General features: G+C 44.3%; 2 protein-coding genes and 1 long non-coding RNA gene across 5 annotated transcripts; all 3 read right to left on the bottom strand.

Annotated features, from left to right (window-relative positions):
• Nucleotides 1-3,250: 3,250 nt before the first annotated feature.
• Nucleotides 3,251-117,799, bottom strand: CAPN8 (calpain 8). The gene is made up of 20 exons (XM_077485814.1): nt 117,499-117,799; nt 102,544-102,613; nt 72,506-72,624; nt 70,697-70,830; nt 69,849-70,017; nt 61,197-61,280; nt 55,696-55,781; nt 52,496-52,570; nt 39,750-39,910; nt 37,844-38,034; nt 30,681-30,892; nt 23,153-23,189; nt 22,513-22,578; nt 19,062-19,119; nt 14,920-14,984; nt 12,440-12,508; nt 12,238-12,316; nt 9,671-9,787; nt 6,733-6,791; nt 3,251-3,583 (listed from the first exon to the last, which is right to left on the bottom strand). The coding sequence occupies exons 1-20, from the start codon at nt 117,733-117,735 to the stop codon at nt 3,560-3,562; spliced, it is 2,112 nt and encodes a 703-aa protein (XP_077341940.1). The 5' UTR covers nt 117,736-117,799; the 3' UTR covers nt 3,251-3,559.
• A 60,665-nt stretch (nt 117,800-178,464) lies between these two features.
• LOC143987226 (uncharacterized) lies at nt 178,465-201,798 on the bottom strand. Of its 3 annotated transcripts, none has more exons than XR_013276616.1 (4): nt 201,737-201,798; nt 189,141-189,273; nt 187,608-187,723; nt 178,465-178,628 (listed from the first exon to the last, which is right to left on the bottom strand). It is a non-coding gene; the product is annotated as an uncharacterized LOC143987226 (long non-coding RNA). The 3 variants fall into 3 exon arrangements; XR_013276615.1 differs by lacking the exon at nt 201,737-201,798 and adding an exon at nt 192,266-192,431 and having other exon boundaries at nt 189,141-189,270; XR_013276614.1 differs by lacking the exon at nt 201,737-201,798 and adding an exon at nt 192,266-192,430.
• A 10,506-nt stretch (nt 201,799-212,304) lies between these two features.
• LOC143987227 (small ribosomal subunit protein uS8) lies at nt 212,305-212,766 on the bottom strand. The gene has a single exon (XM_077485815.1). The coding sequence runs from the start codon at nt 212,731-212,733 to the stop codon at nt 212,341-212,343; it is 393 nt and encodes a 130-aa protein (XP_077341941.1). The 5' UTR covers nt 212,734-212,766; the 3' UTR covers nt 212,305-212,340.
• Between the last annotated feature and the right edge of the window lie 36,906 nt (nt 212,767-249,672).

Here is a 249,672-nt window from a genome sequence, read left to right on the forward strand (position 1 = left end):
AAATGGCACTGATACGTGGCACTGATGACAGATGGCACTAATACGTGGCACTGATGACAGATGGCACTATGTGGCACTAATAACACGTGGCACTGATGACAGATGCCACTTATACGTGGCACTGATGACAGATGGCACTGGGGACAAATGGCACTGACAACAGGTGGCACTGGGGACAGATAGCACTGCGGGCAGGTGGCACTGGGGTGGGGTGGATTGCACTGGGGTGGATGGCACTGGGGCGGATGGCACTGGGGCGGATGGCACTGGGGCGGATGGCACTGGGGCAGGATGGCACTGGGGCGGATGGCACTGGGGCAGGATGGCACTGGGGCAGGATGGCACTGGGGCAGGATGGCACTGGGGGGGGGGGGCATGGCACTGGGGGGGGGTGGCACTGGGGGAGGATGGCTCTGGGGGAGGATGGCACTTTTTATTAAACTTTTTTTTTTACTTTTTTTTTTTTTTTTTTTCTTTTTTACACTGACGGCTGCTGCAGCCGTTCTTCTCTCCCCTCTCACACGCTGTCTGTGTGAGGAGGGAGAGCGGCGCTGAGAGATGATCTCATATGTTTACATATGAGATCATCTCCCATTGGACACGCCGATCACGCTGTAAACGGCCGCTGTGATTGGCCGTTTACAGCGATCTGTGTTTGCCTGTCCCCGGGGGACACGGCAAACACAGAACTTCCGCGATGCGCGCCCGCGGCGGCGCGCATTGCGGAAGTAAACACCAGGCCGTCCAGGGACGGCCAGGCGTAGGAAGCCGCCCGCCCTAAGGCCGGCATTCGGCTATAGGGCGGGCAGGAAGCGGTTAATATTATTATTGTTATTATAATACAGGATTTATATAGTGCCAACAGTTTACGCAGCGTTTTACAATATAAAAGGGAGACAATACAGTTATAATACAATAAAATACAAAAGGATTAAGAGGGCCCTGCTCAGAAAAGCTTATAATCTAATGGGGGGGGGGGGGGGGGCAGGTGGTACAAAAGGTTATAACTGTGGGGAATGAGCTGATGGAAGTGGTAGGAGATTAGTTGGAGACGTGATAGGCTTTCCTGAAGAGATGAGGAATTGCCTGAAGGTAGCAAGAGTAGGGAATAGCCAGACAGGTTGAGGTAGCGAGTTCCAGAGGATGGGAGAGGCTCTGGAGAGATCTTGGAGATGAGCATGGGAGGAGGAGACGAGAGCTTGAGAGTAGGAGGTCTTGAGAAGAGCAGAGAGGACAATTTGGGTGATATTTGGAGACAAGATTGGTGATGTAGCTCTGAGCAAAGTTTTGAATGGCTTTGTATGTTGTGGTTAGTATTTTGAATTGAATTTGCTGGATGATTGGGAGCCAGTGTAGGGATTGGAGGAGAGGGTTGGTAAGGTGGATAAGTCTGGCTGCAGCATTCATGATAGACTGAAGAGGGGATAGCCTGTGGAGAGGCAGGCCAATGAGAAGGGAGTTGCAATAGTCAAGGCGAGAGATAACAAGGGAGTGAACGAGGAGCTTGGTGGTTTCAATTGTTAAAAAGGGGCGAATTTTAGAGATGTTACGGAGGTGAATTCTACAAACTTTTGGCAAGGATTGGACTTGAGGCTGAAATGTTGGCACTATATAAATCAGGTATAAAAATAATAATTGTGTCTTTTTTGATAGCTGCCTGGACACATCTGAAGCAGTTACAGTTAGGACCCATTCACAGAATTGTTTTAAATAGTGCCTTAATGCATTATGAAAAGGCACCTTGCTATAGTGCATGGCAATGCGTGGTAACACACCGCCTTGTACTGTGGTGGGCTGCAATACAAAAAAATTGCAGCAGGTACAATTTTAGCTTAGTTGTGTTGTATTAGGCATTGAAGTCAATGGAATGCGATTTTGCATTGCAGTCAATAGGGGATGTTTTTGAATTGAAGTCAATGGAACGCAATCTTGCATTAAAGTCAATAGGACATGATTTTGGATTGCAGTCAATAGGGGGCATTTTTGCATTGATACAGATGCTTACACCGTGTCAGAAAGTGGTAATCGGTTGCCACATCCCTAATATATAGGGAAAAAGGAAATACCCCCTGTGTGGGATTTTAATGGCAACAACACTACTATAATATAATAAAAAAGCATTTATTGATACATATAAAATGAGATCACGCACACATGTGATGATCAGTTAAAACCAAGACAAAACAATGCACAAGAAAAACACATAGTGAATTTTTTGCGAACATACAAATATTATGTTTTCCTTTCTTTCTTCATTAGACAAATAGTTTATTATACATTCTCCTATCCAATAAACCTGACGAAGGGCTAGAACCAGAAACACATCTATTTATTGGATAGGAGAATGTATAATAAACTATTTGTCTAATGAAGAAAGAAAGGAAAACATAGTATTTGTATGCTCGCAATAAATTCACTGTGTTTTTCTTGTCCATTGTTTTGTCTTGGTTTTAACTGATCATCACATGTGTGATTGATCTAATTTTATATGTATCAATAACCGCTTTTTATCATATTATAGTGGTGCTGTCGCTGTTAAAATCCCACACAGGTGGTATTTCCTTTTTTCCTATATATTACGAATGTGGCAACCGATTACCACTTTGACATGGTGTCTGTTGATGGGATGCGATTTTGCATTGCAGTCCATGGGGGGGGGGGGAGTTTTTGCATTGAAGTCAATGGGACGCAATTTTGCATTGAAGTCAATGGTACGCGATTTTGCATTGAAGTCAATGGAATGTGCTTTTGCATTGCAGTCAATGGGACGCAATTTTGCATTGAAGTCACGCTGCATGCCATTATCAGTACCTTTTTTTCTATTGACAAAACGCTGATAACCCTATTTTCGGCCGAAATGTTTTAGCGGCCGGTATATTGGCACATTTCTATTTAGCACGTTTGCTTTAAATGAAACAGACATGACCAGTGTGAATGAGCCCCAAGGGGCAGCAAGGAAGACAGAAAATTAACAACTAAGCACTGTTTTGCAGCATTGCTTTATCAAGTGATTATTGTCCAATGGCAGTGATCAACAGCTGGGAGATGAGTGTTCACCTACAAAGCAATGCATTGTGACTATGGCTATTAATGGTGTGGTCTCAGAAGGTGAATGCATGCACATGTGAGTACACAGTCCACGGCATAAGCCCTCCTAGGGGCAAACACAGATATGTGCTTGCAGATGTATAAAATAATTCAAATGGATTTGTTGCTATTGTTATTGATATAAAAAAAAAGAGACGTAGGACAGGGCCCATGACAGGTTTATTAGCAAGGTTTTCTTCATCATATAAGTACTGGCATAAACTCACACCAAGACAAGTGGTCATCAGAGGACAGCATGTTGCAATCATACAAGCTATCTCAACCTGTTACAGTAAATAATATTTAGTTGAACCAACAGGCGAAAAAGTAAACTTCTAGTTTAGGGTGGAACTCTGACAGCTTTGATAATTGACACAAATGGCATGTCTTTTGACATATGATCATTAAAAAAAAAAGTTGCGAAAATATTTAAATCATCAAAAAGGTATATCTGTTCCATCCACGATGTCTTCTAAACCACGGTAGAGCAGATCCACTGTAGAAATAAGAGAAGTCACAATTAGCATAAATTAGGGTCAGAAGTGTAACATAGAGACTGTCAGCTTTTCAGTTCTTAGTCTCTTCCAGCCAATAATATACTGCAAAATATGGTGGTAAGATAGGCAATGCATGTGGTTTAGTGTATTCTGGAAGGATGTAAAAGAGGGGGCTTCACTCTTATTAACATTGACTATTTTTAATCCTTGTACTGCTACCATTAGTAAATAGACAGGAAGGTATATTATATTTACTTGCTTTCAACAATTTTTTCAATTTGTAACAAAATGTCCCACACTCCGCTTGAGTGCTTTCGTCATATACCACTTCTTCCCAGTCTGAGTATAGATATCAAATATTCCAATCGCTGCTAACAACCAACAAGGCAATACTCATTTGGTTGCTGAACATCAACTGTTTAATAGAACAAGAATGCAGTCTTATATACAGTTAAAGTGGAGGTTCCCCCCTCCTGCTCATATTACTCTAACAATACACCTGTAACCAGAAACATAAATTATCATGAGCTAGTTATCTAATCATTTACCCAGACTTCGTGACTCAGAGATATGACCTTTCAGGGTAGACTTGCCGTCTCCTCACTCACAACTTACAATACACGCAAGTATAAACACATCCCCCAATAGTTTGCTAGGAGACAGAGGTGTGTTAATGAGTACAATATTGGGTGAAAGACCCGGGCTTTCCAGATCCCATTAATCAGTATTGCTTTTACATACATCTGTCCACTAAGTCCCAAGCTGGCAGAGACCATCATGGCCTCCTTAATAATGTCCGTTTGCATTACATAACAGAATATCTTCCTAAATGCTCATGGCTCCCTCAAATGCCAGGGCCCATAGTCGGTCAAGAGGCCAGCATTCAGCCCCCTCCAAAAGCCCCTGTCCCGGGTGTGTCTGTCACACAGTTCTTCAGTTACTTCCTGCTTTCCAGACCTAGGCAAATTATGTCATACATCCCAGGAACTAAGATAAGGGCAGACAGATTCCTGGCTAGATTTTTCTTGTACACCAAAAGAACAAAAGTGTAATATACTGTTTTGCAGCTTACAAGTCCTGAATCCGTTTTTTTTTTTTCAGTCTTTTTTCTCTTTGTGTTCTGGTGATCCTGCCAGTAATACACTTTCTGTCCTAAGGTGACAAAGCTTACTTACTGCACTGTAATTCTGGAGGAGCATAGTTGCCAACAGTCCCAAATTTTTTCTGGACATTCCTGGTATTTAGACCCTTGTCCTGGTCTTACTGTGTCCCAGGAAATTTCACAAGAGGCGGAGCCCGGGTGGCTGCTCCATTTCTATTGGTGGCTGCTTTCATTGCCACTTAGGCTCCGCCTATTCTTTCTTCCCTTCGGCCTCCACGAGAGTTGGTCTTCTGTAAATGGCACGGAGACTGAATGACTGAAACAGAGCAGCATGGACTAGAACTGCATGGATCTGTGACAAAAGTACGCTGTATCTTGGTGACAAGCTTTATCTGTGGTGAGAAGTGCGCTGCATCTGTGGTGACAAGCGACAAGCGGTATCTGTAGTGGCAAAGTTACATGCTGTATCTGTGGTGACAAGTGAGCCAAGCTGCATCTGGTGGCAGGCGACATGACAAGGGACACACACTTAGGGCTTCCACTGATTCTGCATTATGGTGAGCTATTTCACTTTATATTACAATGTAATAATACAAAAAATGCCCTTCAATTATCCTGACACCATACCAACCATGGTGTTGTGAATTAAATCGCCAACACCAGGTGTTTGGAGTATCTTTATCTGCTTTATCTACCTTCTTTTCTTCCTTCTCTTTTCCCTCCCTATCTCTTTCTTTCTCCCTCCATCCCTCTCTTCCTTCTCCCCCCATCCCTCTGTAAGGTAAACCGGACCTCCACCACTAAAAGGCCAGTGCGGATAACTGCTCATGCTCATACTCATTGCACACATGCTAATATTCATAAGCAAAGGACCAACATAATGCCTGCAATGCCAGTTCATCGTGCACGGGTATGTGTGCGTGTGCACATTGGTGCGTGAATGAGTATGCATGTGCACACGTATGTGCGCGTGCCATTTAGCACTTGGCGCCCAGTGGCCTATTTAAACTGCTCTGTCACTGCAAACAAGTGCTGGATGATCTTCAGATTCTTCCTGACCCACCAAGTCCTGATCCGTTGCTCCTGTCTGTTCGTGTATGACCCGGCTCATCTTTGGACTTCCCCTCCGCTTGCTCCTTTACTCTGTTACCTTGTATCTGCCTGCTGACTTGGTACCACACTGCCCGGCTGTTACCCAACCTTGGCCTGCCCTCTGGACTTGCATTTGCCTGCCGATTGTTGCTAATTACTGCTCTTCTCCTGGTTTCGCTCCTGTGCACGCTCTGCTGCCCAGCTGCTTCTACTTCCTGCTCCAAGAAAGGTGACTGCCAGCTCTACCCACCTTCAGAGGGGACATAACCAGCCAGCTACCCGGCAGTCGTGCCACTCCTTGTCTTTACACCTTCTGTTCCCACCTTCAGGAGTGTAGGTGGGAGGAGCAAGGGAGGCCTCTATCACATTCCAGTCTCCACCAGGTATGTGATACCCTCTTTAATTTCAGACTGTAACCACACCCCCTTTAAGCCATGCCTAATATTCAGTTTAGACCATGCCCATTTTTCGCCACATTTTTCCACCCCCCTGATACACCATGCCTACAAATGAATGCCCCACCCACCAATTATAGGACTCCGATTACAGACGAAAAAAGTGTCCCTATACATTTTTGGAGAATGTTGGCAACTATGGAGCTTAGACTGTTCACTCCTGATTTGGAGTACAGAACAGTTCCCTGTTTCCTCATCTCCAGATTACAGAGGGGGAAATGTTCTTTAGTCGAGAAGAAATGATAACACTGTTTGGGATTTCAATGCAGCAAAGGTACAGTTGTCAGCTCGCTACAGGAAGTTAGGAGCTCACTGGATTTTTAGCAGATTAACAGGTATTTTGTGTACCTGTGTATTTTTTGGGGGAAATGTGCATGTTAGAGAGCTGTACTTAATATACATTTTTTTTATTTTGCCCACACAGATGCCTACTAGACCCGTAACCAGTTTATGAAGAAAACAGAAAAAAATAGTATGCTTTTAATAGGATTTACCATACCTCAGGCAAGGTCAGATCAATGGTTCCGCTTTTATTCTTGTCCAAAAGATTAAACATTTCTGGAAGAGAACAAATAAATGCATTTTATTTGCTATAAGATCATTGCATAGAGCCACTGGCCTTTGATGTGTGCTGTCAGTGTCCTGGATCACTTTAAAGTAGACCCTGAAGCCTAGTACACACATGCCGAATGCTGGACGACATCGGATGGTTCAACAATAAAAACCAGCCAACATTCGACCCGTGTGTATGGCAGCCGGTCCAATCTATAAAAAACGTTCAATAAAAAAAGCAGTTCAATAAAAAACAACCAACATTCGACCCGTGTGTATAGCAGCCGGTCTGATCAATAAAAAACGGCCAATAAAAAAAGCCGTTCAATAAAAACCAGCCCACATTCGACCCGTGTGTATGGCAGCCGGTCCGATCAATAAAAAACGGCCAATAAAAAAAGCCGTTCAATAAAAACCAGCCAACATTCGACCCATGTGTATGGCAGCCGGTCCGATCAATAAAAAACATTCAATAAAAAAAGCGTTCAATAAAAACCAGCCAACATATGGCCCCTGTGTATGGCAGCTTCTGTCAGACGAACATGCTGGAAAACCAGGAGCTGACCGGCGGCAGGTCAGCGTTTTCAGCCATGGTGTGCAGGCATGGTCAGAGGAAAGAATATTTGGGAAGATTGTAGTAGGCCGTGTTCATAAGATCAAGGTAAGTAACTTTTGTTCAGGGTGCTGGACAGGCAAGATAAAAACCTGACAGGTGTTCTAATCCATCTTCACTCTGTCCAAAACTAAAAAAAAAGTTTTGCCTTTACTTATAATTTAAGCTGGCCATAGATGGATCCAAATTTTGCAGGTTCAGGAGGGACTGGACAAATTTGGTTCCCTGTAGATGTTCCCGCTCAATAGATGTCAATCTAAAACCCCATACACACTATCAGAATTTCTGCTGATTTTTGTCTTCAGATTTACCAAAACCATATAATGTAAGGGCTTGCCTGATTGCATACACATTGGAACTCCTAAGGTTTGGCCTCATGTTATATGGTTTTGGTAAATCTGAAAGAAAAAAATCAGCAGAAAATCTGATAATGTGTATGGGGCTTTACAACTTCTGTCGAATAGGAATGTTGAAAAATGTTTGTTGATCAGCAGCTGCAGTCAATCAGCTGCAGCCGGTGATCATTATTTTCTGACAGCAGAGGAGTCCCGTTATCAGAATACAATGGCACAGTAGGTATGATTTCTCCAACCACCTTGTTTATTGTGGATGGGGGAATCCGTTTTTTTTTTTTCGATCAGCCCTCTGGCTAATCAAAAAAATAACAAATCATCTATGTGCAGCCAAACCTTAAAGAAGTACCAAACCTAAAATCAAACATTTATAATATTGCAGCTTACCAATTGTTGGATGTGATTGTGTCATTAGTTTTCTTTTTTTAGGCTTTGTTTCTTTTATTTTCACCTGGTAAGTCTTTTGTTTTTCAATAGAACAGGCTGTCGTGCAGATGTAGCAGTTAGAGGGTTTAAACAAAACATCTACCACTGAGAGGGGTGCTTACAATGATCAGCTTATTTATGTAAAACCTTTATTCCAAAAGGAACAAGGTTTGCTGTAACTACCTAAAAAGTTTTATTTGGAGTTTGGCTTCAATTTGTTGGTGCATCTAAATCTGCTAGTTAATGTAACATTTCCCTCCCCCATATTGAGAATGATGTGTCCAAGAGTGTCTAATATGTTCCTTCATCTAGAGTGGGGGCACTCTTATACAGCAGGTTGTGAATGGCCAGATCAAAATAAAAAGGGGAACAGCCATAAAAAAAGAAAACCAATACAACCACCACATCTAAGCATTGGTAAGCTGCTTTATATAATTAGTTTGGTTTGGGGTTTATTACTGCTTTAACCCCCTAATCTTTGACCCCACATTAACAATCTCCTAACTGCATATGCTGCCTAAAGCCTTAGTCCTGCTCCAAAATGTAAAAGTCCTTGAACTGCTTTCACAGTGAAAGTGCCGGCCATTTGCGATAGAGCGCTGCTCGTTTAGCGGTGCTTTATCACTGTTTAAGCAGCGCTTTTGTGACACTTTTCGGCCATTAGCAGGTTGCTTTTAACCCCAAAAAAGGGGTTAAAAACTCCTGTGTTTCGGCGCTTCCGAAGCGAAGTGCTTTGGAAGAGCTGCCCATTCATTGCAATGAGCAGGGGTGTCTTGGGAGCGCAGGTCTTTTCCGAACATGCCGCGAGCGCACCGCCCCAGTGTGAAAGCACACATTGTAATGAATAGGAGGCAGTTTTCAGGCGCTTTACAGGCGCTATTTCCAGCACTAAAATGCCTAAAAAATTCCTCAGTGTGAAAGGTCAAAGTGATTGTAAAGGATCGTTTTTTTCCTATAAAAATAATAAACATGTTCTACTTACCTGCTCTGTTGTAGTATATTTGAAAAGAGGAGCCCGGATCCTCCTCTTTTTGGGTCCCTCTTCTGCGATCCTGGCCCCTACCTGCTGTTCAGTGGCCACACAGCAGGCAGCTTGCTATGGGGGCACCCAAGCCGGGTCACCGCTCCCTGTGTCCATTCAGACACAATGCCCTGACCCAGCCCCAACCCTTCTCTCCCCTGATTGGCTAGCTGACTTTGATTGACAGCAGAGGGAGCCAATGGTGCCGCTGCTGCGTCTCAGCCAATTGGGAAGGTAAATCTCGGACAGCTGAGACACTCGTGGACATCGTTGGACAGAGATGGGGCTCAGGTAAGTATTAGGGGGGCTGCTGCACACAGAAGGCTTTTTATCTGAATGCATAGAATGCATTCAGATAAAAAAAAAAACTTCTGCCTTTTTAACCACTTTAAATGTCAGAATTATAAAATGATTGCTCTGTGTAATGTCTGCGGGTACATCAGAGTTTTTGGTTTGCTGATCTCTCACTTACTGAACAAAGTCTCCAGACGTATCATGCAGCCAATAAATGCATCAAAGTGTACAGTCAGGTCATTTGAAGCGTAGCGCTGAGCGATGCTCTGCTGGATTTGGTTGTTAAGATTAAACCCTGGAAGAAAACAATGTCAGTGATTATTTTTAGCCATCATTGCTGCATCTTCTGTTATTGGGATATCCCAAAGTGGACTTAGCATGCTAACTAATTAATCCATCTTTTAGGTATTGATGGGCTCTCATGGAGATCCAGAGAGAATAGACCTCCAGAGTCCCTATTTGCTTCCTGGGTTAAGATATCAGCTCAGAGATGGCACAACCATGTAAATTCTGGTGCATGTCCAGTTCTTGGCTGACAAATTACTGACACAGATCAGCCCCTGCTGCACCCTCTGACCTTGGGACTTGCTGCCAAGTTATAATGTTGCAGTCTGACCACTGCAGAAGAAGAAAAAACATGCACAAATGGACAGAGCACTAGACCAAAAGAGACCAAATTAGTTTGCACTCAAAAAATACTAACGCATTTCAGAGGTCAGACCCCCCCCCCCATCAGGGCTTTAGGCCTGGTTCACACCTATGCGTTTTTTATTGCTTTTTGCAGAAACGCACTACAATTAATTTAACAAGGGTTCTTATACGATACGTTCACATCCATGCTTTTTTTCAGCCGCTGCATTTCTGGAAAGGGTCGGGGACTTTTTTAAATGCAAGTCGGTGCATTTTTGGTTCAATAGACTTCAATGGAGAAGCTGCAGAAAAGTATGTCATGGATTTTGCAGCAATTTTCTTTTTTCAATCTGCCCAACAACAAATAACCCCCCCAAAAAAACCAAAAGCATAAAAAATGCAAACGTAAAAACACGTCAAAAATGTGTGTGCATAAAGCACTGCAGAAATGGATCAAAAACAAACTGCATAGGTGTGAACCAGGCCTTAGTTAAAATAGCAACCTTGAATGGACTGAAAATAGAGCTTTTTTCCTGTGGGAATCTGTGCAGGGAAGCTAAGTGCTGGAACTTTTGGTCTGGTGCTCCCTCCATTTGTGCATGTTTCTGGTAACCTGCTGGTCTACCCACTGGAGGGTAGCCTTGTCTGTTGTGAGCCAGTGAGCTCTTCAAATATTACGCCCTCCCGCTACTTTGTATAAACTCCCATCAAAATCCCAGACCCTCTTGAAAGCCTTTTCTTCACTGTGGATGAGGAAATGCTGAAAGTGATTGTAAAGGATCGTTTCTTATTTTTTTTAAATCGCAAGCATGTCATACTTACCTGCACTGTGCAGCTCATTTTGCACAGAGTGGCCCCAAACATCCTCTTCTGGGGTCCCCTGGCGGCTCTCACAGCTCCTCCTTGCCTCAAATAACCCCCTTGGAGAAGTGCTCTCCCAGGGGTTACCTTGCGGGCGCACTCCCGAGTCCAGCATTTGCGTCCATAGACATGAATGCCAGACTCGACCCCACCCCTGGCGCTCTTTTCATTGGATTTGATTGACAGAAGCAGGAGCCCATGGCTGTGCTGCTATCAATCTATCCAATTAAAAGCTGGGACCCCATGAAGAGAGGGACAGCGCGTCCCCGCTGAGGAGATGAAGGGGCTCAGGTAAGTAAAACGGGGAGGGGGTGATGACTGCAAGGTGTTTTTTTATCTTAATGCATAGGATGCATTAAGGTGAAAAAACATGAGGGTTTACAACCCCTTTAATCCTGCCTGCAACAGACTGATGACATTATCTTAGCCTAGGCAAAGTCACTGGAGTGTATCTCAAGGCAGAATTTTGATGATAAAAGGTAGAGTTTTTCTGAATAATTATAAAGGTTCTCTTTAGTGATTCATTTTGCCATCTAGTACCTTTTTACCAGCTTTCCACTTTCCATCTACTACATCACACCTAAGCCCACGTATACACGGTCTGAGATTTTGCCAACCAAATCCGTCGGATTTTGCCCGTCGGATTTAGTCCGACGGATTGTGTCCGAAACTGTTGCATACACACGGTCGGGCCAAGTTGGCAAAAAATCCGATCTTTCAGAACGTGATGACGTAATTTCGTTATGATGGGACTACATTCAGGCTAGTAGCCAATAGCTTTGATGTAGGAATTTGATCTGAGCATGCGTGGCACTTGGTCCGATCAAAATGCTCTACACATGATCGGATTAGGTCCGTCCGGCCCAGTTGGTCGGGAAATATTTCCAACATGTTGGAAATTTGGATCGGACGGAGATTCGGACGGAATCAGTCCAATGCATACCACACACAGTCGGATTATCTGACGACGCGGTCCGATAAGACTCATTCCGACAGATTCTCCGACCGTGTGTACAAGGGCTAAGACCTTTCAGACCACATGGTATCAATCCTCTTCTTCACACAAGTTGGTTCTCTCTCTTTTTAGCTTTTGACTATATTCTTGCAAGAACAGACACCCTTATATCTGATTGGAACAAAAACAACATACAAATAGGGCAAAGGATCTCTTTCGCTATGCTTAAGTGGCAGAAGAAAGGCCCAACTTTGTAAGGACCTCTTACATCAATTTTCAATAAAACAGATATATGTTACCTGCATTGTGTAATGCCATCCTCATTTCATGGGCATCCATGGTGCCTGATCTGTCAGTGTCTGCTTTAATAAAGACATCCTGTATGCAGATTACATTTAAAGGGAATGTATAAGTGTTTTTGCATATCTTTACTTTGTTATGTCCAAGACTAAAATCACAGCAATATTACATATTAAATGTATAGCAGGAACACCAAGTTACCATATATTTCTGTATCTTCATCCAGAGGGTTCTAAATTCTACCAGACTCAGCGTTCCAGTGCCATCCATCTTAACAGATTTAAGTCAAGGAATTGTTTTTTTAATCATGTTTCGTAATCAAAGTTTCTGAACTGATTATTTCCCACGAAAACCACCTGAACTGGAATTTGCACCAAAACCAGCTGATCGGCAGAGAGTAGATGTTCGCTGTGGAAAGCTAATCCAGTCAGGAAAACCAAAGTGCTCCTCTGAGTATAGATGAAGGGGAGTTCCAGAACCCTTTGCTAGTTTACTTCCAATCTACCATTTATAAGAACTATTCTAGAGCCAAACCAGTAGGGATAATTTGGGTCAAAATTACTAAATTTTGTGCAAACGCTGAACTTCTCTGATTGAACTGCTTACGTGAAATTTGGCTGAAAAGAATCTACCTTTTAAAGGGCGTTTTTCTTTAGGGTAGTTTTTTTTTTTAAAGGGCAGCTTAGGGTAGTTAATTTTAATGCTCTTAGTGTTTGATTTTTTTTCCATTTTATATGTGTTTTAGTTGCTATGTGTAGAGTGCCACTTTGCATTTTTTATTTTAGGCTTTGTGAAGGTTAATGAGAAACCATTTTTGACTTCAATGCATTTCACCAAAATGTGAAATTTTGCCCAAATCTCCTACTTTTCAGTGAATATTTGGGAAATGAAAACTCTTGAATTCACTTATCCTTACAGACCAGATTTTAACAAGTGAGTATGACACAGGGAATATCCTCCTTTTACTTATTGACAAGGAAAAGAGGGTTAGATTCCCCACCCCTGATAATGTACAGTGACCGGTTCTCTTGAAAGAAACTCCCCATCTTTTGGTCATCACCTTCACCGTGTTACTTTGTTGCTTCATCAGATCCTTCAGGAAACATCCAATACTTCCAGGTATGAGGAAGTATACCTCCTTCTCTGTGGTAGCAGTACTCAGGCCTGAGTGGTCGAACACCAGGCCCAAACACTGTCACATGAGGGATGATCTCTGTGTAAGCTTCAATACCATTCAGCATTGAGCTTATGCAAGGTATGGATTTCAAGCTGAAATGAAGAACAGAGTGGTGGGGAGCATAAGCAAGATAAGTATCACTGGTTATGGGGGGGGGGGGGGTGCTCTTTCATGAGAACCTTCAACTTTACACTTAATGAGGCTCCTAAATTGTAAAGCGAGGCGAATATAATTCAAATGAATAGGTCCGCTTCACACAAGTGAACAAATGGTCACTTCCCTAAGGCCAGCAATACACAGAGACAGACAGTGTTGATGCGGGAATCCCTCCTGCTGGGCCATTGTCTTCTCCCAGAGGGGGAAACCGTCCCTGCTGGGAGAAGACAGTGATAACTGCAAGAGAATCTGGCAGGCTGGGTGTACCCAAGTTGATTGAGCCTTATTAAAGAGGACCCTGAGGGTATGTGTGATATGGAATGCTGCTCTGTGCAACTGAACTCCAGTGTGACTACGATTATTTTTTAACACAATAATGAAAACCTCTCTGTCGACAAAGGGTTACAAAAATTGTTATCAGTTTAAGAATTGTTTCCTGGTTTTGGTCAATCAAATGCCCACGGCCACTGTACATGCACAAAATACATAACTAAAGTTGGCCATAGATGGATAGAATTACAAACAAAAATTCTTAAGAAAATTCTTAAAAATATTCTTAAAGCATTCATTTGTCATTCTAAAGATGTTGTTTGCTTTTAACAATTGATTTTACATATGAGCAAATAAAGATCCGAATAGCCGCACTCCAAAAATAGTAGTTTCCTTTATTGATGATGCAGTCCGTACAAAAACAGATTAAAATTGCAAACACTAACGCGTTTCACACCTCTCTCACTGGTGCTTAATTGATTTTAGAAGGAATGGACTTTACCAAACAAAAAAAACATGTAATGTTAGATATTTGTTCTTTCTGCATAAATTTTCCATCCTGCACCTTCCAATTTTTTTGTATTGTGGTGAAAAAAAAAGGAACGTTGATTGACCCAAAAATGATTAGAAAAATGAACAAATTTTCTTAGAGCCTTCTTTTCCCAAGATTTTGCATTCAAACCCATCTATGGCCAGCTTTTTGGTCAAAGGCAACTTAAGCCCCATACACACTATCAGTTTTTCTGCTGATTTTTCCTTCAGATTTACCAAAACCATGTAGTACAATGGCCTGCCTGATTGCACACAAATTGAAACTCCTAAGGTTTGACCTCATATTATATGGTTTTGGTAAATCTGAAGGAAAAAATCTGCAGAAAAACTGATAGGGTGTATGGGGCTTAAAGAGTTTTTCTGAGATCATAGATAACTGCAACAACATTGGAGTTACAGATCGATTGATTGTTGCTATTTTGAAATTGTAAAGAATTGAAATTATTTGGCCAAGCTTGTGAGCCTGCTGCAGCTTTTCCAAAATGACAGCCTTTGTCTGACATATCTGCGGTAACAGAAAGGATACATCCATGAGGGAGATCATCTCTCTGCACGTTGCCATTGTAAATCCAGTGGACTTTAAATCTGTTCCTAAAAAGAGAAGATAATAAATCACACATTGCCATCTGGCTTTTGAAAGTGCTGTAACAGGGGCCAGGGTGTCTAAACCCAATAACTAAATTGTAATATACTTCAGTTTATAAGTACTTAGATGTTGTGGCTGCGTTCATTTTCATTTTTTCAGGCTACTAAGAACATTTTCAGCAGGCAAAAAATAAAGACAAAAAAATTAACCCAGCCACAATACCTTAGGACTGGTAAGCTGCAAGATATTACATTTTTGTTTTTGAGTTTAGATACACTTTAATAGTGAGCACTGTATCATACTGGGTATCAAAAAAATAACCCTAGGGAGTCCAGATCTGTGTGCAAGGGTCATTAAAACTTCTCTTGGAGATGCAAAATTTAAAAAATGCAGCTCTGGCTGCAATATTTACTTCCTCTCTCGTGCTGTCCCCCACAGTAATTCCTTTCTGCCATTAGATGCCCTCAGTCTGGCCATCATTCAACGCAGAAGACTGAGGACATCCTGTGAGGACTGGGTATTATTGATTCACCCACTGAAGGGGCCTCTTCATTGAGCTCTGCACTTACAGCGCAATAATGATATAATTTACATCATTACCACTCGCAGCATCATTGAGGACTGCCCAACATTGGAAAGAGGCAAAGAGGAAGTGGACCCGTCTATTACATGGCCAGTCTGAAGATAGAAAAGGCGGAAGAAGAAAGGTAAGTTTTAAATAATTATAAACATAAAATACATGTGGGGGAAGCACATCTGGGGTAGCCAAAGGTGGGCTTTAATGGGAAACCTACAGTGGGGGACTGTTATCAAGAAAATTAATTAGACAGTCGCAAAACAGGCTGTCTCTTTCATCAGAGTCTCGCTGACAGGTTTACAGATCTGTGTGTCTGTATTCCTGGACAGAAAAGTGTAACATTTTGCAAAGGAGGAATTTATGACTCAGGCTGTAACCTTGTAATAAATCTATTTTGCTTGTTCAACGGGAACAGAATCTCATATATAGCAGCAGTAATGCTACAACTTTCTTCCTGTCAATGGTTGTGGAAGCTGCCAGCACTTGTTGCGTCCTTAGCAATTAGTGACATCACCCAGCCCCATTAATTTAATGGCCGGAATTTAAAAAATATATATTTCTTTGCTTTGGTTCATGTTACCCAGGCCAGTGCCCAGCCCTTTTATGCCATGTGTATGTCAATCCCCTGAATATTGGCCTAGATATGGTCAATTATGGTTTTTAACATTTGGCTTCAATGAGGTTTGCTTTCGGCACCTGAACTTTAGCAAAGTTTGCCGAACCTGCCCTAAACCAAACCCAGGTACATCAGACTCATCCCTACTGTTTAGAATTGCTTTGCCCTGCCAACAGGAATTACACATTTTGAGTAAGCACATATTTTGATTTACCACAATGTTTAGAATTGCACAAGCTCACTCCCTATTTTCATGTTATTGTGTTAATTACGGTATACAGATTTGCAGATTGGCTACTAGAGGGATCTTTCAGTATCTCAATGCAGTTGTCCCAGTTATAAAAAACTGTTAAGATAAAATTTCAGTCACACAGGTCTTCCCATAAAACAAGTCGTTGGGATGGACAACTCTTAAATGTACAGTATCTCACAAAAGTGAGTACACCCCTCACATTTTTGTAAATATTTTATAATATCTTTTCATGTGACAACACTGAAGAAATTACATTTTGCTACAATGTAAAGTAGGGAGTGTACAGGTTATATAACAGTGTAAAATTGCCGTTCCCTCAAAATAACTCAACACACAGCCATTAATGTCTAAACTGCTGGCAACAAAAGTGAGTACACTCCTAAGTGAAAATGTCCAAATTGGGCCCAATTAGCCAAATTTCCATCCCCAGTTTCATGTGATACGTTAGTGTTACAAGGTCTCAGGTGTGAATGGGGAGCAAGTGTGTTAAATTTGGTGTTATCGCTCTCACTCTCCAATACTGGTCATTGGAAGTTCAACATGGCACCTCATGGCAAAGAGCTCTCTGGGGATCTGAAAAAAAGAATTGTTACTCTACATGAAGTTGGCCTAGGCTATAAGAAGATTGCCAAGACCATGAAACTGAGCTGCAGAATGGTGGTCAAGACCATACAGCGGTTTAACAGGATAGGTTCCACTCAGAACATGCCTCGCTATGTTCGACCAAAGAAGTTGAGTATGCTCAGCGTCATATCCAGAGGTTGTCTTTGAGAAATAGACATATGAGTGCCGCCAGCTTTGCTGCAGAGGTTGAAGGGGTGGGGGGGTCAACCTGTCAGTACGCAGACCACCTGCATCAAATTGGTCTACATGGTTGTTGTCCCAGAAGGAAGCCTTTACTAAAGATGGTGCACAAGAAAGCCCGCAAACAGTTTGCTGAAGACAAGCAGACTAAGGACATGGATTACTAGAACCATATTCTGTGGTCTGATGAGACCAAGATAAACTTATTTGGTTCAGATGGTGTTAAGCGTGTGTGGCGGCAACCAGACTAGTACAATCAAGCATGGTGGTGGGAGTGCCATGGTCTGGGGCTGCACGAGTGCTGCCAGCACCAGGGAGCTACAGTTCATTGAGTTAACTGTGAATGCCAACATGTACTGTGACATAAAGCAGAGCTTGATCCCCTCCCTTCAGAGACTGGACCGCAGGGCACAAGTCCAACATGATAAAGACCCCAAACACACCTCCAAGACGACCGCTGCCTTGCTAAAGAAGCTCAGCGTAAAGGTGATGGACTGGCCAAGCACATCTCCAGACCTAAACCCTATTGAGCATCTGTGGGGCATCCTCACATGGAAGGTGGAGGAGCGCAAGGTCTCTAACATCCACCAGCTCCATAATGTCACCATGGAGGAGTAGAAGAGGAGTCCAGTGGCAAACTGTGAAGCTCTGGTGAACTTCATGCCTAAGAGGGTTAAGGTAGTGCTGGAAAATAATGGTGGCCACACAAAATATTGCCACTTTGGGCCTATCTGGACCTTTTCATTTAAGGGTGTACTCACTTTTGTTGCAAGTAGTTTAGACATTAATGGCTGTGTGTTGAGTTATTTTACAAAAATGTGAGGGCTGTAACATATATTTAAGTAATATCTAATATCAACAATATCAACAATTACTAAAGTGGTTGTAAAACTCTGTTACACCACTTGTACCTATAGGTAAGCTTATAATAAGGCTTACCTGTAGGGACTGTAAATATCTCCTAAACTTGCACAGTTTAGGAGATATTCACTATATCCGCTGCTGCCGGCGTCATATGCGCATCGAAGAAACGGACCGCTGGTGACCAGCATGTGCTTCCACACGCGTGTGGCGTTATCGTGGCTTCGGACGATTATAGCTCCAGAGCCCATGAATCTGGAGGTAACTCCGGTGAAAGATGTCAGCCATGGAATTGGAGTGCGGGCGACACTGCAGGGAATCGTTCTAAGGTAAGTATTTCATAATACTTGCTCATTATGCCTTTGTCTTGCAGGGTTTTTTTCTTGTTTTTTTGTTTTTCAGAGGTTTACAACCTCTTTAAGAATGAAGGCAGATTGATTGGAAAAAAGTTTGCTCCCTCTAGTGGCTAATCTACAAATCTCTATATTTAATAGAATAAAATATGATAAAATGGAATATGGAAAAATAAATTATGAAAGCAAGTACAGAAACATATGAAGATCATACGAAAAATGTTGTACTCTTTCGATCAAGTTTTTATTACTGACTTTGACCTCAAGACAAGAAATGAGGGGTGGGGGGGGTGGGTGGTGTCACATGGACAGGAAGACATGGGAGCAATAAAAAAAAAATTTTAGAATGTCCAACCCTTTCTCACTATAATAAAATTAGTTTCTGCCTCTTTCCCCATTGTAGAAAGTGAATTAATATGTATATTTTGAAATCTCTACAATGGAACACAGATGGCAATAAAAACCTGACAGATGCTCTAATCTTTCCCTACTTCACTGAAATCAAAAGGATGGGCCTTTAAAGTAGAAACCGCAGTAATAACCTGAAATAACGAGCTCACTAAAACTCTCTGTATTTTCCCTTTAAAATCATTAGTTTGTTACAAAAGATAAACTTACTTCTGGCCAGAAGTTTGTTGAGAATTGCCTGAATATCCTTGGCATTGATTTCTCCTTTCTACATAATAGATAAGAACCAGTAAGCAATGATATAAAGACATCAACAGGCAATGTAAAGAATGAAGTACAAGAACCTAAATGTAATAATAACATACTGTATAATATTAGTGCATAGAAACCAATCAGCTTCCAGGTTTTATTGTCAAAACTTAATTGAACAAGCTAAAGTTAGAAGCTGATTGGCTACCAGATGGAGTGCACCAGTTTTAGTAAATCTCCCTCTTGATGACTGCTGGTCCTACGTTGCTGATGTCGGCAAGAGGGACAGCGACAAGACCAGCAATACCACAGGCTTCGGGGGACTGGTCGTCACAACTAGAACCAGTGGAAAGACTACAGCACCATGGATAAAGAGAAGTGTGTTAGATTATTCCCTGAGTAAAACAAGCATTCATGTGGAAACATGAAAAATAAATTAAACACAGTGTTAATATGACCTGCAGATTGTCACACATAAATCTGTTTCTGTCCAGGAGAGATGGACAGTAGACATGTGAAATTAGTTTCATAAAACAAATCGAAATTAGACCGAATTTTGCATCTTTCGGACATTCGGATGCATTCGAATGTCCGAAGAAAAAAATAACAAATTTCAGCTAATATGAAAGAAATTATAGTGGATATAACGAATTAATTTGTCATGATTCGATAATTCGTTAAAGATCTAATGAAACAGAAGGTCAACGCAAAGTAAATTTTACAATCCAATCAGCTGATTAATTTTGTGCTGGAGATTGGATTGCTGGCAAAGCGCATTCCTGAGAACTGAGTGAGAAGGGTCTTGCATTGTATTTGTGCAGAGGAGAAGAGATATTGTCATTGGGTGTTTTAATAGATTCAATAATCAACTAAATGACTTTCCAAACTACGAATCCTTATCACGAATATTAATACATATATAAATATTGAATCTAATTGATATACATATAAAATGAATCGATTCAGTATAATAGGGATAGGGATGAGCTCGGTGTTCGACTCGAACATCGGCCTTTTGTCTGTTCGGCGAATTCAGAACTTTGTGGACCGTTTGCACCAAATTCGTGTCGCATGAACGGCCCACAATGCACTACATAGCAGTGCATTGCTGGCTCATGATTGGCCAAGCATGCACTGTGACCCCGCATGCTTGGCCAATCACAGCGCCGTATCTACCCTTTATTGCTGGTGTACTCTAATACAGGCATCTGCAGGAGTTAGTGGGTGTTGTGTGCCTCCAGCACAGCACAGTATACACCTGTATCTACCCTTTATTGCTGGTTTTCTCTAATACAGTCATCTGCAGGAGTTAAAGTGGGTGTTGTGTGCCTCCAGCACAGTATACACATGAAGATACCCCTTATTGCTGGTGTTGTCTGTTGCATATCTTGCATATTAGCCTTTAAAATTAGCACTTTTGATTGATAACATTCGAGTCCCATAGACTTTAATAGGGTTCTAAAGTTCGTATGAATTTTAGGTTCGTTCGAAGGTTCTGGTGCGAACCGAACCAGAGGGTGTTCGGATCATCCCTAATAACAAATATCGACACTCTATAGAAATAACAAATTATCTGAAAATGAATTAATGTAACATTAAGAATATAACAGAACAAAATTACCGTATATACTCGAGTATAAGCCGAGATTTTCAGCCTCTTTTTTGAGGCTGAAAGTGCCCCCCTTGGCTTATACTCGAGTCATCGCTGTCTGCCCGCTCAATCAGCGTGTCGAGCAGACAGACAGCGGCCATTCTATAATTCAAAAGCCGCGCCTCCGGCTCCGCCTTCGCCTGTGATAGGCGGAACACTGAATTTCCCAGCAGCCTGTGTTCCGCCTATCACGGACATCGTATCATCCTCGTACTACGGACGAGGATGATACGATGTACGTGATAGGCGGAACACAGGCTGCTGGGAAATTCAGTGTTCCGCCTATCACAGGCGAAGGCGGCGGCGCAGCTTTTGAATTTTACAATGGCCGCCGAGGCGCCGACGAAGAGGGCACGGGACGGAGGCAAGGCAAGGCACGGCACGGGACGGGACGGGACGGGACGGGACGGAGGCAAGGCACGGCGGCGAGGCACGGAGGCAAGGAGGCAAGGCACGGGACGGAGGCTCGGGACAAAGGCTCGGGACACAGGTAGGCTGGACACACACACACACACGGATGGATACACACACACACAGGGATGGATGGATGGATGGAGACACACACACACAGGGATGGATGGATGGAGACACACACACACAGGGATGGATGGATGGATGGACACACACACACACAGGGATGGATGGACGGACACACAGGGATGGACGGACACACAGGGATGGACGGACACACAGGGATGGACGGACACACACACAGGGATGGACAGGCATGTCTTACCCTCGGCTTATACACGAGTCAATAAGTTTGCCAGTTTTTTTGGGGGTAAATTGGGGGCCTCGGCTTATATTCGGGTCGGCCTATACTCGAGTATATACGGTAAGTATTTTACGAATGAAAACGAAACTAAAAGAAATTTTCCGTTGTGCACAAGTCTAGCGGACGGCTGTCTGGGGCCAGGTTTGGCATCACTGAAGGGTGGGGCAATAATGTCAGCAAGAGCAATTTGGCCACACCCACTGTTCGCTGCAGCATGGTCTGCGTGCCACTTTAGTGCGCTTCTTGTGACACCCACATGTTTTCCAGGTCCTATAGTGTTTACTGCAAAAAAAAATGCCCTGTGCTGCAAATGTGTAGTGTCGCATATACACGATCGGAAATTCCACCAGCAAAACTCTGATGAGAGCTTTTGGTCGGAAAATGCGACCATGTGTATGCTCCATCAGACTTTTGCTGGCGGGATTTCCACCAGCAAAAGATTTAGAGCAGGTTCTCTATTTTTCAGTCGAAAAAAGTTCAGATCGGAAATTCCGATAGTCTGTAGCAATTCCAACGTGCAAAATTCATACGCATACTCGGAAACAAATCGACGCATGCTCAGAAGTATTGAACTTCATTTTCTCGGCTCGTCGTAGTGTTGTATGTCACCGCTTTCTTGACGGTTGAAAGTTCAGAGAACTTTGTGTGACCATGTGTATGCAAGCCAAGCTTGAGCGGAATTCCGTGGGAAAAACCATCCAAGATTTTTCCAACGGAAATTCCGCTCGTGTATACACGGCATTAAGGTTTGGCTTGAACAAAAGGTGGCAACCCTATTCTAATACCAAGGCCTACCTTTCCTAATTCCTCCTTAATTTCTTAAAGTGGACCTAATGTTTAATTTTGGTTCCACTTTAAGTAAGGCAACATATTTATATATGAATGATGAGGTTCTTGGTTCTGTAGCACTAGCCTCACCTACAAAACACTACATATCCTTTACTGTCTCTCACTCTATTCTGTTAAAAGTACTGAAATTTGCTTACACCCCCTGCCAGTTTGTCGAAAATATTCTTGAAGTCGACAGGAACATCTTTGTCGGATACTTGAGGCTGAGGGGAAAGAAGAAATGGTTATTCCATGATGTTGCTTGCATTTTGGGGGGGTGCAAGTTTAGCTCTTAACAATAAGTCTCCTCTATTTTGTACCAACATTACCACAATTTTGTGCGCTCATTGCAGTTTGACTAAAGACTGAAAGAAAGACTCCTTTTTTAATGTCTTCTCTTTTACCCTTTTATACATTTATGTAATGCAATTTTATTTGTTTCTAATCATTTTTAAAAGCAGCCTACGACAAAATATGTGATACCAAATTAGGGAGAGGTAAGTATTTAAACTCTTCTTTTACATAGATAGATTGCCTGGGTAACTTACATATAACAACACAGTTACTGTAAATGGGGTTTCAACTTCAAACTGGAAGAGGACCTCTGTATGAAACCACAAGAAACCCCCCCAAATCTCATTTAGTACTAATGCATTCCTTTAGCTAGAACGTTTTAGGCAGATGCACGTTTCTACTGCTGCATAACCAAAGCTGAAATTCAATATCATAGCTCAGGAAGCTATATAATAATGACACTGTCATTTAAGAAAATATATTCTGGGCTAAATATGCCCTTACCTCATAAGGATTTCCTTTTGCCACATCTCCAACTTCCCTGGGTGGAAGAAAACACAATAAAAAAAAAATGAACATTAAAGTGATACTAAAGTCTTGTTTTTCTTTTGTTTAAAAATAACAATCATGTTATACTTACCTGCTTTGTGAAATGGTTTTGCACAGAGCAGTATAGATCCTCTTCTTCTCAGGTCCCTCGCTTCCTCCTGATGAACGCCCACACAGCAAGTATCTTAATATGGGTGCAACTAAGCCGAGCTGCTGCTGTGTGTGTCCATTCAGACACTGAGCCACGGCTCGGCTCCGCCTCCTCACTAACTTTGACAGCAGTGGGAGCCAATGGCGCCCGCTGTGTGTCTCAGCCATACAGGAGGGAGAGTCCTGGACAGCCGAGTCTCTCGCGCAACATCGCTGGATCGAGATGGGCCCAGGTAAGTATTAGAGGAGCTGAGGGGGGCTGCTGTACACAGAAGGTTTTTTATCTTAATGCATAGAATACATTGATAAAAAAAAAACCTTTGCCTTAAAAAACACTTTAAATGCAAACTATTATGGTTTTTGGTCAAGTTTATTTTATTTTTAAGCCTATAGGTTTTAAAACTAATATGCCAAGCTTTTTACAGCAGGAATGTGGCAGAATGCTTTTTCAGTACTGAATGTATGTAGTGGCAAGAGTTGCTAGGGTGTGCTGGAGGTTCTTATTGAAGCTGGCTGCTAGGGGATCTATTGTTGCTGGGGGGAATCTATTTTTTTCAGGGGGGGGGGGGTTATGTTGCTTAGGAGTCAGTTGTGGTTTGGAGGGATATTGTAGATATTGTATTTTTTTAAATCTATAACTAGGATATATTGCAGATTTTTTTTATTCTTCAACTAGGATATATATATATATATTTTTTATTATTAGTATATAGTGTTATTTTATTATTTAACTAGGATATATTGTATTAAAAAAAAAAAGAATTAATTATTTAACCACTTGCCGACCGCCGCACGACGATATACGTCGACAGAATGGCACGGGCAGGCATATGGGCGTATATATACGTCCCTGCCTTCCCGCGGGTGGGGGGCCCGATCGCCCCCCCCCCCCGGTGCCTGCAGCGGTCGGTATTCGTTCGGGAGCGATCCGGGATGAGGGGGCGGCCATTCATTCATGGCCACCCCCTCGCGATCGCTCCCGACGAATAGAAATGCTCCGTGACATCACTTCCTCTCCTGTAATGTAAACACAGGAGATGAAGTGATGTAATCTCTCCTCCGTGTCGGTAGTTTTCGTTCCGGCACCGAGGAGAGAGGATCGGTGAGTTGCACCAACACGACACTACACAGTAGAACATGCCAGGCACACTCACACCCCCCCTTCACCCCCCGATCACCCCCCCAATTACCCCTGCCCCCCCAGTCACAGTGACACCAATTGCATTTTTTTTTTTTTTTTTTTGCATTGGTGTCATTTGTGACTGTAATAACTGTTAGGGCAGTTAGGGTTAGCCCCCTTTAGTTCTAATGTACCCCCCTAACCTCCCCAATAAAGGTTTAACCCCGTGATCACCCCCCGTCGCCAGTGTCACTAAGGCTGGGTTCACATTGCAGCGGTTTATGAGAACGAATGTGATTCGCACCGCACTGCAGTGCAAATCACATCCGATCTCTGTGCGATTCGAGTTCAGCCATACAGATAGTATGGCTGAATTCGCGCCGCACCTGCTGCAAATTCGCACGGGACCCTTTTTTTGGTCCGCAGCAGAATCGGATCGCATGGGTGTTCACACCATGCGATCCGAGTTTGCAGATCGCACTGCGATATGCGAACTGATATGGGGGTGTCATTAACATTTCACTGACACTCCCAGCAGTTCGCATAGGGCAGTGTGAACTGCCGCCGGGAGGCATGCGATGCGGGAACCCGCCGCGGATTCGTGGCGTTCCCGCATCGCTCCAGTGTGAACCCAGCCTAATAAGCGATCATTTTTCTGATCGCTGTATTAGTGTCACAGGTGACGCTAGTTAGGCAGGTAGGTATTTAGGTTCGCCGCAACTTTTTATAGCGCCAGGGACCCCCATATACTACCGCATAAAGCCCCCTGATTGCCCCCTAGTTAACCCTTTCACCAGTGATCACCATATAACTGTTACAGGTGACGCTGGTTGGTTAGTTATTTTTTTATAGTTTCAGGGCACCCGCCATTTATTACCTAATAAAGGTTTAACCCCCTGATCACCCGGCGGGTGTCATTTGTGGCTGTAATAACTGTTAGGGCAGTTAGGGTTAGCCCCCTTTAGTTCTAAGGTACCCCCCTAACCCCCCCAATAAAGGTTTAACCCCGTGATCACCCCCCGTCGCCAGTGTCACTAAGGCTGGGTTCACATTGCAGCGGTTTATGAGAACGGATGTGATTCGCACCGCACTGCAGTGCAAATCACATCCGATCTCTGTGCGATTCGAGTTCAGCCATACAGATAGTATGGCTGAATTCGCGCCGCACCTGCTGCAAATTCGCACGGGACCCTTTTTTTGGTCCGCAGCAGAATCGGATCGCATGGGTGTTCACACCATGCGATCCGAGTTTGCAGATCGCACTGCGATATGCGAACTGATCTGGGGGTGTCATTAACATTTCACTGACACTCCCAGCAGTTCGCATAGGGCAGTGTGAACTGCCGCCGGGAGGCATGCGATGCGGGAACCCGCCGCGGATTCGTGGCGTTCCAGTGTGAACCCAGCCTAATAAGCGATCGTTTTTCTGATCGCTGTATTAGTGTCACAGGTGACGCTAGTTAGGCAGGTAGGTATTTAGGTTCGCCGCAGCTTTTTATAGCGCCAGGGACCCCCATATACTACCGCATAAAGCCCCATGATTGCCCCCTAGTTAACCCTTTCACCAGTGATCACCATATAACTGTTACAGGTGACGCTGGTTGGTTAGTTATTTTTTTATAGTTTCAGGGCACCCGCCATTTATTACCTAGTTTCACTAGTGTACCCCTAAATTTAGGGGTGTCTAGTTTCCAAAATGGGGTCATTTGGGGGGGTTTGTGCCATCTTGGCATTTTATGGCCTTCAAAACTGTAACGCCCTTAGAAAGCCTGAAGGCGGTGTTTGGTTTTCAGGGCCCCGTACGCGGCTAGGCTCCCAAAAAGTCCCACATATGTGGTATCCCCGTACTCAGGAGAAGCAGCAGAATTTATTTTGGGGTGTCATTTCACATATGCCCATGGCATGCGTGAGCAATATATCATTTAGTGACAACTTTGTGAAAAAAAAAAAAAAGTTTGTAATTTTCCCGCAACTTGTGGCAAAATATAAAATATTCCATGGACTCAACATGCCTCTCAGCAAATAGCTTGGGGTGTCTACTTTCTAAAATGGGGTCATTTGTGGGGGTTTTGTGCCATCTTGGCATTTTATGGCCTTCAAAACTGTAATAGGTAGTGAGGAGTGAAGTCAAATATTTACGCCCTTAGAAAACCTGAAGGCGGTTCTTGGCTTTCGGGGGCCCCGTACGCGGCTAGGCTCCCAAAAAATCCCACACATGTGGTATCCCCGTACTCAGGAGAAGCAGCAGAATTTATTTTGGGGTGTCATTTCACATATGCCCATAGCATGTGTGAGCAATATATCATTTAGTGACAACTTTGTGTAAAAAAAAAAAAAAAAATGTTTTTTTTGTCATTATTCATTCGCTTGAGGCAAAAAAATAAAATATTCAATGGGCTCAACATGCCACTTATCAATTTCCTTAGGGGGTCTACTTTCCAAAATGGGGTCATTTGGGGGGGTTTTGTACTGCCCTGCCATTTTAGCACCTCAAGAAATGAGATAGGCAGTCGTAAGGCTGAATAAAAAATAGAAATAAAAGCAATGTGGGGTGCCAACAGCTAGCTTCATGCCCCTGTTGAAGGCATTTATGTCGAAACGCGTCGGGCTAGCTGTTGGCACCCCACATTGCTTTTATTTCTATTTTTTATTCAGCCTTTATGTGATCACTAAGTCATAATTTTTTACTTTATTATTTGACTTTTAAATAAATTTGCCGGTTAAGACCGTCTGACCCGCACCATGTGGAGCTTTCTTTTTCTTTTTCTGGCTTAAAACCCACAACATCTTCCACCCCATTTTTGGGGTCACCTGTGCTGATCGTGTCACGTCTGAGCTGGATAAGAAACTACCTTGATGTTCCATCCGTGAGATACACCGTATGGCCTACAGCTGTTTGGAGTTTCCTTACCATTCCGACTGACCCTCACCGATCCACTCTTTGGTCCTAGGTTAGGACCCCAAGCCTTCTAGACTCAACCGTCATAAGACCGTGTGAGTCCAACACAGTTGGTAAGAGTATTTACCTATTTTTCTAATGTCTACAGACAAGCCGATTTACTTGGGTATATCTGATTAGCAAGACCCCTATCTCCCTTGAAGCGGTCTAATCATTTCTGCACCAGTTACATCACGGAGGTCTTCAGCCATTCTAATTGGACTTTTTTTTCATATGATCATGGACTTCCCTATGTGACCATTTTTTTCTATATATACAATTTTTCGTTTATGTGCGTGTTTATCACATTCACTATTGTAGAAGCGCTACACTATTTTTACCCCAAATTGTTGAACTTTGTTTGTTTTAAGTGTTGGCAGCTGTTCTTTTTGTTTAGTTAAGTCATAGCGCAGTGCTTTCCCCCACTTTTTCTCAGTCGTAAACTAAAAGCTGCGTAAATTCCAGAAAACGTACCTTAGTTTGTAGATGTGACAATTTTTGCGCAAACCAATAAATATACAGTTATTGACTTTTTTTTTACCAAAGACATGTGGCTGAATACATTTTGGCCTAAATGTATGACTAAAATTGAGTTTATTGGATTTTTCTAATAACAAAAAGTAGAAAATATCATTTTTTTTCAAAATTTGCGGTCTTTTTACGTTTATATCGCAAAAAATAAAAATCGCAGAGGCAATCAAATACCATCAAAAGAAAGCTCTATTTGTGGGAAGAAAAGGACGCAAATTTTGTTTGGGTACAACATTGCATGACCGCGCAATTACCAGTTAAAGCAGCGCAGTGCCAAATTGTAAAAAGACCTCTGGTCATTGACCAGCAAAATGGTCCGGTCTGAAAGTGGTTAAATAAACGACATGAGCAATACAATTCATAGTCACATCAACGGTGGCAACATGTCTTATTGAGGAGAAGGCCATGTTTTTATTCTTTTACCAGGATATACTGTATTGTATTTTTTTGTATTATTATTTAACAATGATATATTGTATTTTTTTTTTTATTCTTTAACAAGGATATATTGTAGTTTTCTTTTTTTTTATTCTTTAACTAGGATATGTTGTAGGTTTTTTTTTTTTTTTTTTTTTAAGATTTCTTAATTAGGATATATTGTTGTTTTTTTTATTATTTAACTGGGATATATTGTAGTTTTTTTCTTCTAAGATTAAGAAATATTGTTCTCTAACTAGGATACTTTGTAGTTTTTTTTAAATCTTTAACTAGGATATATTGTTGTTTGTTATTAAAGCAGAGCTCCACCCAAAAGGGGATGCTCCGCTTGTCTGCCTCACCCAGCGGATACCCGATTTGAAAGGTACCGACTCCAAATTCTGGCTCAGTTTGCTTCGGCTCCCCCCCCCTTCCCCCACAGCTGACCCATTCACAAAGCGCATCACAGTTTGCACATGTGCAGTAGGAAACCGGCTGCCGGTTTGCCTTAGTCAAGATTGTTAAGGGAAAAATTGGCTCGGGTGAGGACGCCACTGGATTCCTGGACATTTTTACTTTTTCTGAAGGAGCCCGGAGCTGCTCTTTAACTATGATATATATATATATATATATATATTTTTTTTTTGTTTTTTTAAATCTTAAACTAGGATAAATTGTAGTTTTTTTTTTTTCTCTACCTAGGTTATAATGTACTAATACTACAATACAATTTTTTTTTTCACACAGTGTCAACATACAGTGCAGTCTTTTTTATACTTACCTTAAAGTGGTTGTAAACCTAGTTACACCACTTTTGCCTACTAGTAAGCCAATAATAAAGCTTACCTGTAGGTACTGGAAATATCTCTTAAACCTATACAGGAGATATTTACCATAAACACTTGCACCAAAGTCATTAGCGCATGCACACTGAAAGAAGGGCACAATCTTGCCATTTCTAAAGGGCCCGTGCCATGATCTGAGGCTCCCGCTTGCATGCACTGAGCCGGAGTCCACGGCCCCAGAAGGAAGAGGGGTGAAGATGGATGCGGCCACCAGCAGGGACAGAGTAGACATCGCAGGCTTTGTTTGCAAGTAAGTGCAACATAATGGGCTAGTATGAGATGTATACTAGCCCATTATGCTTTTACTTTGCAAGGGAAAAAAAGAGGAAGTAAAACCCATCAGGGTTTACTTCCTATTTGAAGTGTTTGTTACTCTAAAAAAAAATTTTTTTAAATATAGAAAAAATATGGATCCTGTTCCTTTAAAGCATGAAGAACAGCACAGGAATTGTGTTATGTCATTTGGTTCTCTATAACACCTGAAATACCTGGCTGACCCTGGTTCTGTCCTCCCCCCTGTAAACTGACTACGGTTTATTATGGCTGCTGAGCCTTGACACCGTGGTCAGTTTACATGCCTCCGTCATCTGCAGCTCTCCTCTGTCCTCTCCCCCATCTTCTGCCCCCTCCCTGCCTGTCAGCTAGTGAGTGTCCACCCCTCCACTGCTGCTGAAATTCTCTCTGTTTTCTAATGCTAGGTGCCCCTGTGTACATGCTTTATAAAAGAAAAATGCAGTCTATACCTGATTTCAGAGTGCCGATCAGTGCTCACATGACCAGCTGCTTCTCTCCTCCCCTCCCAACATCAGTGGCGGGTTCTCGGCCCCTCCCTCTGCAGCTGTCAGATCGAGAGAGGGGAGAGGCAGCTGGTCATGTGACGACGGCGCTCGGAAATAACATATAGACAGCATTTTTTTTAGAACGCATGTACACAGGGGTACATAGCATTAGAAAACAGAGAGGGTTGTATAAAGTGGGCAGAGTGGCTTAACAACCACTTTAAGGCTCCACTCACACGTGGGTGTTTTGAAATCGCAGTTCCGACTGCGATTCAAAATGCCTATGTGTGAACAGAGCCTAATAGAACACCAGCCCAAAAAAGTGCTTTTAATGCTGTATGCCTCCCCATTAAAGAGATCTTATACTCTTGACCACTGTCACAGGGACTAGAAGTAGGGTGATATCTCCCTGTGATGACAAATAAATCTATAAAAAACCAACAGATTACTCTCTTTAGCAAAAACGAAAACAACGTTTTGACAGGAGTCTTTTTGAACGGCAAATCACAATTTAGAAAACACTACTCTGCCAATGTGACCACTGGCACTGATCCCTGGCTAGAAATGTTCTGTGCCCCTTACTGCATGTACCGGCCCAATCAGATCATGTACAATCATTTATTTTATTTTAGTATTATGTTGGTGGAATGAAGGGTAAGAACTCCCGCCATGGTAAGTCGTATGACCTGTCACTTATACTTACAGGGATTTGGCAGCTTTTTCAGAGAAGACACGCAGGCAGAAGTCTCCATTTTTAAAAGGTTCAAAAGTGGAGGGTACAATGAGATAATCCCCTACGGGTAACTTCAAGCGCTTAGAGACTTCCCGCATGTTGATATAGGTGTCAGATCGAGCAGCGGAGGGATTCCTCTGAAAAAAATCCTTGCCGAAGTGGACATCTGTTTGGTCCTGAGACTAAGAAAGACAAACAAGATTTTAAAATGTATCTGAAACCAAAAACGTACTTTTCGGATAGGGAAACAAATGCCTAAAACCCCTGTCACTTATTTTTCTGTGTCTGTTTGGGCAGATTTTCTTTTATTTCCTGCCCTGGAGACACGAAAAGTATAAAGAGGAAATCTCTCAATAGTGAGGGAAATCCCCACTTAGACAGCTGTCACAGGAACAGTTGTTCTCATTGAAAAACTCCACTTTTACTCCTATCCTAACTGTACAATTTTAGATTTGTATAACTCTTTGTGCTGGTGACAGTGATCACCAGGGCAAATAGAATAGCTGAATCACTACCACAGAGACAAAGACAGCAATACAACCTCTGCTGTAGATGTGCACTGCTGAAAAACATGTTTGTTTCTTGTTTTTTTTTAGTTTTTCAGTCATTCATTAGAATCGAAATTTCGTAAATTCTAAAATTTGTAAATTTGAAAATCTGGAAATAAGAAAGAAAATGTGAAAGAACTAACTAATAATAAATAACCTATAAATTATAGGTATTGGAATTTCCCTTTAAATTTGGCTGTTGGGGAATGTAACAAATACTAATTTATCCGAAGTAACGAATTATCCAAAATAACGAATACTGCATCTAAACGAATGGAAGATAACAAATTAAGGCTCCATGCACACTGAAGCTCAAAAAAGCTTTTTCTGGACGCCAGATTGCTGGCAGAAAACGCTGGTTGAAAAACTTGCTTCTAACAGCGTTTTGTACTAGCGTTTATGAGCGTTTATTAGCGTTAGCGTTTATGGGCGTTTTCAATAAAAATACACAGAGGACACTCCAAAAATCCCACAGTACATTCCAAACTCCCACAATGCATTGAAAAAATAGAATGCCGAACACTAATTAACGCGCGTTTATGAGCGTTTATAAGCGTTTATCAGCGTTTGTCGTTTTTTGGCGGTGAAAAACGGCACTTTGAACGCGAATTTCTGGCGTTCAGAAAAAAGCCCATAAACTCCACTGCTCATTAAAGCTGAAAAACGTCCATGTGTGCATAGACACATAGGCTAACATAGAGTGGAGTTTATGGGCTTTTACAAAAAACGCCCCAAACTCCAATAAACTGCAGTTTATCAGCTCCAGTGTGCATGGAGCCTAATAATAAAAACTAACAATAATAATAAAAACTTTTTATCAATGTTTATTACTAATTCTTTCTGTTCCATTTGTTTAGATACAACATTTGTTATTTCAGATAATTTGGAACTTCGGATAAATTCGTATTCGTTACATTCACTAACAGCCAAATTTTAAAGCAAATTCCAATATCTATAATTTAATAGTTAGTTATTATTAGATAGAAAATTTGAAAATTCAAAAGAATAACTATCTAATAATAACTAACTATTAAATTATAGCTATTGGAATTTGCTTTCAAATTTGGCTGTTAGTGAATGTAACGAATACGAATTTATCTGAAGTTACGAATTATCCAAACTAACGAATGCCTTATCTAAACGAATGGAAGGTAACAAATTAATAATAATAATAAAAAATATATATTATTTATTCATTTTTAATTTATTAAATAATTTATTAATTCATTCCATTTGTTTAGATGCAGCATTCAATATTTCGGATAATTCATAACTTCGGATAAATTCGTATTCGTTACGTTCACTAACAGACAAATTTAAAAGGAAATTCCAGTACCTATAATTTAATAGATAGTTAGAAAATTTGAAAATTCAAAACAATAACTATTAAATTATAGATATTGGAATTTCCTTTCAAATTTGGCTGTTAGTGAACATAACAAATACAAATTTATCCGAAGGTATAAATTATCCGAAATAACGAATGCCGCATCTAAACAAATGGAACAGAATGAATTAATAAATAATAAAACATTTTTATTATTATTATTTATTATTATTTTTATTAATTTGTTACCTTCCATTCATTTAGATACGGCATTCGTTATTTTGGATAATTCGTAACTTCAGATAAATTCGTATTCGTTACGTTCACTAACAGCCAAATTTGAAAGGAAATTCCAATATCTATAATTTAATAGTTAGTTATTATTAGATAGTTAGTTATTCTTTAGAATTTTCAAATTTTCTAGCTAACTAATTAATAATAACTATTAAATTATAGGTGTTGGAATTTCCTTTCAAATTTGGCTGTTAGTGAACGTAACAACTACGAGTTTATTCTGAGTTATGAATCATCCAGAAATAACGAGTGCCACATCTAAACAAATGGAATGGAACGAATGAATAAATAATAATAAAACTTTTTATTATTATTATTTTTATTATTATTATTATTAATTTGTTATCTTCCATTTGTTTAGATACGGCATTCATTATTTTGGATAATTCGTAACTTCAGATAAATTCGTATTCGTTCACTAACAGCCAAATTTGAAAGGAAATTCAAATATAATTAAAATATAATCAAATATAGTTAGTAATAGTTAAGTTATTATTAGTTAGTTATTATTTCAGGTTTTCAAATTTGAATATTCAGGAAAAATTTGTTTAACGGGTTTTCGTTAATTAGAATATTTCCCAATTAACAAATTTGTTGAAATTTGTTAAAAAAATAATTTGGAACAAAATGAATTGCACATGTCTAGTCTGCTGTTCCCAAGCCCTGGGTCACCTCCTTGGCTATTGTGTGCCGAAACCAGGGTGGGGGCTCGTCCTTGTTCCTAAGCTATCCATGGATCCAAGAAAGTAACCAGCAGCTCAAAGTGGAATCCTTGTAAGTAAAACTTTATTGTTCTCAACAAGCAACACAAATGCCCTAATGCTGAAACTGAAAATGGAATGCATTATGCATACATACTTACATGTTTTCTAAGGCCCCTGTCACACTGGGGCGCTTTACTGCCGTTTTAGTGGCGGTATGCGGTTTTAACCCCCGCTAGAGGCTGAAAAAGGGTTAAAACTGCCCGCAAAGCGCCACTGCAGCCCCATTGATTTCGCTGCACAGCCCCATTGATTTCAATGGGTAGGAGCTGTTTAGGAGCGGTGAATACACCTCTCCTTCACCGCTCCAAAGATGCGACTAGCAGGACCTTTTTCACCGTCCTACTAGTGCACCCCTCCAGTGTTAAAGCACTCCACACTGGAGTGAAAGGGGCCTTTTTTTCAGGCGCTACACAGGCGCTACACAGGGGAAAACCGCCCCAGTGTGAAAGGGGCCTAATTTAATGGTGTGACCGGGGGCCTAAAAATTATTTTTGTTTCTAACAAGGTCCCTGTCATAAGTGTGCACAGGGGGTGTGCCTAGGCACACCCTAATCACTGTGTAAGTTGTCAGTTCCCGCTACTTCTCAGGCTTCCCTCCCCCTTGTCGCCCTGCAGTGCTGCTGGTTTCTGTCTTCTCCCCCCCAGCTTCTACGGGGGATGTTTCAAATTAGAGAGCGGAGGAAGGGGCTTGTAAATAGTTCCTTTTCTAAATCAACACAGTGAACATACTCTCTCACTGTGTTCATTCATAACTGAAGCATAGTAAGCTGTTTACTATGCTTCAGTTTGTGAATGAACATGCAGCCGCTCAGCACAGAGCACTTCCCATTAATTCACTTTCAGGTGTAGCTGCAGAGAAAGACGTGTGTGTTTAAGCTATGGAGTGTACACCCTAATGCAATAGACTGCACACACCTATGGTCCTTGACGTCATGATGATATTGCTGATATTACCTTCTATTATACTGACATCCACTAAACATAACAATTCAACATAAAATGTGACCTGCCATTTCAGCTTCACATGGTACAGATTTCAAAATAATGAAAAATTATTCTGATGAGAACTGGAAGAATTCCATCATAAGCACCAGCAACACACATTCCTTCCATTGTTATTTAAATGCAAAGTGTAGGGGTGATAGTTGGAATGGCATCAAAGTCAATGTACCTCTTTTGGAACCTGCAAGAAAAAGTGTGATATCAATCAATAATATATAATATTACTATAGACAACAGAAAGTCAGCATTCCAAGGTTCAATACAATTTTAAAGGAGGGATGGATCCCTGAGTCTACAAATTATACAAACAACTTCCTTACCCAGCACCCCCTTTTGCTAATCTAGCAGCTGAACTTCAGGCAAAACAGCTTCCATTTTTGGAAGTTTGGGCATTTTTTTTTTAACACCCCATAAACTCCCCTCTATGTTATCCTATGTGTCCATGCACACATGGACTTTTTTCGATTTTTATCAGCAGTGGAGTTTATGGGCTGATTTCTGAACGCCCTAAAATCGCGTTCAGGAGTCGTTTTTCTGACCACAAAAAAAAAGCCAAACGCTCATAAACGCAGATAAATACTCAGAAACTTGGCTGACCAGCACTTAACATTTTTGATCCATTGAAAAAAAAAAAAAAACACTAAAAAGCAATAACACAGAAAAATGCTAAGAAAATGCTATTGCAAAAACGTTAAAAAATGTTAAAAGACTCACTGTAAAGCTACTGCATTTTTTCTAACGTTATTTTAATGCCCAGTGTGCATGGAGCCTAATAGTCACAAAGCACATAAATAAACTTTGTGTCTACCAAATGCTTTTCCAAACCAAGATACCGTGTGGCTTTTAAAACTCAAAACCTAAAATGCATCATCGGCGCGTTTTGCATTTTTGTCCATTGGTTAGAATGGGAAGGTGCATTTTTTTTGGTGCAGTTTTTTAACTCCCAAAACATGCTCCAAAAATGCTGTAAGCAGGATTTTTTTTCACCGCAACGGAAGCGAACCGCCCCAGTGTGAACACATTCATTGATTATAAAGGGAAGCTTTTTAACAGAGCTTTTTAGGCACTTTTATTTACTGCAAAAGTGCTTGAAAAACTCAGTGTGAAAATGGCATTACTTTGTAATAAATAAGTTTCTTAGTGACATCACCACTGTTCTCTACCTATTCAGAGAGCAGAAGTGTGGGAGGAACCCAACAGCTCCTCCCACTACAGGTTGCCTGCTGAGAACTACAGGAGGGGGAGGAGACAAGACCAGTCACCCTGCACAAGGAGAGAGAGCAGCAGAGACTGGGCTTATGTCCAGGAGGTTCCTGCACAGAAGTAACATGCGGAAAAAAATTCAGAAAGCACACAAAGATTTATTTAAAGCAGAGTTCCACCCACCCCTCGCTTCTGGATATTAAAATGTTTTTTTTTTCCCTTCCTTTATGAAGTACATAATGTACTTCCGATCCAGCTGGGCCGTGGCGCAGGACGTCATATCCTTTTGTGCGGCGAGTAAACCTGCCCCCCCGCTGTCTTCTGGGACTTGTGTGTGTCCCAGAAGACAAGCTGGCCATTCACAAAGCGCTGCGCGACTCGCGCATTGTGCAGCAGGAAGCGGGGAGTGAAGCCGCAAGGCTCCACTGCTGGTTTCCCTGAGAATGGCGGCATCTGCACCCGATCCAATGGACAGATCAGCCTGGGGGGGGGGGGGGGGGGGGACATCGTGGACTCCCTGGACAGGTAAGTTTCCTTATTAAAAGTAAGCGGCTACAGTGTTTGTAGCCGCTGCTTTTTTTTAAAAAAAACAATTTCGGCTGGAACACAGCTTTAACTATTTCAATACTGTCGCGCTTCGAATGACAATTGCCCGGTCATGCAACACTGTACCCAAATTAATTTTTTTATAATTTTCTTCACACAAATAGTGTTTTGTTTTAGTGGTATTTAATCATTGCTGGGTTTTTTATTTATTGCTAAAAAAAAAATAAACAACCAAAAAATAGCAAAAACTTTAAAAAAAAAATGTTTTAGTTTCTGTCAGAAAATTTAGTAAATAAGTAATTTTTCTCCTTCAGTGATGTGCGGTGATGAGGCGGCACCAAAGGGCACTGATGAGTTGGCACTGATAAGGGAGCACTAATATGCAGCACTGATCAGCACAGATAGGTAGCATTGATAGGTGGTACTGATGGGCGGCACTGATAGGCGGCACTGAAGAGCACTGACGAGATGGCACTGATAAGGAGGCACCAATATGCAGCACTGATGGGCACTGATAGGTGGGACTGATGTGAACTGATGGGCAGCACTGATGGGTACCGAAAGGCAGCACTGAATGGCATAACTGATGGGCAGATTTGCCTCATTGATGGCCACAGAGTAACATCACTAATGGGCACTGCTGGGGCTGCAATTAAATCTTTAGATACAGTGGGGAAGTGCATTTTTTGTAGGATAGTATTTCCGTCAGTGAACCCATTTCTACTTCCTGTGCTTGTGACACCTGTATGGGAAATGGGCTGTGGGTTTTGCCAGGGCAGAAAGGCAAAGACAGAAATAAAACATTGTCAGAAGTTCTAACCCTTCCCTGCTCTACTATAAATGTGTTTTTCGACAGTGTCCCCATACAGGAAGTGTTGGCTTATGTGGTACTGTATTTCTTTGCACACAAAAAGTCCCCGTCTCCCCACCGCCACAGGTTTGGCGACAGGCTGGCTCTACTTTGCACTGCAGCTGTGCGTGGCAGACTGTAGCTCAATCTGGAGTCAGAATAGTGATGATTTTATTTAATGCTCATCATGGACACTTACCAAATAAGAGATGTCCTTCATTTCTGGGACAACGCTCGGGGTGCAGACAGCTCAGACAAATAGGTATAAAGCACACCTGTCCTGGCAAATCTGGGACAGTTGGTAACTATGTTATAACAATGACTTATCCCTTATCAGATGGCTCAGTATGAAATGTAATTCTGTCACTGGAAGATGCAAAGCAATTATTGTCTGCTGTGCTGTCTTTTTGGCTAAACCATAGTGCTTTGGGAATACTTTGTCATGCATTTAATGCTTATTTCTAAAACAAAAGATTTCATATACTGATGTTGTAATATGGATAGCTAACACTAAAGCAAAGGCACAAACCATGACCTCTCCTCCAACGATATAAACAATTGTATAGCGTGTTAGAGAAGAGGCCACCTTCCCAAAGGACAAAGTAGTCACTAACCTTGTACAACGCAAAGCCGATACTCAACAAATCCTCGCCCATTTTTCTCTGTCGCCTCCTGTTCTTCTGCATGAGGCCCACAATAAAGGTACAGCAAGGTTCTTTGGAGGATCCATCGTGATCATGATCTGGCTCTTCCAGTTTTATCCGAAACTGGGGGTTCGTCCAGAATGTTGCTGTTTACAATAGAAATGACATCTATAGGTAGGAATTATTCACTGCATACTTTTGAGATTTCCCAATAGCCCTTTAAAATCAGGACAACCTTAAAGCGGAGTCCTGGGTAAAAAAAATTAAAATTCAGCCGCTACAAATACTATAAGGACACTTACCTGTCCTGGGAACTTGCCATGTTGGCACCTGAAGCCGACCCTTTGCGGCTTCACGGCCAGCTTCCTACTGCGCATGCGCGCGTTGCGCAATGCACGCGGGTCTCAGAAGGCAATGGGGGGGGGGGGGGGGAAGAAGGAGGGCATGAAAAAAACACAGAAGTGGTGTACCTCGCTGTGGTGACATGGTGAAGTCCTGAAGAAAAAAATACCAAAAAGGTATGAAAAAGGAAAATAAAAAAATATCCAAAAAAACGAGGGGAGGGGGGGGGTGGTGTTGTGTTCTTTTGTTGAAACCTTGAAACCTTAGTTCTATTTTTGCCTGGAACTCCGCTTTAAAAGTATGACAAAACTTTTTTTTCCACTCGAGATTGGTATAGATTGGGGGTTAGAAACCCTAAAGTCCCAAACAGCCTGACAGCCCCCCGAAAATATAAAAACAATATTTTTGCTGAAAATAGACTTTTATTATTATTAATTATTATTGGACACAAACACAACATAGCTTAAAAAAATCCTGCTATCTCCATAAGATAAAACTGTATTAAGTTAATAAATAAAGCTCAGTATGTGAATGAGGTTTTGGGGCTATTCACATGGGCGTTGTGGCCTGTACATAGTTACATAGTTAGTCAGGTTGAAAAAAGACACATGTCCATCAAGTTCAACCACAACTGTACAGTGTGAATCAATTTTTTAGAGTAATAGATGGCTCCAGCCATACAAACAAACCATTAATTTACACCGTATGGACCAGATTACCCATGTTAATGAACCCTGAATTCTTTTTTCACAACCCTGTGGGGGGTAAGGACTTTGGTAAACCATCAGGGGTCGAAACATATCCCTGATGTCTCACTTTTGAAACTGAGAAAATAACTGAGGTCATAGACCCCCAATCCTTTCTTTGCAACCTCAGCTGCACTGCAGATAAATGAATGGGGAGTGCTCTGCACAGAGACTTCTTGTTCATTCACAAACTGAAGCATAGAAAACACAGCTTACATTGCTTCAAGTATGAATGGACACATGGAGTCATCAGTACCCATCACTCACTGTGGTCATTCAGAAAAGGAATATGATATGTTTACCATGACGATCCCCATACATTTACTTAAATTCTGTGACACATCTTCACTATGTCTTGTGAGCAGGCACTGCTGTGTCACAGATTTCCCAAAGCCTTCCTTCTGAACTACAAAGGTGCTGAAAGGAGGAGTTTTAGGAGGTGGAGTCAGTACAGGAATCACCATTTGTTGGCAGCAAAGTACCATGGGATATGTAGTCCTTAGAATTTGAAAGTAAACAGCAGAGGAGAAGGTGCAAAATATCAAGGGAGTCCAGTAAGTTGCAGAAAGAGAAGTAAGCTTATACTGGATTGTCAAAAATACATTTTGTTTGCATTACTATTACAATGCTGATGTTATAAAAAATAAAGTGTATGCAGTGACCATAGATCTCCTTTACCAATGTGTGGATGTGGTATAGAGAATTGAAATGTTGCCCCACCCATGAAGAGCCTATGGCTCCTGTGTCCCAAGTAATCCAAGTTGGTCTCTTACCTGGGTAATTCTGGCACCCTCCTGCTGTAGAACCTCGAGCCCAGGTCCCGTTAAACAGAGTGGTATTCCACTTGTGCTGCTCTTTACTGGTCAGAGTGTCAGGACTCAGGTTACAGATCTCCAGACGAGAATATTCTCGAATAAAATCGGAATATGCCATCCTGTACAAATACCAAAATATAACTATGTGGGGGGGTCCAAAAAACGAAAGAAACATTTATTTTCCTTCCTGTCTTGTGATTCTCTTTACAGTTTTTTGTGGGCCCTCTATTGTGATGCCTTGAGAACAATCATCAACATGTTATAAAAAATAAAAAAATAAAATCAGACTATCAGACTTTCACATTTTACTTGTTCGCTCTCCCACACTTTCATTATCTGTTAAAGCATGTCTGAAATCAACATTAAAATATAAATATATATATATATATATATATATATATATATTACAGATGATCAATCTTGAAATGCGTTAGCTGCATTCATTTTTATTTTCATCGGGCAAACCGATGAATAACTCAGTGGCTACACTCTCCACTGTATCTATGGAAGCAGCTATGGTTGTCACCCAGACTGGACTTAAAATTTGTCTGTCTTTGTTCATCTCCATTACATGGGAGTTGTTGGGAGTAGTAGTTAACACAAGAAGGATAACATTATTTGCGGCTTCCACGTCATCTCAAAGGAAGTGACAAGGACACTGTATTTGTGGCAAAATTAACATGTATTTTCTGCACTTGCTAAAAATATTTGTAACCTGAAAAAAGGAAAACTAACGAGGCCACAAAATTTAAACACAGGTAAGTTGCAATATATTACATTTTTGTTCTTGTGTCTTTTAGGGCAAATTCATGAAATCGATGCAATTTGGTGCTCCAGCCCCTCATTTTTACCAGTTTCTAGGGGGTCGTATGATGCACGATTCAGCAAATCACACTGCTCCTTTTTTTTTGAACAAGCTCTATTTGAAGTGTAAAAAATGTACATTTCATTCACCTCAATGTCGGGCAGTGCACTGCACTGCTTGGCGCTGTCCTGCAATTCAGCCTTTTGCACTGCGATAAAATGCTGCATTTCTGCATATCATTGCAGCATGCTGCAGCATAGCACTAGACTTCATTGTAGTGTGAATAGGAGACATAAGAAACAGTTGCTTTCTTTTGTGTCCCTGCGGTGAAAGATGTTTTATCATGCGGTAAAACGCACATAGCGTGAATTGGCCCTTTAAAGTGACTCTAAATAGACATGTGCAAAAGGAAAAAATTAGTTTAGTTTAGTTTTAATTCGTTAATTAATTAATTTCGTTTAGTTATATTCGTTAAATTCGTTAAATTAGTTTTCGGATTTCATTTAGTTTTCTACCGAATTCGAAAAATCGGTCGCATTCGAAAATATTTCAACCAAATTCGAAAATATTCCTACTGAATTTGAAATGATTTCAACATGATTCGAAATTATTTCGACCGCATTTGAAACTATTTTAACCGGATTCGAAAATATTTTGTGATCCGACTTTAGGGCCATCTATCTCGGGGGCACTTGATGCTAGAAACCCCAAATTTGGAGATGTTATAGTTTGATTTCGAAAAATATTTTCGAATCCGGTTGAAATAGTTTCGAATGCGGTTGAAATAATTTCGAATCATGTTGATTCTTTGTGGCCATGATTCGAAATTATTTCAACCGCATTCAAAACTATTTCAACCGGATTCGAAAATATTTTGTGATCCAACTTTAGGGCCATCTATCTCGGGGGCACTTGATGCTAGAAACAAATTTGGAGATGTTGTAGTGCTAGTTCTATTGTGTTTGCATACCAAATTTGGTGTTTCTAGCTATAAATGACCCTGAGATATGTGACCCCAATTTTGGGTCGCAAAATGTCATTCTCTGCTGCAGAAAAGTACTTGGCATATTGCTCATATGTGGGGTCACTTGGTGGCAGGTGACGTGGCAAGTGGACAATCCACAACTTGGTCATGTGGCACTCGTGGCCGGTCACATGGCACTCATGTCAGGTCACCTGGCACTCGTGGCCGGTCACAGGGCACTCATGGCAGGTCACGAGGCACTTGTGGCGGGTCACGTGGCACTCGTGGCAGGTGTCGTGACAAGTGGACAATACACAACTTGTGGCAGGTGACGTGGCAAGTGGACAATACACAACTTATGGCAGGTGACGTGGCAAGTGGACAAATACAATACACAACTTGTGGCAAGTGGACAATGACATACAGCATATGCACTTGCCTTGCGTTCGAAATCTGTGACTTCTTCAATCAGGCATGCTGACAACTTCATTGATACCATAAATATAAATGAAATAAGATGTGTGTGTTTTTTTGCACTGGTACACTGCAAGTATGAAAAGCTGATGTGACAGTTATATATAAGTAAGTATAAGTAACTAACCATCTTCCATAATGAATCTTCTAATTCAAATAGAAAAGATTAGAACAGAATAGAAAAAAAATATAATTTAACCACTTCAATACCAGGCACTTAAACATCTTCCTGCCCAGACCAATTTTGAGCTTTCAGCGCTGTCGCACTTTGAATGACAATTGCGCGGTCATGCTACACTGTACTCAATGAAATTTTTATCATTTTTTTCCCACAAATAGAGCTTTCTTTTGGTGGTATTTGATCACCTCTGCCGTTTTTAATTTTTGCTAAACAAATAAAAAAATACCGAAAATTTTGAAAAAAAAATGTTTTTTTTTGTTTCAGTTTCAAAACTTTGCAAATAAGTACATTTTCTCCTTCACTGATGGGCACTGATGGGGTTACACTGATGGGCAATGATAAGGCGGCACTGATGAGGTGGCACCAATGAAGTGGCACTGATGAAGTGGCATTGATGGACACCAATATGTGGCACTGATAGGCGGCACTGATGGGTGGCACTGATGGGCGACACGGATGGGCACTGATAGGTGGCACAAATTGGCACTGATAGCTGGCATGGATTGGCATGGATGGGCATGGATAGGTGGCACAGGTGGGCATGGGTTAGTTGGCACAGGTGGGCATGGGTAGGCGGCACAGGTGGGCATGGGTAGGCGGCACAGGTGGGCATGGATGGGCACTGATAGGTGGCATGGATGGGCACTGATAGGCGGCACAGATGGGAACCGATAGGCGGCATTGTATTATAATATATTGTACTAATGGATGCCAATCAGTGCCAAACAATAATGCATGCCAATCAGTGATGCCCATTGTGGGCACTGATTGGCATCCATTATGGGCACTGATTGGCATCCATTGTGGCACTGACTGGAATCCCTGGTGGTCTAGGGTGGCATATCTTGTCCTGGGCATCCCTGGTGGTCTGGTGGCGTCCCTGGTGGTCCAGTGTGGGCATCCTCAGGGGGGCTGTGCTGATAATCGATCAGCACAGACCCCCCCTGTCAGAGGAGCAGCCGATCGGCTCTCCTCTACTCGCGTCTGACAGACTCGAGTGAGGAAAAGCCGATCACCGGCTTTTCCTATTTGCACTGTGATCAGCCGTGATTGGACACGGCTGATCACATGGTAAAGAGTCTCCGTCGGAGACTCTTTACCGAGATCGTAGTTGCCAGGTGTCAGACTGACACCCCTCAACAACGATCGCCACGATGCGCGCCCCTGGGGGCGCGCAGCGGCTCATAATCCTGATCACGGCATATGACGTCCGATCAGGATTATGCAACCACTTTGCCGCCGTCAATTTGTTATAGGGCGGGCGGCAAGTGGTTAATAGAATACAATAGAAAGAATATACAACCATCTTCTGAAATTCAAATTTGAATAGAATACATTTGAATGTCGAATAGTATGAATTCAAATTTTTAAATTAATTCATTTTAAATTTGGATAGAAAAGATTATATTAAAATAGAAAATAGACTAGAAAAACGATAGAACAGAACAGAATAAAATATATTATATTTTATCCTGTTCTGTTCTATTGTTTTTCTAGTCTATTCTTTTATATTCTATTAAAATCTTTTCTATTAAAATCAAAATCATTATATACTAAATTCGAATTTCGGAAGATGGTTATATATATATATATTTTTCCGACATTTTAATTTCGTATAGAATGAATTCGAATTTGAATAGAAAAGATTAGAATAGAAATAGAGAATAGACTAGAACAATAGAACAGAATAAAATATAGATACTGTCTATTTCATTTTTATTTTTTTTGCAGATTACCATTGTTTTAATAAGATCTCCTGCAGACTATTAGCATCTATTAAATTTTTTGCAGATCTCCTGCAGACTATTAGTATCTATTTAGTTTTTTCACTAGATCTCCTGCAGACTATTAGCATTTATTTAATTTTTTTTGCAGATCTCCTGTAGAATATTAGTATCTATTTTGTTTCTCACCAGATCTCCTGCAGACTAATAGCATCTATTTCTTTTTTATCAGATCTCCTGTAGACTATTAACAGCCATTTCACTTCTTTTTTTTTTTTGCCGATCTCCTGTAGACTGTTAGAATCAATTAAATTTTTCTTTTTTTGCAGATTTCTATTTATTTCCGTCAAATCTCCTGCAGTATATTAACATCTATTTCATTTTTTGCAGATCTCCTGCAGACTATTAGCATCTATTTCATTTTTTTTTTGCATTAGAACAGCCATTTCCTTTAGACATAGATGCTAATAGTCTGCAGGAGATCTGCAAAAAAGAAGAAGAAGTGAAATGGCTGTTAATAGTCTACAGGAGATCTGCTAAAAAAAAGAAAAAGAAATAGATGCTAATAGTCTGCAGGAGATCTGGTGAGAAAACGAAATAGATACTAATAGTCTGCAGGAGATCTGCAAAAAATTTAAATAGATGCTAATAGTCTGCAGGAGATCTTATGGAAACAAATAGTAATCTGCAAAAGAAATTAAAAATGAAATAGATAGTATCTATATTCTATTCTGTTCTATTGTCTTTCTAGTCTATTCTCTATTTCCATTCTAATCTTTTCTATTCAAATTCAAATTCATTCTATACGAAATTCGAATGTCGAGAAAAAAATAAATAAATATATATATATATATATATATATATATATATATATATATATATATATATTTATGGCCCAGAGCCCTCTGACCGATACGGATAAGGATGACAAACAAGGCTAACATAAACTCGCTTACTTGAAATGGACCTGAAAGTGTGCCCTGGCCTAACGTAGGGTATACCAAAATAAGGGGGCATACCCTAGATAGAGAAATGAGTAATAAATGAAATGAAAATGAAATGGAGTGAAATGAGTACTCTCCCGAGGAGTATAATGCTTGAGAAATGCCCTGAAAGGGGATGGGTGGGTGGGTATCGCGCACCGGAACCGACGAGGGAGCTAGGCGAACGGGCTGGTTATATACTCCACCGGGCTCCACCCATAATTCCAGGCCACCATACTGGCCTTTCTATTTATGGCCCAGAGCCCTCTGACCGATACGGATAAGGATGACAAACAAGGCTAACATAAACTCGCTTACTTGAAATGGACCTGAAAGTGTGCCCTGGCCTAACGTAGGGTATACCAAAATAAGGGGGCAAAAACATACAGGTAGGGATTGCACTTTATTGATTCGAGTTTGTTACTGGGTGAGCTTGACAAAGGCCTGGGCCATCTCTACTTGCGGATTGGGTATGTAACGGGCAAAACAGGTGGACTTCCATCTACCCAATTCCTTGATGACGTGGACCGGGACCCCTTGGCGGGAGGCAGTCGAAGCAGCTCCGATACGAAATGAATGTCCGGAGTAGTGAGCCGGATTGAGGTGAAGGATGCCCAGGAGTATCCTGACATGCTCCATGAACTGGGCTGCATTCAGTGGTTTACCGTGAAATGGCAGAAGTGGGCCAGTTCCTGGTTGATCGGCCAGAAGGGTTAACAAGCGGGTGAGAATGGCGACCGGGCACCAGCGGTTATTGGTTTTATAAAATGTATGTCCGTACCTGGGCTAAGCTGCTGCGTCTTGGAGACTGCTATGTGTAGGATGTAATGGTCTCCGTGCCTGACCAGGTGGTGCTTGCACAGCATGCGAGCTGAGGGGCTACTGGAGGTAAACTCGCCTGGCCGTAAGAAGCCGTAGAAGGCCAGGTGTATGGCTGCTTGTATAATGATGCTAATGTGGAGACCGAAAGGTGAAGTGGCCAGAATATCAGACATGTTCCTGAAACGTCTCCTGTGATAGGCAGGCGTTTGGTGGAGGCCGTGGGCTGGCGTTTCTGGATGCCGCGCATGACAGCCCGAATGGCGTGGAAAGTGAACAAGGAGGGTTCGGCAGGGTCCTGGAGGGACGTGAAATGTTGTACCCCGGCCAGGTATAACCGGATCGTGTTAAAGGACAACGCCAACTCCGAGTGGCAATAGGCAATGAAGGCCAGGACTTGCTTGACCCGGGAGGTCTCTGTGGAGTGAAATGTTAAGAAGCGGTTAAAGGCCCTCCAGGCTGTCTGATAGGCCTTGCGGGTATTGTCTGAGAGGAAGAGGTCGATGAGTTGAGTTGCGGCTACTAGGTGTGGGGTTAATCCAGGGTCAGTTGAGACCAGTCCGGGATAGCTGCTGATGTTGGTCCGGCTCCGGGTACCTGATCAAAAAGGAAACTAAGTTAAAGCGGGAGAGGGCGTCCGCTGCCCGATTGAATTTACCGGGGATAAAGGCACAATGAACGTTGAATTGAAATAATACGAGAGCTGGACCAGTCGCCGCAGGAGGGACATAATTTCTAGAGACTTAGACCTGCCTTTGTTAATGATTTCCGCAGTGGCCAGATTGTCCATTGAAAAGGTCACTGTTTGACCCGACCAACTGCGGCCCCATGTGTGGGCAGCCGCTACGATGGGGTACGACTCAGACAGGGAGGACGTCTCGGTGAAGCCCGGAATTGCCAGTATCTGAGGAGGCCAGAGGGCTGCGAGCCAGAGGTGGCCAAAAATTGCCGCAAAGCCCGTGGAGGCCGCTGCGTCGGTCACCACCTGAGGTGAAAAGGAGGACACGGAGGGGATGAACAGGGACACGCCGTTCCAGGACGTTAGGAATTCCTCCCACATGGCAAGATCTGCTATAGCTGCGGGGTCCAGGCTGAGGACATGGTCCGGGTCTTGTGAATGGGACAGTATGACTAACAGGCGTGATACGAATGCGCGACCTTGAAGGATGATGCGCATGGCAAAATTAAGCGTACCGAGAAGGGACTGTAGCTGTCTCTTGGTGCAATTTCTGGCGCGGGTGAAGTCCCTCAGGACCGTCCTGATGCGGCTTAGTTTATCCGGGGGGAGGCTGGCCTGCATAGTGCTGGTGTCTAAGCTGACCCCGAGAAAGGTGATTGCCTGCGCTGGACCCTCCACCTTGTGCTCGGCAATGGGGACGTTAAGGTTATTGAAGACCACCCTTAGTTTATCCAGATCCCCTGGAGGGGGGCCAGGTGACTCGATCAGCAGGAAGTCATCCAAATAGTGCATGACTCCCTGGCACTGGGCTACGTGCAGCAAGATCCATGCGAGAGTCTGCGCAAACGAGTCGAAGAGCCAGGGGCTACTCTTGGACCCGAAGGTTAGCTTAGTGGCAAAATAGTAGAGCTCCCTCCACTTGATGCCATGCCAGTACCAGAGAGATGGATGGATAGGAAGGAGCTTGAAGGCGTCTGAGATGTCGGCCTTGGAGAGCCATGTTCCTGTGCCTGACTTGAGAATGGCCTGGATGGCCATGTCTACAGATGCGTATTTAAGGGAGAACTCCTCAGAGGGGATAAGGGAATTAAGACTGGGGACAGAGGAAGAATGAGGCGCTGACAAATCGTAGACCAACCTGAGTTTATTGGAGAACTTGCCCTTGACAAGCCCAATAGGGCTGACTCGCCAGGTGTTAAATGGGGGCTTTGTGAAAGGGCCTATGATGAAGTCCCGGTCTAGCTCTGCCTGTAATAGCTGGTCAATGGCTTGTACATCCGTGGCTGCTGACCGCAGGTTCTGGCACTCGTATGTGAGGTGAGGGAGAGAGACAAATCCCGTATGAAAGCCCTGAGTGAAGCCCTGAACTAGGTAGGCGGCAAGTGAGGGGGTGGGATGATTGGCGAGGTAGACACTGAGCCACGAAACGTCGACCCGGCTTAGTCAAGATTTTTTAGCCTGCTTGACCTCGCACATAAGCCTGGGATGAGCTCTATGACACCGCGTGCATACGTGGAGCAGCCTGCACTGACTGAAATTGCACGACCCGCTGTTATAGTTGTTGCAGATGGCTGCACCTCCCATGGTCTTGACCGGGCGCCCCAGTTTATCTGTCTGCGGCAGGCGTACCGGCGTCGGTGGGCCCTGGGCAGTACCTGAGGTCGACGGACCGTCTAAGGGTGGGGCTGCCCCTGAGCTGGCACACCAAGTCGCGGTGTGAGTAGCCGACTGGCAAATCGCACAGAGGGGAGACCGCAGCCCCGCGAAGTGTCGGCAGAACAGCTCGGTGTCCATGGCACTCCAGTCAGTAGGCATCTGAAATTGGGAGAGCCTGGCGGCCGCCTTAGCGGAGAAGGAGCGGTGATAGTCATAAAATGAAAAACCGCCGTATTTATAACCCAGGTCAACTACCACGTGGAGGTAACGATCCAGTTCCTCCCTCCTGCCGGGGGAGGCCGAGCAGATGATGTCCCTCAACATGCCGAAGGCCAAGGTGAACTCGGTGACAGAAAGCTTCCTGTCCAGCCTGGGGTCTTTGGCTTTGAAGACCACCGACACGTCCCCCCAAGTGTAAGCTTTGTTTTCTGCCAGCTCATGAATGGAGATAAGAAGGGAAGCCAGATTGACGTCCTTGCCCTCTAGGATGTCCTTCCTGATGTTGGCTGATATCAAATGAGAAGGGTACACTACTGGTGTACGCCCAGGGGTACCTGCGATAATGTTATCCACTGCCTGGGATGCTGGTGCTGGAGGAGAAACGGATGGGCGGGTCTCGAGGAGGGCCACCCGACCCTGAACCTCTGATATTGAGGTTGTCAGAGATGACACCAGGGTGTGAAGCTGCGTGATGGAAGCAGCGATAGAGCCCAGGGAGGCCTGCTGGGTGCTATCCTCCACCGTGGCTGGGGGAGGAAAGAGGAGCCCGAAACGCTCGGCCTTTCTGGCTGTAGCTGGAAAGGGTACACCCCTGCGCCTTAACTCGGCTGTTAGCCTGGGAATGGTCCATGCTCTGAAGGACCTTTGGCTGCCGCTCTCTGAGACAAGAGAAGGAGACAACGGAGCCGTGTAGTCCTCGCTGCCAGCCTTTTTTTTTTTTTTTTGCAAGAACATGAATGGCACGAGAACATTAACAGCACAAGAACGCAAACTGCACAAGACTGCAAATTGCACAGGAACGCAAATTGCACATAGTACGTGGAGCTTAGGCGGGGGGGGAGGCCCGCCGCGTGGAGCTCAGGCTGGGAGGAGGCCCGCCGCGTGGAGCTCAGGCGGGGAGGGGAGGCCCGCCGCGTGGAGCTCAGGCGGGGAGGGGAGGCCCGCCGCGTGGAATTCAGGCGGGGAGGGGAGGCCCGCCGCGTGGAGCTCAGGCGGGGAGGGGAGGCCCGCCGCGTGGAGCTCAGGCGGGGAGGGAGGCCCGCCGCGTGGAGCTCAGGCGGGGAGGGGAGGCCCGCCGCGTGGAGCTCAGGCGGGGAGGGAGGCCCGCCGCGTGGAGCTCAGGCGGGGAGGGAGGCCCGCCGCGTGGAGCTCAGGCGGGGAGGGAGGCCCGCCGCGTGGAGCTCAGGCGGGGGAAGACAGCTCACACATATTATACATCTGCCATCTCATATAATCTAAACCAGCATTGTGCAGGTAATACGATTTTGCTTTGCTACTTTTTCCTTTTTTTTTCTTTTTTTTTTTTTTTTTTTTACTTTCAACGACTGGACTGACGGTTACAATAAAAGAATCCGTCTCTGGAGCATGTACTGAAATGAGGCGTAGCAGCTGGGCACGCCAGGACGAATCGGTGCATAGCAGAATGCGACAGGATTCGAATTAGCGCGTAATAAGTGACAGAAATGAAAAGCCATGACAAAGACTAGAATCAAGGACCGTGCTTGAACCTGCGAGTGACTCAGTCTCTGGAGCATGTACAGAAATGAGGCCGAACCCTGGGGCACTTCGAAGCGAATCGGTGCATTGGAGATGCGACGGGATTCGTATCGGAGCGCGGTAAGTGACAGAAATGATGAAATGATTTAAAAATTGTAGAAATGAAATGATCCGACATAACAGACTGAAATGACTCGAAATGATTGAAAATGAAATGAAATGAAATGACAGACATAGTACAAACGGCATGAAATGATTGAAATGTTTAACCTTATTCGGTTTTGAAACGGTCCGACCGTTTCTATGGTTTTGAACAACATGAGATTGACATTGTCCGGAGTGCTCAGTTTAACGTGACAAGCAGACAGCTGTAATTTCGAAATGGTTCGATCGATTCGAACATAGAGAAATGAGTCGTTCAGTTTAGTAACGACGTGCTACGAAACGAAGTGCCTGGTGGCACGAACGGCATGTACCGAAAAAGTGATAACGACTTCTTTCGAAGAAGGGGTAGTGACATGAAGTAACGAATACGAGTGCCACAGTTAAGACGTTTCGTGCAATCTAGAGTGAGTGGTTCGTGAGTTCAGGAATCTAGTTTACGTGACTTTGTAACACATGAAATGAAACGGGTGCCGAAGCCCTACCTGCGACAGCCGGCCCGGACGTGTTGTACGACAACGGAAAATTTCGATTTGAGTATAGCGACTCAGACGGCAATCAGACGGACGCTGACGAACGACAAGGCTTTGTCGACACGAGGCGGGCGGAATAGCTTGGGAACTCACGAACCCGGCTCACTGTAAGGTCTCGAGGATAGTCGGCCCTTGATTTCTGACGTATCAGATATCGCGCACCGGAACCGACGAGGGAGCTAGGCGAACGGGCTGGTTATATACTCCACCGGGCTCCACCCATAATTCCAGGCCACCATACTGGCCTTTCTATATATATATATATATATATATATATATATATATAAAACCATCTTCCGAAATTCACATTTAGTATATAATAATTTTGACTTTAATAGAAAAGATTTTAATAGAATATAAAAGAATAGACTAGAAAAACAATAGAACAGAATAGAATAAAATATAATATATTCTATTCTGTTCTATTGTTTTTCTAGTCTATTCTCTATTTCTATTCTAATCTTTTCTATTCAAATTCGAATTCATTCTATATGAAATTCGAATGTCGGAAAGAAATATATATATATTATAAAACTACCATCTTCCGAAATTCGAATTTAGTATATAATGATTTCGATTTTAATAGAAAATTTTTTAATAGAATATAAAAGAATAGACTAGAAAAACAATAGAAGAGAACAGAATAAAATATAATATATTCTATTCTGTTCTATCGTTTTTCTAGTCTATTTTCTATTTTAAATATAATCTTTTCTATCCAAATTTAAAATTAATTAATTAAAAAATTTGAATTCATACTATTCGAAATTCTAATTTATTCTATTTGAAATTTGAATTTCAGAAGATGGTTGTATATTCTTTCTATTTTATTCTATTAAATTATATTTTTTTCTAATCTTTTCTATTTGAATTAGAAATTTGGGAAGATGGTTAGTTACTTATATACATCTGTCACATCAACTTCTCATACTTGCAGTGTACCAGTGCAAAAAAACACACACATCTTATTTCATTTATATTTATCACATCAATGAAGTTGTCAGCATTCCTGATTGAAGAAGTCACGGATGTCGATCGCAAGGCAAGTACATATGCTGTATGTCATTGTCCACTTGCCACGTCATATGCCACAAGTTGTGTATTGTTCACTTGCCACATCACCTGCCACAAGTTGTGTATTGTCCACTTGCCATGACACCTGCCACGAGTGCCACGTGACCTGCCACGAGTGCCACATGACCAAGTTGTGGCTTGTCCACTTGCTACGTCACATGCCACAAGTTGGTTCCTAGCACCAAGTAACCCTGAGATATGGACAATATGTCAAGTACTTTTCTGCAGAAGAGAATGACATTTTGCGACCCAAATTTGGGTCCACGTATCTCGGGGCCACTTATAGCTAGGAACCCCACATTTGGTATACAAACACAGTAGAACTAGCACCACAACATCTCCAAATTTGGGGTTTCTAGCTCCAAGTGACCCCGAGTTACGAGGCCCCAAATTTGGGTTGCAATATGTCAAGCACTTTTCTGCGGCAGAGAATGACATTTTGCGACCCGACTTTGGGGCCACGTATCTCGGGGTCACTTGGAGCTAGAAACCCCAAATTGGATATGTTGTAGTGCTAGTTCTATTTTGTTTGCATACCAAATTTGGTGTTTCTAGCTATAAGTGACCCCGAGATATGTGGCCCCAAATTCGGGTCGCAAAATGTAATTCTCTGCTGCAGAAAAGTGCTTGACATTTTGTAACTCGACTTTGGGGCCACGTATCTTGGGGTCACTTGATGCTAGAAACCCCAAATATACCCCGAGATACAAATATATATATTTTCCGTCAGGAAAATTGAAAACATGCTATCAATTTTTTGCTGGTGGAAATTCGGACAGCTAAATTCCGATGGAGCATACACACAGTCGAATTTTCCGATGAAAAGCTCTCATCTGTCTTTTTCTAGCCGGAATTCCGATCGTGTGTACGCGGCATAAGAAAAATCTACAAATAGCATGTATGAAATTTGTTTCATTTCAATCAGTGTACTCACCAGAATTCCCCATCATCTGACTGCTTGTCCAGAGCCGCCTTCACTTTGGGATCAATAGAATTCCATTCTGGGGCTCTATAATTAAAGAGATACAAAAACAGAATACAATGTATAATTATATACTGTGCTGTACTATGCCTGTAGGACTGGATTTCAATAACATCCCCCCTTCCCCGATGCCTACTAGTCTATTCTGGCTCCTAATGCTTGTCAGCAGGTAATGTGATCTGAGCTGTGTATGCGCAGCTCCAACCACATTTCTGGCACCTGATCTGTGCCGTGGTGATGTGACTCCTGAGTGCATACAAAGGAGTGATGTCATTGCGGCATGGCCATTCAAGAAGGAGGCCCCCGGAAGGAAGCCCAAGTGAGAGTAGAAGTACATGGGATCTGCAAGATTGGTGACAGCGCAGCGCTGGGTGGCATATTAAGACAGGTAAGTCTGCCATAATGTGCTAGTATTTGATGCACCCTAGTACAATATGGCAGACCCCACCTGGGGGCCCATTTTTAACAAAAAAGTTGAGACTTGCATGGCCAGCATACTCACCGAACATGTCACTCATTGAGCATGCTTGGGATGCTCTGGATCGGCGTATACGACTGCACATTTTAGTCCCCTTTTACACATGCGGACTGTTCAGATCCACCTGTCAGTTTTTTCAGCGGATCTGAATGGTCGCTCCATACAGCTCTATGGAGCATCAGATGTCAGCGGCGAAATGTCCGCTGACATCCGATCTGCCCCGATCTGCTCATCAAAATCCAGATGGATGCAAACCCTATTTTCCATGCGTCTGGTGGATCGGATCAGATGGAAACGGACAGGTGGTCCGTAATCATCCGATCCCCCCATAGGGTAAGGTGACCAGATTTTGAAAATGAAATCCGGGGACATATTTTTTTTTTTACTAGTAATGGTGGCAATCAGCGCTCTCTGCCCGTCGCAGCCGCCGCCTGCCTCAAAGACTGTCAAGTCTTACTCTCCGGGTCCCGGCTACTACTGTAGGAAAATCACTCCACCAGGGAAGGCAAGGAGATAAGCAGGCAGACGGCTGGCCGGGACTTGAGCTGAGGCAGAAGAACATGCGAGCAGAGCTGGATGAGCATGCACCCGAAACTGAAGAAATATTCCCTTGGCTCCGACCAGAACATGATCATCAGAAAGGGGCACAGATAATGGAAAAAAATACACTCCCCTAAGCTAGTAGGAGCGGCAGAGCGCGCGCGCGGGGGGGGGAGGGGGTATAATTCAGATTTTTTTTTTTATTCTGCACTGACTGTCTGAAATTGCCCCAGCCCCTGTTCAAATCCAATCCGGGGACAAAACTGGGGACAGACTTGGTCCAGGGACAGTGTCCTCAATCCGGGGACTGTCCCCGGAAACCGGGGATGTCTGGTCACCCTACCATAGGGGAGAGCCGATATCTGACAAGTCCGTCCCTGCACAGAGTGCAGAGACAGACTTGTCATCCGCTGGCTCAGTAGGGATCAACGGAGCAATCCCTGCTGCGCAAGCAGAGGAGTAAAAACAGACAGCCCCGTTCACACATGCGGACAGTATGTCCGTATTTCATCCATCTGTCTGTGGATGAAATACGGACATACATGCATCCCTATGGGACAGCGGGTGTCTGCGGAGGAACATCTGCTGACACCCAATATTGTCCGTCTCCGCTCTGGTCCGATTCTGCAGACGGAGGAAAATCCTAGTTTTCTATTCATCTGCAGAGCGAATGAACACGGACAGACAGTCCATGTTCATCTAATCCCCGATAGAGAAGAACGTGTGCAGGAACCGCCCTGTCATCCACCGGCTCAGCGGGGATAAACTGAGCGATCCCTGCTGAGCCAGCAGATCACCACGAGGAGGATCATTACGGATCCGTACCATGTGAAAGTGGCCTTAGAGCGGCCTTTTATTGTGGCCAGCCTAAGGCACACCTGTGCAATAATCATGCTGTCTAACCAGAATCTTGATATTCCCCAGCTGCGAGGTGGATGGATTATCTCAGCAAAGAGGAGAAGTGCTCACTAATGCTGGCCATACACAGGTCGAATTTCGAAAGAACTTTCTTTCGAAAATCTTATATAAGAATTTTCGTACTAATTTTGAACCATTAGTGGGCTGCAGTAATGGCCGATTTTCGTGCGGCCATCGAATTTTAATAATCGGACATGTTGGAAATTTTTTTTAAAAACTAACGATTTTCTAATCAATGATGGGAGAATCGTGCGAGAAATGTAATCGAAAACGAAATGCGCATGTGCAAGAAAAGAATATTCCCGGAAAGAAAAGAAGATTCCCAGATAGGAAAATTCTTTTCTGTAGGAACATGAGGTGAAATTGAAGGTTTGGTTGGTCGAAATTTTGAAATCAATGGTGGCACCATTGAATCACAAAACGCACAAATTTTCTGATTTTCAAAAGAAAGTTCTTTCGAAATTCGACCCGTCCCAGCATAACACAGATTTAGGCTGGCCATACATGGTCATATTTCGAAAGAATTTTCTTTTAAAAATCAGAAAATTTGTGCGTTTTGTGATCCGATGGTGCCACCATTGATTTCAAAATTCGACCAACCAAGCCTTCAATATCACCTCATATTGCTACAGAAAAGATTTTTTGTGGCTGGGAATCTTTTCTTTCTGGGAATTTTCTTTTCTTGCACGTACACATTTCTTTTTCGATTACATTTCTCGCACGATTTTCCCATCATTGATTAGAAAATCGTTTGTTTTTTCAAAAAATTTCCAACATGTCCAATTACTCAGATTCGATGGACGCACGAAAATCAGCTGTTGCTGCAGCCCACTAATGGTGCGAAATACAAACGAAAATTCTTAGATAAGATTTTCGAAAGACAATTCTTTCGAAATTCTACCTGTGCCTTAGACAGATTTGTGAATAATATTTGAGAGAAATAGACCTTTTGTGTACATAGAAAAAGTCGTAGATCTTTGAGCTCAGCTCATGATAAATAGGGGCAAACACAAAAATGTTGCATTTATAATTTTGCTCAGTGTATATAAAAATTTAAAAAACTGTCAGTTTCAGTTTTGGACGAGTGCATCCTGAATTTTCGATTCCAGCACCAAAATTTCCATTCGGTGCACCTCTAGTTTTAATCATTCCACATTCTATAAAAAAAAATAAAAAAGCAAATCCAAATGTGTATAAAAATAAATTCAATACTCACTCGTCACTCCAGGGGCCGTTCCATTCCACCTCGCCCCAGGGATTCCTCACTCGAACAAGCTGGACTTTCTGACCCTTGTAGACAACCTGAAAACCAAACAAGATCACACTGTTGTCTGTGTACATTCCATGAACTGCTGATTCCTTTGTGTGTTAAAGAATATGTAAACCCAACACTTTATATTCTTCATATGTGTCTGCTATACCATGTACTTGTATGAGAAAATATCTTATTCTCTTTGTATTGCTTCCTTTGTATAAAATCCCTGGTGTTCCCGACAGTCCCTCTGCTTTCCTATTAAAAACCGACCACACAAGGCTTGAGAGCACAGCGGTCAGTTTTCTGGCTGTGCCGGGAACTTAGGCCGCGTACACACAGGCGGACTGTTCGCCCAACTAAGTTCGTCAAACAATCCGACAAACAGTCCGTTCAAAATTAGCATGAACGGACTTGACCACACACGATGAACGAACAGTCCGCTGAAAACGTGCGTGATGACGTGTACAGCACGTACGACGGGACTAGAAAAACGACGTCCTATACACTGCAATGCAACCTTCGGCCGTGTAAACCCTTTCTGAGCATGCGCGATACTTAGTCCGTCCAACTTGCCTACACACGAGCGGACTGTCCGCTGAAACCAAGTTTGGACGGACAAAACCAAGTTTGAACGGACTGTCTTACGGAAATTCCGTAAGACTTTTTTCGTCAGACTGTCCGCTGAAACAGTCCGCTGAAGCCCACACACGAGCGGACTGTCCGCTGAAACACTGTTCAGTGGACTAAGTTGGGCGAACAGTCCGCCCGTGTGTACGCGGCCTTAGTCTGCTCTCCTCCAATGATCAGACTTGTGCTGACACACCCCCCTCTCCTGCACAGCCATTCACTGGGAAGACTAGTGTACTGCTGTTTCTCCTCCCCAGCTCTCTGAGTTCCTTTTGCAACTAAGAACAGAGGGTATGTGATCACTTAAAAATAAGGGGGGGAAACAATGTGTTTATAATGTTGTTTTTTTTATATCTATACACATATTTTTTTTCCTTTTATTTCTATATTAAACTGAATGAGTTGTTTTAAGTATTGTCCAGTCTTTACACAACATACTGTGTCCAACTGCTATTGTGATCACTTTAATCCTACCATTATTTTCAATACAATACATTTAATGACCAGGTTCTGTTCCAACGACCAGGTTGTTAAAGTGGTTGTAAACCCTTACAAACCACTTTGACCTACAGGTAAGCCTAGATTAAGGCTTACCTGTAGGTCCAATAAATAGATATTTACCCGAAGACAGGCACCGCTGTCTACGGCACATGCGTCGTAGACAGCGGTGGGCAGGCGCACTGAGTATGCCACTGCTAATGGCGACATGCCATTAGTGGCGGCTCCCATGAGCACGCGAGGGAGTGACGTCATCGCTGCTCTGGCGCTGTGAGTGGCCGGAGCAGCGATACCCGTGTCAGGTAAGTGACACATAATGGGCTACTAATTATGCTTTACCTTTGCAGGGAGATGGGTTTACTTACTCTTTAAACTAATTGGTTGTTAAACGAGGGGCCACAAGTAATCAATATTTTAAGCATTCTTTTTTTTAAATCTTTTATTTATTTCAAAAGATACGAAAACAAAAAACACATCTTCTTCAGATATATAAAAATAAGAAATGACAACAGTTTAAATATATCAAACTAACAGTGGTTAACCCCTTGACTGCCAGTGACATTTTTACAGTAATCAATGAAATTTTATAACATTGATCGCTGTATTAATGCCAATGGTCCCCAAAAAATTGTCCGATGTGTCCGCCATAATGTCGCAGTCATGATAAAAATTGCTGATTGCCGCCATTACTAGTAAAAAAAAAAATTATCAATAAAAATGCCATAAAACTATCCCCTATTTTGTAGATGCTAGAACTGTTGCACAAACCAATCAATAAACGCTTATTGCTATTTTTTTAACCAAAAATATGTTGAAGAATACGTATCGGCCTAAACTGAGAAAAAAAACAACTTTTTTTATATATATTTTTGGGGATATTTATTAAACAAAAAGTAAAAAATAATGCGTTTTTTTTTTCAAAACTGTCGCAATTTTTTTTTTTTATAGCGCAAAAAATAAAAACCGCAGAGGTGATTAAATACTACCAAAAGAAATCTCTATTTGTGGGGAAAAAATGACGTAAATTTTGTTTGGGAGCCACGTCGCACGACCGTGCAATTGTCAGTTAAAGCGACACAGTGCCGAATCACAAAATGTACTCTGGTCAGGAAGGGGGTAAAATCTTCCAGGGCTGAAGTGGTTAACTACTGTACTGTACTGTACTGTATTGTGAAAAAAAAGGTCTAAACACAGAACTCCAGCTCAATAACTTTGCTTTAATTTGCATAAGTACAGAACACAATGGAAAATTCTGTACTGTACAATACAATGATGTACAGCGCATCGTTCGGGTGGGGCGAGCTGGACGTAAGTTTGAGTGGTTGTTAAACAGGTAAGTTGTTAAACGAAGAGTATCTGTAATCTCACATTGTTCCAGTGAAGGGTACTGTTAGTGTTACACCAAACAAACACATTTTAGACAATTGTGTGTTTCCAACCTTGTGGTCGCTTTGAGGAAGAAAATTTTCCACCATGACTAGCCAGCTCCATTCGTTTGATGAGTTTCATATTGAAGAACTTGAGTGACCTCCTTAGAGCCCTGACCTCAACCCTGCTGAACACCATTAGGATATATTGAGATACCCATTACAAGCCAGGTCTTCTCATCCAACATCACTACATATACTCTTTTGGCTGAATAGGCAGAGATTCCCAAAGATACAATCCAAAATCTGGTGGAAAGCCTTCCCAGAACAGTGGAGACTGACATAGCCACAAAGATGGGGGTGGGGGAGTATTCATGTTAAAGAGGAACTGTAGTCTCCTCACAAAATTTGTAATAAAAAAATCTTTGCCATTCTGAAGCTTCCCTCCAACCACTTTTGCATATCATTTTTAGGGTTGTCCCGATACCACTTTTTTAAGACCGAGTACAAGTACCGATAGTTTTTTTCAAGTACTCGCCGATACCGATTTCCGATACTTTTTTTTTTAATGTTATGTGACAGTTTTCAAAGCACAATACAGATTAGGTGGCACTGACATGCAGCACTGATGAGCACTGATAGGATTAGGTGGCACTGATAGGATTAGGTGGCACTGATGAGCACTGATATTATTAGGTGGCACTGATAGGATTAGGTGGCACCGATGAGCACTGACAGATGGCGGGAACTGACAGATGGTTGGCACTGACAGATGGCTGGCACTGACAGATGGCGGGCACTGACAGATGGCAGGCATTGACAGATGGCACTGATGGTGGGCACCGACAGGTGACACTGACAGGTGGCGGGCACTGACAGATGGCACTGATGGCGGGAACTGACAGGTGACACTGATAGATGGCATTGATAGGTGGCGCTAGCACTAACAGGTGGCTGGTACTGATGAGCGGCACTTATGGACATTGGGCACTGATAGGTAGTATTTATGAGCACTGATGGGCTACCTGCGATGGCCCATCTTGATACTCCTTGCACTTGGCCGCATAAAAACAGTGGTGGCCATCTTGTTACACCCAGCCTTAACTATATGGGCTGGGTGTAACAAGATGTCTGCTGCTGGCTTACTGCGGCCAAGTGGAGGGTGTACCAAGATGGGCGTCGGGATGTCCAACCGCTGACATTGACAAAGAGCGTCACTTCCGCTCGCTGACTTCCGGTTGTGCCGAGTCACTTTCTCTCTCGGGTATCGGATATGGTATCGGGAGCATTTGTGTGAGTACAAGTGCTCGCATAAATGCTTGGTATTGGTACCGATACTACTATCGGTATCGGGGCAACCCTAATTATTTTATATATAATGTGATTCTGTACTTGTCAAATATGCTGCAGAAATCTCCCTCCACTGAGTGTGGTTGCAACCATTTTAACTGTGGGCAGCTGGCAAACTCTCATGAGAGTGAAAGAGAGAGCTGTGCATGATGTCATAAGCCTAGGCTTTTTTCCAGACAAGAAACAGGACGTTTGCTGTATAAGGTATTTACTAGCAGAAAAAAAATTACTATCCAAAGTTAAAAACAACAAGGGCAGAAGATTATTATTATTATTATTAACAAATTATATAGCGCCAACAGTTTATGCGCTTTACAATGTATAGGCAGAGGTGTATCTAGTGAAAATGGCGCCTATGGCAAACACTGAAACTGCGCGGCTGTCAAAACACTATCTTTCAGATACTGCGGACAGGACATGGTTAGAGGCTGTGGACATGGTAATTTCTTCCTCTGTCCCCCCTTCATATTACCATACCTTTCCACATCAGTCAGTATCTGTCTTCTGTTCTGTCACGGTGTCCCGTTCACCTCTCCAGTCAGGCACTGTGGACATCAGTGTACTGTCTTCCTCTGCTGGGCCAGCTCCCCCCCCCAGTAATGTCCTCCTGAGGTCCCTTAAACACTGGTGCAGTTTTCAGGCGCTACAGCGCTAAAAATAGCGCCTGTGTAGCGCCTGAAAAAACCAGCCCCTTTCACTCCAGTGTGAAAGCCGGAGGGCTTTCACACTGGAGTGGTGCGCTAGCAGGACGGTGAAAGAAGTCCTGCTAGCCGCATCTTTGGAGCGGTGAAAGGAGCGGTGTATTCACCGGACCTAAACAGATCCTACCCATTAAAATCAATGGGGCAGCGCACCTATGCCGCCGGCAAAGTACCGCTGCAGCATCGCTTTGCGGGCGGTTTTAACCCTTTTTCGGCCGCTAGCGGGGGTTAAAACCGCCCCACTAGTGGCTGCACACCACCGCTAAAACGACGGTAAAGCGCGGCTATTTTTAGCCGACTACTCAGGGGTCTTTAGCCGACTACTCAGTCTGAGTAGCAGTCCCGCCCATACCAAACATCACAACTTGGATCTGACAGGTGAAGTCTTTCATCGGAGCTGCACAGTGCACATCAAGCTGGCTTACTCGTCAATCCCTGGATGTTTTCACTGTTGCAGGTCCTATTCAGCCACAAGCTGACATATATGCAACATAATTATGCAGGGCAAAACCTTGCTGCCCAGCCACTCAGCATTGCCCCCTTCATATGGCGCACATGGCACTTGCCATATGTGCCATACCCTGGATACCCCACTGGCCTGGACGGTCAATCACCAGGTATGAACATTGTGACTTGGAGGTGGGGGACAGTCCTTAACCCTTTGTAAGCTCCACACAGATCAATACTGAGCTTATACAGGGTTTTGCCAGGCAAGCAGGAAGGTTGGGGGTGTGCAGGGAAGGTATCAATGAAAGGGCGGTGTGAGCTATCAAAATACTGGGTTGGTTCGCCCTGAATTGGCAAAACAGGTTCACGTTACAGAAAACACTGGAACGTCTACCTATGCTGTCTGCAACATGTTTTTTTCCAAGGCTAACTACATACTATAGAATATATGTTAGCTGTGACTCTTCCATACCTCTTCTGCTCCGGTCACAGAATATGCGTGTCCCTTCACCAACTTCCGGCTTGTGATGGCTTCTGTATCATAAGCATTTGTAATCTGGTTTGGACAAAGAAACAAAAAAAGAAAAAAAAATCTAAGAAAAAAGTTTCAAGAGACCATGCCACCAATGTAAAAAATTGTAGGTAAAAGCATAGAAAAATACAGTCATTTTCATTAGTTACGTGCAGTGTTCTCCTGTCCAGAAACAACTTTCTATACGTTTGCAATGTGCCTTTAACCATGCATACATCCAGCACAGTCCCCTTCCTCCTTCCACACCATAGACTGCAGAAATGCAACAAGAGATGGTCAGAAATTCGTTTAGTTCCGATTTGTTTTTCAACGAGATTTGACAAAAAATAGTTAATTCGGAAATGTACGAATTAACGCAAACTCGTTTAATAAATTTTTCAGAAATTTGAAAATCAGTAAATCAAAAATTTGAAAACCCAAAAATTCTAAAATCAGAAATAACTAACTAATAATAACTATTACTAACTTATTAAATTATAGGTATTGGAATTTCCTTTCAAAATTGCCTGTTAGTGAACATAATGAATACGAATTTATCCAAAGTTATCCAAAATAATGAAATCATCTATGCATCTAAACGAATGGAACGTAACAAATAAATAATAATAAAAATGTTTTATTATTATTATTCATTCATTACGTTCCATTTGTTTAGATGCGGCATTCGTTACTGTGGATAATTCGTAACTTCGGATACATTTGTATTCGTTATGTTCACTGACAGCCAAATTCAAAAGGAAATTCCAATATTTATAATTTAATAGCTAGTTATTGTTAGTTAGTTATAATTTGGGATTTTCGTTCTTTCGAATTTAAGGATTTTCTTTCTTATTTTTGGATTTTCGCATTTCTGAATTTATTAGAAATAACGAATTTCGATCACATGATCTAATGACCCAAAACACAAAAAACAAACAAACACGAATGAAACGAAAATTAATAAATTATACACAGCCCAGTTAAAAATGACTAGAGCAATAGCAAGATCCATGATAAAAGATCAAACAAAAAAAACATAAAAATAGAACGGTTGGACAATACTTAAAACGTAAGGGCCCTGAGTAAGTACCTAGATAAAGAAAACACAGACTACTATCTGCATGGACTCTTAGCCCTTGTACACACGGTCGGAGATTCCGACAACCAAATCCGCCTGAGTAATTCCGACGGATTAATTCTGGAAGAGGTCTGGAAGTGATGTTGCATACACACGGTCGGACTAAGTTGTCAGAAAATCCGATTGTGCATAACGTGGTGACATTATTTTGTTACGACGGGACTACGTTCAGGCTAGTAGCCAATAGCTTTGGTCTAGGAATTTGATCTGAGCATGCGTGGCACTTTGTCCGTCCGAGTAGGCTACACATGATCGGAGTATGTCCGATAGGAGCATTTTCTCTGAAAATTTTACCGGCAAGTTGGAAAACTTGGTCCGTCGGATATTCCGACGGAAACAGTCCGATGCAGACCACACACAGTCGGAATATCCGACAAAACGTTCCGATAGGAAACATTCCGTCGAAATCACCGACCGTGTGTACAAGGGCTAAGAAGCAGACAATCAGTGCCACAGGGCCATATGCAGGCCCAGATCGCACGTTGGGCACCAGGGTTATATAATATAAGTTAGAAGGCTGGTCATTGGCTAGCCTGTATTTGTAGGAGTTGGGGCCTTATAATCCCCCCTCCTCCCCTACGTACTTGTCGGCTAGGATTTCCGGGGTTCGGGAGAGCAGTCGACGCATCATTTATGGGTAACTGCGTCTCTGACTGATCAGCGTCGATGAGCTGCTCCGACGTGTCTGGGGGTTTGTATGTGTTTCCTGGTGGCCAGGTCAGCGTGCATAGCTCCAGTCTCACTCTTGGCTTTATTCCAGCATCACAGGTGACGGCCTTCCTGTGTACCGGCCGGCGGGCTTTACTTCAGTGAGGATGTTCCTCTCATCTCCTGCTTTCTCTTCAGCGGTGCAGTGATCGAGTGTCATTACGTGGGTGTGTAAAATTGAAGCGGTCTGGTTAAAGGTAGGTTCGGGGCCGGGTGTCAAGAGGAGGGGGAGGAGGCATGCAGAGGATCACCATTCAGGGGATCACGGGCTCTGTGTCATGGGGACTGTCACTTTGTTCTGTCAGGGTCTGCTGCAACATTGTCTTAGGGTTTCTTTGCTACCTGTCACCCACGAGCAGGATGTTCCGCTGAGCCAGAACACGGGGTTGCTCTGGATTAAATTGCCAGTAACGCTTGCATTAGGGGCCACAGGTCAGGAATCTCACTAGCTTATCATGGCAGGCGGCTGAAACTTATAGTTCCAGTGCTACACCCTCTCTTCTCTCTTCTCTCGCCAGATGCAGAGGCACCATGTGACACAGGGGGAGCTTTTAAAAGGTAGCACCTCTGCACAACATTCTGAATCAATCTGCCCCCCTCTCAGCCGGGACTAACTAAACATCAGCGGCTTATGCGGCTGTATCCTTCCTCTACAAAAAAAGAGTCCCCAGCCAAGTAGCAGACAGGATTCACAGCAAGGACAATATTATTTAAAATAAATCATGTGAATTGTATGCCAATACCTCAGTGCAATTTTTGAGGGTGCTATGAGGTGCCACCCCTGTGGGCCACTCATGGGGCCCCCCTAACTACGGGCGCTCGGTCCGTGCCCGAGTGACCGACTGGTCAGTCCGCCCCTGGTTCCACAGCTTGGTGGCCACGGTTTTTAATAATCTTTTGGCTGCAATTTTAAGCATGTTTCAGCACCATGTCACATGTCACGGCCAGGGTAGGGTGCACATGGATGGTTAGCCATCTCCCAGGATGCTGGGTCTGTCAGTTCCACAGCTTGATGTCCACGTTAGCCCTCTTGGCCTGCCACTATCCTGTACGTTCAGCGCCATGTCACATGTCACAGACGGATCAGGGGACGCATAGCCTGGTTCATCCTACCCCTTGTATAAAAAAAATAAAAAAATAAAGAAAACTATCGTTCACGGTTACTTTTCACCACAAGTGCACCTTTTGTTCTCCCACCACAGATCTCACGTTCACTCTGTTCAGGTGGTTTTCGTTTGGCCGGCATGTCATTGTTAGGTTACTTTTTTCAGCTTAAATTTTCATTTGATTCAGTACATTCTTCATGGTGTTACAGGTGCATTCTACATTTTTCATTCAGGAACGGCAAGGTGTGTTCTGTGTCTGTGTTCTGTGTCTCTTCTGTGACCCTCTCCAGGGGTCATAGCTAGGGGCAATACATACCAGGATCTGTCACCTCTACAGATCCGTGCAGGCTGAGGTTTTTTTTTTTAACGATTGTAACATTTGCAATTGTCTCGCCTGTGCATCAAACGTCACATACATTCCTATTCCTGCCTACCACGGTCTGTAGGTACCAAGCCCTGAGTGTTCTTTTTTAATTGCCTGTCTCTGCGCAACAGGTTACTCATGCTCACGCCACACTCACATAGGGGGTCATGGTCATTAGTGTCACTCACGCGCTGTTTTTATTTTCTTTCAGCACCACTCACCATTTTAGTTTAGTTGAGGCTTAGAGCATGGTTGGTGGTTGGGCTTACTATATCCAGTTGTTTTTTTCCACAGATTGGAACACGTGTCGGAGACGAATTTGCCTTCATCCCTCCTACTCTAGTCAGGGGCTCAGAGCACAGAAGCACTCCATTCCTGAGGAATTGGACTATCCCTAAACTTATTGCTTGGCTCCATTGCAGGGGCATTTCATTCCCGGCCACGGCCAGGGAAGCTGAGTTGTTCAGACTTCTCTTTCCCAACCCATCTCAGCCACAGCCATCTACCAGTCTAAAGCATGTGTCTTTAATTACTTCGCTAACACAGATCCACGCAGTGTTAAGCACACTTTCCACTTCTGTCCAGCAGTTACAGGACAGGATGGATGTGATGGAGACCCGTCCAGCCAGCATAGTAGTTGCAGCGGCTTGTGCAGATCCTGGGCCATCCGGATCCTCTGTAGGCAACACCAGTGTGCCGCAACCTCTGGCTGTTCCTTCTCCATTAACTGTATTACCATCTGTTTCTCCTGCCCATTTTATTCCTTTTAATCTAAAAAAGGACATTTTGGAGGGGAAAGAGGTCAATCTGGCATCCCTACTCATAGCGTCACAGGACATCGTGGAGAACAAGACTTACTCTTGCGGGGACGTCTCGGTGGTCCTCAAAACCCATGATCCTAGGCATAACCGCAAGCTGAGCATTGCCGAATTTGTCCTTTCTAAAGCTAACATTTCGGATGCCTTCAAACTGCTCCCCATCAAACCATCTCTCTGGCAATGGCATGGGTTCAAATGGCGGGAGCGTTATTACTTTGCTACCAAGTTCTCTTCAATATGTTTGTCTCAGTTCTCAATTGGGTTTTGTCTTCTCAGATGGGGTGTGGCAAGGTCATTCATTACTTGGATGACTTCTTGTTGTTAGAAAGCCCGGCACAGCCTCCCAAAGACCTTGCAGCACTCACTGAATTGTTCATGGACCTGAATGTCCCCTTAGCCGCCCATAACATTGATAGGCCTTCCACTGTGATTACCTTTTTATGTATCAGATACTGTCCGCATGATCGCCAGTCTGCCTCAGGACAAGCTGGTCAGGATCTGGGGTATCATACACAGTTTGGTCATGTCCCTGTTGCTCTAAGAAAGACTTGCAGTCTCTATTAGGTATGCTCAACTTTGCTATGAGGATTATTCCTCAGGGCAGGTCATTTGTGTCTAGGCTTTTGGCTCTCCTTCCTCTTTACCAAGACGCCAATTTGGCAGTGCAATTGCAGGCCAATGCAGATCTGCTGTTGTGGGAACAGTTCTTGTGTGAGTGGAACAGGATCTCCATGTTCATATGTCCACCTACAACATTTTCTCCCAGAGTTTTCTTGGATGCCACCACCTCAGTAGGTTTTTCAGCTGTTTTTGGGTGTCAGTGGCTAGCAGGCCCTTGGCCTCAGAAGGTCTCGGACATTCTCAGGTTTGCGCAGACATCAGCACTTTTTAAAATTTATCCGATTGTGGCTGCAGCTATCACCTGGGGACCCTCTTGGTCTGGACATACAGTGGTTTTCTTCATTGATGCGGCCACTGCTGAAATCATCAATAAGGGTAGATCCGGGTAGATCCGGCTCTCCTGATAATTTCGATCATGTGCAGGTTGACGTGGTTAGCTCTCAGGTATAATCAGGTATTTTCATTTGCAAGGGGAGTTCATAAGTGGGGTCTATAATGTGGCTGCTGATGCCTTATCTCATGCTGATTTCCGGCGTTTCTTCCAACAGCATCCAGAAGCGGATCACGTGGGCAAGCCGGGTCCACCGTTTGCCCTGCTGACATTGGATTAGACGCTCTCAGGGTGCTGGCATTCATCCTGGTGAATGTGTCACTGTCAAGGAACATGATCAGGGCATACCAGCATGGAGGTGTTTCTGTGGCTTCGCATCCCTTCATCCCTGCAAATGGGTGGGGGATGTTAAGTACATGATGACTTTCATGGCCTGCTGTCATGACAAATTGTCACTTTCATTTAACACCATTAAGCTATACCTTTTAGGTATTCAGCACTTCTTTTCACTTCTCCATCCTGATAGACCTTTTTTGCAGCTCATCCTATTAAAGCCATGCTTAAAGGCATCCAGAAAACGCAGGGTAAGCCAGGGGTGACACGCTTGCCTATCTCCAGTTAGATGTTCTGTGAGCTAGCAGATTTGTTGTCCCTTTCACCCTTTGGGTCCCAGCTTGGTCCTCAAGGCAGCGGTCGTCCTTAGTTACATTGGTTTCCTCAGACCTGGGGAAGTATCCCGAGCTGGACTTAACGCACCAGTACTCCTCAAGGGTAGCCTTACCAGGTTTCCAGATCATTTTGCACTTCAACTCCACAACAACAAGAACCGGCAGACAGGTGAGGGTTTTGTGATCAATTATTACAGAACCAACGCTGTCTGGTGTCCAGTGGAGGTCATGGATCAGCTCGCCTTCATGTTTTCAGCAGCCCCTCTCGATAGCCCCTTGCTTCCCTTCCATACACAGGCTCTTACTTCCAGTCAGTTCATCTCACATGTTAGGATTCTGATTGCGAACTTGGGGTTGAACCCAAAAAAGTTCACGGGCAATTCTTTCAGGATTGGGGCAGCATCCGCGGCATCCAAGCAGGGGGTCCCATCCCATGTCATCAAATACATGGAATGCTGGCAATCATCTTGCTACAGTCAGTATATTCCTGATCCCCATGTAGAGGTCAAACGTGCTTTTGCATTAAAGTTCACTTATTGTACCTAGTTGGTGTCGCTTTTGCCCTCTTTTAAGCTTACTCTCACGGGCAACCAAGGAACACCTCAGGTCGCCATAGTTGGGGTTACATCTCCTCCAGTATCCTGACTCTGACTACAAGTTAGAAGGATGGCCATTGGCTAGCCTGTATTTGTTGGAGAAGTCAGGGCCTTATAATCCCCCCTCCTCCCTTATGTACTCATCCGGATTTCCTCCCATCTATTCCCCATTTTTTCCATATTTCATACTCAGGGTATGCCCTCTTTTAAGCTTACTCTCACAGGCGACCATGGCACACCTCAGGTTGCCATAGTTGGCTACTGGCTCCTTTCAGTATCCTGACTCTGGCTACAAATCGAAAATAAGCTCCTTTTTTTATTGTTTACTATTTGCTGGTAAAAAATTATTTTTTTAATTTGATGTTATTTCAATGAGAAAAACAGTCAACCCTGAAGGGTCAGACCACTGAAAAGTGTATATTTTAGTTACAGATGATGGTTTTCTGAGTCAGCTCCTCACATCCTATATTTCAACAGGGAGATCTCCCTGCCATAATTCCTGACTGTATTCCTGTAAATGTGGGAATTTTGGGTGTTCCCGCCCACCTCTGTATATTCCAGCTCCTCTTGTTTCATTCTCAATATAAAATTAGGAAATCTAGCAGGGATGGTGTGAGCCCCAGGTGCACAGACTTGTTAACTCAGCACAGAGATCTCACTCATAGAGACCTTGAGAGACAGGAGCAACTTCCAGGTGATTTATAGTGATTGTAAAGGTTTGATTTTTTTTTTTTTAAATAACAAACATGTTATATTTACCTGCTCTGTTCAAGGGTTTTGCCCAATCCTCCTCTTCTGAGGTGTCCCATCGGAGCTCTCCCTCTTCACTGAGTGCCCTCGGGGAGACCCGCATTCCATGGGGGCACCCGTGCGGGCACGCTCCCGAGTCCCGCTGCTGCGTCCATTGACACAAACAGTGGGATTCGGCCCCGCCCCCCAGCTCCCGTGTCACTGGATTCGATTGACAGCAGTGGGAGCCAATAGCTCCTGCTGCTACCAATCTATCCAATGAGGATGGAGACATTGGCTGGAGCTGCTGGGCTCGTGCTTAGTGCTGGAATGATCGGGTTCAGGTAAGAAAAAGGGGGGCTCTGGGGGTCAGCTGCAGCACAGAAGGTTTTTCACCTTAATGCATAGAATGCATTAAGGTGAAAAACATTAAGACTTTACAACTCCTTCAACTTTGCATTATCTTCTAAAAACTGGTGTGTTGGGCCTGGTTCACACTGGTGCAACATGTGCTCTGACTTTGAGAGCACATGTCTCTTCACAAATCATACCCCATTAAGTGGAATGGAACCGTTCTAATAGGACCATGAGTCACTCTGACTTAGGAATAGGCTCCTGCACTACTTTTGGTCCGACTTCAGCAAAACTTGCATTGACTTCTGTTAAAGAAGTCATATGCAAGTTGGGCCGAAGTCGTGCTGGGATGTTCGTGTGAAAGTTGTGCGACCTTGAAGTCGCAACAGTGTGAACTGGGCCTTAATGTGTTAACATCTAAACACCAGGCATGGAGAAGCATCTCCACTGAAATTGTAAATAGGAGTTAGTTGCACTTCATAATTTCAGCCATTTGAGGGAGCCAAAGAACAATGCATCAATATCAATATTTTAGTTAAAGGCCAAGTTCAACTTTCACATAAATGGCTCTTCCGGACCCCAGTAAGGTACAATGCACTGCGCCAAGTTTTTAAATGTATCTGCCATACCTGTAGGATTGTTCTGGCCACCCTTTAAGTGTGTTTGAAATACTCCCATGCTGTTTTATTCCCTTGTCCTAGCTAGCTTTACTGGACATGACAGACGTTGGGTGTTCACCTCCCTCCCCCCCCCCACCTTACAGAAGTGAGCACCCCTCTTTGTTGAAAATCCCCCCCACTGAGCTAAGTTACATTACATTACTTGTCTACTGGAGGAGTTTTACAAAAAAATTGCACCTCATTTTTTGCTAGAAATGAATGTATTTCCCCAAAATGTATGTTTCTAAAAGTAGAGACCCCTGAATAAAATTTTTGCATATTTTCAGGAAAAAATACACTAAAATGAATATTAGTGGAATTTTTTTTTTTTTTTACAGTGCATGGGGGGGGGGGGGGGGGATGATGGGGGCACACTGCAAGGGTACTTTTTTTGCTGAGCACAGAGTTGGACTTCAATTTTTGTTATTCATAGAAGAAAATCATAGTCACACTTTCATTCTCCAAGAGCAAAACAACCGCATTAAGGAGGGACTCTGATTAGTAGTAGTAACCCAACTCACATCGATGGAGCACCCGAGCAGTGACTCCGCTTTTAGAGCCTTCTGGATGATTTCGTAGAGATCAGCCGGCGCTTTCTTCAGTTCATACACCTCCGATATCCCCCCTGTGAAATCCTCAAAGCCTTCAATGGTGCTCCCACCTGTCAGCGCCTCATATGATCCATTCAGCCTGTCAGTAAAAAAAGAATTGGCATTCCATTACCGAAACACAGAAGCTTCTATGGTTTGGATCCACAAGGGCCACACATTGCTCGCTGGAACTTGTTATGAGGCCCTTGAACTCCAGCAGTCAGAAAACGGGGTCATTTGAAAAGCTAAGTGGCAGTGATTTCTAGCAGTCTCTTGTAACATGTTCTCACGCTCTGTCCTGCACCATGTCTCTAAATCCATGCTGCATGTCTACAGTCTCTGACAATCTCCTGCGAATGTCCACGGCCAGTCTTCTGTAGTCTTATGTATAGTGAACTTTATGTATTACCCTTTGGTGATGACAGGAGCCACCGGTGAGCCCCCCAGTACCTTGTAAGTTGTCCACCACTGCTCTAAGGCAAACTGATACCTACAGGCCACCAAATATAACTGAAAAATACATTCATAATAAAATAAGGAACCTCTCCTAGGAAACAAACACTACCATTGCTGACCTCCATCTGAAAATGCTAGCTGCCTGGCCATCATGTGACTTTTCCAATCTTTTCCATACTTGTTCCAGGTAACATGGGAGAATTGAAGCCAATAGATAGCCGGTCAGCTTGCATTTTCAGATGGCGGTCAGCAATGGTACATTGGCTTTAAGGATAGAAAGTATAACTTTCTACATAAGGCATGTGTTGGCTGACGGGACTTACTTGGCGTAGGCCTTTTCCAGCAGTGATCCCCAGAATTCATTCCCCTCTGCTGAGTGTACAAATACCAAATGTCCATCCTTTGTCGGGAGGCGATCATCCACCACCACTTCCACCCACTCACCGTATTGCCAGAACTGAAAAAAGATGGGAAAATATAACAGACTTGGGGTTGATTTACTAAAACAAGTGGAAAAAGAGCAGTGATTCATTGCTATGGTATGCTACAAGGCACTACTGAAAACAGGGTCAGGTGCGGTATCTGATGTACTGAGATGTGTTGACAACCCATTCAAAATGAATGAAGTGCATCTGTGCCCAGACTATGAACAAAAAACATTGACACTGACTGTACTCTGTAGATGCGTGTATTGTGAAGCAATTCATCCTCACAGCAAAGACAATTAAACTGGCTTTCAGTTCGCTTCTAATGGCTTAGAAATACCTGCTGTGTGTTTATATTGGATGGCTGCCAAGATCTGGTCTCATAAAAATAGCTGTGATTTCAGTGCCTCTGTTATACATTTTGAAGATTTCCTTGCAATACCTATAGCTACAAAGGAAGATAAGGGCTTGCATTTATGCAAAATTGAACCCTCCGTTAAAATCAACTAAATACATTCCAGGTACATCAAAACAAAAGTTGTTTGATGTCCTACAGTTTGTTTTGCTTTTAAAGCAGCCACAGCCTAGCCTGAGTAGAAAAGCCTGTCTCCTGCTCACATGTTGCAGGGGAGGACCCTCACTCTCCCTGTGGAAGGACTGGTCTTATTGCAGACGTCTGACATGACCCCTGCTGGGTTGGAGCCATAAGTTCATACTCCCTGCTGATTAGAGAGCTCTAGCTCTGACTAAAAGGGTCATATCAGACCTTTGCAGAGAGACGACTGCTTCCACACAGAGAGCAAGGGTCCTTGTATGCAGCATACTTTCACGGGACATGGAAGCTCGCCCGCACGGGTACCCCGAGGGAGAGCGCTTTTCTGATGGGGCACTCGAGAAGAGGAGGGGCGCCCCTGAGGGACCCCAGAAGAGGAGGATCGGGGTCACTCTGTGCAAAACCAACAGCACAGAGGAGGTAAGTATGACATGTTTGTTTAATAAAAAAATAAAAAGAAAGTTTACATATACTTTAAATAATTTTATTTCCAAAAATAAAGATTTTTACATGTGCACAAAAATGAAACAATTTCCTTTAGAGCCAAACTGGTTAAACTGAAATATAGGCAAGGATTTTGAGATAAAGAAGCTGCATTCTCAAGAAGCGATTAAATCAGCTGGTGAAAGTGTTAAGAAAAACTGGAGTTTAATATCAAGTCAGAGTTCATCATTTGCATGACTCAGAAATCGTTGGAGTCAGAATGTCATCATGACAACTACTAAAGTTGCCATTATCAGAAATACATCAAGCAACTGCAGCTTATATATATATATTTTATGGCTGGCTTCTTTAGCTGTGGTATTTGTATAATGTTACTAGTGAAGCAGTTGTACCATACCCTGAGTACGAGGCTGGGATCACATAGGAGCACGGAGTGGCTCACAGCAGGAGTCCGGTGCGTCCTCGTTCACCTTTTTTTAGAACCGATTCAGCCTGAATTTTTTGGCTGAATCCAGACCTGATATGGACCAAAAGACACATAGGGCTCCTGTGCAAATCGCACCAGAGCCGCTGCGGAGATATGTGAACCGGCTCCATATAGAGGTGGTCACAATCTCCTGCTGTGCGAATTGGATGCGGCAAAAATCCACATCCAATTCGCACTAGTGTGACCCCAGCCTGAGTGTTTATTGTCAATATTATTGGCTCACCTGGTAGCGGAAGATTCCAGCATAGTTCTTCTGAAAGCTCTGATTCTCTGGAACGACTCGAGCTAAAATGTCCTGATCCAAGGTGAGGGAGGCGATGGCAGCCAGGAGCCAGCAGTCACCTATGTCGGAAAATGTAGCTTTCAATTATATGGACTGAGATTTTAAATGACAGCAAATTCAGTACACTTCTAAGTATTGTGATTTTCTTTTTTTTTTAAATAGATCACTATAGTCCCCCTTACAATGCCATATGCTTTTTTCCAGAAGGACAGCACCATCTTTGTTCAGGCATCATCCAGGATCACCATCTACTCCCTGGATGGAGATGCTAGTGCAGAGATTACACACTCATGTAATTCCTGGTGCCTAGGTGGGTCTTGGCTGCATTGGCTATTGTCTAAGCCCACGTACACACGGTCGGAGATTTTGGCAACCAAATCCGTCGTATGTTTAAATGTTTCCACTGGAACTCCGCCCACAATACTTTTTAGCGGATCGTATTGGAGGTAGAGCACAAGTTGGATTATGTCTGCCACTAATTAGAGGTGAATGGAGGGTCCAGTTGTTTAGAATGTCGGACTGACCCTGTGAAAGGGGTCCAAGGCTGCTTTCACACTGATGCGCTGCGGTTTACCCGCACCACGTGTGCAATGCAGTGCACCTTTGGCTTTCCTGCAGTTTGCAGTAGACTTCTATTATATTCTGTAGGTTTGGTGCACTTTCAGAAAGCTCACCAAACTCGCAGGTAATAATAGAAGTCTAGGGCTCAGTGCAGGTAACCCGCAGGTAAATTGCTCTGCACCTGCAGATCAGTTTGAAAGCAGCCCAGTAACCACTGAAGAAAAGATATGCCCTATATACACTGTGATTTTAGTAATGAACTGACCTTTAATAACAGTATTCATTCTATTCTATCCCAGAGCAAGAAGTCGCGGGCCACATCAGAGGGCTCCGCGGGCCACATGTGGCCCCCAGGCCACTGGTTGGTCACCCCTGCAGTATGTTATTCTCAGGGTGGAGTAGAGATTATGCTCCCTAACCATATAGTTGGTTGTTTATATTTACCACTACATAGAGATATTTAAGAATAAATTGCCTTTTTGTTTTTTTACTTTTCATATTTACTAAATTATACGCCACATTTTTTTAAGGTTATTATCCAATTAATTGATTAATCAAAACAATAATCGGCCTACAAATCGATTATGAAAATAATCGTTAGTTGCAGCCTTAACTTTCCAGAATAAACTATTGTAAACATGTTAAAATGTTTAAAGTGGTTGTTGTGACGGAACCTATCCCCCACACTCCTTTTGAGTGTTTCCATCAGTATAGCGCTTCCTAAGTCCTGGAACATGACACCAATGGATCTGGCTATAGAAACCCTCAAGAACTAGACAACACCAGTCTTGGAGTACATCTGGAATATTCTTACAAGCCAGACTAGACTCATTTACACAACAGACAGGTGGCTGGAGTTGATGACATTAGCACCTAACAGTTTGTGTCCCAACAGTGTGATTCAGCCTATTGCTAATATGGCATATACATATTCAGAGTCTGTGTGTCTTGGGGGGGGGAACGACACGGACCTGAATCCAAGTAACACCTAAGGGATCCCCAGGCATACAGCTCACAAAGAGCACCGTTCCCCCAAACGCCAGGGCCCATAATCGCAAGCAAGAGGCAGGCATTCAGTCCCCTCCAACAGCCTCTGTCCCGGCTAGGTCTGTTACAGTTGTAAACCTCAGGCATGAAATATGAACAAAGGATATCCCTATAGTGTGTATTTGTCTCAATTAAGAGCACTAAGGGGGAGATTTACTAAAACTGTTGCACACAGAATCTGGTGCAGTTGCGCATTGTATCCAATCAGCTTCTATGTTTTATTGCCAAAGTTTAAAGAGGAAGTAAACCCTGATGGGTTTACTTCCTCTTTTTTTCCCTGCAAAGGTAAAGCATAATGGACTACTATGCATCGCATAGTAGCTCATTATGTGTCACTTACCTGACACAGGAGCCAGCGAAGTCGCCGCTGTCCCCTGTAGTCCGCCGCATCCATGTTGCTGGTGGCGTCTCGCAGCTCCGACGAATCACAGCGGCGCAGCCGCGATGACGTCACTCCCGCGCATGCGCACGGGAGTCGCGTCTCGCAGCTCCGCCGCTGCCATACGGCGAAGCCGCGATGACGTCACTCCCGCGCATGCGCACGGGAGTCGACAAATTAGGCAAATCCATTCTTGGATTTGCCGCATTTAGTGCGCCTGCGCGCCGCTGTCTACGGCGCATGCGCCATAGACAGCGGTGCCCATTTTCGGGCAAATATCTCCTAAACCATATAGGTTTAGGAGATATTGCTTGGACCTACAGGTAAGCCTTAATCTAGGCTTACCTATAGGTCCAAGTTGTTTGGAAGGGTTTACTTCCTCTTTAAATGAACAAGCTGAAGTTATAAGCTGATGGTTACAATGCATAGCTGCACCAGATTCTATGTGCTCCAGTTTTAGTAAATCTCCCCCAGTATGTCCTGTGCATAAAATCCTATCTGTTTGCAATGTTTCAACTTTCCTCAACTAAATAGGTAAGGTGACAATTTCTAGTTAACCGGTTCCCGACCGGCGCTCGCCATTGTACGTCGCCACAATGGCACGGCTGGGCAAATGGGCATATCTGTACGTTCCTTTAAATTTGGCGCCTGTCGGGACCTCCATGAGTTGAGTCGTGGGTCCCGCGGACTTGATCGCCGCGGGGATACCCACAATCGCCGCACAGAGAGGAAGAACAGGGAGATGCTAATGTAAACAAGCATCTCCCCGTTCTGCCTAGTGACAGCGTCACTGATCTCTGCTCCCTGTGATCGGGAGCAGAGATCAGTGACATGTCACACGTAGCCACACCCCCCACAGTTAGAATCACCCCCCAGGATATACTTAACCCCTACACTGCCCCCTAGTGGTTAACCCCTTCGCCACCAGTGCCATTTACACAGGAATCAATGCATTTGTATGGGACCATTGCTGTATAAATGACAATGGTCCCAAATATGTGTCAAAGTTGTCCGACGTGTCCGCCATAATGTCGCAGTCACAATAAAAATTGCTGATCGCCACTATTACTAGTAAAAAAAAAATATTAATAAAAATGCCATAAAACTATCCCCTATTTTGTAAACGCTATAACTTTTGCGCAAACCAATCAATAAATGCTTATTGCGATTTTTTTTGATTTTTTTTTTTTACCAAAAATATGTAGAAGAATACATATCAGCCTAAACTGAGGGAAAAAAAATTTTGATATATTTTTGGGGGTATTTATTATAGCAAAATATAATAATAATGTGTTTTTTCAAAATTGTCGCTCTTTTTTTGTTTATAGCGCAAAAAATAAGAACCGCAGGGGTGATCAAATACCACCAAAAGAAAGCTCTATTTGTGGGAAAAAAAGGACGTCAATTTTGTTTGGGAGCCACGTCGCACGACCGCACAATTGTCAGTTAAAGCGACGCAGAACCTAATCGCAAAAAGTGCTCTGGTTATTGGTACAGCGAAATGGTCCGGGGCTTAAGTGGTTAAAGCCAATTCCTGGAATTCATAGAGTGTCAACTCAATGTAAATAATTTTGAACATAAACATAAAGCATCTGAACACCTAAACACCCAACTACAACCAAAACTATGTTATTTTAATGCAGAATTTGCTTAGCATGCAAACTCATTCCTCCCAACTTTAGAACTTGAGAGAGAGAGGGACTTTAGGGAGGGCAAAACAACATGCTTGGTTTTTTTAACCCCTCTCTCCAGCACTGCAGTACAAACACACTTTTCCTTCACTCCCCCACCACTCCCTCCAGGCCTGGGGCTGAGGAAAATACTGAATACTTCCTGTGATAGAGGAACATGTGACTCGTGTAACAGCTCTGGGCCAATCAGATGGAGAGTCCATGGCCTTGTGTAAGCTTCAACTCCAACAACTTGTAACTCATACAGAGCTTTTCTTTTGCTCATGGTGGATGTGCAAAGCAGAATGATGGTAAGTACTAGATGTATGTGTAGGAAGGGCGTCACTTCTCCTTACTATACAATGCAGCCTGTAGGCAGAGAGATGTTTGCCCTAGTATTATGGGCATGGAAGGCACCTGTATATGGGTTGTTGTGGCAGGATAACACTTATGCCGCATACACACGATCGGAAATCCCCCCAGCAAAAGTCGGATGTGAGCTTTTTGTCGGAAATTCCATTGGAATTCCATCGTCCATCTGACTTTTTCTGGCGGAATTCCTGCCAGCAAAAGATAGAGAGTAGGTTCTCTATTTCTCTGTCGGAAAAAGTTCCTATCGGAAATTCCATTCGTCTGTATGCAATTCCAACACGCAAAAAAACACGCATGCTCGGAAGCATTGAAATTCATTTTCCTGGCTCGTCGTAGTGTTGTATGTCACCGTGTTCTTGACAGTCGAAAGTTTGGAGAACTGTTGTGTGACCGTGTATATGCAAGCCAAGCTTGAGCGGAATTCCGTTGGAAAAACCATCCAAAATTTTTCCGCCGAAAACTCAGATCGCGTGTACGCACCATTAGACTAGGGTGATCAGATGTCCCTGGACTAAGTCTGTTTTTGTCCACTGATCCAGGGGCCGTGCCCATACAGTTCCTGATTAGGCAGGACATTCCCCCATTTCAAGCTTTGTCCTGTGGTCCCGGTGTACAAGGTTTTTGTCCTGCAATACTCCATTGCTCACAGGCTAGCAGGACATGCAGCAGTGTGAACATCCATCCAACACAGCCAGGGATTGGTGGGCAAGCTGTCGCAGTGAGAGTGAGTGTAGCTGTCAAGTCCAACGTCTGAGGTTGGGAATTGGTGGGGCTAATATACAGAGCTCTGCCCCCTTTGTCAGACAACCCATACATAGACAAACAGCCGGCGTTTACACATTGCTGGCCAGGGAAGAATTTGGCAGGGAGCAGGACCAATTGTAACTACTACATGTGCACCCACAGCGGTGTATAATTCAGGTTAATTATGATTCAGGATTATTATACACCACTTTGGGTGCACATACAATAGTTACAATTGGTTCTGCCACCCTCTTCCCCAGCCAGTAGGCTACACTCATTTGTTATCCATCTGATGCTGCCATTCTTGCCTCGGCTCCTGTATGCTGGTAATCAAGATTTTAGAAGAAAAGTGTGCCATGTTTAATTGATTGGCGGTCTTTGCAGTTTTTTTTTTTTTCAAATATAAATTTTTATTAATTTCAAACAATGCCCAACATGGGCATGGACATAACATATAACATAGAAATGGGATACACAAAGGGGAAGGGAGGGAAAGGGAAATACATATTAAATATATTACCGAAAGCAAGAGGAAGGTAGGTATACAGTACACACTTACATGGCACACTAATCATAGCTCTATGGAAGACCGAATTCAATCTGCCATCTGGTGATTACCGCTTATCCAAGCATAAAATCTCCATTAAGAAGCCAGAAGTGTATCCAAGAGCCTAAGTCCGTTCAGTTCCCTCATCTCTTGCCCTCGTCAGAATCTCAGTACCCCGGCAAAAACCCAGTGCCAGAGGGGAGAGGCCATCGGGAATGGGGGAAAGGGACATTGAAGGGGAGATGATGAGGGAAAGGGAGGGAGGGGGGGGAAGAGAAAGAAAAAAAAAAGGGGGGGGGGAGAGAGGGGGGGGGGAATTCTGGTTGAATCAGGACTGCCCCGACCCATACGTAGTCTATAACGCTGACCATATTACACGGTCCTTAAGGATACTCCTTCGGATGAGAATATGAACTGGTGCCAGAGTGCCCATGTTTTCCTAAATTTTTCCTGCTGTTGCCTCCCCGTAAGCACCAGGTCTTCCAATTTACTAACGTCCTCCACCCTACGAATCCAGGACGCCACCGATGGAGGGGTCTGGCTTTTCCATTGGAGTGGTATACATGCTCTAGCAGCATTTACTAGGTGACATAGGATGGATTTTTTGTATCTTTTAGCGGACATGGTATTTACGTGCAGTAGGAAGAAAGCCGGGTCATTGGGGACATTGTATTCCGTAAACTTTTGAATAACGGTCCTGACCGTGGACCAAAAATGAGACAACTTCGAACATGACCAAAATATATGTAACAACGTGCCCTGCTCTTGTCCACATCTCCAACAAAGCGCAGAGACGCTCGGATAGAAGGAGTGTAGAGCCTGAGGGGTTAAGTACCCTCTCGTTAGGAGTTTATAGTTAGTTTCCTGTATGTTTGTGCAGATGGTAGACTTTAGGGCCAATGTTAGAATACTTTGAGTCTGGCTCGGAGTAAATTTACAGTTCAGTTCCCCCTCCCATTTTGTCAGGAAGGTCAAATGGGCGTCGTCCACGGGTGTGATAAGAAGGTTGTACATTGTGGACAGTGTTCGCGGAAGCACCCTGGTACCAGAGCAGTATTCCTCAAAGTCGGTCAACGATTCGTCAAATCGCAGGGGGTTCTGGAGAGCCCTAAGAAAGTGTCTAAGTTGGACCGCGGTCCAAAAGGCTAGTTTATAGGGTCCCGATGTGTTACAGAGCGTCTCTATGGACGGCCAGTCGCCATGCGCCCGGAAGTGTCGTGCTTGTGTGCACTGTCTACTGGACATGGCCTGCAAAAGTTGGGTGTCTAGCCCTGGAGAGAATTGCGGGTTCCCTATAATAGGATATAGCGGAGAAGTAGGTGTGGACAGTGACTCTTTTGAGTATAGCTGTGATCCCACCCGGAGGGTCGTCCCCATCAGGGGATGCCTCTTCATATGGGCTGGGAGATGCTTATAACACCAGGCAGCTCCCCGTAGTGGCACCTGCGTCTGGGCCTGTTCCAGACGTATCCACAGCTTCAGATCTTGGTGTCGGCACCAGTCTATAATTCTACCGAGATGAACCGCTTGATAGTATTTTTTGACATCCGGAACGGCGAGGCCGCCATAGAGTTTGGGCATGGAGAGTAAAGTCCGGGCTAGTCTCGGTTTTCTATGTGCCCAAATAAAGCCGGTGAACAGAGCATGTACCTGTCTAAAAAACATCGTAGGGACCGAAATAGGAAGTGCTTGCAGCAAATATAAAAATTTGGGCAAGATGCACATCTTAAGAAGATTACACCTGCCAAACCAGGAGTGAAGGCCCTTACTCCAGGATTCTAATAGGGTCTCGGTTCTGGCCAGCAGGGGAGGGAAGTTAAGTTTAAAAATATGATTTAGGTTTGCAGGGATAAAGGTCCCTAGGTATGACAGAGCCGTGGATGTCCATTTAAAATTAAAGCTGGAACGGAGCCCCCGTATGGTCGCTTGCGGCAGTGCTACCCCCATGGCCTCCGATTTAGTGTAGTTAATTTTTAGATTGGAGATCTGCCCGTATTCCTTGAATTCCCTGAGGAGATTTGGTAGGGATATCACTGGATTGGAGAGAAAAAACAGCAGGTCGTCCGCATATGCAGAGACCTTGAACTGGGCATCACCCGCGACAATGCCGCGGATATCGGGGTTATTCCTAACTTTACATAGAAAGGGTTCTAAGGAGAGGGCAAAAAGGAGGGGTGACAATGGGCAGCCCTGCCTGGTTCCATTTGTAATTGGCAAGGGTTCCGACAGGATCCCATTCGGTCTTTGCAGTTTATCTAATTTCTGAACCTAAACTTAATCATAATAAAATGTAAAATATGTATATCAATTGTACATTTTACTATGATTATATATATATATATATATATATATATATATATATATATATATATATATATATATATAATGGGTTTCACCACTATTTGCACATTGCAGCTTTGCTATTGGTATACAGATGCCAGGACATACTGATCACTATTGAACGCCATGATGAAACCTCCACTTGCTGACCATGCCTACTTGCTGGCCACACCCATTATTTGGCCATGGTGGGGCGAACACCCTGGGCTAGGAAACAGGCAGATTCCATCGTCGGCTGGCTGTGTCAGTTTCATTCCAGGACATTGGCAATCCGGGACACGTGGTCACCCTACCTAGCTCCTGTTACCGCTCCAGCATACTCTCCGGCTCCAGCACTGCTCCCTTCACTTCTGGCATTCACAGGAGAAACCTAGGATAGCAGAGCCATAGGCTCCTGCTGCTAGAAAAAAAAGTGCACAAATGGAAGGAGAGACAGACTAATTTATAAACATATCCAAAATAATTTAGTTTGTACTAAAAAAAAAAAACAGGGCTTTAGTTAAAAAAGGAACCTTGAATGGATTTAAAATAGTCACTTCCAGATCTAAGGTGGAGCGCATTCCGGCTCCATAGAAAGTAGTCGATCGGTGACGATCCCCCTAGAGGTTAGGCGCAGTTAAATTCAGTGCTGAGTGATAGCCACAAATGTGTGAGTGCATTTTTTTGTTGATTTTATCTTGATCTTTAAAATGAATGGTTTGAGACAATGAAAGACCCCTGTTGGTCTATATCTGTTTATGTACTGCGGTGGCGGAGGGGAATATGAGGCGATTTCTAACAGAGGTGTGCAATGGACCGGATTAACCTGAGGAGGAGTGAGGGGGTCCTGATAAAATATTTTTGGTGGGAAAGGAAGAGCTACTACTACTCCAGAGAAAAGTGGCATACTTTATAATGCGCTTATTGACCTTCTTAAATTTAAAAGGTCATAATCTTCTGGTGAGAGTTTACCTGAGTGGGGTGATGGACACCTGAGGGGTGTTGAATACCTGAGTGGGGTGATGGACACCTGAGGGGTGTTGAATACCTGAGTGGGGTGATGGAAACCTGAGTGGGGTGATGGACACCTGAGCGGGGTGATGGACATCTGAGCGGGGTGATGGACATCTGAGCGGGGTGATGGGCACTTGAGCGGGTGATGGACACCTGAGCAGGGTGATGAACACCTAAGCGGGGCGATGGACACCTGAGTGGGGCTATAGACACCTGAGCGGGATGATGGACACCTGAGCCAGACGATGGACACCTGAGCCGGGGCGACGGACACCTGAGCACGTATTTTTTTTTTTACTGATGGCCCCCTAATTGTTTATTAATCACAGGGTGTTGTATGGATTATTCTCTAGAGACTGATGAATTTATAAGTCTAATTTATATGAAAAGGTTTTTTTGGTATGATTTATATAGTGATCAGATGTCGATTAAGACCAGGTTTTGAATGATTTATTTGTCCATTTACACCGGTGTGAGTTTACATAGCTTTTACTTTTCTCTAAGAATTTTGGACATTCATGAAATTGTGAAATTGTGGTTTTACATTATTTATTTGTAAGTTACATCACTCAACCATATGAAATTGTGGTTAAAACACATGACACGGGCCGAATTTTAAAAGGGGTATACAGATTAAGGTCAATCATATGTATTGATTTTTCACTGTATTTATTTAGGTTTTGCACTTAAGAGCACTGTTGCTAACTTTGAATATATTTTGACAGTACCACTATTGGAACAGCACCTTGTACAAATAAACACATTGGTCCAATTGTCTCTCTCCTGATGCAAATGATTATTCTATATATTTAAGTCCAACTGTGTCATGGGCCTCAGGTGTTCAACTGGACCTATGGGGTTCTAACTTGAACGATTAAAAAGAATTTAGGGCCCTACATAAGAGGAGCTTCAGGCATAAAGGAGGCTTCTATATCTATGGATCAGGGGGTGGATTGAGAGGCTCTCTATCCCGCCATCCGTTCAAATTTGTGCAAACATGGAGTTAAACAGCGTATAGACTGTGGCCTCTAGATAGCCCTGTCTACACACAGGTCAAAAGTACTCCCCCCAACCCTCATCTCCATAACAGAGAGGTATGTGGTTCTGTAGTCTACAGAGATAGCTGGAAAAAAAAGTAATTGATAACAGAGCACATGAAGTTTTCAGCTTGTGTAACAAAAATAGAAGTAAAGGTATTCATACTCACCTGTCAAATGCTCCCTCACCAGCCTCTGAGAGTTGCTGTTCAGGTCTCTTCATTGGCCTCTGCAGGATGATAATTAAATACACCTGTGCATGCGCAGGAGTCAGTGGTCCTGGCACCAAGAGAGTGGCATGGCGCTGTAAGCTGAGCTGTGCATGAGCAGCTTGTTACAGTACCAGAGAAGACAGCAAGCAGGCAGGTGGGGGCATTTTATTGCAGAAGAAACATTGCATGTCTCTTCTGCAATAAAAGCTCATCTGCTCACCATTTCTTACAGCAGAACTTTAAATGTTTAAAATAGTTTATTTTGAAAAGATAATATCCCGGGCCTATCATTTTTTCAGTTAAGGGGTGAATGCTCTTTTCACATAGCCATTTGGATGAATATTTCCCATGTAAAGGTGCCCATTGTGTTGTCTTTGAGAAAATTGAACCAAGGTTTTGCAAGGAAAATCACCGTCACCTGTCAGCTCCTGTTTGCTTTGTGCTGGGTTGTTGGCTTTACAGACATTATGTGTACAGTATATCTGCTGATTCATTTGCCTAATTCTGACATGTGTTTCCTAGTTATTGACACAGTTACCTCTATGTAGCTACACTCAAGATGAATGCACTGACAATTCAAATCTACTGTACATGGTATTGGTGAAGACTATAAGGCTGCATTTAGTGGATCCTTGTTTTTACTTAACAATCAATTAACCACATTTAAAGTGGTTGTAAACCCGTACATATACCCATTAATGTGACTGGCCTCAAGTGATACACAGAGATGAACGAACACAAATCCTCCTTTATAAGTTGTACCTGTTTATCTGCAGTCTTCTCTTCTCTACACCTGTTCAAATTCCAGAATTTATACAGCTTGTCCAAGCTGTCAGGAACATAGGGAGCTGACAAGTGAAATTACACTCTGCAGAGCTCAGAGAGAAGAGCTCTGAAAGTATATTGGAAGGAAGGGACCCCTTCACACAGCACACAGGAACAGAGCTGAGGCTGTCAATCAACTGGAGCTCCCTCCCCTGTCACCATTTCTCTCTGGGTGTCAGGAAAACTTGTCAGAAGTGATCCATGCTGATAGCAGAGGAATGAAACTGCAGCCCAAAATAACACTTAGGGGGTTGTTTACCAAAGGCTAATCCACTTTGTACTACAAGTGCACTGAAAGTGCCCTTGGAAGTACAGTCGCTGTAGATCAGAGGGGAAGATCTGAAATGAGTGGAAGTTCTGTTGATTTTATCATCTAATCAGGTGCAAGCTAAAATGCTTTTTTTTTTTCTTGCATGTCCTCTACAGATCTACAGCGACTGCACTTCCAAGTGCACTGAAAGTAGTGCAAAGTGGATTTTCCTTTAGTAAATAACCCCCAGTGTCTCTGTAAGAGACATAATAGAGCTTTGTACCATTTAGCATTTCTGTTGCCAAAAAAAAATCACCAGTGCAGCTGATGGTTGACTATTTCTCACATATACAGTGAGTGAATTTTAGGGGATGCTCTGTAGTTGAAATGGTTGTCATGGGAAAGTATAGTGTGTTTTTAACACATATTTGTATATATTATTGCAATAGGTCTTAAAGCAAACCTAAAACTCTCCTATCCTTTATAGCCGGGGTCGGCCAACCGATCGATCGCGGGCTACCTGTTGACTGCGGGTAGGCAACAGGTAGACCTGGAACGGGCCTGCGCCGCCAACTCCGCTACTGCTAGTGCCAGTCCTTTTCTTTCCGCCCCCCAGCCTCCTCTCCTGCGCTTTCTGTTCTCTCTCTCTCCCTCCCCTCCAGCCTCCTCCAGCTGAGAGCGAGAAGCAGCACAGACCAGGATGGAAGGCGGGAGGAGCTGGCCAAGTTAACTTTTCAAGTTAACCCGCAGGTGATTGGTTGGTTGCTAGGTTGGTAACTAATTACCAGCTTTTTATTATTAAAAGTCACTCTGCCAGCTCCTGCTCCCGCCCCCTGTACAGAACTCTGCTACTTCTCGGTCTCCTGTTTGCACAGATAGGATGCTATGGGAGGGAAAGGAGGGAAGAGGACACTGCTGTGTATTAAGGACCACCCCCATAGCAGTGTCCTCTACTATGCTTCATAACTCACTCCTAAACCCTGCATTCTGAGCATAATGCACTCCTGATCCCTGCATTCTGAGCATAACACACTCCTGATCCCTGCATTCTGAGCGAAGCACACTCCTGATCCCTGCATTCTGAGCGAAAAACACTCCTGATCCCTGCATTCTGAGCGTAACACGCTCCTGATCCCTGAACTCTGAGCGTAACGCACTCCTGAGCCTTGCATTCTGAGTGTAACGAACTCCTGATCCCAGCATTCTGAGCGTAACGCACTCCTGATCCCTGCATTCTGAGCAAAGTACATTCCTGATCCCTGCATTCTGAGCAAAACACACTCCTGATCCCTGCATTCTGAGCGTAACGCACTCCTGAGCCTTGCATTCTGAGCGTAACGCACTCCTGATCCCGGCATTCTGAGCGTAATGCATTTCCTAAACACGGCACTCTCATATAACACTTTTTTTTGTGCCCACTGCATTTAGGCTCTATTTTGGGGTTTATAAAGAATACAATTCTGCACTTCCGGTGATTAAATGAATATAAATAAATGACCCAACAGCTGCAATCATATGTACAGTGCCTTGCGAAAGTATTCGGCCCCCTTGAACTTTTCAACTTTTTGCCACATTTCAGGCTTCAAACATAAAGATATAAAATTTTAATTTTTTGTGAAGAATCACCAAGAAGTGGGACACAATTGTGAAGTGGAATGAAATCTATTGGATATTTTAAACTTTTTTAGCAAATAAAAAACTGAAAAGTGGTGTAATCAAGTCTCTGTATAAATGCACCTGCTCTGTGATAGTCTCAGGGTTCTGTTGAAAGCGCAGAGAGCATCATGAAGACCAAGGAACACACCAGGCAGGTCCGTAAGACTGTTGTGGAGAAGTTTAAAGCCGGATTTGGATACAAAAAGATTTCCCAAGCTTTAAACATCCCAAGGAGCACTGTGCAAGCGATCATTTTGAAATGGAAGGAGTATCAGACCACTGAAAATCTACCAAGACCTGGCCGTCCCTCTAAACTTTCAGCTCAGACAAGGAGAAGACTGATCAGAGATGCAGCCAAGAGGCCCATGATCACTCTGGATGAACTGCAGAGAACTACAGCTGAGGTGGGAGAGTCTGTCCATAGGACAACAATCAGTCGTACACTGCACAAATCTGGCCTTTATGGAAGAGTGGCAAGAAGAAAGCCATTTCTCAAAGATATCCAAAAAAGTTTCATCTAAAGTTTGCCACAAGCCACCTGGGAGACACACCAAACATGTGGAAGAAGGTGCTCTGGTCAAATGAATCCAAAATCCAACTTTTTGCCCACAATGCAAAACAATATGTTTGGCATAAAAGCAACACAGCTCATCACCCTCCACACACCATCCCCACTGTCAAACATGGTGGTGGCAGCATCATGGTTTGGGCCTGCTTTTCTTCAGCAGGGACAGGGAAGATGGTTAAAATTGAGGGGAAGATGGATGCAGCCAAATACAGGACCATTCTGGATGAAAACCTGTTGGAGTCTGCAAAAGACCTGAAACTGGGACGGAGATTTATCTTCCAACAAGACAATGATCCCAAACATACAGCAAAATCTACAGAGGAATGGTTCACAAATAAACGTATCCAGGTGTTAGAATGTCCAAGTCAAAGTCCAGACCTGAATCCAATCGAGAATCTGTGGAAAGAGCTGAAAACTGCTGTTCACAAACGCTCTCCATCCAACCTCACTGAGCTCGAGCTGTTTTGCAAGGAAGAATGGGCAAGAATTTCAGTCTCTCGATGTGCAAAACTGATAGAGACATACCCCAAGCGACTTGCAGCTGAATTCGCAGCAAAAGGTGGCTCTACAAAGTATTAACGCAAGGGGGCCGAATAATTTTGCACGCCCCACTTTTCATTTTTTTATTAGTTAAAAAAGTTTCAAAAATCCAATAGATTTCGTTCCACTTCACAATTGTGTCCCACTTGTTGGTGATTCTTCACAAAAAATAAAAATATTATATCTTTATGTTTGAAGCCTGAAATGTGGCAAAAGGTTGAAAAGTTCAAGGGGGCCAAATACTTTCGCAAGGCACTGTATGTACACACCATAAAACAGATAAAATGCAAAATGTTGCGCTGTCATTATTGTGATAATAAAATCAATATGCAAATAAACAAATATTTATAAACAATGAAAGTTCATTCATGTGATCCACAAAACTTAGTAATAATTGTTTACAAACTATTTTTAGTTGGTATAAAATGTGGTACAAAAAGCTTTGTCATACATCAAAAAAGAAAGTACAATACAGGTAGTTTACACATAAGAAAGATCAAAATATAATAATTGTTGAAATATATATTTTGTTGTAGTATGTTAACACTTTAATATTAAACTCTATTATTGTTGTATATATACATATCTTAAAATGTTCTTCGGACATAGGTTACTAGTAATGCCATTCAGGGTTGAAAAAAAGATTGGAAAAGGTTAAGCCATGGGTCCCATTTTTTTTTTTTTTTTTAAATGATTGGTGTTCTGTAGTGTGTGGAATATTTTTTTCCATAAGATTAATATTTTTAATTCTGGTTTTCAATTGTGTTAGGGGGACCGATGAGGATTTCCAATGGAATACTATCAACCAACGTATTGCTACACATATTGTGTGGATCAGTCTCATGTTATGGGTGGTGAGTCCAATGATAGGGGAACATAGGAGACATAACTTTGTAATAATTTAAGTGAAAAAGAAGATCCAAAACACAGGGTATCTCTCCGCTGATCCCCGCTAAGCAGGGGGATAAAAGGTCATGTCTGCTCCACTATGCAGATCGGACATAGACACTGCCTGCTGCTGTCTATGAGCAGTCAGATGGAAACAAACCACATGTCCATTTCCATCCGATTTTCATCCAATCATCAAATGGATGACGAATGTATCCTTATCTGCCGCCCCATAGAGAGCAATAAGTGGTCCGATCGGGTCACGTAGTTTTTTCGTTCAACCAGTGGGAAAAAACTCACAGATCACTGCATCCACACAAATGATCTGGATGCAGGGATTTTCCCCACTGAGCTGCCAGAATATACTGATCCATGCTGCAGTGGCTGAATGATGGTTTTCCAGCAGGATAGTTTGAAAGAATCCAGCTTTTAGTCTCTATTTGAGGCCATGGTGCCGTACATGAGATCATTTATGGCACCAACCATGTGATGTCTTGACAGTTTGGTTTTAGAGCACAAGCAACTGAGAAACTTGAGAAACTTAAAGCGGAGCTGCAGCCCCCCCCCCCCCCCCCCAAAAAAAATGTAAAAGTCAGCAGCTACAAATACTGTAGCTGCTGACTTTTAATATTATGATGATGACACTTACCTGTAAAGGGATCCAACAATGTTGGAACCCCGGCTGATTTTCTGATTGGCTCTCGGTGCTGCCGCCGCTGCACTCTCTAACTGGCCCAGCAGTGGAGGAAGGAGGATGGGGGCTGAACTTCCAGGGGACCTCGCTGCATCTCGCCACAGCCAGGTCTCCGGATGTGGGGACAAGTACCTGTCAAAAACAGGTCCCCCCCCCCAAAAGGTGCCAAATGCACCGGAGGGGGGGGAGGAAGCAAACAAGCAGGGCTTCCACTCTGGAACTCTGCTTTAACCACTTGCCGACCGCCGCACGACGATATACGTCGGCAGAATGGCACGGGCAGGCATATGGGCGTATATATAAGTCCCTGCCTGCCCGCGGGTGGGGGGCCCGATCGGGCCCCCCCCCGGTGCCTGCGGCGGTCGGCATTCCTTCGAGAGCGATCCGGGATGAGGGGGCGGCCATTCATTCATGGCCACCCCCTCGCGATCGCTCTCGACGAATGGAAATCCCCCGTGACATCACTTCCTCTCCTGTAATGTAAACACAGGAGAGGAAGTGATGTATTCTCTCCTCTGTGTCGGTATTTTTCGTTCCGACACGGAGGAGAGCGGATCGGTGAGTTGCACCAACACTCTACACACACAGTAGAACATGCCAGGCACACTCACACCCCCCCTTTACCCCCCGATCACCCCCCCAATTACCCCTGCCCCCCAGTCACAGTGACACCAATGTCATTTTTTTTTATTTTTTTTGCATTGGTGTCATTTGTGACTGTAATAACTGTTAGGGCAGTTAGAGTTAGCCCCCTTTAGTTCTAATGTACCCCCCTAACCCACCCAATAAAGGTTTAACCCCCCGTCGCCAGTGTCACTAAGGCTGGGTTCACATTGCAGCGGTTTATGAGAACGAATGTGATTCGCACCGCACTGCAGTGCAAATCACATCCGATCTCTGTGCGATTCGAGTTCAGCCATTCGCCGCACCCGCCGCACCCGCCACACCCGCCGCAAATTCGCACGGGACCCTTTTTTTGGCCCGCAGCAGAATCGGATCGCATGGGTGTTCACACCATGCGATCCGAGTTTGCAGATCGCACTGCGATATGCAAACTGATCTGGGGGTGTCAGTAACATTTCACTGACACTCCCAGCAGTTCGCATAGGGCAGTGTGAACTGCCGCCGGGAGGCATGCGATGCGGGAACCCGCCGCGGATTCGCGGCGTTTCCGCATCGCTCCAGTGTGAACCCAGCCTAATAAGCGATCATTTTTCTGATCGCCGTATTAGTGTCACAGGTGACGCTAGTTAGGCAGGTAGGTATTTAGGTTCGCCGCAGCTTTTTATAGCGCCAGGGACCCCCATATACTACCGCATAAAGCCCCCTGATTGCCCCCTAGTTAACCCTTTCACCTGTGATCACCATATAACTGTTACAGGTGACGCTGGTTGGTTAGTTATTTTTTTATAGTTTCAGGGCACCCGCCATTTATTACCTAATAAAGGTTTAACCCCCTGATCACCCGGCGGGTGTCATTTGTGACTAATAACTGTTAGGGCAGTTAGGGTTAGCCCCCTTTAGTTCTAAGGTACCCCCCTAACCCCCCCAATAAAGGTTTAACCCCGTGATCACCCCCCGTCGCCAGTGTCACTAAGGCTGGGTTCACATTGCAGCGGTTTGAGAACGGATGTGATTCGCACCGCACTGCAGTGCAAATCACATCCGATCTCTGTGCGATTCGAGTTCAGCCATTCGCCGCACCCGCCGCACCCGCCACACCCGCCGCACCCGCCGCAAATTCGCACGGGACCCTTTTTTTGGCCCGCAGCAGAATCGGATCGCATGGGTGTTCACACCATGCGATCCGAGTTTGCAGATCGCACTGCGATATGCGAACTGATCTGGGGGTGTCAGTAACATTTCACTGACACTCCCAGCAGTTCGCATAGGGCAGTGTGAACTGCCGCCGGGAGGCATGCGATGCGGGAACCCGCCGCGCATTCGTGGCGTTCCCGCATCGCTCCAGTGTGAACCCAGCCTAATAAGCGATCGTTTTTCTGATCGCTGTATTAGTGTCACAGGTGACGCTAGTTAGGCAGGTAGGTATTTAGGTTCGCCGCAGCTTTTTATAGCGCCAGGGACCCCCATATACTACCGCATAAAGCCCCCTGATTGCCCCCTAGTTAACCCTTTCACCAGTGATCACCATATAACTGTTACAGGTGACGCTGGTTGGTTAGTTATTTTTTTATAGTTTCAGGGCACCCGCCATTTATTACCTAGTCTCACTAGTGTACCCCTAAATTTAGGGGTGTCTACTTTCCAAAATGGGGTCATTTGGGGGGGGTTTGTGCCATCTTGGCATTTTATGGCCTTCAAAACTGTAACGCCCTTAGAAAGCCTGAAGGCGGTGCTTGGTTTTCGGGGCCCCGTACGCGGCTAGGCTCCCAAAAAGTCCCACATATGTGGTATCCTCGTACTCAGGAGAAGCAGCAGAATTTATTTTGGGGTGTCATTTCACATATGCCCATGGCATGCGTGAGCAATATATCATTTAGTGACAACTTTGTGAAAAAAAAAAAAAAAAAAAAAAGTTTGTAATTTTCCCGCAACTTGTGGCAAAATATAAAATATTCCATGGACTCAACATGCCTCTCAGCAAATAGCTTGGGGTGTCTACTTTCTAAAATGGGGTCATTTGTGGGGGTTTTGTGCCATCTTGGCATTTTATGGCCTTCAAAACTGTAATAGGTAGTGAGAAGTGAACTCAAAAATTTACGCCCTTAGAAAGCCTGAAGGCGGTGCTTGGTTTTCGGGGCCCCGTACGCGGCTAGGCTCCCAAAAAGTCCCACATATGTGGTATCCCCGTACTCAGGAGAAGCAGCAGAATTTATTTTGGGGTGTCATTTCACATATGCCCATGGCATGTGTGAGCAATATATCATTTAGTGACAACTTTGTGGGAAAAAAAAAAAAAAAAAAAAAGTTTGTAATTTTCCCGCAACTTGTGGCAAAATATAAAATATTCCATGAACTCAACATGCCTCTCAGCAAATAGCTTGGGGTGTCTACTTTCTAAAATGGGGTCATTTGTGGGGGTTTTGTGCCATCTTGGCATTTTATGGCCTTCAAAACTGTAATAGGTAGTGAGAAGTGAACTCAAAAATTTACGCCCTTAGAAAGCCTGAAGGCGGTGCTTGGTTTTCGGGGCCCCGTACGCGGCTAGGCTCCCAAAAAGTCCCACATATGTGGTATCCCCGTACTCAGGAGAAGCAGCAGAATTTATTTTGGGGTGTCATTTCACATACGCCCATAGCATGTGTGAGCAATATATCATTTAGTGACAACTTTGTGTAAAAAAAAAAAAAAAATTTTTTTTTTGTCATTATTCAATCGCTTGAGGCAAAAAAATAAAATATTCAATGGGCTCAACATGCCTCTTATCAATTTCCTTAGGGGGTCTACTTTCCAAAATGGGGTCATTTGGGGGGGTTTTGTACTGCCCTGCCATTTTAGCACCTCAAGAAATGAGATAGGCAGTCGTAAACTAAAAGCTGCGTAAATTCCAGAAAACGTACCTTAGTTTGTAGATGTGACAACTTTTGCGCAAACCAATAAATATACAATTATTGACTTTTTTTTTACCAAAGACATGTGGCTGAATACATTTTGGCCTAAATGTATGACTAAAATTGAGTTTATTGGATTTTTCTAATAACAAAAAGTAGAAAATATCATTTTTTTTCAAAATTTGCGGTCTTTTTACGTTTATATCGCAAAAAATAAAAATCGCAGAGGCAATCAAATACCATCAAAAGAAAGCTCTATTTGTGGGAAGAAAAGGACGCAAATTTTGTTTGGGTACAACATTGCATGACCGCGCAATTACCAGTTAAAGCAGCGCAGTGCCAAAGTGTAAAAAGACCTCTGGTCATTTACCAGCAAAATGGTCCGGTCTGAAAGTGGTTAAATTGATGGCTCTAGTCCTATTTTCACCCTCATACACATGAACGTTTTTACATCGGCTTTTTTTATCTTTTTTTACTGCTTAAGAAGGCAACTCCACGTTATTCAATGGGCTCATACGCACCGTGGTGTTTTTGAGCTGTAACAGGCATGGCCGTTTTTAAGCTCCAAAAAAAAAACAAGGACCAGCACCTTCAGTGGCTCCAGCGTTAGAGCAGTTTTGACGCTAACGCGCAAAAACACGTATTATAGCTATACCGACGTTTTTTAGCATCAACATTTTTGAGCTGTAAAAATGTTTATAATGTGATGGGATTTTTTTTTTTTAAACGCTTACAAGCGCCGTTAAACGCGAATTGACGCCAGAGCAAAACGCTAATAAAATCAAATTTTTAACGCTGATTTTTTCCAGACGTTGTAACTAGCTTAACAGGCCGTTTTTTATAACGTCCATGTGTATGAGGCCTAAAGCAGAACTAAAGCAAAACAAAAAATTTGCTAGGAGATGGGAGCTTTACATATCTCTTCTGGCAAAAAATTCTCCCACTTCCTCCAAGCAATGATGAGGCATTTATAACTCCAATTGACACCAATGATGGGGCAATAGTTACACCCACTGACACCAACAATGGGACATTTATAACTCTCGATGACACCAACAGCATTTGGGGCATTTATTAATCCCACTGACACCAACAATAGAGCATTTATTCTTTTCACTGACACCAATGAAAGGGCAATAGTTACTCCCTCTGACACCAACAAGGGGGCATTTATTAAACTCACTGACACCAATGATGGAGAAATAGTTACTCCCACTTACACTAAAGGGGGGCATTTATTACCCCAGCTCTCACCAATAATGGGGCAATAGTTATTCCCCTGTTCTAGCTGATAGTGGCTACATACATTTGTAAAAATGTGAATGCCATGTACAGCTGCTAGTTGGGTGATTTGTCATATACAGGTACTTTGTGTGTTTCCACTCTAGATGTGCTGACTATATCGCCGATCTGCAGGAATGCTGATAATCTGAACTACATTCTAATTCTAATATACACCTTTATTAAACAAGAGGAGAATCTCCACCTCACTCTGCTGTGTTTGGTTTGTGAGTAGTGATGGACGAACTTCCGACGGGACGTTTCGCGAACGCGAAACGCGAACGGACACAAACGTTCGCGAAAACGACCGTTCGCCGCGGGCTCCATTGACTTCAATGGGAGGCGAATTTCGCAAACCTTTAGGTCGAATTTGCGGCCACGGGGTAATTATTAGGGGGTAGCACGTAGTCCCACCACCTGGACAATAGCATAATACATGTATGAGGTGAATTTGGGATCGATAACTACAAGCATTTTTTTTTTATTTGGGAAATTGTTCTGACAATTCAGGACTATGGAGCTAATGAAGGCAATGGAGGAGAGGGAAGGTCAGGGACCAGGGTAGGCAAACAAGAGGGTGCAGGAGATACAGAGCACTGACAGCAGCACCGTAATACAGAGCACTGACATCAGCACCGTGACATACAGCGCTGACAGCAGCTCCGTGACATACAGCGCTGACAGCAGCTCCGTGACATACAGCGCTGACAGCAGCTCCGTGACATACAGCGCTGACAGCAGCTCCGTGACATACAGCGCTGACAGCAGCTCCGTGACATACAGCGCTGACAGCAGCACCGTGACATACAGCGCTGACAGCAGCTCCGTGACATACAGCGCTGACAGCAGCTCCGTGACATACAGCGCTGACAGCAGCTCCGTGACATACAGCGCTGACAGCAGCTCCGTGACATACAGCGCTGACAGCAGCTCCGTGACATACAGCGCTGACAGCAGCACCGTGACATACAGCGCTGACAGCAGCTCCGTGACATACAGCGCTGACAGCAGCTCCGTGACATACAGCGCTGACAGCAGCTCCGTGACATACAGCGCTGACAGCAGCTCCGTGACATACAGCGCTGACAGCAGCTCCGTGACATACAGCGCTGACAGCAGCTCCGTGACATACAGCGCTGACAGCAGCTCCGTGACATACAGCGCTGACAGCAGCTCCGTGACATACAGCGCTGACAGCAGCTCCGTGACATACAGCGCTGACAGCAGCTCCGTGACATACAGCGCTGACAGCAGCACCGTAAGCAGCCCCAGGAGGAAGTCAGCACAGCACAGGGATGGTGTGATCCCCTCATAATAAGAACCCCCAGGAGGAAGTCAGCACAGCACAGGGATGGTGGGAGCCCCTCATAATAAGAACACCCAGGAGGAAGTCAGCACAGCACAGGGATGGTGGGAACCCCTCATAATAAGCAGCCCCAGTAGAAATATGACACCGCTCAACCTCTTCAAAGAGGAGGGTAGGGGCATATAGTACGGTGTGCTTTTTTGGGTCAGGGAAGTGAGCCAAATGAATTAAGAAGGTCTGTGTGCTTGATTCCAAAAATTGTTTATAGACATATACATGGTCTACTGATCACATGTGTTGAATTCCTCCGAGATCCATGCCTCATTCATTTTTAGAAATGTGAGGTAGTTAACACTGTGGTGAGCTAGGCGAGTACGCTTATCGGTCACAATCCCCCCTGCTGCGCTGAACGTCCTTTCGGACAGGACACTGGATGAGGGGCAAGCCAACAGTTCGATTGCAAATTGGGCAAGCTCTGGCCAGAGGTCAAGCCTGCCCACCCAGTAGTCTAGGGGTTCATCACTCCTCAGAGCGTCCACATCGGCCGTTAACCCAATGTAGTCGGACACCTGACGGTCTAGGCGTTCCCTGATGCTGGATCCGGATGACACCTGTCGATGGGTCGGCTGAAAGAATGACCTCATATCCGAAGTCACCAACACATCTTCAAACCGGCCTCTTCTTGCAGGCGCTGTTGGATTGGTACCCGCAAATCCTTCTCTGGGAGTGGGAATTGCTCCTCTGCCAGCGCACGCAAAAGCAGAATGCAGCATTTCTCGAAGCAAGGCCTGGAAGTGCTGCATTCTGACAGCCCTCTGCGACGGCGGTAACATTTCCGCCATTTTGTGTTTGTACCGGGGGTCTAAGTACGTTGCCACCCAGTACTGGTCCTTGACCCTCATGCTTTTTATACGGGGGTCCCTATTAAAACACTGGAGCATGAAGGCCCCCATTTGCACTAAAGTGGAAGCGGTGTGGTGGCCTGGCTCCTGCTCATCATCCAGGATAATGTCGTCCTCTTCATTCTCCTCTCCCCATCCTCGCACAACAGGGATCCCAGAAAGGTTTAAAGCATGCTCTTCTTGCTCCTGCTCATCCGCCCCGGCACCATCCTCCTCTGACTCCTCATCAGACTCCTGTTGTTGACTTGTCTCAGATAGAGTAGCCCCCCCTGGGAATTCATCCAGCATTGCGACTTCCTCATCTTCCCGCTCCTGCTCCTCCACAGCCTGATCAATGACACGACGCAATGCACGCTCCAGAAAGAAGGCATAAGGTACCATGTCACTGATGGCGCCATGGCTGCGACTGACCAGTTTGGTGATCTCCTCAAATGGCCGCAGAAGTCTGCATGTGTCGCGCATGAGCAGCCACTGGCGCGGTGAAAAAAAACCCAGCTCCCCAGAACCGTTTCTTTCGCAGAGTTCATACAGGTAGACGTTAACTGCACGTTTCTGCTGGAGCAGCCTATCAAGCATATAGAAGGTTGAGTTCCATCGCGTCGGGCAATCGCAAATAAGACGTCTGACCGGCAGATGGTGTCGCCGCTGAATGTCAGCAAGGCGAGCCATGGCCGTGTAAGATCTTCTGAAATGGGCCGAGATTTTCCTTGCCTGCCGCAAGATGTCCTGGACCCCAGGGTATTTGACAAGGAATCGCTGCACGACCAAGTTTAAGACGTGTGCCATGCACGGCACGTGCGTGATTTTGCCCTGTTTCAATGCGCTAAGCAGATTGGCACCGTTGTCACACACCACTTTACCAACTGTCAAATTGAGCGGTGTTAGCCACTCATCTGCCTGTGAACGCAAAGCTGAAAGGAGTGCCGGGCCAGTGTGGCTCTTTGCTTCCAGGCACAACAGACGCAGCACGGCATGGCAACGTCTCACCTGGCATGTGGAATAGGTTCTGGGGAGCTTGGGCGGTGCAGTGGAAGAGACGCTAGCAGCGGAAAAGGAGGAGGCAGCTGAGGAGGAGAGGGAGGAGGATGGAGTAGGAGGAGGAGAAGAAGAGTCAGGCCTGCATGCAATCCGTGGCGGTAAAACCAAATCTACACGGGTGCCACGGGTTACATGCTTGACGGCCGTCAGAAGGTTCACCCAGTGGGCAGTAAAACTGATATACCTTCCCTGCCCGTGTTTGCTAGACCACGTGTCTGTGGTCAGATGTATCTTGGCACCGACACTGTGTGCCAGAGATACATTCACTTGCCGCTGAACATGGCCATATAGCTCTGGGATGCCCTTCTCTGAGAAATACTTCCTTCCTGGGACCTTCCATTGTGGTGTTCCAATGGCCACAAATTTGCGAAAGGCCTCCGAGTCCACCAGTTTATATGGCAGTAGTTGGCGGGCTATGAGTTCTGACAAGCCAGCCGCCAACCGTTGGGCAAGAGGGTTATCCGGCGTCATCATTTTTTTACGCTCAAACATTAGGCCCACGGAAGCCTGCCTTTTTGCAGAAAAATGTGAGCTTGGCGTGATGGAAGGTGGAGTGGAGGACAATTGTGAGGAGAGAGGAGAAGGAGAAGTAGAAGACGAGGCTGGACGGTGAGAGCCTGCAGTGTGGCTTTGTGTGTTCCGTTGCTCCCACTGGGCTCGGTGATGGCTGCTCATGTGCCTTCTTAAGGCGGTCGTCCCTAGGTGAGTATTGGGCTTACCGCGACTAACGCGTTGACTGCAAAGATTGCAGATGGCAACGCTATTGTCAGCAGCGGACACGTTAAAAAAAGCCCACACTGCGGAGCCATGTGCCGGTGTCCTGGGAGCGCCAGATGTGACCGTACATGGTCGATGACTCGCTCCTGATACATTTGCAGTCTGCTTTGTCCCTGCTGTGCAATGTAAGTCATTGCTGCTTCTCCTCCCTATCTGCTGGTCCATATCTCCCTCTGAACTCCCCTCCTCTTCCTCTCTTGTGGGCACCCACGTGACATCACTAGACACGTCATCATCAACGTCACCTTCCCCACCGCTATAAGTAGAGTAGGCAGCAACACCGGGGACCAACCTCCTCCTTGGGCTGATCTGGGTACTGGCGTCAGACTGCTGAGTAGCGCTTGTTGCTACCTCCTCTTCCTGATCCAATACCAAGAGTGGCTGCGCATCAGAAATGTCCTCTTGATATGGATCGGAAAATAATTCCAGTGACTCAAGCGGAAGGTATGTGGTGGTGGTGGTGGTGGTCGTGTTGTTGGTGGTAGTGTCTTTGGGGGTGCACATAGCAGAGAGTGAAGAAGAGGGTGCAGATCGAGAGGATGAGGAGGGTGCAGAAGAGTAAGGCTGAGCGAGCCACTCAACCAAGTCTGGTGCATCCTTTAAAGTAATTGAACGCACCTTCTGCAACTTCCCACTTTGGCTCAAGCCTGTTGCTCCTGCCCTACCCCTACCACCCCTGCGGAAGGGCCTGCCTCTTCCTCTGCATGTCATTTTTTAAATGACCCTGTGACAAAACTCTTAGTCCCTATACCGCTGAAGGACTGCTGCAGTATAGGTGAGCGGTCAGCAGTGGTGCACGTCAACCCTATCTATTGTGGACCGATAGCGGTCCTTACAGAACAGCAGACTGTACCGCACTCAAGCCTATGTACCGTAGCACCCTATACCAAGTTACCAGTCCTTATAAGAACTTTTGTGGACCAAGCAGGTTGTGTATTAGTGTTTAGCAGACTGTACGTCAGTCCCTATACCGCTGAAGGACTGCTGCAGTATAGGGCAGCGGTCAGCAGTGGTGCACGTCAACCCTATCTATTGTGGACCGATAGCGGTCCTTACAGAACAGCAGACTGTACCGCACTCAAGCCTATGTACCGTAGCACCCTATACCAAGTTACCAGTCCTTATAAGAACTTTTGTGGACCAAGCAGGTTGTGTATTAGTGTTTAGCAGACTGTACGTCAGTCCCTATACCGCTGAAGGACTGCTGCAGTATAGGGCAGCGGTCAGCAGTGGTGCACGTCAACCCTATCTATTGTGGACCGATAGCGGTCCTTACAGAACAGCAGACTGTACCGCACTCAAGCCTATGTACCGTAGCACCCTATACCAAGTTACCAGTCCTTATAAGAACTTTTGTGGACCAAGCAGGTTGTGTATTAGTGTTTAGCAGACTGTACGTCAGTCCCTATACCGCTGAAGGACTGCTGCAGTATAGGGCAGCGGTCAGCAGTGGTGCACGTCAACCCTATCTATTGTGGACCGATAGCGGTCCTTACAGAACAGCAGACTGTACCGCACTCAAGCCTATGTACCGTAGCACCCTATACCAAGTTACCAGTCCTTATAAGAACTTTTGTGGACCAAGCAGGTTGTGTATTAGTGTTTAGCAGACTGTACGTCAGTCCCTATACCGCTGAAGGACTGCTGCAGTATAGGGCAGCGGTCAGCAGTGGTGCACGTCAACCCTATCTATTGTGGACCGATAGCGGTCCTTACAGAACAGCAGACTGTACCGCACTCAAGCCTATGTACCGTAGCACCCTATACCAAGTTACCAGTCCTTATAAGAACTTTTGTGGAACAAGCAGGTTGTGTGTTAGTGATTAGCAGACTGTACGTCAGTCCCTATACCAATGAAGGACTGCTGCAGTATAGGGCAGCGGTCAGCAGTAGTGCACGGCAACCCTATGTATTGTGGACCGATAGCGGTCCTTACAGAACAGCAGACTGTAACGCACTCAGGCCTATGTACCGTAGCACCCTATACCAAGTTACCAGTCCTTATAAGAACTTTTGTGGACCAAGCAGGTTGTGTGTTAGTGATTAGCAGACTGTACGTCAGTCCCTATACCAATGAAGGACTGCTGCAGTATAGGGCAGCGGTCAGCAGTAGTGCACGGCAACCCTATGTATTGTGGACCGATAGCGGTCCTTACAGAACAGCAGACTGTACTGCACTCAGGCCTATGTACCGTAGCACCCTATACCAAGTTACCAGTCCTTATAAAAACTTTTGTGGACCAAGCAGGTTGTGTGTTAGTGTTTAGCAGACTGTGCGTCAGTCCCTATACCGCTGAAGGACTGCTGCAGTATAGGGCAGCGGTCAGCAGTAGTGCACGGCAACCCTATGTATTGTGGACCGATAGCGGTCCTTACAGAACAGCAGACTGTAACGCACTCAGGCCTATGTACCGTAGCACCCTATACCAAGTTACCAGTCCTTATAAGAACTTTTGTGGACCAAGCAGGTTGTGTGTTAGTGATTAGCAGACTGTACGTCAGTCCCTATACCAATGAAGGACTGCTGCAGTATAGGGCAGCGGTCAGCAGTAGTGCACGGCAACCCTATGTATTGTGGACCGATAGCGGTCCTTACAGAACAGCAGACTGTACTGCACTCAGGCCTATGTACCGTAGCACCCTATACCAAGTTACCAGTCCTTATAAGAACTTTTGTGGACCAAGCAGGTTGTGTGTTAGTGATTAGCAGACTGTACGTCAGTCCCTATACCAATGAAGGACTGCTGCAGTATAGGGCAGCGGTCAGCAGTAGTGCACGGCAACCCTATGTATTGTGGACCGATAGCGGTCCTTACAGAACAGCAGACTGTACTGCACTCAGGCCTATGTACCGTAGCACCCTATACCAAGTTACCAGTCCTTATAAGAACTTTTGTGGACCAAGCAGGTTGTGTATTAGTGTTTAGCAGACTGTGCGTCAGTCCCTATACCGCTGAAGGACTGCTGCAGTATAGGGCAGCGGTCAGCAGTAGTGCACGGCAACCCTATGTATTGTGGACCGATAGCGGTCCTTACAGAACAGCAGACTGTACCGCACCCAAGCCTATGTACCGTAGCACCCTAGACAGACCAAGTTACCAGTCCTGATAAAGAGCTTTGTGGAACAAGTGAGTTGTGAATGATTAGCAGACTGCAGCAGAAGGGCAGCAGTCAAGTATAATATTCTTTCTATATTTGGAAGAAAGAATATTATACGTGTACAAGCCTATTACCGTACCACTGATACCAGTCCTGAAAAGAACCTTTGTGGAACTAATAGTAACAGCAAGTCTTTAAAATTATCCTCACTGCCTGACACACTGCTTCCTGCCTGTCCCTATACAAATTGGCAAAAAAGAGTAGGCTGGAACGATTAGCTGGAACAGCTCTTTTGTGGACCTGATAGTAACAGCTAATGATGATGATGATGATGATGATGAAGAAAGACTAATCTGGCTGAGCTGTCCCTAAAATAGCAGCATACAGCGCTCTGTCCCTTTATCTAAACTGACAAAAGAAACTCAGGCTGCTGACCTAACACCTATACCAGTCCTGAAAAGAACTTTTGTGTACCAAATAGCTAGCGTTTTCTCTGTCCCTACTCCACACAGGATCCTTTCCCTACAGTGACAGAAGAAAGAATGTAAAATGGCCACCGGATCGGGTGTATTTATAGGTTAGGGGGAATGTCCAAGTGTCCATGAGCTGTCATGTCTCAATTGGTTGTCCTGTAACACATGATAAACGTGTCACGAAAGGTTAAAGTTCTTGTATACATTAAACACGTAAGTCCGCCGGGGCGAACGACGGAAAAAGGCGTTCGAACCCGCGGACGGCGAAAGTCGGAAATTCGCCGCGAAACGACCGCCGGGCGAACCGTTCGGCCATCACTATTTGTGAGTAACCTGGATGATGTGTTCCTGAACGTTCCACTTCACTGCAACAAGTCTCAGACAGCAAAGTATGTGCTCTGATTTTTATTATTATTACTGTATAGTGAACCCATGCTTTGCCTATGCTGGGACATTTATTTAGAAATTGTTATATGAAAATAAAACAATATAATGTGTATATGGATCTATTACTATCTGATTGTAAACTATCTGTAATGTGGGGTTCTATCTAAATAATCCTTTTCAATTATGCCTAATCAGTTAGACCCTTAACCACTTCAGCTCCAGAAGGTTACGGCACTGTGTTGCATTAACTGACAATTGCGCGGTCGTGCGATACTGTACGCAAACAAAATCGGTGTCCTTTTTTCCCACAATAGAGATTTTTTGTGCAATAAACAGAAAAAGACTGACAATTTTGAAAAAAAAAACAAGATTTTTAATTTTAATTTAATTATTTATTTATTTTCATCAATTTAGGCCAATATGTATTCTGTTACATATTTTTGGTAAAAAAATCCCAATAAGTGTACATTGATTGGTTTCTGCAAAAGTTATAGCATCTACAAACTATGGCATAGATTTATGGACTTTTACATTTTTACATTTTTTTTTTTTACTAGCGATAGTGATGATTCACAATTTTTAGCAGGACTGTGACATTGTTGGAAACAAATCAGACACCTAACTGACACTTTTTTGGAGACCAGTGGCACCAATACAGTGATCAGTCCACTGTCCCCGTACTAATGACACTGGCAGGGAAGGGGTTAAAAACCAGGGGCAATCAAAGGGTTAAATGTTTTCCCTGGGAGTGCTTTCTTACTGTACTGGGGGATGGTTTAACTGTAGAAAGACAGAGATCCATGTTTCTGCTTAGCGGAAACACAAGATCTCTGTCTTCCTTACTAGCAGAATTGCAATCTGCCTTGTTTACATCCCGTTGATTGGCTCCTGCTGTGTGCAATCACAGTCAGAGCGGGGCTGGTTCAGTACACTCTGCTCTGCACTGTGTGTCAGAGGCATTTAAGGAGAGATGCCGGCCTCCGTGCACAGTGTAGCTCTCGGCTTGCAGGGGAACCAAGATGCCCTGCAGCGGCCCGTGGGCATTCCAGGACTCAGTCCTGAGTCCCCGGGACACGGATCAAATTCTGGGACAGTCCCAGGGTATCTTGGATGATTGGGAGGTATATTGTAGTGTGCATAGAGAATTGCACATGACCATGCTCATTCCAAACTAACAGAAGTGAGATGGAAAAGGAGAGGTTTGAGAGGATATTACAAGGAAGCAAAAAAAAAAAGGAAACCGTTTAATGAAAAATAAATTACAGGGCCATTATGCAGTGGACGTCTATGGATTATTTTTGGGAAAAAATGGATATTGTTTAGTTTCAATTTAAAGGGGTTGTAAAGTTAATTATTTTTTTTTTTTAAAATAACAAACATGTCATACTTACCTCCACTGTGCAGCTCGTTTTGCACAGAGTGGCCCCGAACCTGCTCTTCTGGGGTCCAATTACTTCTCACATTCATGCAAGCTCCCTCGCATGGTGAGAAACACTTGCGGGCGCGCTCCCGTGATACAGCCAGCGGCTATAGCCGCTCACTGTATCACCCCTAGTGCGCCGCATCATTAGATGTGATTGACAGCAGCGTGAGCCAATGGTAAGCAAAATGGGGGGGCCGGGACTGTCAGATGTTTTTTCACCTTAATGCATAGAATGCATTAAGGTGAAAAAATATTTACCTTTATGACCCCTTTAAGCTGCTATTACAGGGTCAATACAATTTCCAACTCAACATAGATCTTTACCCTGCTTTGTTAAATACGTCTATTGAAATTGTAGTAATTTATCTCTTCTGGATCAATTAGTAATAATTATATTAGTGCCGCTTGAGTGGCTGCTATTTCCATATGTTACATGAGGTTTTACTATGGTACTTACCTAGGGCACCTTGACAGATGTCCCCCCGGGTGGCTCCATCCACAATGAATTGAGGGTTGTCACAAATCTCCTGTTAATGCAAAAAAAAGCAAAAAAAACACCATCAATGCACAGCATGACATGGAGCAAACCTTGTAAAGGTAAAAAGGGTCAGTTAACTGATGACAGGTGTTTTTTTATCATCTTTGCCCAATAATACTTTTCTCATCGTGATATCCAGTTCACACGCATAAAAAGTCCAGAAGTATGTCATTTTTTTTTTCATAGAATACATTTAAGCTGACCACACACCCGTTAGGAAACAGACAGATTCCACTATTCACACAAATGAGGTGGATGAAGGAATCCCTCTGTCAGAACATTGTATTCTGACAGTGAGACCTGCAGCTGTAAGAATACACTGATTGGCTGCAACTGCTGATCAATATATTTTTCCAAAAATTAAATTTCCACTTCTGTTGAGTGGGGACTGCCATGAATTTTATGCCTCCCAGGAGCAACTCCATGTACTGCTCCTCTCAGAACTTCTTTTCCTCCTGTGGGTAGTCTCGAATACTCCAGGGAGTGGTGCTGACATGATGTCAGTGCAGCTCTCTGCAGTATTATACTGTGATGTGCCCCTGGGGGGTGTGTCCATGACAGCCTGGGATTACAGGAAATAGTTTTAATGATGCTGGTGGTCAGCGGTGGAGCAGAGTTTCCATGAAATGATGTTCATTTACTAAATATGGAGAGGGCAAAAGCTGGTGTAGCTGTGCATAATACAGGCATACCCCACTTTTAAGTACACAATGGGGTTTATTTACTAAAGCTGGAAAGTGCAAAATCAGGCTCCCGTCTGCATAGAAACCAGTAAGCTTCTAACCCCAGCTTGTTCAATTAAGGTCTAGTAATAAAACCTGGAAGCTCATTGTTCTCTATGCAGAAGTGAGCCTGATTTTTCACTTTCCAGCTTTAGTAATTAAACCCCATTGTGTACTTAAAAGTGGGGTATGCCTGTAACCAATTAGCTTCCAGGTTTTAGCCCCCATCACATCAGCGTGATTTGACATGTCAAATCGCAGCCTATTTGCGGCAATGGCACCGCCCCAATTGGTGCGACACCGACTTTGCGGTGCCGCAACGATTTCCAAAAGTCGTTCCTGCACTACTTTTGGTGACAAGTGTATTGAGCAATATAAAAAACATATGCAGTGCATCTTTGCAATACATGCACATGTCCCCATGTTTTGTCTCTTTTAAACATGTACAAGTACAGAAAAATATTATATCTGTTCATCTGGCAGATTTTCTGTAATGAGCTGACAACACTGTCTCTGCTGCATAGAATTCCCAAGCAGTGTTGTCAGCCCTGGCCAGTTCCCATCTGGTATGACTGAATGTATAGAAAACGTCCAGCAAACTGCACTTGTTAGTGAGACAGAAAACTTTTTGAATGCAGGAGATTAAGTCAATACAATTATAAACCAGGATCTTGAGGATTCAAACGTATTATTCAACACAAATTAGTTAATGATAGTGTATAATTACCAGATTAACATACTAAGGTAAAGGTCTTTGTGCAAAAGAAGCAATTTTAGGATCAAAGACATTTTGGATTTGTAGTAGTATCTCATGTCCTGTAGTCTGATAACTAATTTTACATGAAGGATAGGGGGAGCAAAGAAGACACTTAACAATATATTAATTAATATTATTTGTTGGGCCACCGCTTTGAAGCTCCAGCCACAGTCTGTCCTCATTGGATAGATTAATAGTGGCAGAAACCTTTACAATCACTTTAACCTCCCTGGCGGTACGATTATTTCAGATTTTAGTTGCTGAAAGCGGTACCATTATTTTGCATGTAAATTTGGCGTTTTATATTGTAGTCCTGTAATTCTTAGGAATAACACTTAAATCTGTCCAAACCAGAATCTAGCAGACATCCCGGGTATGATAAAGTTTGAAAAATTTAATCATAAATTATAATATAATAAATAACTATAAATAATTATACCAAATAATAATAATATAATAATAATAATAAAAATTATTTAATAATGTAATCAAATCAAAAACACTGAAATTTGCTCAGTTGCAGAATTGTCGCTGTTACTATTATTTTCAGTATTTGATGACAGATCTCCCCACAAATCGCTATCGCTCAATTCTGCGAGTGATTCTAATTTATTATCGCTGTTTTCTAGCTGGTCTAAAACCTCTTTTGATGTAAAGGGACAGTTTTGGTTGCTATGGACAATCTCCAGTTTCCAGGCAGAAAGAACAGTTTTTATAATATAAAGCTACATTCAGGGCACTGGGCAGAACACTAGGGACAAAGGGGATGTGAAACAATTACATACAGCAATGTAATCTGTAAGATTACATTATACTGTATGTAATGTGTGTGTTTTACCTTTTGAATTTGGCGCCGTTCTCCGTCCCCGTGCATCGCAACGCTCGCAGGGAAAGGAGCCCGCCGATGTGATACATCAAGCGGAGGACAAGCCGCTTGCAGTGCGGGGAGACATCGCTGGATCCAGGGAACAAGGTAAGTAAACTCATCCTGGATCCACCGATGCGATCCCAAGTCTGGCTCGGGGTTACCGCTAATGGTACTGAATTTTCACCCCGAGCCAGACTCGGGAATACCGCCAGGGGGATTAAAGAGTATCTTCGGTCCACCCCAAAAAAATTTAAAAATGTAAAGTCAGCAGCTACAAATACTGTAGCTGCTGACTTTTAATAAAAGGACACTTACCTGTCCAGGGATCCAGTGCTTCGGGTCCCCGGCACTGGCATGTTTACTTTGGGTATAACTTTACCAACAAGCTTGTTCAACAGAATTTAATCATTAGAATGACATCTGTTGAACAGGAGCAGCCACACATGGATTGAAATGTGGTAGGTCGCTGCTGAACTGGCCGGATTCCGTTCCATTTGTAGACACTTCTGCGTGACTGAGGTAGAGCTAACGATCGACTTCTGTCAAACAAACTTGTTGGAAATGTTTTCTCTATCAGTGTTGCTACCAATCTTTGTATTCAAACAGTGGTGAGTCCCAGCTGTCAAAATAAAATGCCTCAGCAGGAAGGATTCCTCCATCCACCTCAGTTGTGTGGATGGAGGAATCCGTTGTTTTTTTTTTGTTGTTTTTTTTGGTCCAGCCCCCACAGTTGGTATTCAAATTAAGACCTCTTTAACTTGAATACCGACTGTTGGAACACTAGCTTCAGGCATATTAATAGATTGAAAACAAAACTGGCCCCAGAATACTTCATGACTCTCCTGTTAAGTTCCTAAAGGTGTGGAACACATGGTGGTCTTAAGCTCTCCCCACTCTACCCCCGGCCAGCTTGGGTATTCCAGACCATCCTGGAACACCATCTAACCCACAGGTTCTGTCCTCTCTTCCCGCTTAGGTCTATACCAGTGATGGCGAACCTTGGCACTCCAGATTTTTGGAACTACATTTCCCATGATGCTCAACTACACTGCAGAGTGCATGAGCATCATGGAATATGTAGTTCCAAAACATCTGGGGTGCCAGGGTTTGCATCACTGGTCTACACCCTTTTCCTTCTTTTGTTCCTTGTTGTCTTGACTGTTTCCCACATTCTCTCCTTGCTTAGTTCTGCACTTCTCTTCTTCCTTCCTCATTCTGACTGTCTGCCTTTTCTCCTACCACTTTTTTTTCCCCTTTTCTCTTTTTTCTCTTTACCTCCCTCTCTGTTATGGGATGACTATACCACTTCCTTTGCCTCACTATGTTCTTGGCCTCCTTGCCAAGTTTCTCATTGTCATTTCCGACACTAGATGTCGGATGGTTCTACTTTTTCGCATTGAAACCTTCGAAAATGTGTTTCTTTTGTATCTACATGTGCTTCACTGTTTTGCTCCCCTGCGTGGGACGCTTTTTCTTTTTTTTCAAGTCTTTATCTTGATATTCATTGTTTTACTCAATAAAAACTATTATACCAGAAAACAAAACTGGCCAAGATGGCTTTCAAAATATAAGCAGACCCTGCTGAAATGCAAAATTGCACACTGGATTACTAGACAGATCTGGAAAATATACACAAAGCACACCAAGGTTCAAGGAAGAATACATATGGCTTTTGTATTTGGGCAATATTTACTTATCTTGCAACTCAGCTTTAAATGTAAAACAATTTGTGTTATTTATACTGTTTTATTATTTATATGCCTTTTTGAATAAAGAAAAATATTTTGAACACATAAAAAAAAAAGCAGCACCAAAAGAAGCGCCTGCACCTTTTCATAAATTGCACTGCGCCACACTACATTGATGTGAATGGGCACCATAGAGGAGAATGTGATTTCCATTGTTTCGCATGCCAGAGCAACAAAATGCTCTAGTGTGAACGAGGGCTAAAGATTAAGTTGTTTTGATTTGCAAGCCAGGCTTGGAGTCATTAGTTCCTTTAAGCCTAAGTTCACATTGATGCAATTTGACATGTCCATTGCCGGAAAATGCACTGTCCGAATCAGTGTGACGCCGCATTTGCGGTGCCGCGCCGATTCACAAAAGTAGTTTCTGTACTACTTTTGGCGACTTCGGGGGCAATTTGTATAGACGGCTGTGCACAAATGTCTCTGAAATCGCCCCTGAAGTCGAACTGGCATGCGGGAATAAAACCGTGCGATTTCAGCTGAACTCGTACGATTTCAATCCTGCTGTCAGTGTGAAACTGGGCTAAAATGATTTTGAGTTTGACATGCTGTACTTCCCTCACTGTCATTGAGATTCAAGAAGTGAGATAAAATCTCTCCAAAGTGGAGGGAAATCCTCTAAGCTGTCACCAGAGCAAGTGTCCCCATTGTAATGTTCCCTTTGCCTCCTGGTTCTGGTAACTCTGCTTCCTTCATACCATTCAGAATTCCTGGCAGTTTTGAATCTAATTGTTGGCTGTAAGTAAGGCCTCTTGCACACGAGTGAAAAAAATAGCCGTGTAGCAAATTTTTTTTTTTTTTTTTTATGGATCTGAACATAGGTGCATTGTTGTCTGCGGGACAATAAACACAGCTGCATGTAATCAGAGATCAGTAATGCAGTGAAGCGTTCAGACCTTTAACCACTTAAGCACCGGACCATTTTGCTGGCCAAAGACCAGAGCACTTTTTGCGATCCGGCACTGCGTCGCTTTAACTGACAATTGTGCGGTCGTGCGACATGGCTCCCAACAAAATTGACGTCCTTTTTTTCCCACAAATAGAGCTTTCTTTTGGTGGTATTTGATCACACCTGTGGTTTTTATTTTTTGCGCTATAAACAAAAAAATAGCGACAATTTTGAAAAAAAAAATTTTTTACATTTTGCTATAATAAATATCCCCCAAAAATATATAAAAAATTTTTTTTACCTCAGTTTAGGCCGATACGTATTCTTCTACATATTTTTGGTAAAAAAAATAATAATTGTTTATTGATTGGTTTGCGCAAAAGTTATAGCTTTTACAAAATGCATTTTTATTAATATTTTTTTTTTTACTAGTAATGGCAGTGATCAGTGATTTTTATTGTGACTGTGACATTATGGTGGACACAACAGACATTTTTGACACATTTTTGGGACCATTGTCATTTATACAGTGCTATACAAATGCACTTGATTCCTGTGTAAATGACACTGGCAGTGAAGGGCTTAACCATTAGGGGCAGTCTAGGGGTTAAGTATGTCCTGGTGAGTGATTCTAGCTGTGGGGGGCGTGGCTGCGTGTGACACGTCACTGATCTCTGCTCCCGATCACAAGGAGCAGAGATCAGTGACACTGTCACTAGGCGGAACGGGGAGATGCTTGTTTACATTAGCATCTTCCTGTTCTTCCTTCCCGTGAGACGATCGCGGGTATCTCACTCACGGAGCTTGCCCTGGGCGCACACGTGCCCGCAGGCCGCCTCTTAAAGGGCAATGTACAGTTACCTTAGTTTGCCTGTACGAGCCCTTCTGCCAACCTATAGCGGCGTGAGGCGGTCGGCAAGCGGATAAAAAAAATAAAAATTTTTATGTTTGAGCACGCTAATTTAGGTGAACATGTATGTATTTGCATGGTCATAAGGTCACATTCAAACAGCTGTAGCACCCTCTAGGTAGGTGGTACAGATAGGATTTTTGTAGGATAGGAAAATTTAGGCAGGCCTGGCTGGCAGTCAGGCCTGTTTGTTTGTTTTCATTCTGGGCTGTGAGTAGCTCAGGGTAGCAGCTGGTGACTCACAGGCAGCATCTCAGAGACCTCCCTCTTCTTTCTAGAAGATCCTAGAAAGAGAGAAGGAGAGGGGTGGTGGAGCTGCCTGGGGTATTTTGAAGAGCCTTGACCTATCCTCAACCTAGATTGGCAGGGGGCGGGCCTCCTTAAATGCCCAGGGCCAGCCCAGCTGAGGAGTTGGAGTTGTTCAGAGCTTGGAGATGCTAGGTGTGTGACCTTGGGCCTGGGCTCAGGGGAGGACGGAGTCCTTCAAGAAATCGGGAAGGTGCTCTGGACAGAAGGCACAAGAGGAGCAAGAGAGGACAGCAGTAGAGAGCATTGCCGGGCAAGCCTCCAGGGAGAGGAACAACTGGCCACAGCCATGAGGTCTGCTGAGTGACATGCACAGTCAGGAGGACTGGGGAGGCACGCCTGAGAGGACTGGGAGCATGCAGTCTGGAATGGGTGCAGAGCCAGTGGAGTGAACTGTGGTGACATGGGCAGTGGAGAAGGGCAGCTGCAGCCAGGGGGCCATCAGTGCCTGAAGGTGGGTTACTGAGCTGAAGTTAGAACAGATAGCACCAGGAACTTTCTATTGCTACTCTATAGGGGCCCGTAGACCCTGCCTGCAAAAGGCAGTTGCTAGGACATGGCTGAGCCAATGTCAGGCCTAAAGCCCCGTACACACTATTAGATTTTCTGCAGATTTTTGTCTTCAGATTTACCAAAACCATGTAGTGCAAGGGCCTTCCTGATTGCATACAAATTTCAACTCTTACGGTTTGACCTCATATTATATGGTTTTGGTAAATCTGATGACAAAAATCTGAAAAAAATCGAATAGTGTGTATGGGGCCTTACCCTGCGGTGCTAGCAAGGCCTGGAAGCTCAAGCAAGTAGTGTGCTGGAGGAGCTGAGGAGTAATAGTCTGCAGCAAGAGTTGTTGTGGAGGAAGAGAGGCATGTATATACCAGAGTGTATATAAATTGTCCCAAGCATTTATTCTAAAACCACTGGGCATCCCATACTTCCTATACCCCATCCAAGTTCAATTCCTCCAATAAAAATACACAAACAAAGCACATGGACTGTTCATTGTCTTAGAGCAGTGGTTCTCAACTTGAGGGTTGGGACCCCCTTGGGGGTCAAATGATGATTTGCCAGGGATCACTGAATCCTGGGCTGTTCCTGAAGCCAGCACTGCACTTCCAGCCTTTTTGCAGCCTCCCAGCAGAACTATCCTTGGAGCCTGTGGCTGCTCAGCTGGGCTGTTCCTGGAGCCTGCAGCCGCCCACTTAGCCTCTTCGCAGGCACCCATTCAGTTCACGGGATGGATGGGGGGCAGAGACTAGAGGTCAGCTGACTGGTGAGGAATGTGAAGTGGGAGGGGCTGGAAGAGATCCTATCTCCTGATTTCGGCATCGGTGTCACTGCTACGAGACACCACAAAGTCGGTGATACAGAGAATAACACTACATGTGATTATAGTTACCATTAAAGGGGCTCAGTGAGCACTAAATGTCTGGGGATTATGGGCGCAAATTACTTATCTCGCCTTGGGTGTTGACAACCCACGCTACAAAAATTATTTTACTGTTAGGGGTCCCCACAATTTGGGAAATTTTATCAAGGGGTCACGGCACTAGAAGGTTGAGAACCACTGTCTTAGAGTGACTGAGGATTGAATGTTGGGCTGGGCAGGGTGATAGGTGGGCCACATCACTTAGTAGCCCCTACGGGGGGTACCGCTAAACAGCCGTAAAAAAAAATCTGATCAACAAAGACAAGGTTTTTTTAGTACAAAATTAATGCATAAATGACCAGAAATATACTTGCTTTTACATCCACAAGTGCGTAAAATTATCCATCCTGATTTTTCTTTTAATACCAGGACGCATTCTTTGCATCTGGTGTATGCATCTTTCTGCCAGCAATACCCTGCTTAAAACCATCAGTACATTTTTATGCCTTTGTGCAAGAAGTTTAATGGTTTTTAGTACTGTATATATATATATATTATTTTTTTTTTTTTTTGTATCCAGCTTTTTGTGACATACACCAAGGAGCCTACAGTTGGTGTGCCTGGGAATGTCTCTCCTGCGTTACAACCTGGAGTTCCCAGATTACTAACAGAAGGGGAAATATGTGGATTGGACTAGTGGACAACAGCAACACATGAATGAAAAACTGAAGCACTCAGAGGGCAGGCTACCTACCTCAATTATCAGTTTTGGCTGGAGTGTACCTTTAAGGGCCTTTTAAACATGGATGTGTTGTCATCCCTGTACTGGATCTATTTATACAAAGTGTAACACGCTTCGTCTAAAATGGGCATCCACTGTATAGCCGTTTCTATGTATAGTTGTTTTATGACCATGATTTACATTCTGTTGAATTTTATTGGTATGGTATGGACCAGAGAAGGGCACCTGTGCTCCCTTCCCCCTTTCACAATGGTAGACTGTACACAATAATACCAGACCACAAGATCAAACAAATTTCAGACCGGCAATAAACACAAAATGTACTGGTGACATCCTCTGTAAAACTCGATATCAGTCAGTGCTGACAGCTCAGTGCTATCACTATCTGCTGTCTACCCTTCTGTCTATTTGTCAAATGAATTGAGTTAATGCCAAATAGCCTAATTTTGGTCTCATCTGATCGCAGCACTTTCTCCCAATCCTTCTCTGAATCATTTAGATGTTCGTTGGCATGACTGTACATGTGCCTTCTTGAGGAGGGGGACTTCCCGTGTTTGGGGGAAGAAAAATGCTGACTATGACCCTAAGAACGCCATCTATACAGTCAAGTATGGAGGTGGAAACATTATGCTTTGGGGCTGTTTCTCTGCTAAAGGTACAGACCGACTTTGCCACATTGAGGGGCCAAGGGATGGGGGGCCATGTATTGTAAAATCTTGGAGGAAAACCTTCTTCCCTCAGACAGAACACTGAAAATGGCTCATTGATGATGGGTCTTTCAGCAGGACAATGACCCAAAACATACCACCAACGCAACAAACAAGTTGCTCAAGAAGAAGTACATTAAGGTCATGGAGTGGCCTAGCCAGTCTCCAGAGCTTCAACCAAAAGGAAATTTATGGAGGGAGCTGAAATTTTGAGTTGCCAAGCGACAGCCAAGGAACCTTAAGGATTTAGAGAAGATATGTAAAAAAGAGTGGAGCAAAATCCCTCCTAAAATGTGGGAAAACCTGGTCACTAACTACAAGACCTAGAACTACTTCTGTGCTTACCAACTAGGCCGCTAACTACAACAAGACCTAGAACTACCTCTGTGCTTACAAACCAGGGTTTCTCTACCAAGTACTAAGTCATGTTTTGCTTGGGGATCAAATACTTATTTTACTCACTGAACTGCAACTTAATTTATAACATTTGTATTGTGTGTTTTTTCTTGATTTTTGTGTGTTTTTTTCTTGATTTTTGGTTGAAATTCTGTCTCTTATCATTTAATATACACCTATGATAAAAATTATAGACCCTGTATTTCTTTGTAAGTGGGAAAACTTACAAAATCTGCAGGGGATCAAATAATAATTTTCCCCACTGTATTTCTACAGGATCTTAAGTAAGGGAATCAGGAAGTGAAGCCTTGAAAAAGGAAAAAAAAAATCCAAGGAATTCTTCAACGAGAGACAACTGGTATTAATCAAAATAGGTTAAATATTTGTTAGGCAATTCCACACAGACACTAGAAACAATAAAAGTTATATCTAAATAACCTCCACCACATTCAGTTTAAAATTTGACAACATTGTCAAAAGACACAGGTAGCCACCACAAGCACTCTTGCCACACATATATTATGGGCCACTGATTCCACATTGTTAAGAGCTAAATCTGTGGATAAATGGATCATAGAGCCAGAAAAAACGACACCTAAAGTTCCTTATGATACTCCACACGGGAGAATAATAACTTCACAGGTAGCTTCTATGATGAACAAGATAGCGGTCCATATGAGACGTATTCCCCGGAAATGGAAGGAAGAAGCCCAGATGATTCCAGAATATGAACAAGGGAAAGGGGAATGGGGATGAACAGGGCAAATCTGGAGATAGTACTCAACAGTTGGGGTGCAGGTAGCGCAGCCAATTATTAGCAAAGAACAACACTAAGCCCGCGTTGGATATCCCACTGGGGCTGAGAGAACGTTTACCAGGTGCGTATAGAGGATGTGAGTGAATGTGAATATATAAAGTTCAATACCCAGCCAGGTGTATAAATATTGATTCAGCCTGGTTCCCTCCTGCACATGTACAAGTTGTGCTGCACATTCTGAGTGGTCCCTGCTGTCTTCTGGGACCTGTGTGTCTCGCAGAAGACAACGGAGGGGACAGAGAAGGGGACGGACATGGCGTGAAATGCCGCAGATACTGCGGCAATCTTTTGCCAGAAGTGAGAGCAAATACCTGGATTAGACAGGTATCTGTCCCCTTCTCCATCTGAAAGGTGGCAAATGTGACACCGGAGGGGGGGGGGGGAGATCTGGACCGCGGAAGTTCCATTTTTGGGTGGAACTCCGCTTTAATAGTTATTGTTATGTCTTTCCTTCTGCTTTAAGCAGTATACAGTTGTGGATTGATCTCCAACCTGATGGTTTCTACATAGTTCTGGGGCCAATGATACTTAGCAGAGTCAGTAAGGTGGGACCAGTGGAACCTCTCCTCTTGTCATAAGTAACTTCTGACACCAGTGATCTTTTTCGCTGTCTGTTAGATGGTATCTTCTTACTGACCACCAATGTAAGAAGCATTCTTCACACCTACCACCAATGTAAGAGGACATGTCTCAACTGACCAGAAATATAAAGGGGCATTCTTTCAATTGACCATCAATATAAAGGGGCATTTCTCCAATGACCACCAAAGTAAGAGGACATTTCTTTAATGACCACTATTATAAGATGATACTTCTAAACTGGCAAACAATGTAAGGGGACATTTCTCCACTAACAACCAATGTAATAGGGACATTCATCCCATTGGCCATCAATGTAAAGTTGCACTTCGCCACCATTGTTAGTGGTCTCTTCTTCATTGATCACCATTGTAAGGTTCATTCATCCCACTAACAATTACTGCAAGGGAGTAATATCACTGACCGCTAATATAAGGTGGCCCTTATCTCACCGACCAAAAATGTAAGAGGGGAATCCTTCCCACTGACCACACATTTAAGAGGGACATTCTTCTCACTGGCCACCAATGTAAGTGAGCCTTTCTCCACTAACAATCAATGTAATAGGGCATTCTTCCCATTGACCACCAATGAAAGGACCCTTTACCACTGATCACCAATGGGTCCTCTACAAATTTCCAGATTATCATGTAAGTTTCATGCAGAAAATCATTTTGTCCTATCCAGCAGAGTGGTGTTAAAACATGATACATTAGATGTGCCACATTCTTACTCTTTTATTTATCGTTATATATTATCTACATCTCAACAATCATATTAATTTAAATGTAAATTGTACATATACCAATTTTATCAGGGTTTTCCTGAAATCTGTAAATTATTTCAAGGGTTACTTCAATGCAAAAATTCTCAAAAATACTGTGGTAAGGTCTGAGGTCTCAGAGTCAGATGTGTATTCCTTATCGAATCCTTGTCAGTAAAAAGGTGCACGGCTAACCACACCTTCTATACACTTAGAAGGCAGCCACTCAGATTAGTCTCCCACTCACTGACTCTCAGTGACAAGTAATACGTTTTGTTGGTTTGATTTTTCTTAAATGAGGATTAATATTTGTTTTTGACATAAAAGTAGTTGTGAACCCTTTACCACCACTTTTTGCTACAGGTAAGCCGATAATAAGGCTTATCTGTAGCTCCCCCGGATATCTCCTAAACCTGCACAGTTTAGGAGATATCCCCTGTATCTGCATGTGCCGACTTCATTGCACATGAACACTGAAGCAACGGCACATAGGTCCCGTTGCTTCAATGAATGTGCCATTACCAGCGGCACATGCACGGGAGTGACGTCATCGCGGCTCCTGCCAATCAGAGCGACAGAGCCTGCGATACCCGGAAGTAACTCCGGGAGCGATGTCGCCGGCCGGAGCCAGGTACGAGGATCGCTAAAGGGGCTTCAATCTAAGGTAATTCCTAATGGGCTAATATGCTATGCATACTAGCTCATTTTGCCTTTGTCTTGCAGGTTTGTTTGTTTTTTGTTCATGTGTTTACAACCACTTTAATGTGTATATAAACCTTAACAAAGAACTTCTCTTATTGCCTTTTAATTCTGTTAAAGAGGAACTGACCTGTGGAAGCTGTGTCCAAAAACAGGCACGTAAAGGGCAAAGAACTAGACATTAAAGAGGAGCTCCAGTCTCCCCCCAAAAAATTAAAAGTCAGTAGCTACAAATATTGTAGCTGCTGACTTTTAATATGACACTTACCTGTCCAAGGGTCCAGCACTGTCCTCACCCGAGCCGGTTCATATCTTAACTAAGGTAAATAGGCTGTGAAGCCTTGCAGCTTCACAGCCAGCTTCCCACTGTGCATGTGTAACCTGCGCTGTGCTTTGTGAATGGTCCTGCAGTTATCTGGGTCTTGTGATGTCTCCCAGAAGGCTGTGGGAAAAGGGGGGTTTATACTGTTATACAAGCTGTACACTCACTACTTTACATTGTAGCAAAGTGTAATTTCTTCCGTGTTGTCACATGAAAAGATATAATATAATATTTACAAAAATGTGAGGGGTGTACTCACTTTTGTGAGATACTATAGATACCTTTATATCTGTTTTTAAAACATTTTTCAATAAACATATGATTTTGAAAGAAATATATACACATAGGGGGTTATTTACTAAAGGAAACTCCACTTTGCACTGCAAGTGCACTTGGAAATAAAGTCGCTGTAGATCCGAGGGGGACATGCAAGAAAAATAAAAAACATTTCAGATCTACCCCTTAGCCCTTGTACACACGGTCGGGGATTCCGACAGAATGTGTCCTATCGGACCGCTTTGTCGGATAATCCGACTGTGTGTGGTCTCCATCGGACTGTTTCCGTCTGAGTATCCGACGGACCAAGTTTTCCAACTTGTCTGTAAAATTTTCCAACAAAATGCTCCGATCGGACATACTCTGATCATGTGTAGCCTACTCCGATGGACAAAGTGCCAAAGCTATTGGCCACTAGCCTGAACGTAGTCCCGTCGTAACGGAATAACGTCATCACGTTATGTACAATCGGATTTGCCGACAACTTTGTCCGACTGTGTGTATGCAACAGTTTCGGACAAAATCCGTCAGACAAAATTCAACGGATTTGGTTGTCAGAATGTCTGACCGTGTGTACAAGGGCTAAGATTTAGAGCGACTGCACTTTGAAGTATACTTGCGGTGCAAAGTGGATTTGCCTTTCGTAAATAACCCCCATAGTGTGGTGCCAATTTTTTTAACACATATGCAAATTACCAAACATAAGCAGTCAGAGCAAGGGACAGTCCTTAACGTATATGTACACCCAACAACAAATATGTAATATATTGCATCTCACCAGTCCTTAGATATAGTGGCTGCATTCATTTAGCTTGTTTAGGCCTTTTCCCCCTTTATATTTACCTGGTGATCCTGCAATAATGCAATTCCTGTCCTAGGGTAACCACACTCTCTAACTGTACTATATCAATCGAGAAGCAGTGATGACACCCTAGAAAAGGACTAAAGAACTCCTCAACTCCTTATCACCTCCACCTTTTTCTTGATCAGCCCTGAGGGCTGAACACACGAAATCCATAGTTTCCTGTATCCAGCTAAATAGCCTTGAGGGAGGAACCCACATTGAATCCAGCACCTGCAGCTGTCTGAGTACCTGAACAGTGGCTGCATCTGATAGGATGCAGTCACTGCTTGACTGACAATTTTTTACCCCGGTCAGTCAACAGGGCCACCCATGACTTAATTTTGGTAGATTATGGCTAGCATTACACATTTCCTGATAGCATTCTTCAAGATAATACATGCAAAGCTGAGGACAGCACTGGATTTCTGGCAGGGCCAACAGGCCAAACTGGAGCAAATAAGAAAAAATTTCCATTAGGATTTACATACACTTATATATGATTGATTCATTTATAGTTACCTAACATTACATATAACAAGTCTCTTGATCCTCACACTGAATGTAACAGACCCCACATTTTGGTATTGTGTCACACTTGGATTTACAGTCTCTGCTTAAAGAAGAACTATGATTTATATTTTTTTACTGTTCTGTTCCTTATGAAGGAAATATATGTAGCACCTTCCTTCACACAGAGGGATGGGGGACATGTCAGCCTCTGCATTCCTCCTGTCACTGTTTTAGGAAAATGCTTACAACCTACCGCAGCAGTCACCTTCCGATCTACTGTTGGATCAGTCACGTCAGGAAGGGGGTGCAGGTTGGACCTCGTAGTTAGGAATTACCTAGTAACATGGGACAAATTACTACACGTTCGTCCCATAGGGGTTAGAACAGTGAAAAAATATGCATATACTGTATAATGACAGTTCTTCTTTAGGGTGATTGCAATGTTTTAGGACACTTGCAGCCAAACCAACTGTACTGTTACTGTACTGAGTCTGTCCATGATGCTTTTATATTTGCACTAACAATTCAATTTTCAAGATAAGCTTTTGGGGGAATATTTCAAAAGCCAGCCTCTACTTAAGAAATGCGTAAGTGACAACTAACTATGGTACAATCAAATCAACTTAAAAATTGACACAAAACCGTCTTACCGTCGGCCTTTTCCACACGATCCCTTGTGTTTTCGCAGAGAATGGTCCCAGCTCTTTATACCCCAAGGCAGAGGGGCATGCAGGAAACTGATCATCTTTGAAAAGAGTGTTGGATGCCAGGCACTGCGCTTGTAGCTGCTCAAAGTCCTGGTTTAGGTATTTCACTGGGTTGTTGGGTGTACCAATTCCATCGGCTGTAGCTCTGTTTTTGGCTACTTTGGCTGCAGCTCCTGACATGATGCCTGCTCTGAGTGTGACAGTGCAGGGACGGTGGCTGTCCTGAGAGGTATGTAAATATATATATATATATATATATATATATATATATAAAGGGACGTCAAAGTACTGCTGGTGCTGTGCTGGGCGGGGACACAATCTGGGAGCTAATCTCACTAGTGTAAATATGTGCACAAGCAAACTGGGCTGGGAAAGGAAAGACACCTATGTGTGAATGACTTCGTAGTGACGGATAGGAGCCGCACAAAGACTGGATTTTCAGGAAATTTATTTATCTTGTTCCTTTTTTGTTTTTTAATGGGCTACAAAGTCATACAAAGTACTGTGTGTTTAAAAAGGCTTTAAAGTGTATGTCAGGCACAATAATAGAAAAAAAACATTAGGTACGCTCTGTAAATTAAAAATAAACCTGAAAACATTGGTTTAAACAGATTCAAAAGAACCATAGTATTGGCAAAGAAAAAAAAAGAAGCAAATATTGCGCTTTCTATACATTTTCATTTATTATGTGATTACCTACGAAGATAGCACACTTAAATGCCATGGTCATCCCATAAAAGGCAGCTATCACCCTAGGACAGGACTACAGAACTCTAAGCCCTTGTACACATGGTCGGACATCCTGACAACCAAATCCGTTGGATTTTGTCTGACGGATTTTGTCCGAAACTGTTGCATACACACGGTCGGACAAAGTTGTCAGAAAATCCAATTGTACATAACGTGATGACGTTATTTCGTTACGACGGGACTACGTTCAGGCTAGCAGCCAATAGCTTTGGTCTAGGAATTTGATCTGAGCATGCGTGGCACTTTGTCCGTCGGAGTAGGTTTCACATGATCGGAGTATGTCCGATCGGAGCATTTTGTCTGAAAATTTTACGGACAAGTTGGAAAACTTGGTCCGTCGGATACTCTGACGGAAACAGTCCGATGGAGACCACACACAGTCGGATTATCCGACAAAACGGTCCGATAGGACACATTCCGTCGGAATCTCCGACCATGTGTACAAGGGCTAACCCCTCTACTTACCTCCATAACATAGTGGGGAGATGTTCACAAATCCTAAGGCTGGCCATACACACATAGGTCCCCGTAGCTTTTACATTACTGGTAAACTGAACCAAGTATAGCACCCTTTCTCAACTAGGGTTCCTCTTGAGGTTACTAGGGGTTCCTTGAGCAATGAGCAATGTCTAGCACTTACGTAAGTAACAATGGACGACAACTTTTTTTTGGCTCTCTGTAAGGTGGGAATTCTTCCCACTGAACACTAATGTAAGGAGCATTCTTCCCATTGAGTTTCCCACTGACCACCAATGTAAGGAGGCATTCTTTCTTCTGACCACCAATGTAAGGAGGCATTCTGTCTTCTGACCACCAATGTAAGGGGGGCATTCTTTCTACTGACCACCAATGTAAAAAGGGCATTCTTCCTACTGACTACCAAGGAAAGCAGCATTCTTTCCACTGAGCACTAATGTAAACCCTATTCTTTACACTGGCGACCAATGTAAGGAGTATTCTTCCCACTGACCAACCAATATAAGCAGCATTCTTCCCAATGACCACTAGTATAAGGAGTATTTTTTCTACTGACTACCATTATAGTGAGGATTCTTCCCACAGCCACCAATGCAAGGAGCATTCTGCCCACTGACCATCACACTAATGTACTGTGAGTTGTAGATATAGTGATTATTAACAGGGGTTGCCTGAAACTGGTAAGTTGTTTCAAGAGTTCCTCAAATTAAATAGGTGAAGATATACTGAAGTAAAGTATCGCCAAAAGTTTCTAAGTCCTGGATGCGATGGCATACAATGTGATATATAATAATCCAAAAAGGTGAGACAAATATGAAAATGAAATGTCTCCCTAATTCAATGTAAAAACTGAAAAGAAAAAGAAAAGTCCATAGTGCTCCAATTAGAATCCCATATAAACTTCAAGGTCGGAAGTGCATGTTTCCCCTTTAACCACTTGGGATCCGCGCTATTGCCAAATGACAGCATTAGCGCGGATCTACTTTTCCGGGACTACGTCTATTGACATCGTCCCGGGTACGAGCGGCCTGCGCGCGCCCTGAGGGGCGCGCGCGGCGCGCTCTGTGATCGGCGAGTCCGTGAGACTCGCCTGATCACCGATCCGTGCAAGGGGTCGATCCCGACCCCTTATCACGTGATCAGCTGTCAGCCAATGACAGCTGATCATGTGATAGAACGGAGCCGGTAATCGGCTATTATTCCTCCTCGCGCTGACAGTGCGAGGAGAGAAAAAAAAAGCCGATCACCGGCGGCCGTGATCGGGACATAAGTCCCGATCACGGCCAGCAATACAGCTGACCACCTGCCCCCTGCCAGTGCCCACCTGCCCACCGCAGTGCCATCCTGAATAAAAGTAAGTGCCCCCCAGCAGTGCCACCCAGCAGTGCCCATAGTGCCCACAGTGCCACCCACAGTGCCATTCCACAGTGCCATCCAACAGTGCCACCAACAGTGCCACCCACAGTGCCCACAATGTGCCTCAAAGGTGCTGCACCCCAGTGCCGCCCATCAGTGCCCAGCAGTGCCGCCCATCAGTGCCCAGCAGTGCCGCCCATCAGTGCCCAGCAGTGCCACCTATCAGAGCCACCTATCAGTGCCACCTATCAGTGCCCATCAGTCCCATCTATCAGTGGTACCTATCAGTGCCCATCCGTGCCACCCATCCGTGCCACTTATCTGTGCCACCCATCCATGCCATCTTATCTGTGCCCATCTTTGCCCATCAGTGCCGCCTTATCTGTGCCCATCGGTGCCGCCTTATCTGTGCCTATTAGTGCCGCCTTAACTATGCCTATCAGTGCCCACCAGTGCAGCCTATCAGTGCCCACCAATGCAGCCTATCAGTGCCCACCAATGCAGCCCATCAGTGCCCACCAATGCAGCCATCAGTGCCGCCTAATCAGCGCACTTCAATGAAGGAGAAAAATGACCCGTTTGCAAAATTTTATAACAAACTATTAAAACATGATTTTTTTTTTTTTGCATCTTTTTTTGTTTGTTTAGCAAAAAATAAAACTCCGAGCTGTAACTAAATACCACCAAAAGAAAGCTCTATTTGTGGGAAAAAAATGATAAAAATTTCATTTGGGTACAGTGTTGTATGCCCGCGCAATTGTCATTCAAAGTGCATCAGCGCTGAAAGCTGAAAATTGGTCTGGGACTGAGGGGGGTTTAAGTGCCCAGTAAGCAAGTGGTTAATGGAGTAAACAAAAGAGGACCTTGTATTTGATATTCAGCTTTTGATTGGAGGTGAGCAGTTTGGTGAATCGCTGGGTGAAGATGCATGCACACTGCACGGTTGATGTACAAAGTGTCACTTTTTGATTTGCACTTGGCGAAGGGGATTGGTGTTGGAGTTGGACTGTATATTTGGCCAATATGCACTTTCTATTTGAGATTCTAATTGAAGAACTATGGACTGAGTTTTTTTAATAAGAGAACATTTTTATTTCAGATTTGTTCACATGATTTTTTTGTATATCGGTATTATACAGTAAGTTGATTTATTATAGGGGCAGCACTGTGCACTTTTTGGGTTATAATTTATCAATAATGTAGAGACATCGCTATCCCGCAACCATTTATATATTTTTTCTCTAGCTTTATATTTAGTTATCACAGAAGGTTTTGCAAGTTGTTTTTTGCTATTGAAATACAGTTTATATCTCACCACTACTGTGCAGCAACTATGAAGATTTTTGATTTTCTGGAAACAAGGGTGGAGTTGATACTTCAAAAGATTGTGATAGTTTAAGAAGTTGGCTTATACTGTATGTTAGAAAATAAAATTTGATTATGGTGGGTCATAATGACCACTGAGAAATATATGACAGCAAATATGGTCCCTGGGCATTTAAGGTGGGATATACCACTGAATGTTGGTGTGTTAGATCAGGAATTAAAAGAATGGTATAATTTTTTTTTTAATTCTAAAGGAATAGAGTTATTACAGTTTCTGATAAAGGGAAAACAAAGAAAGATGAGGAGTTTAGAGACACAGATTAAGGGATTAAAGTTGTTATAAAACCTTTTTTTTTTATATAAATAACAAACATGCATTTACTTACCAGCTCTGTGCAATGTTTTTGCACAGAGCAGCCCTAATCCTTTTCTTCTGGGGTCCCCCACCAGCACTCCAGGCCCCTCCTCTTTATTGAGTCCCCCCAGGGAAAGACGCTTTTAGTGGGGGCACCTTTGCATGCTAGCTCCTGAGTCCTGCTGCTGTGTCCATTGTCACAGACAGCGGCACTCGCCCCTGGCCCCCCACTCCCCTGTCACCAGATTTGATTGACAGCAGTAGGAGCCAATCACTCCTGTGGCTATAAATCTGTCCAAAGAGGAGAAAGACAGTGGCGGGAGCTGCTGCACTCGTGCACATTGCTGGATCAGTCTTATAAACCATAAATCAGACCGAGACAGAAGTACAGTTAAATCCCAGCCCTGACAGTACCTCCTCCTCAACGACCCCTCCCCCTTCAGAGGACCACCAGGCTTGAGGGGAAAACATCTATGGAAATCACGGAGGAGGACAGGGTAATGCACGTCTGAGGATGAGACTCAAGAGCGTTCCTCAAGACCATACCCTTTCCAAACCACCAGGTACTGTATGCACCCACGGAACCTACAGGAGTCAACAATGGACTGTAATTCATACTTCTCATGGTTCTCAACATGTACAGGGTGAGGACGTGGCACCGAGGTGGTAAAGCGGTTTCAGACCAAAAGTTTTAATATGGAGACATGAAGTATATTTGAGATACGCAGAAGGAAGCTCTAACTCGCAAGCCACTGGGTTAATCCTGCAGAGAATACGGAAAGACCCAATAAACCAAGGTGCAAACTTCAGGGAGGGAACACAAAGTTGGAGGTTGCGAGATGACAACCAGACCCTGTCCCCAGCCTGGTCAGCATGGAGTCTGTACCTATCATTAGCATGTTGTAAAGCCTCCTGGACTTGTGCCCAAGTGGGACAAAGACCACGGAAATGCTCCTCTAATGCAGGAATACTCTGCGGAACAAATGAGTCAGGGCAACATGGAAGGTTGGAAACCATAGTTCACCATAAACTAGGACAATCGGAAAGCAGAATTCAAGGCACTATTGTGAGCAAACTCCGCCCAAGATAAGAGGTCTGACCAGTTGTTATGATGGTCAGAAATGGAGCAGTGTAGGAACAGCTCCAAGGACTGATTGGCTCATTCTGCAGCCCCATTAGACTGCTAGTGATACGCAGAGGAGAAAGCAAGCTGAATTCCCAACTGTGCACAAAAGGCTCGCCACAACCGGGACACAAACTGACTAGCCCTGTCCGAGACGATCACCTTGGGTAGCCCATGTAACCGAAAGATCTCCCGAGCAAAAATGGAAGCCAGTTCCTTAGAAGTGGCCAACTTCTTAAGTGGAATACAATGACACATTTTCGAGAACCGGTCAACCACCATAAGGATAACTGTGTTGCCCTGGGAGTTGAGTTTAACCACTTAAGGACCGCAGCATGGCAATGTACGTCGGTACAATGGCACCGACAGGCACAAGCACGTACATGTACGTGCTCGCCTTCCAGTGGGTGGGGGGTCCGATCGGACCCCCTCCCGCTGGATGCGGCGGTCCGTTTCACTGCAGGAGCGATCCGGAATGAGTTGATGGCCGTTGGTTTCTGGCCATCCCCTCTCGATAGCTCCTGGCGAATGAGAAGCTTCCTCTCCTGTGTATAGTAAACACAGGCGGGGAGGAAGTGATGTCATTCTCCTCGGGGTGGTCTTTTTGACCGGACTACGAGGAGAACAGTGAAAGTAAGTGTGCACCAACACTACACTGACATGTAGGCACACATAGGCACACAAACCCCCCCCCCGATCGCCCAACCCCTCCCCCTCCCAGTCACAGTGTCACTGATTGCAGTGATCATTTATTTACTGATCACTGCATTCAGTGTCAGTTGTGACAGTAAAAACTGTCAGGGCAGTTAGTGTTAGGTCCAGGTAGCTCCCTACCCCCCCAATAAAGGTTTAACCCCCTGATTGCCCCTAGAGTTAACCCTTTCACCCCCTTTTGCCAGTGTCACTAAGCGATCGTTTTTATGATCGCTGCATTAGTGTCACTGGTGCCGCTAAGTAGCTAGTTATTTTTTAGGTTCACCGCCAGGTTTTTATAGCGCTAGGTACCCCGATATACTACCCAATAATGGTTTTAACCCCCTGATTGCCCCTAGTTAACCCTTTCACCCCCTTTTGCCAGTATCACTAAGCGATCATTTTTCTGATCGCTGCATTAGTGTCACTGGTGTCGTTAGGTAGCTAGTTATTTTTTTAGGTTCACCGCCAGGTTTTTATAGCGCTAGGTACCCCCATATACTACCCAATAATGGTTTTAACCCCCTGATTGCCCCTAGTTAATCTATTTTACCTCCTTTTGCCAGTGTCACTAAGCGATCGTTTTTTCTGATCGCTGCATTAGTGTCACTGGGGCCGCTAAGTAGCTAGTTATTTTTTTTAGGTTCACCGCCAGGTTTTTATAGCGCTAGGTACCCCGATATACTACCCAATAATGGTTTTAACCCCCTGATTCCCCCTAGTTAACCCTTTCACCCCCTTTTGCCAGTATCACTAAGCAATCGTTTTTCTGATCGCTGCATTAGTGTCACTGGTGCCGTTAGGTAGCTAGTTATTTTTTTAGGTTCACCGCCAGGTTTTTATAGTGCTAGGTACCCCGATATACTACCCAATAATGGTTTTAACCCCCTGATTGCCCCTAGTTAACCCTTTCACCAGGGATCACCGTATAAGTGTCACTGGTGACGCTGGTTAGCCAGTTAGTTATTTAGGTTCCCCAGTCAGGTTTTTATATAGCGCCAGGGACCCCCATATACTACCTAATAAAGATTTTAACCCCCTGATTGCCCCTAGTTAACCTTTTCACCAGTGATCACCGTATAAGTGTTACGGGTGACTCTGGTTAGTTAGTTTGCTTTTTATAGCATCAGGGCACCCACCATTTATTACCCAATAAAGGTTTAACCCCCTGATCACCCGGCGGGTAATATCAATTAGGTTTTAGGGTCAGGGTCTGCGTCGCCCCAGGCAGCGCTAGGTTAGTGGTATAGAATCTGAACAGATCAATATCTGACTGATCAGATCTATACTAGCGTCCCCAGCAGTTTAGGGTTCCAAAAAAACGCATTGTTAGCGGGATCAGCCCAGATACCTGCTAGCACCTGCGTTTTGCCCCTCCACCCAGCCCACCCAAGTGCAGTATCGATCGATCACTGTCACTTACAAAACACTAAACACATAACTGCAGCATTCGCAGAGTCAGGCCTGATCCCTGCGATCGCTAACAGTTTTTTTTGGTAGCGTTTTATATTTAAATCCGGAAGGCAGTGCTTGGTTTTCGGGGTCCCGTACGTGGCTAGGCTCCCAAAAAGTCCCCCACATGTGGTATCCCTGTACTTGGGAGAAGTATTTTGGTGTGTAATTTCACTTATGCTCTTAGCATGTGTGAGCAATATATTATTTAGTGACAACTTTGTGCAAAAAAAAAAAAAATTTAATATTCCTGCAACTTGTGGCAAAATATAAAATATTTCATGGACTCAAGATGCCTCTCAGTAAATAGCTTGGGGTGTCTACTTTCCAAAATGGGGTCATTTGGGGGGGGGGGGGGTTTGTGCTATTTTGGTATTTTATGGCCTTCGAAACTGATAGGTAGTGAGGAGTGAAATCAAAAATTTGCACCCTTAGAAATCCTGAAGGCAGTGATTGGTTTTCGGGGTGCCGTACGCAGCTAGGCTCCCAAAAAGTCCCACATATGTGGTATCCCCGTACTCAGGAGAAGCAGCAGAATATATTTTGGGGTGCAATTCCACATATAACTATGGCATGTGTGAGCAATATATCATTTAGTGACAACTTTTTGTAAACTTTTTTTTTTGTGTCATTATTCAATCACTTGGGACAACAACAAAAAAATATTCAATGGGCTCAACATGCCCCTCAGCAATATTCTTGGGGTGTCTACTTTCCAAAATGGGGTCATTTGGGGGGGTTTTGTGTTATTTTGGCATTTTATGGCCTTCGAAACTGTGATAGGTAGTGAGGAGTGAAATCAAAAATTTGCACCCTTAGAAATCCTGAAGGCAGTGATTGGTTTTCGGGGTGCCGTACGCAGCTAGACTCCCAAAAAGTCCCACATATGTGGTATCCCCGTACTCAGGAGAAGCAGCAGAATATATTTTGGGGTGTAATTCCACATATAACTATGGCATGTGTGAGCAATATATCATTTAGTGACAACTTTTTGTAAACTTTTTTTTTTTTGTGTCATTATTCAATCACTTGGGACAAAAAAAAAAAATATTCAACGGGCTCAACATGCCCCTCAGCAATTTCCTTGTGGTGTCTACTTTCCAAAATTGGGTCATTTGGGGGGGGGGGGTTGTACTGCCCTGCCATTTTAGCACCTCAAGAAATGAGATAGGCAGTCATAAATTAAAAGCTGTGTAAATTCCAAAAAATGTACTCTAGTTTGTAGACGCTATAACTTTTGCGCAAACCAATAAATATACGCTTATTGACATTTTTTTTACTAAAGACATGTGGTTGAATAAATTTTGCCCTAAATGTATGACTAAAATTTAGTTTATTCGATTTTTCTTATAACAAAAAGTAGAAAATATCTTATTTTCTCGAAAGTTTCGTTCTTTTTCCATTTATATCGCAAAAAATAAAAATTGCAGAGGCAATCAAATACCATCAAAAGAAAGCTCTATTTGTGGGAAGAAAAGGACGCAAATTTCGTTTGGGTACAATATTGCATGACCGCGCAATTACCAGTTAAAGCAGTGCAGTGCGAAATTGTAAAAAGACCTCTGGTCCTTAGGCTGACAATTGGTCCGGGGCTGAAGTGGTTAAAAAAAAAGTTTAGAAATTTGTAAGAACTTTGAATGTAAAAAAGTTTTTTTTGACTGATCCTGCAACCCGAATGATGACAGTGGAAGGTGGACATCACAGTTCCCTATGGAATAAATCTGTGTTTAACCCGCAAAATAAAGACAAGAAGTTAGTTGAAGTTTTTAAAATTACGTTGTTAAAGGATTTAGATAATTTGAAATACAAAAAAGTTACTGCACCCGGTTGGATTAAAAAAGGAATTAAGGATTTAGAAAACATATAAGATTTGGTTATCCAACCTGCTGATAAAGGGAGTGGGTTGTGGTTATTATCATAAGGAAATTGAGCTGCTGTTAGAGGATCAGAATACTTATAGAATTTTTAAATAATAATCCCACTATAAAATACAAAAGTGTACTGAAAATAATGGTGAAGAAGGGTGTAAAGAAGAATATCTTGAATAAAAAAAAGAAACACAATGCTTAGTACCATCAGCATGTCGAATACCTATAATATATCATCTTCCAAAGATACACAGAAGTTTTGTTAATTCTCCAGGTAAGCCTTTATTTAATGGTATAGATTCTATAAATTACAGGTTAGGTCAATACAGTATATTGATGCTTTTATTAAACCTTTGGTTTTTACAATGGAGGCCTACCTCAAAGATACTAAACATTTATAACAGATTTTGGAGGGGATTTTGTGTACTAATCAGTGTATATTAGTGACTGCTGATGTAGGGTCTCTTTACACCATTATTCAACATGAAGATGCCATTTCCTCAGTGAAATGGGCATTAGGAAGGTCTGATTTATCTACAGAACATACAAAATTCTTGGTTGTAAGTTTATTATTCGGACTAAAACAAAATTGTTTTTGGTATGGCAATCATTTTTATCACCAACTGGAGCTTCCATGGGGGCTTGTTTTGCCCCAAGTGTGGCCAATATTTTATGTCAGGTTGGGAGTCTGAATATGTTTACAAAAACAAACCTGTCCAGTTAAAATCCTATAGGTGCTTTATTGAGGATATTTTCATAATTTGGGAGGCGATAGGGCAAGTCTTGAGGAATTTATGAGAAAATTGGATAATAACGATAAAAATATTGTCATCTGTTGGAAAACTAATAACAAGGATGCAGAGTTTTTGAATTGGGTAATTTCTTTGGAGAAAGATAGGTTTAATACAAAGATTTTTTTTTTAAATCTACAGACTGAGATAGTTATATTCTGCTAGGTAGCTGCCATCGCCGGTCATGGCTAAATCATGACTAATTATTGTTCCGAGGGGTCAACTAATGTAGATTAGATGTAACTGTTCCTCTAAAAGTGAGTTTCTTCAGCAGTTAGAGAAGGTAAAATATCTTCCTCAAGAACATGTGTGATCCTCATCATAATCCAGAAGTCCTTTCTCCAATTCATACTTCTAGACAGGTGAGCAGGGAAAAACTGTAAGCCATAAACAACTGATGGACTCTTTCAAACTGGTGGCCAGGGGGTTGTAAAAACAGGCATCCGCTCAGCAGAATTCTAACATCACAGCTTAACAGGTTTGCACACATGCTGCAGCCGCTCTGCTGCAGTGTTTGACAGGCACCACCGCCTGTCAGACTTTATATAAAATTTCTATCAATGGGGCCACACCACAAGGAAAACACTTGGCCTGCAGTTGCAGCGCAGTCCCACAATTTCATTAATTAATTAAATTGCCATTCAGAAATGTAAAAAAGCCAGTGCTATGGTAACCTCTGAAAAGTGATCCACCACAGATTGATTTTCAGAGGGCAGTAATCATTACCCCTTGTCTGAAAGAGCCCAACCAGTTTCACTGGACCTTTCTGGCTCCATCGCAGATGAGGCTCCAGGGTTTATGGAGTCTGTTTAAACAGGTGGTTTCAGGTTTAAATTTCAATATATCATTACTGGAAATTCCAAACGTAACTGTAAGTCATTATGTATTAGTATCATCAGTATTACATTTCTGCAAATGCATGTACATTTCCCCATACTTTATGCCTTTACAAACACTGCGAGTACCCAATAATACATGTTGATCTGCCAGACGTCTAGCAAGCTCATAGCTTTGTGTTTAGGCTGACAGTGCAAAAGGGTTGATTTACCAAAGGCAAATAGGCTGTACACTTTGCAAGTGCAATTGCACTTATTTTCTCCAGCGCTTAGTGAATGTGGTGAAGTTATGCTAATTTCCATCATCCAATCATGTGCAAACAAAAATGCATTTTTTATTTTATTTTCCTTGCACCTAATTGGATTTTCATTGACCTCGATTTTATATTATTGAGGTAAAGTTTACATGATTTTGTCATCATCGTCTGTTTGTTTTGTCATTTCCTATTTAATGGTCATATTTTATATGAATAGTGTTGCTCCCTCTAGTGGCTAGCTGTATAACAGAGTGCAGTTAGCATTTTTACTACAAGTTATATTGATCTCAATTGTCTTGATTGAATTGATTGTTGCCAGGATTAAACCCCAACTCCAGAAAAATATTTAATTTCAGATAGAGCAGGAGAGCAGGTAAGTATTAGAGCCCCTGTCTGTTTGTTTCTTTATTTTTATTGTGTGTTCCTACTTGGAAGTTCCCTTCTCGTACATTTAGGACAGGAAATGGAGTATAATCTTTCCAGCGGTGACACTGACATGATATAAACATACTATTAGTAGAGCGGGGAGGGGGTAAACCTTTTTGCTCGTATTGCTCTCTGTCCCTTCCTGTCCTAGTGATGACCACAATTTCCCCTCCTCCCCCTCCATTACTTATGCAGGGGAAGCAAGGTGGACTAAGTTTTGAATGAATGCTTGGAAGGGGGAGCAAGGTGAGCTTAGCTGCAGAGCCACAGCTTGGCAGAGGGAGAGAGGGTGCTCAACTGTTAAGTCACACTCCTGAGAGGGGGAGCAGGGGGAGCTTAGCTGCTGAGTTACTGTTGGGAAGGGGGAGCAGGGAGAACTGAGCTGCTGAGTCACTGCTGGAAGGGGAAAGGGGCAGGGAGAGCTGAGCTGCTAAGTCACTGCTGGTATAAGGGAGCTGAGCTGCATAGAGAACAGCTTGAATAGTGCCAATGCTTCTGTAGCACTGCCAGGGCCGGACTGGCCTACCGGGATACCAGGAAATTTCCCGGGAGGCCATCTGCACTCAGTGCCCTGGGGTCGCTTTTGTCCCTGTGCTGGCTGGCGTCAGCCAAATAAACTGCATCGGCGGCTGCCGCACTTTGCACTGCACTGGCACTGCCTGTGTGTGCCTGTGCCGCCTCTTCTGATCTGGCTCCGCCTCCGCCCCCGCCCATTGATATGCCTGAGAGTGAGGGGAGGAGCATGAGGACGCTGACTCCTAATTGAATTTCAGCCCGTACGGCGCCAGCACTGCTGATTTCTTCTACTTTGACTCGGCCCGCCCACTAGACTGCACCGTCTGCATGAGGAGAATAGGAGGGAGGCCGCCCCTGGATGAGAACAGAAGAAGGTACCCCTGCCCTGAGCTCTCACTCTGTCTCTGTCTGTCTTTCTGACTCTCTCTCTTTCTCTCTGTCACTCTCTTTCCATCTATCTCTCTCCCTGTCTCTCTCTCTACTTCTCCCTGTCTGTCTCTCTTTCTCTCTCTCTCTCTCTCTCTCCCCCTGTCTCTCTTCTTTCTCTCATTTTTTGCAAGTAAAAAAAGAGTGCATTTTTTTATTTGTTTTTGCAGTTTTTTTTTCAGGGGGGGGGTGCAAAGTACTGAAAAAACAAACAAATATCAATTGCCACCACTGCAAACGCAGCCACTGTGCCAAACGCAGCCACTGTGCCCATCAAACGCAGCCACCGTGCCCGTCAAATGCAGCCACCGTGGCCGTCAAACGCAGCCACAGTTCCCGTCAAACGCAGCCACTGTGCCCTCCAAATGCAGCCACGTGCCCATCAAACGCATCCACCGTGCCCGTCAAACGCAGCCACTGTGCCCGTCACACGCAGCCACTGTGCCCTCAAATGCAGCCACTGTGCCAAACGCAGCCCTTGCCCATCAAAAGCAGCCCTTGCACCATCATACGCAGCCACTGTGCCCGTCAAATGCAGCCACTGTGTCAAACGCAGCCCTTGCCCATCAAACGCAGCCCTTACCCATCAAACGCAGCCCTTGCACCATCAAACGCAGCCACTGTGCCCGTCAAATGCAGCCACTGTGTCAAACGCAGCCCTTGCCCATCAAACGCAGCCCTTGCCCATCAAACACAGACACTGTGCCCATCAAACGCAGACACTGTGCCAAACGCAGCCCTTGCCCATCACACGCAGCCACTGCACCCTCAAACACAGCCACTGTGCCAAACGCAGCCACTATGCCCGTCAAACGCAGCCACAGTGCCCTCAAACGCAGCCACAGTGCCCTCAAACATAACCACTGTGCCCGTCAAACGTAACCACTGTGCCCATCAAACGCAGCCACTGTGCCCGTCAAACGTAACCACTGTGCCCATCAAACGCAGCCACTGTGCCCTCAAACGCAGCCACGGTGCCTTCAAACGCAGCCACTGTGCCCTCCAAACGCAGCCACTGTGCCCGTCAAACGCAGCCACTGTGCCAAACGCAGCCCTTGCCCATAAAATCCAGCCACTGTGCCCATCAAATGCAGCCACTGTGCCAAACGCAGCCCTTGCCCATCAAACGCAGCCACTGTACCCTCAAATGCAGCCACTGTGCCAAACGCAGCCCTTGCCCATCAAACGCAGCCACTGTGCCCGTCAAACGCAGCCACTGTGCCCGTCAAACGCAGCCACTGTGCCCTCAAATGCAGCCACTGTGCCAAACGCAGCGCCTAGAGGCGATTCAGTTCGCATTGTGCGCTATATAAGTATTTCATTCATTCATTCATTCATTGTGCCAAACGCAGCCCTTGCCCATCAAACGCAGCCCTTGCTCATCAAAAGCAGCCCTTGCTCCCGTCAAACGCAGCCACTGTGCCCGTCAAACGCAGCCACTGTGCCAAACACAACCCTTGCCCATCAAACGCAGCCTTTGCGCCATCAAATGCAGCTACTGTGCCCGTCAAACGCAGCCAATGTGCCAAACGCAGCCCTTGTCCATCAAACGCAGCCACTGTGCCAAACGCAGCCCTTGTCCATCAAACGCAGCCACTGTGCCCTCAAACGCAGCCACTGTGCCAAACGCAGCCCTTGCGCCATCAAATGCAGCCACTGTGCCCATCAAACGCAGCCACTGTGCCCGTTAAACGCAGCCACTCAGGGCCGTCTTTAAAGCAGGGCAAAAGGGGCAGCTGCCTGGGCCCTGGCATTGTTGTGGGGCCCATAACAGCTGCCTCATACTTGCCAACTATCCAGGTTTAAATTCCCTTGTCCCTTAAAATTTTAGTCTTGTGCTGGTACTAATGCTGCCCAGCTCTTGCCCTATTGTTGTGTGCAGGTGACTCCCATGCAGACCCTGTGTTTACATGTAAATAACCGGCATTTATATGTAAATAGCAGCGACAATACTAATTAATAGCTGCTGCCAGCGGCAATGATATGTAAATAAAGGCGGCATTCATATGTATATAATGCTCCCCTGCTGCGAGGAGATGATGTGCTGTAACCTCTAGCAACTAATCAGTGAGCCGTAATGTGTGCTGTAACTCCTAGCAACCAGTCAGTATGCAGTAATGAAATGCTGTAACTGCTGGCAACCAATCGCAACCTGATCTGATACAGTAAACTGATTTTAAGTCTAGCTGCTATTTATTGTATGTCTCCGAGCAGGGGGAGAGGGAAATTGCATGGGGGGGGCCCCCCAGAAAAATTTTGCCCAGGGTCCAATCAAAATTAAAGATGGCCCTGTAGCTACTGTGCCCGTCAAACGCAGCCACTGTGCCCGTCAAACGCAGCCACTGTGCCCATCAAACGCAGCCACTGTGCCCGTCAAACGCAGCCACTGTGCCCTCAAATGCAGCCACTGTGTCCTATGTATATATAATGCACTTTTCAAATATGCTTTAAAATGTTTGGTTTTCTCTTTTATGAACAAGAAAATAATGACGTTATGCTGCTGGTCTGGTATAATAATGCTATGGGACTGGTATGAAATTATTTCCAGGGCTGGTTTTCATTCCCAGTCCAGCCCTGAGCACTGCCCCCATAGGGATTGCTGTGTGTGAACTTCCCTGGGCCTCTCCTGATTTTCTTGCTGCCAGTTAATAGGTGTTTTCACATGAACAACCGTACTCTCATCTGCGCGTTATCCAATAATCAATCCAGGGTGTTTTTTTTTTTTTTTTTATATTTATTGTTGGAACTTGGATGGGAGAAGGGAATAGTGGGATACTCCAACTGGGACTATTTACAGATGAGGACAACTCTCACCTGGCCTGACCAGGTTGAATGTGGTAGCAGACTCTCTACTATAGCATACTCCACTTGTATGGGAAAAGTAAGTCCTTTGCTTGTTCTTGCATCAGACTTGATGAAATTGTTTTATCTTCAGGACATTACTAGTATCCCCTCTGACTGACACCCGTCCTCTGACTCTACTAGCCAAAGGGATGGTCCTCAAAGGACAGGCCCCTGACACGGATCTGTACTCACAGTAGGCAGAAATAGACCCTTCCTGGTGTGTCTCCCTTCCAGTCAGCTTTGCAGGACCTCTGGGTTGCAGCTTTACTCGTATTCAGGTGTAATGACATATTTGGCGATCCATCGCTGTTTGCTACGGAAGTGACATTCCGTGGCTGCCATCTTGCTATACCCCACACTTGTCCACAGTAAGGATACACTAAGAAGGGGTAAAGCGGACATGTTGTTACACAGTAAAGAAAAGTGCGTTTATATAGTGAAATACAGCACTTAGAACTCCATCTGACTACTTAGATCTTGAATATTAAAAGCAGCGGTAACCCTGTTCATCTCACAGGTTTGCTAATCTGACAGAAGTTCGCAGCTTTTAAAATTCAACATTTAAGCAGCCAGACGGAGTTGTAAGTACTGTATTTCCTTATATAAACTAACTTTACAGTTATAAATACGTGTAAAATGCAAAACTCCAGTGGGTGTAATAACATGTCCACTTTCCCCCTTCTTAGTGTATAATTGCTGTGGACCAGTGTGGGGTGTAGCAAGATGGCGGCGATGGAACGTCACTTCCGTAGAAGACTGCGATGGGTTGCCGAATATGTCGTTGCACCAACCCTCAGGCTGACCACTTGAGGCCGCATTGGCAGCCCGTGCAAAAGAGGGACAACCACCCCCTCCCTTCCAGGACTAGGGTTGCCACCTCTTCCCTTTAAACCCGAACACATATGAATTACACAGGTTCTGAGGCTAATTTAATGCAGATAAGGCACAAAGTGAGTTTAATTACCACCTTAATCATCCACAGAACCTGTGTAATTAGTATGTGTTCAGTTTTCAAAGGGATGAGGTGGCAACCCTACCCAGGACCCCGCTCTCCAGTCGAAGACCCCGAGCACATGTGCCTTTGGCATATATACACTGAGGCACATTCCTCTGTCAATGGCCAGGGCTGTAACTATGCCTATGTAGCACTGACCCCCGAAGGAGCTTCTGATTTTATTGGGCTTACCGTTACCTTCTTGACCTCGTGTATGTCTAGGGGTTTCCCGAGGTAGATGGCCCAAGAACTGCAGAGACCAACGCCAGATCCGCTTAAGGGATTTTTATTTGCAAAAAGAATAAACAAAACACAGTCTCTCAAAGTAGGGTTATAGGGTTTAGGTAGGAATGTCCAGGTACTCTTGAACTAAAACAAACAGACAAAGGAGTCTCTCACATTAGGAAATCCAGAGAATAGCCATTCACAGCTGGATTCTCACCCTTATCGGATAGTCCTTCTCTCACCAGGCCTAGCAGCCAACAGGGTGGTTAAATCAAACAGAGTCTCTACCACAGACTTGTTGTAGAACACTTCAATAAAGTCTCTGTCACAGATTTGTTGTAGAACACGTGAATAAAACTGAAAGATGTAGACAACTCGTACGGTACCAGTATCTTGCAGCCAGTCCGGCGATACCGCATGAGATTAGATTCTTTCAACTTTCAACTTAGCCTCCAGGCTCCTGCCGATAAGCCAACCTTTGTGTGGCCTTCTCCCGAAGAGTCCTCCCCTGGATGCTTTCACAGTTGCTGGGCCTCTCCACAAACCGAGACAGCAACAGACCACCTTAGAATCCTTCTTTCAGTTACTTTGCCTCAGGCTAGCCAGCCCAGAGACTTGGAGTCGGGTGGATCCACACCCCAGGCCATGAGAGCCCTGGGGGCTGGTCAGGAGGACCAGGACCAAACTGCCAGAAAGCACTTCTGGCCAGAACCCCGAAGCATGGGACGTTAGCACCTTAAGTACTCTCTCCCAGAATGCACAGCAAGAGTGACACTCCCACTGGGCTGGTTCTACTTGGTGAGCGGGTTGCGGCCCACAGTTTACTAAACTTTGCACCTAGTCAGACTTATATACAGGCCTCATTGGGATCCATAGTCCCACGGAGGAAGAGTATAGCAACTGACACTAGGCAGGCATAAGGCCTACTTACTATCGCACCTCATGTATTGTATTATTATTACGGAAGCAACACTAAGATCATCCTTAACTCAACTTTAATTACGTTAACCCTTGGATTACAAATTAGAAGGCATTATCATTGCTAGCGAAGACAAGAAGACCAAAAAGACTGAGTACTTTAAGTGAGATCTCACACATAGCTATAAAAGTAGGGGGAGCTTCCTTGTAATTATAGTGTTTATAATTGTTATATCAAAAGTCATTGTTCTGTCATTCTATGTTGGGATGACAGCACAATTATTGTAACCACCTGTTTGCCAATACTTAAAGTAAAATATACTTTGGTTAAGTACCCCGTTGTGTGGAGTATTGTTTTCTCCCAGCAGGTGGAGACAGTGGATCCTGAAGTGTCAATACAGGTATATTGTGTTATATTATATTGTACTGCATTGTATTGCACCACAGCTGTGTCAAGGGGACTGAGCCAAGTTAGTGGGGTTTATTAACAGAGTGCAGGCCCAAATCAAACCAGCAGCTCCTTCAGGGGTCAGTGCTACATGTACAAGGCTTTATGGCGTCAGCATACCAAGACATTTTAGGCAATTTCATGCTCCCAACTTTGTGGGAAAAGTTTGGGGATGGCCCCTTCCTGTTTCAGCATGACTACGCACCAGTGCAGAAAGCACGGTTCAGGAGGGGAGTCATGCCGTGGGCCTCTATTGACCATTGGACTACAGTTGTCAGGGGGGATATAGTGCTAAAGGAGGAGACAGAGGCTTCTTTTCCCAGTCAGCAGAATAGACTAGCACTCTCTTTTTGCAGCAGGGCACTGGAGTGAGCACATCTCTGTCTTGGTATGTGCCTACCTCATACACACCAGTGGTTTAAATGGAGATCAAGTCCCTATGCACTGGACCTGAAGAGGGAGAACAGACCAGAGTGCTCAGAGACTGTGGAATGAGACTGCAGGATACAGTCTCTTGCTGCACAGGCACTGGAGCATTGCGCTCTGGTGAACTGAGGAACAAAGTTGCACTGGGACAATACAGATGACACCTGTACAGCAGAGATTTCACAGCTTTGTCGCTGGATTGATGAGATGGCCTTGCTGTGTTTCTGTACATGCTGTATTTTTCCAAGCGCACTGTACTGCAGCACTGAGATGGGAACAGACATTACTTTTATTATGGGGAAGTTGGATACGTGTTTTAGTGCGTTGCAACACAAACATTAACTCAACACTGTGAATGGGCCCTAAATGTTCAGTTTACTCAAATCCATTCAAAACTTTGCTTATGGATGGATGCTCATGACCTGAATAACCCTCAATTCTCAGAATTCCAGCAACAAGACCCTGCCTTGACCCTCCCCACTATCTCTCTGATCACAAGCTCACTACTACAATTAAAGGATAACTTAATTTTTAAAGCATATTATCTCATTTAGGCCGCGTACACACGGGCGGACTGTTCGCCCAACCTTGTTCGGCAAACAGTTTCATCAAACAGTCCGCTCAAAATTTGCATGAGCGGACTTGCCCACACACGAGCGGACTGTTTGACGAACAAGGTTGGGCAAACAGTTCGCTCAACTTTTGAAATGAACGGACTCGCCCACGTAAGGCGGAGGCAAATCCGCCCATTTCGAGCGCGTGTACAGGTAGGCGGGGCCCGCGAAGGAGACGTCGCGGGCTCCGCCGCCTGGAATGGGCTTAAAGGGGAACCCCAACGCCGAAAAAAATCGGCGTGGGGGTTCCCCCCAAGTCCACACCAGACCCTTGTCCGAGCACGCTACCCGGCCGGCCAGGAAAGGGGGGCGAGCGAGCGTGCCCCCCCTCCTGAGCCGTACCAGGCCGCGTGCCCTCAACATGGGGGGTGCCTTGGGGAAGGGGGGGCCGCGCGGCCCCCCCACCCCAAAGCACCTTGTCCCCATGTTGATGAGGACAAGGGCCTCTTCCCGACAACCCTGGCCGTTGGTTGTCGGGGTCTGCGGGCGGGGGGCTTATCGGAATCCGGGAGCCCCCTTTAAGAAGGGGGCCCCCGGATACCGGCCCCCCACCCTATGTGAATGAGTATGGGGTACAATGTACCCCTACCCATTCACCTGTGAACTAAAGTACAATAAAAAACACAACACAGAGAAAAAATATTTTATTGCACAGCTCCGGGGGTCTTCCGTCTTCGGGGGTCTTCTCGCCGGACTCCTCCGCTATGTGTGTGTAGCTCTTTTGCTAGCGGAGGAGTCCGGCTTTCTTCCTCCCCGCCGCCGGCCTCTTCTCCCGACTTCGGGGGTCTTGTCCCCCTCTTCGGTTCTTCTGCCGGGCCACCGCGCCTGGTCCGGTGGCCCGGTCTTCTGTCGCCGTCTTCCGTTCTTCTGTCGCCGCCTTCGGTTCTTCTGCCGGGCCACCGCGCCTTCTTGTAGCTCTTTTACAGGCGGTGGCCCGGTCTTCTGTCGCCGCCGCCGCCTTCCGTTCTTGTTCTTCTTCTTGTTCTTCTTCTTCTCCTGGAGATGTTGACTCGACGAGCTCTCCGGCCGGAATGCCAGAGCCGCGCTGTGCGGTCACTTATATAGTGACAATGGGGCGGTGTCACATGGTATATGTCACATGGGTTGGTCACATGGTGACCCCGCCCCCTTACGATGTCATAGTCCCCATGTGACATCAACCCATGTGACCAACCCATGTGACATATACCATGTGACACCGCCCCATTGTCACTATATAAGTGGCAGCGGAGCGTGTCCCTGGCATTCCGGCCGGAGAGCTCGTCGAGTCAACATCTCCAGGAGAAGAAGAAGAACAAGAAGAAGAACAAGAACGGAAGGCGGCGGCGGCGACAGAAGACCGGGCCACCGCCTGTAAAAGAGCTACAAGAAGGCGCGGTGGCCCGGCAGAAGAACCGAAGGCGGCGACAGAAGAACGGAAGACGGCGACAGAAGACCGGGCCACCGGACCAGGCGCGGTGGCCCGGCAGAAGAACCGAAGAGGGGGACAAGACCCCCGAAGTCGGGAGAAGAGGCCGGCGGCGGGGAGGAAGAAAGCCGGACTCCTCCGCTAGCAAAAGAGCTACACACACATAGCGGAGGAGTCCGGCGAGAAGACCCCCGAAGACGGAAGACCCCCGGAGCTGTGCAATAAAATATTTTTTCTCTGTGTTGTGTTTTTTATTGTACTTTAGTTCACAGGTGAATGGGTAGGGGTACATTGTACCCCATACTCATTCACATAGGGTGGGGGGCCGGTATCCGGGGGCCCCCTTCTTAAAGGGGGCTCCCGGATTCCGATAAGCCCCCCGCCCGCAGACCCCGACAACCAACGGCCAGGGTTGTCGGGAAGAGGCCCTTGTCCTCATCAACATGGGGACAAGGTGCTTTGGGGTGGGGGGGCCGCGCGGCCCCCCCTTCCCCAAGGCACCCCCCATGTTGAGGGCACGCGGCCTGGTACGGCTCAGGAGGGGGGGCGCGCTCGCTCGCCCCCCTTTCCTGGCCGGCCGGGTAGCGTGCTCGGACAAGGGTCTGGTGTGGACTTGGGGGGAACCCCCACGCCGATTTTTTTCGGCGTTGGGGTTCCCCTTTAAGCCCATTCCAGGCGGCGGAGCCCGCGACGTCTCCTTCGCGGGCCCCGCCTACCTGTACACGCGCTCGAAATGGGCGGACTTTCCGAGCGGGAACAGTCCGCTCATTTCGAAAGTACAGCGGACAAGCCCACACACGGGCGGACTGTTCGCTCAAACACAGTTTCAGCGGACAGTTTTTCGGAATTTCCGAAAGACTTTGTCCGTCCAACTGTCCGCTGAAACTGTCCGCTGAAAGCCCACACACGAGCGGACTGTCCGCCCAAACACTGTTCAGCGGACAAGGTTGGGCGAACAGTCCGCCCGTGTGTACGCGGCCTTAGCATTTCCAAGAACATTAAGCAGCTTAGCAAATGTATTCCTTTGCCTTTACTTTGCCTCTGCTTTGACATCTGTCATCGTGAAGGAGGGAAATTCTGTACAGCAATCGCTGTTGTCACGCTAAATGGTGATGCCATTCCAGCAGGTGACAGCACTAAAAGCGATCTACGGATTGTCTACTCACTTCCTGAATAGTGCCAGAAGTAAACACAGCAATCATTTGATTGCTGCTTAGCTATGGCACTAGCAGAACCTTAAAAATGACTAGTTGTCCTCTGCACTGTGTTCCCAGCATCCATCTTGGAGGACCCTGTGTCTGATTAGACTCAGAGTTCTCCCAAGATTTGGACAATCATCTTTACCCACAGAAGTTGTATATAGTCCCTGCGAGGTTAGTTAGTGGAGTGCCTGCAGTGTGGGAAGCTGAGATACAGAGAAAGACCGGCTGCAGAGGAATATCTAGGCTCAGCATAGGAGAGTGTTTCTTTACTAGGGTGCCACAGCACCCTGGGGTTCTCTCTGGGTTCCCCCGAGGGTACTGCAAGCACAGGAACCATTGTGCCTCGGATTAACATCATGAGTTATCATGGTGTGGGCAGGCCACAAGCCACAGCAGAACACAGGACACTATTTTATAGTGTGAAACACGTCAGCTCTTTTATCCTGTATTCTGCTGTGGCATGTATTTTTGATATCATTAATTTTTATGAATAAAGGCTAATCTTTCAGAGTGCAGCTATCCAGAATCTTCTCACCCTTACTGCTATATGCATTGCCAGCACCTGCTACTTCAGTTCTGAGGAGAGGTTCATTTCCAATTGATCCACTTGGAGCGGTGATTTCCCTTTCCCTTGGGTTCACCGCATCCAATTCACATGACAGGAGATTGTGACTGGCTCTCTATGGAACTGGTTCACACATCTCCGAAATTTTAGGCAAAAATTTGGGCCCGATTCATCCCTAAAATGGAGGACAAGGACGCACTGGACCCATACTGTCAGCCACATCTGTCTGCAGCAGGGACATGGAGTCAGGAGAGGCAGGTTGGGCAGAGCATTAAAAAAATAAAAATTGAGCATCGAGGGTCGTAGCTCAGCAACCTGAGGTCACAGAGACCCCAAAGCCTAAGTCCTATCCCACCACTGGTAAAAACTTGGGGTTCCTAAGACCTATGGTTCCGGAGATACGGGGCTCCTTGCGCAGCCTGTCAGAAGCTACCTACAGAGTGGTCAGTTTAAATATAAGCTGGCACACTCTGTTTGCAGCAGACTGAGAGGTTGAGCTCACAGGGCCTCTCCTCACTTCTCGTCAGAGGCACTAAGCTCAATGGACAGCTTGGAGTCTTGGACCAATGGTAAAGTACCATTAGCCCCAGCTGTCCAATAAAAATGCTGCAGTGGAGGCACGCCTTTCACTGCAGTGTCACAGAAGGGGCTTGTGTCTAAAAGACAAATGCTCCCTTCCAGCCCAGCCCTCTTAACTACAAGGAAAAAAATAAGTGTTTATGGGTATAAGATTTACCCACAATCCCATGTTTTTCTCACACAGTTAAGAGGGAGAATGAGAATCTGCTGCTATTAAAAAGGTACTGTTATAATCAAGCTAAATCATATATTATTATGATATATGTTATAAGACAATTGATTATTTATCTATTTACTGTGAAATTACTGATTTAAAGTTATAACTTCGAACTTCAGTAATTTGTCTGTTAAACCATGGTAATTGCCATCTTGCCACCCAGGCCAATTCTGACACTTATCTCCTATATGTAATAATTATATATTTTTTTGCTAGAAAATTACTCAGAACCTCCAAACATTATATATATTGTTTTAGCAGACACCATATGGAATAAAATGGCGGTCTTTGCAACTTTTTATGTTACACAGTATTTGCGCAGTCATTTTTAATACACTTTTTTGGGGGAAAAAACAGTTTTATGAATATAAAAATAAAAAACGAAAGATAACCCAATTTTTTTGTATAATGTGAAAGATGATGTTACGCCAAGTAAATAGACAATGAACATTAAAATTGCGCACACTCGTGGAATGGCGCCAAACTTCAGTACTTAAAAATCTCCATAGGCAACGCTTACATTTTTTTTACAGATTAAAAGTTTTGAGTTACAGAGGAGTTCTAGTGCTAGAATTATTGCTCTCGCTCTGACGATTACAGTGTATGTAACCTGTGTGTATCTGGCTCTGATACTAGCCAGTCCCTCACCAGTCACTGACCTCATCGCATGTCCCTGGTGTGCAGTGTGAACCCAGCCTCAATGTTTAATATGTAAAGTAATGCAAAAGATTATCAGTACTATATAATAATTACTCCTAATACGTAAATAGCTAAGTCCTCTAAAAATTACAAATAGATAAAATAGATGGGATACGAATCATACGTATAGCTTATCTAAATGAAATAGATCAACATGAGGCACAACATTTTCTTTTTGAATTTTGAGCTGAGGAGGTAAATTTATACTTAAACATATGTGACTGTCATCTTTCAATGTGAACTATTAATTATCCTTCATAGAACCTAAAAAATGTGGATTATTATGGGTCCCTGCGATAAGCCCCTTTTCTAGCTGTGTCCTTAAGGCTGCTTTCACACTGGGGCGGTATTCAGGCGTTACAGCGCTAAAAATAGCGCCTGTGTAACGCCTGAAAAAAACCGGCCCCTTTAACTCCAGTGTGAAAGCCGGAGGGCTTTCACACTGGAGCGATGCGCTGGCAGGACGGTGAAAAAAGTCCTGCTAGCCGCATCTTTGCAGCGGTGAAGGAGCGGTGTATTCACCGCTCCTATACCGCTCCTACCCATTGAAATCAATGGGACACCGCGGCAATACCGCCGGCAAAGCGCCGCTGCAGGGCGGGCGGGTTTAACCCCTTTTCGGCCGCTAGCGGGGGTTAAAACCACCCCGCTAGCGCCTGCACACCACCGCTAAAACGACGGTAAAGCGCCGCTAAAAATAGCGGCGCTTTACCGCCGACGCTGCTCCCGCCCCAGTGTGAAAGCAGCCTGAGATTCCAGAGTTTATCCCTGTATCTCCCGCATCCAGGAACACACCAATTATTTCCAAACCACAGCTTGTCTTTCTGGTTTCCTGATCACACAGCTGATAATCATATATCCATTCAAAAGACCCTGGCTTAGTGGACTAGTTTAAAATATCAGAGGACCAGGAACCTAGAGCTGCTGAGAATGCAGGACTCTGCTACATGGTGTCAAAGCAGCAAAATGCCAGAATCCAGGCATGTGCACGAATTTATATATAGTTACAAAATTTGCATAGCTAAAGAAGAGTTTTAACCTAGCCAAAGACAAAACAAAACCCAAGGGAACAGCTGACAATGTAAGCTCATTGTAGAGGGCAGAGCTTCTTCATGACCCTAGTAAACTTGTGTTGCCAACTGGAATTTACATATCGGTAACTGACTGGGCCCCATAATGGTATTGCTCAGGCAGACAAGCACAAGGACCTGTAGACTTCATATTAATGGTATACTTTGTTTCCCCCCTCTCTTTTTTTCTACCTCTCTTCCTTTCTCCCTTGCTTCCTTTTTCCTTCACCCACCCTCCCTTCCTCCATTCCTTCATCCTCTGATATTTTAAACTAGTTCACTAAGCCAAGGTCTTTTGGATGGATATATGATTATCAGCTGTGCGATCAGGAAACCAGAAAGACGACCTGTGGTTTGGAAATAATTGCCGTGTTCCTGGATGCGGGGGATACAGCGATAAACTCTGGAATCTCTTTGATTCCCTGCAAAGGTAAAGCATAATGGACTACTATGCATCGCATAGTAGTCCATTATGTGTCACTTACCTGACACAGGAGCCAGCGAAGTCACCACTGTTCCCTGTAGTCCGGCGCATCCATCTTCTCGGTGGGTCTCGCTGCTCCACCGCTGTCATTCGACGAAGCCGCGATGACGTCACTCCCACGCATGCGCACGGGAGCCGCCACTCGCGGCATATCGGCGTTGACAGCGGCGCGCTCAGTGCACCTGAGCGCCGCTGTCTACGGCGCATGCACCATAGACAGCTGTGCCTGTCTTTTGGCAAATATCTCCTAAACTGTGTCGGTTTAGGAGATATTTCTTGGACCTACAGGTAAGCCTTAATCTAGGCTTACCTGTAGGTCAAAGTGGTTTGTAAGGGTTTACAACCACTTTAAGGACACAGTGGAATGACAGAAAAGGGACTTATTGCAGGGACCCTCTTCCCTCTCTCCCCTTTGTTCACACTTTATTTCATCCCATTCTCTCTTCCTTCCCTTCTTCTTGCCCTCTCTATTTATTTTCTTCCTCTTTTTTTTTTTGTTCTTTACTTTTCATCACCTCACCTTCTTTCCTCTCTCCCTTCTTCCCTCCATTCTTTCTACCTTTTCTAACTTTCTTTTCCTTCCTTATTTCTTTCTTTTATTCCTTCTTTCATTCCATTTGCAATTTTTTTCTTTCCATCCCTCCTACCAGCCCCCACTGCTAGCAGCCTGTGTTGCATATGAGTGGCTCAAAGCTGCTGGATGGGGCTTGACGGTTTACCAAGTGGTACTAAAATTTAGAGCAATAGGCACCCAGGGGTGAATGCCTAGAATGCAAGGATGTAAATCCTCCCTCTGTTTCCTCCATCTTACTTCTCATTCTTCCTTCCTTCCTCCCCCTGTACTTTCTTTTCACTTTCTTTAAGGTGTACCTTCCCCCCTTTCAGCTCTGCATACTGATATGAAATCATTTTACATTCATTAGATGAAATAAAAATATTTTTCTGTTACGCACAGTAAAATCCCTTTCTCTGAGCTCATTTACAGATACAGCGCCAACTACAGGAGTAGGACACTAGGTGGAAAAGACACTCGGCACTGCCTATGGGCAGTCATAGCTGGTATAAACCCTCTCCCAGCTAGGCAAACCAGTTAGCAATAAACGGAACAAATAACCAAGAGGGGTGGGTGCTGTGTCCATCAATGAACTCAAAGAAAGGAATTTACGGTTACAAAAGATTCTCTTACGTTCATTGAGGGACACTTTTTCTTCAGTTCTTGACCACAGGGACATCCCAAAGCAGTGTCTCAGTGAGGGAAACGATGGTAAATGTATCCTCTAACAGAGTGGTGCTGTGGATACGAAATAGGTAACGGTCTGCCACATCCTAAAATGATATGAAATGGAATAGAAGAGGGACTATGGACTTTTTAGGCACCATAACATAATATTTGTTTTATTACGATCATAGAATTGTCTGTTTAGGAATAATAAACGTATACCTCTCCTCTTTTTCAGTCTTGTGGGTAGCTAGACAATGTCTATCTATTTATATGGTGATATCTATGATGATAGCTATTTATTGGGGGACTCTGTAATTTTTTGCATTATGATATTAAAATTGTCTGTTTAGGATTAAAAAACGGACACCTCTCCTCTTTTTCTATTACGGTGACACTGGCTTATGCCACGTGGGGAGAGAGAAACCGCTTTTACCTAGGGTTCTATCCTAGGGATTATATTTTTGTATTTGGATTTGATGCTCGACTCAGAGGTCAAAATGTTTCTGCTGATGGACAGGTTCCAGAAACTTCAAAACTGCAATTCAGCTGCTCCTATTTGACTGACTGTCTTTTCTGAGGTTTTGCATGCGGGTCCTGGGGTCTCTGGTGTCCACCTTCCTGTATGAACGGTTCCATGTGGTGGTTCTTCTGGGGAATTCCTAGCATATGGGAGGGATCTCCCACAGCTTTGGATGACAAGATTTGTCTGGGCCTCTCAGCCAGGGCCTTTCTCCTCTGGGGTTTTGGTGTCCCTTTCTACAGGCTTTTAATTTCTTCTTCTTTTCCACTGGTTGGTGATCACAATGGATGCCAGCCTATCTAGCCGGGTGGGGGCTTTGGCTCCAGACTGCTCAGGGTTGGTGGACATCGGAGGAGGCTTAGCTGCCCTTCAGTGCTCTGAAGCTATGGGTAATCAGGCTGTGTTGGGAATAACAGTTGGATCTCCTCCGAGTGTGCTCAATCGGGGTGCAATCATGGTACGCCGCCGGGGTGGCCTATGTCAACCCTTAAATGTGCTTAGTGCCTTTGGGCATTCCAACATCAGGTGTCTGTGTCTCCGTCTGGCAAGGTGGCTACCTGGTCTTCTGTGCAGACCTTAGTGTGTTTAGCAACATTGAGGTTGCATTTTCGGAAGATTGTTGTGGCTGCAAGGTTTTGCAGGCTGCTGTTTAAGTCCCTTGGGGGAGGTTTTGGTGGTTGGCATATTTGTCTTGTCGCTGCTCCTGTTTTTTGTTTGCACATCCCTCACTGAGACACTATGAATGGAATAGAAGAGGCACTATGGACTTTTTAGGCACCATAACACAATTTTATATATATATATATATATATATATATATATATATATATATATATATATAAAGCAAATTTATTAATTATAAAAGTTCATACAAAATGTTAACATTTTTCCACAAACAATAGTCATATCCATGTATAGTATAAAACATATTACCGCTACTGTAACCTAACCAAATTTCAATTGGAAGCTATGGACAATTTATGGTGTAAACATTCCATAGTTAGGTTGAAAATCCAACAGAAAGGTGGAAGTACAGAATTTGCAAATAAGCCCTCTTTGGCACTGCAGATCTCTCCCGCCACCTTAGAAACGAGTGGGGACAGATCTGCAGCCTTCAACCATAAGAGACTAAGAACACTGGGCATCTTGGAGAGCTTGGAGCCGGTGTATGAGAAACAAAAAAATCTGCTGTGTGCAAAAAAAAAAAGGACTGTGCATACGACGAAGTTCCATCGCCTTTCTGGACTGTGAGAGGAAAGTACTCTTGCCCCTGATAAGGTACTTGATGATGTCATCTTGGACAACACCAAAGCGACGTTCAATTCGAAGGGGAAGACTGCCCAAGCCACGTAAGACATCAGGTTGGTGGACCAACACCTACGCCAAAGGACTCACCAAAGCACCTTGCCAAGATGGAGAGCCTGGAGAGCAGCAGGACTGCATCCAAGGAAGTATCCTACCCATATTTAAGGCCCTGGAACATATGGTCTGCCAGGCCTAAGTAGACAGTGGACATCTGTCTAGCACCCAGACCTTTGCAAAAGAGCTTGGTCCACTCTTGTTTAAGCATCTGAAACCATCAGGTCCGTGACCAACACTGGTGCAGCACCAAACGAATGGGGGCAAACATAATGTGTCATCTTTTCCCATAGCGGAGATTTCCCTTTACTTCCTGTCCCAAAGCAAAACCGGAAGTGAGAGGAAATCCCTGAAAATTAAGGGAATTCCCTAGGGACTCCAGGTCACTAGAGAGGTAGTAGGAGCTTAGGGCAGTGATCATCAACTCTGTCCTCAGGGCCCACTAACAGGCCAGGTTTGCAAGATAACTGAAAGACATCTGTGATCTTTTGGTGCTCAGTGATTGCAATATTCTAGTCTGCATTTCCCCAAGGTAATACATAAAACCTGGCCTGTTAGTGGGCCCTGAGGACAGGGTTGATGACCACTGGCTTAGGGAACTTAACTAGTGGCTGAGAAATTTGGTATAGGAAGGAGGGTTTTGGGTTCCTGGAGAACTACGCTGACTTCTCAGTTGGCTACACCTTAATGGGTGGACTGCACTTTAATGGGAGGACTGTGTTGGGTGAGGACATGGCCAAAAAGCAGGAGGGGTTTTAAATTAGGTAGCGGAGGGGAAAGGATCAGAGGAAGTGAAGGCCGGCAGAGAGCGAAGGTCAGAGGGTGCTATAACCATAATACCTAAATCCTGGGGGAGTGGTTTGGCAAAGCAAAATTACAGCCACAGAACAACAAATGGGGAGCTAATATGCGCCCGTACTAAACTTATAGGCAGGTCCAAATGCCAGGAGTGAAGCTAACAAAATGGAGGAACTGGAGCTGCTGTTACATGAAGATGTAAACTTTGTGGGAATATCAGAAACTTGGTTTGACAGCTCACACGACTGTCTGGCAACTATCCAAGGGTATTTCTTGTATCGGAGAGACGGGCAGGGTAGAAGAGGTGGAGGGGTGTGCCTGTATAATAAGAATGATTTACTGGAGAACGTGAGGGATGATATTACAAATGGGGCAAGGGGGAGGTAGAGTCCCTATCGGTGGAACTTCAGGGTAGAGACAAGCCAGAAGATACTAGTGGGGATATGCTACAGGCCCTACCCATCACAACAGACAGTAAAAGAAAATCTTTCCAACATGGAGCCCTCTCCATCAATTCTTGCTCTGGTGACAACTCAAACCTTTTGAATTTCCCATCACTTTCTGTTTTGGTGACAAGGGTCACCAGGACAAATAAAGAGGTTGAATCTCCCTAGGTGTGACACAGACAGCAAAAAAAACTTTACAAAGGGTATAGGGTTCATGGTAAATGGTATATACTTTTTAAAAAACTGAAATTTTTTTACAAAATTGAACTTCTGAAAATAACAAAATATCTTTATTGATTATTGATGGCTGCAAATACTACATTAGGATGGTCATTGAAACAGCTATTGTATATGATCATAGGAGTTCTGATATTTTATACATTTGTTCCTGTGCAGTGGAAAACTTCTCAAATAACAAATTCCAGCAACCTAAATTAAATAAAAAAACAAAACAAAAACATAAGGAGTTAAAATACAGAGGCTTTCATTGTTCATTCCTTCCACTACCTATCATTCCTCCCAATTACCTATCTCTCATTTGATTCAGTGCTTTTGGTGAATGACCTAGGACAGATTATAATACATGTCCTTAAAGTGGAACTTTAGAAAAAAATGGCAAACAGTTACCTGCTTGTGCAGCTCAGGATACAATTTAAACAATGCTGAGATGAATGAACTCTCACGCATGCACAGAAGTGATGTCATCTCGGCACAGCCAATGGAAAATAGGGCCAAGATCAGTACCTAGAAGCAGACCAGCCAAAGATATCAGCAGCTGGGCGGGAGCACCAGGACACTGCAGTTCTGAAGTGAAGTACAGCTCAGCTTTATTGTATTATAGCACTGCAATATCTAAACTGACCACAAGATGGCAATATTGTTTAGTTTATACTTTATATTCTCTCTCACCCCATACTTGATGTGATTGTAGCCATATTAGTGCAATTTTTTTATTTGCACTAACATACAATTTTCAGGGCAAGCTTTAGGGGTATGTCCCCTTCTTCAAGGTTCAAGCAGTACTGATTTACAAATTTTTAAGCAGAATGCAAAAAAAAAAAAAAAAAACACATCTCTGAGGGAAAGGAGAGAGAAAAAAAAGAGAGAAAAACAAACACATACAAATCAATGATAATAAAGATAGCAGCAGAGTTAGTGAGATAAGACAGAGGGTGAGCTATGGAATGGAGGGGGATGCTAGTACAGAGGGGTTTGTAAAACTTTAGTATAATGGGTAAGGAAACCTATATCTAAATTCAGGCCATTATTTTTTGTGTCAAAAAGAATTATCATTCTTAGTTCAAAGGTTTTCCTTTCCTGGATAGTTCTGAAATTCCCTTTAAGAACTAAGGATCTTAAGTTGGTGAAACAGGACAGAAGTTGCATCAAGGAACATAAAGAAGACAGTTTATGCACACCTGTGGGACATCACTTCTCATAACTGGACCACACTATAGAACACCTCAATGTTTTAGTTCTTTTTTTTTTTTTTACTTTATATCTTTATTAACCAGTTGCCGACCGCTGCACGCCGATGTACGTCGGCAGAATGGCACGGGCAGGCATAAGGGCTTACATGTACGTCCCTTGCCTCCCGCGGGTCGGGGGCCCGATCGGGCCCCCGCCCGGTGCCTGCGGCGGTCGGTTTTCGTCCGGGAGCGATCCGGGACGAGGGGGCGGCCATTCATTCATGGCCACCCCCTCGCGATCGCTCCCGACGAATAGAAATCCCCCGTGACATCACTTCCTCTCCTGTAATGTAAACACAGGAGAGGAAGTGATGTATTCTCTCCTCCGTGTCGGTATTTTTCGTTCCGACACGGAGGAGAGCGGATCGGTGAGTTGCACCAACACTCTACACACACAGTAGAACATGCCAGGCACACTCACACCCCCCCTTTACCCCCCGATCACCCCCCCAATTACCCCTGCCCCCCAGTCACAGTGACACCAATGTCATTTTTTTTTTTTTTTTTTTTTTTTTTTGCATTGGTGTCATTTGTGACTGTAATAACTGTTAGGGCAGTTAGAGTTAGCCCCCTTTAGTTCTAATGTACCCCCTAACCCCCCCAATAAAGGTTTAACCCCGTGATCACCCCCCGTCGCCAGTGTCACTAAGGCTGGGTTCACATTGCAGCGGTTTATGAGAACGATTGTGATTCGCACCGCACTGCAGTGCAAATCACATCCGATCTCTGTGCGATTCGAGTTCAGCCATTCGCCGCACCCGCCACACCTGCCGCACCCGCCGCAAATTCGCACGGGACCCTTTTTTTGGCCCGCAGCAGAATCGGATCGCATGGGTGTTCACACCATGCGATCCGAGTTTGCAGATCGCACTGCGATATGCGAACTGATCTGGGGGTGTCAGTAACATTTCACTGACACTCCCAGCAGTTCGCATAGGGCAGTGTGAACTGCCGCCGGGAGGCATGCGATGCGGGAACCCGCCGCGGATTTGCGGCGTTTCCGCATCGCTCCAGTGTGAACCCAGCCTAATAAGCGATCATTTTTCTGATCGCCGTATTAGTGTCACAGGTGACGCTAGTTAGGCAGGTAGGTATTTAGGTTCGACGCAGCTTTTTATAGCGCCAGGGACCCCCATATACTACCGCATAAAGCCCCCTGATTGCCCCCTAGTTAACCCTTTCACCAGTGATCACCATATAACTGTTACAGGTGACGCTGGTTGGTTAGTTATTTTTTTATAGTTTCAGGGCACCCGCCATTTATTACCTAATAAAGGTTTAACCCCCTGATCACCCGGCGGGTGTCATTTGTGACTAATAACTGTTAGGGCAGTTAGGGTTAGCCCCCTTTAGTTCTAAGGTACCCCCCTAACCCCCCCAATAAAGGTTTAACCCCGTGATCACCCCCCGTCGCCAGTGTCACTAAGGCTGGGTTCACATTGCAGCGGTTTATGAGAACGGATGTGATTCGCACCGCACTGCAGTGCAAATCACATCCGATCTCTGTGCGATTCGAGTTCAGCCATTCGCCGCACCCGCCGCAAATTCGCACGGGACCCTTTTTTTGGCCCGCAGCAGAATCGGATCGCATGGGTGTTCACACCATGCGATCCGAGTTTGCAGATCGCACTGTGATATGCGAACTGATCTGGGGGTGTCAGTAACATTTCACTGACACTCCCAGCAGTTCGCATAGGGCAGTGTGAACTGCCGCCGGGAGGCATGCGATGCGGGAACCCGCCGCGCATTCGTGGCGTTCCCGCATCGCTCCAGTGTGAACCCAGCCTAATAAGCGATCGTTTTTCTGATCGCTGTATTAGTGTCACAGGTGACGCTAGTTAGGCAGGTAGGTATTTAGGTTCGCTGCAGCTTTTTATAGCGCCAGGGACCCCCATATACTACCGCATAAAGCCCCCTGATTGCCCCCTAGTTAACCCTTTCACCAGGGATCACCATATAACTGTTACAGGTGTCGCTGGTTGGTTAGTTATTTTTTTATAGTTTCAGGGCACCCGCCATTTATTACCTAGTCTCACTAGTGTACCCCTAAATTTAGGGGTGTCTACTTTCCAAAATGGGGTCATTTGGGGGGGGTTTGTGCCATCTTGGCATTTTATGGCCTTCAAAACTGTAACGCCCTTAGAAAGCCTGAAGGCGGTGCTTGGATTTCGGGGCCCCGTACGCGGCTAGGCTCCCAAAAAGTCCCACATATGTGGTATCCCCGTACTCAGGAGAAGCAGCAGAATTTATTTTGGGGTGTCATTTCACATATGCCCATGGCATGCGTGAGCAATATATCATTTAGTGACAACTTTGTGAAAAAAAAAAAAAAAGTTTGTAATTTTCCCGCAACTTGTGGCAAAATATAAAATATTCCATGGACTCAACATGCCTCTCAGCAAATAGCTTGGGGTGTCTACTTTCTAAAATGGGGTCATTTGTGGGGGTTTTGTGCCATCTTGGCATTTTATGGCCTTCAAAACTGTAATAGGTAGTGAGAAGTGAACTCAAAAATTTACGCCCTTAGAAAGCCTGAAGGCGGTGCTTGGTTTTCGGGGCCCCGTACGCGGCTAGGCTCCCAAAAAGTCCCACATATGTGGTATCCCCGTACTCAGGAGAAGCAGCAGAATTTATTTTGGGGTGTCATTTCACATACGCCCATAGCATGTGTGAGCAATATATCATTTAGTGACAACTTTGTGTAAAAAAAAAAAAAAATTTTTTTTTTTGTCATTATTCAATCGCTTGAGGCAAAAAAATTAAATATTCAATGGGCTCAACATGCCTCTTATCAATTTCCTTAGGGGGTCTACTTTCCAAAATGGGGTCATTTGGGGGGGTTTTGTACTGCCCTGCCATTTTAGCACCTCAAGAAATGAGATAGGCAGTCGTAAACTAAAAGCTGCGTAAATTCCAGAAAACGTACCTTAGTTTGTAGATGTGACAACTTTTGCGCAAACCAATAAATATACAATTATTGACTTTTTTTTTACCAAAGACATGTGGCTGAATACATTTTGGCCTAAATGTATGACTAAAATTGAGTTTATTGGATTTTTCTAATAACAAAAAGTAGAAAATATCATTTTTTTTCAAAATTTGCGGTCTTTTTACGTTTATATCGCAAAAAATAAAAATCGCAGAGGCAATCAAATACCATCAAAAGAAAGCTCTATTTGTGGGAAGAAAAGGACGCAAATTTTGTTTGGGTACAACATTGCATGACCGCGCAATTACCAGTTAAAGCAGCGCAGTGCCAAAGTGTAAAAAGACCTCTGGTCATTTACCAGCAAAATGGTCCGGTCTGAAAGTGGTTAATTTCTTTTCAATTTAACCACTTAAGCCCCGGACCAATTTGCAGCCAAAGGACCAAGCCCCTTTTTGCGATTCAGCACTGTGTCACTTTAACTGACAATTACGCAGTCCTGCGACGTGGCTCCCAAACAAAATTGGTGTCCTTTTTTTCCCACAAATAGAGCTTTCTTTTGGTGGTATTTGATCACCTCTGCGGTTTTTATTTTTTGCACTATAAATAAAAATAGAGTGACAATTTTGAAAAAAATGCAATATTTTTTAATTTTTGCTATAATAAATATCCCCCAAAATATATAAAATAATAATTTTTTTCCTCAGTTTAGGCCGATACGTATTCTTCTACATATTTATGGTAAAAAACTTGCAATTAGTGATTATTGATTGGTTTGCACAAAAGTTATAGCGTTTACAAAATAGGGGATAGTTTTATAGCATTTTTATTAATATTTTTTTTTACTAGTAATGGCGGTGATCAGCGATTTTTATTGTGACTGCGACAGGGGTTATGTGTGACGTTATGTGTTTTTTTTTATTGTAGGGGGCGTGGCCTGGCATGTGACATCACTGATCTTCTTTCCCTATAACAGGGAACAGACGATCGGTGACAGCCACAGTAGGAAGCACGGGGAGAGGTTTATATAGACAGACCTCTCCTCGTTCTTCAGCTCTGTGACCCAATCGCGGGACACCAGCGGCGATCAGGTCCGCTAGTCCCGCGCCCACTGTCACAGAGCTCAGGACCGGGTCGGGAGCGCGTCTGAGGTGGAGAAAGAGACACCCATGGTGCGAGCTCCAGAATCCTCTCCCATTGCGTTCCCAAGATACTACCCACATCTCTTTCCCATTTCTTTCTATGCGGTTGCTCTTGTGTTCTTTCCCAACTCTTTGTACGTAAACTTAAATAAGTTTTAGATATTAAGCCTTTCATTAACTTAGCTCGCATTATTTCCTGGGGTAGGGGATTATCTAAAAGATTAACTGGTAATAGGGTGTATTTTTCCCTGTTGATCTTCAGTCCAGAAAAGTGACCGAAGTTTATAATTTTTACACATTGTTTCCTTTAGGGAATTCTGCACATCTCCAAGAAGTAGAAGAAGATCATCCGCAAATAATATAACTTTTTCTTCCTCCGCCCTCTTTTATAGCCCTTTATCTCGGCACAAGATCTAAGAGACACGGCCAAAGGCTCGATCGCAAGGGAAAAAAGGAGGGGGGACAGAGGGCACCCCTGACTCATCCCCCTCCGCAACTGAATCCTAGCGGAGTGTTCGTTGTTTATTCTTACCCTTGCCTTCAGCGAACTATACAACATTTTTACCCATTTGACAAAAACAGGTCCTACCTTAAATTCTTTCAGAACTCTCCACAGGTAACCCCATGCTAGGGTATCAAAGGCCTTGGTGGCATCCAAAGAGAGAATGGCTCTCTGTCCATCATCTTCAACAGGTATTTGCAGGTTTAGATAAACCCATCTTATATTTATACTCGTAGACCTGCCAGGAATAAATCCCGATTGGTCAGGATGGATGAGTTTCTCTATCACTCTGTTTAGTCTGGCCGCCTAAACCTTTGCCAAAATCTTTGCATCTGAATTCAATAAAAAGATGGGTCTATATGAGGAAGGATTAAGTGGGTCTTTGTTTTCTTTGGGTATCACTATTATGGTAGATTCCATCATAGAGGGGGGAAGCTCCCCCTTTGTTTCCGACCAATTGAAAACTTTCAATAGTTCCGGAAGTAGCACCCCCCCAAAATGACGATAGATTTCCGCCGGTAGGCCGTCGGGACCTGGGGATTTTTGTCCCACCATTTCTTGCACAGTCCGCTGGATCTCTTCCAGCGTTATAGGGCCATCAAGTGAAGCCCTATCTTCCTCGGAGAGACAAGGAATTGTTAGTTCCCTAAAGAAACTTTACATTTCTTCCCCCTCCTCTTCCTGGTTGAAATAATATAGATTCTCATAGTAATCTCTAAACCTAGCGACTATTTCCAACGTATGTATAGATATCCTATCCTCGGTTGTACTAATCATTGGTACCACTGATGATGGCGAATTTGTTCTTACTAAATGTGCCAACATCCGGCCTACGCATTCACCTTCCCCAAACACTATTTGTTTCTGAAAGATGTATTTGTTTTCAGCTTTTCCTAGCATTATAAGGCGATAATCCCATTGCGCCTCTAACCAGACCCCCGAATTCACGGGTGTTGGATCATTAATGTATTGATCTTCTAGACATGTCACTCTTGTTGAAGCCCGTTCTTCCCTTTCCCTAGATTGTTTTTTAATTTTGGAAATCTGCTGTATCAATAGGCCTCGAAGATAGGCCTTCAATGTGTCCCATACAATCCCCGGGGGGGCCGTACCCGTGTTCAAATCTACATATTCTCTCAGGGCGTTAAGTACTTCATATGGTTCTCCCATAAGCTCCAGCCAAGAGGGACTAATTCTCCACTCTCGGAAATGGCTCCCCCCCCCTATGTCTAAGGAGGCTATCATTGGTGAGTGGTCCGAAAGACCTCTTGGCAGGTATTTTATCTTACTTACCATTACAATCGTCTCATCGTTCCCCATAATCAGATCTATCCTTGACAAAGTAGAGTGTGTGGTGGAGAAGCACGAATAGCACCGGGATCTCGGGTTCTGGATTCTCCAAAGATCCTGCAGGCCCAACTCTCCCATAAACTGGGATAGTCAACCATTAGGTGCACCCCTCTGTTGTGTTCCATGAGGGAGCCGTCCATTGTTTGGTCAATAACCATATTGAAGTCTCCCACAACTATTAGTGGAACTCCCGGCTTGTCCAGCACAAACTCAACCAAGTCATATAAAATCTCTGTACTTAGTTCTTAAAGGGAATTTCAGAACTAGCCAGGAAAGGAAAACCTTTGAACTAAGAATGATCTTTTGACACAAAAAATAATGGCCTGAATTTAGATATAGGTTTCCTTACCCATTATACTAAAGTTTTACGACCTCCTCTGTGACTAGTATCCCCCCACCCCACCCCCCCCCCCCCCCCCTCAATCTATAGCTCTCCCTCTGTCTTATCTCACTAAAGCTGCTGCTATCTTTATTACCATTGATTTGTATGTGTTTGTTTTTCTCTCTTTTTTTTTTCCTTTCCCTCAGAGATGTGGTTTGTTTTTTGTTTTTTTGTTTTTTAACATTCTGCTTAAAAATGTGTAAATCAGTACTGCTTGGACCTTGAAGAAGGGGACATACCCCGAAAGCTTGCCCTGAAAAATTGTATGTTAGTGCAAATAACCCCAAAAATGTTTGAGAAAAAGTAGTTCTGGACTAACAATAAAGCTAACATTTAATTTAAGGAAAATAAAAAATGACATATATGATGCAATCTGTCATGCATTAAAAAACTCTTTATACATTGTAGCATTATCAAGCTGTTAATAAGCACTTTGCAAGAGTTTCCATTGCCCACAATGAGCTTTAAAAACTGGGTTGACTCAGGTATATGCTGTGAGAATGTAATTTAAAACACCCCTAGTAACAATACTATGTCTATGAACAGTCCCAACTGAAAACATTGCAACTGCTCATCGGGTCTCAGGTCTAGCTTCCTGATTGACGGGAAGAGAATCAGTAAGACAATAGCAAATATTAGTTTGCTATTGTCACACCAATGGGCAGGCTCAGGGCGAAGTGCTCTGCACTCCGAGCCCACCCTTTTTTTAAGCCAATTAGAGCCTCAGACTCTAATCATGTGCTTAAAAAAAAGGAACATTGGAATCCATGTGTCTGGCCCCCTTCATGGAGATTAGGGGCCAGGTGCATGGATTAGGGGGGTGGCCCCCCTTATGGATGGGCTGCCACTGATGGGGTCCCATCCTAAAATCCATACTAGATTCCTATCTAGGATAAGGATCTGATATGTATTTTGAGGAAGGGGGAAGTACATGTCATCTTTTTATCTGTATTCTACATTTTAGACTGGGGAGCCTCAAAATTTTCCATACTGGAAGTGCGTGTGAACCGCACAGGAGCGTGCTGCATGTTCCTGTGCAATTCACGTGCAGTTCTGTGCAGTGCAATTTTAGCCCATTCAAAATTATGCATGCATGTGCCTCACTCTGTTACCTGCGAGCCCGCCAATCTGGCCGATGTACACAGGCTTTCCAGCCCGAAAGAGGGAGAGAGCTGCCTGTCAGTCCCTGCATGGGATTTTCACCCCCCTCCCTCTCCTTACTGACTCACACAGAGCTTGCCACTCTGCAGCCTCCCATGTGCTCCTATTGGCAGTAGATGAGAAAAATTAAAGACACACTTACAGCAGCCAATCAGAGGGACTGTAGTAAGCTCCAAGAAGCGGCTGCAAAGGACTCTGGAATATGAAGTCTCAGCACAGAGTGGCCTCATTGACTATTAAGGAGGCAGCACTACAAATCCCAGCATGCTCTGCTGGTAGGAAAGGAGAGATTCCATTTTAATTCCTGGAGGAGAATTCAGTCAGCACAAGGTGAAGAAAGGGATCAGACCTGAGGGAGAGATACTGTCTCTCAGGTGATTTCACCAAGCAATTCAGGACTCTGCCGCCAGTCAGGACATCCAGCCTGAGAGAGGGGGATCCCAGGTGCACATCCAGGCACACCTGCACCAATGGTGAAGCGTTCCAGTGTGAGGTGACCAGTCTGGTCGCCAGGAGAGCCTCTCCAGAGAGGTGTAATCGGAAGAGGACGTCTATTGACGAAACGTACATAGGGTGAGCTTTTGGAGGCATCGTAACCACATTACATTGGATGTCTACTTGTGGGAGACACTTTTAAATGTGAGTGCTATGTGGTTTAAATAAATAAGGAACCTTTTTTAAAGGATTTTATGCTATGCTGTGCTTCCCTTTTATTTCTGATTACAACTCTCTGGAGAGACCGATTATATACATGTGGAGGAGAGTCGGCAGTGGCTGTCTTTTGGTGTTGCAGAACATTATACTTTGAGAAATAAAGAAATGACCTGTTGGATGTCTGGATTAATTACAACTGAGGAGATCTGAGATCATCATCAATTATGGATCTGCAGTACATTGCACGCTGTTAAGGTAATATGCGAGTTTGTTCGTTTCTTATCACCAGCCACTTACATCGGTGAGTGATTTAGATCTTAAGCAGTGGAGGATACAGTACATGAAGAACTTGCCACTTACACTTGTGGGAGGGAACGAAGTTTCATTGAACTCTTTTTTAGATACATATGTTTACCAATAATATCATTTTTTGGCACTATATTTTGGGACACTTTATGGACTTTTGAATTTTGTTTTTTGGTTGGATATAGATATACACAAATTTAAGTGGATGCCTATGTGGGTTTAGTTACCCAGTCCTATATCACATGTTGAAGTGCTCACACATCACAACACATATTTATTTTATAATTTTAATATATAATTTTTTATAGTACTTTTTTTATATTATTTAGAATTATCACTATCACATTAGATATTATTGGAGAGAGATTACAGGATTGTGTTGGGTTCAGATTTTTTTGATTTTTAGATGAATTTGTTTAGCATACACCTGGGCACAGCGCTGTGTTTCTTTCATATTTTTTATGTGGAAATTTCTCAATTAGATAGCAACAGGACAGGATTGATTAATCAATATCACAGAGGCATGGTCTAACTTAATTTCCTAACTTTACACTGACACCTGCAGCAGTTCAGAAAGACAGTGCAGTTTGAAGGCAAAAGGTGGAGGTTTCCGGCTCCATGTTCTCGTGTGAACGGGCCCTTAAAATATGTTGTGAAAATACTGATGTAAATGACCCAAACGCCATCATTCTGTCACTGTGTTATGGTGTTTTATATCAAATAAAAATGAATAAATAGAAAAAAAAGAGAACATTAAAATTTTGTCAGAGGGACAAAAGAACAATATACACAGGGCCGTCTTTACCGCGGGGCAAAAGGTGTAGCTGCCCAGGGCCCAGTCATTGTTGGGGGACCCCAAGCAGCCCCTTTAATCCCATGGTGCCACCAGGGTTTGGCTTTAGCCAGAGTTCAGGCACCTCCGGCGCTGCTCAGTTCCGTAACTTTTAAATACAAAAGCGATATCTCTGTATTTACAAGCGACAACGCTCCTCTCCCCGCGGCCGCTCAAACCCCTCCCTCCTCTATACACATCGATCTCTATGAGAGAGCAGAGGAGTGAGGGGCGGGGAAGCTTAACGAGCGCCGAACACTATAGGAGAGTAGAGGCGGGAGGGGCGGGGAAGCTGTAAAGAGAGAAGCTCCTCCTCTGGCAGCCTGCACGGACACACCGTGAGTACTCTGCAGCTCTTTGATATTTTCTAAGTGGTGGGAGAGGAACTGGAGGGGGGGCTTCAAACTGGGGAAGAGAGCTTTGTACTGTGGGGGGATGTAGCTCAGCTCTGCACTCCACGCACCCCTGCACTCGGTCACAGTGCACCCCTCAGCCCGGTACTCCGCAAACCCCTTTGCCCTGCACTCTGCGCACCCCTCCGCCTGCAATTCTGCGCACCCCTCCGCCCTGCACTCTGCGCACCCCTCCGCCCGCAATTCTGCGCACCCCTCTGACCTGCACTCTGCGCACCCCTCCACTCACAACTCCAAGCACCCCTGCACTCCACGCACCCCTCCGCCTGCAATTCTGCGCACCCCTCCGCCCTGCACTCTGCACACTCCTCCGCCCGCAATTCTGCTCACCCCTCCGCCCTGCACTCTGCCCACCCCTCCGCTCGCAACTCCGCGCACCCCTGCACTCCACGCACCCCTCCGCCCGCAACTTTGCACACCCCTCCGCCCGCAACACCGCACATGCCTCAACCCTACATTTCGAGCACAGCGCACCCCTCAGCCCTACACTACGCACACTCCTCAGCCCTGCACTCCATGCACCCCTAAGCCCTGCACTCTGTGGACCCCTCAACCCTGCACTCTGTGCACCCCTCAGCCCTACACTCTGTGCACCACTCAGCCCTGCACTCTGCGCACCCCTCAGCATTGCACTCTGCACACTTCTCAGCCCTGCACTCCATGCACAGCGCACCCCTGCACTTTGTACATAGCACACCCCTCATCACTGCACTGTAATGATGTGCTGTAACCTCTAGCAACCAACCAGTGAGCTGTAATGATGTGCTGTAACCTCTAGCACCAGTGAGTGGTAATGATGTGCAGCAACCTTCAGCAAAAAATCTGTGAACAGTAATGATCTCTTGTCATTTCTAGCAACCAAGTAGTGAGTAACAATAATGATGTGCAGTAACCTCTAGCAGCCAATAGGTGAGGGGTAATGCTGTGCAGTAGCCTCTAGCAACCAATTGGTGAGCGCTAAGGATGTGAAGTAACCTCTAGCAATCAATCAGCAAGCAGAAATGATGTGCTGTAAGCTCTAGCAACTAATCACTGAGTCGTAATGTGTGCTGTAACTAGTGATGGCTGAACGGTTCGCCCGGCGGTCGTTTCGCGGCGAATTTCGGCTGTTCGCGGTCCGCCCGGCGGACTATTGGCGCCGTTCGCCCGGCGGACTTCCGCGTTTACTGTGTAAAAGAACTTTGACCTATGATGACACATCCATCATGGGGTACAGGACAGCAAATTGAGACATTACAGCACATGGACACTTGGACATTCCCCTAACCTATAAATACACCCGATCCGGCGGCCATTTTACATTCTTTCTTCTGTCACTGTAGGGAGAGGTTGCTGTGTGGAGCAGGGAGAGATTACAGTGACCCAAATCGCTAGCTATTTGGTACACAAAAGTTCTTTTCAGGACTGGTATAGGTGTTAGGTGTAGTTCAGGATAGGCAGTGCTGTGCTAGTGATTGTTGCAGCAGCCTGAGTGTCTTTTGTCAGTTTAGAGAAAGGGACAGGACGGTGTGTCTGCTGTAGGGACAGTCAGTTTAGTCATCATCATTAGCTGTTACTATCAGGTCCACAAAAGTGCTATTCCAGTTATTGTTCCAGTAGCCTCTGTTTTGTCAGTTTATATAGGGACAGGCAGGAAGCAGTGTGTGAGGCAGTGAGGGTCAGTTTAATCAGTAGCTGTTACTATTAATTCCACAAAGGTTATTTTCAGGACTGGTATCAGTGGTATGGTAATAGGCTTGTACATGTATAATATTCTTTCTTCCAAATATAGAAAGAATATTATACTTGACTGCTGCCCTTCTGCTGCAGTCTGCTAATCATTCACAACCCACTTCTTCCACAAAGCTCCTTATAAGGACTGGTAACTTGGTCTGTCTAGGGTGCTACAGTACATAGGGTTGAGTGAGGTACAGTCTGCTATTCTATAAGGACTGATATCGGTCCACAATACATAGGGTTGAGGTGCACTACTGCTGACCGCTGCCCTATACTGCAGCAGTCCTTCATCGGTATAGGGACTGACATACAGTCTGCTAATCACTCACACACAACCTACTTGGTCCACAAAAGTCCTTATAAGGACTGGTAACTTGGTCTGTCTAGGGTGCTACAGTACATAGGGTTGAGTGAGGTACAGTCTGCTATTCTATAAGGACTGGTATCAGTCCACAATACATAGGGTTGAGGTGCACTACTGCTGACCGCTGCCCTATACTGCAGCAGTCCTTCATCGGTATAGGGACTGACGTACAGTCTGCTAATCACTCACACACAACCTACTTGGTCCACAAAGGTCCTTATAAGGACTGGTAAGGTATAGGGTACTACAGTACATAGGGTTGAGTGAGGTACAGTCTGCCATTCTATAAGGACTGGTATCGGTCCACAATACATAGGGTTGAGGTGCACTACTGCTGACCGCTGCCCTATACTGCAGCAGTCCTTCATCGGTATAGGGACTGACGTACAGTCTGCTAATCACTCACACACAACCTACTTGGTCCACAAAAGTCCTTATAAGGACTGGTAACTTGGTATGTCTAGGGTGCTACAGTACATAGGGTTGAGTGAGGTACAGTCTGCTATTCTATAAGGACTGGTACGGTCCACAATACATAGGGTTGAGGTGCACTACTGCTGACCGCTGCCCTATACTGCAGCAGTCCATCATCGGTATAGGGACTGACGTACAGTCTGCTAATCACTCACACACAACCTACTTGGTCCACAAAAGTCCTTATAAGGACTGGTAACTTGGTCTGTCTAGGGTGCTACAGTACATAGGGTTGAGTGAGGTACAGTCTGCTATTCTATAAGGACTGGTATCAGTCCACAATACATAGGGTTGAGGTGCACTACTGCTGACCCCTGCCCTATACTGCAGCAGTCCTTCATCGGTATAGGGACTGACGTACAGTCTGCTAATCACTCACACACAACCTACTTGGTCCACAAAGGTCCTTATAAGGACTGGTAAGGTATAGGGTACTACAGTACATAGGGTTGAGTGAGGTACAGTCTGCCATTCTATAAGGACTGGTATCGGTCCACAATACATAGGGTTGAGGTGCACTACTGCTGACCGCTGCCCTATACTGCAGCAGTCCTTCATCGATATAGGGACTGAGAGTTTTGTCACAGGGTCATTTAAAAAATGACAGGCAGAGGAAGAGGCAGGCCCTTCTGCAGGGGTGGTAGGGGTAGGGCAGGAGCAACAGGTTTGAGCCAAAGTGGGAAGTTGCAGAAGGTGCGTTCAATTACTTTAAAGGACGCACCAGACTTGGTTGAGTGGCTCGCTCAGCCTTACACTTCTGCACCCTCCTCATCCTCTCGATCTGCACCCTCTTCTTCACTCTCTGCTATGTGCACCCCCAACGACACTACCACCAACAATACCACCACCACCACATACCTTTCGCTTGAGTCACAGGAATTATTTTCCGATCCATATCAAGAGGACATTTCTGATGCGCAGCCACTCTTGGTATTGGATCAGGAAGAGGAGGTAGCAACAACCGCTACTCAGCAGTCTGACGACAGTACCCAGATCAGCCCAAGGAGGAGGTTGGTCCCCGGTGTTGCTGCCTACTCCGAGATCTCTACTTATAGCGGTGGGGAAGGTGACGTTGATGATGACGTGTCTAGTGATGTCACGTGGGTGCCCACAAGAGAGGAAGAGCAGGGGAGTTCAGAGGGAGATATGGACCAGCAGATAGGGAGGAGAAGCAGGAATAACTTACATTGCACAGGAGGGACAAAGCAGACTGCAAATGTATCAGGAGCGAGTCATCGACCATGTACGGTCACATCTGGCACTCCCAAGACACCGGCACATGGCTCCGCAGTGTGGGCTTTTTTTAACATGTCTGCTGCTGACAATAGCGTTGCCATCTGCAATCTTTGCAGTCAACGCATTAGTCGCGGTAAGCCCAACACTCACCTAGGGACGACCGCCTTAAGAAGGCACATGAGCAGCCATCACGGAGCCGAGTGGAAGCAATGGAACACACAAAGCCACACTGCAGGCTCTCACCGTCCAGCCTCGTCTTCTACTTCTCCTTCTCCTCTCTCCTCACATTTGTCCTCCACTCCACCTTCCATCACGCCAAGCTCACGTTTTTCTGCAAAAAGGCAGGCTTCCGTGGGCCTAATGTTCGAGCGTAAAAACAATGATGATGCCGGATAACCCTCTTGCCCAACGGTTGATGGCTGGCTTGTCAGAACTCATAGCTGCCAACTACGGCCATATAAACTGGTGGACTCGGAGGCCTTTCGCAAATTTGTGGCCATTGGAACACCACAATGGAAGGTCCCAGGAAGGAAGTATTTCTCAGAGAAGGGCATCCCAGAGCTATATGGCCATGTTCAGCGGCAAGTGAATGTATCTCTGGCACACAGTGTCGGTGCCAAGATACATCTGACCACAGACATGTGGTCTAGCAAACACGGGCAGGGAAGGTATATCACTTTTACTGCCCACTGGGTGAACCTTCTGACGGCCGTCAAGCATGTACCCCGTGGCACCCGTGTAGATTTGGTTTTACCGCCACGGATTGCATGCAGGCCTGACTCTTCTTCTCCTCCTCCTCCTACTCCATCCTCCTCTCTCTCCTCCTCAGCTGACTCCTCCTTTTCCGGTGCTAGCGTCTCTTCCGCTGCGCCGCCCAAGCTCCCCAGAACCTATTTGACATGCCAGGTGAGACGTTGCCATGCCGTGCTGCGTCTGTTGTGCCTGGAAGCCAAGAGCCACACTGGCCCGGCACTCCTTTCAGCTTTGTGTTCACAGGCAGATCAGTGGCTAACACCCCTCAATTTGACAGTTGGTAAAGTGGTGTGTGACAACGGTGCCAATCTGCTTAGCGCATTGAAACAGGGCAAAATCACGCACGTGCCATGCATGGCACACGTCTTAAACTTGGTCGTGCAGCGATTCCTTGTCAAATACCCTGGGGTCCAGGACATCTTGCGGCAGGCAAGGAAAATCTCGGCCCATTTCAGAAGATCTTGCTGACATTCAGCGGTGACACAATCTGCCGGTCAGACGTCTTATTTGCGATTGCCCGACGCGATGGAACTCAACCTTCTATATGCTTGATAGGCTGCTCCAGCAGAAACGTGCAGTTAATGTCTACCTGTATGAACTCTGCGGCAGAACCGGTTCTGAGGAGCTGTTTTTTTTTTCACTGTGCCAGTGGCTGCTCATGCGCGACGCATGCAGACTTCTGCGCCCATTTGAGGAGATCCCCAAACTGGTCAGACGCAGCCATGGCGCCATCAGTGACATGGTACCTTATGCCTTCTTTATGGAGCGTGCATTGCGTCGTGTCATTGATCAAGCTGTGGAGGAGCAGGAGCGGGAAGATGAGGAAGTCGCAATGCTGGATGAATTCCCAGGGGGGGCTACTCTATCTGAGACAAGTCAACAACAGGAGTCTGAAGAGGAGTCAGAGGAGGATGGTGCCGGGGCGGATGAGGAGGAGCAAGAAGAGCATGCTTTAAACCTTTCTGGGATCCCTGTTGTGCGTGGATGTGGAGAGGAGAATGAAGAGGACGACATTATCCTGGATGATGAGCAGGAGCCAGGCCACCACACCGCTTCCACTTTAGTGCAAATGGGGGCCTTCATGCTCCAGTGTTTTAATAGGGACCCCCGTATAAAAAGCATAAGGGTCAAGGACCAGTACTGGGTGGCAATGTACTTAGACCCCCGGTACAAACACAAAATGGCGGAAATGTTACCGCCGTCACAGAGGGCTGTCAGAATGCAGCACTTCCAGGCCTTGCTTCGAGAAATGCTGCATTCTGCTTTTGCGTGCGCTGGCAGAGGAGCAATTCCCACTCCCAGAGAAGGAGTTGCGGGTACCAATCCAACAGCGCCTGCAAGAAGAGGCCGGTTTGAAGATGTGTTGGTGACTTCGGATATGAGGTCATTCTTTCAGCCGACCCATCGACAGGTGTCATCCGGATCCAGCATCAGGGAACGCCTAGACCGTCAGGTGTCCGACTACATCGGGTTAACGGCCGATGTGGACGCTCTGAGGAGTTATGAACCCCTGGACTACTGGGTGGGCAGGCTTGACCTCTGGCCAGAGCTTGCCCAATTTGCAATCGAACTGTTGGCTTGCCCCTCATCCAGTGTCCTGTCCAAAAGGACGTTCAGAGCAGCAGGGGGGATCGTGACCGATAAGCGTACTTGCCTAGCTCATGACAGTGTTAACTACCTCACATTTCTAAAAATGAATGAGGCATGGATCTCGGAGGAATTCAACACATGTGACCAGTAGACCATGTATATGTCTAAAAAAATTTTTTTTCATCGAGCACAGAGACCTTATTTCTTCATTTGGCTCACTTCCTTGTCCAAAAAAAGCACACTGTACTATATGCCCGTACCCTCCTCTTTGAAGAGGTTGAACGGTGTCATATTTCTACTGGGGCTGCTTATTATGAGGGGCTCCCACCATCCCTGTGCTGTGCTGACTTCCTCCTGGGGCTGTACCTCTGCTGTGCATATTTTGAGGTGCTCCCACCATCCCTGTGCTATGCTCATTATGAGGGGCTCCCACCATCCCTTTGCTGTGCTGACTTCCTCCTGGGGCTGCTTATTATGAGGGGCTCCCACCATCCCTGTGCTATGCTGAAATCCTCCTGGGGCTGCTTATTATGAGGGGCTCCCACCATCCCTGTGCTATGCTGACATCCTCCTGGGGCTGCTTATTATGAGGGGCTCCCACCATCCCTGTGCTATGCTCATTATGAGGGGCTCCCACCATCGCTCATTATGAGGGGCTCCCACCATCCCTGTGCTATGCTGACTTCCTCCTGGGGCTGCTTACGGTGCAGGTGTCAGTGCTGTATATCACAGTGCTGATGTCAGTGCTCTCTATCATGGTGCTGCTGTCAGTGCTGTATATCACGGTGCTGGTGTGAGTGCTTTATGTCACGCTGCTGATGTCAGTGCTCTCTATCACGGTGCTGCTGTCAGTGCTGTATATCACGGTGCTGGTGTGAGTGCTTTATGTCACGCTGCTGATGTCAGTGCTCTCTATCACGGTGCTGCTGTCAGTGCTGTATATCACGGTGCTGGTGTGAGTGCTTTATGTCACGCTGCTGATGTCAGTGCTCTCTATCATGGTGCTGTTGTCAGATCACTCTATCACGGTGCAGGTGTCATTGCTGTATGTCACGCTGCTGATGTCAGTGCTCTCTATCACGGTGCTGCTGTCAGATGACTCTATCCCATATAAAAAAAGAATGCTTGTAGTTGTCGATCCCAGATTCACCTCATACATGTGTTATGTCATTGGCCATGTGGTGGGACTATGTTTGCACAGCTATTAATTATTTTGTGGCTGCAAATTTTACCTGTAGGTTTGCGAAGTTCGCCTCCCATTGAAGTCAATGGGGCCCGCCGCGAACGTTCCGGTTTGCGAACTATCGGCCGCGTTCGCGGTCCGCATTCGCGAAACGTCCCGTCGGAAGTTCGTCCATCACTAGCTGTAACCTCTGGAAACCAATCGCGGCTTGATCTGCTGCAGTGAAGTGATTTTGAGTCTAGCTGCTATTTATTGTATGTCTCAGAGTGTGGGGCTTTGGGGGGGCCCCAAAAAAATGTTTGCCCAGGGCTCAATCAATATTAAAGATGGCCCTGAATATACAGTGTAGCAACATAATTTTTTTTAGCTAGGAATAGAGTGGAAATTTTAGAACCTTTGTCAGGTTTTTCTGCCTGCACACAAATCTCTTAGTATCCCAAAAGACAGACGAGATGCTTGTCAAACGGTGGCCTTGTGCAAAACTGAAAAAAAATAATTGCCAGCAAACCATAAAGTATCAAAGACACAAAAGTCACATTTCTCAAGGTGAAAAAAAATCTGGAAGGAGATCTCTGTGTCTACAAAAAAACTACACCAGTCTGTGATGTTTATGGATCTCCAGGAAAATCCTTGTTCTGGACCTGGTGAACTGGTGTGCTAGCAATTCATTTGTATATAGGTGTTTATTGCTGTTTTTGGGAACATTTACAAGTTGGTCCTGGTGAGCATTATAACAAGGATAAATGTTTGAAATTTTGCAGTTGCCACCAAAACAGGAACAGAGGGGGAATTTTCTTATTGGAATTGGAACTGTCTAACCACTTTAACACCAGGCCTTTATCTGACATTTGTTGCTTAAAAGTTAAAATCAGTATTTTTTGCTAAAAAATTACCTGGAGCTCCCAAACATTATATATATATATATATATATATATAATTTTTTTTAACAGAGACCCTAGAGAATAAAATGGCGGCTGTTGCAATATTTTATGTCACATTGTATTTGTGCAGCGGTCTTTCAATTAAATTTTTGGGGAAAAAATACACTTTAATGGATAAAAAAAAAACAGTAAAGTTAGTCCAATTGTTTTGTATAATGTGAAAGATGATGTTACTATGAGTAAATAGATACCTAACGTGTCACACTTTAAAATTGTGCACACTCATGGAATGGAGACAAACTACGGTGCTTAAAAATCTCCATAGGTGACGCTTTAAAAATTTTAACAGTTACCTGTTTAGAGTTCCAGAGGAGGTCTTGTGTCAGAATTCTTCATCTCGCACTAACGATCACAGCGATACCTCACATGTGTGGTTCAAACACTGTTTACATTTGCGGGCTTGATTTACATATACGTTCACCTCTGTGCGCGAGCACGGAGGGATGGGACGCGTTCATTTTTTTTTTTTACACCTTCCCTTTTAAAAAAAAATCATTACTTGTGACAGTAATAGGCGGTGACAGGTACTCTTTATGGAGAGATCTGGAGTCTATGAAACCCCAAATCCCTCCTCTGCACTTGAAAGTATTGAAGATGCCAAGATCTGCATTTTTGAATACTTCGATTTTTGAAAACTAGCGCCGTTGGCTCCCGAAACTGAAAGTGATGTCATGATGTTGCTTTTGGGTTGCCATATCCAAGACCCGAGAGCCAATTCCAGCATTGTTGGGGTCTCCGGCAAGCTCAACTGGACGTATGAGCCTGCTGGTGGGACAGGTGAGCCTGGGCGAGTGGCAGAAGGTGCTTGTAATCACAGCCTTAGCTGCATCAGCTGTATTACAAGAGCCGACTGTCAGCTCTAAAAAATGGTACCGGGGTGAGACCTGCAGCTGCAGACCTCACCCCGGTACAACCTCTTGAAGCCAAATGATGTACAGGTACGTGATTTGGCCGCAGTTCATGTTTATTCTGCTTATTTTTTGCTTTCCCTGCTTCCTCTTTTTCCCCCTAAATCAAAATGCTAATGAAAGAAAACATTTCCGTTTTCATTTCATACCTCATCGTAGACCAATTCATTTAATCACTCTCTGTGCTTCTCTACCCAATGCAGGCAGAACATGGCTGTGGGACGGGCCAGCAGGGTGCTGAACATAGTTTCCTGAAAACATTACTGCACCCTACCTTGAGTGCCGGTTCACACTGACAAGTCACGCTCCATTCAGTGCAGGTAGGCTGGATGACTCAGAAGCAGCTACTCTGATGACTCCTCCCTGCTTGCTGGAAACTTGGAGAAGATTCCACTAGCGGTTGGGAGGGGTCTAGGAGGAGCTGGCTGGAGTGTTCAGAGGACCCTGATCAATACCCAACAGAAGGTTTGGCAGAGGGCAGCTCCCCCTTAAATACTTAGGTTCAGCCCAGCTGGGGAGCAACGTAGCATTAAAGAAACACACTTGAGTTTTTATTTGTGCTGATTGTATGGGGGGCAGTGGAAGATGGAGATGGAGTATTAGGCTGTCAGAGGCCTCTAAGAGTATCTCCCCAGTCTGGGGGGGGGGGGGGGGTGAACTCAGGCCCGGGCTCAGGTGTGGAAGGGAGCCCTCTTCATGACACACAGAGTGATCCTGACCCGGAGGCATGGGAGCAAGGAGAAGACAGCAGGAGGACACTGCCGGGCAAATCTCCAGGGAGAAAGTCAGACAAGAGGGCTGGTAAAGGATACAGTCAGAGGACTGTGAGGCATGTCTGAAAGGACTGGGTGCAAGCAGTCTGGGATGAATGCAGAGTCAGTCTGGGAGGACTGTGTAGAAGTGGCCAGGAGGGCCAGTGAAAGGGGCAGCTGTAGCCAAGGGGGCTGGCAATGCCTGAAGAGATGGTACTGCAATTAGTAGCCACATGAATAGGACAGCTAGCACCAAAGACTGTTTTTTCTGCAACACTACCAAAGGAGCCTGCAGTACCTGCCTGCAAAGGCATTTGCTATGGTCTGATTACGCTCTTGTCAGACCATCATGTCAGTGCTAGCTGGTCCTGGGAGTTGTAGTTCTACAAGCAAGTCTGTGCTGGAGGTAGAAGAGGAGAAGTGTATATAACGGACGTATATAGTTGAGTCCAACTAGAAATCACAGGGCCCCATAGCAAAATGTTGTATGCCCCCCCCCCCCCCACAAAAAAAAAAAATGAACGAATGCCAGTGAACAACAGATTACCACACTCATGTAGCACAGTACCCAGGCAAAAGCTTATATTAATTTCAACCAACAAAGTATGCAGTATACTGTATGCAGCCCCTGAAGGACACACATGCATATCCCCATCAGTACAGGCCCCCCTCAGTGCAGACACCACCCTCAGTGCAGGACACCCCCAGCAGTGCAGACCCACCTTTCTCAGTGCAGACCCCCTCAGTAGTACCGACCCCCCAGCAGTGCAGACACCCCCTTAGTACATACACCCCACTTAGTGCAGACCCCCCATCAGTGCAGACCCCCATCAGTACAGACACCCTCCACCTCAGTACAGACCCCCAAGCAATGCAGACATCCCCCTTAGTACCCACACCCCCATTATGGACCCCCCCAGCTTTGCAGACAACCCCCTCAGTGCAGGACCCCCTCAGTACAGACTCCCCCTCAGTAGTGTAGATCACCCAGCAGTACAGGCCCTCCCTCAGTAGTGCAGACTCCACCTCAGTAGTGCAGACTCCCCGTCAGTAGTGCAGACCCCCCCCCCTCAGTAGTGCAGGCTCCCCCTCAGTAGGGCAGACCCCTTAGTAGTGCAGCTCCCCCCCAGTAGTGCAGGCTCCCCCTCAGTAGTGCAGAGCAGACCCCCCTCAGTGCAGACCCCCCCTCAGTAGTGCAGGCTCCCCCTCAGTAGTGCAGGCTCCCCCTTCAGTAGTGCAGACCCCCCCCTCAGTAGTGCAGACCCGCCCCTCAGTAGTGCAGGCCCCCCCCTCAGTAGTGCAGACCCCCCTCAGTAGTGCAGACCCCCCTCAGTAGTGCAGAGCAGACCCCCCTCAGTAGTGCAGTGCAGACCCCCCCTCAGTGCAGGACCCCCTCAGTGCAGACCCCCCTCAGTAGTGTAGACCCTCCCTCAGTAGTGTAGACCCTCCCTCAGTAGTGTAGACCCTCCCTCAGTAGTGCAGGCTCCCCCTCAGTAGTGCAGGCTCCCCCTCAGTAGTGCAGACCCCCCTCAGTAGTGCAGACCCCCCCCCCCCTCAGTAGTGCAGCCCCCCCCCCTCAGTAGTGTAGACCCTCCCTCAGTAGTGTAGACCCTCCCTCAGTAGTGCAGGCTCCCCCTCAGTAGTGCAGGCTCCCCCTCAGTAGTGCAGACCCCCCTCAGTAGTGCAGACCCCCTCCCCTCAGTAGTGCAGACCCCCCCCTCAGTAGTGCAGCCCCCCCCTCAGTAGTGCAGGCTCCCCTCAGTAGTGCAGACCCCCCCCCTCAGTAGTGCAGACCCCTCCCCTCTCAGTAGTGCAGGCTCCCCCTCAGTAGGGCAGACCCCTTAGTAGTGCAGCTCCCCCCCAGTAGTGCAGGCTCCCCCTCAGTAGTGCAGAGCAGACCCCCCTCAGTGCAGACCCCCCCTCAGTAGTGCAGGCTCCCCCTCAGTAGTGCAGGCTCCCCCTTCAGTAGTGCAGACCCCCCCCTCAGTAGTGCAGACCCGCCCCTCAGTAGTGCAGGCCCCCCCCTCAGTAGTGCAGACCCCCCTCAGTAGTGCAGACCCCCCTCAGTAGTGCAGAGCAGACCCCCCTCAGTAGTGCAGTGCAGACCCCCCCTCAGTGCAGGACCCCCTCAGTGCAGACCCCCCTCAGTAGTGTAGACCCTCCCTCAGTAGTGTAGACCCTCCCTCAGTAGTGTAGACCCTCCCTCAGTAGTGCAGGCTCCCCCTCAGTAGTGCAGGCTCCCCCTCAGTAGTGCAGACCCCCCTCAGTAGTGCAGACCCCCCCCCCTCAGTAGTGCAGCCCCCCCCCTCAGTAGTGTAGACCCTCCCTCAGTAGTGTAGACCCTCCCTCAGTAGTGCAGGCTCCCCCTCAGTAGTGCAGGCTCCCCCTCAGTAGTGCAGACCCCCCTCAGTAGTGCAGACCCCCCCCTCAGTAGTGCAGACCCCCCCCTCAGTAGTGCAGCCCCCCCCTCAGTAGTGCAGGCTCCCCTCAGTAGTGCAGACCCCCCCCCTCAGTAGTGCAGACCCCTCCCCTCAGTAGTGCAGCCCCCCCCCCTCAGTAGTGCAGCCCCCCCCCCTCAGTAGTGCAGGCTCCCCTCAGTAGTGCAGACCCCCCCCCCCAGTAGTGCAGGCTCCCCCTCAGTAGTGCAGACCCCCTACCCTCCCTTACATACCTTACAACAGCGCTGACAGTCTCCCCATACAGCGTTGTGTGTGTTCCTCGAGGCTCGAGCGCAGGCTCCTCCTTCTCTGTGGATGTAAACAGAGAGGAGGGGAGGTGGCTTAGGTCCATGCCGCTGAGTCCCTCAGCCTGCGCTCGAGCACAGAAGGCAGAGGTGCTAGTGGTGCGGCTGTCGCTACCTGGTGTGTGTCACCCTGCTGGCGGGTGTCACCCGGTACGGCTCGGACCCGCTTAGCAACGACACTCACTGGGCCCTAGATCGGCTGCGGGCCCCATAGCGCCCGCATGGGTCGCTATGGCGGTAGTTCCGCCACTGGTTGAGTCTCTTTGGCTCCAAAGAACAGTCTAGGGGTTTCTTTTTGTTTTTTTATTAGGAACAATGAACTTGGATAGGGTAATGGAGCATGGGTTACCAGAACAACTGCAGAACTGAACAACTTGAGGATTCTTTAACTTTTCTGGCTGCGCCGTACATAAAAAAGAATTTCCCACAGGATCTCTAAGCTGATGGTGACTAGTACTCCTTCCAGAATATAAAAGCTACACACAGTCAATACTTTTCAGCACTGGGGTCTATTTACTCACACATTAGCCAGAGGACCATTGGTTGCCTCTTGCCAATATCCACCAGGTGCTTCCTTGTGAGGGAGATGTTGACTCACACCATAATACGACAGCTGGCCTTTGTTCTTACCAATTTCCTTATGATTCTCTCCAGTAAGCTTCTCCAGGCCCAACTTGATCCCCTTACTTAAATTTGCAAATAGGCCCCCAACTAAGCTTAACTGGGACATCAGCGTTTTCTTGATAGCTTCTCCTAATGTTTTGCCCAGGTCTCCTTTAGCAACAGGTCTCTTTAAGCAGGACTGGATCCAGGAACTCTGCACCCTGCTGCTCAGACCTCAGACTATTTGGGGGCAGTCCAACCACCTACTGGGCACACCTTCCCAGGGAATGGCTAGAGTTTCATGCATATTCAGGCTGTATACCCTGTTCTTCCTCTCACTATACTTCTGGAATCCTCTAGAAGACAGGGGGAAGTAACAGAACAGCAGCCTATGAAACCCTGAGCAGCCCCAAATAATCAACCCGTGCTCTTCTGATTACAGTGGGGCCAACTAAATTTGCCTAGCAGCCTACTCTATACTAGGAGGATGCTACATGTGTTTGAAAGAATATAATACCTAGAGACACACAGGTGTTTTTGTTTAGGAATGTGCAGCACAGTCAGTGAGCAGTATGTAGTGGCAGGGAAGGGCAGTAAGTATTGGCAGGGCAGTCAGTGAGCAATATGAAGTGGCATGGCAATCAATGAGCAGTATGTATTGACAGGGACATCAGTGAGTAGTATGTAGTGGCAGGGAAGGGCAGTATGTAGTGGCAGGCTAGTCACTGAGCAGTATGTAGTGCCAGGGCAGTAAGTGAACAATATGCAGGGACAGGTTACTGGCAGGGCAGTAGGTGAGCAGTATGTAGTGCCCAGGTCAGTGTATAGTGTGTAGCAGTAGGAAAGTGCAAGGCAGTCAATGAGCAGTATATAGTGGCAGGTCAGTCAGTGAGAAATATGTAGTGGAAGGACAGTCAGTCAGCAGTAGGTAGGGCATAATGTAGTGACAGGGCAGTCAATGAGTAGTATGTAGCCACAGGTCAGACAGTGAGCAGTATGTAGTGACAGATCTGACAGTGAGCAGTATGTAGGGACAGGTCACACAGTGAGCAGTATGTAGTGACAGGTCAGACAGTGAGCAGTATGTAGTGACAGATCTGACAGTGAGCAGTATGTAGTGACAGGTCAGACAGTGAGAAGTATGTAGTGACAGATCTGACAGTGAGCAGTATGTAGGGACAGGTCAGACAGTGAGCAGTATGTAGTGAAAGGTCAGACAGTGAGCAGTATGTAGTGACAGGTCAGTCAGTGAGCAGTATGTAGTGACAGGACAGTCAGTGAGAAATATGTAGTGGAAGGGCAGTCAGTCAGCAGTATTCAGTGACAATCTAGGGCATAACGTAGTGACAGGGCAGTCAATGAGCAGTATATAGCCACAGATTAGACAGTGAGCAGTATGTAGTGACAGGGCAGACAGTGAGGGGTATGTAGTGACAAGTCAGACAGTGAGCGGTATGTAGTGACAGGTCAGACAGTGAGCAATATGTAGTGACAGGGCAGTCAGTGAGCAGTATGTAGGGACAGGGCAGTCAGTGAGCAGTATGTAGTGACAGGGCAGTCAGTGAGCAGTATGTAGTGACAGGGCAGTCCGTGAACAGTATGTAGTGACAGGGCAGTCAGTGAGCATTATGTAGCTACAGGGCAGTAAGTGAGCAGTATGTAGTGACAGGGCAGTCAGTGAGCAGTATGTCCTGGCAGGGCAGTCAATGAGCAGTTTGTAGCAACCAAGTAGGGCAGTATCTAGCAACAGGACAATCAGTGAGCAGTATCTAATGACAGGATAGACAAGTATGTAGTTGCAGGGCAGTCAGTCAGTAACTTACTTACCATACTTCTGGAGATGAAGCCTTCCAAGACTACTATCTCAGCCCCAGCCCCTTATGAGAGGAGAGGAGGAAGCTGACACACTCCCGACTCCACCCACCAATTCCTGCTTCCCAGGGAGAAGTTGCAGAATGTTCCCTGGCCTCCAGCTACTCTGCACTTAGACCCATTTCACACTGGGGCGCTTTTTAGGCGTTTTAGCACTAAAAATAGCACCTAAAAGGCACCTCTCAAGCCACCCCAGTGTGAAAGCCTGAGAGCTTTCACACTGGGGCGGTGTGCTTGCAGGACGGGAAAAACGGTCCTGTAAGCAGCATCTTTAGGGCAGTGCGGGAGCGGTGTATACAGAGCTCCACCACCGCTCCTGCCTATTGAAATGAATGGGCAGTGCTGCCGAATCGCCACAACACGGGAGCTATTAACTCTTTATTCGGCTGCTAGCGAGGGTTAAAATCACAATACTAGTGGTTGGAAAACACCGCTATAACATCGGTAAAGCGCTTTACCGCTAACGCAGCACCATCCCAGTTTGAAAGGGGTCTAATGGGGAAGACAATTTGACTAAAGGTGGATACACACTATAAGAAAATTGGAACAAAAATTCTGTATGAGGAACGATTGCTCAATTTTCGTATAATGTGTAGCCCAACACAGCTTTCAGGGTGAAGATTTGCTTTAATTTGGCCTCTGTATAATTAAATTATCTTCTGAATGATAAGCACACAATCATTTTAGTTTATCTAAAGATCTAAAGTCCAAAAGTTTTTTTTATTATTATTTCAGATAGCTTGCGACTTTAAGGGCTGTTCACATTGGAATGCGTGCGTTACACTGATGTCAGGTTTTGACAGCCCGTTCATTTTCAAGCACTACTTTTGCAGATTTCACTTCACCAAATCGCATGGTATTTCAGTACAATGCGTTTTGATAGCTGCAAACGTGCTGCATTTATGAGATGTGTTTGGGATGACATTCACAATGAATTGACATCTGAAAGCGTTTCACAAAGGCAACCCGTTCACCTGTGGTGTGGGAAACACAAGCAGAACGCGCCTTTCTTGCAAAACGTTTTGGTGTGAATGGGTCCTTAAAATTAGCGCGTGCATAGATGATCAAAAACAGGCCTATGCTATGTGTGAGAAATAAGCTGTTAAAATGGTAAAAAAAACAACAAATTTTTGCTTTCAATATATTTATTAAGGTTTTAAGATACAATAAAGTAGAAAGATCTAGTAAAAAAGTGATTGAGATAAACATGGTAAACATCAGTATAACAAATGCTCACTGTTAATACAACAAAAAAAAAAAAATATTTAATTTGTTACCGTAATTTTCAAAAAAAACTGACAAAATATTTCAACTTAAAAAATTTCAACTTCACAAAAATTTCCCCATACATCTTACTAAATACCTTGCACTGTCAAAGAGAGGTAATTTGGGGGGTATTTGTACTGTCCTGGAATTTTAGGCCTCAAGAAATGAGATAGGCCGTCAGTACTCATCAGGACTGATAATTTTCAAAAATATATACCATAGTTTATAGACTTTATGAAGAAAGATTTTTTTTTTTTTACCACAGTATATTTATTTATCTTTTTTAGTTTATGTGTCATTACATATACATACATTAACACACATTAACATCATTTTCATTGTATTAGTTTATATGCAATTAAAAGTGTATTTCAATAGATTTGCATCAGTTAACCTATGTTTCCCACAAAAAGAAAATGCACAAACTTGCTTATTTAGGTAAATGTATTGCTGCTAGAAGTAGAAACCTTTTCTTGTCTACAAAGGGGAAACTTAAATCAGAAATTAAGAAAATTGAACTTCCTTTCCACGATGCAACTTACCCAGTCTTCTTCTAAAGCCCCATACACCCAGGCCAAATGCCTGTATGTATGTCGGTCTGTCTAACAGAAGCTGGCCATTCAGCCAGCTTCTGATGAATGTATGCTGGGAAATGCTGGGAAAACAACAGCCGACCTACTCCGTGTCCGTCAGAACATAACAGCTCAGCGGGGGGGATCGCTGTACTAACTTCACATAGTTTGGTAGGACGAAAAAAACTCATAGCCCTTGTACACACGGTCGGACATTCCGACAGAAAATGTCCGATCGGACCGTGTTGTCGGATAATCCGATAGTGTGTGGGCTCCATCGGACTGTTTCCGTCGGAATATCCGACGGACAAAGTTTTAGAGCTGGGCTATAAAACTTTCCGACAACATGATCCGATCGGACTTTGTCCGATTGTGTGTAGAGAATTCCGATCGGACAAAGTGCCACGCATGCTCAGATCAAATTCCTAGACCAAAGCTATTGGCTACTAGCCTGAACGTAGTCCCGTCGTAACGAAATAACGGCGTCACGTTACGTACGATCGGATTTTCCAACAACTTTGTCCGACACAAAGTTTTTTCTCTTTCTGTATGCACTCTTTATGTGATTCGGCACATTTGTTATTTCACGTTATTGTGCTTTAGTATTTGATTTATCACATGTATCATTGTGCACATATGTTGTGATAGTATTTTCATTTTCATTTTCATAAATTATTTTTTTAAGTTTTTCTTGTTTATGTAGCGCCCTCTATATATATTTGCAATGGAAAAACAGATTGAACCCCTGAATGGGCGCTCTTTGGTCTAATCAACATTTAAGGGATTAAAATCTCCAAAGGATGTAAACAAGTCCTCATCGTCATATCGTCGTAGCATGAAAAAACATTTTACATAAGTGTTTTACATAAATGTTTACATAAATGTTTACATTTTACATAAATGTTTACATAAACATTTTACCCAGAAGGCCCCACCATTTCTTTGTTTATAGAAAAACGTTCTTATGTTTTCCACATGGAATGGGTGGAGGCCTCCTTATATAAGAAATCCAAAAAATCTTTGATGCCTGGGAATCTTTCCTTCAAACCTTGCCTACAGATAACCAATAATCGATAGTACAATTTTTTTCAATATATCCAAAGGGTATCAAATGAGACTGTTAATCAATGACCCTCCAATTGATATCCTACCCTCCTCTTAAAATATATTTTAGGTTTTAACTCCTGAGGCCTCCCCCCTTTCCTCCATTTGCTAGTAGATAGACCGACCGCCATCCATCTTCTTGTTTGTTAATGTCCATCCTTCGACCCAGCACTGCTACTTGGTCCTTACACTATACTAACAAACTGGATGCTGTCATTTTTGCACTAATCCACTGGCCAAATATTGCAGCCATTTTCATTGTTAACTGCATTCTCGCATCACAGTACACAGGAACAGAGCCGAGGCTGTCAATCAGCTGGAACTCACTCCCCTGTCACCATTTTTCTCTTGGTGTCAGGAAAACTTGTCAGAAGTGATTCATGCTGACAACAGAGGAAGGAAGCAGGAAACAGAAATAACACTTAGTGCTCTTAAAGCGGCAGTAAACTCTCATATTTCTACCTGAAAATACACAGAATGAACTTCATTAAGGTAATTTAAATCAAAGCGCCACATAGGGAAAATATATGGAGGCTTCTTACTTGTAAAAACTTTGTATATGATAAAGCTATTTTTTCTCTGCAGCCACCGTCATGCTGACTTCTGTCTTCTGTGTTCAATACTGTTATTACTTTACTTCTGCCCTTACTCCCTTTCAATGTCCCTAATCTCGCTTCTGGGTTAAGGCTCAGCTTGTGAATGGCAAAGAGTCTGGTGGGATCTTATAGCTGACATCATGCACAGGAAATGACGCAGCCCCAGCAAGTAAACATAATTTTTTCAGCAAGAAGAGCCTGCTGGAAAAACGTGACTAACTGCGCATGCGCAGATTATGTAATTTATTAGAAAAGGACAGATTACACAGACAGGGATAAGGTAGAAAGCGTTTTACACAGAGCAATTAGTTCACGAGGTAGGAAGGCTTGATGTGGTGGAAATAGCACAGGATGGGTTTACTATCACTTTAACTGAGACAAGTACACACGTTAGAGACGTATGCTTTGTTCATATTTCATGTCTGAGATTTACAACCACTTGAAAGATGCCATTCACATGGTAACAGCTATATGCTGCTATGTTAATTTCTTTTAAGCACTTATATGTGTTGTACCTGGAAGCAAGAGTATGCATTTCCACAGAAATTGCATTACAGAATGCAGGTAAAAAAACATTTCTTCAGGCTTTTTTAAAGCTGCATTCCACGTATGGCTATTTTTTGCATAGGTACATTAGTCCAGCTTGAACCAACGTAACTATGAATGCACGTTACCTGGAAGTTCAGCTGCCCTGCTGCTTAGAAAATACAGGAGGTTGACTGCTTGCACCATTCAGAGAACACATTTTTTTTAATTCAAAGCATCCTCTGATTGGACAAGGTGGAGGTTGTGATGTCACGCCCTGGCTCCACACCTCGATCAATCATAGAATTCTTTGTATTCATTAACAAAAATGCGACGTGGTCTCTGAATGGCACCCATCCTGAGTGAGCGACCTCCTATGGTTACTAAGCAGCAGGACAGCCACTCTTCATGGGACCTGGAAGCTAGCGGCAATCATTGTGCCTACTGCAGTAATTATCAGCTTCCATTAGGATCCACCAGGTATGGCACATGCATAGTTACATTGGTCCAAGCTGAATAATGTGACTGCAAAAGAGCCATACCTGGAATTCCGTAAATGTAAGCTGAGTGTTGGTTTCCTCTAGTAGCTTAATTACCATTGCTGTGTAGGTTTTTTTTCCTAAAACTTTATTTTTTTCTAAAACTTTGTGCATTAATATATTTGGACCTCGAAAAAGGAGTACATCCCAAAGGCTTGTCCTGAAAACGTGGATGTTAGTACAAATAAAAAAGGTATCATGAGCAGTACTAAATAGTTTTGCTTCCTCTAGTAGTTAATCTAACAATATCTGTATTGAACACAATAAAAACGTGTAATATATGTAATATATATGTAATATATTTTAAAAAAGTTACTTTTAGGAAAATACTATATTCATGCATGCTCACTGAAAATGCATTGTACTTTATTTTTTAAAATAAAATAAAAAATAAACCCCGATCACATGGAAATGTTGGGATAAGATCATTTGGAGATGTTGAACCTATTGTCTTCCACTGATGGACTCCCAGGAACCAGCGGCTGAGTCTCCTGAGCACCTGTGTTTTACTAAATACATTACATAGCATCAGAAACACAAAAAAATTTATGTCACATATACATATAACATGTGAGGCAAGATCAGTATTGTAGAGCAGAATTAAATAATGTAGACTAGACATGTGCACTGCTAAAAAATGTGTTTGTTTTCGCTTCATTCGTTTTATTTTTAGTTTTTCGGGTCATTCATTATGATCGCAATTCGTAAATTTGTACATTCGTAAATTCGAAAATTTGTATATTTGTACATTCGTAAAATAGGAAAATTCTGAAATTTCTAAATTTCGAAATCCCAAAAATTCGAAAATCTGAAATAGCAACTAACTATTAAATTATAGGTATTACATTTCCTTTCAAATTTGGCTGTTAGTGAAAGTAACAAATACAAATTTATCCAAAGTTATGAATTATCTGAAATAACGAATGCCGCATCTAAACAAATTGAATGGAACAAATGAATAATAAATAATAATAATAAAACGTTTTTATTATTATTATTATTGTTATTTATTGTTAATTCATTACGTTCCATTTGTTTGGATACGGCATTCATTATTTTGGATAATTCGTAACTTCGGATAAATTTGTGTTTGTTACTTTCACTAACAGCCAAATTTGAAAGGAAGTTAATTTAATAGTTAGTAATAGTTAAGTTATTATTAGTTAATTATTATTTTAGATTTCCGAATTTACAAATTTACGAATTTACAAATGTACTAATTTCCGAATGTGAATTTGCGAATGTTTGAATGTACAAATTTACGAATGTACGAATGTACAGAGTTACAAATTTTCGAATATTAGATTTTACGAGTTTACAAATATTCAGTATAATTAGTTAAACAGGTTTTCGTTAATTCGGATGTTTCCGAATTAACGAATTTGTCAGAATTTGTTAAAAACCGAATTCAGAACTAAACGGATTGCACATGTCTAATGTAGACATTGTTGGTCATTGTAGAGATCAAAGTAGGAAACAAACACTGCAGAAGTATCTAGAAATGGCTTCCAGTAATATTTGGAATTGTATGGAGCTTATTATAGTCAAAGCTGATTTTAACCTCCACTTTCTCCAATGTGTCTTTTACAGGTGGTTCCCGGGTTACAAACAAGATAGGGACTGTAGGTTTGTTCTTAAGTTGAATCTGTTTGTAAGTCAGAACAGGTAAAAAATTGTAAGTGTAGCTCCAGCCAAAAAATCAATTTGTAAGCTTTTTGGATAACATAGGGAAGGGTTATCACCCCTGTAACATTTTTTTTAGCTGTCTGTGCCCCTGTACAGAAGATTTCACCTCACTTTCTGTCCCAATGATAATTGGATTTTGAAAATTTTGGGCTGTTATGATAACAAGGATTGGTGATAAAGCATCAGTGGAGACACCTTTTTCCCATATTAACTCTTACAGGAGAGAATTTCCCTTCCTAGAGGTAGATTTCCTCTCACTTCCTGTTATCTCCCTCCGTTTTTGTAAGTAGGAGTCATTTGTAAGTCGGATGTTTGTAAGTAGGGGACCCCCTATATATTGGCTCCTAATTGATTACGTTTTTAAACCTCCTCCCACCCTATTCAAGTATAAATTCTTAGGGTTGGCAGGCATGAGCATTTTTGTGTAAAGTGCCATTTTCTACGTTAAGTGTTGGCAATTTTAACACGGCACAAAGTGTCCTTTCATCTCTTATTTCTCTCCCTCTATTCGCCCTCTCTCACTTTGCTCTCACTATCCTTATTTTTTGCAATAGTGCCCTCTCGCCTCAAACTCTCATTTCTTTACCCCTCCTCTCCAGCCCACAACCTATACATATCACCCTCACTCTTGCCCTCTCAATATTACTGCACTTCTTATCTCTTGCTCTTTCTGAACCCTTGTATTCTCCCACCTCTGCACTTCCTGCAATCTCTTTAACACTTCTTTTTTTATCTTATCAGTTTCACACTTTCCTTGTCTCCAGCCTCATATGCCTCCAACCAGCAGTTACTAGTAAAAACCTTCACCACCTCAAGACTTCCCTACTCTGCTACTGACTACCTTTATAACAAAATTGCTCCCCTGTTCTGCCCAGTCTTGGCCACTTCTAGCTATAGCAACTTACTCTCATTCTCCCTAGACACACTCATTCCTCTCTCTACATACAAAACCGGGCCTTGTCTGCTATAACCCTGGCAAACAGATGAAAATGGAAGCATAGCATAAAAATAAAACCTTGCAAGACTTCACCCTCTACAAATCTGCCCTTCTCAAATACAAATCCTGCCTCCACGCTGCTAAACAAAAAATACTATGCCACTCTCGTTAAAACCCTCTCATACAATCCTCTTCAACTTTTCTACCTTTCATTCTTTATTTCACCCCACACACACACACACACACACACACACTACCTCCACCTGGTAACTTACTTACTGCCAAGGAGATTGACAATTAAAAAATAAGATTGGCACTATTTATGATGAGTTCCCTATTGTCCAGCTTTCTCTTCCAAGGTGAAAGACCCTATTACCACTGAGGAAGTTTCCAAACTTCTTTATGAAGCCCACCTCTCCGCTGGACCCTGTCCCATCACAGCTAGTGTGTCTCCCTTCTTGTTGTGTCCTACACTCTCTAACCCACATCTACAATCTCTCGCTCTTCACTGGCACCTTTTCCTCTCCACTCAAATGTGCACTGGTTACCCCCAATACTTAAAGAAACCTCACAGGACACCACCTGTTTGAACAATGTGTAGCGCCCGCTCCTGAAGAGCACGCGCTATGTGTTTTTGCCATTTAATATTCCTGGAACTGCAGTTTGGTTTTGGGTTTAATTACTCTAAATTTTGGTCTCAGTACTAGTCTGGCTGGATTGTGTTCTGCTTGACCATGGGTGATGCTGTCATCTTTGGCAGGTGCTAGAACACTGTCCACTTGGGTGCATTGAGTGCCAGTCTTCTCTCGGAACCCACCCAGTGGGAGTGTCACTTTTGCTGTGCATTCTGGGTGAGGGTTCTTAAAGTGGTTGTAAACCCTTACAACACACTTTGACCTACAGGTAAACCTAGATTAAGGCTTACCTGTAGGTCCAAGAAATATCTCCTAAACCTACACGGTTTAGGAGATATTTGCCAAAAGACAGGCACCGCAATTTTAAAGCGTACAGCATGTGTGTAAATACCGTGTAACATAAAAAGTTGCAACAACCGTCATTTTTTTCCCTAGGGTGTCTGCCAAAATAAATATATATATATATATATATATATATATATATATATATATATATATATATATATATATATATAATTTATGGGGGTTCTGAGTAATTTTCTAGCAAAAAAATTATTAATACATGTAGGAGAGAAGTGTCAGAATTGGCCTGGGTGGCGAGGGGTTAATTTCCATAAGTAATGTTCAAATAATTATTATATATTATTTTTAATGTAATTTAGTATATTTTCTAAATCTGTACTCAAGCAGGTGGCTTAACAGACAATTTACTGCAGTTTGAAGTTATAACTTCAAACCAGTAATTTCACAGTAAATAGATAATAATAATAAATTATTATCTGATAACATATAGCATAATAATATATGATTTAGTTTAATTATAACAGTACCTTTTCAACAGCAGCAGATTCTCATTCTCCCTCTTAACTGTGTGAGAAAAACATGGGATTGTGGGTAAATCTTATACCCATAAACCCATGATTCTTCTATGTAGTTGAGAGGGCTGGACTGGAAGGAAGCATTTGTCTTTTAGACACACGCCCCTTCTATGACAGTGCAGTGAGAGGCGTGCCTCCACTGCAGCATTTTTATTGGACAGCTGGGGCTAATGGTACTTTACCATTGGTCCAAGACTCCGAGTTGTCCATTGAGCTCAGTGCCTCTCACAAGAAGTGAGGAGAGTCACTGTAAGCTCATCCTCTCAGTCTGCTTCAAACAGTGTGTGCCAGCTTGTATTTAAACTGGCCGCTGTGTTGCTTCTGACAGGCTGCACAAGGAGCCCAGTATCTCTGGAACCATAGGTCGTAGGAGCCCCACATTTTTACCAGTGTGGGGTAGGACTTAGGCTACCTACTTGTGAAGATCTGTGGGCTAGGACCCTCAACGCTAGATTTATTTATTTTTTTAATGTTCATGGCTCTGCCTCACCTGACCACACATCCCTGCTAATAACCTACTAACTGTTAAAATCAATTGCTGTTACTCTATTTTCATACTTAAACCTTTCCACTGCCTTTGACATGGTCACAGCTCCTCCTCAATAAATTCCACTCCCTTGGCCTCTGCAACTCTGTTCCCTGGTTCTCTTCCTACCTATCTCTGCACACCTTCACTGTCAACTAAAACTCTATCTCCTCCGCTCCTCTTCCTCCTTCTTTTGGTGTACCTCAAGGCTCCATCTTTGGGCCCCTCCTATTCTCTCTACACCTCTTCCCTGGGCCAGTTGATAATCTCCAATGTCTTTTAATACCACATCTATGCCGATGACACAAATCTTTCTCCCTAGTCCCCAGTTCACCCCTCTATCTCCTCACGTGTCACACATTTTTATCTTTAATTGATACCATTTCTTTAATCACAATCTGTCTAAAACTGAGCTTGTAAAATTTACTCCTCCCCGATCCCCGTCCTTATGACTTTACAATTGAGATAAACAGCAAAATTATTGGTCCCTCTGCACATGCCAAGGTGCTAAATGTAATCCTAGACTCTGACTTCTTCTTCGTTCCACACATCCAATCACTGGCCAAATCTTGTGGTCTTAACCTCCTCAATATTTTCAGAACTCGCCCCTTCTTTATTAACAGCAATAAAAAACAGCATATTCACTCACTGGTTATCTCCTGCCTTGACTACTGCAACTTCCTTCTCACTGACCTTGCTTTAAACAGGCTACCCCCCTTCAGTATATCATGAATGCTGCTTTTATACTTATACACTTTACTAATCAATCAATGACTGCTTCCCCTCTCTGCAAATCCCTTCACTGGCTTCCACTAGTCCAGTGTATAAAATTAAAATTACAAACTACAGGGGGCCCCCTACTTACAAACATCGGACTTACAAACGACTCCTACTTACAAGCAGAGGGAGATAACAGGAAGTAAGAGGAAATCTACCTCTAGGAAGGGAAATTCTCTCCTGTAAGAGTTAATATGGGAAAAAGGTGTCTCCACTGATGCTTTATCAGCAATCCTTGTTTCCTTAACAGCCCAAAATTTTCAAAATCCAATTATCATTGGGATAGAAAGTGAGGTGAAATCTTCTGTACAGGGGCACAGACAGCTAAACAAATGTTACAGGGTTGATAACCCTTCCCTATGTTATCCAAAAAGCTTAAAAATCGATTTTTTGGCTGGAGCTACACTTAAAAAATGTATCTGTTCCGACTTACAAACAGATTCAACTTAAGAACAAACCTACAGTCCCTATCTTGTTTGTAACCCGGGGACCCCTGTATAATATTCAAAGCCATCCACAACACTGCCCATAGCTACATCACCAACCTCACGTTGAGTAATTGCCTAAATCATCCATTCTGTTCCTCCCTAGACATCTAGCTCCCTTATTATCTCCTCCCATACTTGCCATCAGGACGTCTTCAGAACCTCTCTCATTCTCTGGAACACCTTACCCCAGTATGTTCAGTTAGCTCCTACCCTGTCAGCTTTTAGGCGCTCCTTGAAAACTCATTTATTCAAGGAAGCCTACCTCACCTCCTCCAAAAATCTGTCCTGCAACCACCTCCATCAGATCATCCCCATAGCTATTCCCTTTTGTACCTCCTCCCCCTCCCTTTAAATTGTCAGCTCCATGGGCAGGGCCCTCCTATTCCTTCTGTATTGAACTGTATTGTAATTGTACTGCGCAAAATGTTTGCGCTACATGAATCCTGCATAATAATAATAATAATAATAATTATTATTTATTTCTAGCTTGCAAAAGGAAAATGCTAGGGAATTTGTTCTATACAGTAGAAGTTAATTTTACAATTCAAAGTAGAAGAAAAAATAGTTTGTTAGGTTTGAGAGGGGAAGGCTGGCTTTTACAGCTGTCTGTGTCCCTGTTGGGGGTATTTACATAAGAGGGCAGAAGTCGGGAAAAGCAGACAACCCTAAAACCTGGGGACAGTAGAAAACCCTAAACCTGATGGAGCTTCTAATCTTTTCCAACTCTTTTACTCCAACGGGACACAAAACCCTGGCAGATTTCAATTCTTTCCCACATTGGTGTTCTACTTTAAATTTCTGATAGGCCAAATAATAAAAACTGGAAAGTCTGAGGATTTTGGGAACTCTGTTTAAATCTCAGGTCCTTTAGCAGAAATTTGTATAGATTCAGGCATTCCAATACTACTCTTCCCTTTGATATTAAGATAAGAATTAATAATGTCTAATGCACTATACACTGGCCAATGTGACTATAACTTTAAAAAAACAACGTAAAAATGATTAAAGCCATAAAAGACAAATTTACTTTTAATGGAGTTGTCCCTTAATACTGTAACCCCCCACCCACTTGACTGCAGCACCTCTGGGCAATTGCTTACCTTCCTCCCTGATCCTGGGGTTGTTTCTTTAACATGGTTCTGGCTGACTGTCTATTTTACTGTGTATGCACACCGCAGTCCAATTCATTCCTGTGGGTAAGCTGTACTCAAGCAGCCTCCAGTGGTCCTCTAGTGTACAGCTTACCTATAGGAATGAATGAGACTATGGGATTGATTTACTATAACTGGAGAGTGCAAAATCTGAAACAGCTGTGCATGGTAGCCAATCAGAGTCTAACTTCAGCTCGTTCAATTAAACTTTGACAGAAAACCTGGAAGCTTATTGGTCTCTATGCAGAGCTGCACCCGATTTTACACTCTCCAGTTTTGGTAAATCAACCCCTATGGCACGCTTGTGCATTATGAAGGGGAGCTGGCCAAAACTTTTCTGAGAAAATACCACTAGACTAGGTAGGAAAGTATGTATTATCCCATGTGTGCTGCTCTTAGGTGGGGTGGGCAGAGCGATTTATTAAAGGATAACTTTACAAAAGGGGCATGGTTTACCAAGCTAGTGAACTGGAGGGAGGTATTGCAGGCAGGTGCAGTCTGCTTTCTCCACTGTAGGCAGCGTTCATCCAGAGCGGTATCACAGCCTGGAGAGGAAGTCAGGAGAAACCTGGTTTCCCTATGGTTTTTAGGTTTCTAGAGGCAGTGTTCCAGTTGGCTATGTTGCATCCAGGTGACTTCTGGCAGCCATCTTTGGGTCAACAGTGTCTTTATAGGTCCCGGCCTCTAGGTTTTATCAAGCATTTTACGAAGAGTAGGGAACAACCACCCATCTATCATGGAAAGTGACTGCAGCAGAGAAAGGTTTCAGATGAGTAGGCACAGGCTAGGGACTTGCAATCCTGTACTGCAACCTCCCATTGACACCAGCCAGGCCACATTCTGCCCTCTGAAGACGGATGCTGTTGGTGCAACTTTACCTTGCCTTGATCTGAATTGTAAGTGTTACCCTCAGCTGCGCTCTTCCGCTGGGGTTGTTTGTAGTTGGTATTCTCTGCAATACAATTTCTGAGTTGATATATATGCAGATCCCCAGCGCTGTCCCCTTAAGTTATACAATTCATACATATACACCATAAATCATAAAAAATATTAATTTATAAAATTCAGTTGTGCAGAAAATCATCAAACTCCTCCCAACAAAGTTCTTCAAAGTGCTATCAGTGCTCCAAATCTTCTTATGTGTGATAGGGTGCTGTGCTCCCCTTTTGTGCCCTCACTCTCCAAAAAATGAGTGTAAATGTGCCTGTGACAGATGAATGCTTAAAGGGTCCGCACACCTTTTTTTCCCAGCAGCAGCCAACACACTAGTTTGTAGCACTTAATTGTTATTATGAAATAGGCACTTTTTTTCTACCTTAGTGTGGGCATACAAACATTAGATTACCTACAACTGAATTAAAACTGAATTTTATAATTTAATATTTTTTATGATTTATGGTGTATATGTATGAATTTATATACATATGTACTAGTGATATGAGTTACAGGGTAAGGCCCTGTAACATAATTTTACCCCGACTGCTTCCTAGGTGAAAAATGGATGAATAGCTGCACAATCCGGAAGGATGCCAAAATCTTTATTGTAATGATCAACAAAGAAAAGCATATAAAGCTCAGCGAGCGCCAGGAGATAAAAATGTTAACGCGCTTCACGCAGATAACAGCGCTTAATGATAACGCAATGACAATGTTATGATTAAACGCTGTTATTTGCATGAAACACATTAACCTTTTATTCTCCTGGTGCTCGATGTGCTGTATATGTTTTTATTTGTTGATCATTACAATAAAGATTTTGGCATCCTTCCAGAGTGTGCAGCCATTCATCCGTTTTTCCCTGTTGATTTCGGAGGAGAGCTTGGCAGGCACTTCGTCTTTGGAAGCAACACTAGACTTGCGACATGCACACCTTGAGTGGTGTTTCCTCATCATTGACCCACTGCTTCTTCTCATTTTAAATGTATCTCTTGATTATTCTCATATTTAAGCCTAAATCAATGGCAGTCACATAAATCTGTATATTAAATTAATCATGCCACAGTCCCATTTTTTTTAACAGAGGCTTCTGGCTTACATGAAGTCCATGGAATACATGGCAGATCTCTCTCTGCCTGAGCTTTTGGATAGGCTAACTTGAGTTTTTTCCTGGCCAAAGGCTAGCATTTTCCTCTGAAAGGTCAGGGCTGTGGATGACTGTATACAGCCCCAAATACTGACATGTGTGTTTCAACCGCAAACTTTCATCAGCACAGCGGCATTGGTGGCCCAATTTTTAAAACCCAAAGGCAACACTAGACCATTCAAATAATAGTGATCTCTCCTGACCTACATCTTGTTTTCTGTATATAAGTAACTACAGATAAAAAAATATATATATTTATAATTATTTTTATCTCTAATATATCATTTAAAATTTAAAAAAGATGCACATTACAGAAGAAGGTCATACCTTTTGCCCAGGAGCTGACATTTCATCTGGCGTAATGCCAAGATTCTCTGGAGAGTCCATTTTGCAGTTTGGTGGCACAATGGATTCACAGCGTCTGTGTATGTTCATTTTACACCCTGGACAAATATTGCAAAACAAAGAAAAAAAAATAATTCAACAAGTTTAATCTCTACTCCTATTTTCATGCTCATCAAATCCTGGTACCCTCAGCTCTTATGCTTGAATTTCTAAGTCTTATATTTGATTCTGATCAGACCATAAAGCTTGGTTCACACTGCCGCAACCTGAATGTTGAGTAATTTACATTGCGACTTTGCCAGGTGACTTCAGTGCGACTTTGAAGCGACTTCAGGGAATGCCTAGGTAATTTTCCTGTAATGTTGGATCCAAATCACCTCAATTAAGATGAGGATCCTACTTTGAGGTGACTTCCATTAAAAGTCCATGGGCACAAGTCGGATAGAAGTCAACTTGCAGTAATGCAGGAACCTTTTGTAAAGTCAGAGCGACTTCAGTTGTGCTAATTAAGACAGCTCCCATTGACTAAAATTCGATTTCACATGTCACAAAGCTTGGGGTCTCACAAGTCGAATCCCAAGTCGTGGCAGTGTGAACCGAGCCTAACAGTAAGTACTTCTCAGCTGCTAATTCTACTAGAAGGATAAGTTGACCTTCTTAAAAAAAAGAATAAATGTAAATTTTTTTGAAAATAATTTGCAATTTTTTTTTTTTTGGACCCTGTATAGCAAGGCACCAGAGATCAGCAAATCGCGGGTGCAATGTCTGGCTCCTGCAGACTGTCAGTGTAGCTGTCTGCCCATACCTCTGATACGGGCAGGCAGATACTGAATCACAGGAAGCTCAACAGACTACGAGAGAGCTCACTAGTGCCCACACAGTTCACTGAGAACTACAAGCCATTAGCTACAAAGGCTGATGGAACTAGTATTCATTCACAGAACTCTGTGAATAAATGACACAGTTGTGTGGGTGGAGCCCTGCACGCCCGTGCTCTTTTCAAATTGGAATGGGGGGTTGCAGGGGTGCGGGAGAGCTGCAGGAGTGGGGACATGTTCCAGGTTCAACCCTAATAACAGGTGGAACATGCACCATTTTCCCAAAGGTGAATTTATCCTTTAACTATGGTTGCAATGTCTGTCATGTTGGTTATGGTCCTTCATGGGGGCAGTCATTTTTGCCCATGACTTGTGAAGCTCTGCTTCCTGCTTAGTGGAATTACACAGCAAATATGTCCACTAATGACTTATATTTAAACTCCCTTTATACATATTTTTTTTTCTATTGCTGTATGTATCCCCCTTTGTGAGAATTCCTGTCTTGATGACTACTTTCAATGTGACAGGAAGCAAGGAAAAATCTAACCATGGAGGACACAGACAATGCTATAGTGAATAGGTTAAATGACTATTTGAATTATAGCATACATTTATGAAATGGTTACAATTTTAAATGCATGTAACTATAGTTGTAATATTTTTTCAACAGGTGGAATTTTTTTTTTACATTTCTTACCTTCGCATTTTAAACCTTGTCTTATGAAGCCCCATAATAATGAACCACAGTGATTACAAAATGTAGGGAAAAAGTAGGTGCGGATGGTGAACTTGTGAGGCATGTTAACAGTAAAACGCTGGAATCTCACCTGCTGGGTAAACAACACAAAGTTACTATCTTATATAGGAAGACTCTATCTACATCACTACCACAACACAACAGTATTAAAGAATTCATATTCCCAATATGTGCCTGCTGTACCATGTACTTGTATAAAAAAAGTATCCACTCCTCTCTGTATTGCTCCCTATATTCGTGTGCAACATTGCAAAAACAGTTGCACCGAGAGCATGCACCCTGCCAGCTCCCACCACAGTTACCAGTGGCTAATGGAAAGCTGCCGGTTGGTGCTTGCGATCTGGAGCTTTTCTGATCATTTGTCCGCCGTCACAGCCAGTCACGAAGGTCACATGATCATAAACCCTGCCTCCCATCATCCTAAACCCCTTTAAAAAAAAAAAGGAGAATTAAGGTATTTATAATTTTTTTTATATCTATACCCAAAAAAATAAGATTTTGGGGAAAAATGTTGTTGCTCCTATGTCAACTCTTTAAGATGGGAATTCCAATTACTTTAGAAAGATCTCCTAATTTCCTGTTGTGTCTCCAGAATAGGAAGTTCATGGAAATCTCTCCAGCAGGACACAGACTACAAAAAAAATATGTCTTTTCTACTCTAGCCATAAAAAGCTTTGACTATAGATAAAGCAATAGCAGATGTCTTATAAAGTGTATTTTTTCTATCATCATAAAAGCACACAACACAAAGAACACAATAAGCCCTTATCATCAATATCAATCTTGCCCTTTGATTCATTCTTCTAGCCAAGGATCATAAAATCTATCAGAGGTTTAAATTAGAAGTACAGCCAAAACTTTTTTTACTGTACTTCTCCTGTGGATCACAGGAGTACAATTTGTTCTGCATTCCTGTGACCTGTTTTCAGCAGACAGCGGGCTGAAGTCCGATGTCTACTGTTTTCACAGAGCTGGTCAAGGCTTGGGCAAGATCACGACAATGGAGCGAGCCACTTAGAGCCTGAGCTGGGGGGGGGGGGCAGAGCAGAGAGCCAGTAACTAACAGTCGGCAGCTCTCGGCTTGGGGAGCTGTGAGAACCAAGCAAACAATGGTGTTAGATCGCTTGCTTCTCAGTCTTAGAAACACCAGGGGGACAGATGCAGCATCAGACCAATGCTGCATCCACCTAGGTAAGTCCACATCAGAGGTTTGGCCTGTGGACCAATGGTTGGGCACCCCTGCTGTAGACTGCCATCACTCCTCTGCCATTGTGATCCCTGCCTGCAGGTTGTAGAACTGAGTTACCCTTTGCTCCCTGCTAGGCAGTTCCTGTTCTGGGTGATTGCATCGACTACAACCAAGCAGAGTGCTTTGCTACTGATAATCAATAAGAAGGGGGGGGGGGGGGGTTGGGACTTTAAATGAGGCACACATAATGTACCTCCATCCCTGATTCAGGTAAATAAGAAAGGAGTGTGGGACTATGAATGAGGCAATTGACTTTTGGAGGTAGAATGGTTGGTAAACGTTGTTTATATGTAACAATAGTATGAAACAAGTAAAAAAAAACTGAGCTTGCCTTGTAAAGTATATCCCATTTATAGATCCATAGATCCACCCTTTAAGGCTGGGTTCACACTGCTGCGGAAGCGAGAACCGGATGTGATTCGCACCGCACTGCAGTGCAAATCACATCCGATCTCTGTGCGATGCGAGTTCAGCCATACAGATAGTATGGCTGAATTCGCATCGCACCTGCCGCAAACTCGCACGGGACCCTTTTTTTGGTCCGCAGCAGAATCGGATCGCATGGGTGTTCACACCATGCGATCCGATTCCTGTCCGAGTTTGCAGATCGCACTGCGATATGCGAACTGATCTGGGGGTGCCATTAACATTTCACTGACACTTCCAGCAGTCCGCATAGGGCAGTGTGAACTGCCGGCGGGAGGCATGCGATGCGGGAAAACGCAGCGGATTCGCAGCGTTCCCGCATCGCTCCGGTGTGAACCCGGCCTTAAAGTGACTTTAAGACAGAGGGGTTGATTTACTAAAACAGCATGATGCAAAATCTGGTGCATCTCTGCATAGAAATCAGCTTCCAGGTTTTATTGTCAAAGCTTAAGGCCTCTTTCACACGGGGCGGATCAGTAATGATCCGCCCCGTGAAGATCCGCTCGCTCAGCGGGGATCGCTCCGTTGTCCCCGCTGAGCCGGCTGCGGACAGGGCAGTCTCCGCACAATGTGCAGGGACCGCCCTGTCAGCTCTCCGCTCTCCTCTATGGGGATCGGACGAGCACGGACCGTGTGTCCGTGTTCGTCCGATCCGCTCTGCAGACGGATAGAAAAATAGGATTTTCCTCCGTCTGCAGAATCGGACTGTTGCGGAGGCGGACAATAGCGGGTGTCTGCGGATGCTCATCCGCAGACACCCGCTATCCCATAGGGATGAATGGATGTCCGTAATTCATCCGCAAACGGATGGATGAAATACGGACATACCATCAGCATGTGTGAAAGGGGCCTAACTGAACAAGCTGAAGTTAAAAACTGATTGGTTACAATGCACAGCTGCAACAGTTTTAGTAAATCTCCCCCAATATCTGCAGTCAGACTCTTCGGGGTTGATTTACTAAAGGCATGTAGACTGTGCAGTTTGAAAAGTACAGTTGCACTCTATATGCGCAGTTGCTCCAGAGCTTAGTAAATGAGGAGAAGCTCTGCTGACTTCCATCATTCAATCACGTGCAAGCAAAAATGCTGTTTTTTGCTTATTTTCCTTGCACATGATTAGAATTTCTTTGCAATGGGAACCTTAACCTCATTTACTAAGCTCTGGAGCAACTACTTTTGCAGAGTGCACAGTCTCTTTGCCTTTAGCAAATCAATCCCTATCTGTTCTGGACTGAGACAAATACACAAAATAGAGGAATATGCTTTGTTCATATTTCAGAGGTTTACAACCACTTGAATTATGTTTCCTGCACGTTAAGGTGTCTAGAAGTGATTAGTCTCCTTCCTGATAGGCTGTCAGCAGTAAGGATCACATACGGCAGTGGCTCACCTGTCCTGGCAGTGCAGAAGACCTTGCTCTGGATGCTTGGTTGTTTGGCAGTCCCTCTGGCGCTCTCTGCTCTCCTTCCCTGTTTACTAGAATTTGTGGGTGTTGAAACTTTTTTGCTGCATTCCAGAGTACACATCCCAGTGTTCCATGCGGCTGTTTTGTTATCCAGTCTCCTCCTGAAATGCTCTCTACAGCTACTGCCAGGAGGGAGGAGAAGGGAGGGAGTGGGGATTTAACACACAGCCTGCAACTGCCCTGCAATCCTGAGATGTACCGTCATGTCTGTCCTCACCTCCTGAGCTGTACCGTCATGTCTGTCCTCACCTCCTGAGATGTACCGTCATTGCTGTCCTCACCTCCTAAGATGCACCGTGATGTCTGTCCTCACCTCCTGAGATGTACCGTCATGTCTGTCCTCACCTCCTGAGATGTACCGTCATGTCTGTCCTCACCTCCTGAGATGTACCGTCATGTCTGTCCTCACCTACTGAGCTGTACCGTCATGTCTGTCCTCACCTCCTGAGATGTACCGTCATGTCTGTCCTCACCTCCTGAGATGTACCGTCATGTCTGTCCTCACCTACTGAGCTGTACCGTCATGTCTGTCCTCACCTACTGAGCTGTACCGTCATGTCTGTCCTCACCTCCTGAGATGTACCGTCATGTCTGTCTTCACCTACTGAGATGTACCGTCATGTCTGTCCTCACCTCCTGAGATGTACCGTCATGTCTGTCCTCACCTCATTAGATGTACCGTCATGTCTCTCCTCACCTCCTGAATTGTACCGTCATGTCTCTCCTCACCTCCTGAGATGTACCGTCATGTCTGTCCTCACCTCCCGAGATGTATTGTCATGTCTGTCCCCACCTACTGAAATTCACTGTCATGTCTGTCCCCAGCTCCTGAAATTTACTGTCATGTCTGTCCTCACCTCCTGAGATGTACCGTCATGTCTGTCCTCACCTCCTGAGATGTATTGTCATGTCTGTCACCACCAGTGTTGATCATCTTACTTTAAAAAAGTAATTCGTTAAAGTAACAAATGACTTCTCCCTAAAAGTAATTGCGTTAGTAACTCCATTGGAATTACTACATTGGAAAAGTAATTAGTTACTCAGCAAAGTAACTGACTTTTTTTTACTTTTTTTTAATATTCTATAGACGGGACTAGCGAGGGAAGTGAATGTCGCTGCCTCGATTAGCGAGAATGACACCTCACTAGCCCCATCGCCTGGTATCGCCTTACTAGCGGAGGAGCCCGGTCTCCTCCATCCTTCTTCTCTCTTCTTTCTTCTTCCGATGTTGACTCGATGCTTTCTCCCACTGTAATGCCATGTGAGGGCTGCGCGATCACTTATATACTGTATGAATTGGGCATGGTCACTGGGTGATGTCACATGGTGACCCTGCCCCTTATGACGTCACAGTCCCAGCATGCCTCGGGACCTGTCATCATAAGGGACGGGGCCACCGTGTGACATCACCCGGCGACCAGAGAAGGGACTAGGGAAGAAGGACGGAGGAGACCGGGCTCCTCCACTAGTAAAAGAGCTACAAGAAGATAGGGGAGGAGCCCAGGAGAAGAACCGGAAAGAGCGGGAGAAGACGCTGGAGAGCAGGAGAAGAGGCCGGACACCGGGAGAAGAGGCCAAACAGAGTGGAGAAGTCGGAAGAAGACCCCCGAAGACGGAAGAAGACCCCGGAGCTGATTAATAAATTACTTTAAAAACCTGTGTTGTGTTTTTTTATGTACACTTTTTTCCCCAGGTGAATGGGTACGATGTACCCCATACTCTTTCACATAGGGTAGGGGGCCGGAATCTGGGGGCCCCCTTATTAAAGGAAGCTCCCAGATTCTGATAAGCCCCCCGCCCACAGACCCCGACAACCAATGGCCAGGGTTGTCGGGAAGAGGCCCTTGTCCTCATCAACATGGGGACAAGGTGCTTTGGTATGGGGGGGCCGCAGGGCCCCCCTTCCCCAAAGCACCCGCCCATTTTGAGGGCTCGTCCCCACCCCCTTTCCTGACCGGCTGGGCTGCATGCTCGGATAAGGGTCTGGTATGAACTTGGGGGGACCCCCACGCCATTTTTTCACCGTCGGGGTTCCCCTTTAAATCCATACCAGGCGACGGGGCTAGCGAGGTGTCAATCTCGCCGATGGAGGCGACGACATTCACCTCCTTCGATAGTCCTGTTTACCTGGTCCCAGGCAGTAGATGTAATTGCGGTAACGCCGCCCAAGTAATGGGAACGGCGTTACCATGAGGGGAAGAGTAATCAGTTAGATTACTCTTTACCCTCTAAAGTAAATGTGTTACGTAACTCAGTTTATTTTAACTGAATTACTTACTTCACTGGTCCCCACCTCCAGAAATTTACTGTCATGTCTGTCCTCACCTCCTGAGATGTACTGCCATGTTTGTCCTTACCTCCTAAGATGTACTGTCATGTCTATCCTCACCTCCTAAGATGTAATGTTATGGCTGTCCTCACCTCCTGAGATGCACTATCATGGCTGTTATGTTGATCCAGTGGCTTCCATACTTTGTAAGTCATTGGGAATGATTGATAAAACAGCAGAGACTGTTTGCATAGCAGGGAGAATGTTCGCGTAAGAAGAATTAAAAAGTTTTGGTTTTGGATGCTGTAGAGAAGGGTTAAAACCACCTGCCAATTTATGCATTGCTGTCTGTGTACCACTGGGGACATTTCCCTTCATGTCCTGTACCTGAGACACAACAGGAAGCTAGAGGAAATCTTCCAGGGGACACCATTAGACCAACCCACCTCACTTCTTGTTCTGGGGACAACTCTAAAATTGTGGATTTCCCCTCACTTTCTCAATTACATTGGTCACCAAGATGCATAAAGGGGTGAATCTCCTCAGTGGGGACAATGAAAGTGATAAAAACTAGACAGAGAGTCTAGGACTCACCATACGCTATACCATATTACCATACAATCAACTTTAGATCTACCAAACCTATCTAATATGAGGACCTACCTAATCTATCCAATTAGGCAGGCCCTTCCACTACAAGCTTGTTGGTAGATCTAATGAAGATTGTACAATTAGATTGTAATGTATTTGGTGAGCTTAATCATTCCACCACTCTATCCAAAGCTAATAATAAAAATGTTTACCTAGAAATACACATTAAGGTGTAACTAACAACAAAACCTTTCTTTTTTTAGTTTTAGATCTATAAGGCTTAGAACCCCTGTCAGGGTTTTTATTGATGACTGTGCCCCTGATAGGGAGATCCACTCACTCTGTTTGTCCTGTTTACCATTATCATTGGAATTGAAACTTTTTGTGTGTGGCAAGGCGTTTGATTCATAGGGCGGTGGGATGCATTGTTTTAATGCATTGCACTGTTCACAATTTTTTAAAGTAGAACTATAAGCCAAACTTTTTTTTTCTTTTCGATAAAGTAAGAGAGGGTTATAAAGATATGTGTCCCATTGCGGAGATTTCCCTTCTCTTCCTGTCCCATAGCCAAACAGGAAGTGAGAGGAAATGTAAATTGAAAAAAAAAACATTTGGGACCCCCGGGTCACCAGAACTAGTGTCCCCATTGGAAGATTTTCCCTCTATTACTTTTCTGGGAACAACTCAAAATTTGTGATTTCCTTTACGTTCACTTTCAATGATAATGGTAAACAGGACAAATGGAGAGGGTGAAATGGGGAACAGAGAGGCAAAAAAAAATTACAAGCATTCTAATCCCTCTCCACTCTATCCAAAACGAAAGTAAAAAGTTTTGCCTTTAGTTATACTTTAAGCTTTGGTTCACACTATTACGTGTACACATGCACCCATGCGTTCAACGTGCAGCCCCAGGCATCATGTATAGGGCATCTCATTCATTTCAATGGGCTGCCCTACCTGTGAGAAACACAGGGAAATAAGTCCCTGGCCCATTCTATAAAGCACCCAACTGCATGGTGTTTGGGAAAATGCAAGCGTCTGCAGATGTGTGTGTGTGTGTGTGTGTGTGTGGGGGGGGGGGGGGATTTGCTATTAAAATATCCGATCAATCCAATGCTGCATCTGTCCCCCCGCCGGCTAACACTGAAAACGGAGTGATCGAATACCACCGATCACTCTGTTCTCACAGCTGTCAGTCACCAGCTCTCTGCTCTGCCCGGTGCTCCTCATTGGAGCACTGGGCTGTGGAGGGGGTGGGAGCGGCCAGCTCAGGCTCTCAGCGACTTGCTGAGAGGCTGAGCCAGGTGGTGGTCCAGGCATGTGGGCGGATCCCGACTTCATTGTCATGATCTTGCATCGAGCCTGGACCAGCTCTGCGATGTCAGCCGACAGCCGGCTTCAGCCCACTGTTTGCTGAAACGGGTCACAGGAGTGCAGAACTAACTGCACTCCTGTGAACCATAGAAGTACCATAGAGGAAAGCGCACGGTTTTGCCCATGTTTCTGGCACAGAATGCCTAAGTGTCACAAAATGAAATATTAAAATTTGTATGCTGCCAGAGCTGAGGTGCGGTGACTTGTGGTGAGCTGCTGTTAGGGCCGACCTCTCCTCGAGTTTCAACACTTTGAGTCACTGACAATATACAGATTAGGAATTGTGACTTCACTTGCTCAATGTTTATTCCATGTCAGTGATTTAAAAGAACATTAACCACTTCAGCTTTGGAACATTTTATCCCTTCACGACCAGGCCATTTTTTGCTATTTAGCACTACGCTACTTTCACCCCTCCCGCCAATGTAACACATATATGCGGCCCCACTGCACTTGGCTTTTTTCTGTGGGGCCACATACATACGTACCTCCATTTGTGCTGGAAGCGTACCTCACACCACAGAGACCGGGGTCTGGGCCCCGTACTAATGATTAGTACCCAGATCTCCCGATTCCCGGTCACCTGATTGCTGTGGTATCCTCTGATTGGCTACCACAGTGATGAATCACTGTAAAGCCTGCCCCTGTGTTTTTCTCTTTCTGTAAATGGAGAGGAAAGATACAATGTGTGACAGAGTCACTTTGGGCGGGGGACCCATGGAACCCAGAATGCCCTGGGGTGGTTGGGAAAAACTTGTTTCAGCTCCCCATGCACCTCCTATGTCTAAGTCACCCTGTGTCTCTAATAGGGGCACAGGGTGACCAAGAAATCCAGTCTGATCTGTACTAATCTGAATCACTGTACAGCCACACTGGAATGTTGTATGTGTGTGTGTATAATATATATATATATATATATATACATATATATACATATATATATATACAGTGGTGTGAAAAAGTGTTTGCCCCCTTCCTCATTTCCTGTTCCTTTGCATGTTTGTCACACTTAAGTGTTTCGGAACATCAAACCAATTTAAACAATAGTCAAGGATAACACAAGTAAACACAAAATGCAATTTGTAAATGAAGGTGTTTATTATTAAAGGTGAAAAAAAATCCAAACCATCATGGCCCTGTGTGAAAAAGTGATTGCCCCCCTTGTTAAAACATACTATAACTGTGGTTGTCCACACCTGAGTTCAATTTCTCTAGCCACACCCAGGCCTGATTATTGCCACACCTGTTCACAATCAAGGCATCACTTAAATAGGAGCTGCTTGACACAGTAAGGTCCACCAGAAGATCCTTAAAAGCTACACATCATGCCGAGACCCAAAGAAATTCAGGAACAATTGAGAAAGAAAGTAATTGAGATCTATCAGTCTGAAAAGGGTTATAAAGCCATTTCCAAAGCTTTGGGAATCCAGCGAACCACAGTGAGAGCCATTATCCACAAATGGCGAAGACATGGAACAGTGGTGAACCTTCCCAGGAGTGGCCGGCCGCCCAAAATTACCCCAAGAGCGCAGCGACGACTCATCCAAGAGGTCACAAAAGACCCCACAACAATGTCCAAGGAACTGCAGGCCTCACTTGCCTCAGTTAAGGTCAGCGTTCATGCCTCCACCATCAGGAAAAGACTGGGCAAAAATGGCCTGCATGGCAGAGTTCTAAGGAGAAAACCACTGCTGAGCAAAAAGAACATCAAAGCTCGTCTCAATTTCTCCACAACACATCTTGATGATCCCCAAGACTTTTGGGACAACATTCTGTGGACCGATGAGACAAAAGTGGAACTCTTTGGAAGGTGTGTGTCCAAGTATATCTGGCGTAGAAGGAACACTGCATTTCATAAAAAGAACATTATACCAACAGTAAAATATGGTGGTGGTAGTGTGATGGTCTGGGGCTGTTTTGCTGCTTCAGGACCTGGAAGACTTGCCGTGATAAAAGGAACTATGAATTCTGCTGTCTACCAAGAGATCCTGAAGGAGAATGTCCGACCATCTGTTCGTGTACTCAAGCTGAAACGAACTTGGGTTCTGCAGCAGGACAATGATCCTAAACACACCAGCAAGTCCACCACCGAATGGCTGAAGAAAAACAAAATGAAGACTTTGGAGTGGCCTAGCCAAAGTCCTGACCTGAATCCTATTGAGATGTTGTGGTATGACCTTAAAAAGGCCGTTCATGCTCGAAAACCCTCTAATGTAACTGAATTAGGACAATTCTGCAAAGATGAGTGGGCCAAAATTCCTCCAGGACGCTGTAAAAGCCTCATTGCACGTTATCGCAAACGCTTGGTTGCAGTTGTTGCTGCTAAGGGTGGCCCAACCAGTTATTAGGTTTAGGGGGCAATCACTTTTTCACACAGGGCCATGATGGTTTGGATTTTTTTTCACCTTTAATAATAAACACCTTCATTTACAAATTGCATTTTGTGTTTACTTGTGTTGTCCTTGACTATTGTTTAAATTGGTTTGATGTTCCGAAACACTTAAGTGTGACAAACATGCAAAGGAACAGGAAATGAGGAAGGGGGCAAACACTTTTTCACACCACTGTATATATATATATATATATATATATATATATATATATATATATATATATATATATATATATATATATATATATATATATAAAATATTGTCTCATTTTGTGATTGTTAGCGGTTGGAATATCTGATACCTATATTCAGACTGGGAGGAAGCGGTATATGACAAAAGCACTCAAGCGGAGTGTGGGACATTTTGTTACATTAATGGCAGTGGTGGGATATCTGATATCTATATTCAGACTGGAAGGAAGCGGTATATGACAAATGCACTCAAGCGGAGCGTGGGACGTTTCGTTACAAGCATGACATGTCACAATTTGTAACGGAAGTGCTGTTTGGTCCTTCAGGGGTATACGCAGGATTGAAGCAAGTCAATTGGAGAACAGGAGTACATTTCAACGATTACTCAACCATGCATGTGGAGGGAGCTTTTGGACATAAATGGAACTATGACTGGTCCAACTTTAATACACTGCACCTGAAAATTCAAGGACATGGACGGCCCTGGATGGTGAATATACAGTCTGAAACCTATTTTTAACTTCAGTGGGATGATTTATATCATAACTTCATCTACACACGTGGAGGTCCATACTGGAAGGATGTTAAGATTCCCTTGTCAAAGTTCTTCATGAGCAGTCATGACAGAGTCCAGGATGGCCAGTATCCTCTATGGCCAGAGGGGGTGTTTTACGGTTCTGTTCCAACTCAAGATGTGCAGAGGTATTTTACGGTTCTGTTCCAACTCAAGATGTGAATGACGTATTTCTGGGCATATTAAAGGCTTGTTTTATGCTTACCGTATTTATCGTGGATAACACGCACTTTTTTCCCCCTAAAATCAGGGGGAAATCGTGGGTGCGTGTTATACGCCGATCCCCCGCTGTTTCTATCCCTTTCTGCCGCTGTCTGCGGTTTCCGGGTATTTTCGGCTATCTTCGGCCGATCTGGGCTATTTTCGGAAAGCCGCCGAGGACGGCCGAGTGTGGGCGCAAATAGCCGAGAGCGGCCGAAAATAGCCGAGAACAGCCGAGTGCGGCCGAAAATACCCGAAGGCCGCCGAGAACGGCCGAGAACTACAGAGCGCCGCTGAGATACACAGGACATCCGCTCTGTATCTCGGCGGCGCCATTTTTAAACAGCAAACACACTAACAAGACTGCAAATGACTGACGAGGCTGCAAATGACTGGCAAGGCTGCAATAGAAGGCTGCAAATGACTAAAAAGGCTGCAATGGAAGGCTGCAAATGACTGACAAGGCTGCAATGGAAGGCTGCAATGCAAGGCTGCAAATGACTGACAAGGCTGCAAATGACTGATAAGGCTGCAACTGACACTGACAAGGCTGTATTGATGGGCATTTAAATGTAAGTTTTTTCCTTACACTTCCCTCCTAAAAGTTTTTTTCTTTTAAATTCCCTCCTAAACTTGGGGTGCGTGTTATACGCCGATAAATACGGTATATCTGGTGAGTGATAACCCCTAAGGGGAATGTGAAATTCCTTGCGAGGGAAAGATCATCACCCATTGTGGTGATTATTCTATTAGTTTGACAAGTTAACTTATTTTGTTTTTGTAAACTGGCACTTTACAATAAATGTTGCACTGTATTGTCTGTGAAATATATATGCATATGAGCGTATCTTTTTTTTTGGTGGGGGAGTGGATCTTGGGTGGGAGTTCCCACACACACTGGCGGATCGGGTGAGATCGGGTGAGATCTGATGAAAACTGACATGTTGTCTGTTTTCGTCTGATCTCTCCATAGCAACCAGCGGCGCTCGACAAGCCCCTCCCCGCTCAGTGAGCAGAGTGGGACCTGAGCTGGTGGACAGAGGCGGACTCCGTGGCAGCGGATCGGCCTCGTGTGAATGAGGCCTAATGGTTGTATTTGATCACCACTGGGTTTTTTATTTTTTGTGATATAAATGAAAAAAGGCTGACATTTAAATAACAAAAACAAAAAAAAATATTTTTTACTTTCATACATATCCAATAATTTTTTTTTTTAATTTCATAAATTTTGGCATAAACGTATTCTTCTACATGTCTTTGATGAAAAGAAAACTCCCCAATAAGTGTATATTGATTGGCCTACAAACGCTTGTATATATACTGGATTTTTTTTTTTATATTACTAATGACGGTGATCAGCGACTTGTAATGGGACTAAACAAGTCACATTTGGCAGTCGTATGCCTGCCGATTTCTATAGCTATTTAATTTTTGTCAAGAAGCAAAGCATCACGGTAGCGGCATGTGTACAGCTCTGCGAGGTGGCATTTATTTGTGTGTTTCTTTGTTAGCAGTGTGGTCGGAGAGCCATGCAAGGAGGAGTGGGCAAGCTGTCAATCTTGCAGAGCATGCAAGTGGGTGTTTTTGGAATGCATTCCAAACAATAGAGATGTCAAAAACTTTTTTTTAAAGGGAAAGAAATAAAACACAAGAAAAGACATAAAAACTGTGTATTACAATTGCACATTTAAACAAGTGCAAGTTCATGAGAAAAAGACACTGAAACTACATGCAATTTAAAGTGTGAATGTAGGTGTTAAAGCGTATCTATAGTTAAAATGTAAAATCATATGTAGCACTTACCTCCGCAGAAGTCGATTATTATGATGATGTGTTTTCTGTTCTGCCACGACTCTGTAAACCGCCTCGTACAATCTGACACACCTGGTTATAAAAATTGATGTTAGCATACAGGTAATAGGCCACAAGTCACCTGATGTTAGCTAAAGTAAGTATATTATCGCAAGGCAAGATAACAGGTCAAAGCATATGTTTGAATGTGCTACACTAATGAGAATACTAGGCTATAATATGGCAATTAACCTAGACAACAATAATGAATAAAATATCAATTAAAATTGATAGAAAAAACGAGTGTCCTATAACGCACTCTGTGTATATTCCCCTGGATGTAGGTATATGTGAATATTCCTGAGCGGCATACCACTGGTAAAGTTATTAAGTTACTGATAAAGTAGTTGTAAAGTACCTGACACCTAACCCACAACTTAAGACAGCTAACATTGGGGTCCAATCTGTACTAAGGTGCAATTACTACTGTCTCTTTAAGGCTGTATGCAGTGAATGGCTCTTGGGGCTCCTCTGGAAATGAACTGCTAAACAGTGGTGAAGTAAGCACAGTTGATTCTGCTCACCAATCTTTGCACACAGCGAATCTTGTTCTGAACGCTTGGCAGTCTGCTGTCCCCAGGAACTCAATTCAGTCCACAAGGGCTCAGTCTCTCAGCTTTCTTATCTTCCGTGGTTTGTTTCTGGTCCCTGCACAGGCTCAACAATGGCACCCTGGTCTCTGCACAGGCACAGAAGAGACGGGATTGTCCATGACTTGTTGCATAACTGGAAATGAACAATTGGAGACAAAATTAGGTTAAAGTGGTAGTAAACCACTGCAAAAAAATAAAGAACTTTCGCCTGTAAGACAAATGCATAATTTGCTAGTATACATCGAATACTAGCACATTATGTGAGACTTACCTTAAAACAAAGCCATGCTGTCACTGCTGAGAAGGCTTCCATCTTCACCCGGTCCTCCTTCCGTGTTCCTGGTCTCCAGCTACATGAGTGGCCATGGCCGCAATGACATAACGCCAAAGCATGCGTGCAGGAGCCCTCGTTTACAGCACCAGCTCTGAAGGTATACTGGACCTTCAGAGTGCATGCATCGGTGACGTCACTGGCTGCATACACTCTAAATATCTCCTAAACGGTGCATTTAGGAGATTTTCACTGTACATTCAGGTAAGCCTTATTATAGCCTGTAGGTCCAAGTAAAAAAAAAAAGGTTTACTACCACAACAGTTACACAAAAGGATAACATTCAAACAGGAACTTGGTAAAAGAAGCTCACACCATTTGTTAGAGGGACAGAGGCTGCCTTTACCTTAGGCCACTGATTGATATGGTCACCTGGGTATGTCAGGGGGCAAGCCAGAGTTTTGTGAACAGAAAGACAAGGAAATTGTGATGACATACTACTGGGAACTCCATCAGTCAACTATCTTTTTCTTTTCAGATTGTCTCCGGTTTCTCAGCAACACTTTGTCTCCTGGCTGAAGATCATGAACCTGAACCCTCAAATAATAAGTCTTCTTGTTCCACAGTCCTCTAGCATTTTCAAATGTCTCTCAGGCGATCTTTAGGTTCTTACAGAGACTTTCCACGTGGCCTCTGTGAGTTGAAGTGGACATTCCATGTATGGAGATGCCGAAGGCCAAATCACTGGCGGACGAGCTTCCATCCCGAACATAAGCCTATAAGGGGAATAGCCAGTTGCATTATTCTCTGTACTACTGTAAGCATGTACCACAGTGGAGACGTGTCTGCTCCAATGTTGCTTACATTGTTCAGAAAGGGTCTCCAATATGTCAAGCAGGGTTCAATTAAACCCTTCTGGCTGTGGATCCCCTTTGGGTGATAGGGAGTCATTCTTGATTTGTGAATTCTCAACATTTGTTTATTGAGCCTGCTTTCAAAGTTTCTTCCTTGATAGGAATGGATTCGCTGAGGCAGTCCGTAATTAAAATTAAAATATAATTTTCACAACTGTGACACCTCTTTTTTCCTTTATGGGATAGGCTTGGACGTAACCAATGAAATGATCAATCACTACCAGTATGTTCCATTGGCCCCTTGTGTCAGGATCCAGACTCAAGCAATCAATGCACACCAAATACATAGGACCTTGACTCTGAAGGTGGCAAATTGGTGCAGCTCTGGATTGCAAAATTTTCTTCTGGATGCAGAGAAGGCAGGTATGGCAGTAGCTTTCATTTTTAGCCTGCATGCAAATAGAACCAATCTCTGAATAAATGGAATGTTCTAACCAGCCCTAAATGCCCATGATCATCATTCAATTTCTTTAGCACTGTTCCCCTATGCCTCTCTCGGAGGAATGATTGTCATCTCTCTTCCAACTTGTCTGAAGGGCCCCTTTAGTAGACCACCCCATCGTGTAGGTGCAAACGATACCACTCTTTATGGACTAGCAGGGCTTTTTTTGAAGAGTCAGCAGCTAGCTCCAGATGGTCATGAAAGATAGGCAGAAAAGATAGTGCTTGGGGGAGCAAACATGGCTGATTCAAGGATACAGCATTCTCCTTCCCATTCTTGGATCCTGGGCGGCAGGTTATGTGGAAGTCAAATCTGGAAAAGACTAGGGTGCATTTGGCCTGCCAGAGTCTTAGGCGCTTTGATGATTTTAAATATTCCAGATTTTTATGATCTGTGAAGATCATAATTGGGTGGCTAGCACCTTCCAAGATGTACCTTGATTCTTCAAATAGCAACATACTCTGTGTTTTTCTGGTGCTCCAAATGGAGTAATCCTTACGGGGTATACTCTGTGGCTGTAATAGCTGGATGGTGATGTATCCATAGGTTGGGTGGTTGGAGAAGAAAGGGGTATTAAGTGTTAAAAAGGAAGGCAGCCATCCTTCAGAGTGTGTCCGGAAGTCTGCAAGACATGTAAGGAAAAAACAAGGAGGGGGGGGCGCCGACCTGAGTGTAGTATTAAACTGAGTTTAATAGCATAAGATTAAACACACTTATAAGATGATAGAAGATGCATGCTCATCAAAGTAAAGTGCAGCGCTGGCATTCCACATGGCTCTGTGGGTCCCAACGCTGTTCCGGATAGCTAGAAAGGATTGAGCAGCTGGCTGGAATGGATCACAGTGTTTCTCCAAGAACAAGGAACCAGGAAGCTCCACACTGACCAGCACGGACAGTGGAACAGGAAGTGATGTCACCGGCATCTGATTGAACCAAGGCAGGGTTGCAATTTTGTCAATCAGGGCTGCAGTGCTGAAAGACTACATGCTTGAAGCTGGTTGCTCCTTCTATTGGTCAATAGAAGGAGCAGCCAGCTAAGAGCGTGTAGCCTTTCACCACTACAGCCCTGATTGACAAGATTCCATCTTCTATAATCTTGTAAATGTTTTTAATCTTATTCTATTAAAGTAATAATTTTAATACTTCACTCAGGTCTGTGTCTCCCGCTCCCTGTTCTTTCCTTCCATTCTTCAAAGGCTACTTTGATTGCCAGAAGTTCTCTATCCCCCACATCATAATACCTTTTAGCGTGGCTTAATTTCTTAGAACAAAAGGCTACTAGATGAAGCAGAGCCTTTGGGTTGTACCCACCATTGGAAAAAATTGGTAATTTTGGACAATTAATCCACAACTACCAGGGCTGATTCAAGTATTTTTGACACCCTAGGCGAAACCTCATTTTGCCACCTCCATTGGCTTCAGCCCTGACTCCACCCCCTTTGCCCTACCCATGTAACAGGAGGCATCGCTATACAGGAAGCATCAGCTCTGCTTTCTCTAGCACTGTCTCCAGTGCAGCGCTGCGCATCTAATTGCACTACCATTCAGACGGAGCAGCTGCCTGAGACTGTTAGTTACATGCTGCAGCCTGCAGAGCATGCAGATGCGGAGGGAAACCAGCGGCTGGGTGCCCCTAGGCAGCAGTGCGCACTAGGCGGCTGCCTAGTTTGCCTAGTGGTAGCACCGGCCCTGACTACTACCGGGATGGTGGTAAACCCCTCAGAAAGAGGTAAGTCCACTATGAACTCCATGGTTATAATTTCCCTTGGACAGCCTGGAAGAGGTAGTGGCCACTTCAGAATTGGCGGCTGCCCTGGGTGTCTGTGACATGGGAGGGTGCTGCCAGGAGGGTTTCTGCAACTATTAGCTGACAGAAGTAGTGACAGAGGCATCACTACTTCTGTCAGCTTAATATTGTATGATATATGAAAAATATAGAGAGGAAGAGAGAGCGGGCTGTGCTCTTCCTCTCCTCTCCAGCTTCACACTCACTGTAGTGCTCTTTCATTGGGACTGTAAAATCAGGACTTTACAGTTTGCTTACCCGCCCCCCCCCCCTCCTCATCTCCTCCCAGCAAGCAATGTGTGCAGGGGGAGGGTAAGCAAACTCTATATAGTCCTGACAGTGGTGTCATGGGCGTCCGCAAATACAGGCAAGGTGGGGCGGTTGCCCCCCCCTGGAATCATTGGGTGTTGTTGCTCTGTGTCACCTGTCTGTGTGTGTTTAATGTCCGCCGCAGCCGCGCTGCAATCGCGGCCGCCACAGACTTTTTTTTCTACATCTGTGACTGTTTCTCTACTGGCTTCTCTCTGCTGTTTACACTGTGCAGTGTACACAGCTCCGCAGGTCAGCCTTTCCGCCCTCCACTTCATTGATTGGCTGCCTGTTGTTGTGGATCCGCCCACTCAAGCTGCCGACGAGCTGAGTTATATGCTGGGCTGACACTGGCAGTCTGTGAGCTGCCCAGTTATATTCTGCTACCTGCTGTGCTGTGCCTGTGCATGCCTAAGCAACAAGAACAGCAAGAAACCACAGGTAACAGCAGTTAGCATTAGCAGCCAGGAGCCCAGGACTCCCAGGAGGAAAAGCATTTTTATTGATTTATTGCTAGATTTGCTGGTAAGATAGTTAGTGTATTATGTTAATATGTTGTTCATGTCTTCTTCACTTTGTAAGTTACCACTCAGACCAGGCTACCAGACCAGTCCATACCCAGCCTGTTTTCATCAGGATCAAAATATGGGCAGAACACAATGGCGGCCCGTGCATTAAGGGCGCACAGGAGCGCCGTCCCCTCTCTCCTGCCACGCCTCTATCACCTTTAGATAGATTCATGCAATGCATGAATCTATCTATGGCCGCTTCTGCCACCCCCTACTCAGGCGCCCGGACCCTTTTTGGGTGCAGGACGCCTGAATTACAGCGGCAGGGGGGGTTTTAATCGCCTCATGCCCACCGTCATATGAGGTGACCGACTTTGAGCGAGTATATCTGAATGATGGGTGTAGCTACAGACATCATTCATATATTATAAAAAACAAAAAACAGAAATATCGCGCTTGGGGTAAACCTAAAAGCTGCAACTAAAAACCATCTAATATCAAGATATGGAAAAACTCAGAAAAAATGGTATATATAAAGTTGCGCTAAAATTATATGAAAGATGGAAGTAGGAAATCTAATACAAATCGATGAAATTATAAATCAAAAAAAAAAACATCCTGTGTAAAGTTCAATCAAGGAAGAAAGAGTCTTTTGTAATAAGGGGCTCTCTGTTTCCAAGAAAAACCAATGAATAGAGAAATCGATCCTTTTTAAGCGTGGTGGTATCAGCACAAACAGGCTGTTTGTGCTGATACCACCACGCTTAGAATATTCCCTAGCACGGGTGTATATTTGTTCTTATTTTTAACCGTTTTTTTATGCATATTTTTATTTTCACTTGTTAGAATTGGACCCATTCGGTCATATTTTTGGTCTGCTGTATGTTAGCAAAAATTTTTTTAATAAAATTGCCGACTGCCTAACGGTACGTTCACGATCGGAGTCCTTCTTTGTTTTCCCCTTCCCTTTACTCGTGGCCGGGAGGCCCGAGTATCTTGTGTTTTACTACAGGTTTGCGTATTGAAAAACCTTGACATCGGACGATTCGCTGGGAGCTATAAACATACTCCAGACGTACAGAGAGATTGGATAGCCACTATCTACGGTGTCCGAGAAGTGAAGGAGGACGTACGGAATTGTTGCAATCTAGGCTGGCTACTTCCGAACGATCCGTATCTATCCATGCGTCTAGTAGCACACCGGAACGGATTACACACAAAAGAACCCTGCAGAGGGCTGTCTGCTCGCGCTAACGACTCCATTGACTGGGAGTCCACCCATTGTGGTAAGAGTCAAACTTTTTTCAACTTTGGATTTGTAAGAAGACTACACTGAATTTGTAAAAAGGATCGATTTCTCTATTCATTGGTTTTTCTTGGAAACAGAGAGCCCCTTATTACAAAAGACTCTTTCTTCCTTGATTGAACTTTACACAGGATGTTTTTTTTGATTTATAATTTCATCATTCAGATATTGCTGTTTTCAGCCGGCGATTTCCTACACCATAAGAAAGATCATAGCGGCTGTTACACCCTTGATCATTCTTACAGGAGGCGAGAGGAAAGGTCCCCCCCTCCCGCCACCCTCCGGTGCTTATAGCAACTCGCCTCTATGATCAGTGAGTCAGACAGAGGTTGTAAAGAGGACCTGTCATGTCATATTCCTATTACAATGGATGTTTGCATCCCTTGTAATAACAATAAAAGTGATAAAAAAATTTACCAAAAAAGTGTCATAATAAAAAAAGAGAACCTTTTTTTAAAGTGCCCCTGTCCCCGTGTGCTCACACGCAGAACGCATACATAAGTCCTGCTCACATATGACAATGGTGTTCAAACCACATATGTGAGGTATTGACGTGAACGTTAGAGTGAGAGAAAATATTTTATCCCTAGACCTCCTCTGTAACTCAAAACATGTAACCAGTAAAAAAAAAATCAAGCGTCGGCTATGGGGATTTTTAAGTACCGAACTTTGGCGCTATTCCACGAGTGTGCAATTTTGAAGCGTGACATGTTAGGTATCTATTTACTCGGCGTAACTTCATCTTTCAAAATATGCAAAAACATTGGGCTAACTCTACTGTTTTGTTTTTTTTAAGTACAAAACTGTTTCTTTCCCACAAAACAAGTTAGAAAAATTGCTGCGCAAATACTGTGCGAGATAAAAAGTTGCAACAACCGCTATTGTATTCTCTAGGGTCTTTGCTAAAAGAAACAAAAAAAAAACCATATATATAATATTTGGGGGTTCTATGTAATTTTCTAGCAAAAAAAAGAAAAAGATTTTTACATGTAGGAGAGAAATGGCAGAATTGGCCTGGGTGACAAGTGGTTAAGCACCTGATTAGAGCCATAGGCTCTAATAGGCATCAAAAAAGGTGACCTATAAGCACCATGCTGGGCGCTCGCAGGTTACTCAGCTATGTTAGAAAAGCGAATGACTATTTGCTTTCCTAACACTAAAGCGCCTCTCCGCCAATCATGATGGGCACACTGGCAACATATGATGGGCACACTGGCAGCGTTTGGCACAGTGACTACATTTGATGGGCACAGTGATGATTTTTTTTTCAGCTTTTTTGGACCCCCTCAAAAACTTTGAGCACCAGCACCACTGCCATAACAGATGTATTGCAATATAAAAGATGTACTTTCTCTAGGCTTGAAAGATATATGTGTTATATAAGAGATCATTCAGCTCCACATTGTATTGGAAGTTGCTCAGGCCAGTCGTACCAGTCCATATAAATATAGCCTATACTTTTTTGTGTTTTAAAAAAAATCTGAATTGTTATTACAGCCCATTCTCCAGGTTTCCTTCACAAGACTATAATGGGGGTCGGTAACCTGACAATCTTAGTCCACCTGTCCACCGCAAACAGGTTTCTGCGCCGCTGACCCCCACTTTCTATGTGCCAGTCCTTGTCTCCCATCCCAGCCTCCTCCGTGGGTGGCTCCACCATGCCATCTATGTCACAGTCTCTCTCTCGCCCTACTGCCTCTATCCTCCTCCACCACTGTCATCAGTGAACAGCAGAGACCGGGAGTAAGCGCAGCTCAGGACGGAGGGTGGGAAGAGAAGCTGGCGAAACAAACTTTTTATGTTAAACTGCTGGTGATTGGTTTTCAGCACACAGGGTGGTTCTAAGCAACCATTCCCCGGCTTGCTAATATGAAAAGTCACGCTGCCAGCTCCTGCCCTCTGTCCATAACTGTGCTGCCACCCAGTCTCTGCTGTGGAAACAGGTAGGACACTGTGCTATGGAAGGGGAGGGAAAGGGGGAGGTTACTGCTATAGGGTAAAGGGGGGGCAGAAGACACCACTGTGTGTGTGTGGGGGGGGAGGTGATGTGAACGGGGTAGAGGACACTTCTATGGGCAGGGTCACCCCCATAGCAGTGTCCTGTAGCACCCTTTATATCACCCCCCACCTCCCTCCGATCCCTGCATTCTGAGCGCAACCCACTCCTAAACTCTGCAATCTGAGCATAACACACTCCTGATCCCTGCATTCTGAGCGCAACCCACTCCTAAACTCTGCAATGTGAGTGTAATGCCCCGTACACACGAGAGGACTTATGTCCGACAGACTTCCAAAGGAGTTCTGCCGCAGTTCCGACGGAGTTCTGACAGACTTTTCGGCCGAACGGACTTGGCCACACACGATCACACTAAACTCCGACGGATTCGAACGTGATGACGTACGACCCGACTCGAATAAGGAAGTTCATAGCCAGTAGCCAATAGCTGCCCTAGCGTCGGTTTTAGTCCGTCGGAGTAGCACACACACGAGCGAATTTTTCGAAGGGGACCGGGTCCGGCGGAGTTCCGTCGGGAAAATTTGAAGCATGCTTCATTTCTAAAGTCCGTCAGACTTTAGCGAAGCTAAAGTCCGTTGCAGCCCACACACGATCGGATAGTCTGACGGACTCAGTCCGTCGGAGTTTGGATGTCGAAAAGTCCGCTCGTGTGTACGGGGCATTACACACCCCTGATCCCTGCATTCTGAGTGCAACACTCTCCTGATCCCTACATTTTAAGCGCAATGCACTCCTGATCCCTGCATTCTGAGCACAATGTAGATTAATTCCTGCTTTCTGAGCGCAATGCACTCCTGATCCCTGCATTCTGAGAACGATATAGACTGATTCTTGCATTCTGAGTGCACTGATCCTTGCATTCTGAGTGCAATGCATTCCACTCCTGATCCCTGCATTCTGAGTGCAATGCATTCCACTCCCGATCCCTGCATTCTGAGCACAATGCAGTCCTGGTTCCTGCATTCTGAGCGCAATGCAGTCCTGATCCCTGCATTCTGAGCACAATGCAGTCCTGGTTCCTGCATTCTGAGCGCAATGCAGTCCTGGTTCCTGCATTCTGAGCGCAATGCAGTCCTGGTTCCTGCATTCTGAGCGCAATGTATTCCACTCCTGATCCCTGCATTCTGAGTGCAATGCATTCCACTCCTGATCCCTGCATTCTGAGCGCAATGCAGTCCTGATCCCTGCATTCTGAGCACAATGCAGTCCTGGTTCCTGCATTTTGAGCGCAATGCAGTCCTGATCCCTGCATTCTGAGCACAATGCAGTCCTAGTTCCTGCATTCTGAGCGCAATGCACTCCTGGTTCCTGCATTCTGAGCGCAATGCACTCCTGATTCCTGCATTCTGAGCGCAATGCAGTCCTGATTCCTGCATTCTGAGCGCAATGCAGTCCTGATCCTTGCATTCTGAGCGCAATGCAGTCCTGATCCTTGCATTCTGAGCGCAATGCAGTCCTGATTCCTGCATTCTGAGCGCAATGCAGTCCTGATTCCTGCATTCTGAGCGCAATGCAGTGCTGATTCCTGCATTCTGAGCGCAATGCAGTGCTGATTCCTGCATTCTGAGCGCAATGCAGTCCTGATTTCTGCATTCTGAGCGCAATGCAGTCCTGATTTCTGCATTCGTAGCACAATGCACTCTTGATCCCTGCATTCTGAGCACAATGCACTCCTGAACCCTGAATTCTGAGTTTATATCTTGTGCTGTGGGTTTATATCTTGTACTGTGGTTTTATAGCTGGTGATGCTGTTTTTCTGGTGCTCTGGATCTTGCAGTGCAGTGAATCTATATCTGGTGCTGTAGGGTTATTTCATGTGCTGTGGATCTGGTGCCGTGGGGTTATATCTATAGAGCTGGTGCTGTGGCAAGTCTTTTGGGTGCAATCAAGTGATATAGCCAGGTGATGAGCAGAGTACTTAATGATCCCCATTTCTTTTTAGAAATGGATATCCGCAAATTCTTTTCAAAACGCAAATTGGATGATGTAGAATCTGATAAGGGAGCAACACAAGAATCTAGACATGGTGAACAAGAGGCAGAATCAAGCACTAGCAGTTCTGCAGGTCCAGTTCCAGCTCCAATAGAATGTAGCCATGTTGATGCTCTTGTTGATGCTCCTGTTGATGCTCCTGTAAATGACATTGGATTGTATTTAAATTCATCAAAAAAACTAACAGATGATCTTAAATACAATCTGCTAATAAATACATATAACCCACCAGAAAATTATGACTTCAAGAAAGATTCAACCGGACCACACTTTTTCCGTCAGGTGTGGATTAATCAATATTCACCTTGGCTTAGCTACTCTCCACAACTGAAAGGTGCGATTTGCAAGTATTGTACAGTTTTTTTTTTTTTTTGTTTTTTTTTGATAACAGTTTAATTGTTCTGTCTGCTTTAACATTTAGAAAAAGAATCCCAGGATTTTGCCTCCTGTGTGTTTTCGCCTTGCTTCCTCGTGGTCCATGATGCCAGCGGAAGTTGTAAGTACAATATACCCAAACTGACGTGAAGGCAGGAGATTGTTCTGCCACTTTTCCAGATCCTTTAACTGCACATCAAATCTGGGGCTGATGACACCACACTTATTAAGTCTCCCTGTAAGATTGACAACAATTTTTCCGGCCCTGTGATCATCAATTATTTCAAACTCACCAATGTAGCCATGCTTCATCATCACTGTAAGGAATCGCACAATCACTTTTGAGCACGGCCTGATGAGAACCTGGCGCTTACCACGTTTCTCGGCATTGTTGATGCTTTTAAGAGCATCGGCAAGCACGTTCATGCGCACCATGGTGCCGGGTCTGCAGTATGGCGGAAAGAGGGCGTATTGTACAGTTTTTACACAGCCAGTTCATCGCCGGATACAAGGAGCATTCATAACTAGGCCTTTCACAAAATATAAAGATTTCCATGAAGGTGCACGGAACCATGTTTTAACGTCTTGGCATAAAAATGCACAAGTGGATGCAACTAATTTTTTGGAGATCAGAAAGAAACCTGAAACAAGTATTGTTTGCCAAATAGCGCTGTGAAAAGGCAAGTTGAAGAAAATCGGAAAAAGTTATTTCCAATTTTGTCTACTATCATATTTTGTGGAACACATGACATTGCTTTACGTGGGAAACAAAGTACAACTGGAAACGTGCAAAGTCTGTACCAATTTCGCATTGAAGCAGGAGATATGATCCTAAAGAACCATCTTGAAAATGCACCAGTTAATGCACGTTATACATCAGTTCGTGTTGAAAATGAATTGATTCGATTATGTGAAGAAACGTTACGAGAAGATCTGGTATCCTTAGTCAACATCTCAAATGGGTTTTCGATCATTGCTGATGAAAGTGCTGACATTTCTGGCAAAGAACAGATGTCACTTGGAGTACGTTTTGTAGACACAAGCAGCACCGTAGCTGTCATCAGAGAAGAATTCCTTGGTTTTGCAACCTTAAAAGAAATGGATGCCATCTCAATTGCAAATATGATTATGAATACATGTTCTAAATTTGGATTAAATTTAGAAAAACTCTATGGCCAAGGATATGATGGATGCTCGACAATGACAGGAAAAGAAGGTGGCGTTCAAGCCATAATAAAAAGAAAATATCCTAAAGCTGCTTTTGCTCACTGTGCTGCACATAAACTCAATTTGGTTGTTAATGATCTGAATGCTGTTCCTGATATATGGAATTCTATTGGCACAGTGAAAGCCATCATCAAGTTTTTCCGTGAGAGTCCAAAAAGAAGATCTCATTCCTAATGTGCCATTGCTGAGTGAAACGAGGTGGACAGCCAAATACAAAAGCATTCGAATTTTTAGCTCAAACTTTGAAGATATTTTTAATCAATTAAGCTTACTGGTCAATACAGCATCAGGGAAAACACGTCAGGATGCATATCAATTGCAATGTTCTTCAAGCACAGTGAGCTTCCTCTTTTGCTTGACCATCATTTCAAATTACTCATCAAGACTGGAATCAGTAAGCCAGGCTCTCCAAGCTGTTCAGCTTAATATCCTCAAAGTGTGTAATCATGTTCAAGATCTTCTCACTGTGTTCCGCGATCACAGAGAAAATGCAGAAGAACAATTTAAGGAAATTTTTTCAAATGTTCAAACAATGGCAGAAAAATTGAGCATTGAACTTTGCGTTCCCAGACAGTGTGGCAGGCAAGTATTTCGTTCTAGTTTTGGTTCCTCTTCTGTGGAAGAATACTATCGCCAGTCTATCTATGTGCCATACATGGACTCAATCATTGCATCATTAGAAAGCCGGTTTGGCAATGAAAACAAGAAAAATTTCAGTCTGTTCTCACTTTACCCAAAACAAATGGCAAAAATGACACTTGAGCAATACAAATGCCATATTGCAGACATCAAAGAAATTTACGGCATTGAAAACCTGGAAGCTGAAGCAGTCACATGGTTTGAGATCTGGTCAACGAAGGATGAGCAGTTTGACAATGGATTTCTGGATTTGCTAAACCACACAGATTTTTTTCCGTCAGTCCAGCAAGCAATTCTCATTGCTCTCACATTACCTGTGACCACTTGTACAGTGGAAAGGTCTTTCAGCACAATGAGAAGGGTCAAAACCTGGCTGAGATCGACAATGGCAGATGATCGCTTATCTGGTTTGTGCATGATGAGCATACATAGAGCAAAAATTGCTGAAAACAAACAACAGTTGATTGACAAAGTCATTGATAAATTTGCAATGGACCACAGACGTTTACAGTTTCTTTTTCGAGATCACTAACCAGTGAACAAAAATTGTACAAAAAAAATACTCAAATACGCTAAATTTAATCAAGAGTGCAGATATTTGCTATTAAAGTTTATATGTTTTATTTTCCAATTTGGATAACAGTTATTTAGTTCTAAATATATATATATATATATATATATATATATATATATATATATATATATATGTGTGTGTGTGTATATATTTAAGTTAATGCATTCCAAAATAAATACATTTATATATTTTATTTGTCCTTTGTTAACACCAAATGCAGATTCTACATGTGTTTTCTTTTTATAACTCACTTGTAGTGCCTTGATCATGTGTGTATGAATAATTTGGTGCATTCAATAGTGTAAAGAAAAAAACAGATTCGAAATTGCTAATCAGGCAATGGCTTGATCCTTCTATTAAGCTTTTGCATCAAATTTCTCAAACCTTTGCCTGCCTGCCTAAGCTTTATGTGATAATGACTAAGCCCGTCCCCTTCATGACATTGCCGAAAAGGGGCTGAGTGTGGGTGTCCATAAAATTATGCCCCCCCCTGAAAAAAGTTCTGCGGACGCCCATGAGTGGTGTCCCTATGGAGGTGCGGGGGGGGGGGGGGGAGTCAACACCCAAGTGACACCAGTCCGGGTGTTTCGTCACATATGGCAACCCATCACACTTAGCTAACCGCTGAACTGCGTATGAGCATTGCCGCCGTATGTGTTCCACCTCTGAGTCCAAATTCAAGCCCCACTATCCAAATGGATATAGAGATTGATTATATTTATGCCAAGTGAAGCGAGGCCGTGCCTGAAGTGCAGCGAGCGAATCAAGCCCGTGAGGGGCCCTCTGTTGGAACGCATATGGCGGCATCGCGCATGCACACTCCAGCGGGTAGCAAAATGTGATGAGTAGCCGAATGTGATGTGACACCAGAACAAGAGGAGGATGACAGAGCGCAGACAATGCTGCCCAAAGTCTACCTGAGGGCAGTTCAGCATGCACAGCGGTGCACAGATCACCTCCGAAATCCAGGAGAAGAGACCCTGCACAGTGCTCTTGCAGAGCTGCAGCTGGTTGTTGAGTGCTGGAATGCTCCCCTCACTAGTAAACATCCATTGTAAACATAATTTTAATCTCTGACATGTCATTCTGAGGCCAGGACAGGAAGAGAGAGAGGCACCCCAAGGGGGAGTCTGAGAGTGCATGCCTGATTGGATAAGATAAGTGCGCAGACAGAGGAGAATTGCATAACAGTGATAGTGTAATGCTGCAGTGACTCAGCCAAGGGCGGTGAACTGGACATGTTACCTCCTTGAGGAGTGTGTTGGGTTTTGTAATTGGGAGTGAGGGGGTTAGTTCACCCCCTTTGTATTGCAGCATGAATGGCTTAATTAACACTGGCCATTAATACACAAAGTGGTTAATTAACTGCCACTGGTCACTACTGCATCAGTGACAGTACATTAACCCCTTCATGCTGCAACATACTGGATAATGGCAGTGTTAGTTAACTAACCCCTTCAACCCCAATTACAAAACCCACCACACGCCTCAAGGCATTAACAAGTCCATTGGTTAATTAACCCATTCATGCTGCAATACAAATGGGTTAATTAACATTGACATGGATCACCAAGGCTAGCCATACATTATCCAATTTTCTTGTACAATTTTCCTTTAGATTTACCAAAACCATATAATATGAGGTCAAACCTAAACACTTAATTTGTATGCAATCAGGCAGGCTCTTGCACTACACAGTTGAAGGTACAACTAAAGGAAATTGAACAAGAAAATTGTATTTTCTGCAGATTTTGTCTTCAGATTTACCAAAACCATATAATATGAGGTTAAACCTTAAGAGTTTCAATTTGTATGCAATCAGGCAGGCCCTTGCACTGCATGGTTTTGGTAAATCTGAAGACAAAAAACTGCAGAAAATCTAATAGTGTGTATGGGGCTTAATGCAGGAGTGACAGGTGGCAGTGTAATTAACAACTTTGGGCTGCATTAGTGGTGTCAGTTAAAATAGCATATCAACACTGACCACCTTTGCTGGGGGTTATTATTGCAGCCACTGCGCCAATACTGTGGATCATTGGAGAAACTAGCACCAATGTTGGGTGTTATTATTGCAGAAATGGAGATGGGGGTTATTTGTGCCAGGAGGGAGGATTTGTGCCATGGGGATGGGGGGGGGGATTTGTGCTAGGAGGGAGGTTTGGGGGAGGGGGGTTGTACTAGAAAAGGTGATGGAGGGGATTTGTGCTAGGATAGGAAATGTTGGGGCTGTTAGAAATGGGTATTGGGGGGAGAATTTGAGAATTTATGCTAGTAAGGATGATGGAAGGTAAATTTGGGGGGAGGATTTGTGCTAGGAGGGGAAATTTGAGGGGTGATTTGGTGGGGAGATTGTGCTGGGGGGGGGGGGAAGAGGATTGGTGCTAGGAGGGGGTATTTGTGCAAGAAGGGGAAATTATTTGGGGGGGGGAGATTTGTGCTAGTAGGGATGATTGATGGGTATTTGTGCTAAGAGCGGGGAGGACTTATGCTAGTTGGGATGACTCAGAGGTATTTGTGCTAAGAGGGGACATTTGGGAGAGGGGAGGATTTTTGCTGGGAGGGGGAATTTGGAGGGTGCTTTTTTGGGGAGGGATAGTTGTGCTGGCAGGGAAGAGAGAGGATTTGAGCTTAGAGGGTGGGGAAAAAGATTTGTGCTGGGAGGGGGGTCAGCAGAGAGAAATTTGTATCGGGAGGAAGGGGAAAAAATTTGGGGGGAGAATTTGGGGAGAATTTTGGCTTTTTGGCTTGCAAAGGGAATTAATGCTTAGGGCTAAGTATGCCAATAAGTGCTTTTGTGCTTTTTTCTTTATCTTGGGGGGGGGGGGGGGGGGAATAACACATGATGCTTTTGGGGGGGGGGGGCACAGTTTGGCATCTTCACCCTGGGCTCTAAATTACCTTGTCCCAGCACTGATAGTGGCCTTAGCAAACCCCATGCCTTAGCGTTATTGCTTTTGCTATGGAAGCAGGCTGCACAGGATCCCACATAGTCCTTACAATCTTGACTCAGACTAGGCCACCAAAAGGACCATTGAACGATTCCTCAAACATGGACTTAATGGCTAGTGAATGGCCCTTTTTTCAATCAAGAAGATCTGAGAGGTGAATAAATCCTTTTTCTAGATTTGAATCAATATATTGCTGTAGGGTTTATAGTTTGATCTCAGACAGAGGGAAGATTCATCCAAAAAAGATCTCTGCGCTGGGAAGTAGCTCAATTAGACAGTGGTAGTGGGGTGGTAGCGTATGGGCCTTTTTATCAAAAATGTCCAGGAAATCATGATAGACGGATGGAATGATCTGACTGGTAAAAATTGGAGAATCTGTGGTTTTGGAAACAAAGCAGTAGATTGATGTAAATGTTATCTTCCCCTTGGACCAATCAATTTGAGGATTATGGGCCTGCAGCCAAGGATTTACAAGAATTATAGTGGGAACATAGTGGAAATGAACACATCAAAAACAGAGGAATTCTTGGTGACCAGAATAAGTCACAGCAAAAATAGGAATAGTCTCTTGTATGATGTGTCCTGAGTCTGACCTTGAAATTGTCCCATCAGCCAGATGAACAGTAATGCCACGTACACACGACCGGACTTTTCGAGGGACTAAGTCCGACGGACTTTCGGCGGAGTTCTGACGGACTTTCCAAATGAACGGATCACACCAAAGTCCGACGGATTTGAACGTGATGACGTACGACCGGACTAGAATAAGGAAGCTCATAGCCAGTAGCCAATAGCTGCCCTCACGTCGGTTTTTGTCGGACTAGCATACACACGAGCGGATTTCTCGGTAGGAACTGGGTCCGGGGGAGTTCCGGCAGAAAAATTTGAAACATGTTCTATTTCTAAAGTCTGACGGATTTTTGCAAGGGCAATATCCAAAAAGCAGCTGCATGCTGTGAACGATTGCCTGAAGCATGATCTCCCCAACAGCCACCTGTAACAAGATAGCAAGAATGACGTGTGGAGTCCCGGAAACTTGAAAATAGGTGTAGTGGGCTTACTTGGCCTAAATGAACATCTGATTAGGAAGTGGCCAGCTTCTCCACAGTAAAGGCAGAGGTTGGCTGAACAGCGATCCATCCTTTCTTCTGGAGTCAGGGCAGAACAAGGCCAATTTGCATTGGGTTCCCCCCCAGCTGGTGGTGTAGTAGGAACAGACATCATAGCAGAGGACACCTTGGGCAACATCCAGGTAGGACAAAAGTCAGTTTTGACTGTCATTCTTGCAGACGTTGGTCTAGCTGAATGGCCAGCTAAATGAGGTCTTCTAAAGAATTAAGAGCATCGACCTTGGCTAGCTCATCCTTGAGTGCCTCAGACAGACCAAGATGGAACTGGTATTTTAGAGCAGCATCATTCCAACCAATATCACTGGTGACCACTTACAAAATTCAACTGTATAGTCTTCCACAGGCCGTCGACTTTGGTGCAGTGCGTGGAGGGGAGCCTCAGCAGTAATAATCATTGGGTTGTCATAATATTGTGCCAACACTTTGAAGAATGCCAAAACAGAATTGAGAACTGGGCTCAAGTCTCAAGTAGGTGATGTGCCCTGGACTATGGTTCTTCTGACAGAAAGGAGATAATAAATCCCACTTTTACAGTCTCAAATGCAGTGGCGGCCCATCCATTAGGGGCGCACGGGCACCGCCCCCCCATTTATGCGTCTGGTCCCCTGATCTACATACAGGGCGCCGGACCATGGATTCCAGTGGGTGGGTGTTTTTATTTTTAAGCTCGTAATTAGAACTAGATGCTCTAATAGGCTTAAAAAAAGTGTGGGCTCGAGGAGCAGAGCACTGCGCTCCAAGCCCGACCCAGTTGAATATTTGCTATTCTCACACTGATTCTCCTCCCAGACAATCAGGAAGCGGGTCATGAGGCCCGTTTCCCCATTGGCTGAAAGGAGGAGGAAGGAGATGCGTGGCCAGGGGGAGGAGAAAGGGGAAGACTGATGGGCCTACCAGCCACCACTCCAGGGATTGCTCAGCCATCTAGCACTCCCCGGCTCGAGGAGGGGATATCGGAGTCTGAGCAGGAAAGAATGGACTAAAAATTTCCCCATCAAAAAGTGCATCCAGAAAATAGTTTGGTGATTCAAAGAAATGTTCAGTCTCTTAATTTCTATGTAGGCAAGTAGAGATGAGGGGGACAAGGATGGATAAGGGAGTCCAATCTAAAATGCTACTATTCCCCCAGTTGTGCCAGCCTCTCGCCTTCAAGGAAGACCCCCAAGGGTCAGATGGTGCATCAATGGACAACCATGCAGTCACTCTCCTCCTTAACCACTTCAGTCCCGGACCATCTTGCTGGTCAAAGACCAGACCACTTTTTGCGATTCGGCACTGCGTCGCTTTAACTGACAATTGCGTGTTCATGCGGCGTGGCTCCCAAACAAAATTCACGTCCTTTTTTTCCCACAATTGGAGCTTTCTTTTGGTGGTATTTGATCACCCCTGCGGTTTTTATTTTTTGCGCTATAAACAAAAATAGAGCCACAATTTGGGGAAAAACGCATTATTTTTTACTTTTTGTTATAATAAATATCCCCCAAAAATATATAAAAAAACATTTTTTTCCCTCAGTTTAGGCCGATACGTATTCTTCTACATATTTTTGGTTAAAAAAAAAATCACAATAAGTGATTATTGATTGGTTTGCACAAAAGTTATAGCGTTTACAAAATAGAGGATAGTTTTATGGCATTTTTATTAATAATTTTTTTTTACTAGTAATGGCAGCGATCAGTGATTTTTATTGTGACTGCGACATTATGGCGGACACATCGGACATTTTTGACACATTTTTGGGACCATTGTCATTTATACAGCAATCACTGCTACATAAATGCAGTGATTCCTGTGTAAATGACACTGGCAGTGAAGGGGTTAACCAGTGGGTGGCAGTGTAGGGGTTAAGTGTTCCTAGGGGTGTGTTACTAACTGTTGGGGGCTGGGCTTTCATTTAGTGAACACTGATCTCTGCTCCAATCACATGGAGCAGAGATCAGCGTCACTAGTTGCTAGGCAGAACGGTGAGATGCTGTTTACAACGGCATCTCTCCGTTCAGCCGCCCCGTGAGACGATCGTGGGTGAGATGATCATGGGGGTCCCGACCAGCATGCGAGCGATGGCAGGGCGGCATTAGAGATTGGACGTATCTGTACGCCAATATGCCTGCCCGTGCCATTCTGCCGACGTACATTGGCGTGTGCTGGTCGGGAACCGGTTAATGGCTCCAGGGCAAATGGTTTTTGAATGTTTTATTGCCAAAACACAACTTTAGGATGAATTAATATATTGTAAAGCACATTTGCACATTTTTATTTATTTTTTTCTAATTGAGAAGCACCTCTTTTGGCCACTGGTTATAAAGCCACTGGCTATAAAGTTCAGTGGCAGTGGGATGCTCGAGGAGCAGGGATGAGGGACCTGGCTCTTTCTCATGCTGGTGGTCACTTGCTGCAGAAAGGGATTGTGGCATGGTAGCTGTGCTGTGCCTCACCCTTCAGCTGGAACCCCCCTCCTTGATTGAAAGCCCCAGAGAGGCAACCTGGACACCTCTTCAACTCTTCTCTTCTACCTCCCCCTTCCATTTGCTCCATACAGCCCTGTCGAGGCTTCCTCCCCAGCGGGACCCTCCTCTTCCCCTCTGCATACCAGTCAGTCGCCGGACGCCTCCTCCGGGTGTGCAGGGATCGCTCAGCGCAGCATTCCAGTGGGGGGAGGGGGGGTGAGCTGTGACTCTGGAGCAGCGGGAATATTTGTGTGTACTATTGTGCTCCCGCTGCTGGAATGAATCTCCTCCCCCGGGCAACAAAGTGCTTGTACCACCTTCTCTACAAGACGCAGCGCCTGCACCATCCTCTCTCTCCACAGAGCTCACAGGCATTAACCCTCTGCTTGCCGGTGCGCAGCGGCATTGTTCTCAGCAGAGGAGGCTCTTAAATTAGGCAAATTGGGCGAGGCCTTAGGCGGCAGCCTAATTTGCCTAATTAGAGAGCCGCCTCTGAATGACATCTCTATGTTCATTCCACAACCCACGAGCAGGTCTCCCGGAGTGTTTTCAGACGCTGCTTCTTCAGTCAGTTTGCACCCATTTTTGTCATGAATGGTTGGCCAGTGGAAGTATTTCGTCTGCCCAAGTTTGCCCATTATTAAGCATTGTTCGAAATCTATCCAATACTGATGGCAGCAGTCACATGGGTACCAGTTTGGCAAGAGAACTCAGTGATTTTCTTTATGGGTAATTTGGCCACATCCAAAATTATTAATAAAGGAAGATCAGGTCCCTTCTCGTCATGTCCTTCATTTATAGGTTGACATGGTTAGGCCTGATGTCCAAGTTTCACTTCCTGGGAGAGTTCATCAGTGGGATTCATAATGGCGCAGCCGATCCATTATCTCGACTTAATCTCCCTCAATTTTTCTTACAGCACCCAGAAGCGGAGCTATTGGGCAAGCCAGTTCCTCCTTAATCCCTGCTGGTTATGGATTAGTCACATTCTGGACACAAGTGATAAATCTGGCTAATAGTTCTTTATCCAGAAATACACTGACGGTGTAAACCATGGGTTGGAAGACTTTTCTTAGGTTCATGGCTTTATTCCCCTACAGTTGCCCTGAAGACATCAATTATGTGATGGCTTTTTCTGCATATTGACACAGTGATTTGGCCTTATCCACCAGAACCTGAACAGAGCGTACGAGCAGGATATGGAGGCAATCTTTGGGATTTACAAATATTTAGTGTGGGTGGAGCTCCATGATCCTCTGGCCACATGCTTTCAGAGACCTCCATATATATATAACGTTAGCCTCCAGCGAGAAACCATTGCCTGTCTTGGCTCTGAGGAAAGGGGTTCTCCATTGAAACGCGTCAGCCGTTTGTGTTGGGGTATTTGTCGATTCATCTGACATCAGATCTGGACGTGTTGATGTTCGGTGTGATGGATCCAATTGTATTGATTATGCCTTTTATCAATACTCGTTTGTGAGTAGCCATTTTGCTATATGTTCTGTTTTTAATAAAGCTCTATTTATGGTAATGCACTAGGTCAGTGCGCCTTCCTTTTTTGTTTTGTTTTCCCGCAAGCTGGAAAGTCTTTGTGCAGGGTGAGGCTGAGAGTGCCATTACTATGTATCAGTGACAATGCAGTGTGAGGTTGACCAGTCATTTGTCACAAGTTGGTGAAAAGGGCAGTGGTTTAACCCGCATTTGTTACAAGAGGAAATACACCCAAAGTGAGGAAATCCCTCGTTGTCCCCAAGTTCACCAGAACCAGTCTTCCCACTGAAAAATGTCCTCTTTTTCTGTTATAGTAACAACCCAAAATTTGGAATTTTATTTTAGTTTCAGTGATTATGATAAATAGGCAGCTACACAGAAAGAAATAAAAATCACACGTGTTCTAATCCTTCACCATTCAAGCCAAAACTAAAAAAAGTTTTGCCCTTAGTTATACTTGAAGGGCTCTCTGTTTATTCTCACTCCCTTCATCAGGGTGGTAAAAGCAAACAGCCACCATTGCCTGGGTATTGCTCCTGAGATGCTTGTAGTACCACTGCCATTGTTATATATGTAACAAAACTTTTCATATCCAGTAGTAATATTACATCTGTAAAAATATAAAGTGTATTTCAAAAGGAACACTGCCCGAGGGCCCCATGCCATCAGGGTTGCCAGCCTCAGTAAAACCAGGGACAGATGTAAAATTTTGTGGGTTTTTTTACATCTGTCTCTGAAATGTCCCTTACTGACATCCTTTTGGTCTAAAAATCCAGAGATTATAGCTGCCCCACCTCTCCAGTACCTTCTCAGCCAATAGAAACATGTCTGTGTATACTGTGTGATTGTATATTGTGTATACTGTGTGGCCCCATAATCTCTGATTGCCTGGGGGCCCCATAATCTCATATTGCCTGGGGGCCCCATGAGTTGTCAGTCCGCCCCTGGTAACAAGGTAGCCCTGGTCCCCAGCATGCCAGTCCACCACTGCACAGACTGGGCTGTCACTGTAATGCCATATTAACAGTCAGCACTGCAGCTGCTCTCCCTCTCCTTGGCTGCCAGTGAGAAGAGTACAGAGAGTGGACACAGGTTATTCTGTGCTGCAGTCCCTGGGAGCCAGAGGAGAGTCTGCCCACCACTCCAGGTTGCATAGATCACTGTAACTGCCTGTTGTGCATTCTGGGAGGAAAGAGGACAGCTGTGAACCACCTGGGACTATGGGAAATGTAGTCCGCAGGAGACATTTAAAAAAAAAAAAATAATAATAATAAATATTAGGAACACCTCACAGTAGAAACCTGTGTATTAAGGAAGATTAGTATATGCTGGTCAACAATTACATGACCATAAGAGTTCAGATATGTTCTACTTTTTTCCTGTGTAGTGTAAAATCCCAGCGACCTAAGCAGGAAAACATTTTAAAGGAGATAAATACAGGGGCTTATTTTCCTCATTCTTTTCAAGAATGCCACTTGTCTGGCTGTCCTTTATTTCAGTGTGCTTTGAGTCACTGACTTGGGACAGATTAAATTCACATGGCACTGTAATATCTAAACTGACCACATGATGACAGTATAGAGTCGTTTATACTTTTATATTCTCATTCACCCCACAAAATGTTTGAAAAATCAGAAGTAGTTTTGAAACAAAAACACTGTCACACTGTCCCCAATCAGAAGGAATGGGGAAGAAACGAATGGACTGTGACCTGCACTCCATTCGTTTCATTGGAGGATAGGTGGGATATCAGGGGTCCCCACCCCTATATGCACCAATGTACGAGCGTAAATGCATGTGTCAGGGGCACTTACGGGCAATAACGTTGATTACACTACACATATTATATATCACCACACACGCTGGAGTGAGGGCAATAATTATAGGTCCATTATTTAACTCTAAACTTTTGACCTGTAAATCTTTAAAGAGGAAGTAAACCCTGATGGGTTTACTTCCTCTTTGTCTCCCTGCAAAGGTAAAGCATAATGGGCTACTATGCATCGCATTGTAGTCCATTATGTGTCCCTTACCTGACACAGGAGCCAGCGAAGTCACTGCTGTCCCCTGTAGTTCCGAGCGTCCATCTTCTTGGTGGGTCTCGCTGCTCCGGCGCTGTGATTCGCCGGAGCAGTGATGATGTCACTCCCGCGCATGCGCACGGGAGCCGACACTCACACATATTGCCGCGATCTGCGGCTTGCCCAGTGCGCCTGTGCGCCGCTGTCTATGGCGCATGCGCCGTAGACAGCTGTGGCTGTCTTCAGGTAAATATCTCCTAAACCGTATAGGTCTAGGAGATATTTCTTGGACCTACAGGTAAGCCTTAATCTGGCTTACCTGTAGGTCAAAGTGGTTTGTAAGGGTTTACAACCACTTTAAAAGCGTTGTCTATGGAATGTATATGGTTTTGAAGTTTCTTGCCATTTCACGGGCGCATGCAATTTTAAGGTTTGACATGTTTGGTATCTATTTACCCACCGCAACCTCATCTTTTAAAGTTTACTAAAAATTGGGTAATGTATTGTATTTGTTTGCCCTCAACTTGCATTTCTTAACAAATAACATTAAAAAATTAGGACTACAACTATTTTTTCTCTAGGATGTCTTCATTCAAAAAATATGTTTTGGGGGTTTTATGTAATCTTCAGGCCTAAATGTATTTATTTTTACCAAAAAACACAAAAGAAACCCTGACAGCGAAAGGGTTAAAGGATGCTGTAACTGAAAAAAATGGTTGCAAAACTGATCTGAATTGTCCCAAACTCCATCGCTCTGTCTCAGTATTTCTGTATTGTGTATCAAATCTGCAATAAAAGGATTACAAAAAACATAACATTTGTAACAGATCAACCTAAGAACAATATACAATGTAGCAATGTATATTTGTTAGCTTTGGATAAAGTGGAAATTCCAGAACGTCTCTGCATTTCAGCCCGCACACAAATTCCTTACAACACCTAAAGGTAGTCAGCATGGTCATTAAATGGAGGCAAAGCTATAAACAATATAATTGCCAGCACACCAAGAGCTGGTTCTGAGCCTCCAAGATCTGAAATCTAATGATTGAAAGGGGCGGGTCAGGGACAATCAAAGGACTAGATGATGCTGGATGTCCTCCAGCCAGGAAATGTGGTGGGCTCTGTCTGACTTACTGTAGCTTTTAAAGTGGTTGTAAACCCTTACAAACCACTTTGACCTACAGGTAAGCTTAGATTAAGGCTTACCTGTAGGTCCAAGCAATATCTCCTAAACCTATATGGTTTAGGAGATATTTGCCCGAAAACGGGCACCGCTGTCTACGGCGCATGCGCCGTAGACAGCGGCGCGCAGGCGCACTGAGCGCGGCAGTTCCAAAAATGGAGCTGCCGCATTTGTCGACTCCCGTGCGCATGCGCGGGAGTGACGGCTTCGCCGAATGACAGCAGCGGAGCTGCGAGACGCCACCAGCAAGATGGATGCGGCGGACTACAGGGGACAGCGGCGACTTCGCTGGCTCCTGTGTCAGGTAAGTGACACATAATGGGCTACTATGCGATGCATAGTAGTCCATTATGCTTTACCTTTGCAGGGAAAAAAAGAGGAAGTAAACTCATCAGGGTTTACTTCCTCTTTAATGCACGCTGTGAGAAGGTCACACTGTGTGATGAAATCAGAGTACAGAATAAGTGTCTGTACAACCGTACAAGACTGAAGGTAAGGCTGGTGTTCAGCTTTAGGCCCCTTTCACACGGACTGATAGAATGGTACTTTTAGCTGCGGCATTTCTAGTTTTCTACCGCAGCTAAAAGCACACAATGCTTTCCTATGGCCCCATTCACACACAGCGTTTAGCTGCGGTTATGTTACATGCGGTTCGGTGCGAATAGAAAAAATAGAATTGAATGCGTCCAGGTGTGATGTAGCGCAGCTATATGCACATAACCGCAGGTAATCGTAGTCTTTTGTGTCAACTGCATATAGCAGCGTGAGAAGGGATTAAAAGAAAAAAAAAAGGGGTTGGTATGGGAATGACTATATTAGATAAGATTAGATGCAGCTGAACGCAACTGCACAGAAACGCACATAAACGCAGGTAATTGCACTGTACAAATGCAGCTGATCGCTGTGCCTGGAGTCTTGAATTTCACAGAAAAAAATAAACATGCTAAACTGCGGCAGAACAGCCGTCCATGTGAAAGGGGCTTTAAGATGATATTACCCTCTTTGCTTTCACAGCCTCTGGTGTCTCCAGAACAGGAAGGGAAGGGAAATCCACCCAAGGGGGCACAGACGCAGAGATTAAACATAAAAATCTGACGGAATTTTAACCATTCCCTACTCTATCCAAAACATAAAAAAAAAGTTTTCTTATGAATACACACTAATTCAAGCCCTTGTACCACTATTCAATTATTTATGTCATACACTCTTTTTTTTTTTTTTTAACAAATGAGTTTACATTTTTTTTTTAATGTGCCAAAACAGTGACGGCTCTTGGCAACCTCTCTAAACATTGAAATAAAGGGAAACTAGGGTTCTTCCTGTATAATGACTCACCGATGTCTGTGACTCAATACACAAACTTGTAGAGTGCGTTTTCTGATAACCATAGCAACTGAGAATCGCATTCCAAACACTCATCGTGAAAAGGAGGGTCTCAAATTGTATATTTTTCCTGAATAACAAAAAATTCTCGTTACGTAGAAAACAATGTAGGTGCTACAAACACAAAGATTTATGGTCACACCATACACTTTTAATTTATAACATTGCCATTGTAATAACAACACAAACAATAGTTATATTTGACAATCCAGTATAAGCTTACTTGAAAAATCTCCTTTCATGTTGTGAGTGCGGTCTGTCTGCTGGTCATCTCTTTCCACAACTTTTTGAATTCCCTGCATGCTTTGCATCTTCTCTTCTGCTGTTAAAGCGGAGTTACACTCAAAAATGGAACTTCCGCTTTAAGCACTCCTCGCCCCCTTACATGCCACATTTGGCATGTCATTTTTGTGGTCTTACTCCTTCCGCTCAGGGACCGCCTAGGCGACTCCTCCTTTCGCCTTAGGCGGCCCCTCCCTCTAGGCGATCTCCTGGGACATGTGACAGGTCCCAGGAGATCGCATGTCCACTCCGGGAGTGCAGCACGACTCGGGAATGCGCCGTGCGTGCCCGGCCATGAAGCCGAAAGCTGTCACGGCTGGGTGCCCAGAGTGGCAATGGAGGTGCCAGCGGAGAGGAGGGGGAGAGGAACCACACCCCGTTCGGCTGCATCACTGGACCGTGGAACAGGTAAGTGTCTGTTTATTAAAAGCCAGTAACTACACTTTTTGTAGCTGCTGATGTTTAATAAACATAAAAAGCCTGGAACTCCCCTTTAACTTTTCATTTGTAAGGACTACAAGCAGTGATTTCTGTGCTGACTCCACCTCCTGAAACTCCTCCTCTCAGCACCTCTGTAGTCCAAAAGGCAGGCTCTGTGAAATGTGTGACACAGTGGTGCCTACTCACAGGACATAGTGACTGCGGGTGACAGAATACAAGGAAGTCAAAGTGTGGAGATCTTCACAAAGTAAGTTTAGAGACTTCTAGACCATTCAGATTAATTGGAGTAGTCTAGATATAATTGAAATATAATGTGGACACAAATATGTGATTTTACATTTTGACCATAGATACGCTCAGGCATAATTCCCAACTGTCCCTGATTTTGAGGGACTGTCCCTAATTTGGAGCAATGTCCCTCTGTCCCTCATTCCTCCTCATTTGTCCCTCATTTTGGTCTGATCTATATAGATGTATATAAAATGCATTTTTATCTATCAAAAAGGGTTTTTCAGTCCTAAACCTTTCATCTGATTTCTACATACAATGCCTTGCGAAAGTATTCGGCCCCCTTGAACTTTTCAACCTTTTGCCACATTTCAGGCTTCAAACATAAAGATATAAAATTTAAATTTTTTGTGAAGAATCACCAACAAGTGGGACACAATTGTGAAGTGGAACGAAATCTATTGGATATTTTAAACTTTTTTAGCAAATAAAAAACTGAAAAGTGGTGCGTGCAAAATGATTAGTCCCCTTTACTTTCAGTGCAGCAAACTCACTCCAGAAGTTCAGCGAGGATCTCTGAATGATCCAATGTTGTCCTAAATGACTGATGGTGATAAATAGAATCCACCTGTGTGTAATCAAGTCTCTGTATAAATGCACCTGCTCTGTGATAGTCTCAGGGTTCTGTTGAAAGCGCAGAGAGCATCATGAAGACCAAGGAACACACCAGGCAGGTCCGTAATACTGTTGTGGAGAAGTTTAAAGCCGGATTTGGATACAAAAAGATTTCCCAAGCTTTAAACATCCCAAGGAGCACTGTGCAAGCGATCATTTTGAAATGGAAGGAGTATCAGACCACTGCAAATCTACCAAGACCTGGCCGTCCCTCTAAACTTTCAGCTCAGACAAGGAGAAGACTGATCAGAGATGCAGCCAAGAGGCCCATGATCACTCTGGATGAACTGCAGAGAACTACAGCTGAGGTGGGAGAGTCTGTCCATAGGACAACAATCAGTCGTACACTGCACAAATCTGGCCTTTATGGAAGAGTTTCTCAAAGATATCCATAAAAAGTCTTGTCTAAAGTTTGCCACAAGCCACCTGGGAGACACACCAAACATGTGGAAGAAGGTGCTCTGGTCAGATGAAACCAAAATCTAACTTTTTGCCCACAATGCAAAACGATATGTTTGGCGTAAAAGCAACACAGCTCATCTGTCAAACATGGTGGTGGCAGTATCATGGTTTGGGCCTGCTTTTCTTCAGCAGGGACAGGGAAGATGGTTAAAATTGAGGGGAAGATGGATGTAGCCAAATACAGGACCATTCTGGATGAAAACCTGTTGGAGTCTGCAAAAGACCTGAAACTGGGACAGAGATTTATCTTCCAACAATGATCCCAAACATACAGCAAAATCTACAAAGGAATGGTTCACAAATAAACGTATCCAGGTGTTAGAATGGCTAAGTCAAAGTCCAGATCTGAATTCAATCGAGAATCTGTGGAAAGAGCTGAAAACTGCTGTTCACAAACGCTCTCCATCCAACCTCACTGAGCTCGAGCTGTTTTGCAAGGAAGAATGGGCAAGAATTTCAGTCTCTCGATGTGCAAAACTGATAGAGACATACCCCAAGCGACTTGCAGCTGTAATCGCAGCAAAAGGTGGCTCTACAAATTATTAACGCAAGGGGGCCGAATAATTTTGCAAGCCCCACTTTTCATTTTTTTATTAGTTAAAAAAGTTTCAAAAATCCAATAGATTTCGTTCCACTTCATAATTGTGTCCCACTTGTTGGTGATTCTTCACAAAAAATAAAAATGTTATCTTTATGTTTGAAGCCTGAAATGTGGCAAAAGGTTGAAAAGTTCAAGGGGGCCGAATACTTTCGCAAGGCACTGTAGCTGCATCTGTAAGGCCGCGTACACACGGGCGGACTGTTCGTCCAACTTTGTCCGCTGAACAGTGTTTGGGCGGACAGTCCGCTCGTGTGTGGGCTTTCAGCGGACAGTTTCAGCGGACAGTTGGACGGACAAGGTTTTTTGGAAATTCCGTAAAACTGTCCGCTGAAACCTTGTTTCAGCGAACAGTCCCCTCGTGTGTAGGCTTGTTCGTCAAACAAAGTTGCGCGCATGCTCAGAAAGGATTTTCACGCCGAAAGCTATAATGCAGTGTATAGGACGTCGTATTTTTCGTCCCGTCGTACGTGCCGTTCACGTCATCGCGCACGGTTTCAGCAAACTGTTCGTCCGTCGTGTGTGGCCATGTCCGTCCATGCTAAGTTTGAGCGGACTGTTTGCCGAAACTGTTGGACGGACAGAGTTGGGCGAACAGTCCGCGCGTGTGTACGCGGCCTAATTTCCAAAAGCCAGTATAAAGGAATAGTAGTGGTAAAAAAAAGGACTTGTGGGTTTAACTAATCTTGTTTTTGTGTATAATTCTCCTTTAAGGGGACGTGGCAAGGGGGTGGGTCCTATGTCTGCATACTCTTGCTGATAGGTGTCCCTCATTCCCATCTCAAAAAGTTGGGAGGTATGCTCAGGTCCCATTTAGGCTGGATTCACATCTATGCATTTTTAGTACTTTTTGCATTTTGCAGATTTGAACTACAGAACGTGTTCAATAGAAAACCATGTTAAATGGACTGTCGTACAAATCTGCAAAATGCAAAAAGCACTAAAAATGCATAGGTGTGAATCCAGCCTTATATTTTAAACTGCATGTGCTTCAGTGTGTTTTTCTCATGTGGTTGTACATGTGTTGAACTTGTTAGAATGTGCTACACAGTATTTACCGTACATCTTTTCTTATGTTTTATATTCCTTTAAATGAAAAATGAACATCTCTTCCCCAGGGGAATTAGTGCAGGGGGCACTTGGTCCTGTTCCGATCTGTGGCTTAATTGCTTAGCTAGTGTGGTCAACAACTTGCCCCCACCCCCTCCACATCACTGTCCAACCAGACTGCTAATTAAAGGTGAACTAAAAGTAAAACTTATTTTTACCATTTTGGATAGTGTAAGGGAGGGTTTAACCCTCTGTCATTTTTTTTGCCATCTGGGAGATGGGGGAGATTGCTGTTCACTTCCTGTCCCATAGCCAGAACAGGAAGTGAGAGGAAATCCCTCCAAAGTAAGGAAAATCCCTCATTGTCACCACATCTAGTGTGTGGGCTAGGAACAGCATTGTGCAGAGTCCAAGTTTGGCCATAACAATATATTGAAGAAAAGTTCAGCAAGTCATCTGGAAACACTTACAAACTGTAACGGTGGTGGAACAGAAGTCTGAAGACTAGCGGATGGCAACAGCATCTGCCACGGGGAGCAAAATACGGCCAGCCTGGTCCCCACCCAATGGGGATGCTTCCTAGAAGAGGTAGACTTAGTCCCTGCACTCTCCCTAGGCCTCCAGAGCCTTCCCCTATTTCTAAGTACTGTATCTGACATACGGGGAAGCTATCCCTATACTAGCCACTTGCATAAAGCGTGCCAAGCCCAGGAGCCAGAGTCTTTGCAGCCACTTTCTGCCCACACTACAGCCGAATGACGGCTACAGTGTGGGCTTCCAGTGCCAAGAGGGTGTCAATAGAAGTCCTCCTGTGATTGCGCAGGGGGTGCACGGCCGGCGCACACTGTGATCACTGAGTAAGAGAAAAGAATACCACCTCTCCAGGTCGAGCCACCAGGATAATCACTCCACTATAAGGCAGAGAGCCCCAGGTGCTGGCTAGTGCATGCACAGATGAGAGGAAATGGAAAAACTCTGAACAGCCGCACTCGGAAAAGGATCTATTTTCTTGTGCCTTTTATTGTAAAATAAAGATCACATAACACAATCCACAGTAAACGTGATACAGAACAAAATGCTGATGCGTTTCACACTGAAATCAGTGCGGCTGTCCAGAGTTTTTCCATTTCATCTCATCTGTGATCACTGAGTACTTTGGACTCGGCTGATCACAGAACAGGGTAAAGGGACAATCACAGCAGGCCCTTTACCACGTGATCAGCTGTCATCCAATGATGCAATGGCATGGCGGCAAATTTAAAGGGACGTACCTGTACACCCATTTGCCTGTCTGTGCCATTCTGCCGACGTACATCAGCGTGTGCTGGTCTGCAAGTGGTTAAATAGACTCGGCCTGACTGAATATGGCCACCAAAGTCACATGGGGCACCAGCATCCAACCAGATAGCTGCCCCCATGTGACTTAGAAAATCATAGGTAGGGAAACCAAGTTCCTCCCAACTTCCTCCTCATCTGCATTGCTGCTGCAGTCAAGCGCTACCTGCAGTGGAGAATATAAACTGCACCTGCCTACAAGTGTCCCCATGGGAAGATTCCCCTCTTTTCCTGTTTTCTTTTACTTACACTCTTAATGATAATGGTAAACAGGGTAAATAGAGAGGGTGAATCTCACTAGCAGGGACATAGACAGCTGTAAACATCTTATAGGTGTTCTAATCCCTCCTCTACTATATCCAAAAAAAAAAAAACTTGCCTTTTAGTTATGCTTTAACCACTTCAATGCCGCGCCATAGCCAAAAAAACAGCTACAGCATGGCTCTGTTGTTCTGGAAGGGCTTTCATGGACCTCTTCCCAGAAAATCCCTGCAATGTGCCCTCTTAGGGCGTACAAAGGATGCGTTCTATGACCGCTGTGGCCTTTCACAGCATTCCTTTACCATTTGCTCAGCTGTGTCCAATCACAGCTGATCACATGTAAACAAACTTGTCATTTGTCAGCATTTCTTTCCTTACACACTGTCACAGCGTGAGGAAAGGATGGCCAATAACCAGAAAGTTTGACAGAGCACATCTACACTGATAAACAGTGCACTGATCATTAGTGCCCTAATTATCAGTGCAGCACCATCAATCCCAATCAGTGCCCATCAGTGCTGTCTCTTCAGTGCCTATCAGAGCAGCTTATCAGTGCAGCCCCATCGGTGCAGCCTCATCAGTGCACATCAGTAAACATCAGTACAGTCTCACCAGCCCACATCAGTGGAGAAAAATTACTTATTTGCTAAATTTTATAACAGAAACTAAGAAAAACATTTTTCTTTCTAATTTTTCATTATTTTTTTGCTCGTTTAAAAAAAAAAAAAAAAACAGTGATGATTAAATACCACAAAAAGAAAGCTCTATCTGCCTCAATAAATAAAAAAATAAAAAAGGTAATTCATTCAAAGTCCGACAGCACTGAAAGCTGAAAATTGTCCTGGGCAGGAAGGGGGTAAAAGTAACCAGTAGGCAAGTGGCTAAGTGAGACTGACAGGCACAGAGGGGTGAAGGGACAGTGACAGACAGCGCACTGATCTGAGGGGGTGGTAAGAGCGCATGCAAGGGAGAGGGGCATAAGATCTCCAGCCCTGTGCCTCCTCCACTCCTGCCCTGGGACACACTTTTTCGGGGGAACCTAGAATCTTAGCATACCTTAGTAACCTCTGCAGGGAACCCTCTATTCCCAGCATACCCAGGGACACTCTGCAGATAGGATAGGTCCTTATAATCCTGGATGTCTTAGATTCAATACGTATTTTGTCCTCAGGGGGCGCCATCAGGGGGGTACAGCCGTTACAACTGTAAGGGGCCCGAGGGGCCCGTCTGGGCCAGAAGAAGGCAGGACGGGTGAAGGGGAACCGTGCTGTAAATTACAGAAACAATCTCAGAGCATGTCCTCTCTGTGGCATTGAGCTCAGACATCAAGCTCTTTACTGCCACCTCTGGCTACTATGTGCATGTGCACCCCTCGTGTACTGGGCTTTTCTGTGTCAGCAACATGTTAGCTTTCTGAAAACGAGCTGGGACCAGGTAGCAAGAAATTCTTTATGAATATGCCCTGTGAAGGAATGGGAGGGGGGCTGTTTGTGTACAGGGAGGGGCCAGAGCCTTGTGGGTTTACAGATTTGTGTAGGGCTGATATATATTTATACGTGTGTGCGGGGGGCTGGGCTGGCATATATATAGGCAGTGGTGGTAATCCCATTAAGGGCGCATGGGTGCCGCCCCCTCTCTCTAGTCACCGACCTCTATGTATCATGAATAGATTCATGCATTGCATGAATCTATCCATGGCCGCTGTAGCCACCCCCTATTCAGGCATTCAGCCACTTTTTGGGCACCAGCTGCCTAAATTACAGCAGCGGGCGTGTATTTTTGAAGCACCTGATTAGAGGCAAAGGCACTCGCAGTTCACCAAGGTGTGTTAGAACAGCAAATTAATATTTGCTTTTCTAACACTGAACCACCTCTCCACCAATCAGGAAGCACGGGTGTGTTACCCATCACCTGATTGGCTAAAATGACAGACGCTGTGATTAGACGCCTATCAGGAGGAGGAGAGGAGACACATGGCGGACACAGCTCACCGCCGTCACCCGTTGCCCCACCGAGATAGGGTAAGTGCCAAGTAGACAGCGAGCAGGCGGGGGTCACAGTGTTAACTTTTAAATGGGCACCGTGGCAGCATTCGATGGGCACAGTGGCAACATTTGGTGGGCACAGTGGCTGTATTTGATGGGGGGCTGATATATATACACAGGATTGAGGGGGGGCTGAGTGCGTACAGATGAGGTGGCCAGTGTCGGGATTCGGGGGGGGGGGGGGGTCCAGGCCTAAAGCTGTGTAAAGGGCCCAAACATTTTTGATGGCTGTCCTGTTTGTCCTGTATAGTTAGAAGGACAACAGTTGAAATCTCTGATGGCCTCCATTGTTTTATTGACCGTGCCATGGGCAGATGCTGGTGGCCAGCTCATTGGTTGTCAGGACACTGGCAGCTGGCCCACACATCGTTACTGGTTTCTAGGCTGCACTATGACAACCAAGGCCTCAGGGTTGCTCAGGGGCTAAACATATGCAGGGCATGCACTGAGCTATGGAGTATACAATTTGGCCACCCCCACCATTCAATACAGTGTGCTACATGCACAGTAATTAGCCACATCCATGCTTCACCCCCTACTCTGCTCAGACCACACACATTCTGTCCCATATTGCCAAAACAAAGGTGGCAACCCTAACAGAATCTATGCGATAGTGAGTATTTCAGCGATAACTGCTTTTTTATTTTTCATTTGCATTAATTTTTATTGTTTTCAATAAAGTACAAAAATATACAAAATTATAAGAGGAAAAAAAGCAAACAAATAGCCTAAAACATATCATATACAAGCGTTTTCAAACGCAAACAGTTTCCCACCCTCCAATTCAAAACAGTGGTGGGTAGCAATTTGGTAAGTGGAACTCAAGTACCATCTGAATCTCAAATTCCCCCATCAGTTTCTTGATAGACCATTTTAAATTACCTTATGACCCTATAACCAAAATCAAGGAAGAGAAAAGAAAGTGAGAAATGACAAAGAGCAAGAAGAAGAGGAAGAAAAAAAGAGGACCCAGGCAATAGAGTAACCACCGTTCCAATCTCAAAGAAAGGTTAATACATCCAAGGATCCCACATTTTGTCAAAGAAATCCAACTTATCATTGAACAGTGCCGAGAGCCTTTTGTTAACCATAATTCAAGATAACTGGGAAGTCAATAATTCAAATGGGATCGTGGGAGATTTCCAAGATCTAGCAATAGAAATTCTGGCAGCCACAAAAATGAATGTGATTAGTCGCCTAGTGTGTCCCAGTAATCCCATAGGTGAGTGTCCTAACAGAGCCTGCTGGAGATATTTGACCACATTCACTTGTGTGAGTGAGTAGATAAAATTGAACACTCAAATCCAAAACCTCTACACTTTCCAACATGTCTATCAGGTATGAACGACGGTGGTTCCTTCTTGCCCGCAGGCCCTGAAGCATTGAGAGGAGGCTCCCAGGACAGTTTGCTATTCTCACTGGTACCATACCTCAAAAGTACCCACTTTTTTCTCTTTAGGACAGTGGGGGATACTAATTAAAAAGCAATAAACTTGAGTTGGGCTTTAGGCCCAAGGTGCTGCTTTAAAAGGACACTTGGATATTAACTATTTTATTTTTAATGCAGATGGATGCTATTCTGAATCCCCTGTGCAAGAGGGGGTAACTGCAATACTGATCTACTTCTGACTGATTGTAGCCAGCAATAGATCACTATTTAAAGTTATCTGTTGCGGCAGAGCTGCATGATCTAGAGACCCTCCCCAAAAAATAAATAAATATATCAGTTAAAAAACCAAACGCTCAGACTGCCTTACTTCAACAGAAGCTTCTGTTTGGGCAAAGTTATTTAATACAGATATAGGTTTTAGACTTGACATTACAATAAATATAGAATCTTTTTTTTTTGCAGCAGAAGATGAAATTGTTTCTTTGGGTGTGCAGTGATGCAAACCTGGGATTTCCCAGCCCAACAACTTCAGATCCCGTGTAACAGGTTCCTAAGTGTGTTCTTACAGGAGTGGCTCTTTAGTTCTAAAGCACAAAGATGTAGATACCGTATTATTGTGTAGTGGCCAGGGGTCATATCATAAGAGTGTAGCTTAGAACCCAAAGCAAATTCTAAAGCAGGGCTCTCCAAACATTCTAAATAATGGGCCAGTTTAATATCCTTCAGAATTTAGGAGAGAAGCACTGTGGCCAGTGGGAGTAGAATTTGTCCTGTCATCGGTAACAGCACCCCATCATTGGTCTTGGTGGAAGGAATAGTGTCCCGTCATTGGTGTCAGTTTGAGGAATAGTACCCTGTCAGTGGAGTCAATGGGAGGAATAGTGCCCCCTCATTACAGCAGGGTCCCCAGTGATCCCTCCTTACATCAGGGTCCCCAGAGAGCCTCCCTAGTTACATTACGGTCCCAAGAGAGCCTCCCTAGTTACATTACAGTCCCAAGAGAGCCTCCCTAGTTACATTACGGTCCCAAGAGAGCCTCCCTAGTTACATTATGGTCCCAAGAGAGCCTCCCTAGTTACATCAGGGTCCCAAGAGAGCCTCCCTAGTTACATCAGGGTCCCCAGAGAGCCCCCCCCCCCTTACATCAGGGTCCAGAGAGAGGGTGGGCAGTGAGAGATGATGTAATCTCTCTGTTGGCCACAGCTGCACAGTGAGGGCGGAACAGCGGTGATGCAGGGCGGGTGGTAAGAAATGATGTAATCTCTGCTCTCTAGCTGACCAGCTCTCCTGTGCTGCTCGCCCGATCTCCAGTTCTCCCGTTCTGCTCGCCAGCTCTCTGGCTCTGTCATGCGGCCCGCTGCACTCATGGCCCGGCTGCAGAGAGGCTGGGGCCCAGTGGTTGGGGACCTCTACAGAGACTCAGGGCTATGGGCCCCAGATTCAGGGCTATAGCCCCAGAAGCTACCCCCTAGCGACGTTACTGGTTCGAAGCATTCAGCATATTTTTCTGCTGGGTAAACGCTACGAGAAACTCTTTTTATGCTCTCTGAAGCTCAAAAAATGCTAATAGCCTAAAGTAGTGTGCATGGACACATAGGATAATATTTAGCTTCTAGGAGCGGAAATAAAATGCTAATAATAATAATAGTAATGCTTTAAAATTCTAGGAGCTTAGAACACAGGCAGCAAAAAATAAACTTATGGTGGCTTACTGCTTCCTTACTCTATTCATCACTTCAACTCTATCATTTCCCAGCAGTGGCCAGTGAAGAAGTTAATCAAGCACGATCTGTGCTTGATCAGCTTCAGCGGGTTACAAAGGTTCCCTTAGCCCTTGTACACACGGTCGGAGATTCCGACAACCAAATCCGTCTGATTTTATCCAGCGGATTTTGTCTGACGCATTTTGTCCGAAACTGTTGTATACACACGGTCGGACAAAGTTGTCGGAAAATCCGGCGTGATGACGTTATTTTGTTACGACAGGACTACGTTCGCGCTAGTAGCCAATAGCTTTGGTGTAGGAATTTGATCTGAGCATGCGTGGCACTTTGTCCGATCTGAATTCTCTACACATGATCGGAGTATGTCCGATGAAAGCATTTTGTCGGAAAATTTTACCGACATGTTGGAAAACTTGGTCCGTCGGATATTCAGACGGAAACAGTTCGATGTAGACAAAACGGTCCGATCGGATACATTCCGTCGGAATCTCCGACCGTGTGTACAAGGGCTTACAGTGGACTTGTTGTGTCCCATGTAATGAGTGGAACTTAACCCTTAAAGGGAAGTTCTGCTTTATGTCCTCCTCTTCTTTTTTTAAGGGGGAGGGGAGTAGGTACCAAGATTTGATAGGTACTCACTTCCTTTTCCATACTGGATTGCCTAGGTGATTTCACTGGAAGTTTGACAAACCAAACCCACCAACCCTCCCCCCCCCCTTCCCGTCTGCCCGCAACCTCTTGGGACACATCACAATTTCCAGGAGGCTGTGGGACCATTTACACATCTTAGTGTGGCTCATGCATATGTAGTGGAAAGCCAGCTGCAAAACCGCAAGGAGTCACAGCCTGGCCTCCCACACTAAACATGCCAGTACCCCAAGACTGGTAAAATCCTGGCTGGGTGAGAACATAGCGGGATCCTTGAACAGATAATAGTTAAAGGGGTTGTAAACCCTCGTGCATCCTATGAATTAAGGTGAAAAAAACTTCTGACACTGACCAGCCCCCCAGCCCCCTGTTTTACTCACCTGAGCCCTTCGTCCCCTCGGCGGAGACGTGCTCTTCCTCTGTGCCTGGAGTTCTCAGGTCTTGATTGGATAGATTGATAGCAGCACAACCATTGGCTCCCACTGTTGTCAATCAAATCCAATGATGTGGGCTCCGGGGACGGGGCCGAGTCCGGCATTATGTGTCTATAGATGCAAATGCTGGAATCGGGAGTGTGCCCGCAAGGTAACCGCCTGGGAGAGCGCCGAGGACCTGCAGACCGGTGCGAGGAGGATTCGCGAGTGCCGCCGGGGGATCCCAGAAGACGAGGTTCGGGGTCACACTGTGCAAAACATACTGCACAGTGGAGGTAAGTATGATATGTTTGTTATTAAAAAAACAAAAAAATCCACAAAGGTTTAGTGTCACTTTAACCTTACACGCATGACCAGTAAAAAAAAATTTTAAGCATCGCCTATGAACATTTTTGGGTAGTGAAGTTTGTCACTGTTTCAAAGGTTTGGCCGTTTTTTTCTCCATGGTCTGACTTTCAGAAATTATACACCAATCAGCCATAACATAAAAATCACTGACATATGAATAACACTGATTATTTCTTTATTAAGCTGGGTTCACACCATTGCACATCCAATTCGCAATAGCAGGAGATTTTGACCACCTCTCTATGGAGCCTGTTCACATATCTCCGCAGCGGGTCCAGTGCGATTTGCACAAAAACACTGTGCGTCTTTTGGTCTGTTTTAGGTCCAAATTCAGCCCAGAATTTGAAACGGCGATAAAGAGAAAAGTAGTCTCCGTGGTGGATTGCCGCAAGATCACTTTTATCGGGTGCTGGGAGAGGCATCCTCTCCCCTGACAGGCCTGGAGCTGAGTGAAGGAAATATGGCCCCCACTCAGCTCCATAACATTAGATGTTGAAATCGACCTCAAATGTCACTTCTGCCCAATGGTCTTAAAGGGGAATTTTTTATTTTGCCCAAAAAAATGACATTTCATTTTTATAAAAAATTTTTTATTGCATTTAAGTGTAAATGTGAGATCTGAGTTCTTTTTGAACCCAGATCTCACATTTAAGGGGTCCTGTCATGCTTTTTTTTCTATTACAAGGGATGTTTAAATTACTTGTAACAGAAAAAAAGTGACCCAAAATTTTGTTTTTTTAAAAGACAGTGTAAAAATAAAAAAATAAAAAGTAAAATATATAAGAAAAAAATGTAAAGCACCCCGTCCCGCCAAACTCATGCGCACAAGCGTACGCATATGTAAGTCGCGTCCACACATGAAAACGTGAGGTATCGCTGCGATCATTAGAGCAAGAGTAATAATTTTAGAAAAAAAGACCACCTCTGTAACTCAAAACTGGTAACCCGCAGGCATTTCTAAAAGGTGCCTATGGAGATTTTTAAGTCAAAGTTTGTCGCCAATCCAGGAGTGGGCCCAATTTTAAAGCAAGATATGTTGGGTATCAATTTACTTGGCATAGCATTATCTTTCACAATATAAAAAAATGGGCTAACTTTACTGTTGTCTTATTTTTTAATTTAAAAAAGTGTATTTTTTCCCAAAAAATTGAGCTTGTAAGACCACTGCGCAAATACGGTGTGACATAAAGTATTGCAACGACCACCATTTTATTCTCGAGGGTGTCTGAAAAAAAAATATATAATGTTTGGGGGTTCTAAGTAGTTTTCTAGCATCAAGAACTTGGAAACAACAAGTGTCAACAAGGGGCTCGGTCTGTAAATGGTTAAGATAAAAAACCTTCTGCCCAACTCCTTTAAAGTGGAGTTCCACCCAAAAGTGGAACTTCCGCGTATCTGATTCCCCCCTTTGGCACCTTTTGGGGGGAGGGGGGAGTGGTTACCTGTTTTTGACAGATACTGTCCTCATTTTGGTTGCCGCGGGAAGGTATGTCAGAATTCCCGCTCCTCCCTCCCTCCTCCTTCCCCTGGTGCCAGGCCAGTAAAAGAGCACAGGGCGTGCAGTAGGGGCCCCGGCTGTGAAGTTGCAAGGAGTCAAAGCTGGCTTCCCACACTAAACATGCCAAGACAGGTGAAATAAACAGTAAACACATAGCTCCCAACTTTCCCTGATTTCGAGGGACTGTTCCTGATTTGAAGCAATGCCCCTCTGTCCCTTTTTCCCCCTCACTTGTCCCTCATTTTGGTCTGATCCATATAGTTGTATATAAAATGCACTTTTTATCTTTCAAAAAGTGTTTCCCAGTGCTAAACCTTTCATCCAAATTCTAAATTTCTGCATTTGTAAAAGTCAATATAAAGGAATAGTAGTGGTAAAAAAAAAAGCCCTTGTAGATTTAACCAAATGCCGACCAGCCGCCGCAATTGTATTGCGGCAGAATGGCTCAGCTGGGCGAAACAAAGTTATTTAACGTCGCTTCGCCCTGTGGCCACTAGGAGGTGCGTATGCCCCCACTTGCCCCCGAGCCGATGCGAGTGTTCGGCGGGCTCCCACGATTGCACACGGAGAACCCAGAACTGTGTGTGTAAACACACAGTTTCCGGTTCTCTGAGGGGAGAACTGACTAAGGATGTTCGCACAGCCCACGCGCGGAGCCCGCCAGGAAGTTGGCACTGCGCTGCACTAATCACAGGCAGTGAGACATTGTCCTGATGTGCAGCGGCAGAGATCGGGAATGTCTCACTGCCTGTGATTAGCGCAGCGCAGTGCCAACTTCCTAGCGGGCTCTGCACGTGGGCTAAACACCCAGGAGCTCATCCTTAGAACTGACAGATCGATCTGTTATCTTCCCTGCACAGTCCCCATCTCCTTTCAGTTAGAACACAAACTAGGACACACATTAACCCCTTCACTGCCACCTAGTGTTAACCCGTTCACTGCCAGTGACATTTTTACAGTAATCAGTGCATTTTTAATCGCACTGAACGCTGTATTAATACCAGTGGTCCCATAAATGTGTCAAAATTGTCCAACGTGTCCGCCATAATGTCGCAGTCCTGATCAAAATATCTAATCTCCGCCATTACTAGTAAAAAAAAGAAAAATTTATAAAAATGCCATAAGACTATGCCCTATTTTGTAGACGCTATAACTTTTGCGCAAACCAATCAATATACACTTATTACGATTTTTTTTTAACCAAAAATCTGTAGAAGAATACGTATTAGCCTAAACTGAGGAAAAAAATGTTTATAGTGCAAAAAATTAAAAAACGCAGAGGTGATCAACCAAAAAAAAGCTCTATTTGTGGGGAAAAAGGACGTTGATTTTGTTTGGAAATCACATTGCACGACCACGCAATTGTCAGTTAAAGCAATGCAGTGACGAATCACAAAAAGTGCTCTGGTCTTTGGTCAGGCAAATTGTCCAGGACTTGAATGGTTAATTAACCTTTTTTTGGTTAATTTTCCTTTAAGGAGATGTCGCGGGGGGGGGGGGGGAGGGGAGAGGGGGTTGTCCTATGCCTACATACATTTACTAGTAGGTGTCCCTCATTTTAATCTCAAAAAGTTGGGAGGTATGTAAACATGCTGGTGCCGAGGACCTGCAGACTTGTGAAGAACCCGGGTGAGGATAGCATTGGATCCCTAGACAGGAAAGTGTCCTATTATTAGACATGTGCATTCGTTTTCGTCCGAATGCATTTTCGTCCGAATTTCAGGTATTTTAGTTTTCGTTTTGACAAACAATAACGAAAGTGCAGAATCCGAAAAACAAAAGATCCGACATAAATAAATGCTTTATTTTCGTTTTCGTTGTTACAACAGTTCGATATACAATAGGAGATATGACGTGACTCTGGCAATAACAATCTGTGTCTATTGAACCTGTGATCAGATGTGCCTAACCTTACCTCTATTAGTCTAAGATTATATTGATAAAAAGATTCGACAGAGACAAAATATTCGACAGAGAGAAAAGATTCGACAGAGAGAAAAGATTCTGGAATTGGGTGGGGGAAGTAAAATAAAAATAATGATGATGATGAATGTTATTGGCTGATTGTAACCAAAGAGGAGGAGCAGTAAAATAGCTAGAACTAAGTACACACGTACAGCCAACTTACTTTTACTTACGATTGCTAGCAGAGAGAGACACACACTGAATCATTTCAGAAGACAGTCAGTCTTATCTGGTCCGTTTGAATTGTCACTTGTCAGAGAACCCAAATTATTATTATTAAGCATAAGCACAGCAGCAAAACAATAGTGAATCAAGCAATAGTTTAACTTAGCTTTTTCCTAAAAATTCTGCTGCTATTGTGTTAGTGTGAGAACCTTATAGTGATACTAGTGTTGCTGCTAGTGTTGTTGTAATAGCCTCAGAGGCTGCCTGTGTTGTGGGGGGGATTTATTATTATAGAATCTTGTTACCTGTCTGATCAGTGATCGCTATCAGCAGTCCACCAGTTTCTGTTTGAACGAGTATATAATATATATACAGAAACACTTGTCGATGGCCCAGGAACGTCCTCCAATGCCTCCATATCACTCTCACAATGGGTTGCTGCCATATTCGTTATTATCAGTCACTCACTATCTGACACCTGACATGGTGAGACTTAGACCATTCATTCAACATGAACGACGGAGATTCAACAAAGCAACGAAAAACACACACGTTTATAATAGTATTCGACGGAGCATCGAAACTGTACGACGCTGCAATCGTACATTTCCGGAGTCAAATGCTCTACCTATAGGCTATATAGAGTTTAGCAGCTCTGTCTAATCTTCTTTATACATTTGACAAACACCATAAGCCTTCAAAGACAGATTCGACTGTAATTCATGTGGATTTTCGGATGAATGCAATTTTTGAACGAAAACCGAAATAGATAAAAACGAATTTCGGGAGTAACTAAATAAATGTATTTTTCGGACGAAAATGAAATTCCGAAACAAAATATTTCACTCTGCACATGTCTACCTATTATTAAAAGTCAGCAGCTACGGTATTTTAAAGAGGAAGTAAACCCTGATGAGTTTACTTCCTCTTTCATTCCCTGCAAAGGCAAAGCATAATGGACTACTATGCATCGCATAGTAGTCCGTTATGTGTCACTTACCTGACACAGGAGCCAGCGAAGTCACCGCTGTCCCCTGTAGTCCGGCGCATCCATCTTCTCGGTGGGTCTCGCTGCTCCGCCGCTGTCATTCGGCGAAGCGGCGATGACGTCACTCCCGCACGGGAGCCGCCACGCGTGGCATATTCGCTGTTGACGGTGCCGCGCTCAGTGCGCCTGCGCGCCGCTGTCTACGGCGCATGTGCCGTAGACAGCAGTGCCTGTCTTTCGGCAAATATCTCCTAAACCTTGTAGGTTTAGGAGATATTTCTTGGACCTACAGGTAAGCCTTAATCTAGGCTTACCTGTAGGTCAAAGTGTGTTGTAAGGGTTTACAACCACTTTAATGTTTTCTCTCTCTATGGTCTCTAAGATCTTAATATTTTATTACAGGGCTGCTTTGGCCATTTACAGGAGCTAAACAGTCGAAATCTAAAAATATCTTCCTGTGTCTCAGTTTACATTTTGTTTTTTTATGGGACACTAATCTGTATTGTGTCTTAAAATAAATAATTTATGGATAAAATAAACGGTGATGTGTCTCTTTTGTAGCACAGAAGGCACTTCCGCCCTGATAATATTGCAGAGCGATCGTTCTGCACCCAGTTTCCTCTCTCTGGCTTGCAGGTTTGGCATAATGAAGAACAGGCATGACTCATGTGGAAAACATGAATGGAACCCACATGTGCTTAGGTGGTCACTTCCTAATGTCTCACCCACCTTAAAGAGAACCTGTCTTTTCATTTAGCAAAGTCAAGCATAACTCTTTACTGTGATAGCACATTATCAATGTTATCTATATATTATTCAATGTTGAGCTAAAAAAAATCTATTAAAATATGTGTTAACCCCTTCAGACTTCCTGATATGTACTCGATGTGACAGGCTTGTCCTGCAGCCGCTCACACACAGGTTTCCCTCCATCTCCTCTGTCATCTCCTCTGTCACCTCCTCTGTCATCTCCTCAGTCTTCTCCTCTGTCATCTCCTCAGTCACCTCCTCTGTCATCTCCTCAGTCTTCTCCTCTGTCATCTCCTCAGTCTTCTCCTCAGTCATCTCCTCTGTCATCTCCTCAGTCACCTCCTCTGTCATCTCCTCAGTCTTCTCCTCTGTCATCTCCTCAGTCACCTCCTCTGTCATCTCCTCAGTCTTCTCCTCTGTCATCTCCTCAGTCACCTCCTCTGTCATCTCCTCAGTCTTCTCCTCAGTCATCTCCTCTGTCATCTCCTCAGTCACCTCCTCTGTCATCTCCTCAGTCTTCTCCTCTGTCATCTCCTCAGTCACCTCCTCTGTCATCTCCTCAGTCTTCTCCTCTGTCATCTCCTCAGTCACCTCCTCTGTCATCTCCTCAGTCTTCTCCTCTGTCATCTCCTCAGTCACCTCCTCTGTCATCTCCTCAGTCTTCTCCTCTGTCATCTCCTCAGTCACCTCCTCTCTCATCTCCTCAGTCTTCTCCTCTGTCATCTCCTCAGTCTTCTCCTCAGTCATCTCCTCAGTCATCTCCTCAGTCATCTCCTCTGTCACCTCCTCTGTCATCTCCTCAGTCTTCTCCTCTGTCATCTCCTCAGTCTTCTCCTCTGTCATCTCCTCAGTCTTCTCCTCAGTCATCTCCTCTGTCATCTCCTCAGTCTTCTCCTCTGTCATGTCCTCAGTCACCTCCTCTGTCATCTCCTCTGTCACCTCCTCTGTCACCTCCTCTGTCATCTCCTCAGTCACCTCCTCTGTCGCCTCTGTCACCTCCTCTGTCATCTCCTCAGTCTTCTCCTCTGTCATCTCCTCAGTCACCTCCTCTGTCATCTCCTCAGTCACCTCCTCTGTCATCTCCTCTGTCATCTCCTCAGTCATCTCCTAAGTCATCTCCTCAGTCACAGTGAGGAGATGGAAGAGAGAGAAGACACAGGATGCATTGACAGGGCTGCTAGAGGTGAACCCACCCACCATCCAACTCCAAGATACAGGGGACACTGTGAGGTTGATTTACTAAAAGCAAATAGACTTTGCACTTTGCAAGTGCAGTTATATTCTGCAAGGGAAATTGCTCCAGAGCTTAGTAAATTAGGGAAAGCTTCACTTTGCAAGGAATACCCAATCACGTGCAAGGAAAATTAAAAAGAAACTGAATTTTTTCTTGCACGTTGGATGATGGAAGTCAGAAGAGCTTCTCCTCATCTACTAAGCTCTGGAGCAGATTCCCTTGAAGAATACAACTAAACTTGCAAACTGCACAGCCTTTAGACCCCTTTCACACTGGGTCATTTTGCAGGCACTATTGTGCCCCTGTAAACTGACCTGAAACAGCCGTTGATGTTTCTCCAGTGTGAAAGCCCCGAGGGCATCATCCCGGTACCGTTGTTTAGAGCGGGCGATCGGCTTTGGAACAAAGCCGGAAATGGCTCTGTTACAGTCTCCTGATTGTAAACACGGAAGGGATGTTTATATTCCTTGTGAAAGCAATAAAAGTGATCAAAAATATATTTTTTTTTAAAACACAACTTAATAATATAAAAATAAATACGATTTTTTTTTTCAAAGCGCCCCCGACCCCGTGAGCTCGCGCAGGAAAGAAAACGCATGTGGAAGTCGCGTAGGTAAACGGTGTTCAAATCACACATGTGAGGTATCGACGCAATCATCAGAGCGAGAGAAATAATTTTAGTACTAGACCTCCTCTGTAACTCTAACCTGGTAACCGTAAATTTGGAGATTTTTAGGTACCGTAGTTTGTCGCCATTCCACAAGTGCGTGCAATTATTGACATGTTTGGTATCTATTTACTCGGCGTAACATCATCTTTCACATTATATAAAAAAAATTGGGCTAACTTTACTGTTTTTTTTTTTTTAAATTCACGAAAGTGTCCCATTTCCCAAAAAGTTGCGCTAAAACACCACTGCATAAATACCGTGTGACATAAAATATTGCAACAATCGCCATTTTATTCTCTAGATTCTCTGCTAAAAACATATACCGGTATATAATGTTTAGGGGCTCTAAGTAATTTTCTAGCAAAAAGTATCGATTTTAACCGGTTCCTGACCAGCGCACGACGATGTACGTCGACAGAATGGCACGGGCAGGCATATTGGCGTACAGGTACGTCCAATCTTCAATGCCGCCCTGCCATCGGGAGCGAGCCGGCGCGCTCCCGCGCTGGTCGGGACCCCTGTGAGTCCGGTCGCAGGACCTGCGGACTCGATCGCCGCGGGCATACCCACGATCGTCTCACGGGACGGCTGAATGGAGGAAATGCCGTGTAAAAAGCATTTCTCCATTCTGCCTAGCAACTAGTGACGCTGATCTCTGCTCCATGTGATTGGAGCAGAGCTCAGTGTTCACTAAATGAAAGCCCAACCCCCCCACAGTTAGTAACAAACCCCTAGGAACACTTACCCCTACACAGCCACCCACTGGTTAACCCCTTCACAGCCAGTGTCATTTACACAGGAATCACTGCATTTATATAGCAGTGATTACTGTATAAATGATAATGGTCCCAAAAATGTCCGATGGGTCCCCCACAATGTCGCAGTCACAATAAAAATCGTTGATCGCCGCCATTACTAGTAAAAAAAAAAATAATAAAAAATTATTAATAAAAATGCTATAAAACTAACCCTATTTTGTAAATGCTATAACTTTTGCGCAAACCAATCAATAATCGCTTATTGCGATTTTTTTTAACCAAAAATATGTAGAAGAATATGTATCGGCCTAAACTGAGGGAAAAAAATGTTTTTTTATATATTTTTGGGGGATATTTATTATAACAAAAAGTAAAAAATAATGCGTTTTTTTCAAAATTGTCGCTCTATTTTTGTTTATAGCGCAAAAAATAAAAACCGCAGGGGTGATCAAATACCCCCAAAAGAAAGCTCTATTTGTGGGAAAAAAAAGGACATCAATTTTGTTTGGGAGCCACGTCGCACGACCGCGCAATTGTCAGTTGAAGCGACGCAGTGCCGAATCGCAAAAAGTGGTCTGGTCTTTGACCAGCAAAATGGTCCGGTCTGTAAGTGGTTAACTTGTAAACACCAAATGTCAGAAATAGGCTTAGTCATGAAAGGGTTATGCAGCCATGCCCTCTGATACGTGCGGAGTGTTGGCCTACATAATAGTAAGAAAGGTCTGTACACAGCTTTTATGAACTGGTGGAATGGACTGTATTTTTATTTTATTTTTTTGATGATTTTTTTTGCACATAAGTGAACATCATGCAACCATTATCATGTAGTTATTTGTTGGGTCACATAAAAGCGGTTGGAGGTTTCATACACATATCTTTTATGAGTTGGTGGATTTTTTTTATATTTATATGTAGATGTATGGGCTTTATTTTATTCAGTTGATGAATTGCACTTTACTTAACTTGAAGAAATAAACATCTTAGGTATCTAAATATTCACGTATTTAATTACTTAATTTGGATTTTTAGTAGTTTTAGTATTGTATATTTATTTTTCGCGATGCACTTTTATATATCTATATCTCTATCTCTCTAAATTGTCACACTGGATTATTGCACAGATCAGGAAGAAATACACGAAGCACCCCGAGATTCAATAAGAATACATGTAACACTGGTACCGTATTTAGACAATATATACTTATCCCAGAGTTCAGTACAGTCACAGAGGCTGAGAGGAGAGGGCTGGGTGGTGGCTGTTTATTGAAAATCAATAGCTATTGTAAATATTCAACTATATTAAGATGGAAATACTTTGAACTTTAACCATATGGTGTAAAATTGCAAACAAAGGGACGTTAATACCGACAGGCAAGTTGGGTAAACATTCTCTAATGTCTGTGTGCTCCTTAAAGTAGAACTAAACTTAGAACATTTTTTCCATTTTGGATTGAGTAAGGGAGGGTTATAACCCCTGTAAGGTTTTTTTGTTTTTGTTTTTTGCTATCTGCGTCCCATTGGGGAGACAATTACTTACAAGAGGTTCTAAAGTCACAAGGTTTACCTAATTCATTACCTGCATTAAAGTTAAAAACATTTTACTAAATGTTTTCTATCCTCCCCAACTACTGTTTCTCCCTGGAAAGAACAGATTAGTAGCAGTGGAAGCCATTGGCTACCACTGCTGTCAATCACATCCAATGAGGAAAGTGTGAGGGTGAGGTTGAGCCGTGCTGTGTGTGTCTGTGCACGCGACTACATAAAAATAATAATAATAAAAATGCCATAAATCTATCCCCTATTTTGTAAAAGCTATAACTTTTGCACAAACCAATCAATATACACGTATTGCAATTATTTTTTTTACCAAAAATATGTAGCAGAATATATATCGGCCTAAACTGATGAATAAATTTGTTTTTTTTTATTGGATATGTATTATAGCAAAAACTTTAAAAAAATTAGATTTTTTTGAAAATTGTCGGCCTTTTTTTGCGTATAGTGCAAAAAATAAAAAACACAAAGGTGATCAAATACCACCAAAAGAAAGCTCTATTATTGGGGGAAAAAGGGCTTTAATTTTGTTTGGGTACAAGGTCACACGACCGTGCAATTGTCAGTTAAATCGATGCAGTGCCTGGTCATTAAGGGGGTAAATCCTTCCGGGACTGAAGTGTTAAAAGAGAAGTTTGGGATTTTTTTTTTTTTTTTTTTTAGGAATCATACTTAGACCCCATATACACTATTAGATTTTCTGCAGATTTTTTGTCTTCCATGTAGTGCAAGGGACCTGCCTGATTGCATACAAATTGAAACTCTTAGCCCTTGTACACACGGTTGGACATTCTGACAACCAAATCCGTTGGATTTTGTCCGACGGAT

Source organism: Lithobates pipiens, unplaced genomic scaffold (assembly GCF_037356315.1).
Source record: "Lithobates pipiens isolate NorthernLeopardFrog02 unplaced genomic scaffold, aLitPip1_a1.2 Scaffold_18, whole genome shotgun sequence".
Taxonomy (NCBI): Eukaryota; Metazoa; Chordata; class Amphibia; order Anura; family Ranidae; genus Lithobates; species Lithobates pipiens.

Bases quoted from the DNA above. Each gene is read 5' to 3' on its own strand.
- CAPN8 (XM_077485814.1), bottom strand. From the start codon at position 117,735: ATGTCAGGAGCTGCAGCCAAAGTAGCCAAAAACAGAGCTACAGCCGAT. The intron at 38,035-39,749 runs GTAAGAGACCAA...TATTGTAAACAG, and splicing joins AGGGTGCCAGAATTACCCAG to CAACATTCTGGACGAACCCC. The intron at 22,579-23,152 runs GTAAGGGCATAT...CTTTCCCCTCAG, and splicing joins CAAAAGGAAATCCTTATGAG to CCTCAAGTATCCGACAAAGA.
- LOC143987227 (XM_077485815.1), bottom strand. From the start codon at position 212,733: ATGGTGCGCATGAACGTGCTTGCCGATGCTCTTAAAAGCATCAACAAT.